Raw genomic sequence first — 239112 nt, forward strand, 5'->3', positions numbered from 1 at the left:
CTGGGGATGCCTCCAGATAGCATGGACGGGGGTGTGAAATAAAACCTGATGCACCCATCGCTCGTGATGTCTCAGGAGACATTGAACAAAGGGGACAAGCAGGCTTGGGCATGATGCCTGCTGTCCTAGCACCTGGGAAGCTGAGGCAGGAGGATTGGAGGCCAACCTAGGCTATACAGTGAGAATCAGTCTTGGAGAAACAATCAATTTAAAAGAAGGAAGGAAGGAAGTGAGGGGTAGCTCTTTGAAGGTAGTAGGTACCTAAGAGTGTGCATCAGGCAGCTGGAATGCCAGACAGCTAGGACACTGAATTCATGCAGAGAACGGGAGCTTTGTGTGTGTGCTCTCCTGTGCTGCACACCTACTGGTGTGTGCTCATGTCTGGAGAGAAGAAAACAGCAAGGAAATGCACTGAAGATCACCGAGGCCAGACGGTGCTTAGAGGGTATTGACTGAGGTTTTGAGAACACAAGGGAAGCCACCGAAGGACCTGGGCCAAACTCTAGAAATTCAGGGCCATGTTGAACACTCTCATTTTGTCAGACTTTTTGAGCATTAAAATGAGTGCAAATGTGTAAAACTCAGAAGGTTCCAGAACATTCCAGTATAGATGCACTAGATACAAATCAGCCTTGACCATACATAATGAGTCACCTCATGACATTTTGGTCAGTGATGGGGGTTTACATACGATGGGACTGGTCCTGTGAGGATGTTGACACTACTTAAATATTCCTACCTGGCTGGGGTGGGGTTCAGCGACAAAGCTTGCCTTGAATGTGAGAGGCCTGAGTTCCATCCCTAGTACCAAGGGGAGGAAAAGGACAGGAAAAGATGGCACCGCAGTTGCTAGGGAGGCTGAGGCAGGAGGAGTTAATGAAATCCTGTCTCAAAATAGAGAGTATAAAAAGAACTGAAAGGTAGGCCTGGTGGCACACATCTCCAGGACTCAAGAGGCAAAGGCCGAAAGATCAGGTGTTCAAGGACAGCCTGGGGTACATGAGAAACTGAGGCACAACTCTGAAGTTGTCTAGCTTGCGCAAGGCTTAAACTCAATTCTTAGTATTGCAGGAATAAGCTTCCTTTGACCTAGACCTCCTTAGGCCTCTGCACACATGACTTGCATGTTTGTGGTGACGCTGGTGTATACCAGCCACACTGCCCATGTAATAGCTATATTACATGGTACATGGAACATCGGCACGTAATGCCAGTAGTAACTAAGTATGCTCCTGACTCACATGTTTACTATATATGCTAACTTTCTGTCACAGTCACAAAATACCTGAGGTAACCAAAATACAAAGAAGAAAGGTTTATTTGAATTCACAGTTTTGGATGTTTCTGGTGAGACAGGTGGTCGTGGAAGGTGGAGCAAGACCAGGCCCCTCACAGCGAGTGGGAAAGATAAAAAGGGAAGGAGGGGCCATTGAGGGAGTGAGAGCAGCATCCCATAATCCCCCAGTGACCACACTTCCTTCCTCCCAGCCCCACCTCCGGAAGGTTCTACCACTTCCCAATGTTTTTGGCCCTTCTGCTTGCTGAGATCCCAGAGCAAGCCCATCCTCCCTCTGTTAGAGAGAAGGGTCCCCCAGCTCATTGGGGATTGTAGGAGAGGCATGAATGAAAGAGTCCTAGAGACATCTCAGAGCTGGTCTCACTGGGGGGATGGCTGCACTGCCCATTCAAAAACTTTATCAAGGACTGTTGAAGAAAGAGGCTGAGTTAGCTAAAAAAACCAGCCGCCTTGCCAGGCACAACCAAAAATCTGTAGCTTTGGTTTTGTTTGGTTGGAAGTGGGGGGTAGGGCATGTGAAGGCTGAGGATGACTTGGTGGGAGTTGATTTTCTCCCTCCACCTGGGTGCCAAAGACCAAACTCTGGTCATCAGGCTTCCTGCTGTGCACGACAGAGCTGGGGTGTTTGTTTGTTTGTTTGTTTGTTTGTTTTTCCCTGTCCTGCTGGCCATGAGATCCAGAGCCTCCCACAGGTAGAGCTAGCAAATGCTCTACCACCGAGCCGTGCCTCCCAGCCTTAGAAACCAACTTCATTTTTACTATGTGTGTGTGCCCATGTGGCAGCGGACATTGAAATGGGGCATCTTCCTTGATTCCCTCCCCTCCTTGTATTTTGAGGTGGGGTCACTTACAGCATCTGGAGTCTGGTTGGCTAGGGCTGCCTGGCCAGGAAGCTCGGGGATCCACTTGTCTGTCTCACCAGTGCTGGGGTTCCAGACACACATCACCACTGTGGCTTTTCATGGAGATGCTGGGAACACACACACACACACACACACACACACACACACACACACACACACACACACACACCTAATGCTTGTCTGTGGTCCAGTTTCATCTGTGTGGCTCTTGCACCTGCGTTTTTACTCTCACCTTTAATACAGAGCAGATACTAGAGGCTTGGAGAGATGAATGAATTCTCCCAGAATTCCACCTAGTGAGGCTTCAGATGCAGCCTGTCTGTGGATGCCGCCATTTTTGTTTAGTTTTGTTTTTTGTGGTTCTAACAATCCTACCACCAGGCCTCTCTCTGTCCCTGAGCTAGGACTTTTTTTTTTTTTTTTAACATTTTACTTTGAAGAAGGATTTCACTAAGTCACCCGGGATTGGCTTTGAATTCACACTGCTCAGTCAGCCTTTGAATTTGGGTAGCTAAGACTATTGGCCTGTATGTACCACCAGTCCCAGCTCAGGAGTCATGTCATGAGACCCCAAGATCAGCCCGATGCCAAAGGGCTTTCACTTCTGGAATGTTCGCCCACCTAGCACTCACATTTGTTTGTTTGTTACTGTTTTTTGAGATAGGATTTCTCCGTGTGTAGCCCTGGCTGTCCTGGAATTCACTTTGTAGACCAAGGAGATGGCCTCGAACTCACAGAACTCCATCTGCCCGTGCCTCCCAAGGGCTGGGATTAAAGGCGTGCACCACCACGCCTGGCTTAGTGGTCGTTTCCTGTTGACCACGTGGCAGTGGCTCACCACAGACCAGGACCCTTATGTATGAATTTAAAGACAATGGTGGGCTTTCTGGAGGGGGTAAATGGAGTAGGGGGAGGAGAGTGGAGATTTGCTTTTCTTTGGGGGGGGGGCAGTACTGATGAGCCTGCCACCCTTGAAGTCAGCAAGAACAGAGCGCTGGAGCACCGATGAAAAGCTGGGTGCACAAGTGAGAACGCTGTGTTCAGCAGAGGGCTGGCTAACAGGCCTGGAGGGACGGGCTAGGAAACTATTTTTTGCTAACCCAAGAACTAACGCAGCTCTCGCTGACAGTGCTTTCCAGTCCAAGCTGCCCATCTCTCACGTCTTCCCCCTCCCCATTTTCCCCATCTGCACTTTGCTGACTCAGAGCTGCCTCAGAGCTGGAAGGAGAGGGAAGCCAGACTGGCTCATTGACCTCCCCACCCCCTTTAGTGACTCAGCTGTGATTCACGTTTTAATTAATAAGGAAGGGGGTGGGGTGGGGTGAGGAGCCTGCTGGGACCCGGGGCAGTCTATCCAATCGCACCTTATCCCAGGCCGGGTACAAGAATCAGACCTGAAAGAAGTGGGTGCCCCGGTTTTCCCATGAATCCCAAACCCTCCTGATTCTGGGCCCCCACTGGGACTCCAAGAACCGGGGCAAGTGAATCTGAGGCCAGAGCTGCATAACTGCAGCTTGGAAAGTTAGTCTGAGGTCATGACGGAACCAGGCCGGAGCTCTCCTGGGACAGCTAAGATTCATGGGAACGGCCTGTCATTTCCTGGGCAGCTCTTTGGCTCTAGCTAAGGTCCTCATCTGGCCTCCTTCCTCTGGGCCGGAAACTTGTCAGAGCCAATCACAGGCAGCCTTATTCAGAAAAAGAGAAAAGTCACAGCCAATCACAGGCAGCTTGCTCAGAGGAAGGGAAAAGTCCTATTTGGCTGCTTCCTGGGCCTGCTCAGCACATTTCCTGAGCAGTCAAGTGTAAGCCTCGCTACTTATACCAAAAGGAATACTTTTTATATATGTCCTTCTCCATCCTCCCTAGAGGGAAAGTGAGGCTGGGTTTCCAGTGGAGACGATTAAGAAGTAATTAGACTGGGGTGGGCCGGGGAAATGGCTCACTTGGTAAAGTGCTTGCTGGGTAGTCATGAAGACCCGAGTTCCATCTGTACGTGTGCAGATGATCGTGGTGTGAGTGTGTGTGTGTGTGTCTGTCTGTCTGTCTGTCTGTCTGTCTGTCTGCAAGCTCACCAGGTCTGGAGGTCAGAGGATAGCTCGAGCAGCTTTTCCCACAGAGCCCATTCCTTTTTTAGTGGCCGGGGAATAGTTCACTATGCGTGGAAACACATTTCCAAAAGGAGTCTTATAGATTCACGGCGGCAGTTTTCTTAGTACTGAGGTAGGGCCCAGGCTCTTTAATCATTTTGCCGCCGCCTCCTCCTCCTCCTCCTCCTCCTCCTCCTCCTCCTCCTCCTCCTCCTTCTCCTCATCCCACAGCTTCCAATGTAAGGGCAAAATTAATGCCATATTCCATATTCTGCAATTAATGATGTTCTGTACGAAAGCTTGTCCTCTAGACACCTGCCAGCAGTCCCCAGAAACTGCACTGGAGCAATTACATACAATTAGCTCCCAATGTTCCTCTGAGATAAAAAAGACTTCCTCTCCAGACTCAGCCTCCACCCAACCTGCCTAAAGATCCACATTCCTGTGACCTACAACTTCCCCGAAGATCCAGCCTCCACCCAACCTGCCTAAGGGTCAACATTCCTGGGACCCACCACCCCCTTCTTCCCTTTATAAGCCCCATTGCGCCTGAAGCTCCGAGTCACTCTCCTATCCTGCTGCGTAAGGAAGGATTGTGATCCGAAGCTCTGAGCCTGTAAAACAGGACCCTGTGTGTGTTTCATCGGTATCGGGTCCTGGGGGTCTTTTGGAGCGGGGGCGTCTCGCGATCTGGGTGATCTCAGTATCACACTGAGCGATCTCGGTATTACGCCATCTCCCCATCCCTCTGTAAAAGATGCAGCCATAGGAAGGAATCCCAAAGCACTGTGAAGTATTTCTACGCTGAACAGAAAGCAGTCCGTAAGACACCCCACCCCAAACTGCCAGCAAAGCCAGCAATGGCACATGAGCATCCCGGAGGTGAGGGAAGGCCTGGCCTCTGCTCCAGGTCCTCCTGGAAACACCCACACCCCAGCCTCCGGTCAGGGGGAGCTGGTTCTCAAGTTCCCCCAAAGAAAAGGAGCCAGTCTGAATCAAAGCTGCAGTTTATTGAGGAAAAGGATTTTCAATTTTATTAGCGTGTGTATACATACATGTATATGCATCCATCTGCGCATGTGTGTGGAGGTCAGAGGACAGCTTGTGGGAGTTGGGTCTCTCCTTCTACCATATGAGTCCTGGGAATTGAGCTGAGGTCACCAGGCTAGGCAGTGAGGACATTTACCAGCCCAGGAAATGTTTTAGTGTAGACATTTAATGGAGAAATAGACACCCGTGTGCATTTATGAAAGGAAGTTGTACACCTGGCCGCGTGGGGGGTGGGGGGGCGCATATTTTGGTGGCCTTTGAAGTTACATTGTTGAAAGGATTTAAGCTATCTTAGTGTTCCTATTTCCAGGTACGGAGCTTCTCTAGAGTAAGGTAACACTTTGTGAGGGGCGAAGGCTAAGACTGCTCGCTGAGGTAAAACCATACGTCAAAGAATACCCAAAGACTCTTGTGTGAGTCAGGGCTCTCCAGAGGAACAGAACATATGCATCCATGTGTGTGTGTGGTGTGTGTGGTGTGGTTTGTGTGTGTGAGAGAAATTTATTAGAATGGTTTACAGGCTACAGTCCAGCTAATCCAGCAATGGTTGGCTGTGAACAGAAGGTTCAAGAGTCCAGTAGTTTTTCAGCCCATAAGGCTGGATGTCTGAGCTGGTCTTCAGTGTACACTGAAGAAGTAGGCTGTGACGCCAGTGAAGGAGTGGACTCCCCGGGGAAAGTGAGTGCAAACAGGCAAAGAAGAGATGATTCCTTCCACCATGTCCTTTATATGGGCTGCCAGCAGACGGTGTGGCTCAGAGGTGCATCTTCCCGCCTCAGAAGAGCTAGACTTAAGATGTCCTCCCTACATCAAAGATACGAACTAGAAGTGGATCGCCCCACTTAAGATGATTTAATTAAGAAAAAAAGTTTCTCACAGGTGTCTCCAGCCATTTTGGGGGGTTTGGTTCATTCCAGATGTAGTCAAGTTGACAACCAAAAAAACAGCCAGCACAGACTCCCTCCTGCCCACAAGTCAAGGAACATGTTTTTCCTTGACCTGAGCATATGTGTGTGTGTGTGTGTATGTATGTATGTTTGTTTGTATATGTATATGTATGCATACATTCACACATATTTTTTAATTATATGTGTGCGTGTGTGTCTGTTTGGGAATGTGCATGTGAGCCCAGGTGCCCGTGGAGGCCAAAAGAGGACATCAGATCCTCTGGAACAGGAGTTGCAGATGATTGTGAGCTGATATGTGGGCGCTGGGTTCCCAGCTCAGGTCCCTCGCAAAAGCAGCAAGCACTCTCAGAGTACTGAGCCATCTCTCCAGCCCATGAACTTGATTTTTAGTCCCTGGTGAGATTCTCAGAAATGTAAAGGTTTACAGATGAGAGAAGAGTAAAGAGAACTCAAACGTATTTTAACTTTAAGCAGAGGTTCCTATTACTCTAATATTCTTATGTGAAATGTCTTTTGAAAAAGAGAAACCAGGGTGATAGTTCCCTTGGGAAAGTGCTTGTGGGGGCCTGAGCTCAATCCCCAGCATCACACAGAGAACCTAGCATTTCAGGGGGGGTATCTCTGACCCATCACTGGGGAGGCTTGCTGGCTAGCCAGTCAGTGAGTGCCAGTGCGAAGGTCACTGAGCTTGGCTTCAGGCTCCTTTATCCTGTAAACCGTCCTGTAGCCCTCATTGTGTTAAAGTGCCCATTCTTAACTCTCAGAGACTGAAAGCACGTTCTGGAGTGAGAGGCCCCTGTCACCGCCGTATATGCCCTATCAGACCATTTTTAAAGAAACACCATTTTCTACCTCCTCCTCTGTGTCTTGTGCCTTCTGCCTGAAGACTTGCTCTCGGCTTAATGTCTGTACCCTTTGGAGGTATTGAGAAGTCATCCCTGATTCTCCAGCCTTTGGTTCCCAGTGCTGTAAGCCCTATAGGACCTCAGCAGACAGCAGCAACAAACAGACAAGGCTACCGGGGTCTCTGGAGGGAATTCGGTCTTCCATTCTGGGGACCCTGTGGAGGTCCAACCCTGCAAGAGGGACTGAGGTCGGCAAAGGAGCCGGGAAGCAGTGCCCCTTCCTTGACGTTCTCCTAGCGCCTTGCCTAGCCAGACATAAACCAAAGACACAGTCCCAGCACCTTCCCTGAACTAAACCCAACCAGGAGCCAAAGCAGAGAGTCTGGGAGTTTGGCCCAAGGTCTGAAGCAGAGATGCAGTCCCAGCACCTACCTTTAGGCAAACCCAAGCAGGAAGGAAAGTATTATGAAGTTCATTGATGGCATAGTTCCACCCCACAGCTGACTGTAGGGTGGGTGTGGGGAATCACGGCCACACACCGGCTATGAACAAGTGATGCCTCGCGACGACACGCATTGATCCATTGCCACCGTTAGGACCAAACACCCGAGGCTCGCTTGGCCGTTTCTAAAGACAGCAGGTTCTTCGGTTCACAGTTCGGGGAGTCCCAAGGACAAGATAAACCAAGCTGAGCTCTGGCAAAGAGGCCCCTCCATAGCAGCTGCACACATGTGGTTGGTATCATAGTAGGGTGTGGGTAAGGAGAAGTTATATGGAGTCAGGGTACAAGAGAAATCCGTGGTCTTGCTGTTTTATACGACCCTCTTAGAAAAATGAGGGGGAGGCCCATGAGAACTTTGACCTCCCACTAGGCCCTGCTTCTTACAGGTCCCGTTATATCCAGGTATTCCTTCCCCAAAGTGCACTGACTTGGACGGTGTGGGATGGCGGGAAGCGTGGGCATACCATTTCTTTACATGATTCTGTGTGTATTAAACTCTTGGGTTCCTTAAGGCTCTGCCAAATGTTTATGAATATAGTTGTCTGTTTCTTTCTCTTTTGGGGGGGGAGGAATATGCTTGAAACAGGGTCTCACTCTGCAGCTCCCACCTGCTTTGCACTCCTGTTCCCCTCACCTCAGTGACTCCTGGAGTGGCCACTAACATTAGACTCAACACCTGTCCCTCTTTTGAGATCTTCCTCCCACACTGTGTCTTCTCTACGTCTCTGGTCCCTGTTGATGCTGTCCTCTGTGTGGGAGGCATGCCCCCTCCTCGCTGGCTCACAACACTGTCTCCCTCCCCCACCTCACTCCCACCCTTTTCAGACTCCCGGGACCCTGTGACCCACTAACTTCACCCGTACCCTGAATCCTTAGTAACCCTGGTACTCACCTTGCTTCCTCCCAGCCCCTGCCCCTTCTTACTTAAGAAAACTCTGGGACTGGAGAGATGGCTCAGAGGTTAAGAGCACTGTTTGCTCTTCCAAAGGTCTTGAGTTCAATTCCCAGCAACCACATGGTGGCTCACAACCATCTATAATGTGATCTGATGCCCTCTTCTGGTGTACTTGTATACATGCAAGCAGAACACTGTATACATAATAAATACATAAATCTTTAAAAAGAAAGAAAGAAGAAGAAAAAAGAAAAGAAAACTCTGCTTTGAGAGGCTCAGGAGCTGCCCTCAAAGAGAAACAGAGCCTTTGGTTCACCTCATCAATTTAGAAACGAAGGGAGGAGCTGGACAGATGGCTCTGTGGTTAAGAGCGCTGCCTTCTCAGGTTCTGAGTTCAATTCCCAGTACCCACATGGTGGTTCTCAACCATTTGTAATGTGATCTGATGCCCTCTTCTGGCCTGCAGGTGTACATGCAGGCAGAACCCTGTATACATAATAATAAATAAATAAATATTTTTTTAAAAGAAAGACTACCAAAAAAGGAGGAGAGGAGGAAGAGAAGAAGAAAAGAAGAAGAAGAAGAAGAAAAAGAAGAAGAAGAAGAAGAAGAAGACAGAAAGAAGAAAGAAGAAAGAAGAAGACAGAAGAAGAAGAAGAAGAAGAAAGAAGAAGAAGAAGAAGAAGAAGAAGAAGAAGAAGAAGAAGAAGAAGAAGAAGAAGAAGAAGAAGAAGAAGAAGAGAAGTGCTCCCTACATGTGGGTGCAGTGCTCCGGAGGTGTGTGAGCAGTGAGAGCTGCCTCAGGGTTGGGCAGAAGAACAAGGGGGGGCCTTCTGACACTGGGACCCTCAAAAAATGCAAGCTCTGAACCTGGGTGGTGTGCAGAGCTGTCATCCCACCCCTTGGGGAAGAGGGGCTGGCAGGGGAGCATCCTGAGTTCATAGCCTGTGTGTCCTTGGGATAGTTACTTAGCCTTTCCGTGCCTCCGTTGCTTCACTAGCTGGGTGGCGAGCATCATCTCTTTGAGGCTGTTCCAGGTTTCGAGTGACCTCCCTTTCATAAATCACTTCATGGATAAGCAGCTGGGATGGGGCCAACAAGGAGACTCAGTGACCAGATTGATGGGCACATCGGCAGCGTGTCAAGAGGGAACTCCCACACACCCACATCACTGCACACCTTTATACTGGCTCACTGGCTTAGATATAAAGGAATGGTGGGCTGCAAGGTATATCCGTGGATGAAGGAAGATACTTGCTACCTTTATGAAGGACCTGCGTTCAGTCCCCAGGAGAACCCAGGAGGACCCCAGGAGGACCCCAGGAGGACCCCAGGAGGACCCCAGGTTGAAGGGGGGGGGAACCCACTTCCAAAATTTGTCTTCTGAGCCCAACAAACATGTATGGCACATACATGACCACGCAAGTACACATCACACACATGCACACTTTAGTAAGATTCAAGGCTCAGTTCCTTGTTGGCCACATTTTCAGTACTCACTGGGAGTACAGCCATCCCTCCACACCACAGAGTATTGACTCAAGAGAACCCTGCAGTGCTGGAGTCACTCATAGCCCGCCTGTAGCGCTCACAGAACCCTTGTGCATCCTCCCCTGGACGTCCTTAGAAGATGCCCAGCACGTGACACTATGTGGTGCTGCAGACACCTTAGTGCTCACTGCATCGCCCAGGGCCCCTCACTAGGATCCGAGGAGTACAATGGTCATATGTCTCCTCTGCAGGGCCGAGCATGCTCAGGGGCTGCCCAGTGTCCATGCAGGGTCTACCCTCAAGGTTTAAAAAACAAACAAACAAAAAAAAAAAACACCTTAGCAGGGCATTGTGGTGTAGGCCTTTAATTCCAGCGCTCAGAGGAGCCAGAGGCAGGTGGATCTCTGTGAGTTCAAGGCCAGCCTGGTTTACAGAGTGAGTCCAGGATAGCCAGGGCTTTATACACAGAGAAACCCTGTCTCGGGAAAACAAAAGAAACAAACAAACAAAAAAAGCCCCTGCAGGAGCCAGGCCCAGTAAGAGCCCCCAGAAAGTCTGTCCATTGGCTCCTCCCAGATGGCACGTCAAATACGGTTCCGGGTGGGAACGGACAACAGCACATGATAGCTAACTTCATCCCATGCATATGAGTTACAGATATATACCGTCAGAGGGCAGCACGTGACCAGGCAAGGACACGTCCCAGCAAGCCCAAATTAAGCTCAACATTGATTGCCTAACAAGACAGATGTATAAAAATAGAGTAGAAAGGGCTAGGAGTACGGCTTGGGAGGAGAAGGCCAGCCTCGAGTCACCCAGCGAGGGCCGTGGCACGGCCTGTGTGATGACACCCTGGATTCCGTCTTCACACCGCTGCAAAGACTGATAACCTTAAAACCTTAGCTAGGAGCTAAACTGCAGCAGACACACAGGAGAATGAACTAGACAGGCGCCCTGCTCAGGGCCAAGGTGAAGAAGCAGTTTTGTGAGCCGGATTCCAACTCTGAAGATTTTAGGAAAAGGAGGGGGAAAGTCCAGGTGTCTCCGCCCAGCTGTACTACTAAAACCTGCTACCTGGGGGTGCTAACGTAGGAGAGAGAGTTCAGTGCTGACAGGCCAGAAACCCAAGGCCAAGGCCAGGTGGCTCCCTGTGCACAAGCTGACACTCTTGCTGGCTTCGTCCTCACAGGGCAGAGGGTGGGCAGTGCCTCTACACCTGAGCTCTTTTTTTTGACAGGGTCTCACTATGTAGCCCTGGCTGGCCCAGAACTCAGAGATCTGCCAGCCTCAGCCTCCTAAATGCTGGCATTAAAGGCGTGCGACACACACCCCATTCACCACTGAGCTCTTTATGAAAGACCTGTGTATCCATCTACCAAGGCGCTTTCTTCCTGGCTTAAGCCCGTTCCAGAAAAGACTGGCATCCAGCAGACATGTCAGAGGAACCCTTGGGTCCTGTGTATACCAGCAGGTGGATTTGTACAACTGCAGAGCGGCCAGGCGGCCAGATGAGAGAGAAACAGCCATTGGTCCCAGGCTTCACTTTGGTAGTGCGGGGACCTGTGAGTCTTAAAAGCAGGCGCCTCCTCTAGGCTGGGGTTGTGACAGCTCTCGTCAGCTCCCCAGCTTTCCATGCTCACTGCCTCTTTGTCCCGCTCTCCCAGCTAATAATCTCTGAGCCTCAAGACCTTGTCGCACGCTCCTCTCCCTGTTCACAAGTGTGCGGTAATTACCACCTCTGTTAATACTTATTGGTAGGGCTGGGAACCTGGCACCCAAGCGTGAGGTCTGGAGTTCGAATCTCCAGAACTTATGCAAATGCCAGGTGTGTCAACTCCCAATCGGAGAGCCTGTGCCTCAGTGAATAAAATGGAAAAGAAGTGGGGAGGGAGATCAGCCTCTGGCCTCCACCTGCGTGCACATGGGTGTGCACCACACACAGGGGCTGGGGAATGGAAGAAGAAAAGAAGTACATACCTACATCCCACTTCCAACCAGCAGACGACAGTGACCTCCTCCCAACAGCTGCCACCTGATGGTCGAAAATTCGGAAAGAATTCAGCTGCAGATAGCACAAAGAACAGGAGGAAGAGACGGCAACCAGTGTTCCAGAGGCTCACACACATCCCAGAAACTCTCCCACCTATAAAGGAAGCAGTGACCTCCTCCATTTTACTAAGGAAACTGAGGCACAGAGAGGCAAGATGAGTAGCCCAAGGCTACACAGCTTGTGATTAGAAAAATTTGGATTTGGACCCTTTGAGACCCTCTCAGAGCCTCTTGGTTGTGCGGTTGGATCTGTAGCTCAGCCACACCTGGGTGGAGTCTTCCCAGCTTCCTGCCCTTTCGTCGCTGTAGGGATTTTTCTTAATCCCCCGCCCCTATGGCCAACAGCAGTTCCAAGATGTCTCCCAGCCATCATATGTAGACAGGAAGGCATCAGCCACGGACAGGAAGAGGAGGGGCTGCTTCCTGTCATTTGGCTCTTCTCCAGGAGAAACCCTTTCCCAGAAGTACCCAGGAATCTGACTCTGTTATGCGTGTAATTGGGTCGTGTGACCAATACCCCCATAGCAAGGCATCCAGAGAAAAGCTTTCACTGCTGTCTGTTCGCTCGAGCTCTGCTGGGCGACATGCTTGACCACCAAGGGAGGGCGGGAAAAGTCTGCTGAGTAATTAGTGTAACCTACAAGTCTTTGCCTTAAACTTCCTCGCCTTCTAGCCACCTCTCTCTCTCTGCTATCTCCACATTTGCATATTGTTACCTCTCCATCATTTTTGTATTCGACAAACATTTATTGAGTGCTTAATGTTTGCCAGACATAACTTTAGGTGCTGGTGGGAACCCCTGCCCTTCCAGGGATGGGAGCACCACTGGCCACTGTAACTTCCTCCAGGGAAGGGGATGCTCCATGTGCCTGCAGGTGGCTGTGGGTGTTCTACATGTGGCCACTATAGCTGATTTTTTTTTTTTTTTTGGTCTGTTTAATTTCAATCAGTTTGATATTTAAAAGTTGTATGGAAGTTTGTTTGTTTTTTGGTTTTTGTTTTTTAATCATTCCAGCACTTGAAGCCCGGTGTCAGCCTGAGCTACGGTGACACTCTGTCTTTGTTAGTAATGTGTGCTTCTGTAAATGCACAGTAAAACGAAGCTCTTTGTGACCAGCTGTACCTGTGAGCAGCCCAGCTCCTGGCAGCCAAGGGACCTGCCATTGGTGTCCTTCCAGGATGTGTAAATGCATGCATCAGAGACTGGCGAGGTTGCTTAGGAACCAAGAACACTGGCTGCTCTTGCAGAGGACTCCAGTTTGACCCCTAACACCACAATGGCAGCTCACAGCTGCTTGTAACTGCAGCTCCCTGGAGATCCAGTGCCCTCTTCTGGCCCGTTCCAGGAACTACACACGCATGCATATACCATCAAACATAGGCACATAGTCATGATTAACCATAAAACAGATCATACATAAGTACACCTGAGAGCTTTCTCTTCTCACCTCAGTTAGAAACGTGGCACGGGGAATGACTGCCCTGTCTTCTGTGTCCTATTGGTACTACTCCGGATGCCAATGACCCCCTTCTCAGAGCGCCTTGCCCTTGGCCCTCAGGGATGCTGCCGTCTTCCGCATGGACTTTTCTCCTATTTCTGTATCCTCGCTCTCTTTGTGCCTTGACTGTCCCGTGATCCTCCTGAGGACTGTAATGGCCAGCCTTCGCAGGGGCACCTGCGTCCTTAGTGTTTCTCCTCGAGGTGTCCCGCTTCCACTGCACCCATCTGCTCAGGCACACTCAGTAGCCTGTCGCCCTGTCCCTCGTCATGCTGTCCCGCTCACCCGCCAAATATTTAGGAAGCGTAAGGTGCTGCAGCAGGACCCTGCCAGGGAAGAGGTGTGCCTGTCCTCCTAGAGCTGGCAGGCTAGAGGAAGTGACTAACAGAGACAATGCCTTGCAGGGGGGCGGTGCCGCTGTAAGCATAAAAAGTCTGAATTTGGACGTGAAGGAGAAGAGAGGCAGGGAGTCACGATGTTCTCATGCCTGAAAGAGAAGGAAGTGGGCTTTGGGGCCAGAACACTTCGTGAGGGCAGCAAGGGCCGAGCCAAGCAAGCTCTCATGGCTGTGGTAGAGTTTGGATTTTCTTGCAAGCTCCATAAAAGCTCCTCGAAGTGTGTGTGTGTGTGTGTGTGTGTGAGAGAGTGTATGCAATTGTGCTGTGGTGGGTGGGTGTGAGTGTGTATGTGGTGTGGGTGTGAGCGTGTGCATGTGTGTGCTGTGTATGTGTGAGTGTGTGCATGAATGTGTGGTATGTGAGTGTGTGTCGGCAGTGGGTGTTTGGCATGTGTGTTATGTGTGCATGAGTGTGTAGTGTGTGAGTGTGTTTACGCGTGTGGTGTGTGCTCGAGGGTGTGATATGTATGGCGTGTGTGTAGTGTATATATGTGGTGTATGTGTGTGGTATGTGTGTGTATGTGGTGGAGCTGCTTGTGTGCGTATGTGTGTGGATGTGTGTGCATGAGTGTGCACGCCCATGTGTGTGTGTGTGTGTGTGTGTGTGTGTGTGTGTGTGTGTGTGTGTGTTTCTTTGGTCGTTTTTGATTTTTGAGGCAGGATCTCACTATGTAGACCAGCCTGGCCTGGAACTAACAGAGATCCACCTGCCTCTGCCTCCTAAGTGGGACTAAAGGCATGGCCACGGTGCCTGGCGCTACTGGAAGGCTTTTAACTTGGACATCTCCCACTTGGCACAGCCACCGTGGGTCCTGATATCCCCGTGAGCCTCCCCTTTACCTAGCTCTTTCCATGTGGGTTGGCGCCAGATCTTTGACCCACACCAACCAATGGCATCACCTTAGTCGCCCCCCCTTTCCCACACATCTCTTACTCCCCAGTTGGATGCTGGGGGAGTTGGCCCTCCTCACCATCAGCCTCTCCCCTCAGCTGCTCACTGTGGCCTCCTGCAGCACTACCTAAAAGCCTGGGCCCTAGGTTTCTGATGACAGATGAGTGTCTTTTGTCCTCCACCGTGACCCTTCCCCAACCAATTAGGCCCTTGAGAGTCGAGTTCACGGACCTGAGGCTGTCCGCCCCTGTGGTCCTGAGTTCGAGTTCCTTCTTGGTGTGACTCAGATCTTGGTCCACTGATTTCCGTGAGTCTTGGCATCCTCCTCTGTGAAATGGGACGTGAGCGGCTGGCAGCCTCAGATGCAGGCCGGATGCAGCGCACCCAGGCAGGCTCCCTGCTGCACAGCGTTAATGGCAGCTATATATAACCCAAGGCCTCCTTTGTACTGCCACTGCCTCTGTCCTACTTCTAGCCCTCATTACGCCGGCCGGTCTCACAGCTCCTTCCTAACTCAGGCTTCCTCGCCACCAATCTGTCCTCTTAGCTGTCAAGCTTGTCTTCCCCTTGCCAGCCCTAATCACGTCCCTCCTCTGCTCCCATAACCTTCTGTGACTCCCACCATCCACAGGGCAAGACGTATCGCATAGACCACAGGTCGCAGCCTCCTGATTTCTCCATTCCTGGTTTCTACCACCCTTCCGGGGAACTGGGTAAGGGGACAGGAGCTCCATCATCCTGGGAGTCAGCTGAAGACACACTGGCCATGAGAAAAGTCAGCGCTTGTGCTGTTCTGAGCCCTGAGCCAGCTAAGGCCGAGGTCGCACTGAATCCTAGGTCTGAGAGTTTATGACTGCGCCTGGATTTGAGCTCCTTGGCAGTGTGCGCTCCTGTTGGGAGAGGGTCTTCACTTCTCTCTTTTCTGCCTCCTGTTTCAAGAGCCACAGGGGACCTTGCACTTGGATCTGTGTGATGCCCTTGGGTCAGTTTCAGACCCAGCAGCAGCCGTTTCCCCTTACCCAGCACTGATCAGCAGGCCCCCCCTCCCAGGCTCTGGCCTTGCCCCACTCTGCTGTTTGTTTGTTTATATGTTTTAGTTCAAAGGTAGCCTTCAACTCCTCTTGTGCCTTTCAAGAATAATGACAAGTTTTGGGGTGGCTGGAGCACTGGCCGTGGGTTCTGGCCGTGGGGGAGGGGAGGGGATGGGGCCGAGGGTTTAGGGCTTCGGGGATCGTGGGGACTTCAGCTTTTGCTCTGAGGAAGATCTGAGAAGACAAGGGAGATGGTAGGGTTCTGTAACAGTAAGTACAATCCCAGCTGGGTACAGCATCCTGTGCTCTTGGTCCTGGCACCGGGGAGGCTGAGGCAGGAAGATCACAGGCTTAAGGCCAGTTTGGAGTACAAGGTGAGACCCTATCTTAAAGAGCCAAGAGTCAAAGGTGTATCTCAGTGGCAGGCCTTGGAGCCCAGCCTCAGTACTACAAATAACAGTAATTAATTAAGAATATTTTGGAGCTAGAGGTGTAGCTCAGAGGCAGAGCATTTGTAGCTGGGAATGGTGGCTCACGCCAGTTATCCCAGCATTCAAGAAGTTGAGGCAGGAGAATTGCCCCCACTTCCAGGACTAATATGGGCTACTAAATAAGAGCTTGTCTTTGTGTGTGTGTGTGTGTGTGTAAATGTGTGTGTGTGTGTGTGTGTTACATGCCCTTAATCTCGGTGTGCCTCATGTAGTAGCAAAGAACAGTTCCTGTGTCAAGCATCTTAAGTGGCCTAAGGCATATGCACACACATAAACAATCCATAGGAGAATGTGTGCAGGTCTGACATAAATACTACACCATTTCATAGAAGGAATGTGGACTGTTCATCTCAATATGGGGCTGGGTCATCCTGGAAGCACTGTCTGCGGATAACAGAATGGTTGAACTTTGCATAGAAGAAACTATGGGATTCGTTTCATCTGCTTTTTTCATTTGTTTAATATGGAAAAGTTAAAATTTCCTCTGCAACTTTAGATTTCTGCTGGGCATTGCTGGTCTGTTTTCTCCTCCCTCCACTTGAGACAAAAGTCAGGCCTTTGTGGGTATTAGACAAGCACTGAGCCACTGAGCCACACCCCAGCCCCTCACTGGGGGATTCTAGGCAGCAGTTCTACCCCTGAGCCATGCCCCAGCCCCTCACTGGGGGATTCTAGGGAGGAGCTCTACCCTGAGCCACACCCCAGCCCCTCACTGGAGGATTCTAGGCAGGTGCTTTACCCCTGAGCTATCCCCAGCCCCTCACTGGGGGATTCTAGGCAGCAGTTCTACCCCTGAGCCATACCCCAGCCCCTCACTGGGGGATTCTAGGCAGGGGGCTCTACCCTGAGCCACACCCCAACCCCTCACTGGGGGATTCTAGGCAGGTGCTCTACCCCTGAGCCACACCCCAGCCCCTCACTGGGGGATTCTAGGCAGGTGCTCTACCCCTGAGCCACACCCCAGCCCCTCACTGGGGGATTCTAGGCAGGGGGCTCTACCCTGAGCCACACCCCAGCCCCTCACTGGGGGATTCTAGGCAGGTGCTCTACCCCTGAGCCACACCCCAGCCCCTCACTGGGGGATTCTAGGCAGCAGTTCTACCCCTGAGCCACACCCCAGCCCCTCACTGGGGGATTCTAGGCAGGGGGCTCTACCCTGAGCCACACCCCAGCCCCTCACTGGGGGATTCTAGGCAGGGGCTCTACCTTGAGACACACCCCAGCCCCTCACTAGGGGATTCTAGGCAGGGGCTCTACCCTGAGACACATCCCAGCTCCTCACTGGGGGATTCTAGGCAGGGGCTCTACCCTGAGACACATCCCAGCTCCTCACTGGGGGATTCTAGGCAGGGGCTCTATCCTAACACAACCTGGATAAGAACACTGAGCTCCTTCCTCTCAATGATAAGGAGCAGTCACCTGTACTGATGTAAAAGCCATCACTTCCTATCCATCCCTGTCCCCAGTGTGCCTCTCTCTCACACGTTTTTCTCCTCAGTACACATCGCTCTGACATTTGATGTGTTTACTGGGTTCTCTCAGCTTCCTCCACACAGAGAGACCCTTAACTCCTCTGTTCTCACTAAGCAGCAGCTTCTGTCTGCACAGAAAGAGCAAAGTGGGACTCAGAAATAGAATGGTGCCTGTCAGAGGAAATCTGAAAAAGCCCAAAGAAAACTGCCAAGTTGGGGTGAGCCCGGCATGGTCATAACCAGAATGATCAGGAGGCTGTGACATCAGGCCAGCCTGAGCTAGTGTGTGTGTGTGTGTGTGTGTGTGTGTGTGTGTGTGTGTGTGTGGTGTTGGCTCATGCTGGTAATTACACACCTAAGATACTGAAGCAAGAGGATTTCTGTGCGTTCAATAACAGCTTGGGGTACATAATAAGTATGTTACATTGTGATATGATACTGTCTTAGGTATATATAATATATAATATATATATACATATTTGTATATATACATATGTGTATATACACAGACACAAATATATATACAGACAGACATGTGTGCGTGTGTTTGTGTGTGTCTGTGTGTGTGTGTCTGTGTGTGTGTGTGTGTAGACACATATATTTATCATATATAAAACAAATATGTAGTGGAGAAAGAGAAAAGAGACTAGGGCGCCACTTGCTGTCTCTGGCTTGCTGTTTGTATGTTGCAGGCTAGCTAGCCCAGGAGCATCTTGGGATTAGAGGTCGGCCCGCTCCCTGCGGGTACCCATAGGCATACATAGGCACACATCACATACACATGGAAAGGAAAAGGGGTGTATAAGTCACCTCTCATTCCATAAGATGGGAGCCATTACTGTCACCTGGCAGGTGCTAGAACTGACCTGACGGTGTCCAGTCCCCAGCTGAGGGCCACATAGCACTACCCTTCCACCTGCCCCGGCCCTAGCTTTCGGGTCTTACTATTGTTTTCTCCTGCAGCATCTTGGCCACTGTCGGGACAGAGTTTGACCTACGGACATTGAGGGCGGTTCGTGTGCTGCGGCCACTCAAGCTGGTATCTGGAATCCCAAGTGCGTGAGTCTCCATCCTTCTAGAAGGCTCTGTTTAGGGGCCCCCGGTTCCCATCAGGGCACGCTCCCCCCTCAGGGGTTCCCAGGAACCAGGTCTGGGTGGTCTCTGGAAGCACACCAGATGTCTCACCCATGTGTTGAGCATCTGTCGTCTCCCAGGAGACATGTTCTACACACAGTTCTTTCAGCACCTAGAACCAATTATATAAACTCTGCTCATGTTTCATAGGTGGGCACATAGGCTCAGGATGGCTGAATAGTTGGACCAGGGTCACTTGAAAAAAAAGAGGCCGAGTGAGAGTTAGCAAGTGGAACTCGTGCCTGGGTGGTGACCCTGTGGTAGTGACTATCGGCATTTAGTGCCCATGAACAGAGCACTGCAGAAAGAGCCTCCAGTGCTCCCATTCAGTTGGTGCATACCCATTGCACAGATGAGAAGGGTGAGGCTCAGGGAAGTCCTTGACAGGTAAGTAGAGTGAGCACAGCGTCCGCATATTCTCCTGCTCTTGTGTCCCCCAGGCATGCCTGTGCTCCACGCCATGGGGAGGGCTGCAGCACAAGCTCAGGGTTCTGTCCCCAGTGTCCCAAGCCAGACTAAATGCCGCCAGAGGGCTGTTTCTACCCCACAGTCTCACCTGACACAAAGCAGAAAGCAGTCACTCTGGGCAGCTGGGGGTGGTTCCGTTGGTAGAATACTTACCACGTAATCATGAGGACCTGAGTTAGGTCACAAAGCATCCTTGTTTAAAAAAAAAAAAAAAAAAGCCAGACCAGGCGTGGTGGTGCACGCCTTTAATCCCAGCACTCAGGAGGCAGAAGCTGGTGGATCACTGTGAGTTCAAGGCCAGCCTGGTTTACAAAGTGAGTCCAGGACAGCCAAGTCTATGCAGGGAAACCCTGTCTCGAAAAAAAAAAAAAAGCCAGGTGTGGTGATGATGTTGGGAACGGGGAGACAGGCTCCCGGGGGCTCATGGCTAGCAGGTCTAGCTAAATCAATGAATGCCAGATTTAGTGAGATTTGAAGACAACTTCTGACTTTGACCTCTAGCCTCCACAAAGACGCATGTGTTCTTATTTGTACCTAAGCATGCACACACACAGAGAGATGAATAAATAAGTCAATACTACACTGCCCCATCCCTGGGTTCGCTGTACTGGCCTCACTGATCAGAGTCACTCCAGTTTTCTCTGGAGGGGAGTTGATATCTCTCAGCCTCGCCATGGTTTTCCCCCTCAGCACCATAAGAACATTTAAAATTAAAAGAAAAAGAGAGACTTGCCAGCTGACCACCAGCATGTTTATTTTACAGGGGAAAGGAGCCCAGCAGGTGCCTGTCCCATTAAGTTAAGAGCAGGTGACAGGGTAGTGCCAACAAGCTGGTAAAGGCACCTGCCGGCCTGAGCCCCATTTCTGGGACCCATGTGGTAGAAGGAGAGCCCCAACCCCTGCTCTTCCAGATGATAGCACCCCCATAGAGGCTCACACCTTTCCTTATCTCCACTCCCGCAATATTCAATGCCTTCTTCTGGCCTTTGTGGGCACCAGGCACGCAGATGGTGCACCACCATGCATATCAACAAGACATTTGTACACATAAAAGTAAACCATTTAAAATTTTAGGGACTAGGAGAGGTGGGTCAGTGGTTAGGAGCACTGGCTGCTCTTCCAGAGGACCTGGACTCAACTTGTAGCACCCACATGGCAGCTCACAACCGTCTGTAATGCCAGTTTTGGGGGTTCTGACATCTTCATACAGACAAACGTACAAGCAAAACACTAATGTACATTTTTTAAAAAATCATTAAAGCTGAGCAGTGTTGGCACACACCTTTACTCCTAGCACTCAGGAGGCAGAGGCAGGTGGATCTCTGTGAGTTCAAGGCCAGCCTGGTCTACATAGGGAATTCCAGGACAGCCAGGGCTACACAGAAAAAAACAAAAAACCAACAGAACAAAACAAAACAAGAAAAACCTGTCTCAAAAAAAAGTTATTTTAAATTATACAGTTATTTAAATTATACAGATTATGTGTAGACTATGCAAACAGCATCCAGTTTATAGAGCAGACGTGGGTGTCCGAAGACGTTGCTGTCCAAAGACGTTGCTGTCCATGGGGACCTCTGTATGTTGCAAGGACTGTGTACAGCACAGAGACTGTGGTCAGGATTTGGCCTGCTTAACAGGGGAGTTAGTGGTCTCATTCTGTTTCCTCCTAGCTTGCAAGAAAGGGAGGAAAGAGGGACGGGGAAGAGCAAGTGTTCTAACATTCCCTGAGTTTTAGAACTGTGCTGGACTGTGAAAGGGCTCAGCGACTGAAACACTTAGCAGACAAGCTGGTGATGGGAGGTCGAGCCCCAAGACCCACATAAGAGTAGAGAGCTGACTCCACAAAGTTTTTCTCTAACCTCCACAAATAATCACAATAATTAATTACATTAAAAAGTTTAGAACTGTGGAACTTTTCACATCGTTTGGAAGTTTAACAAAACCCTTCCTGTCTCTAAAAACAAAAAACAAAAAACAAAAAACATCAACCAATGAGGATGCAGCATCTAGTGAGGTAAAGACATCCATGGTGAATCTGTGAAGACAGGGGCTCACCTGGGGCCTTTAAACGATGCTCTTCACACCCAAATCCCCCACATCCAATGTCGTAGAGCTGGCCTCAGCCCCCAGGGACCACCGCCTACCTCCCCTCCCCTCCCCCTCCCCGCAGCCCCTCCCCTCCCCCCCGCACCGCCGCCGGTGTTCAGGTTCATCTTTCTCAGTTGAGTTGCTCAGGACAGAAGCTTGTGCACATAGCAGAGAGCAGCAGGCTGTGTCTGCCACTCAGGCGAGCTCTGACTTTGCTGTCCCTTGAGCTCACAGAGAAGTCAGACCTGCCTGAAGCTCACTTGGAAGTCAGCTGCCTCCACAGGCCGGGGCTGCAAGCTGAGTCAATAGGGAATCGGGTTCCTTGAAGCGCTTGCTGCAGGCCAGTGCAGGGCTGCTGGTAACCAAAGGGAGGCTTTGGGCGAAGGATAAAGTGGCCCCTCTTGGTTTGAGGCTATTTAGGGAAACAGCACCCCCTTGTGGAAGGAAGCTACTGAGCGTGTTAGAAAATGACTTAGAAAGCCCTAGCCTGCTGCTCCCTCTTGAGCCTTCAAACTCCTCACAGTAGATAATAAATATTTGGAAACGTTTTATAACCAAAAAGGCCCTTCTGTGGGGTGAGCACCTCCCTCTTCATCAGTCTCACGCTGGGCTCCGTGGGAGGGGCTTGGCGGGGTGCGTGCTCACAGGCCGGCCTCTCTCTGTCTCCCCAGGTTTACAAGTCGTCCTGAAGTCCATCATGAAGGCGATGATCCCCCTGCTGCAGATCGGCCTCCTCCTGTTTTTTGCAATCCTTATTTTTGCAATCATAGGGTTAGAATTTTATATGGGAAAATTTCATACCACCTGCTTTGAGGAGGGGACAGGTACGTCCACACTGGGGGGGTGGGGGGGGTGGCGTGGGGTGAGGCTTTTCTCAGGAGACAAAGATCCAGAAAGGATAGGGAGGGAGCACTCAGACTCCACAGCAAATTACAGTCCACAGAAAGAAGGCTGTGTGTTACCCGGGTGTGGTGGCACAGGGCTGTAATCCCAGCACTTGGGGGGCAGAGGCACTTTGGATCTCTGAGTTCGAGGCCAGCCTGGTCTACAGGCTTGTTCCAGGACAGTCACGACCACGCTTGAAAAAACAACGAAACACGAGGTCTCGGATGCACCCCCAACATGACTAAACTGCCTGCAGGGAAGACCGCAGCCACTACTGCCTCGGACGCCTTAACTGCAGCCAGATCGTTAGATTTGGGGGACCCTAGAAGGCAACCCAGGGGATGCATGATTTGTTTGAGAGTGATCCCTGAGGCACTCCTCGGAGAGTGAGAGGCAGGCTGAAGATGTGCTCTTGAGCAGTTCTTCCTGTGGGCACGGGGAGATGAAGTGGTGTCTGGAAACAGGAAGGAGTGCAGTGCCATCATGGAAGGAAATGAGGGGCCAGGCCAGATAACAGAGTGTAAGCAAGGAAGAGGCCTGCCCTGCTCCTTCAGAACCCAACCCCTGACAGCTCGTGTGCAGGCAACAGGAGCCTTGCCTCTGATAGGATCCTGTTTCATCCAGTTGAACTCTGCACCCAGCAGGTGCTGCAGGTGCTGCCTACCTGACCAGTCAGAACCCTGCGCCCAGCACCTGACCAATCAGAACCCTGCACCCAGCAGGCGCTGCCTACCTGACCAATCAGAACCCCTCACGCAGCAGGCGCTGCCTACCTGACCAATCAGAACCCTGCGCCCAGCACCTGACCAATCAGAGCCCTGCACCCAGCAGGCGCTGCCTACCTGACCAATCAGAACCCCTCACGCAGCAGGCGCTGCCTACCTGACCAATCAGAACCCTATGCCCAGCAGGCTCTGCCTACCTGACCAATCAGAACCCTGCACCCCATCATGCTTTAGCTAACCCTTGGGAGGCTGAGTCTAGAGGGAGCTTTGGGTCCCACAGAAGTCACCATGCAGGTGCACCTGGGGCTCAAGGCTGACCTTGTGTGGAAGAAATACACTGCATACACATTTGGAGGTGCAGGCCTTTCCAGATAGATTCACCTCAGTTCAATCCTAGTCTCTCCAGATTCGAGCTGCCTGTTGCCCCAGGATCCACGGGGGGGGGGGGGGGGGGGGCGGTGCATGTGTTTCAGTATTTGGACCAACCGCCCCACAGAAGGAAGTCTGAATTTCCAGAACCAGAGAAAGAGTGAATTCACGGAGAGAGAGGTGTGGTGCCTTGTTGGGAAAGGCAGCCAGGGAAGAATGGGATGTGCAGAAGTGGCCTTGTGCCCGCCGCACTCACTGACCCTAAGCAGATCCTGAGGGATGCTGGCCTGGCCTGGTCCCAGATGGAGAGGCTGGCAGAGAAGCCTGGAGCTCCATGTCCTTCCTTCCCCTGCGTCTCCTCTCCTGGGCTTGTGAAGTTTGCTCAATACGGAATGGCCTAATTATTTCTTTCTCCAATGAAGAAGGTGTTAATTGAGGCAGATCTATTTCTGCACCTGGCCTCACCCAGGCGGAAGACCGAAAGAGTGTGTGTCTATCAGCCACATGCAGAAAAACCCAAACCTAGGGCTCAGAGGCAGGCTGTGTGAGGTTTCTGGGGTGTTTTTGTTTTTGTTTTCTTTTCCCATGCAGGGTTGGCTGGCTGGGGTCCCAGTGGGGTTGTTGGGGGACAGATGTAGGTGGAGCATGGAGGACAACAACCTGGATTCGGGGAGGCGATCCAAAGAGCTCCCAATTAAGACTAGAAGATGTGTGAGTAAGAGACAGATATATACAGACGCCCCGGCAGCAGGCTAATTTTAAAATATATTTATAGCTGGATTTCTCCGACTCCGGATGGCTGTTTCTCGAATCAAGCCTGAGAGTGCTTGGCATCGACGGCTGGGGTTGAGGGGGCTGGGGTCGAGCACACCTCTGGGTGCTGTTGCTAAAGATAGGCAGTTCCCAGCCCCAGGCGCGGGGAGCCCACTTCCTGCCACCCACAGCCATCCCACACATTCACAGGCTCCCCGGCAAAGTGGAGTGCTTCCTGTTTTCGAAGAGTTTCCAGAATCCTGGATGAACAAGCCCCTGGCTCGCAGACGTTTCTAGGCCAGGAGGATGATGTGCTCTTGTCTCTGAGGTTCACACTCAACAGAAGAAAATTGGGTGGGGGTGGGGGGAGGGGGCACCAGAATTAGCCGAGTGAACACAAAGGGCTTCTCGTGATTTGGGCTGGAAGTGGGGCAGAGAAGGTTCTAGAGGCATAGATTGTCTCCGTAGGGCCTCTGTCGAATTTTTGTTCTTGCCCTAAGCCTTAAGCTTTAAAGACTTCACCCTCATGTCTACACCAACTATATGTAAGTTTAGTGTCGGTGCAGCCTAGGTACCAAAACCAGAAGCAAGGCCTCTTGTTGCCTTTGTTTACTGGACACTTTGTGGTGTTTTTGTTTTGGATTTGTTGTTGTTGTTTTGGTTGTTTTGGCTTTTGTCTCGTTTGGTCTCTGTCTCACTGTATAGCCTAGGCTAGCCTGAAACCAGTCATCTTCAAACTTCCTGGGTGCTGGGGTGACAGGTGTGAGCCACGCACTGCCCCTGGCATAGTCCCCCCTGTTGTCAGGGTGCGCCCATATACTGGGGGATGATACGGCTCTCCTCCCTGCGTGGCAGTTGGAGTGCGCTAAAGCCAGCTGCACACAGGAAATGGATCTCTGTTGAGTGGAAACTGGAGGGTTTTTTTTTTTTTTTATACACTTGGCTGCTAGTTTTCTTTTCAAATATGTCATCTTTGTTTCTGAGCCTTCTCAAACCAGCCTCAGCCCTGGGGAAGTTGAGGCAGGAGGATTTCCAAGATTTAGAGCTATACGGTGAGCCAGATTGAGCCAGGTGTTAGCTGTGGGTGCTCCAGGCCTCCCCCCATTCACGTCAATGTCAAAGGATTTGGATGTGACCTCTACAGCCCGCTCCTCCCCAAACGCTGTCTTGGATCTCAGTGTTAAGCAGTATCCCCTGGCTTTCCTGATGAGTCACAATTATCTCCTGCTATTGGGTGAGAAAGCTCAGTTCTGCTCCTACCCACAGGTAAGGATAGGAACCGTGATTACCTGCCCCTCAGCCCAGGACCCCACATGTGTCACAAAGAAAAACACTCAGCAAGGCCCTAGAAATACACATAGATGGACGCGCATCTCATGGTGCCCAGATCTGACTGTGCTGCGCAGCACAGACCGCATCTCCGTAGTTAAAAGACTGAAGAGATTCACCACGGATGCTGGAGCACGCGGCTGCTGCTTGAGCCCAGAAAGAAAGAGCTACGAGTGCTTGGAAACCAAGAGGCATCCTTCCTGTTTGCAGATGAGACTGTCCGGTGTTGTGTTGGGGATCTGCCATCACAACATTCTAGCAAGTGGTCTGAGTGTGTAGAGGGGGTGGACATGAGCAAGGCTGGCCCAGGGTGACGTGGTATTGCAACCAGTGATAGGTACATGGAAAGTCACCTCGAGAAGTATTTCTTGGTTATGTAAGTATATGATTCTCCATGAGTCAAAGGAGAAATAATAATGGAAATTGGGGACTCTGAAGAGACACCTTAACTATGGCAACTCTTTGGCTGGAGGAGGGGTGTTTTTATTTTTTGCTTGTATTTTGTGGTCCTGGCTGTCCTGGACTCGATTTGTAAAGCAGGCTGGCCTCCAGTTCACAGAGATCCGCCTGCCTCTGCCTCCCCGAGTGCTGGGATTACAGACGTGTGCCACCACGCCCAGCTCTATGGCAACTCTTATAAAAGGAAAATATTTAATCAGGGCTGGCGTACAGTTCAGAGGCTCAGTCCATCGTCATCATGGCAGGAAGCACAGTGGCTCACAGGCAGACAGAGAGCTGGAGAAGGCAGCGGGAGTTCTGCATCTGGATCCTCGGGCAGCAGAAAGAGAGAGAGAGACACTGGGCCTGGCTTGAGCTTCTAAAACCGCAACGCCTAGCCTCAGTGACACACTTCTTCAACAAGGCCACACCTCCTAATGGTGACACTCCCTGGCGACCAAGTTCAAACACCTGAGTCTATGGGGACCACTCCCATTCAAACACCACAGGAGCATTTTCACAATATTGAATAATAACCACGACAGTGTTTCTGAGATGTAATCAAAGCTTCACTTGAAGGACAATTTGAAGCCTTAAAGAAAATGACTCAGTTTCAACAGGTTAACAAAGGACAAGGGCTGGGCGGTGGGGACACACACCTTTAATCTCAGTACTCAGGAAACAGAGGCAGGTGGATCTCTGTGAGTTCCAGGCCAGCCTAGTCTACATAGTGAGTCCAGGACAACCAGAGCACACAGAGAAACCCTGTCTCAAAACAAACAAACAAAAAAGTAAAACAGAAACAAAAACACACACACACACACAAAAACAAAGAAAAAAGAAATAGAAAACCAAACACTGGCATAATACCATCCCAATAGGCACTGTTTCCGTCCTGAGTTGGTTTTCCCTACTCCTGCTGACTCCCAACATTTCTCATTCCTTTCTAGACGACATCCAGAGTGAGTCGCCAGCTCCGTGTGGGACAGAGGAACCCGCCCGCACCTGCCCCAACGGGACCAAATGTCAGCCGTACTGGGAAGGGCCCAACAACGGCATCACTCAGTTCGACAACATCCTGTTTGCTGTGCTCACTGTTTTTCAGTGCATCACCATGGAAGGTTGGACTGATCTCCTCTACAATGTAAGTGCGGCTGGGGCATGCAAGGTGGCATGGGGAGGGGATCCCTGAGCTGCGGACGTCTAGGCGGTACATAGACAATACTTCCTAATGGTACCCCAGTTGTGTGTTAAATGTGGTTTCGGTGTGCAATCCTGAACTCAGCATGGGTGAAAGAGTGGAGCCGTCCTGCCCGGGGCATACCCATCCATGACATAAGGAGTATATGGGAACCCGGGTGGAAGGGGTGGGGCAACTATGAGGATGTTGGTGTCCAGTTTCTAGGTCACACTAAGTTATCTGGAACCCCAGCTTCTTTGTCTAGGCTCAAACCCACGCATTTCTGAGATAATGTGTCACCGTTAGGCAGCCACCAGCACAAACATGGCTGAAGTTTGGACACACGCACCAGACTTTGCACACATCTACACAAACTATTTGACAGGCCAGAATTGTGAACAGAAGCAGAGAAATGGGAGGTGGGGTGGGGGGTAGTGAGTACAGACCGTGGCTGGCTCAACCACTCTACACTACATGACAGACACTCAGATTCTAGAAGCGCTGAGTGTATTCGATTTGGTCAGCTTTGAAAAGTGTGCGCTTGCCAGGTGGCCCCTCCACAGCCAGATCTGAAAGGGCACCCATCCTGCCCTGCCTCCCTTCTGCCTTTGTCGCTGTCCCTCACCTCTCGCCCAGGAGCTTTTCTGTGCCTTGGCGCCCAGTCTCCCCACTAACTCATTTACCCCAGTGCAGTCATCCCTCAGCAGCCATGGGTCATTGGCTGCAGAGCCCCTCTGACACCACGGTCCAGGGCTGCTCACAGTCCCTGCGTGAAATGCGATAGAAGCTGAGCACCTCCTGTGTTCTCTAAATCGTGGTGTGCCAGCCTTTTGCTATCTCGGCACTGCAAACGTGGCTTGCGCTGTGTAGCTTAGGGAGCATGCGCCGGAGGTTCTCTGGGTGTGCCCAGACGTGTGTGGTTTTCTGAATACTTCTGACCACAGATGTGAAGGGCTGACAGCTTGAGAAGAACCAGATCGCTCGCCTGGGCTGGGGAGATGGTTTGGTAGATAAAGTGCTTGTCTTGTGAGTGTGAGGACCAAGTCTGAACCCTCCCATGAATGCTGAGTGTGTGGTGGCCTGCCTGTAACAGTGGCACTCCGGAGGCAGATCCCTGGAGCAAGCTGGATGGCTAGACTAACCAAGTGGAATACTGTCCCTGTTCAATATTGGAAGGCACTCAGTGTCAACCTCTGCGTGCACACACAGGCATGTGACATGTGTGTACACACATTGTACACACACTATGCATACAATTTTTTAAATCTATATTGTTCATCCTAGCTCCAGAGGGCCATACCATACACTTTTCCCACTGTTCCTTCTCTTTCCTAACAGCATGTTCTAGAATGCTCTTTGTGGCAAGACAGAGTTCTTATTCTCTGTATAGCAGCTTAATATTGCATTGTGTTGCTGTCCACAGTTTACATACCCAATCCCTTAGAAAGGCTCGTCAGGATGCCCTCACCGCCACCAAGATCGGGTACTCTGGAGTCATGCGCAATGGTGCAGTGTGGGTTTTCCATGGTTTTGTTGATGCAGATGGACCCTTAAGGGTCTAATGTCCTCGAAGTGGGATTACAGACTCAAAAGCTAAATTCATTCATAGAGTTGCTTTTTAAAACATGAAATGAGGGTGGGAAGATGGTTCAGATGGGAAAGGACTCGCCACAAAAGTACTAGGACTTGAGTTTGACCTACAAGATCCATGCAAAAGGCTGAGCATGGGGCCAGGCATGGTGGCGCATGCCTTTAAGCTGAGCACTTGGAAAGCAGAGGCAGGAGAATTGCTGTGAGTTCAAGGCCAGCATGGTCTACAAAGCTAATCCAGGACAGCCAAGATAACACAAAGAGGCCCTGTCTTGAAAAACTAAAAAGGAAGGAAGGAAGGAAGGAAGAAAAAACTGGGCATGGTAGCTTGCTCTTGTAATGCCAGAGCTGGGGAGATGGAGGCAGGAGGACTCCTGGTACTTGGTGACTGGCCGCTCTAACCTAATCATTGAGCTCCAGGCCAGTGGGAGACTCTGCCTTAAAATAAAAATGTGGGCAACACCCGTGGAACAATACCCAAAGTTGCTCTGTGTCCTAGCCATAAATACACACATGCGTGCACATACATCTAATACAGTCATAAATGCATGCATTTACACATATATACGCATGCACACACATACAAATACACATACACACATATATAGTCATGCATGCACATATATGCACAGCAAAATGGAGGAGAGAGCCAAGTGCATTGCAGTTCTCATATTTGCAGCAGGCGTTTGCTACTTTGGGGTTCCTCTTTCTTCCATCCTTCTCCACCCCTTTTCTTCTCCCCTTTCAACCCTCTAACACTAGATAAGAGAAAAAAGGATAGAGCAGAAAGGAAAGCGATCCCTGAATAAAGTCAGCGGTCAGAATGGGGGTGACATCATCGTTAGACTGCTTCCTGCTGATTAGGGGTGTTGAACTCCTTGGGGAAAGTTTGATCTTTGCTTTCAGGTTATCTGATTTCTTCTTGTTGTTGTTTCTTCTTTGCACATGACTACTTAATAAACCACAACCAACAGCAACCAACAACCAACCAACAACCCCCCTATCAGGGCTCCAGCCTTTATATACCCTCCGAAAAGTCCCCAGAATTCCAAACGCACACAGTCGCAGACACCATCCGCAGCTGGCAAAAACCACGCCTCTGCAACAGCCCAAGACAAATCGTAATCAGCTGCAGTGAAGCAGCCCCATATCCCAGACCTAGGATTAAAATAATAACATATTCTTATAATATTTCTGAGTTTTTAAGGAAGCCAAAATTCTGAAAAAAAAAAAAAAATCTCACTACACATTTATTTAAAGCAGATTTGTGAGTTGGGCACAAAGCTGTCATCCAGGTGCTGGGGAGGCTGAGACAGGGTGGTTGAGAGTTTGAGATCAGGCTGGGATACTTAGTAAGACACTATCTCAAAGCAAGACAAAAGAAGTCCAGATAGATGGCTCAGAAGTTAAAAGTGATACGGCTCTTGCAGAGGACCTTGGTTCTGTTCCCAGCACCCACGCTGGATGGTTCACAAATGTTCTTGCGGATCTGATATTCTCTTCTGGTCTCCAAAGGAACACAATATTACATAGATAGGTAGATAGATAGATAGGTAGATAGATAGATAGATAGATAGATAGATAGATAGATAGATAGATAGATTTTTTTTTCTAAAATCATTATGGAGCATCAAGAGCCAGCTGTTGCATCAGGTCATGTTGCAGTGGGTCACATAAGTCTCATTGTTTCCTAGCACTGACAAGTTTCAAAGACTTTGTACAGCTTTCTGAGACTTAGTGACTCTCACACCTGCAGTTGCTGTAGTCAGAAACTGATAGTTTAGCAAGCAACTGAAATCCTCAACTTCCGTGTTTGGCTCAACCCAACACCACCTTGCTGCCCAATGTTAGTGACTCCAAAAAGTTTTTTACTTGAGGCTGGAGAAATGGCTCAATGGTTAAGTGCACATACTGCTCTTCCTGAAGATCTGTGTTCAACTTTCTGCACCCACATCAGGTGGCTTGCAATTGCTTCTAATCTGAGCTCCAGGGGTATCTCACACCTCTAACCTCTGTAGGTGCCTGCATTCATGTGCACATGCTCTATACACACATAATTAAAATAATGAAAATATTTTTAAAGCACACACACACACACGCACACAACCTTGTGTGGAGCATGCCATGCCTATAGTCCTAGTACTCAGGACCCAGAGGCAGATGGATCTCTGCGAATTTGAAACCAGTCCATTCTACACAGTAAGCTGCAAGCCAGCCAAAGTTGAGACCCTGTTCCAGGACAATAAATAAATAAATAAATAAATAAATAAATAAATAAATAAATAAAAACAGCATGTGTTAAGATGTGGGTTTTGTGGGTTTGGTACCATCTTCCAGATGAGAAACAGACTTATAGAGTGTGAGGTTAATCTACTGAGTCTCCCAGACAATTACAACAAAATAGCATTGATTTTAATCCAATACTGGTCACTACTTACAGCCAGCCTCTCTTGTCTTATGCCCATCTGTGTTTCCTTTATTTATTAATTTGCGTGTAAATTCTGTCTCTCCTTCCCCTCCCCTCTTCCTAGTCCTCTTCCTCCTCCTCCTCTTTTCTCTCCTCCCTCTTCCCTGTGCCCCCCCACCCCCCGCCATAAGCCTCTTTTACTCCATGTCTTTCCTTTGGTTAATGTCAGTGAAGAAACAGCAAAACTGTTTACTGTCTGTTAATAAACTCACACCTCCTGACAAATGGCCACAAATCACTAATCAGTCAATAAGGCATTTGCCTTGTTAGCAGGAGGGGGCTAAGGAAGGTGCCCCATGCCTGTAACTCCAGCACTGTAGAAGCATAGATGAGAGTCTACAGGGGAAGCCTCGCCTACTTGGGCAAGCCCCAAACCAGTAAGAGACCCTGTCTAAGAGGAGGTGAAAAGTTGGCTTCCTTCACCCAGGCACACATGACCATACATACACGCACACATTAAAGGAAACAGAGATGTGGTGCATTTACGATGGTGTGAGAGAGTCATATAAACTAAGGGAAATGAAGACCACAAGGGTCACAAACTATCCAAGAGACAGGTGGCAATCCTCCTGAGAACCTAACAGAGGGGAGGGGAGCCCATAGGTCTTCTTCAAAGGGCAACCCAGGCAGGCCGAATGGCTGGTACAAAAGCGCTGGCACTGGGAGTGTCCTTGGCTTCATGAGGAACACTGAAGCAAAAAAGTAGGTGGAGGGGAGCAAGCAAAGGTGGGGGAGGGGACCAAGGAAGCCAAGGCGGGAACAGGCTTCAGAGGACAAGTATAACCCCTACCCAGACCTAGCCAAGGCACATGACATTCTCCACAGTTAAGTGGGGAGTGGGGACTGACTTTCACATGAACTCTGGTGCCCCATATTTGGCCATGTCCCCTTGATGGGGAGGCCCGATGGCACTCAGAGGAAGCATAGCAGACTACCAAGAAGAGACTTGATACCCTAGCATCATATTCAGGGGGAGGAGGTCCCCCTCAGTCACAATCATAGGGACGGGGGATGGGGTGAGAGTAGGAGGGAGGGAGGAATAGGAGGATGCAGGGGATGGGAAAGCAATTGAGATGTAATATGAATGATTTTATTTTTCAATAAAAAAAAAAGAAGAAAAAAGGTGGCCTTTGGCCTCCCTCAATGTCATCCCCCAAACATTGGCTTTTTCATGATCAAATCCATTTCATCTTTATCTCAGAAACTGTGGAGTTGATTGTTTTCTTAAGGTGAGGCTTTTGTTTTATTTTGTTACATTGTCTCTGGTTTTTTGTTTTTTCTTTTTCTTTTCTTTTCTTTTCTTTTTTTTTTTTTTTTTTTTTTTTTTTTCCCCTGAATGAGCCAGGCTCAAAAAAAAAAAAAAAAAAAAAGATGGAAATAAACCATAAGGCAGAAGGCACCTAAGGATTTCTCTGGGACTCAGCCATTAATTTGCCTGAAGAGTATTTATCAAGTGCTCACAAAGTGCCAGGCGCCACGCTAGGACTCAGCACCGCTCGTAATGAGTCAGAATTCTCGGGCTGTGCTGAGTGTGGCCAGGGGTAAAACGAGTTAAAAGCAGTTGGAAAGCGGAATGCCGGCAGGGTGGCCCCTTTTGCTGCCCACCCGTGTGATATGGTGCTGTCAATCTTTCCGAGGGAAGTAAACAGGTGTCACTCTAGATAGGGAACTCATGACCAGCCAAAGGGGAGATTCCTCCGGAGTCCAACGAATCTATTGGGGTTACTCACAAGTGTGTGGGTGTGGCAATACATACAGAAGCACGAATGCATGAGGGTTACTTACAGGGAGAAGGTACGTGAGGTGATGGTGACTTGTTAACCTGGCAGGACATCACTTCGGAGACGTGCCTCTAAGGCACACCCAGGAGGGACTATCTTGGTTAGATTCACTAAGTAAGAAAGACGTTCAGTGGCCACCACAGGTAACAAGCCATTCCCATGACTGGTGTCCTGCAGGGTATGAAAAGGAAAAACAAGCAAAAAAGCAAGCATCTGTGGCCCTGCTTCCTGTCTGTAGTGTGGCACCTGCTTCCCATCCCCGCCGTGAGGGACTGACTGTACGGCTGACCTCTGAGATGAAACACATTTTGCCCTTGGGTTGTCTTAGTCGGGTTTTTATCCCAGCGACTGCTTGCACATAACATGTTGCTCAAAACAGGTGCCATGCTGGGATGTGTTCCCAACTGAGAAGCTGAGAGTGAGGGTGCTGGCCACCTCGAGGGGTTCATCCATGGGGGTGCTCACACCTGGATAGACAGTGCTGGGCAGAGGCTAGGTGAGGAAGCAGGGCCCCGGGGGCTGTGTCTCTAAAGGACATGGTCCTTCCATGCCCCTCCTTCTAATCAGCTGGGTGGCTTAAGACAACAGACATTTGTTCTGCCCTAGCTCTGGAGGCCAAACGTCCAAGGTCAAGATGTCAGTGGGGCTGGGACCTTTCTGGTCTCCTCCCTAGCTGATACCCTTCCATGCCTGCCTTCGCCTCTCCCTTGCCTTGTCTTTCTGTGTGTGTCTGTCTCTGTGTCCTGACTGACCCCATTATAAAATGGCATTGGTCACAGATTTAGGGCTTGCCCTGATGGCTTTGTCCTGACATGTAACACCTGCAGAGACTCTGGTGTCACTCACAGTTCTGGCTTAGACAACTTTACAGGAGACTCCATGGACCAGGGGGAGTCTCGGTTTCCCACCTGAGAGGACAAACTATTATATGTTCTTTCTTGGAATTCACAGGAGGGTTGTTGTCGGTTTCAATAGGTCAACATTCCACACATGACTGTCACACAGCTCTGAGGGAGAGTTCAGTATGGACAAGTACAACTGAGGAAAGGGGTAACCTTGTCATGAAGGGACCTCTTACCACTCCTCCACCACCCCCACTTTGTCCCCATCTGAGCCACCCCATGTGACAGCCCAGAGCCCTTCTTCTAGCTGGCTGCTGCTGGCTCTAGCTGCCGGCGCTATATTTAGCCTGAGGAACTCGAACAAGAAGCTCTCAGCTCCATGGTGCCAAGAGGAACACAAAGCCGTGCCGCCTTCTGTCCAGCATATTCCAATGACTTCAGCCTTTCTTCAGAATCTTTCAGGAGCAAAGCACTGAGACGTGGGGGGCTTGGCAGGACAAGGGTGTGAACTAGGGTCTCAGACATGCGTTCTCTCCAGAACCCCATCGGTGACTATAATCAAAAGTGACTTTATGTTTTAATTATTTGAGTAAATATGTTAACAATAAACGTAGTTAATCTAATTATTTGTTTTCTCCTATTGCAGTTGATGGAACTTAGAGTTTTATGCACACCAGTCTACTGCTGAGCCACGCTGCCAGCCCTGTTTTAACTTTCTTATTTTTTTTTATTTTTTTTTTTTGGACAGAGTCTCACTATGCAGTCTGGCTTGCCTGGAATTCGCTATGTAGACGAGGCTGGGATTAAAAGCATTTGGTTAGCTTTTGAGACAGTCTGCTGTCCCTGGATTGATCTCGCACTCCTGGCCTCAAAGCATCTCACCTCAGTTTCCCATGTAGCTGGGGTCACGGATACCTCCCCACCACCGTTAGCCTTTTCTTTCCATCCATGCTGTGTCTGGCTACAGAGTGTGACCCATGACTCATGGAGAGATGTAAACTACACCTATACCCACTTCAGTTCACGTAGGGAACCAAAGTACAGATACCACCAAAGTCCAATTTGGTGAACTAGTTAAGTTTTACTGGGGTTACTTGCAGGAGCAAAACTGACTCAAAGGCAGCTACATCGGGAAGTTCACCCCAGCAATGATGACAGCTCACAAAAGCTGAAAACTTGAAGGCCCGGAGTACACTGCCCCTGCAGCAAGGTTGACAGGTGGAACACCATCTATCAGGCAGCTCAGTGGTCTGGGTCTCTCCCAAGTAGCTTGACTGGTCTTTGCTTCCTCCAGGCAGCTCATCTGACCTAAACCTCTTCTGGGTAGCTCAGCTTATCTAAGAGTCTCCCAGCAGCCTATCCACTTGGGGATGGAGGGGTGTAGTGAATCTGGTGAGTTTCAGGGGCTTCCTAAAGCTTTTGAGTTGTTTACCTCCAGAACTTAAGACACTTCCCTGCAAGATGGAATGTTTCACCTCCCCTTAGAGCATCCTGCATCTTATTCAGAAACTAAAGTGGCTGGTTTTTATCTCAGAGGAAATTGCTCTACAACTCACATATACAATGGCTGATTCTGGAGTCTCGCATGCACGCTGTCTGTGTGTGCAGATTTTTACTTGGCATTGTTGTGGTACGGGTTCCTGTGGTACGGGTTGTCCCTGACAACCCATCATATAAGATTCCACCCCTGAAGATAAGGTTCTAGATTCTTCGCAGCGTAGGGAATTCTTCTGGTGTTCACTGTGAACTTCTTGTACGTGCCTAGAGTGAACACGGGTTCGTATTTCCATTGAGTGGCATAGCTAGAGTTTGGTGATGCACCAACTACTTTCAGTAGAAACTGTTGAGCTATTTCTCAGAGTAATTATGCTCTGTCCTCTTGAAGCTTATGTGTTTGTTATCTTTGGTGTGATGGTGCCTGGCCATCATCCCAGGAAAGGGAATCAGGGATTTGAGGTCAGCCTGAGCTACATTCTGATCCTCTGCCTGAGGGGGGGGAAAAACAGATCTGGGTATGTGGTTCAGTTCTAGAGTACTTGTGTCACTTACACAAGGCACTGTGCTTCATCTATAGTAACACACACACACACACACACACACACACACAAAATCAACACCAAAGCATAGTGAAAATCTTATCACCACCCCCAGTAGCTCAGAAGGTGACTTGATTTGTAATTAGTCATTGTGCATGTAACTCATTACATTGGGGTCAGTAGGTGTCCCTAAACCAATATGACCAATGCTTCTATTAAAAAAAAGGGTAAGTGCAGACTGGAGAGATGGCTCAGAGGTTAAGAGCACCGCCTGCTTTTCCAAAGGTCCTGAGTTAAATTCCCAGCAACCACATGGTGGCTCACAACCATACATGCAGGCAAAATACTGTATATTTAATAATTTTTTAAAAAGAAGAAGAAAGAAAGAAAGAAAGAAAGCCACAGCCATACATAGGAAAAGACCATGTTAAGATGCAGGCAGAGTTTGAGGTGGGTGGTACAAGATGGCCAGAAAAATACCAAAGGCCTGGAGAGATACAAGAAACAGATTCTTTCTCAGCCTACAGAGGAATCAACCATGTCCACAAACTGCCCTTAGAGTTCCACCCTACAGAACTGTGAGATAGATTTCTATTTTTTTTTTTTCCAGAGCTGAGGACCGAACCCAGGGCCTTGCGCTTGCTAGGCAAGCGCTCTACCACTGAGCTAAATCCCCAACCCCGATTTCTATTTTTTTAAGCCATCCAACTTGTGACTTCTGTCACAGTAGCTGCAGGGCACTAATAGACTATGGTGCCCTTGTGTCAGCTGGACCTGAAAGTTCTAGTTGCTCCATAGCCTCACTAGTGACTCTGGGGATGCCAATCTTTCTTGTTTTAGTTTTCCTCCTGTATTAGTTATGCTTACTTCTAAAGATGAGATTTTAAAGTCACATTTTAAAACCCTGCATTTTTTCCCAAGTGCCACAGGTGACCCAACCGCTACACCTTCCCTAGACTTCCCTAGAAGAATTTTCTCCAGCACACAGGTCAGGTCCACAGATCTAGACATTCAAAACGCACATCTGGAACTCCGTGGCTCTGGGATGGCTGTCTTTCTCAGACTCCATTCTAGTTGTAAAAAATCACATGGTGATTACACAAGGGCCTCGTGAAGAGGAGACAATATAGGCCATATGCTTGGAGGAGAAAAGGCAGACAGTAAAAGCTTAGTGCTTATGAGTGCTTATGCGGTCATCTCTACCATCAACTCCACCTTCTGCCTTTCATTCCCCCTCCCTCCCTTTCTACTTCATCATCTTCATTTTTTTTCTCCATCTTCTCTTCCTCTCATTCTTCTCTTTCAGTTTTCTGTTCTCCATGTCAAGGGTATTCTATTTGTGGACTTCTTCTCCGTGAAGAATTAGCGGGGCACTTCCTAGAGATGGTTTTGTGTTGTGGTTCTCATCACATTTCAGGGAATGGAGGTGATACTTACGGGATAAGCTTGTGGCTCTGAATTCACCAGGCCATGAGATTCTGAGGCCATGTGCTTCCTCTAAGGGGAAATGGTGACTATGGAGAGACAAATGTGGGAACATGTGAGAACAAGGGCTTCATTCCTTTCTCCATTTCAGGTGTGTGTGTGTGTGTGCGTATGTATGTGTATGCGTATGTATGTGTATAAATGCGTGTGTATGTGTGTGTTTGTGTGTATGTGCATGGTGTGTGTGTGTGTGTGTGTGCGTGTGTATGTGTATAAATGCGTGTGTATGTGTGTGTGTGTGTATGTGCATGGTGTGTGTGTGTGTATGTGTGTGTTTGTGTGTATGTGCATGGTGTGTGTGTGTGTGTGTGTGTGTGTTTCCTTCTCATTTCAGACTCAGGTCCAAAATCCTCTTAGGCATCACTTTGGCTCTCAGGTGCCTTGAGAACTGTGTGACATGAGAGAGCTTTGTCCCCTGTGGTACCTTGGTGGTGTTCCCCATTTACCTCCATGTCACGCGCTTAGCTTCCAGAGTGCCAGGGTCCCACAAGTCAGGAACACTTGAGACAAATCACAGGAGGTGTGACGCTAACCCTGTTGCTGTTCGCTGGGCCCCGCTCCAGTCTCACTCACTCTCCCTCTTCGCACTCTGCAGAGCAACGATGCCTCAGGGAACACTTGGAATTGGTTGTACTTCATCCCTCTCATCATCATCGGCTCCTTTTTTATGCTGAACCTTGTGCTGGGTGTGCTGTCTGGGTAAGTCTCCGCCATTCCACTCTCCACCTCACTCTCCCTAATGGATAAACTTCTTTCCTGGTTTTTAGTCAGCAAGCCATGGGCAGCGGCATAAATTGTATACTGTTTGGGACAGCCAATGAGGAAGGCCTTTTGGGTTTTCCTGTCAGATACATACATACATACATACATACATACATATTTTGGGATGCTGGAGAGATGGCTCAGTGTTTGTTAACACTAGCTGCTCGTCAGGAGGACCCAGGTTCAATTCATAGCACCCACGTGGCTGGCTAACAACTTTCTGTAACTCCAAATCCAGGGAATTCAACACTCTCTTCTGACCTCTGTGGGTACTACACATCCATAGCACACAGACATACATGCAGGCAAAACATCTATACACATAAGATAAATATAAGAAAGAATAATTTTGTCTAAAAATTATTTGGAGTAACTTCTTTCCTGTTTTTCAAATAATCATAGCCCATAAGCCATATGTGGTAGCACAGGGTCTGTGATCACAGCATAGGAGGGTAAGGCAAGAGAATCATGAGTTCCACATTGTCCTGGGTTTTAGAACAAAATCCTATCTAAAATAAAATAAGGGGCTGGAGAAACGGCTCAGCAGTTAGGAGCACAGCTAACAACCATCTGTGACTAGTTCCAGGGAATCCAACAACCTCTTCTGACCTCCAGGCACCAGGTGCACACGTAGTGCACAGCATACATGCAAGCAAAACATCCAAATACATAAAATGCATATATATATATATGCACTCAGGAAGTTGAGACAGGAGGGTTGCCACAAATTTACTTCAGAGTCATTTCCAGGTCAAGCTGGGTTACAGAGTGAAGCCCTGTCTCATAGGAACAAAACACTGACACAAACACACACACACACACACACACACACACACACACACACACACACACACATATTTTCCTTGGGTCTGGAGAAACGGCTCAGCAGTTAGGCATGCCTACTGCTAGGCTGATCCTGTTGATGTGTATCTTTGAGCCTGGCACTCTGGAAGCAGAGGCAAATGGATCTCTTGTAGTTCAAGGCCAGACTGGTCTACATAGTAAGACCCTGTCTCCAAAAAAGGTAAGGGGGCATTGTAGAGATAACTCAGCAGTTAAGAGCACTTAGTCTTCTTGCAAATGGCATGGGTTTGGTTCCCAGCACCTTTATGATAGCTTACAGTCATCCAGAACCAGTTCCAAGGGGTCTGATGCTCTATTCTGACCTCTAGCACCGGGCACATACCTGACACACATACATACGTGCAAGTGAAACACTCCTACACATATAATAAATCTAAAAGAAAAAAGAGTGATTACTGCTATTGCAGAGGACCTAAGTTCAGTTCCCAACACCCAAAACCACCTGTAGCACCAGCTGGAGGGAATTTGACACCCTCTTCCAGACTCCAAGGGTACCTGTACAAACGTGGTACACACATATACACATAAATAAAAATTATAAATAAGCATTTTAAATGCATTTCCCTAACACAAACGGGTCCCCAGATCCCCAAGATTACTTTGACTAAAAGAAAAAGCTTAATTACAAACAGACTTCATATTTCTCACCAAAGAAGTCTGGGGGCGCATAATGTAGTTCCCCGCTGCCAACAGCAACCCCAGATTCTTCCAGGTTTCCACTCCAACGTCCTTTTCCAAGGCTTTTGGTGGCAGATAGTTCATGTCTCAAGATAGCTGCCTGATACAGAGAAGATGGCCTCTCCATGATTCAAACAGGAAGAAGCAGAGCCTCTAGGGGAAGAGACGCAAAAGGGCAAAAAGGGCCAGAGTGGTGTTAGCCAGGATTGTTCTGGAAGAGCGAAACCAATGTGTGGCAACAGTAGTCAGCTTAGCGTCAAGATTTTGAGCTCTTGCCTTTTTGATTCAGATGTTTGGGGACACTGGGAAGTGTGTTCACTGTCAGAAATACTCAGTCCTGTAAGATTAGGGTTCCTCCTAGAGGGATCGCTTCTGTGTCGAGAACCACTGCCCTTCACTGAACCCCTAAACACACACGGCCTCTTAAAAGTTTTTCCTAACAACGAGGTCTCTGAGCCAGACGTGGTGGTGCACGCCTTTATCCCCAGCACTCAGGGAAGCAGAAGCAAGTGAATCTCTGTGAGTTTGAGGCCAGCCTCGTCCAAAAAAACAACAAAAAAAAAGGTTTCCAATAGCCCAGGATGGTCGTAAGGTAGCCAATCATCAACTAAGGTTTCTCATGCCTCCATCTTCGGAGCACTGGGATAACGGGCATGCGCCACTATGCTGTGTTTATGATGTGTTCTGGAGAAGAAGCCCACAGCTCTGCATGTGGTAGACATTTGTCTATTTATGGACTAAGCACCATCACCACCAACCCCTGGCTCTTTTGTGACTCTACAGGGAGTTTGCCAAAGAAAGAGAACGTGTGGAGAACCGGAGGGCTTTTCTGAAGCTCAGAAGACAACAGCAGATTGAACGTGAGCTCAACGGCTACATGGAATGGATCTCAAAAGCAGGTGAGGTCCTTCCATCCCGGGCTCCAGGGGAGGGCATCTCAAGGGTCACACCTGCAACTTGAAGAGGCCCAAGGAGAGGGTGTTGATGGGAAGAGAAAGAGAATCTAAGTTGCTAGCCCCAGAGTTTAGTGGCAAGAATCCGCAATGGAGTGGGGGCCTGGAGTGCACACCTGTAGCCCAGTATGGTGTGTGTGTGTGTGTGTGTGTGTGTGTGTGTGTGTGTGTGTGTGTGGTGGGGGGGGAGGTTGGGTGCTCTGCTAGTTAGCTTGCTGTTGCTGTGATGAAAGCCATGACCAGAAGGGTTGGTTTTAGCTTACGCTTCACAGCCCATCGCTGAGGGAAGTCAAGGGCAGGAGCTTTAAGGGAAAGCCAAGAGGCAGGAACTGAAGCCCAAGGCGTAGAGGAACACTGCTTTCCACACTGCAAAGACCAGGGACTGAATAGTTCCCCCATTCCCAGGGTGGGGGGCTCCTTAGCAGTCCCTATCTGGTACTAAAAACCTGGAAAGTTCCTGGAGAGCCACTTGTCCTCAGTCAGGTGACGGAAGCCTGGAAACGCTGGTTCTGGTATCAATCAGCGAAGTGGTAAACTGAAGGAGAGACTCCCTCATGAGAGGAAAGGCCAGATACCCTCCCCCGCCACACCCTTTCCACCAGAGCCCGCTACCATATTCTTCCAACGCCAGTTAAGACAATTCCTCGAGTAGGGCTCAAATGATTCTGACCTGCGGCAAGTTGGCATTAAAACCGACCATCTCCCTAAACCAGTGGTAGTTATAACAAAGCACCTGAGGCAGGTGAACTTTTTTATAGAGCTTACTGAGTGTCTATTACTTCCTTGCTGCTGTGATAAGAGCAATGTAGAGGGGAAAGGGCGGGTAGACGTGGCAGCAGGAAGGGGAGGTATGACGGCAGGAGCAGGAGGCTGGCTGGTCACATCCCACTCACACTGAGCCACCAGAACCAGAACAAGAAGTGGGGCCTGGGCCGGGCGGTGGTGGTGCATGCCTTTAATCCCAGCACTCGGGAAGCAGAGGCAGGCAGATCACTGTGAGTTCGAGGCCAGCCTGGTCTACAAAGCGAGTCCAGGACAGCCAGGGTGACACAGAGAAACCTTGTCTCGAAAAACCGAAGAAGAAGAAGGAGGAGGAGGAGGAGGAGGAGGAGGAGGAGGAGGAAGAGGAAGAGGAAGAAGAAGAAGAAGAAGAAGAAGAAGAAGAAGAAGAAGAAGAAGAAGAAGAAGAAGAAGAAGAAGAAGAAGAAGGGGGGGCCTGGCTGTAAGCCTGAAGACCCGCCCCCCCCCCCGTGACCCACTTCCTCCATGGCAACTTCCCCAAGCACCACCTCCATCTGGGGCATGTTTCCCATCTGACCACAGAAAAAAGATCTAAGGTTCACCAAGGTCAGGGCCACACAGGGGCTCAGCCTGGTGAAGACTCTAGGTCTCGTGGTGGGCACCGTAGAGCTAGGATGTAAGAGACATCAACACACGAGGAAGTGAGACAGACTAAGAGCAGGTTTGCCCTGACAGCTGACTTGTGCCATGAGCTCAGATGTCCCATGAGAGCTTTCTTAACCCCTTCCAAGGACACACGGCCTGTAACTTACGGACCCCGCCCCCCGAAGCGCTGTTCCACAGTGTGGAGCCCAGCTATATCTAAATCACAAACTACCTCAGCTGCCAATTGTACCCACTGCTAGGTGGGGCCAGGATGCAGAAGGCAGCTGCCTGGGTCTGGCCAGTTGGGTTGGACTGGTAGCCAGGGGCAGCGGGTGTGGCCAGGGTACTTCGTTTGCAGTCCTTGGTGGTCAATCCCTTAGAAAGCCCTTCAGGCAGGACCTTAACTCTGCTCTTCTTCTCAGAAGAGGTGATCCTCGCGGAGGACGAGACAGATGTGGAACAGAGGCACCCTTTTGATGGTAACTGCCCTGAGCCCAGCATGACGGAGGGTCCCAGGGGAGTGGGGTTGGCTGGAGCTGGCTCTAGGAGGTATAATAGGCCAAGCCAGAAAGAAATGTGACACTGGGCTGTGCAAGGAAACTTGAGGAATTGAGGCATGGGCCTCTGGATGGAATTTCAGAACCTCCAGAGGGGTGGGGTGGTGGTGAGTGGGAGTCCATGCCTGACTGCCCCTTTCCTCCTTTAATGGTGTGCCATGTGCCCATAGTTTTTCTCTTCTGTAAAATGGAATAGGGCTGGTGATATGGCTCAGTGGGCGAAGGCATTTGTTTAGTCTAAACTTAATGACCTGAGTCCCGTCCCTAGAACCCATGTGGTAGAAGTAGAGAAAGAAGTGTGTGTGCACACACACACACACACACACACACACGTGCCCACACACCAGTGTTACTGACAATGAGAGAAAGAATTCTATCTCCTGGCCAGAGGTGCAGACAGGGCGACAGAGCACCTGCATAAAGATGTGCGTTTCATCTTCGGCATTGCCAAGAAAAACCTAGAGAGAGAGAGAGGAAAAATGAGTGTTGTCCCTGACCAACAGTCCTGCCAGCCAGCCAGATCCCAGCAGCTTGGCTGCTTCCTAGATCCCAGCCCTGTCCAGCAGTGGGTGCAGTAGACACACAGGGGAAAGTAGTAGGGGACACATACAAACCAAGTACACTGTCCCAGGTGTATGAAAATGTCCTACTCTGTGGGGGAGCCTGGAGAGACAGGTCCTCGCCTTAGAGCACCTGCTGCTCTTCCAGAGGACCGGGTGACTGAGAACACCTATGGCTCTAACGCCAGAGCATCTGACGCCCTCTTCTGGCCTCCATAAGAACTACAGCCATGTGCACAAAATATGCATACATTTGGTTTCTTTTCAAATATTTATTTAAAAAACAAAACAAAACAATATTTTGTTGTCAACAACAAAAACAATTAGGAAAAGTTTAAATATTGAAATACCAGAAAGAAATAAAGAATCCTAAGTGTATTTATTTGGGAGTAAAAAGAGCTTCCCCGTAGGGTCCTAAGTCTCTCTCTTGGAGTGCATGTCCACTTGCCTTGGGGAATAAGCCTCAGCACTGAACGGTTGCCCCAACGCCAACCAGCCCAGCACATGTGAGCTAGGATAAGGGATGAACCGTGTCTCCTGTCTCAGGATTTCCAGGAAGTGAACCTTGCTCTGAATATAAAATAGACCAAAGTGGGCTGGAGAGATGGCTCAGGGGTTAAGAGCACTGACTGCTCTTCCAGAGGTCCTGAGTTCAATTCCCAGCACCCACATGGTGGCTCACACCCAGCTATAATGTGATCTGATGCCCTCTTCTGGCCTGCAGATGTACATGCAAAAAGAGCACTCATAAATAAAATAAATAAATAAATAAATCTTTAAAAAAAAAAAAGACCAAAGCCAGCATGGCAGTGCACAACTATAGTCTCAGAGTTCAAGAGGCAGAAGCAGGTGGATCTCTGTGAGTTCCAGTGCTATGTAGTGAGACCCTATCTCAAAAACCAACAGGACTGGGAAAATGGTTCAGCAGTTAAGAGCACTGGGTGCTCTTCCAGAGGCCCCTGGGTTAAATTCCCAGCACCCACATGGTGGATCACAACTTTCTGTAACTCCAGTCCCAAGGAATCTGTGGCCTAGGCTCTCTTTGTAGACCAGGCTGGCCTGAAACTCACAGAAATCCACCTGCTTCTGCCTCCCAAGTGCTGGGATTAAAGGCATGTGCCACCACCGCCCGGCTATAAAATAATTTTTAATTAAATTAAATAATAAAAAAAAAAGACAGAACGGATTGAAAATAGTGTTTCTGAGCCTGGACTTTGAATTCAAGCTGAACAGTACCAGGCTTGCCCGGACTCCTTTAAGCAAAGCCGCCTCACCTTCCCCAGTGGTGGCTTGCATGTGTGCGTAGTGGGCATGGCATCTTGCCATCCTGGCTTAAAAGGGTAATGCCGTCTTCTCTCGCCATGTTTCCCTTGTTGGAGCTCTGCGGAGAGCTACTCTGAAGAAAAGCAAGACGGACCTGCTCAACCCTGAGGAGGCCGAGGACCAGCTGGCTGACATCGCGTCTGTAGGTAAGTCCCTCCCTCTGCACCAGCCACTGCTCATCACCTGGGAATGGGCGGCTGAGCCCCCGGGAACCCTAGAACTGCTTCTCATGCTCTCCGTGTCTTGGGGGGTTGCATTATGATGAAAACGGCAACTTTCCCACCTGCTTTTTTAGTTTATTTGGTGTGTGTGTGTGTGTGTGTGTGTGTGTGTGTGTGTGTGTTGTTTTTTGTACCTGGCTGGATCCTGTCTCCTAATTCCATTGTAGTGTCTCAACTAAATGAGCCCATAATGTCTCTTAAAGAGCTACGTGTGTGTCTTATGTAGATGAGTACTCTATTCGCATGTACACCTGCAGGCCAGAAGAGACCACCAGATACTATTGTGGATGGTTGTGAGCCACCATGTGGGTGCTGGGAACTGAGCTCAGGACCTCTGGAAAAGCAGACAGTGCTCTTAACCGCTGAAACATCTCTCCAGTTCCCATAAATCTCTTTATCGTGGGTGTAAGTCTAAACGTCACTCATTTACATTTTAGTCCGAGAGCAGGCTCCTAGTTACCTCGGCTAAGACCATAACAGCTGAGCATCCCTACAGTGCATAGCAGGGCGTGGCAGCACATACCCTTCATCTCAGCTGTGGGGGGGGGGGGGGCAGGGGGGGGGAGGGACAGAGGCACCTGTACTGCATAATGAGTTCTCAGCCAGCTGGACTACACTGGGAGACCCTGTTTCAAAAACAAACAAACAAAATAAAACAAAATTCCTCTGAACTGTTTCAGCCAAAGAGTGAACCCCAGGCTAGTGAGAGACCCCAAGGGAGGTGGGTGGTATCCTCCGGCCTCCACACAGATGTCCACCCACACAGACACAAACATGAACATGCCAACACACATACACACATACACACATACACACACGAACACACACATTCAGACAAAAACAAAGATGGATTGGCAGATGAAGATGCTTGCTGCCAAGCTTGACCTAAGTTTGAGTCCCAGAACCCCACATGGTCAGAGAGGCTTCTTGGAGGAGATGCTGTTTGTGTTGAGAGCTGAAAGCCAGTGGCAGAAAGAATTGCTTAAAAAGTGTCTCTTCAGCAGTGCCACTGGCTAGCACAGCAGCCAAGCTCCGTAGGCGCTGGGGGTGTTTGGAGGAGCAGTGTGCGCACACACACCCCTCTAATCTCACCCACGTCACCATCTGCCCTCTCAGCGTGCTCTGGTCCCAGAGGGTGGCTCTGCCGGATGACATCTGCCTCCTTGTAGTGTCTCTGAGTAGGAACGCTGTTGTGCACAGTCACAGTTACTCCCCAACACCCTATGGGCGTGCTCCTGGGGATAATTGCAGGATCAAAGACATGAATGAGTCCCCAGCTCCTTACTCCAAGAGCCGTTCTGTGCGTGAATAACAGGACACTCATTCATGAGCCTTGGCAGGACAGAGAGAGTCTCACTGGTCCCCGCTCTGGCTCTGCATAGTCCCTTTCCCAGTTACGGAGGTTTGTAATGCTGTTTTAAAGCTTAGTTTCCATTTCTGGGTGAAACTCTTGTTTATGGTGACTGTTGCTTCCGTCCCTCTTTGTGGGCACATGTCTTTGAGAAGCACTGCAGCTGTCTGCTTCTGCCTCATGCATTCAGTCAGCATTGGCCTTGAGGACTCACTTGTCAGCCCACTTTTTTTTTTTTCTTTTTTGCACACGGTCTCTCTGTGTAACCCTGAATGGAGAAATGGAGAGATAGCTTAGAGGTTAAGAGTGCCTGGCTGCTCTTGCAGAGGACCAGAATTCAGTCCCCAGAACACACATGGTGGCTCACAATCACCTATAATCCCAGCTCCAGGGGGATCTGACGTTCTTTTCTGGCCTTCTCAGATGCACATGCAGACAAACACTCACACATATAAAGTAAAAGTAAATCTGGCCAGATGTTGGAGGCGCACACCTGTAATCCCAGCACTCAAGAGCCAGAGGCAGGTGGATCTCTATGAGTTTGGGGCTAGCCTGGTCTACACAGAGTTCCAGCTCAGCCAAAGCTGGACCTTGTCTCAAATATATATATGTATGAATGTATATGTATATATATGTTCATTTATTGGTATATTAACATGTGTAGGCATGCATGTCACCATACATGTGTGGAAGCTGCAGACAACTGTGGAAGGAGGCTCTGTCTTCCATCATGTGTGTCCTAGGAATCAAACTCAAGTCATCAGGCTTGGTGGCAGGCATCTTTACCCCGGAGCCACCTTGCAGGCCCCACTCTTTGCTTTGTTCTATATGAACAGGCAAGCATCTTTGTTGTTATTGTTGTGTACTTGGGGGCCCAGGTTGAGACCTTGCGCATTAGACAGGTGGCCACTCTCAGTGAGTTTCTATTCATCATCCTTCATCACGACAGACACAGACACGTGATCTGACCCCCTGCTGACAAGGACGAGGGGAAACTGACCCTATTGGATGGAATCTCTTGGTAGAGGCGGAGATGTGTAAGGTTCCTGGTTTACTTTTATCACTTGGCCTTATTTAATTATAGGTCAGTTCCTTGACCTGCCATCTATGCAACTTTTATCTGTTTACTTACTTGCTTTTGCAGAGCTGCAGGCACAGCCCAGCTCCGTCCCCGGCCCCCTCCCCCTCGCCTACTTTAATTCTTCAAAATGATTCCTTCTCTTGTGCAGGAGGCATGTGTCCCAGCGGCTCTGGCAGAATTGCTTCTAATGTTTAAATAAGTAAAAGCAAGGGGCTAGAGTGGAGCTCGCAGGGAGCACGTGTTCGGAATGCATGAAGCACTGGGCTCTACGCTTGGCACTTTAAAAACCAAACAAATTTAGAAGCCAATGAGGGCTGAGGAGGTGGCTCAGGGGGTAGGGCCTTGCCTTGCAAGTGTGAGGACCTGAGTTTGAGTCTTGGAAACCATGGAAAGTCAGAGTCAGTAGCAAGTGCCTGTAATTCTAGTACTTCTACCCTGAGATAGGAGGCAAAGACAGATGCACTCCCAGAGAGTTACAAGGCCAGCTAGCCAGCAGCGAACAGCAAAAAAGACCCTGTTTCCGTGAGAATGGTGGCACACAACTCTAATACCAGCACTGGGAGGCAGAGGCGGATGTATCTCTGTGAGTTCAAGACCACGCTGGTCTACTTAGTGAATTCAAGACCAGCCAGGACCACACAGTAAGACCCTGTCTCAAACAAGGTAGAAGTTGAGGATGGAAACCAAGAAGTTGTCCTCCATATATGTATCATGTGTGTGAATGCATATACAAACATGTATGCTTTATACACTCATACACACCAAAAAAATTTTTTTGAAAGAAATAAAATGTGTCTTTCAACTTTCTAAATGGATGCCAAACACAGTCTGAGAATTGATAGCCTGTGGCAGGCTCCATCCATCCAAGCAGCAAATCTGCCCAACCACAAAGGAGTAGACTCCATGCTAAGCACGGGCTCCCTAGACTATCCAGAAGGCCGGGGTCCCAGAGCTCTGAGGAGGAAACGCTGTGCTGTGCTGTGAATTAGCCGATGGGTGTCCTCACCACAGAGGAGCTGACTGTGGGCTGAGGAAGGGGATCTAAGCAGGGTCCTAGGATAAAATGTCTGCTGGAAAGACAAGTTCCTTCAAGAAACACTATTGTAAGACGTGGTTGGCTCTGTGTGGCAGTGTAGTATGTACTTTAACATGGGGGGCAGGGAGGATGGCTTAGTGGCTAAGGTGCTGGCTGTGCATGCCAGCCCTTCCCCCCCCCCCCCGCCGCCCCGTATGGATCCTTGACTGTGCTGGTGCATGCTAATAACGGAAGCCTGGGGTTCCTGAGGATCTCTGGCTAAACAGTCTAACCTAGGAGGGAAGTTCCAAACCTGTCTCAAAAAAAAAAAAAAAAAAAAAAAAAGTGAGGCTGGAGAGATAGTTGCACTTCTAGAGGTCGAGTTCAATCATAACCATCTATAAGGAGATCTGGTGCCCTCTTCTGGCCTGAAGGTGTATTGCAGGCAAATCACTGCATACTTAATAAGTAAATAATTTTTTTTTTTTTTTTTTTTAATATGTGGATGGGATCTGAAGACCTCTGGCCTCCATATGCACACATGTATGAGTGCACAGATGACATACACACACACACACACACATGCTGAGAGACAAAAGAAAATCGTAGGAGTGTTTGTCTTTCTGTCACGGTGGCCTGGGCACTCCCTCCCACACCAATCTCTAAGAAAATGGCCCCACAGACTTGCCTACAGGCCAGTCTTATGGAGGCATTTCTCAATTAAGATTCTCTCTTCCCAGACACGTCTAGGTTTGTTGACCAAAACCAAGCAGCACATCCCTTTATGATACACATGGTAATTGGCTCAAGCCAGCCATGCTGCGGTGTGGATGTGCTTCTAAACCACCTGCAGAGGCTGCAGACAATGCAGCAGTAACATGCTCACTGCCTTTGTGAGACTCTGGTTCCATTCCCAGCACCCACACAGTGCAGCTCACAACAGCCTAGCTCTGGGTACCTGGCATCTTCTGCTGGCCAAGTAGGCACGCGTGCACACACACATACACACACACAGAGAAAGAGAGAGAGAGAGAGAGAGAGAGAGAGAGAGAGGATAATAAGAAAACCCAATTATGTAATCTACAATAATTATTTTCGAGTTGTAAATACTTGTATAAAATATAATCACTTTTATTTTTAAAACATTTTAATTTTAAAAGGCGGGGGCCAGGGTTCAGTAGCAGTATGTTCACCTACTGTGTGTGCTTGCTGTGTGCAAGGCTCCGAGTTCAAATCTTGGCACTGTCAAAAAAGTAAAGAAACAAGGGAACAAATAAGATGCTGAGTATAGAGCCTAAGAGAAAAGGGAAGCTTCTGTGGGTGGATCTCTCCGATCGGTTATTACATTTGGGGCCTGGAGAGATGCTCGGTGGTTTAAAGCATGTGATGGACCCAAATTCAGTTCCCAGACCCACATACAGTAACCCTCATCCTCTGCTGGCCTCATGAGCATCTGTACATACATGGCACATGCATGTGTGTGTGTGTGTATATGTCCGTTACATGAAAATATTTTCAAAATAAGTATTACATTCTATTCATATTTTTTAAATGCTTGGTGCATACCGCGTGCCCATCCATGTGTGCACACTCTGCCTGCATGTAGAGGCCAGAGGAGGACACCATGTCCTGCTGTATCGCTCACATGTGCACTTCTGTGCTGGTGCACATGCATTTGGAGGCGGGCGCACAGCCTGAGGTGACATCCTCAGGAGCCCCGCCCTCATCCTTTGAGGTGCAGTCTCTCGCTGGCCTGGGGCTCACTGGCTAGGCTGGGTGGGGCCGGCCAGGCAGTGTCCTGTCACCAGTGCTGGGATTACAAGCACACTCCATTCTTCTGTCCAGGTTTGATGTGGTTTTTAGGGTTAAACTCAGGACTTTATGGTTTGGGGACAGGCACTTACTGACTGAACCAGCCCCTGGCCCCAGATGTCTGTTTAATGTGTGTTCTCCTCAAGTGGCAGCTTTCACGTGGGTGGGAGTTCTGCCTCTGTCTTGTCGCCAGCTCAGGGCCTAATAAGAAAGAACAGTTCCTCAGGGAGTCTCAACCCGGTGCTCCTAATCCGAACATCTAAGACGCGACAAGCTCCACACAGCCGTGTAATGCCTCAAGTGGGAAACTCTGTGCTGAGCACTTGGGGGAACCCAGGATCCTATCACCCCTCATCCTTGGGGAGGGAGGGGCCTTTGGAGCATGTAGCTCCCATCCTGGGAACCTGCAGCACCACACCCTCTTCCCTCTCACGTGGCTTCCTCCCTAGGGAGGCCATCCTCAGTCTCACCCTCTCTCTCCCTCCTTTCCCTGGCAGGGTCTCCCTTCGCCAGAGCCAGCATTAAAAGTGCCAAGCTGGAGAACTCAACTTTTTTTCACAAAAAGGAGAGAAGGATGCGTTTCTACATCCGCCGCATGGTCAAAACTCAGGCCTTCTACTGGACCGTGCTCAGTCTGGTAGCCCTCAACACGCTCTGCGTCGCCATCGTCCACTACAACCAGCCCGAGTGGCTCTCCGACTTCCTCTGTGAGTGGAGCCCCTCGGACCTTCGCTCTCTCATGACTGCTGCTTCTCCTTTAGCCCTTCCCAAACCTGCCACTGCCTATGGCCGTGTCTGCAGCTCAGATGGGGCCATGCAGCCACCGCCATAACAGAGCCTGCCTTAGACTAGTGCTGATAGAAGACCTGAGGCAGCTGAGGGAAGAAAGCCAAAAGGGTTTGTCAGGGTCAAGGGCGTTCGGCTTAGCTCTGGGCAGAAGCTCAAGGAGAGTGACGTAGGGATGGAAGGAAGGAGTGTGTGCTGGAGCCTGTGGTCACACCTGCAGCCAGGGAGGTGAGACAGACTGGCATCAAAAAGAGAAAAGAGATGGGAAGTGGCTTGGTGGGTAATGGCTAGGGTAGCGAGGGTGGCGAGGTGGGTAATGGGTAGGGTGGCGAGGTGGGTAATGGGTAGGGTGGCGAGGTGGGCAATGGCTAGGGTGGCGAGGTGGGTAATGGCTAGGGTGGCGAGGTGGGTAATGGGTAGGGTGGCGAGGTGGGTAATGGCTAGGGTGGCGAGGTGGGTAATGGGTAGGGTGGCGAGGTGGGTAATGGCTAGGGTGGCGAGGTGGGTAATGGCTAGGGTGGTGAGGTGGGTAATGGCTAGGGTGGCGAGGTAGGTAATGGCTAGGGTGGCGAGGTGGCAAGGTGGGTAATGGCTAAGGTGGTGAGCTGGTGAGGTGGGTAATGGCTAAGGTGGTGAGGTGGGTAATGGCTAGGGTGGCGAGGTGGCGAGGTGGGTAATGGCTGGGGTGTCAAGCCTGGAAACCCGAGTTGATTTCCGGAACCCACACAGAAGAAAGAGAAAACGGAATCCTCTGACTCCACAGGAACACTGTGGCATGGGCATGTACATATGCATACATGCATACACAGACACATGTGCATGCATGCTTGCACACACACTCATGCACACATGCTCATGCACACATGCTCATGCACACACGCTCATGCACACACGCTCATGCACACACACTCATGCTCACACACACACTCATGCTCACACACTCATGCACACATGCTCATGCACACACACTCATGCACACCCGCTCATGCACACACGCTCATGCACACACGCTCATGCTCACACACTCATGCACACCCGCTCATGCACACCCGCTCATGCACACACGCTCATGCTCACACGCTCATGCACACACGCTCATGCACACACGCTCATGCACACACACTTGCACACACGCTCATGCACACACGCTCATGCACACACGCTCATGCACACACGCTCATGCACACACGCTCATGCACACACGCTTGCATGCTCATACACTCATGCACACACGCTCATGCACACACACTCATGCACACACACTCATGCACACACACTCGCATGCTCATACACATATACAGTAGTTTTTTTTTTTTAAAGAAGCACAGAAAGTTAAAAGAAGAGAGACAGAGAGATAGGAGAGATAGATGCAAATGCAAAGGTAGAGACAGTGAGATAAAGGCAGTGAAAGAGCCTCAGAGCAAGCCAGGAAAGCAGTGTGGCCAGTGTCCTAAGTACCTCCCACTAGCCCCACCTTTGAAGGCCCTTCACCAGCTCCCAGTGTTTCCTGCTCTATAGTTCAGCCTCCTAGAACATGAACCTTTGAAGGGGACACAGGACATACCCAGCCTTGCCCGGCCCATCTTTCACACCGTCCTGAGAGCCGAAGGCTGGAAGTCAGGCCACTGTTTCTAACGTGGATACAGGAATACTGACGATGTGCAGATGGGAAGATAAAAGACAGACAAGAGAGCCACACAGGCAGTGGCGTGCGTTAGACCCCAAGAGCACTGCTCGGATTGTCCATGGGATACCCACTTTCGAGCTGGGAACCTCAGAACCACAAGTGTCCTGTAAGCAGTGATGGCCTCTGTCCCTCTCTTCCTCCCAGTGCTAGAGTTAGAACTTGGGGATTTACAGGGAATCTACCACTGACTCATGCCCACAGCCCACACTGGGGGACTCTAGACCCCCTGATCTGGTCTCCACCTGCTTTTTTGTTAAAACGTCTACTTCTCCCCTTTCTCTCTCCTTTTGCCTCGCCTCTGCCTGAGGCTTAACAAACATAAGTGTGTTTTGCTTCCTCAGAGAAGCCAGGACCCTCAAGGTTTTGCCCTCTGGATTCTGCCTAGAGTTTCAGGATTTGCCTAAACTGAGCATGGGTCCTAGAAAGTGGGAGCCCCCAGGCTGGGAAAAAAAACTATAAGGAGTCAACAGAAGGTGTGGGCCTAACAACGGTGTGGATGGCCTGGCTCACCCCTGGAGGCCCCGTGAGAACTACTCAATCTTTGGTGCCTACTAACTGCCTCCTACTGGAGCTGTTGGCTTTCTGGCCTGTTTACTGGCCTTTTTCAGAAGTGGCTTAGGACAGCTATAAGGATGGTCATGCCTTCGACCTAGAAAGGCCCAAATTCTAGTGCAGAGGACTGTCTCCTTGAACCTTTGTGGTCCCCAGAACTGTTGTCTGACCCCACAGGCCACCCCAAGGGGACTGTTCTTTCTCTGAGCCTGACCTGCTTCCAAGCTGCGTAATTGCATCGGTCCCTCTGGAGCTCTGTAAACGAGGACTCTCTATTTCTCGTTATGACCTCTTCCCGCAGACTATTTTTTACTCGCCTATTTTCATCCACTAATCATCTTGCAATCTGTCCTGGTTAAGGAAACAGGGGATTAGGACTTTCTGCCTGGAGGCTTTGGTGTGTAGACATCTTTTAGTTAGCCCCATTTTCCAGTTATGAGGGAAAAAAAAAAGGAGACAGAGAGAGGTGACAGAACTTTTCCCAGGTCACACAGCTTGTAAGGGAGGAATCCAGGATTTGAACCCAGGAAGTTGTGTTCCTAAGTCCAAGTTGTATCTGATGGTGGAGTCCTTGAAGTCTCAATGTCTGTCCTACCCCTTAGGCAGGTCGGACTGTAATCCACTGATCAGAGGTCTTCAGTCCTAAGGCAGTCTATAAATAACAAAGAATGTAACAGTCAGTTTCAGAGAAATCCAGACCAGAACAAGGGAGCCCCTTGGAACTGATGAAATGAACACCTGGGTCTCGGGATCTCTGTCTGGACCTGGTAGAGAGGTCTGACAGTCCCTATGGTTCTTCTATGCTCTGGTGTTGTGTGTTAATAACTCCTGAGTTTCCATGGTAACTAGTGAGCAAGCATCTCAGAGACTTCTGTCCCATTGGGGCCACCCTGTTGAGTCTCATAGGGAACAGATGTTATAGGCAGATCTGCTTCTCTAGATACTCGGTCCCAGACGCTCCAAGAGTTTCTCCCAGAAACAAGGAGCTTCTGAGAATCTTGCAAATGAAAGGAAGTTTTGGCAAAAAATGACAATGAGGGGTATTTGGCAATCAGTTCAAAACCCACCTCCTTAAAGCATCACCTAGCTAGGGCTCTTGGCAATTGTCTTAGCCAATCCACACTACTGTAACAAAATACCTGAGGCTGGGCGGTTTAGTAAGAACAAATATTTCCTTTCTTGAGTTCCGAGCGCCTCCTAGGAAATCTACATGTGGCATTCAGAGAGGCTTGGTTGTCTGCTGGAAAGCTGTTCCCTGCCCTCAATGCTGTGTCGTCTGGAAAAGATGATACCGTGCCCTCATGAAAGGCCAGAAGATGATACCGTGCCCTCATGAAAGGCCAGAAGATGATACCGTGCCCTCATGAAAGGCCAGAAGATGATCTCCTACATCAAGTCCCTTTATAGGCTGTTCGTTCCCCCTCAGCATCTTACACTGTTCTAACAGTCTTGTATCCATGGGAACTGCTCCCATGGGTTTTAGAGGCCAGGTGTGGTGGTGCGCACCTTTTTTAATCCCAGCACTAGGGAAGCCGAGGCAGGATGATCGCGGTAGGTTTGAAGGCAGCTTCATCTACAGAGGAATGCCAAGACTATGTAATGAGACCCTGTGTCTCAAAGAGCAAATCATCACAGATTTCCAGGGGGTGGAGGTGGGGCAAAAACCATAGAATTAACTCTGGGGGCACAATTATGAAGTTCTTAGAAATTACATAGCCTTCCTTTTCTTTTTGTTTTTTGTTTTGTTTTGTTTTGTTTTGTTTTGTTTTTCGAGACAGGGTTTCTCTGTGTAGCCTTGGCCATCCTGGACTCACTTTGTAGACCAGGCTGGCCTCGAACTCACAGCGATCCGCCTGCCTCTGCCTCCTGAGTGCTGGGATTAAAGGCGTGCGCCACCACGCCCGGCAGCCTTCCTTTTCTTTACACTTCCTTTGGCTTGCTCTTCTCTTTGTGTGCTGCCGTGCTAGGACGGAACCCAGGGTTTCAAACATGCTCTACCATGGAACTCTCCTAGACAAAAGCTCTACCACTAAGCCATGCCCCAGAGCCTCGCTGGGGGATTCTACCCTCGCCTTCTACTGCTGATCCAAGGCCTCTGCCTCGCACTGTCTAGTTTCAGGCAGTCATTCCACATACACATGACTATCCCTGAAACCCAGGTAGTCACTGACTAAATTTAACAAGCCACACAAAAACTTGGTCCATAGCAGTATCCCACATCCAACTTTCCTCACTGAACCAGAGTAAAAACTATTCAATGACTACCTACTGGACTTTTCCTTGCTCTTTAAAGACTGGCCTAAATTTGGCTGGCTGGTTGGTTGGTTGGTTGGTTGGTTGGTTGGAAGATAGGAACAGTTGGTTGCAGAAGAGACACTGAGGCCCATGGGGAAAGAATGCTTGTATAGCCATTGGCCATTAATCTACAGAGTACCGTCTCTGCCTCCCTGCCTGCCAGGAGGACACGGGAGAAAAACAGAGGGGGCTCTGGGCCTTCCCCAGGGCCTAAACCACGCCTCTTCCTCTTCCTTCCAGACTATGCAGAATTCATTTTCTTAGGACTCTTTATGTCCGAAATGTTTATAAAAATGTACGGGCTCGGGACGCGGCCTTACTTCCACTCTTCCTTCAACTGCTTTGACTGTGGGGTAAGTCCTGCGGTTTTTCGGGCCTTTTGTTCTGGATCTCGTCAGTCAGCGATGGCTGACACCTGGGGAGGGAGCCAGACGTGGGTTGTTCCCGCAGCCCTAGCACGTGAGCCCGAGACAGGACTGTGAGTCCAGGGTAGCCTGAGCTGACTTTCGATAATAATGCCAATAGTAAGGTTACCTCTGGGTGTGAGGTGAGCTGGGGAGAGACGTGAGGAGCACTAAGGACGCACAGCTGTTGTCACCAGGTAGGGACGTGAGGGGCACTAAGGACGCACAGCTGTTGTCACCAGGTAGGGACAGCTTAGGCTGTCTTAGGAAAGTAGAGGTGGGGAGCCCAGCAGTTTTGTGGTGACTAGGGAAGGAATGGAACTAAGTCCTACCTTAAAATCTCAAGGCAGTCAGGCAGTGGTGGCTGGCGCTCGCCTTTAATCCAAGCACTCAGGAGGCAGAGGCGGGTAGAGTTCTGAGGTTGAGGCCAGCCTGGTCTACAAAGCAAGTTCCAGGCCAGCCAACACTACACAGGAAAAATCCTGTGTGTGGGCGGGGGGGGGGGGGGGGGGGGGGGGCGCTGGAGAGATGGCTCGGTGGTTAAGAGCACTGGCTGCTCTTCTAGAGGACCCAGGTTCAATTCCCAGCAACCACATGACGGCTCACAACTGTCTATGATTCTCGTTCCAGGGGACCCAACACCCTCACATGCAGGCAAAACACTAACGCACATAAAATAAAAATAAATAAATTATTTTTTTCTCTGTTAAAGTTAGTCCAATACTTTTTTATTATCAATTAAACATTTTTTTATTTTTTTACATATACATTTATATATTACACATATAATAAATTATTTTTTTTAAACCCTCAAGTCCAGACATAGCAGCAGGTACTTTTAATACGAGCACTTGTGAGGCAGACAGAGACGGATCAGGAGTTCAAGGCCAGTCTGGGCCAATGTGTGCTTCATAGTTCAACGCCAGCTTGGGATACATGACACACTCTGTTTTAAAAAAAAAAAAAAAAAAGGTGGTGGACCAGCAAGATGACTCAGTGGGTAAAGGTGCTTGCTGCCAAGCCTGCTAACATGAGTTCAATTCCCGGGACCCACATGGTGCAAGAAGAGAACCAACTCCTGCAAGTTTTCCTCTGCCCCCTCACACACACACAGGAAAATTGTGGCACACACACCCAATCATATTCACAATGACAACAAATAGTAAATACTTTTTAAAATAAATAAATATAAATTAAAACAATAAGGAGAGAGAGAGAGAGAGAGAGAGAGAGAGAGAGAGAGAGAGAGAGAGAGAGAGAGAGAGAGAGAGAGAACCCTAAAGAGAACCAGGTGGTACCTCATTCCGTTTCCAGGAAGTGGCCAAGGAGGCAGATGCACAGACAGGAAGCACTGGGGCTCAGAAGGGCATGGACGGGTGGGGCACCTCTGGGCTGCAGACCTATGTAGACAACAATGGGCTCTTGTGGATTCCTCTGAGCTGTGCACCTCCTCATGTCAGTGGGAGGAGATGGGTATTGAAACAGTGTTTCTCTGTGTAGCCCCAGCTGGCTGCCTTCAACTCCAGTGATCCTCCTGCCTCAGCCTCTCAACAGCTGGGATAGCAGGCATAAGTGGACTTTTTTTTAGGGGGGACAATCAGGACAGGGTTTTTCTGTGTAGCCCTGAAACTCGCTCTGTAGACCAGGCTGACCTCTAAGTCAGAGATCCCCCTGCCTCTGCCTCCCAAATGCTGAGATTAAAGGTGTGGACCACCAGGCCTGGCCATGTAGACCTTTCAGAAATAAAGAAGTAGGGGGGAAAGATGAGTTTTTGGCCCCATCATATATGTTAGTCACTGTGGCAAAACATCTGACAGATAGATGCCCACGTGTGGTGGCACACGCCTTTAATGCCAGTACTCAGAAGGCAGAGGCAGGCGGATCTGCGAGTTGGAGGCCAGCCTGGTCTACAGAGTAAGCTCCAGGACAGCCAGGGCTACACAGAGAGACCCTGTCTCAAAAACGAAACACATGAACAAAACCTGACAGAAACAACCTAAAGAGGGAGGGGATCTTGACCCCTAGTGACACAGGCCTTCCAGCCAGGGGCCACCTCTTAATGGCTTCACAGACGTCCAAAAAGCAGAATAAACATGTTCCGGTGTGGACCCTCCAGATAGACAGCATCCTGCGCCCCTGAGGGGAGGGCCTGGTTCAGGCCCTGGGAATGGATGGGGGTCCTGAGGCCAGCCATGACCTTGAGCTGTCTGCTGCAGGTCATCATTGGGAGCATCTTTGAAGTCATCTGGGCTGTCATAAAGCCCGGGACATCCTTTGGGATCAGCGTGTTACGAGCTCTCAGGTTATTGCGCATTTTCAAAGTCACAAAGTAAGTCTTTGAGGTTTCTTAGCACTCTGATGAGGTGGGGGGGGGGGGGGGGGAGAGGGGGAGGGCTCCCTGCCCAGCCTGCAAATCCCTGGTCTGACCCCCACCTTGTCGTCTGTCGGCAGGTACTGGGCGTCTCTCAGAAACCTGGTTGTCTCCCTTCTCAACTCCATGAAGTCCATCATAAGTCTGCTGTTCCTCCTTTTCCTGTTCATCGTCGTCTTTGCCCTCTTGGGGATGCAGCTGTTCGGTGGCCAGTAAGTCCTGCCTGCTATGCTGGAGCACTCACCCAGAACTCCTACTCAGCCTCCGTTACACACAAACACACATCCCTTCCAGCTGATCTCCATCCTCCATCCTGTGGCTTGCCCCCGGACAGAAACAGTCGTATAAGGCAGTGGGCTTCTGGGTACTAGATACATTATCTTCCTGGGGAACAGAGATACTCTAGATGTTACCATGGAAACCAGAAGCTGAACCAGCCAGCCCCTTCAGAGCAGGAGGGCTAACGTAAAATGTCCTTGCTGTCCACAGGTTTAATTTTGATGAGGGGACGCCTCCCACCAACTTCGACACTTTTCCAGCAGCAATAATGACTGTGTTTCAGGTATGAACGTCCTCGGTCCTGATGCAGGCTCCTAACCCAGCAGCTCAGGAGCATCCTTGAATAATCCCTCCATTCCTTCCCTTTCCCCACTGTTTTAGAATGCTTGCCGATGCCGCTCAGTGCTAGAGCATTTATTCAACACATATGAGGCCCCAGATTCCAGCCCAAGTACAGCCAAGCAACACACACACACACACACACACACACACACACACACACACGAGAGCAGGAGAGCAAGAGTGGGGAAGAGGATAGCTTGTCACCTGTACATCCCAAAAGAGTATAAGCTGCTCTACAGGACCACACAGGAAAGCACTCTGGCTAGGCGGCGTAGAAGAGAGCCTTGCTTGAGGTTCTCACAGGAAGAAGCAGATGAAGTGGAGAGTTTGGCCCCTGCTGAAGCAACCGGAAGAAAGACCCTGACAGCTCCGTTAGGGTGAGCTATTCTACACCAGAAGACCAATAACCAAAGTCTTCCCCATCTCTAGAAATTGGCTTCCCCAGGGTAAGACTATCCCTCCAGGGTCTGCAGGGCTCCAGTTACTTAAGTATCAGAATTTAGCCAGTAAAGTTGGCTGGGCATGATGCACACAGGACTTGGAGGTTGGAGCAAAAGGAGGTAGGAGTTCAAGGTCATTTCTGGTATATAATGAGTTTGGGATCCGCCTGGGCTGCATGAGACACTGTTGGAAAGGGGTAGGGGGAGAGGGAGAAAAGAAAAGAGAACCCAGGGTCATGGCACACACACCTGCAAGCCCAGCACTCAGGAGGCTGAGACTGGAGGCTCTCCAGTTTAAGCCTAGACTGTGAGACCCCACCCAAAACAAGACAAACCAAGAAGGGAAAGGCCTGGTGGATACATCTACCGAGCTTCAAAGTGAGTGTGTCCACTTGTTCCAGGTCAAGGAGGCTTGCGTCCTCTTGGAGGACCTACACTGAAGCCTGGGGACTGGCCCATCAGAGACCTGTAACATATTAAAATAAATTGGGAGGGTTTTTTTGGTGTTTTTTATGTTTTTGAGTGGGGGGGGGGATATAGAAAATGTGGCATCCATCCTCCCTTTTCTTAAAGAGGCTGGCCCTTTCTAAAGGAGACTGCAAGGCAGGCTTGAGAGAGCACAGCTGTGAAGCAATCCCCTAAGACAGAAAATAAATAATAGACAGGGCCAAGCTCCAAGGGCTGGGTTCAGTCCCCCAAGGTCACAGGGCATTGTCTGCAGACGCTGCTGGTAGTCATACGTAGTTGGGGTGGGCAGATGACATTGGCATCTGGTGATGCGAAGCCAGGGATATTCAGCAGTGGGCAGACATGGATTGCTCCGCCCGGGGAATGGCCCACCCTTGAACAACAGTACCAGGCTGAGAAGCCTGACCATAGCAGAGGAACATTCTAGAATTCTATTTCCTTCATCCTCAGGAGACTTTGGATAGAAGGAAAGAAACTACTGGGCTATTGTTTTAGTTTCAGTTTTTTGTGGGTTTTTTTTTCCTCATTTTAAAAGACTTAAGTGATGAGTAATATGGCTCCTGGTCTCAGCCACAAACAAAACCCAGAGCAACACACCTATTTGTAAAATGAGGTGGCACTGTGGTCCTTTCCTCCCCACTGCTCTGTGAGAGAGCTTCTAGGCTTTTCTCCCGGCCTCTGGTTGGCTAGACCATCCTCTGGGTTAACTTTTCAGCCTCTCTGAGTGAGACTGTGGTCTATCTGTCTTTCTGGGCTGAACTTAGGTGAACTCCCACAACACCCTCAAAAAAAATTTCTTTAACCATTTGAGCATGGCCCAGACATCTTTTTGGAGATAAGCACTATGGCACATGCCTGTCATCCGGGCACCGGCATGCAAGAGGATCGGGTAGTCAAGATCATCCTTAGTTATTTGGGAAGTTTGAGGGCAACCTGCCTTACACACACACACACAGGGAAAGCCCGATAGCCCCTTCGCCTCCTCTATGCTCATCAGCGGGGCAGCCGCCTCTTGCTCCAGCTGTTCCCTCAGTGTGTGACCTGCCTTTGTGCACTGCTACGGGAGCAGTCAGTCCTAGGTGGGTGAACACCTTAGCTCCCTCACCTCGGAACACTGAACCCCAGCTGGGCCATAGCGGAATCTCGCTCCATAGATTGTCCTCTTTTGTTTCTTGTTTTGTTGACAGTGCCTCGTGTAGCCCAGGTAGCCTCATGCCAGCTATATAGCTAAGGCTGTCCTTGAATTCATCTATCTCCATGCCTCCACCTCCCTAGTGCTGGCATGGTGGGCTTGTGCCACCATGGTTTATGTAATCCTGGGGATAGAAGCCCTGGCTTCATGCATGCTAGGCAAGTGCTCTATCACTGAGCTACATCCCCAGCCCCCCCTCCTTCCCCCTCCTTCCCCCTCCTCCCCCTCCTCCTCCTTAGACTAGCAGCAACCTCACATCATAAGGCTTCACTCTCATGACCCCATGTCACCCCAGTTACTTCTCACAGGTCCCATAACCGTTGCCAAGTGATAAGCTAGGAAAGGACTCTGTCACTGAGCTACATCCCCAGGACCCCTGCCATTTAAAACTGCTGTTTGTTTGTTTGTTTGTTTGTTTGAGACAGGATCTTGCTAAATTGCCAAATACCAACTCACTCTGGGAGCTGAGTTTCTGCCCGTCCAGCCCAGAGCAAACCCTGTGTCACATCAGAGAAGACAGGCTGACAGCAAGCCACAAGACACCCAAGTCCCCAATTTCCCATAGCCAAGCTGAGAACCCCCCAGTTCTCACGCACAGAGATGGGGTTGCTGAAGCCCCCCGCCCCGGGGTTAGCGTTGGGCTGACAGATCGTGACCGCAGCTGTGGCACCAACAAGCTGGTGGCTGAGAGAGGTTTGGCTGTGTGTTTGTCCCTGTCTTCCAGATCCTGACGGGCGAGGATTGGAATGAGGTCATGTATGACGGCATCAAGTCTCAGGGGGGCGTGCAGGGAGGCATGGTGTTCTCCATCTACTTCATTGTCCTCACCCTCTTCGGGAACTGTATCCTTCTTGGGGACCAGGGACAGACTGGCTGTGGGTGGAGCAGGAGGGACCCAGATGCCCAGGCTCTGGGCAGTATGCTTCCATTAGCTTCTTTCCCTGACTCGACACACAGACACCCTGCTGAATGTATTCTTGGCCATCGCAGTGGACAACCTGGCCAACGCCCAGGAGCTCACCAAGGTGGAGGACACAGTGACCACCTGCTCGCGACAGATCATGACAGCAGGGGTTGGAGGGATGTGGGGGCTGGGTCACGGCTCTTGCTGGGGATGGGAACACTAAGGCGCCTCTCCTGGAGCCACGCTGTCCCTGATCGAGCTCAGAAGGGGAAGAAAACAGCGAGGTGGTGAGGGCTTGAGGAAGAAAGGGTTCCAGGATAACCAACCCAAGAACAGGGCAACTCGTGACTTGGTGGGGCCGCAGGCAGGAGCAGAGAAAGGGGGCCATCTTAGTCTCTGTGACCTCTAGAAAGCCAGAACTATGGCGAGTGGGGGTGGGGAATGCCCCCACTTCACCCTCCCTCTGGCTTCCACATGGAGCCTGTGAGGGGACAGTCGCTAGGAGACCACAGACAGGATGCCCCAAGGTTAGCTGCCTGGGAAGGCGGAGAATGCATCTGAAGGCATGTGGTTCCACCTGTGACCGAGTGCTGAGGAGCTGGCCAGATAAAATGCCCTCTGGCTGGCCTTCCAAGGGGCAATAGAAAAGAACTGTGGTGCTTTGGGTGCCAGGCACTCCTGTAGTCTCCTTTTGGGGAAAGGGAAACTGAGGGTCCGAAAGACAAAGCCCATTGTCCCGGATGGTATGACAGCTACAGCCACTACCTAAGGCATTGTGCAGCTGGTGTAGCAGTGTTGTGTGCCTGTGAGCATAGAGCTGAGGCAGGAGGATTGCAAGTTTAAAACCAGGCTATGCTACATGGCAAGAGCCTGGCTTCCCGTGAGTGTGTGTGTGTGTGTGTGTGTGTGTGTGTGTGTGTGTGTGAGTCCCCTCAATCTACATGTGGGAAAGCTGAGGCCAGGGATGGCAGATGCGTAGGCCATACACTAGGAACTAGGAGAGCAAAGACGGAACCCTGCAAAGGGCAGAGGAGAAGAGATGGGACAAGAAATAAGGAAGGAAAGAGCCCAGGTTTCACTAGCACTCAGTGTTGCTGAATACACTGGGGACAAACTGGCATCACGTGCCCCTCGAGGTAGCCTCAGACATCCTAGTGTCATCAGGCCCACATCAGTCAGGCACCAGGGCAGGCCACACTGCTTTCAACAATGCAGCCTCCTTGTGCACCCTGGTGGGGACAGCCCGGTTATGCACTCCACAAAGGAAACTGGAGAAGGTGATGAGGGAAGGCTGTGTACCCAGAGATGGGAGCATCTGCCTGGGAGAAGAAAACTCAGAGAAACTGCACTTTGTGCAATCTTCAGAGGTCAGAGGTCAGAGGTCAGAGCTGCCTCTGCAGAATTACAGAATCCACAGTGCTTGCAGGTAGGGGCTTCCTCCCAGGTCTGGAGTCTCCCCCCCGCCCCCACCTTCAATTTCACAGCATCATCCCTAGTGCCTCAGAACCCAAGACACTGGGGCCACAGAGCTAGGGGCTGCCAACCCTCCATCTGTTGGCCCTGGCAGGAGGGAGGGAGAAATTTCCCGGCCCCACCTTCTCAGGCAGGGAATAGCGGAAGTCTCCCACCCCAGACACAAAGCCAAGAGTTCAGCCACCGTGAAGCTGGCTGGCATGTGTCACCACAGGCTGACCCAGCGTGAGCTCATCCAAGATACAGGAGGCTGGTGTGGGAAGCGGCTGTTCCCCTGCAGACCCCAATCTCCTGCTCCGTCCACTGGACACACAGGTCACACAGTTGTAATCCTCAAGGGAGGAAAGGCATTTGTCTGAGCCCCATTTTACAGATACCATCCCCCATCCACTGATCACGTATTGAGTAACTACAGTGAGCACGGCCCTGGCCCAGAAGCCAGGGACATAGCAGTGAACAAAACAGATCATCACTGGCCTTGTGGAACAGGGATTTGGGCTGTGGAGGCAGGCAGAAACCAGACGCGTTTTTTAGAACAGCTATTTGTCAGATGGTGCTGAAGAGAAAAGTGCAGTGTGAGGAGTCAGGGAGTCTTGAAAGTATAGGTGATGAAGAAGAGGCACAGAGAAGTTAAGAGAACTGCTGAAGGTCACACAGCAATTAAGGGGTAAGGCTGGGATTTGAACCTGGGCTGTCTGAATCTGAAACGTGTGGCTTTCTCCACTGCACACGGAGAGGTTTAAACGTGAATGTGCTTCACACCCACCCAGGAGCTTGCTGTAAATGCAGATTCCGGGAGGCAGCCCTGGGTCTGCAGGTGCTGCCAGGGGCCTGGGAACCTGTGGTTTCAGTGTTGCTGAGGCCAATGTCCCAAGGACTTGGTTCTAAAAGATTCTAGGCATGGTGCCAGGAGAAAGGAAGCCCTGCCTCCTTGTTACTGACAGTTTTCAAAGTGGAGGTACCTTCTGGCCCCTAGGGGAACTGAGAACGTAGGGGCAGCCACCCTGCAACCCCCCAATGGCTCCACTTTTGGTGTTTTGAGGGTTTGGTTTTTTTTTTTTTTTCCTTCATTGTCTTTCCATTGATGGTTCCCTTCTCTCTCTCTCTCTCTCTCTCTCTCTCTCTCTCTCTCTCTCTCTCTCTCTCAATACAGACTCACTTTGTAGCCCTGGCTGGCCTGAAACTCACAGTGATCTGCCTCATGAGTGCTGGCATTAATGGCCTGGGCTACCACACCCAGTCTCTAATGGCTTTTCTGAGACATAGATAAATGACTTCAAGTCCCCAACCATCTAGGCCATGAACTGAAGCCATAACCCCATCCCTCTCTCCCCATCTTTCCACAGTGGGGGGCTGAGGATAGATCTTATAGACCCCAGACTTCCTTCTCTGGGCTGTTATGGTACAAGCTATGGCTCTGCCACGGGGGTGGAGGGTGAAGGTGGGCTTCTGCCTCAGGGCCGGGGGGGTGCTACCCAATGTCTAAGGGAGCTAGTTCTGAGCATTTAAAACAGCCTGAAAAGCACAGAACACCCACAGACACAAGACTGGGGTGCAGCCGGGCGACAGAGCTCTGTCCTAGCTAGCACAAAGCCTCAGAGTCCACCCAGCACCAATAAAGAAGTTGGGGGGACAGAGGTAGGGGGAGCCAGGCATGCTTGCCCATGCCTGTTACTCCGGCACTGGAGAGGGCTGAACCAGAACCATCTCAAGTTCTAGACCAGCCTGGGCTACAAAGGGTTAATGAGCTAGCGATCCAACTGGTAGACTCACTTCATTACCTAGTCTGACTGGGGACCTTGGGTCCATGGGTTAAGGTCCAGGTACTTGTTTTTCAGTACCTCATATTTGCCCCTGGCTGGCAGCGAGGTGGGACGTGGGCCCCCAGGTCTGTTCTTGTGAACAGGAACCCCATTTGCCTTCTAGGATGAGCAAGAAGAGGAAGAGGCAGCCAACCAGAAACTGGCACTACAGAAAGCCAAGGAGGTAGCAGAAGTGAGTCCCCTGTCTGCGGCCAACATGTCCATAGCCGTGTAAGTGTCCCCAAGCCTCGGGTGCCACTCGGGCTACCATGTGGAGAGGGTTAGGGTGGCCCCCTAACTGCTGAGCCTGGGAGAAATAGGCGCCTTTGCCCTCTTACCCACTGTCACCCAGCAAGGATTTAATGAGCACCTACTTTGCACCTGGTCCTGTTGTCACTACAGGAAAAGCAGCATCCAAGTGGGGCGTGTGAGACCCTGTGTGTGAGTTCAAGGACAGCCAGGCCTAGATGGGCATAGTGAGATGCTGTCTCCAGGAAGTAAATTGTTAGGGAAGGACACAAGAGAGGAGCCAAGGCTCTGCAGCAGGGGTGTCTCCGGAATAGGTAGGAAAAAGACTGGCAAGGCTGGAAAAGAGTGGGTGAGGAGACAGACTTGGAGAAAAAAGCAAGGAAGGAAGCAGAATAGGCAAGGCCTTGTGGGCCTCAGAGAAAACTTGCCTTTTGGCTCCGAGAGGGGTGGTCGCCCGTAATTAAGTGATGGCCAGAGAGAGTCCTTGAACAGTAGAGTGTCAAGACCAGACTCAGATGTCTTCTAGTTTTTCATGGGATAAGAGACTGTGGGGGTGGCTGTGGTTATGTGGGTCTGAAGATCAGGTCCAAGAACCTGGGCTGGCCCATGCAGAGGGGATGAGGCCTGGGCAGTGTGGAGAGTGCAGCTGGACTCGGAGTCAGATTCTGAAGGTGGGTGGGACCTTTCTCTGGAGGATCGGAGGTGGTGAGAGCAAAGGTGTCTTCATCAAAAGGGAGTTCACAAACACTCAGAGCCACTTCTCTTCGGATGGTCAAGGGAGGTGGCTAGGGGAAGGCAGGTAGGGTCCGTGTTACAAAAGGCTCGCACAGCCAAATGCTTTCCTCCAGGGCTACCCACAGCTCCCGCCTGCACACACCCGGCTGCTCACAGCCCAGAGGAAATAGATCAGACAGGGCTTCTTGTGCCGCCATTTGTTCTGGCACTGGAGATGGAAGCCAGGGACACACAGGCGGTACGCGGGCCAGGCCTCCACCACTGACCACACATACCCAGTCTCTCACTGGGAGACTCTAGACAGGAGTTCTAGTGCTCAGGCCACTGGAGCCTGTAGTGAGGCAGGGTATTTTAATGGAAGCCTACAGTGGAGCCAAACTGCTCAGCTCAAGGAGCAGAAAGAGGAAAGGTGCCAAGGGCTCTTAAAGATGCAGGCTCTCGCTCACCTAAACTTCTTCCAAGTAGAGCCCGCCTCCTAAAGTTTCTGCCACTTCTTGTAAGTCCATGCAGCTCTAAACCCATCAACGGACCAATCGCGCATCTAGCAGTGAGGGAGCGGAGGTGGGAAACTGGCCTACTGAACAAAAGAAAAGGCATGTAAGATGGCTCCCCGGGAAAGGCGTTTGCCATCACGCCCCAGGCGCTTTCATAGTACAAGAGAAGGGAACGCAGATAGTTGCCCTCTGACCTTCACACACTTGCGACGGCCAGGGCCCAGGCACATACAAATGCTTATGTCAATGTAATAAAAGTTGAAAGAACCCACTAGAGTTAGGGGGTCACAGCCCTCGTTATCCGACCACCCTCACGCACGGCTGCATGCAGGGCAAGCAGCCTCCCTCCTTGCCTTGCAGGAAGGAACAGCAGAAGAACCAGAAGCCTGCCAAGTCGGTGTGGGAGCAGCGCACCAGCGAGATGCGCAAGCAGAACCTGCTGGCCAGCCGCGAGGCGCTGTACGGGGACGCGGCTGAGCGCTGGCCCACCTCCTACGCGCGCCCGCTGCGGCCCGACGTCAAGACGCACCTGGACCGGCCGCTCGTGGTGGACCCTCAGGAGAACCGTAACAACAACACCAACAAGAGCCGCGCGCCCGACGCCCTGCGCCCGACTGCGCGCCCCCGCGAGAGCGCGCGCGACCCCGACGTGCGGCGCGCCTGGCCCGGCAGCCCTGAGCGCGCACCTGGCCGAGAGGGCCCGTATGGCCGTGAGAGCGAGCCTCAGCAGCGCGAGCACGCGCCGCCCCGCGAGCACGCACCCTGGGACGCGGACGCCGAGCGCGCCAAAGTTGGGGACGCGCCCCGTCGCCACGCGCACCGGCCTGGGGCTGAAGGCGAACCTCGCCGACACCGCGCGCGCCGACGGCCCGGGGACGAACCCGACGACAGGCAGGAGCGCAGGCCGCGTCCCCGCGACGCCGCCAGGCCGGTCCGCGCTGCAGATGGCGATGGTGGCGATGATGGGGAACGCAAGCGGCGACACCGACACGGGCCGCCCGCCCACGACGACAGGGAGCGCCGGCACCGGCGCAGGAAGTGAGTGGACTCCGGGAGGGAACTGGGTGGACCTAGGTGGACCCCCAACTCACTCCAGACCTAGGACGTCTCCCCAAATGGCTAGGGTGAGGGTCACCAGACCCAGCTTACCGGAAGACATGGGGTGTGCCCAGGAGCTACAGACCGGGTTAACAGATGCGGGAACAGAGACAGTTCAGTGCTGGCTTGGACCCAGGGCCTCATTTTCCAAGCAAGAATCTACAACAGAGCTAACGCCCCACACTGGGGGATTCTAGGTTAACACTGTATCGCTGAGCCACACCCCAGCTCCTCACTGGGGGACTTTGGGCGGGCCCTCTAATGCTGAGGCACGCCCTCAGCCCTTTACTCCCTGATTCTAGCCAGGGACCGTATCACAGGACTACGTCCCACCTCAACATTATGTACTTAAAACGTCTGAGGTCCTGCCGTCTGGCATCCAGAGAGGCTAGAGGACTAACGCGTTGTGCGTCTTCCGCAGGCTCTAGGGAAAGCCCGCAGTCCCCACCGGATTTGTAGAGCTTTTCGTTGCTGGTTGTTTATTCTGGAGCCAGTGCACTCGGTGTTCTCGCTTGTAAATTGGACTCACCAGAAATGACCGATGAACCATTGCTAGAATTAAACCAGTCAATGCCAAGGCTCGCACAAGCACTACTGAATGTGAAGCACTTGGGACTCAGCACCTGTAGCTACCATTTGCCAGTCCTTTGCTCACTTGATGGCGCACCCCGTCCCCGCCCCCTCGCCAGGGGCGGGGGCGGGGGGGGGGGCAGGCATCAGAAAAGCCACTCTGGTCTCTCAGACGGAAAGGGAGGCATCTTCAGTGACAGTACCCCACCAGTAGGGGCTTTCTCTTATCCTTTTCATAACTTTTTTTGTACTCCTTTGGGTTTTTAGCAGTATCTGTTAACATGTAAATACTGCTTTCTCTTGATGACTTTTTCTTTCTTTTTTTCTTTTTTTTGGGGGGGAGGGAGGAGGGTTATGTTTGTTTTGGTTTTTCGAGACAGGGTTTCCTGGACTGGCTTTGTAGACTAGGCTGGCCTCGAACTCACAGAGATCCGCCTGCCTCTGCCTCCCAAGTGCTAAGATTAAAGGCTCTTTCTTTCTTTTTTAAGATTTATTTATTTATTTATTTACTATGTATACAGTGCTCTACCTGTATGTGCACCTATAGGCCAGAAGACAGCATCAGAACACATTATAGATGGCTGTGAGCCACCATGTAGTTGCTGGGAATTGAACTAAGGACTCTGGAAGAGCAGCCAGTGCTCTTAACCTCTGAGCCATCTCTCCAGCCCCCTTTTCATAACATTGTGCAGCGCTTCATGAAGACCCTGAACTGACTCTCCACAGAGAGGCCCAGGGACTTCTGTCTTGACAGAGACATCCATCTGCCTGTTATAAAATACTCTCCTCAAGCCAGGTGTGATGTCACTCCTATCAGCCTTGTTCTTGGGATGTGGGACAAGAGGATATTGACTTCAGAATTAGCCTTGGCTCCTTGAGAACCTACCTCAATGCAATGATGATGATAACACCCTCTTGATCCATCGTACTGGCTTTTTGAAGGCCTGTGGGAAAGGGGCATTCGAACAACCTACAAGAGTCAGCTTTCTCCCTCCACTGTGTGGGTTCTGAGGAGTCAGACGTCTTAGCAGCCCAGCTTGTGACTGGGCAGGACTTGGGCTTCCCTCAAGCCCCGAGACTCTGTGTTCCAAACAAGAGCAGACCCAGTACAGATGTCAGGGCCACACACTAGTAGTTGAGGGATTCCCAACGGAATGACAGTTTAGACAAGACAAGGATCTGCAGACAAAAATCACAATGCTTGGGAAGCTGAGGCAGGGAGGTCACGAGTTCCAGACACCTGGGATACACAAAGAAATCCTGTCTCAGAGAGAGAGAGATGAGAGGGTTGGGATGAGGAGAAATGGGAGAGCTGCCTCTTCCTGCAGGGCCAGTCCTGCTCATGGGGGCTGACTGGCACCCTGGCTGGCTAATGTCCACAGCGCCCCTCAGTTACTCTATCACTGCATCCATTCCCACAATTCTCCCGTGAACACCATTGCTCTAGATCATTCTTTCCCTAGACGTTTCTCTCGAGTGTTTTCCTCTGCTCAGTGAAAGTGTTGAGAAGGCTCAGCTGTATTTTAGCCCAGACTGTGAATCCCAACCAGAAACTACAGGCAGTGGTGGGGGAGGGGCTGCAGAACGGGGGGCCCCATGTTTTCATTGCTGCGACCAAACACCTGAGGCCAAGTTATTCATTATATAGAGTAGAGGTTTATCCAACTTCCTGTTCTGAAGACCGCACAGTCGCCGAGCACGATGCCAGTCACTCTGAGGGTTTCTTGCTGCGTCCAGACCATGATGAGGGGCTCCCAGGGTGACCTGGAGCTGCCTAACTAAGCCCCTATTACCTCCCATATCTCCTCCAAAAACCGTCATCAGACAAATTTATGGATTACGTTTCCCAGTACGAGGTTAAGTAGATGGGGCGATCACATTAAAACCATAGCATACACACTCTGAGAAGTGTGACCAAGACAGGTCAGACCTACAAGAAGAGTAGTTAGAGAAAAGTGGAGAGTTTCCGTCAAAAACAACACATGCTAAGGTTCTGGGGGTCGATCAGAAGACAGCCAGCTTGCAGGACAATGAGAGGAGAGGAGCAAAGGGTTGGTGATGGGGTGATAGCACCCTGGGTCCCTTAAGAGGATAAGCAGCAACTGAAGGTGTGTTGTGCCTGCTGGTGCTGTGTGGAAGGAGGCAAAGTAATGAGGACAGAATGGGTTTTCTGTTGTTCTGAGATAGGATCTCATGTGTCTCAGGCTGGCCTTGAACTCATGATATAGCCAAGGCCAGCCTTGAACTCCTGGTCCTCCTGCTTCTACCTCCCAAGTGCTGGGGTTTCAGGCGTGGACTTACCACACCAAGTTTTATTTGGCATTGGGCATGGAATGCAGGGCTTTGTTCACACTGGACAAGCACTCACTGGACCACACCCTAGCCCTCCAGGAGGAGTTTTTGGAAGTCTCTAAATGTTGCGTGTCGGTCACTCCATGAGCAGAACCTAGTTCTGAAATGCAGTTTTCTTAAATGAAAAACCGTTTTCAGTCTTGGGCTCAGCACTTAAGAGCACTTCTGCTTGCACAGAAGATTTGAGTTCAGTCTCTAGCACTCACGTGACGGCTCACAACTTTCTGTAACTCCAGTTCCAAGAAATCTGATGCTCTCTTAGAATCTCCAAGGGCACTGGGCACCCATTGGCACACAGACATACATACAGGCACTAATAGATACACATAAAAGGCACACGCCTTTAATCCCAGCACTCTGGAGGCAGAAGCAGGTGGGTTGCTGTTAGTTCAAGACCAGCCCGGTCTACAAAGCAAGTCCAGGACAGCCAAGGCTACACAGAGAAACCCTGTCTCGAAAAAAAAAAAAAATCCAGCCTATATAGTCAGTTCTGTATCCACAGAATCAGAATCTGTAATATGAAAGAATGAATATAGTAAGAACATACTAACTGACCAGGCAGGGGGTACACTGCCAGCACTCAGAAGGCAGAGGCAAGGGGAGCTCTGTGAGTTCGAGATCAGTCTCACCTACATCGTGAGTTCCAGGCCAGCCAGGGCAACATGGAGAGGCCTTGTCTCAAAAACAACAAGACTATTTCAAGTGTTTTAGCACTGTATGAGCACTTGCTAAGTGTACACACACCATATTGGCAATACTGAAGTCTCCCCCCCCCCCCCCCCCCCCGCCGCCGACAGACATCAAAAACCTTAGAGCTGGACGTAGTAGTGCGCACCTGGAAACCTACACCCAGGAGGCTGAGGCAGGAGGATTGCCATGAATTTGTATTCTGTTTTGAGAATCGTTTGGATTCTGTTTAAGAGAGCTCAGAGTTCCCATGAGCTTCCCATTTCTTTTCCCTTCTCTTAGGTTATCCTCTGGCCTTTTCCACAGCCTGCCCTATGTGTTTCATTCACCCCGGGATGTTGACAGTGTCTTTCTCCTGTTCCGTTTATCTCCAGTCCCATTTCTACACTCACCTCTCTTCCCCTCTGGAACATTCACCAGAACACTACTTCCGCATTGTTCAATAGTTGCTAGACTCAGGTTCCCCCCATGCACCCCAGATGGACCTGGTGGTACCCCCAAGGTGGCCAAAGTGAGGCACAAGCTCTTTTTTTTTTGGTTTTTCGAGACAGGGTTTCTCTGTGTAGCCTTGGCCATCCTGGACTCACTTTGTAGACCATGCTGGCCTCGAACTCACAGCGATCCGCCTGCCTCTGCCTCCCGAGTGCTGGGATTAAAGGCGTGCGCCACCACGCCCGGCTCGAGGCACAAGCTCTTGAGTCCTGGTAAAGACCTATGAGCTACCAAACATCTACCACTCCTGGGGACTTGTCTCCTGACCAGTCGGATCAGCTGTTTGCAGCCAAAGTCCATCTGCATCTGTCACCATGGCAACCCACTCCCTCTTGGTACGTGGACAGGGTTGCTGCAGTTCTGAGTTTCCTGGCTTACTCTGCCTGTGTAGCAGAGAACTGTGATCCTTTAACACACAGCCTTTCACACACTCACTCCTCAACACCTCCATCTCATGCACCCCAAAGTGGTCACTGCCTGTATTCTTTGCCGAATGATGATGACGTTTAAAGTTTCTAGATAGGACCAGATTCCAGCTCAGCCCCTTCGAAGCTGATTCATGCGGGACAAATGTCCTCCCCTCTCTGCCTCAGTTTCCTGTTCTGTTGAATGGAGCTGATCCTAATACCCATCTCAGGAGCTGTGCTAATGCAGGAAGTCTAGGGGGGATGCAGAAAGTATGCTGCGAAGAGGGTCACTTTATGATCACCTCCAAATGGTCTAGGACAGTGTCCTAGGTCTCAGGGGAGTACACCTCAAGAGAAAAGTCCATGGCAGCTGGCAATGACACTCTGCCTGAGACAAACCTAATACAGCCAGCAGTCTCTCCCAGACACTGTGGAACAGGACCCAACTTCAATTTTCTGTATCTTTTAAATCATTTTTTAAAGATACTTCAGGATTAAAGTTAACTTGAAATTGAACTGGGCATAGTGATCCATACCATTAAGCCAAGCACTTGGAAGGCAGAGGTAGGCAGATCTCGTGTGTTCGAGGCCAGCCTGGTCTACAGAGTGAGTTCCGGGTCAGCCAGGGCTACACAGAGAAACCCTGTCTAGAAAGAAAGAAAAAGAAAACCAGAAAAAAAATAAGTAACCGGAAATGTATGAATGGACTTTGCACACTGGGCCAGCAAAAAAATAACCCCAGTAGTACCAAGGGTGTGATTCAGTGTTAGAGCCCCTGCCTCGAATCCCCCAGTGAGGGCAGTGGGTGTGGCTTCAGTATTAGAGGTCTACCACAGCGCATGTGCGGCCCTGTGTCCTTCCCGGAACTACGGAGAGTTCACAGGCTGTGGTCCCTTTTATCTTAAGAGTTCACAGCTGCTTGACCTGCCTAGAGCTGTGCGGCGCTCTGTGTGTAGAATCAGTAAACAACTTTTCCCATTTCTTTCAGAGTGGGTGAGGCTTGGGCCTCATGGGTAGTAGAGCTGGGAAGGGCAGCATACCGAGCTCGTGCTGTGGCCCCGGCCTGGGTAGTGGTCTCACAGCTGCACCGCTAATCCTAACAGCGATGCACTCTTCCATTCTGCTCTTCTCCTTAGAGAGAACCAGGGCTCCGGGGTCCCCATGTCTGGTCCCAACCTGTCCACCACCAGGCCAATCCAGCAGGACCTTGGCCGCCAGGACCTGCCACTGGCTGAGGATCTTGACAACATGAAAAATAACAAGTTGGCCACCGGGGAGCCGGCCAGTCCCCACGACAGCCTGGGCCACAGCGGCCTTCCCCCAAGCCCCGCCAAGATCGGGAACAGCACCAACCCTGGTCCTGGTCCCACCTTGCCCACCAACCCCCAGAACGCTGCCAGCCGCAGGACGCCCAACAACCCGGGCAACCCGTCCAACCCCGGCCCCCCTAAGACCCCCGAGAACAGCCTTATCGTCACCAACCCCAGCAGCACCCAGCCCAACTCAGCAAAGACTGCCAGGAAACCCGAGCACATGGCGGTGGAGATCCCCCCGGCCTGCCCGCCCCTCAACCACACTGTGGTCCAAGGTGAGGAGCTGCGGCGTTTCCTGGCCTGTTTCCTCCGCAGTCCAGGCTCACAGTGGTGGGAGGAGGAGACAGTGGACCTTGTGGGCAGCCCTCAGGGGCGCTGGTCTGGGGCCGCCCTCTGCATGTTGCCTTCTCTCCACAGAGCCCACACTGCCACAGAGGAGAAAGGAATCCCCAAATGGAAACTGGGGGGTGAGGGCGGGCTGGGGACAGCTTGGAGGCTTAGGTATACCACTCTGTCCAAAACACACAACACAGCCTGAAGCATCTACATGGTAAATAGTCCTGTGGCACCATAGGGAGGGAAGGGGCTTGGGATCTGGCTCAGCTGGTAGAGTGCATGCCTAGTGCACACAATAGAACCAAGGACAACCTTTGGGTAGAGGCAGAAAGTTCACAAGTTCAAGGCCACCCTTAGCTACATAGTGAATTTAAGGCCAACCTGGACCTCATTTCTGTTAGTAACAGTGATAATGTCTGTAGTCATCCCAAACGTTTATGTTTATCCAAATTCAGTTACTGTTGCAGCATACACTTCAAAATGTGTTTACTTTGCTCTTCTCCCAGTCTTGGTAATCCCTTTGGATCAGCCTCGTTTCTCCAGTCACCTGGGGCTTTGGCCCCTAAAGACAGCAGTTTCTCCAGTCACCTGGGGCTTTGGCCCCTAAAGACAGCATGGCGTAGATTCCGTAGGGCGTTGAGTCAGTTTGGGGCTCCCGCTTGTTTGTTGTGTTTTGGGATTGCTTCTCACTATGTAACCCAGGCTGGCCCCAAACTGGAAGTGACCCTCCTGCCTCCCCCACCCCCACCCCCAGTGCCAGGTTTACAGGTGTGCGCAGCCAAGTGGGACCTCATGGTGGGTTTTAACAGTGCACTAAGGATCAGATGAGGAAACAGACCTCCCTCCCCCCAGGAAGGCGCAGCCTACACACACACAGCCAGAGAGCCTGCCCAAGAGGGAGGAGCCACAGGTGCTCTCACAGGGGTCTGAATTTTCTATTCTATGAAGCAGGGCCGTGGGCAGCTGCCCCAGGCAGGTCTCGGTCGCATCAGAAAAGTCGAAGGAAACAGGGTCTCCATTGCTCTGTAGAGTACTTGGGAGCTGGCATTCTGGGGCCAAATTGCCCAGTTCAACCCCAGCTCTGCAGCTGTGTGACCTTACACTAGCCGCCGCATTTCCCTCATCTGTCTGATGGAGATCATGGGCACCACGATCAGGGTCAGGTGATGCCTGGTGCACAGAAAGCTCTTTCTCAAAGGTCTTGTGCTTAGTGTCAGCTCCAGGCATGACCAGGAACCCAGAACCTTGTGGGAAATCATGGAGGAACCCATTTGGTTCTTGTCCCAACAGTAAACAAAAACGCCAACCCAGACCCACTGCCAAAGAAAGAGGAAGAGAAAAAGGAGGAAGAGGAGGCAGACTCCGGGGAGGACGGCCCAAAGCCCATGCCGCCCTACAGCTCCATGTTCATCCTCTCCACCACCAACCCGTGAGTATGGAGGCGGGAAGGGAGGGGGCACCTCCCCTGTGGGGGGCGGAGCCAGGCTCCCCCCTGGGTGGGGGCGGGGCCAGCCTCCCCAGCTTGGGGGCGTGGCAGGCAATGGGAAACAGATCGCTTAAGCACCAGCCCTCAGGAGCTGAAAACTCCTCTTGCTTCACTTGTAGGGGGGGAAAAAAAAACTTGTCATAATACACTGCCCTGGAAAAGACCCCTTCCTGCTATGAAATGGAAAACTACTGCCATAGATACCCAGATCAAAACCATGCTAGGAGACGTGCCCTTTAGAAATGTCCGCCTTGTGCAGTACCCAACCTACACGACCTACACGGCAGGCAGCCGTGCAACTGAATTATGCTTCTAACGATTGCACCACTAAGATGTGGGTTCTGGGGTCCTGCGTGTCAGCTTTCTCTGAGGTTCAGCTTTTCACCTTTATCTTCTCCCTTATCAAACAAACGTTTACGTGACACCTAATGTTAGGTACCTGTTCTAAGTGCTTAATGTAAAAAAAAAAAAAAAAAAAAAAAAAAAAAGCCAGGTGTGGTGTAATCCCAGCATTCCGGGAGGCAGAGGCAGGGGGATCTCTGTGAGTTTGAGGCCAGCCTGGTGTACAAAGGGAGTCCAAAACAGCCAAGGATACACAGAGAGACCCTGTCTCAAAAACTAAAGAGAGTGAACAGCTCCTTAGCATTGGTACAGTGAGAACAGTTAAAGCTTGAACCAGAACAGCCCCAGGTTTTGTTTGTTTGAGTGGTTCTGGGAATGGGTCCAGGTGCTGTTGCTTTTGTTTTTAATCTCAATCGTTCAATTTTACCAATAAATACTCAGGAGCCAGTTGCTGGGGTGAAAGTCGGCTAGCTCAAAAAGGCAGAGAAAGCACCCAGCTGATCTTCCTCAGCCGACAGCAATGTCCCAGGATTCCCGACTCCTGCACCAGCTCAAACAACCCCTTTCAAACTAAATGTCCTCCCTTCTACTTCCTGTGCGTCTCTCTGTCCATCCTCCTGACTCCCTCTTCCTCTCTATGGTTTTATTCTTAATAATTCTATGTTCACTTCTTGCCAGCTGGTTGCTTTCTCCACCTCTGGAGCTACAGTTAACTTTATTTAATCCTGTTTACAATATTCAAGCAGAAAGGTCTTGGATTAAAGATGTGTGCTAAGGCTGAGCCACACAACTAAAACCAGGTTTTTAGCCGGGCGTGGTGCCTCACACCTTTAATCCCAGCACTCGGGAGGCAGAGGCAGGTGTATCACTGTGAGTTCGAGGCCAGCCTGGTCTACAAAGTGAGTCCAGGACAACCAAGGCTACACAGAAAAACCCTGTCTCAAACAAACAAACAAACAAACAAATTCCTATAGGAAAATGAGTAGAAGACAAAACAACCAAAATACAATCCAGCTTTGGCTCCAAACACACTATATGTGCCTCCTCTAATTTCTTTTCTACCAAAGCCAATTATCTCTTAGCCTCAGCTGATAATTTCCTTGGACTACTTAAATCCTTACCACCTTTTAAAGTTTGAAATAAATTACTCAGTCGTAGTTAACCAATTGTGGGCCATAGCCAGTTAATATCTTCCAGCAATTAAAAAAAAAATCATTAAGAGTTTATAATTGAGCTCTCCTGATTTGTACTTTTTGTGGTCAAATTTTCCATAAACCTATCTTACATTCTAGATAACTGATAGCATCTCCTCCTTGTGTTTATTTTCAGGAGCAATTTGTAATCCCCAGCAAGGCAAAATTATCTTTATTTCATCCAACAGTTTTTCAGAGATATCTATATCTGAATCAGCCAATAAGATATAATTCGTATAATGATAAATTTTAGATTCAGGAAACTGTTTACAGTTCTTTTTTTTAAAGATTTATTACTTTTTAGAAATTTATTGTGTATACAGTATTCTGCCTGCATGTATGACTACATGCCAGAAGAGGGCACCAGACCTCATTACAGATGGTTGTGAGCCACCATGTGGTTGCTGGGATTTGAACTCAGGACCTCTGGAAGAGCAACAAGTGCTTTTTAACCTCTGAGCCAACTCTCCAGCCCTACAAATTATTTCTAATGGCTGTTGTACAAAATATTGACACAAGGTGGGGCTGTTGAACATTCCTTGCGGGAAAAACTTTCCGCGGATACCTTTTAAGAGGCATTATCATAAGTAGGCACTGTGAAGGCAAAATTTTCTTTATCCAGTTCTTGTAAAGGCATAGTTAAGAAGCAGTCTTTTAAAATCAATCACTGTAATAGACCACGCCTTAGGTAATAAAGAAGACAAGGCTGTAAAGATCCTGTGTGCTGAATCACCTTATTTAAGGCTCTTAAATCTGTTATTATTTGCGCCGGGCATGGTGGTACATGCCCTTAATTCCAGCACACTGAGTTCAAGGCCAGCCTGGTCTACAAAGCGAGTCAAGGACAGCCAAGGCTACACAGAGGGACCCTGTCTTGAAAAAAGAAAGATGGGGAAAAAATCTGTTAATATTCTCCATTTTCCAGATTTCTTTTAATGACAAAAACAGTAGAATTCCAGTGACTGGGCAATTCTTCAATGTGTTGAGTCGTTAGCTGCTCCTGTACCAGCTGTCCTAGTACCTGTAATTTTTCTGATGTCAAAGACCATTGCTCCACCCACACTGAGTTCATCAGTTAACCATTTTAAAGGTAGGGAAGTTGGTACCTTTGAAAGATCACCAGCTGCTGTGTCCTGCTTATGTACAAACTGAACAGTTTGTGGCTGTTCTTGATAATAATTTTTAATATTTTTCTCAGAATTCCTTATTTCATGGTTTGTTTCTGAGATTGGAGGAATGTTACTCTTGTTTTCCATTGCTGCAACAAATCACATCCCCATAAATTCATGGCCATATAGCCACATATGGCTTTAATTTTCCTATTTGTCCTTCTAGCCTTAAATACCTGTCTTGCACTTTGTTTTACCTGAGGTAAAGTTCCAATCCCTAGACGCTGACTACTTACCTCCTGAAGAGGCCAATCTAGATGCCAAGATTTTGGTGAAGTCATTGTTGCATCTGCTTCTGTGTCTACTAAACCTTGTGTTTCAACGTCATTTATTTGTATATTTATAACAGTTTACCAAAATACTCGTTTTCTTGTCTCTCCTGAATTTTTTTGTTTTATCTACTGAAGCTGAGCAGTGCTGTTTTTAACAACAGGCATGAGGTCTTTAAAGCGCTCTGTGGATGAGTTTCTTCAACGATATTGAGACCTGCAAGAGGCCCCAGAGGGCATCTCCTGATGGCAGTGGGTTACCTTGACTGTCCCTTGTTGCTATGCATTGATTAGTCTAATGCCGGCCTTTGCCACACTTTCTGCACACTCTAGAAGACTGGGGTCTTTCTTCTTTTTGCATTATCTCTGGGGGCGGGGATTGTGTCTAGGAATGCCTTGCCTACCATATCCCTTTTCAGATGACCTTGCTTACCACAATTAAAACAGCTGACATTTTGATTTTTCTAAAAAACCTTTAGAAATTCTTCTATCAGAGTGTAGCATGATGAATGTGAGATCCAATATCAGCCATGTTTCTAACCCATTTCTCTACAGGTGCTCATCTTGCTTTTTTTTTTGGTTTGGTTTTTTTTTTTTTTTTGGTTTTTTTTTTTTTTTTTTTTTTTTGGTTTTTCGAGACAGGGTTTCTCTGTGTAGCCTTGGCCATCCTGGACTCACTTTGTAGACCAGGCTGGCCTCGAACTCACAGCAATCCACCTGCCTCTGCCTCCCGAGTGCGCTAGGGTTAAAGGCATGCGCCACCACGCCTGGCTGCTCATCTTGCTTTTAAAGGCTTAATCGTTCTTCCACATTCTGAGTTAGCATTTTCAAAAGCCAAAGGTTTGATTAATATTTGACTTCTGAATCTGATACTATTTTATTTATATAGCTTATACAATACTGAAATTGTGTAATTTTAGTAAATGACACAGACTTCTTCCCTGGTCCCTCAACCTTGTTCCAAGCCTTTAAGCTGCTAACTGACACAGCACCAAGGTGTGATCATCAAATTCAAGCTGTCTTCGTAACTCAGTTTATTGACCTTCACCTAGCAAATAATCCTGGGAAATATTAATACCTCTAGCCCTGTTTTGTTATTCTATTGGCCCTAGCTTCCTCTTTCCACCGTGTTCACCATTGTAACTGAGGACCAGCTTCCAACATTGCTATTGCCAAGTCTTTCCAGTCTTGGGGAATAATTCTGTTCTGAGGTGCCTATGAGTTTAATATTTGCTTCACGTAGGGCGAATGCATACCATTTGAAACAATTGCTTCCTTAAATATCCTCAGGTCTTAAAGAATTGCCTCCTTAAATCTCCTTAAGTCTTAAATGTCTATAGAAGTCCATTTAACTTCTCCATATCCTTGGGGGTAGTTATCCTCTGCTGGTTCTTGTTTGGTAACTGGATAAACGAAGATTGGTTTTTCTAACAACCTTGGGTTGCCCTTCTTCAGTTTCATTATGTGGTGGTGCAGTAGGCACTTGTCTAAGTTCCCTTGTCTATGTCTGAGTATTTTTCTTATTTTCATTTATAAGTCTTTCTATGGCTTGTATCTTATCAATTTGGCATAATTATGAAACTATTTTTTCATATTTGGTACAACAAAAACACTATGTCTATTAAGGATAAAATTTGAATTGCCAGACTGGTAGTAATTATGATGAATGTTATGTCAATCTCAATTAAGTCATTTATCTTTTCATTTTTCTGCTCCTATTTCAAGCCATATAAAGTAGCACTATATAAGGCCCTAATGTCCTCTATTATGATGTTTGCCATCCTTAAAATGGGAAAGATTTTTTTTCCTTTTAATATTCCTTAACTCTCTCTGTGAAGACTTTCCAGGTGTCTTACCAAATCTGTTGCCTTCTCGGTTTGTCCGCAGCTGGTGTCATTTCTCTGTCCGTGTGGTCGCACCACACATTGGAGCGCCAAATATTTTTTTAACAAAATCTCAATCATTCCATTTTAGCAATAAAGACTCAGGAGCCAGTTGCTGGAGTGAAAGTCAGATAGCTCAGAAAGGCAGAGAAATCACCCAATTGACCTTCCTCCTTAGCCAACATCCCAGAAGGAATGTCCCTCCTCCAACACCGTCTCAAACAACCCCTTTCAAACTAAACGTCCCTCCCTTCTACTTCCTGTGCATCTCTCTGTCCATCCTCCTGACTTCATCTTCCTCTCTATAGTTTTTCTTAATAATCTTATGTTCACTTGCTATCAACTGGTTGCTTGCTCTGCCTCTTGACCTATGATTGACTTCATTTAATCTTGTTTATGCTACTCAAGCAGAGAGCTCTTGGATTAAAGGTATGTGCTAAGGCTGAGCCACACCACAACTAAAACCAGGTTTTTCCAGTAAGTAACACAGTCTTGGGGTTCATAATGTGATCAAACATCCTGCAACACCCAGGCTTTGTGCATGCCAGGCAAGCACGCCTGCAGCCCCGGGTGTGGTTCTGTTGGTGGTGGTAGTGATGAGATTTGGTTTTGGTTTTACTTATCATTGTCGTGTGTATGAATGGTGTTTGTTTGCCATGACTCCCGGGTGGCAGTCAGAAGGCCCTGGGGTCATCCTTCTCCTTCCATCTTCACCTGGGTCTCAGTGATTGAACACTGGGCACCAGGTTTGCAGGGCAAGCACCTTTATATCTCACTGGCCCTTGTGTGTGTGTGTGTGTGTATGTGTGTGTGTGTGTGTGTGAGAGAGAGAGAAAGAGAGAGAGAGAGATTTGTTTTGTTGGTGAGTATGTTTGTGTTTTGTTGATGTTTTGTTTTGGGTGCACGTGATTTGTTGTTGTGTATGTGTGTAATTTGAGTTGTGTGTGTTTAGTTCTGTGTGTGAGTGTTTGGTATGTGTGATTCATTTCCAGACCAGATCTTACTCTGTGACCACACGGGTCTTGAACTCATTCCATAGTCCAGATTGTCTTGAACTCTTAGTGATCCTTTGCCACGGCCTCCTATATGCTTGGATGACAGATAAGAGACACTACACTTGGTTCCTTTTTGTTGTTGTTGTTTGTTTGTTTTGTTTTGTTTTTTGAGACAGGGTTCTCTGTGTAGCCTTGGCTGTCCTGGACTCGCTTTGTAGACCAGGCTGGCCTCGAACTCACCGTGATCCGCCTGCCTCTGCCTCCCGAGTGCTGGGATTAAAGGTGTGCGCCACCACCGTCCGGCTTGGTTCCTTTTTTTTTTTTTAGACCCTAGAATATTTTACACATGGAAAACCTGGCCTTGGGATTGCTCAGTGCATAGAGGCATTTGTTGCCAAGGCTACCATCCTGAGTTCACTTCCTGGGACCCACAGAATCAACCCCAAGTTGTCCTCTGAGCTGCACAGGCAAGTTTTGCCACAATCACCACCCAACACACACAAATAAGTAAATGTGATTAAAAGAATAAGTAAATGAATCTTTCCGTGCCCTGCAGAATCATTAGCAGTGGAAAGTACTCCAGTAGTTTGCAGGGCAGGAGCTCGTCCATGGGCAAGCATGACTGTCTCAGATGGCTGGAGTCTTCCAGCCGCACTGGACTATAGGACACAGGCTCTATAGGACTATAGGACACAAGGACTCTTTGAGAGTCCTTGACAGATGCTTAGAGGCGATGGACACTTCAGTGGAATTCTAGAGGAGAGGAGGCGAAAGGCCCATGAACCCGTGATCTGAGGTGCCCCTTGCTCTGCCTGCAGCCTTCGCCGGCTGTGCCATTACATCCTGAACCTGCGCTACTTCGAGATGTGCATCCTCATGGTCATTGCCATGAGCAGCATCGCATTGGCCGCTGAGGACCCGGTGCAGCCCAACGCACCCCGCAACAACGTGAGTCCTCCCCCCCTCCCGCTCTGCTCACCATCCGAAACAACAGATTAGACTGACTCTTGGCCCCACCCCACCCCCACCCCGAGCCATACCCACAGCCCCTCTCACTGGAGGATTCTAGCAGAGGCTCCACCCCTGAGCCACACTCCAGCCCCTCACAGGCTGGATTCTAAATCGGGGCTCCACCCCTGAGCCACACCCAAAGTCCCTTACTGGAGGATCCTGGGAGGGGCTCTATCCCTGAACTTCATGCCCAACCCCTCACCTCTTGAACCACTTACCCAGCTCCTAGGTAACGTTTTCACTGGTGACCATGGAATACATCACTAGAGAAGAGACATTTAACCCATGCCATTAAGGGAGAAAGAGCAGGCAGATGTGGTAGCGCACACCTTTAATCCCAGTATTCGGGGGGGGGGCAGAGATAGACGGATCTCTGTGAGTCCGATGCCAGCCTGGCCAACAATTCGAGCTCCAGGACAACCAGGGCTGTTACACAGAGAAACCTTGTCTCAAAAATAAAAATTGAATTTAAATTAAAAAAAAAAAAAAGGAGAGCAGGAATCAGATGAAATCCAGAAAATGAGCAAGGAGAACAGTGTAGTCATCAGTGAGACCGGAAAGTGGCTAGCTAGAAGGATGCTTCAGACCTGACTCAGATGATGGTCATAAGCATGCCTCCAAGGCCATCTTAGAGGGTTGGAACGCATGGCCCAGCGCGTCTCTTATCCTAAGGGAGGCAAGGATTGGAAGGAGAGGAACTGTATAATTCAGGTGGTCATACCACCCTCTGCTGGTCATGTTTGGTAATTACCAGCCCTTGAACCTACAGCCCCCACCCTCACCCTGAGTGTCCTGGGTGGCTCCAGAAGCTAAGGGTAGGGACAGCTAGAGCCCAGGTCTGGGCAGGATGGTGGAGTGAGGAAGAAGAGGGTCAGTCATCCCAGACTGAGTGGTACCTCAGGGTGAAAGAGCCAGATGACAGGGGGCCCCAGAATTTTGAAGATGCTCCTGGAAACGGAATCCCAGGGCATGGACACTGGCCAGTCACCTCCAAGGTGGAATGGACTCCTCCAAGGCCCTCTTAGTCCACAAGGGCCTTGGAGTACATGAGAAAAGCGCTCTTGGTGACTGGAGGGGTAGGATTTGCTGTCAACTCCTGGATGCTTTTATTAAGAACCTACACATCCTTAATCATGCCTGGGAGCAGTTGACCAGGCTTGACCCTGTCCTGTCCACTGAGTGGAAGGTCTACTCCCAGGGACTCTTCAGGGTGGTCCTCACACCCCAGTGGGCCACCACTAGGTTCCCTAGGAATCCGTTGCTGGAGCGAGCCTGTGATTGGGCCCACTGGCCTCTTTTTCTCTGCAGGTGCTGCGATATTTTGACTATGTTTTTACAGGCGTGTTTACCTTTGAGATGGTGATTAAGGTAAGAAGTGGGGCTTCCACAGATCTTCCATGAGGAAAGCGGCCCAATCCAGGAGTGAGGCATGCTGAGTTTGAGGGGCAGTCGCCGGGCAGGTGTGGAGGGAGGGAGGAAGGGAGGAGGAAGGAGGCCAGGTGAGCAGGGAGGTAAGGGTTGGTAGTGGCTGGGAGGAGTTTGGGATGCACACCAAAGGAAGTGAGAGCCATGGGGGCGGGCTCTAGGGAGAAGATGGGGCTCTGTTTGAGCATTCTCAAGCACCCTCTGCCAAGCTGTAGGTGACAGATGAGGGCATTGTCAAGAACCAAGTAGACCTCAGTGAGGGCAGGAACCACAGGTCACCAAGGAGGAAGTAAGAGGCAGACAGATTCTTGGGAGGGCCCAAAGATAAAGATGGAGTTGCAACGCTTGCTGAGGCATGACCTCCTGTGGGAGTTCAGACAAAGCGTGCTCTGAAACTTAGGCTTGAGAACTGTTAAGCCAAGCTCCTTTTCCTCAGAAGGACCCACCTGTCATCCTTCTGCCCCAGGTGGGTGCTGATCTAAGGAAAGTTGAGGTCTCTAAGCACTCTGTCTTCTCCCCCCACCCCCAGATGATCGACCTGGGCCTCGTCTTGCATCAGGGGGCCTACTTCCGTGACCTGTGGAACATTCTGGACTTCATAGTGGTCAGTGGGGCCCTGGTGGCCTTTGCCTTCACGTAAGTCTCCATGCAAGGCCCCCCTGGCACCCTAGTCTTAAGTCCTACTGACAGATGTGGGTCACATTCTAGGGTTCAGAGATGGGAATGAGAGCTATGGGCCAGTGGGAGGCGGGGTGGCATATGGACCAGTGGGGGGTGTGGCATATGGACCAGTAGGAGTGGGCGTCAGTGTGCCCCAGTGGGGTTGCAACTGGCTTTGTGCATGTCATCGCCATTAAGGAAGGAAGAAAGGAAGGAAGCGTCCAGAGCCACCTTCCACTCCTCCCACAGCAAGGCAGTGGCCTCTTGCTGTGCTGCTTTCAGCATTCTTGCCTCTGAGAACATCTCATTTCCCTTCCCACAGTCCCACTACATGTTGTCTCTTTGGGGTGCCTCCGAAAAGACAATCAGAAATCAAGTGTGCATGAGAGTCCCATTCCACCTGTGAGCCCAAGGCTCCTCACCATACACCTAGTAGCTTCCTTCTATGTTTGTCTCTCCTCCCAAGGCTCCTAGGATGCCCTGCCATGGCACCACTCCACAGTGGCACCCTGGATATAAGTGGCAGTTTCAAATATGGCTCCCAACTTCTGAGGGACCATTTTAAAACGGCAGCCATTCCAAGATGGCACCCACACGTCACATTGGTGCTGGAGAACAGAGCAGCCGTTCCAAGATGACCCGTGAATTCTTGCTATTATCCCAAGATGACATCCTAGGATTTAGTGGCCATTCCAAGATGGCACCTGGGTTAGATAGCCATTCTAAAAATGACCCCCCTGGGTGTAGGCAGCCATTCCTAAATGGGGTCCAAGTTCTTGAAAGCCATTTCAAGGTGGTGCTCAAGAAGCAAGCAGCCTTCCCCAGATGGCAGCTGAGTTCTAGGGTGCGCCATCTCAAAAGCACCCAAGGGTTAAGAAGACATTCCAAGATGGTACCTGAAATCTGGCCATCCATTCCAAGATGGCGCCTACGTTCAGAATGCCCATTTTAGACTGTCACCTGAGGTTCGGTGTATCCGCTTAATGTGGTATCTAGTATCTCAGTGGCCACTCTCAAAGGCACCTGAGCTCTGCCATGCAAGTCTCTAGGCAGCCCTTCCAAGATGGTGCCCGGTGTTGGACCCAGCATGAGATAGAGCCCAGTTTAGGTCTAGTTGGAGAGGGGACCCAAGATCCCTGGTAGTACCCGTGGCAGTCTCCCCACAGCAGACACCAATATCAGAGACCTCACTTGCTCCTAGTCCTGAAATCCATCTTGGAAACCAAGGTTGTGCCTTATCACAAGGGTCATTCCCTTAGAGGAAGGTCTTCCAGGGACCCTGACCCACCTCATCTGGCACAGAGACCTGAGGGTTTCTTTGTGTTGTCTTATTGCTTGCTCCTCAGTGGGTGCAGCCTCTCAGTCAGCTCCCTCACCTGGCACAGAGTGCATGCATTGTCACAGAGGGCCTGGACTGTTGCCCATTTCCACATGAAGGGCTACAGTAGGCTCTCCCTGGGGCACAGCAAGCTGTCATTGTGACGGATAAAAATCAGTGTTTCCATAGCCTGCAAGCCTGACTCAGCAGACTCCTCTCTCTCTCTCTCTCTCTCTCTCTCTCTCTCTCTCTCTCTCTCTCTCTCCACCTTGTATTCTCTTTACTTCTCTTCTTTTCTTTTTTCTGGTGTTGAGGGTACAGCAGGGGGCCTTTGCACTGTGGCCTAAGCCCTACAGTCAGGTTTTTGGTGTTCTCATGAATTCAATGCGGACATAGTTGTTTCTGTTATTTTACCAATATGGCCTGAGAATGTTTATTATTAGCCTATAATTATTATTATGGCAGAATTTTCGAACCTGCTAGCAATCAATCAAGACACAGATACTTATTATATTTTAAAACAGCCTTAGTTAACCTGGGGCAGGGGAGATATTAATCCCCTAAACTACTTCCCATAGTGGGGCATGTACAGAATACTTGTCCCAATCCCATGCCATCTGGCTCTAATAATTTCTGTCAAGCTGCCTCCCATCTACAATCCCAAATACTTGATAATGTTCTTCTGGGCCAAATCTCCCTCCACACTGGCCATGTGCTTCTCCTCCAACTAACCCATGGTGGCGTTAGCCACACCTGTCCCATTTGCCCTGCCCAGGTGTGAAGGCCCTTTATTGGTCAAATAGGTTAGGCTCTCAGGCAAAATACAGTTGGGGCAGAGAGACAGCAAGCAGTAATTAGCATCAAAATACATCAGACCAACAAGTGCCCTTTTCTGTCTAAATAAAAAGGTCATTTTTTATATACAGTAAGAGCAATTATGAAAAATTATAAAAAACCAATTGGTAAGACTTACATACATAATGTCTAATCAAAAGGTATTTGACAACCTTGAAGAAAATATTACCTATTTTATCTTGGTGAGTCTAAAGTTTTGAACTAAATCAATATCTATCAAAGCTCAAATCTATCAACCTAAAAGTATCTGTCTAGACCTAAAAGTATCTTCTTAACTCCTAAACAACTAAGATTAATTTTAAAACTATCTGGTCTTCAACCCCATCAGAGACTTGAGAAGGAATAAATTTAACTACCTGAGTAAACAGGAAGTGCAAGTTAGCAGCTTCCAAAATGAAAAAAAATGACAGAGACAGTTTTCTACCTGAACAGTCACCCAAAATTCTAACATTGGAGCATCATTGTCAGCCTTCTGACCCAGTATATCTGGCAGACATGTTTGTGAAGCAGAAACTATTGAGGACTTGCTTACCCTGTCTTGGCAGAGTTTGGCTGTTGACTCTGCCTACATCCAAGTTTTCCCATTTTATGCAGAATTTTGTCTGTGGCAGATAAAAGGATATTTTTGCCCAGTGGCTTGTTTGCCACATTTGAAGCCATCTCCTTAAGGAAGTTTTTTGATGCTCATCATCTTTTTTGAGGTAGGCTGGGTGGTGCCAGGAATTATCCTGTCTTATTGTCAAAGAATCCTCAAAATAATAAAAAAACACTTTTAAATGCCATAGTCTGTAGTTCTCTGAGGTTTTTGAAGACCTTATCTATTTTACCTTATCTGTTAAACCTAGGATGTAATGCCTGTACTTGACATGACCATGAGTTGATCAACTAACAATTGACTTGTATTATTTAATTTTCTTAAACAGCCTGCAGTAGCACTATCAGAGTGTTGGAAGTAAACCATGTATTAATTTAGTTGCATGTGCACAATACCTCATATTAGGGTAGAAATATAATCTGTGAATAATAATATTAAATTTGAATTCTATTTCAGTGTATCAAAAGTAAACTTATTTTGCATCAATATACAAAATTCTATATCAATGAATTAAAATTAATTTTATTTGTGAGTAACAAGGCCTTAAGTTGCGAGGTAGATTCAATAATCTACTTTTTGTCCTATCATTCCCTATATATTCTATATTCTCCTTTCTTTCTTTTAAACCCCTATCTCCATACCTAAGAAAGAAAGATAAAGGAAAAGAGAGATATCTCTGAGTCCAACCTTGGTTTCTCTCTGAATAAAACCAATAATAACTTATAACCAACTCCCAATGACAATAAACATCTGTAGCCCAAGAAAGCAACTCAAAACCTACCCAACCCCCCTTATGGGAAATGGGGCATCTTTCTCTTAAAGTTTCTTCTGGCTGATTTGGGGTGAATAATACCTCTGTAGCGGCCCAAATAAAATTGGAAAAAATGGTTAAACAAGCTAGGAATAGTATTTGTGGTCCATTCTCTAAATGTTGAAAAATTCCAGGCTTAATATAAGTCCTGTGTGGGACAGTCTGGAATGCTGGACCAATTTGTATCAGGAGCTTTCTTCGAAGCTGTCCTTTTCAGATGAGGAACAGCAACTGAAGCACTTGGGGCTGGAACATGAAGGATGCAGGATATCAGCGTCTCAGCCTGCTGGAGGAATGAATCCTGTCAGGCCTGATCCAGCGTCAGTGTCCAGTTATTTTATTCTGAAAACATATAATTTCTGTCAAGCATTAGAGAGTCTTAAAACTATGAATAGATTAGGTGTGCAGGATGCACAGAACAATCAGAGTTAGTTCTCTGCTCTTTGAGCAGATGAAAGACATCTGTAAATCTTCCTTCGTGCCGTAAGAAGAATGGCGTCTAGTAATAAATCATGGGGGTTCTGTAACCAACAGGAAGCTTTGGCTATGCATAGACATTCATGTCTCAGCCAGTCTCAGAGCTATTCCCATGTAGTGGGATTAGTAATGTAAGTCAACTGTTCGTTCTGCAGTTTGAATTATGAAAACATAGACTCACTTAAGTCAGCGGTCTCTCTTTTATCTAGGCCTGTTTTATTTTGACCTCTTTCAAGAGGAAATGCAACATCACCATTAGCAATGAACATACAATTATTATCATTGAAATCAAAACAAGATTGTATAGTTCTAAATGTCCTTCTGTAGGCCCTATGGCGCCTGATGTATAGGCCAGGCAGCTGCCCGTTTCCCAAGAGAATGCTTCCCATTTTAGAGACAAGCTGGTTGCCCTGAGCAAAAGAAAAGGCATTAAGCTTTAAATAAACATTATATAAACTCCCATTTTATTTTAGGATTTATGTATAGCGTAGGCATCTTGTACCTGGCTTTTCACATTTGTTGTGGGTGTTTTTATCTCACCCCTTCTCGACGAGGGAGGTGTGCGGCTTGCATGTCTGTCTCCCTGTCCAACCTTGGTCCTTACGTTGACCAATAAAATATTATCTTTTGGGTCTGGAGAGATGGCTCAGCGATTAAGAGCACTGACTGCTTTTCCAGAGGTCCTGAGTTCAATTCCCAGCAACCACATGGTGGCTCACAACCATCTGTAATGTGATATGACGCCCTCTTCTGGCCTGCAGGTGTACATGCAGGCACAATACTGTATACATAATAATAAATAAATAAATCTTTTTTAAAAATATTATCTTTTAGGCCAGTTACCCTTTGGCACCGTATCTCCCATGGAAGCTTCATTTTCAAGGAAATTGGCTGGCCTTTTTAGAGCAGGGTGTCAGGCCAGAGCAATGATACTTCAACTCCGTCAGCATACAAAGTCTTTTCCATGTGGGAGGCATGCAGCTTGCATGTCTATCTCCCCGCCCAGACTTGGTCCTTACATTGACCAACAGAACATATCTTTTAGGCCAATTACCCTTTGGCACTAGTTCTCCTGTGGACGGTCCACTTTCAAGGAGATTAGCTGGCCTTTTATAAAGCAGGGACATCATTTTCCCTTACATAAACCTAAGACTGATGTGTGTCCATCCTTTAGATCAGTAAGGATATATAATCCATTATTAAGAAAAAAGAATGTACATAGTAAGTTTAAGGAAAAATTTGTCAGTTTGAATCCTAGGCTGTCTCTGCAAGTAACTTATCAGCAGAGGGTCATGCCCTGTGGAGACCAGGTTGGTCTACAACTCAAGAGTTCCCTCTCCATTGTGTTGGGAGGTAGGGCTTGTGCCACCACCGCCCTGCTCAAATATTTCATCTCAATTCCAGCCAAAAATCTTCAGAAATCTCAAGCAAAATTCAAGCAAGGAAACAAGAAAAGTCTAAGCCTTGGGTCAGTTAGTGAAGCCCCGTCTGCCATTCCTCGGAATTTAGTTACTGCTATCTCTTTTCGGTGGACGCTTTCTTGCAGCTCTGAATTCCAGCCACTATCAGCTCTATGGAGAAGAGTTCAGTTCCTTCTTCCCTTCCTGTGGCCAGTTCCATAGCCCCACATCTCTCGGCTCTCTGCCTTTCTCCCTGAACCTTTTTAGAGAGGGTATGGAGAAGTGTGACTATCACTAAGCCCATTGCAAACAAGTTCATAACCGCCAAAACAAAGCCAAAAAAGACCCAGAAGCCTTCTGCCATGTTGCCTTGGAGAGGGACCATAGCAGTCTCTATTTTATTGTTCTAGATGGTTAACTCCATTTCCCAGGCCAGTTTAGAAGACTGTCAGCCTCTTAGTTCCTCCTCTCCAACCTGCCATCTCCGCTCTGTAAGAGTTAAGCCCACAGACAGCCAGGGGCAGCGTCTGTGAAATGTTTGGGCCCATGGGTGCTCTCTGGGAGCTATTCCCCACTGCCAGACTATGAAAAAAATATGATTTTTAGCAGTGTGGATACCTGAATTTAGTTGGGCGCCAGTTCGTTGCAGTTAATTTATCACTATGGTGTAATAGTGTTTATTATTAGGCCTATACTTACGATTACAGCAGTATGACCCGCTAGCAATCGATCAGAACACAGACACTTGTTATATCTTAAAATAGCATTAGTTAACCTGGACCAGGGCAGATATTAATCCCCTAAACTACTTCCCATAATGGGGCAGGTACAGAATACCTGCCCCAATCTCATGCCATCTGGTTCTAGTAATTTCTATCAAGCCACCTCCCATCTATAATCCCATATATGTGCTAATGTTCTTCATCTGGGCTGAGTCTCCCTGCGTACCAGCCATGTGCTTCTTCTCCAACTAACCCATGACGGTCTGCCTTCTTCCTCTCCTCTCCTCCGGTCTCTCTTCCTCCTGTACCTGAGGTGCCTCGACTTGTGCGGTCTTTGCTTGGTGTCCCCTTGTCGATGTCATGGTAGAGTGTCAGCTTGCTGGTTCCTTTTGTTCTGCCTGCCTCGTGAGGATGTCTGTTCATAGGCAAGGTGGGGGGACCCCAGCATCATTGAGAGGCACCCCCATACCCCAGCTGGATGTGGTGGCGAGCGTTTGTAATCCTGCCCCATAAGAGGCTGAAGCAGGAGGATTGCTGATCTAAAGCCATCCCTGGCTACGGAGCACAAATGGGTCAGAAAAGGAAGGAAAGAAGAGAAAGTTCCCCAAGGCTGGTAGCCTCCCTGAGCCTCAGTTTCCCCATGCAGCAAGATGTAACAGCTCGGATGAGAGCATGCGCCTTGAGCGTGTCATCGAGGGCGCTGTCACACCAGTGTAGTGATTCCTGTTCCACAGAGGAGAAACTGAGGCTGAGGTGGGGTGTGTGGGGAACGGAATCTAGAGCAGCTTCCTGTCCTGCTGGGCCTTTCCTTCGCTGGGAGGCCTGGGAGGCCCGGGAGCAGGAAGGGGGAGGGAGGAAAAGGCTCGGTCTGCCTGCCTGGGCTCTCCCAGCGATGTGCCAAAACCCTCTGAACGACCCCACCCTCCTCTCGTCACCCGCATATGTATGTGTGAGCCGTGTGAGTGTTGGTGTGGGTGCGCATACGTGTCCGCCCCATCCACTAACCACGCTCCATCTTCCATGCACCATCCTTCACGAGTCATCTCACAAGCTGTCACATGAGGGACGTCATGCTTAGTGCCCATGCTTGGGAGCAGCCGGCTAACATCTCACAGCAGCTGGTAGATGGTGACCCTCACTGCCAAGAGTCCATCTGGTACCATCAACCCTCCCCCCCCCCCAGCCCAGGGTGGGTCTTCAGCCCCGCAGAGCTGGCAGAGTGTACCCTGATCAAGCCGCTCCTGCACCCTCAGAGCCACACTCCCAACAACCAAAGAAGAGGCTCTCCAGCAACACCCTCAAAACAGCCATGCCCCCAGAGGAAGGAAGACTCAAGTTCAGGACACATGCACCTGGATTTGAATCTCAGTCTGCCACTTTCTGGCTGTGTGCCCATAGGGACACCACTCTCCCTATCTGGGCTGCAGCTTCCTCATCTGGAAAATGGGCCCAATGGTGCCATCCTCCTGCAGGTAAACGCAGGGACACAAGACTCAGGAGCACTTTAGTTAAAGTCCGGCTAGGGACACAGCTCAGTGATAGTGCTGGCATGGTGTTCATGAAAAAGATGAGGTAAATGCCAGTGCCACTGAAAGCACTTCTAACACCCATGGGAAAGGACCCGTAGACTTACAGGCAGGTCTGAGAGCCCTAAGCTCAACAGAGACATCTGTAGACATTAAGCTGGCCAGTTAAAAAAAAAATTGCTAGGTAAAATACGATTCCAAGAATCCCAGCTCCTCTGGAGGCTGGTCCAGGAGGGTCACAAGGTTAAAGACTGCCAGGAAATTTAACAAGACCCTATCTCTAAGTAAAAAAGTAAAGAGAAGTCTCAGGGTGTGGCTCAGAGGTAGAGCCCCTGCCTAGAATCCCCCAGTGAGGTGGTGGGGGCGTGGCTTGGCAGTCGAATGCTGACCTAGCATGTGTGAGGCCCTGGAGCCCAGCAGCAGCAACTCTCCTTCCAGAAAACTCCACCCACCAGAGTGGCCCACACACATCTGCATCCCAGCTACTCAGAAGTTTGAGGCAGGAGGATCAGTTGTTCAGGCCAGCCTGAGCTACATCCTGACATGAGTCAAGATAAGCCAGAGTGAGTCGGGGCTCATGAAGCCAAGCCCTTTTTCCAGATGAGGCTTGTTGGCAGTCAAGGTAGCATTCAAGCCTCAGTCCCATCCCCACACAGCTCACCTCACGTACAGCAAGCTGTGCCGCTGTGCCAGGACCATCCCAGGAAGCTAGCCTGCTCTTGGCAGTGACTGACTGGCTAATTCACCCAGGGTAATAGGCAGCCCTGGGGTCACCATACTCCTTGCAAATCTGCCTTTGCGAGCTGCTGTCAGGGCTATGTGCTGCCCAGTGCAGAGAATAAAGGAGGAGGTGGCTCCCCTGGTCCCCCGGGGTCCCAGAGTCCAGTGCCCATGTGTGTCTGTGCCTGTCCTGTGTTCTCTCTGAGGGCGCTCACGATTTGTCTCTCCTTCCGACGCCACCTCACCAGGAGCAGTACACGGTAAAGTGCCTCTCTCTCTCTCTCTCTCTTTCTATCTATCTATCTATCTATCTATCTATCTCTGTCTCGTCCTCTGTGCCCCGTTCGCAGCCATGTGGCCTTCTTTTTCTGTGGCCTTTGTTCTTGCTGGTGTCCTGTTGCTTACCATGACCAGAGCCAGCTCCCAGGGCTGGAGGAATCACAGGGCTCGCAGCATCACCTGCCACTGTGACCCACTAGCTCTTACCTACAACAGAGGGGCAAGGCGTGTTCTTCCTCAAGTGGTATCAACAGGGCCAAGGAGCTGGGGAGAGGGGTCACCAGAGCAGCTGGGGTATGGAAAACAGGCTCTGGGGCTGGGGAGTGGCCGTGATGGAGCATCTGCCTGGCAGATCTTTCTAGCCCACTAAGGTGGTACATATTTAGCACTCTGAGGCAGGAGAATCTTGAGTTTCAGATTAGCTTGATTTACATACTGTATCCCTGCTTCAAAAACAGTAAGAGATGTATACAGAAGTCAGTGTTCTTCCTTAAAAAGAAAAAAAAAAAAAAAAAAAAGCAGCCCGGCATGGTGGCGCATGCCTTCAATCCCAACACTCGGGAGGCAGAGGCAGGTGGATCTCTGAGTTTGAGGTCAGCCTGGTCTACATAGTTTCAAACCAGCCATGCTATATAGAGAGACCCTTTCTCAAAACAGAAAAAAGAAACCTTAGTTGGTAAAGTATGTGACATGCAAACACGAAGACCTGAGTTCAGTCACTAGAACCCATGTAAAATTACTGACATGAGCCTGGCATGGTGGCGCACACCTTTAATCCCAGCACTCGGGAGGCAGAGGCAGGAGGATTGCTGTGAGTTTGAGGCCAGCGTGGTCAACAAAGTGAGTCCAGGACAGCCAGGACTACAAGAGAAACCCTGTCTCAAAAAAAAAAAAAAAAAAAAAAAGAAAGAAAGAAAGAAAGAAAGGAGAAAGAGAAAGAAAGAGAAGAGAAATCCTGGCATGGTGGCATGCACATATAAAGCCAGCACTGAGAATGGAGAGAGGCAGATCCCTGGGGATCCCTGACCAGGCTATCCTACTTGGTGAGCCCCAGGTCACAGCGAGAGCCTGCCTCAAAAATATGGTGGGTGACACCTGAGGTCTCCATACACATGCACAGATACCTACACAGACACATATGCACATACATGTCACATGCAAAAAAAAATCACCAAGAGGGCTGGAAGCACAACAAACACACACACACATACACACACACACACAGCTGGCTTTTCTCACCAGAAGCCCCGGTGCCAGGCAGATCTGCCAATGAATTGGACAGGAACCAATAGACACCTGTTGGTCCCTAGACTTCAGACTTGGTCCATTTGAGCGCCCTGGGACCTCATACCAATTGTGAGTCAGTAGCTGGGACAAGAGCCAAGATTAAAGAGAAAACACAGAATTCATCACAAGTTGGGCCTATGAGGGGTTTCCTGTCTCAAGACAGAAAGCAGCAGCCTTTCTATCTGGGTCTGGCATCAGATCCCTCTGGAGTAGCACCAAGGCCGACAGAGCCTGGAGCTGGTGGAGGAGGCACCAGGAAAGGGAGGTGAGTGTGGCAGAGTGGGTGGTGCCGTTCTGTGCAAAGCCAGACAGTGGGCACACCCATCATTTCTGCACTCGGGAACATAAAGTCAGAGCAAGTGTCTCAAGGACAACATGGGCTACATGGAAATGAAACAGGGCTGATGAGCCGGCTAAGCTGGCAAAGGCCAACAAGGCTGAAAACCTGGGTTCAACCCCTGGGATCCATACGGTGAAAGGGGAGAACCAACTCCCAAATGTTATCTATCCTCTGACATGCATGCTATGACACACACATGCCCACAAAATAAATAAAGGAAATTTAAAAGGTTTTGGCTAACTAGGCGATGGTGGTGCACACCTTTAATCCCAGCACACCTTTAATCCCAGCACTCGGGAGGCAAAGGCAGACAAGTCTCTGAGTTTGAGGCCAGGCTGGTCTACAAAGTGAGTCCAGGACAGCCAAGACTACACAGAGAAACCCTGTCTTGAAAAAACAAAAACAAAAAAGTTTTTTGGGTGTGCGTGGTGATGTGTGCCTTTTAACCCAGTACTCACAAGGCAATTGGCTCAGAGGTTAAGAGCACTGTCTGTTCTTCCAAAGGTCCTGAGTTCAATTCCCAGCAACCACATGGTGACTCACAACCATCTATAATGAGATCTGGTGCCCTCTTCTGGCCTGCTGGTGTATATGCAGGCAGAGCACTATATACATAGTAGTAAATATTTTTTTTTTTTTTTGGTTTTTCAAAACAGGGTTTCTCTGTGTAGCCTTAGCTATCTTAGACTTGCTTTGTAGACCAGGCTGGCCTCAAACTCACAGCAATCCACCTGTCTCTGCCTCCCAAGTACTGGGATTAAAGACGTATGCCACCACCACCTGGCAGAAATCTTTTTTTTTTTTTTTTTAACTAACAAAAAACAGGAAGATCTCTGAATTCAAGGCCAACTTGGTGTACCTAGTGTGCTCCAGGGCTACACAGTAACACCCCATCTCCAAAACTAAAGAAGAAGGAGAAAAAAGAAAGGAGGAGAAAGAAAGATCAATAGAAAGCCAGGGGGTGTGGCCAGAGGAGGTTGCGTCATGCGGCGTCATCGAATTGGGCTAGAATGCAAAGCTCCTTGGCATGCCAAGCCAAAAAGTCTACCTTACCCTTGGAAAGCTCAGATTCTAGAAGGACCCTTAGTAGGGGGATGGAAGGATGACCAGTGTGTGTGAAGAGACAGGAAGTAGGTGTATGAGGTGACAGGGTCTGATGTAAGAAGGGGACCACACCAAAGAGTGGACCCTTGGGACAGCACACTGTGGGGCGTGGGCATGAAGGCAGAAGACAAATGGGATGCTAGGATTTGTGTTTGGGCCCTGGGTGGGGCAGGAGCCATGAACCTCAAGCTCATTGGTGACCCCTTGGCATGCCACCCGCTTAGGGAGCCGAGGTTTGGGTAGCTAGGAGCTCCGTATCGTTGGGGTCTGCATGGTTAAGCCCAGCACGCCCCACTTTTTTCCACTACCAAAGGTAGATGGCAGACTGAGGTCTTGTTGGCATTTGAAAGGACCTCTGGCTACTTCTGTCCTTCAGCCTAGGGCCCATGTGGTGGGGACTCCCTCAGAAGGAGGTCAGATCTGATCTAACAGGTCGCCAACCTCCTAAGGCAAAAGGTGTGCTACAAAGGGCAGTGGAAGAGTTGGTGCCGCAGGCTGCACGTGGAGGCGCGCGCCTTTCAATCCCAGAACCCGAGGCAGGTGAAAGAGGAGCTCTGCAGTTCCAGGCCAGACCACCCAACAGGAAGGGAAGCCACAGACCTGCCTCGGCGCAAACCTGGGTCCAGACAGCAGGATCGTGTGGGGTTGCGGGGTCCCCCTTTCGCAGGCTGACTTCCTCTCCATCTCTTCCCTTCCCCCAACCCTGCCATCCCTCAACAGCGGCAATAGCAAAGGAAAGGACATCAACACCATTAAGTCTCTCCGAGTTCTCCGGGTGCTACGACCGCTAAAGACCATCAAGCGGCTGCCAAAGCTGAAGGTGAGAACTGGGGTGTGGAGGGGGCCCTTGGGCCCGCCACCATGCAGATGGAAAGGTCGTAGGCACATTGCTCCAGAACACCACGTTCAGAAACATACGGTGGTGTGCACCCGGGATCCCAGCACTCGGGAACTGAGGGAAGACAATCCCAAGTCCAAGGTCAGCCTTGGTCCATGGGGAGACCCTCCTGTCTGAAAACCTACTCGGAGAAGATACTGGTTGCCTCAAGGTCTTTGTGTATGGGTGTAGTTGCCATATTTGTCCAGCAGATGGCAGCAAAGGGGGTTGACTGGCAGAAGCTGCCCCAGGTGAGGACTCCTTTGGATGGGTCAGTGCAGAGACAAAGCAGAGCCTAGTGGGGGGAGGCACAAGTTCCAGGCAGACAGGACTATCTGAAAAAGCAGCGAGGCGGGGATGTGTCTCAGTTGGCAGAATGCTTTCCTGGTGTACAAGAAGCAGTGGATTCCGTAACCAAACTGTGGTAGAGGCGGGAGTATTAGAAAATCAAGTTCATGGTGGTGCACACCTGCACGCCTTCAATCCCAGCACTTGGGAGGTAGAGGCAGGCGGATCTCTGAGTTCGAGGCCAGCCTGGTCTACAAAGTGAGTCCAGGACAGCCAAGGCTACACAGAGAGACCCTGTCTCAAAAAGAAAAAAGAAAAAAAGAAAGTCAAGTTCATCCTCTTAAGGCTCGCCTGGGCTACAGCGCGACCCTATCCTAAAATGGTCGTGAGGTGCCTGGCACAGCACACCTGCTGTGTGCAGAGCCACCACAGAATCCATCTTCCTCCAATATCTTCTACACAACTGTTAGGACCCGCACACAGGCGCCTCGGGTGAAGGGAGCGGCCTCCCTTCCCGCCCTCACACCTGCTCTTCTGACGCAGGCTGTGTTTGACTGCGTGGTGAACTCACTCAAGAACGTCTTCAACATCCTGATCGTCTACATGCTGTTTATGTTCATCTTTGCTGTGGTGGCCGTGCAGCTCTTCAAGGGCAAGTTCTTCCACTGCACGGACGAGTCCAAGGAGTTTGAGAGAGACTGCCGGTGGGTAGGCCGAGATCTGGGGGACACCGTGGCTGGGGGAGGGGGCGTGGGGTGCAGGGGAGTAACTCAGGGTCAGCTTGGGTCTGGAATAGAGCTATAAAAGTCAGGACCTCAGCGCTCAGAGGGCTAAGGCAGGAGGATGACCCTGAGTTCTGAGACCAGCCTGGGTTACGAAGTTTAGCACCTTGTGTTGCAAAAATGAAGGAAGGAAGGAAGGAAAGGAAAGAAAAAGAAAGACCTGTGGAATGTGAGGCTCAGACCTGCCATCCAGGCCAGCCTGTCTCACAGACAGACCCTGTCTCATAAAAAGAAAACCAAATGAGAAACCATTGGAGAATGTGGGGAGTACTCACCCCATCTCTTCAGACCAGATTAAGCCATTCTAATCTCCTAACGACTTTGTTAATCAGATTCTTTTTTTTTTTTTTTCTTTTTCCCCTGAGACAGGGTCTCTCTGTGTAGCCTTAGCTGTCCTGGACTCACTTTGTAGACCAGGCTGGCCTCGAACTCACAGAGATCCACCTGCCTGTGCCTCCTAGAGTGCTGGGATTAAAGGTGTGTGCCACTACGAGGCTCAGGCGGGGTTCTTAACACAAATCTGTAGTCCCTCTCTGGGTCACGGCTGAGCAGCCTTGTTCAGATGCAGGAACAGTGACACAGGCCTGTGATCCCCCTGCTTGGGACACTGAGGCAGGAAGAACCAGAGTTCCTCACCAGCCTTAGCTACTCCATGAGACCCTGCCATTAAAAAAAAAAAACAAAAACAAAAACAAAAACAAAAAAATGGATGCTAAAGTTTTGGGTGGTATTTGAATCTCACTCCTTCCTGCGTCCCCATCCTGTCCGTGTCCCCACACCACACGCAAGCCCCGGTCAGATGGTCAGATGGCCGTGGGAAGGTGGTAGCTCGCCGCGCACTGACCAGCTAGCTCTCTGTGACAGAGGCAAGTACCTCCTGTACGAGAAGAACGAAGTGAAGGCCCGGGACCGCGAGTGGAAGAAATACGAGTTCCACTACGACAACGTGCTCTGGGCCCTGCTCACGCTGTTCACCGTGTCCACGGGAGAGGGCTGGCCACAGTGAGTGACCCGCGCTGAGGGGCAAGGGCTGGGACCCCGGGGAGCAGAGGAGCAGAGCGACAGGGAGGGGGTGAGGGCATGGGGGCGCTGAGGGGGAAGGACCGGGGAGCAGGGGAGCAGAGCGATGGAAGGGGGGGTAAGAGGGCGGGGGGGGGGGGGACGCACTGAGAGGCAAGGGCTGGGGACCCCCGGGGGCAGGGGAGCAGAGCGACGGGAGGTGGGGTAAGAGGGCGGGGGGGGGGGGGGAGGATGCACTGAGGGGCAAGGGCTGGGGACCCGGGGAGCAGAGTGGTGGGGGGGGGGGGCCAGGAGAGCAGAGGTATGGTATCAGAGCCTGGCCTTGTGCCCAAAGTTGTTGCTGATGGCAGTCTCACAGTTTAGGGTCTGCACTGAGGGGCTACAGGTGTCACGCTAATGCTGAACTCTGACCCAGCTATTGGGAAGCCCAGGTTCCTCCCCCAGCAGCCTTACAGGGCTTGGTGGCCACGCCTTTAACCCCAGCATTCCCAGAGACAGAGGAGTGGGGATGGGGGGAGTCTATCCAGGGCGTCACAGTGAGACTCAAAACAATACAGGGCCCCTGGAGCAGTGGGGCACCTCTGTAATCCCAGCACTCGTGAAGGCAGAGGCAAGCAGATCTCTGAGTTTGAGGCCAGCCTGGTTTACAAAAAAGTCCAGGACAGACAGCCAAGGCTACACAGAGAAACCCTGTCTCAAACGAACAAACAAACAAACAAAAAATACAGGGCTGAAAAGTAGCTCTGAAAGAACTCCTTCCTTGCCCACCCAGAAGACTGGATCTGGCTTCTCAGCACTCCCTCAGGCTTAACAACCACCTGTACATACCTTTATGGATCGATGCCTCTGAGCTCTTAAGAATACTGTACTGTACTGTATACTCACGCATACTCTTTTTTAAAAAATTAAAATTGGAAAAAAAAAAAGAAAGAAAGCCTCAGGGCTGGGGGATGGGTCAGTCGATAAAGTAGAGTTTGAATTCCAGCACTCACGAAACAGCCCGGCATGGAGGCACACACCTCTATTCCCAACACTGAGGGGCAGAGGCAGGTAGATTCCAGGAACTCCATGGCTGTCCAGCTTAGCTAACTCAGCAAGCGCCAGGTTCACTGAGAGACCCTAACTCTAATAATAAGGTAGGGTCAGCAAGATAGCCCAGCAGACAAAGCTGTCCTCTGCCCTCCAACACGCACACATGACAGGCACGCACACAGAAATAAATACATTTAAATGTTGGGGCTTAGTGGTTTAAATTGCTTACAGTTCTTATAGAAGATCTGGACAGTTCCCAAGATGGTGGCTCACAACCATGTGTGGTTCCAGCTCCAGGGGATTCAGCGTCCTCTTCTGGTCTCCGTGGGTTCTTGCAGTCATATGCCTCAAGTACACAGACAGACAGACAGACAGACACACACACACACACACACACAGATACACAAGAGTTGAAAACAGAAAGGAAGTCATAGCCACACAAAAGATTTTGCTAAACAAGGTACCCATGGCCATCATGGGGAAGAAGTGCATCTATCACATTTGCTACACGCAGGCAATCCTTAGACACCAACCGTTTTCTATGATTAGAGATTATTTACAAAGCAAAACACAGTCATAAACACTGCATTCATCAGACACAGAACTTTTTGTTTGTTTGTTTGTTTGTTGTTTTGTAGTGCTGGGAATGGAGCTCAGGGCCTCACACATTCCAAGAACTAAGCCCTGCCAAGTGCACATCCTGTGCGTCTGAACAGAGCTGTTTCGACCACAGTCCCGCAACGCATTGCTACTGATCCTCCCTCACACCCACCACTGCCTCTGTTCAAATCCCTACGCTGACTGGTGCCTGCTTCCAGGGTGCCCTGCCTCATCCATCACCACAAACCTTTAGACCCAACATGGCCACTTCTTTGTGAGTCTCTCCAAACTGAACGTTAGGTTTCCCTGTGTACAAAATAGAGCCAGAAATGACCTCCCCAGGGGCTGCTGTGGGGGGAAGGGGAATGTGAAAAGTTCAGCATTACCTGACTCTTCAGAAGTCGCTGAGGGCGTTTGTTTCTTTTCCATCTTCTCTTGCTCCCTCCACTCCTGTGTCCTTGCCCTGCCCACCCCCTCTGTTGCTCCCCTGCCTCCTTCCTATACTTTACAGGGTCCTCAAGCACTCAGTGGATGCCACTTTTGAGAACCAGGGTCCCAGCCCCGGGTACCGCATGGAGATGTCCATCTTCTACGTGGTGTACTTTGTAGTGTTTCCCTTCTTCTTTGTCAATATCTTCGTGGCCTTGATCATCATCACCTTTCAGGAGCAGGGAGACAAGATGATGGAGGAGTACAGCCTGGAAAAAAATGAGGTACCACTGCCTAGTCGTAGCCCATGTTCAAAAACTGGTACACAGCCCACATTCTCTCTCTCTCTCTCTCTCTCTCTCTCTCTCTCTCTCTCTCTCTCTCTCTCATACACACACACACACACACACACACACACACACACACACATGCACACACACACACAGCAAGACACCTGATTTAAAAAAAAAAAAAAAAGAAATAAGAAAGGATAAGACTGCCTCTAGATATGATAGGAGAAAAGTTTTATTGTAGATAAAAGGAGAGCATAGGCCAGAGAAGGTGGTGTGCCCAGATCCTGAGATCCCCAGAAGACCACCAGGACTTGATACTGATGCAATACACACAGGGTCCTTTATTGCGGGCTCGAACTTGGACCACAAGTCTTCCTGATGCAGCAGATAAGAGAGCTGCCCAGAGCTTCATGGGTAATGGATTTATGAAGGGAAAAAAACAGTAAGCACGGGTTGTGGGTCACAGGAATGTTGACCTTTAGGCGGGTTGGGTGGAGGCTAAATCATGAGGGGAAATGTTTTGTCTCAGAGGAACATTGGGTACTGATCATATCTAATTGCCTGGGTGTGAGTTTCTGGAAACTGCTGGCAGGTGCGGGTTATAGTAGTTCGTGGTCATTCCTGAAAGAAACACAGGAAGAATGAGGTCACCTAGAGGACAAGTTCCCACAGAACATACAGAACATGGAGGTTAGATACAGAACATACAGAACATGGCAATAGTTTGGTTCTAGCAATGGGACATCTGGGAGACTCCTAAGTGAACCTGACCCAGAGCCAGGTCATATGAGGAGAGGAGGAAGGTAGACGCGAGGAAACGCCAAGCCTGAGCCAAGAAACTGGCCAAGAGGGTAGCCAAAATGGCTAAATTATAAAGGGAAAGGCAGCCGGGGGAAGCCAACTCAGGCCCTGAGCTGGAGAGGTTTATGGTAGGAGGTGTGGTAAGCAAGCCACACTCTGTAACAGGTAGGGTCTGACAGATGCTGGGAAGCCTCAAGGCCAGGTCTGCTCTGATATGTTAATGGGCACCTTAGTTACCCATTTGTTCCAGGTTTGAGACCTAACAAAACCAACTTGTTGGGGGGAAATTGGGACTAAAACAGCAGCAAAGGTTCCCAAGCAGGGGACAGTATGCAAGATAGCTTTCCTTTGGGTTTCCAGGAAAGAAAATAAAATGCATACATCAGATTTCAGGAAGATGTATCAGTCAGTCTGTATCAGGTTGTGCTTCAATAACAAGCAGCCCCGTGTATCCACGAAAGGACTTTTCTTTCTCATGCTGCATGTCCAGTTCAGTGGTCCTGTCCATGCTTTCTTTATTTTTGTTAGCCAAGCTAGCACACAACCTTCTTCCATGATACCTCAGAGCAAAGGATAGCACATCAGAGGTCTAGCCCTTGGTTCCTCTCTGAGCGACTATATGATTTCCTCTAAGAACATACAAGCAGATGTCTATTCACCCCCAGATAACCCACCAGAGACAAAACAAAGAGACAGCCCCACCCAGGCCTAGCTGTATGAATCAGTGAGTTTATTGGAGTCACTTACAGAAACATAGTTGACTTAAAAACAGCTGCATCACCAAAAGCCCACATCATGATAGCTGTATCCCTTCTTGAAACTCTCTACACAACTTGCAGGCTCTTCTCCAACAATTCCCTACTGCACATATAATGTTGTGAAGAGGCCTAGTGAATATAACTTTGTGGGCTTCCTTAGTCATGTGAGTTTCCTGAACTTCCTTAGTCATGTGAGTTTCCTGAGTTTCCTGAGCTCCCTGAGTCTTGTAAGTTACCTGAGCTTCCTGAGCCTTGTAAACCTTCCTCTTTGCTTATGGAGGGAGAGAGTTTTTATAGAAAAGAGCTGCACATAACTGCACACCTTCCTCTTGTTCCTACATTTTTTTTCCTACCTCCTCTTCACCAGTGTCGTCTGAGCCCAGGATCTGGTGATATAGATGCCTGTTTCCCTCTACTTACAGCTGAGCATTGGAATACTTGGCCACAAACAGCCACTTATTCTCTGAAACTTGACCAATTTTTAAATCTCTGCAATAACCACCACTCACTACAAAAAAAAAGTAAAATAAAATGTGTCAGCCTGGCAGTGGTAGCACATGCCTTTAGTTCCATGACAGCCAGGGCAACACAGAAAAGCCCTATCTAAAAAACTACAACAAAAAACAAGAAGTGCCCCAAACTGACAACAGAAGTATATGTAGGCATGGACCACAGATGTTCAGAAGATGGCATGACAGGCCTGTCACTTGTATTTATCAAAGCAATGACAGTGGACTATCCATTGGGGCTTATGACCAACTATATTTTTCTTCCTGATTTTCAGCACCAGATGGGGTTCTTTCCTGCAAGGCAGGCTTTAAATCCAATCAGATAGCAGTTGGTTGCACCCATAACAGTCATGCCATTATTGTACCGGTAAGACACATCTTGCTGGTATGGTGGTCTATATATAGCACATAGCTGAGCAGGACCATTGATGACGGTCCTTCCTCAGCAACCTAGCCACTCTTTCCAGTACTACAAAAACCAGCTCAATAGTGAAGGAGCATCCAGTTTATCCCGACCTTTATTCTCCATGAGCTGAAACCACAGCACAGTGTCTTCAGCAACAGGCGCTTACTATTTCTGGCTGGTAGCCAAGAGTAGTAACAATGGTCTCTTCAAGGTTTGTGGGGCCTCAGAGAACTTCCTGGCCAACAACTCAGAGGGAGGAAGCACACCCCTGGGACTGAGGTTCTCGTTCTGCAAGTTTATGGCCCCTGGGAATTCCTTTCCCACCCATGCAGAGGGCTTTTGTCCAGACCCTTTGCCTGTTATTCTCACTGCTCTTTCAGATGCTTCCACAGGCCTGTAGGACACTCGAGGGTTAACATTTTATAATGAGACCTTGCTATGAGAGTAGCCAAGGTCTCTGGCATCCACTGCCATCTGCTCCAAGCAGGTACCATCGGTTGTGAGGTTCAGAAGCCAAGGGAACACTAAAAGGAGACATTAGTGAGAGCCACCACAGCATTCCTTGTAGCAGTGGTTTGTGGGAGGAGTTGACACTGGGTAGAGCATGGTCAAGGAAGGCTGCTGGGCTTGGCTTGGTGGTCTGTGTCATTCTCCGTGAACTGTGCCACCTCTTCATCTTGGGAACCTGCTAGGCTGCTATGGGTCCCCCTCCCTCCCATGGGTTCAGTGGGGCAGGCCATCCCTGATTGGCCTGGCCCAGGACTGTATGGAAGAGGAGAGCCCTTTTGCCTGCTGTTCCTGCTGCCAGAGTCAGCTCCTTCAGCCACAAGCTGAGTGAACAGCCTCAAGTAGAGGGCATGGAGAAGTGTGCCCAGCGTTCCCTGAGGAGACCACTGCCTGCGCCGAGGACGTGCTTAGCCGCTGCCATCCTCACTGGCAGGCACTTCTTCCTCCTCCCTTTAGTGAACTGTGTAAGAACCTACAAGGTCTCACAAACAACCAAATTCGGCTTCTTTCGTTTTCTTTCAGAACTCAGTCTCAATGTACATCTTGCCAACTTTGCCCTCCAGTCAGCCAGACCCTTCTGCCTGCCTTGCCTGTCTCTTGTCTCACTTGCTTCAGCACTTTGCAAACCTGATTTACATGCTAGCGTGAGTCATTGAGATATATATATATACCAGAAGCCGGGCGTGGTGGCCCCGCCTTTAACTCCAGCACTCGGAGAGAGGCAGGCAGATAGATCTCTGTGAGTTCGAGGCCAGCCTGGCCTACAAAGCAAGTCCAGAACAGCCACGGCTACACAGGGAAACCCTGTCCTGAAAAACAAAAACAAACAAAAAAACTGTGTGTGTGTGTGTGTGTGTGTGTGTGTGTGTGTGTGTGTGTACGCACGCGCGTATCAGAGCCTCTCCTACCCCATAAAGATCATTAAAACTCTGAAGCCCCATAGCACCCCAAAGGTCCTTGATGGATCAATCTTTTCCTTAGCTCTCCTGTTAACCTATGTGGCCCACTGAACAAGGCACCAAGCACTGCCTGTCACACACCTCAGCTCCCTTCTGTGGTGTTGTCCGGTACCTGATGACCACAGAAACCTCAACCAAATTCCTCATGGCTCTTATAAACTAGTCCCCCATGGCTTCCGCCTCTGCAGCCTTCAAAGCTCAGCTCTTCGGCCTTCACATGTCATCCTCTCTGTGTCCCCCAAGCCTCCCTCACAGACAAGGAGGCTCATGGGATTCAGAAAGAAAGAACAGTTGGGCTGGCCACATGGTAGACTTGACAGGCCAGTGCTCGGAAGGCTGGACAAGGAAGAGGATTACTGCAGACTGGGCTGCTCAAATGCAGGGACAACAGCTAGGAATGTAGCTCAGGCGGTACAGTCCTGGAGGCCCTGGGCTCCTGTCCCAGCACCTACGAGGTCATCTTGTCTCCAGAAGCAGCTTGGAACCAGGCCGGGCTACATAAAATCCTGGAGGGTTGGGGAGAGCGGGAGGAAGAGGAAAAATACAGAAGGAAGTGTCAGACCTGAAGGGCAGATGCTGGCTTTCACAGGCAGTGCTTTTCCCAGCTGTGCCTCAAGCCCGGCCTCTCTGAACTGATTTTCCACATCTGCTTGCAAAGGAGACTGCAGGCCAGAAGCAGGCGGCAATGTGGTGGTATAGGCAACACAACTGTCAGGTTTTGTGAGGAGCCCTGAGGGACTGCAGGGATCCCAGCTGGGGCCAGCAGAGCAAGGGCAGCTGCACCAGCAGGTTAGAGCAGCTGGCCTCCCTGCTGTTGGCCCCTCTCACATGCTGGCATCTCCCACAGAGGGCCTGCATCGACTTTGCCATCAGTGCCAAGCCGCTGACCAGACACATGCCCCAGAACAAGCAGAGTTTCCAGTACCGAATGTGGCAGTTCGTGGTGTCCCCGCCCTTTGAGTACACCATCATGGCCATGATCGCTCTGAACACCATCGTGCTGATGATGAAGGTGAGCCCCTCCCCCCCCCCCAATGTCAGACCCATGCATACCGTCCCAGGCAGACAGCACTGCCACCTTGAGCCTTCCTTGCTCTTCCTCTACCTGCCACGCGCGCTGTTCCTGCCGCACTGCCTGGCCAGCTCCTTCCTAGGTACTCATGAAGAATAAACCTTACACTAAGCCTGGGCTGCTCTCTGCAGTCCCTCTGGTGTTACCCCATAGTCCATGCTTTTTGGGAAATCAGATGCCTGACTCCCTAGGGCACAGCAGGGGCCTCGTGGAGAGAAACAGACACTCTCCTCAAATGTGTGCCGGGTGGAACATCGGGACAGATCAAGAGGGGGACTTCCAAAACTTCAGGGCTCCCACCCCTCACTGCGGGATTCTAGGCAGCTGTACTACCTCTGAGCCATGCCCCAGCCTTCCCAGAGGGATTGTACCATGAAGCCACACTCCCAGATGGTCCTATCTTTATAACGGTTGTGTATTATTTGACTAGTAGAGCACTGGAGAGTAACAAAAAACAGTAACTGCCAACCAGGAGGTTCAAGCAGCTCAGTAGCACACAGCGGCTCGGAGGCTGAGACACGTGGCTCACAAACACACAGTCAGCATAGACAACACAGTAGAACCCTGTCTCAAAAGTAAAAGTATAAAGAGCTGACAAGACGGCTCACTAATAAAGGCGCTTGCACCAAGCCTGGTGACCTGGGTTCGATTCCCAGGTCCCACGTGGTGGAAGGAGAGAACCAGCTCCTGCAGGTTGTCCTCCGACCGCCACATGTATGCATGTGTCGATATACACATGATAGCCAAATAATATGTAGTTAAATATTTGAGAATAAAATAAAGCCTGAGGAAGGATGTGGGTCAATGGCAGAACACTTACTTGGCATACATGAGGTCCTAGATTCCGTTACTAACACCAAACAATAAGCTAAAAGAAAAGTTTGGAGGGCTGAAGAGATGGCTCAGTGGTTAAGAGACCTAGCTGTCCTCCAGAGGACCTGAGTTTGGCTCCCAGTGCCTATGGGAAGCAGCTCGCAACTGCCTGTATCTCCAGCTTTCTGGCCCCCACAGTCATTCACACATGTGATGCACATGTGCACACAACACACTCACATAAACACCTGTATCCATAGACACACACACACACACACACACACACACACGCTCAAACACAAAAGTAAATACATATGCATAAACTCTTTGAACTGACAAGAAGACTTGGCTACATTGTCATTAAGATGCTTTGTAGGCTCACAACCATAAATATAAGAGTTGGGTTCCCAGCACCCACGGCTGTCTCTCCAGCCACTAAAAAAAAAAATTTTTAATTTAAAAAAATAAAAAATAAAAAGATGCTTTGTAGTGCCAGGCGGTGGTGGCGCACGCCTTTAATCCCAGCCCTTGGGAGGCAGAGGCAGATGGATCTCTGTGAGTTTGAGGCCAGCCTGGTCTGCAAAGCAAGTCCAGGACAGCCAAGGCTACACAGAAAAACCTTGTCTCGAAAAACAAACAAACAAACAAAAAAAGATGCTTTGTAATAAGTAAATTAAGAAGAAAGTACTCAGCATATCGGGGAGAAAGATTGCTGCAAATAAAGACTGATGCTGTGACTTGTGTGTGTGTAATTGAGGCTGGGATGGTTACCATGGTTCTGAGGCCAGCAGTGCTAGAGTGAGACCTGTCTCATGGCCCAGAGTTTGCTGAGCTATTGCCGTCTCTAGGTGGTTAGGTTAGTCCTGCAGCCCGGCTCCCAGCCAGGCCACTGACCTCTCTGCTCTTCACCTCCATCTAGTTCTACGGAGCCTCTCTGGCCTATGAAAATGCCCTTCGAGTGTTCAACATCGTCTTCACCTCCCTCTTCTCTCTTGAGTGTGTGCTGAAAGTCATGGCTTTTGGGATTCTGGTACGTGGGGCCTGAGGGCAATGGGCAGTGGGAGGGCATGGGGCTCAGGGTGTGGGAGAAGGTGTGTGCTCTGGGCCCCAAGCCCTGGTCCCCAGCAGAAGTCCACACCTTAGCCAGACACCACCTCACTTTACCAGGGGTGGCATGTAGATTCAGGGGTCTGCCCATGACCCAGCTCGGGAGTACTAGTGAAAGGAAACCTGAACCAGAGAGCAAGGTCCTTAGTGTTCACACTGGCCAGGCATGTCCCTCTAGCTGAGGGAAGCTGAGCAGGAGGTTCTGGGGCAGAGTAACACTTGTCAGAAATAAATACAGAAAGATGGAAGGGAGGTAGGAAGAAGGAAAAAAAGAAGACAGTTGTGGCCTTAACCCAGTAGATGTCACGGCACAGTGTCAGGACGCCGGAAGTAGACTTCCCAGGATCTGAGGTTTAAACTTATGGCACCTTTACCACTGCAGTCCACCCGCTGTCTTCTTAGTTTTCATCTTGATTTTTAGTCAATTTTATTTATGTGTATTGGTGTTTTGCCTGCATGTATGTCTGTATGCCACATGTGCTTGGTGCTCTTGGACACCAGGAGAGGCCGTCAAGTCTCCTGAGAGTAGAAACCTAGACTGTTGTGAGCTTCCACGTGGGTACTGGGAATTGAGCCCAGGTCCTCTAAAAAAAGCAGCAAGTGCTGCTGACTGCTGAGCCATCTCCATCTTCACTAAGTTACCCAGACAGAAAGCTGAGAGATGGCTCTGTCCACAAAGTGCTTGCTCTAAAGCATGAGGAATTCAGTCCTCAGAAGCCTCACAAGAAGCTGGGTATGAATCCGGATGTGGTGGAGCACGCCTCTAATCCCAGCACTCGGGAGGCAGAGGCAGGCGGATCTCTGTGAGTTCGAGGCCAGCCTGGTCTACAAGCAAGTCCAGGACAGCCAAGGGTAACACAGAGAAACCCTGTCTCGAAAAACAAAACAAAACAAAACAAAAAACCCAACAAACAAAAGAGTATTGCAGCATGCAGCATGCACTGTGATCTGAGCACTGGGGAAGGAGAGGGAGGAAGCTCTCTGGCCTGACAGGGAGCCTAATTGGTACACTCCAGGCCAGTGAGAGACCTTATCTCAAAGGGGACAGCATTCCTGAACATGACCCTTGAGTTTGTCCTCTGGCCTACAAATGCGCGCGCGCGCGCGCGCGCGCGCGCGCGCACACACACACACACACACACACACACACACACACACAGGAACATGCACACATATGCAAGCAAATGAAAAAAAAAAAGGAAAACAGAGGCCCAGGCTGGACTTGCCTTCACTCTGTGCCTTAGTGCTGCCTTTGAACTTGCAGAGGCCCAGGCTGGACTCGCCTTTGCTCTGTGCCTCAGTGCTGCCTTTGAACGTGCAGTCACCATGGGTCAGCCTCCCAAGCACTGGGATGGCAGGCTTGTGCTGTCAGGCATGGCTGTGCCATGTATTCTAAAATTGTCTCTTTTATCCAAACCCATTTTTTTTCTTTTAAAAGTATATCACGTCCTACTAATTTTGTCTAAACTGATGGTATAATTTTAATCTAAGGCACTCAGACCCCGAAGGGTTATCAGAGGATAGGTAGAGGGCTATGAAATTAGATGTAAAAACATCACATGCTTATCTTCTACCAGCTGACCAAACAGGAGAGCTTTCTTTCGTTTTACTGTGTTAGTCAGTTTCCCGTTGCTGTAACAAAATGCCTGGGATGTGCAACATATTAAGCTGGGAAGGTTTATCTTTGGTTCAAAGTTTCAGAGGTTTCAGCCCATGGCATTTCAGCCTTCGGGCCTATGGGGAGGCCGCTGGCCATGGAGGTGGTAGAGTATAGCACCCTATGTCATAGCAGCTGGAAAGTCAAGAGAAAGAGAAAGAAGCTGGCTTGCCCCAGTAGCTTGCCTCCCTCTCGTGAGAATTTAGTTCCTCCCAGTCTCACATGCCACCTAACCTCGACCCTATAGGTCCCTGGCACAGCCTCTACCCCACACAGTCTGAGACCTCACTTCCTTTCACTAGGCCCCATCTCTCTAAGATGTTTTCGGGGGGGTGTGGTTCGAGACAGGGTCTCTCTGTGTAGCCTTGGCTGTCTTGGACTCACTTTGTAGACCAGGCTGGCCTCGAACTCAGAGATCCACCTGCCTCTGCCACCCGAGTGCTGGGATTAAAGGCGTGTGACACCATGCCCGGCTTTTATTTATTTATTTTATGTACATGAGTGCTCTGTCTTCATGCACACCAGAAGAGGGCATCAGATCCCATCACAGATGGGTATGAGCTGCCATGTGGTTCTGGAAATTGAACTCAAGACATCTGGAAGAGCAGCCAGTGCTCTTAACTGCTGAGCCATCTCTCCAGCCCAAGGCCCCATCTCTTTAATGTTTCAGCATGCCAGGCATCATGGGTATTCCCCTGGAGTGAGAACGGAATGGACTGAGCATTCTGTAAATCTTAGAAAGAGTTAAAATACCACTCACTGGGACTGCGGAGGCTGGACCTATTCAGTGCAGTACTTACCACACAAGCATGAATTCAGATGCAGGACCCATGAAAGAGACATGTATGGCAGTGCATATCTGTAATCCCAGCACTGGGAGGATTCCCAGCGCTCACTAGCCAACAGCCTAACAAGCTACAGGCCAGTGAGAGACCTTGTCTCAAAAAACACCCTTCATTGGCCTCTGATCTCTAACGTCCACAGGTGTGACCCAAATGCACATGAGTGCACGCATGTACACACACACACACACACACACACACCAGCAGCAACACATGGGCAAGTGTCTTCAAGTTGAATTTGTCCCAGACTTTACCTCCAAAAGTTCCATGTTGTTGGCAAACAGCCCCAAAGCCTGGTTTTCTGGTTGTGTTTTTATAGTCTCACACTGTAGCCCAGGTGAGTCTCAAACTCGGAATTCCCCTGTGGCAGCACCATGAACTGGGGATTGTTCTGCTTTTGTCTTTTTTTTTTTTTTTTTTTTTTTTTTGTGAGACAAGGTTTCACTGTGTAGCCAACGCTAGTTTGGAACTAACAGAAATCCACCTGCCTCTGCCTCCAGAGTGCCGAGATTAAAGAGATCCACCATCACACCTGGCTTCTGCCTAGGTTTGGGGGGCGTGGATTTTGAGGGGTTTGCTTTTTCAAGACAGGGTTTCTCTGTATAGCCTTGGCTGTCCTGGATTCACTTTGTAGACCAGGCTGTCCTTGAACTCACAGCAGTCCACCTGCCTCTGCCTCCCAAGTGCTGGGATTAAAGGCGTGCGCCACCATGCCCGGCCTATATTTTTTTTTTCTTTAAAGATTTGTTTATTATGTATACGCTGTTCTGCTTGAGTCTGTGCCTGCATACCAGAAGAGAGCACCAGATCACATTATAGATGGCTGTGAGCCCCCATGTGGTTGCTGGGAATTGAACGCAGGACCTTTGGAAGAACAGCCAGTGCTCTTACCCTCTGAGCCATCTCTCCAGCCCTACTTTTTTTAAAATGAGTACTGCCAGAAGGCTCTGTAGGGATAGTCCGTGCAGTGGGGCACTGAGCTGTGTACCTGCAGGCAGGAGTTATCTATGTTGAGGCAGGCGCACAGCCAGGAGGCCCCATGTCTCCTGTAGGCTGCACTACACAGGAGAACCACACAGAGAGTGCAGGGAGGGGATCAGCTCCAGGCTTAACCCAACATGGGTTCAAATGCCTTTCCAACTGAGTGGACACTGGATCCCTTGCTGTCTTCACACTCATTCATGGGCACTTTTGAGAAAACAGAGACGGCGCATTGGCCTCTTCTAGCTGGAAGGACTCTCTTCTCAACCAGTCTTCCACTGTGCTGGGACTGAGGCTCCGGCCCTTGTGGTGTCAACTCTTTTGGAACTTTTTACAAAAAGCCTGAAATTCCTCATGTGGCATTCAGGTGACACAGACTCTGGGCTTGAGATCTGTGGCCAAACACCTAGAAGCAGGGGTCTGAGATGAGGGCTGATGGCAAAGGATCTACCTGGAATGTGAGTCTCAAAAGGGGCAGGACAGGAGACACAGCAAGGACAGGGACACCACTGCTGCCAGCAATGTCTTAACCGGTGCCAGTTGGCTCTCAGCTCAGGGCACCAGGGGCTCCCTTCCCACCGGAGCCCTCCAGGTGGCAGCAGAGAGCACATTCAACAGCCGTGATCCCGAGGGAGGGAGGTGGAATATTGAGCGCCCAGTGGCTGTCAATCAAGAACTACTGCCAGGCCCTGACCCCAAGGCAGGGAGGCAAGGGTGTAAAGAAAGCTGGCGATGATATATGGGGAGAAGGGAAGGGTGGTTCCAAATACCAGAATGCCAACGGGACCCGAATGCCCTCCAGGCAAGCGTACCCCAGAACTTACCTGTTGAGCACCTACTGTGTATCAGATTCCAAACCCCACACTCACTGTCTGATGACCTAGCCACCTGCAGCTCTGGGGCCTTCCCTGTGAGGTAGAAGGACTGTGTGAGAGTCAAGGAAAATGCTGCTTACATGGAAAGTTTTGTTGGGGGGCAGGGGGGCCTCTGGGGATTTGAGTCTATGACCATTGCCAAGGAACATGGGATAAGAGTGCAGCTGGGACATGTGTCAGTCAGAAGAGGCGGTAACAAGCATCCTCTGAGTCTGTAGCTTCTTCTATCAACAGGAACTTTTTTTCCACTCATCAAGGAGGTGTTTTGCCTCCCAGTTACTTGGGGGTACAGCCGTAGGGTTAGGAGACCTCTGGGGTTGGTTTATAGAGTGTTTTCTGTGCAAGCTTGAGGGCCCGAGTTTGATTCCAGCACTCAACATCAAACCCCTCACAGCTGCCTGTACCTCCAGCTCCAGGACATCAGACACCCACACATACACACAGTAATTCAAAAAATTTTTTTTTCTTTTGAGACAGGGTTTCTCTGTGTAACAAGAGCCCTGGCTGTCCTGGACTCACTTTGTAGGCCAGGCTGGCCTCAAACCCACAGAGATCCACCAGCCTCTGCCTCCCAAGTGCTGAGATTATAGGAGTGCGGCACCACACCAGGCAATTATTCAAATTTTTAAAAATCATCTAAAAGCCAGGCATGGTGGTGTGCATCTGTGATTCCATCAGGGGAGGTGGAGTCAGGAGAGTCTATACGTGGGGCTCACTGGCCAGCTCGCCTAACTGAGGCAGTGAGGTCTAATTGAGTGAGAGACCCTGCCTCAAAAAACAAGATGGAGGTCTCCTGAGGAACAACACCTGAAGTTGACCTGTAGCCTCCATCCCCATGTGGACATGTGTATGTGTAACACACACGCACACACACACACACACAGAGAGAGAGAGAGAGAGAGAGAGAGAGAGAATACCTCTCACTGGCCAGCAGCACCAGCTTTGCTCACAGCAGCCTCAGCCACCTTGAAGCCCCTGTGGCAATGCCCTCTCTTGTCCTTCTCACCCACATCAGGAAAGAGAAGCACAGAGAAGCTACACCATTTACCCACAGCCACACAGCTCTGGTAGTAGAGACGGGATCTGAACTCACAGGATGCCCTATTAGATAGTGGCCTTAAGCGTCCTGGGGGTGGGAGGGGGGTGCTGGGGGAGGGTACTGCATGCCATCTCTGAGCGCCCCTCAGCCTGGTTTCAAATATTGACTCTACCTGCATCTTAGCTGCCAGCCACAGAAGGGGAGCCTGTTCATATTGCAATGTCTCAGAGAGATGGCTCAGCAGTTAAGAGCACTGGCTGCTCTTCCAGAGGACCTGGGTTCAATTCCCAGCACCCACAGGGCAGCTCACAACTGTCTGTAACTCCAGCGCCAGGGGATTTGACACTCTCATACAGACACCCATGCAGACAAACACCAATGCAGATTAAATAAAAATAAGTAAATCATTAAAAACAAACATTACGCTGGGTGTGGTAGCACACGCCTGTAATCCCAGCACTTGGGAGGCATAGGCAGGTGGATTGCTGTGAGTTCAAGGCCAGCCTGGTCTACAAAGCAAGTCCAGGACAGCCAAGGCTACACAGAGAAACCCTGTCTTGGGGGGAAAAAATTACAGTGTCTCACAGTCATCACCCCTAGCATCTTTTGTAAGGAATTCAGTGATGTCCTGAGGGCTTGAGGAACTTTCAGAAGCTTCCAAAAGATGGGCCCAGCAGAGCAGAGGCAAGTTTCTGAGTCCCATCTGGGACAAGCTGTCAAGGATCAGCAAGGAGTTCTCTGATGACGTGGAACAACCCTCTCCATACAGCTGTCATACCCTAATCTGCCCCTTCTGGCCTTGAGAGGTGAGGGCACAGAGCCCTCTGTTGGCATCTTTGTTTTGTGGGTCCCTGTTCTAGAATTATTTCCGCGATGCCTGGAACATCTTCGACTTTGTGACTGTTCTGGGCAGCATCACAGACATCCTCGTCACCGAGTTTGGGGTAAGTCTCCTGCCAGCTTCTCTCTGGGTGACTCCAGGCTGGTGTAGTGGGGGCGGGGAGCAGGAGGGGGGAGCCCAGAAGCAGCAGTTCCTGGCAGCCACAGTGGGCCATGACCAGCGAGCGCTTGGCCAGCAGCATAGAGGGAGAACTTCAGATGCGCAGCGTAAGACTGGAATGTGGAGAGTTTTTCTGGGTGGTAGTTTCAGGGTGCAAAGGGAGCTCTAGGGTCACAGTGACGGGACATAGGGCCAGCCTGGTGGTTGGTGAATTATGAATAAAGAGTGTTACCAGCTCACTGCGTTGAACTCACACTTTTAAAAGGAAAAGGAGTTCCTGTTCCAACTAGCTCACAGGTTGTGGTCCACTGCCCCCTGCTGGCCATGGTGGGGATAACACTTTCAAGGCCTTAGACTAGTCCTTGGACTAAGCGGCCCTCTACCGGCCCCAGGCATTCCAAACAGGGAAAGTGGGGTAGTTCCTGAGCTTTCAGACCACATTGTCATTATTCCTTTTCAAGTAAACCCAGGACCCCAGAGCTCCCCTCCCAGACCTTGCCCTTGGCCATGAGCCAGTGAGCCCTGGCTTGGGAACCCTCAGGAGACTAAGGGTCAGTAGAAGATCCTCCTAGAGGACCGGAAGGCAAAAAGCAAAGCATCAATGCCTAGGGTCACTAGTGGGGTGGGTGGCCCTCCCCCAATGACAATGGAAATAATAATAACTGGACTGGGGGTACAGCCCAGTCTCTGAGTGTTGGTTTGGCTTGTGTGGTGCCCTGGATTGGTCTTCTCACCCCAAACAAAACAAAAACACACAGAATGTTGTGCCAAGCACCTCATACAAACTGGCTCCCACTAACAGTCCCAGATGAGTGCACAGGAGAATTGCCTCAAAGGGTCTGAAAGGACTAACGAGTGAGACAATTAATTGTCCAAGAGGGTGAAAGATCCAAAGAAATTCAGTGGGAAGGGCTAGGCACAGACCAGAGTGGCAGCTAGCAGACAGCACAGTGGGGAGAGGCCCTGTCTTCCCTGTCCTCTCCCACCAGTGGCCCTTGCTCACTCAGGAAAAATGGGGAAAGAAAATGAGTCCTTCACGGGCTGGATGGGTAAAGGGGAGTCATCTCTTTTCACACAGCAGGAACCTGACTGACACCCAGCACCAGAAGGGACTCACCCAAGGCCTGAGTGACTCCCACAAGCTCTGGATACCCTCAGAATAGACTTAGTCATTTCCCACTCCTCCTCCAAGGCTGGCACTGCTGGGGCCTTCAGGCAGGAGAGTCAGGCAGCGTTAAGACGATGTCTCTTTCGGTTCAGAGTTTGGGAGGAGGGCAAGGTAGAGAGCAGGTAGAGTTGGTTGGAACTTCCAGGGGCCAGTAAGATATTCATAGGTCGAGCCGAGAGACAGAGGCACGTGGATCTCTTGAGTTTGAGGCTAGCCTGGTCCACAAAGTGAGTTCAGGACAGCCAGGGCTACACAGAGAAACCCTGTCTTGAATTGAAAAAAAAAAAAGACATCCATAGGTGTAGATCCCCACTGCTTACTTTAGCAGATAGGATGGTGGCCCATAGAGGCCAATTCAGAGACATCTAGACCATTACAATTGCTTGACAGCTCCACCACCACCACCACCACCACCCAGTCTCTCTTGTCAGATCACCTCTTTTGCAGTAGGGATAATGCTACCAACTTCATCAATTCCATACAGGACTCACCCTCACTCAGACTTTGATGGGGCCACACACTGAGCATCTGCCGTTTCCTGGGGAGTTACGGCTGCTAGAGACAGAGCACAAAACCAAACATGACAAAAGAGCAAACACACAGAATGCCTGACCCGCAGGGCTCTTGCTTTAGAGAAAAGAAAGGGTGGACAAGAACAGTCAGAGCCCACCAAGATGACTCCATGGCTTCAGGTGTGATCGTGAAGAGACACCATGACCAAGGCAACGTATGAAAGAAAGCATTTAATTGAGAGCTCTTGGTTCCAGAAGGTGGAAAAATAGTTGAGAACTTACATGAAGTAAGGGGGGGGGGGCGAACTTAGGAGCCACCTTGGAATGACATGAATTTTTGAAGCCTCACCTCGAACAAGGCCACCCCTCTTAATCCTTCCCAAACAGTTCCACCAGTTGGGGGCCAAATATTCAACTATGTGAGCCTATGGGTGACATTCTTATTCAAATCACCACGTTAGCTGAGTTCAATCCCTGGGACCTACACGGGCACATGAAATAAATAAATAAAATGTAATTTAAAAAAAAAATATTAGGGGAAGTGGGCTGGGAATGCAGTTCAGTGCTAGAGCCCCTGCCTGCAATCCTACAGTGAGCACAGCACATGCCTTAGACCCTACCCCACCCACGGCGTGTGGATGTGTGGCTCCGTGGCAGAGCTCTAGTTTTGTCTGTGGGAGACTCTGCATCTAGCCATAAGTGTACACACAAAAGAAGTCATCCTCCTGAAGTGCTTGGCACAGAACCTGCCACAAAAAGCAATACCCAATGGTTATTCTTATTTCTCTTGTTATTGGTTCCGTGAGTGTACTTTGATGAGCAGCCCAACTGCCCTGAGACACCATCATTTTGAGGGGAAGATGATGGGGAGAGGGATGGTATAGCCTGTCCTCACCCTGCGCGGGTGTGGTAGCCCCTGTCTAGGACCCAGGTAAGGCCACTATCCGCGAGGCTAGAGTCAAGCTGACGTAGGAGAGCAGGAGCACAGGTAGTTCCCTGGGATACTAGACAGAGACCCTAGCGCTAGCACAGCCCTGGGCTTTTATACCTTGCCCAGACTTGGCCGGGGGCGGGTTTGCCCATGCGCAATGGATAATGACTGTGTTTCTTGTCTTGTCTCTTTCCATGCCTGCTGTTTAAACTGTATATTGGCGCAACGCCGTCTGAAAAACTCATCCAATCAAAATGCACTATGAAATCCATTTGTTCACCCATGACGTGGTCTGTGTGTCCATACACCAATGACTTACCTCCCAACCCACCGCCACCGCCACTGCCACCCCACTCCCCGCCCGGGAACCGAAACCCATTGGTTTTTTTGGCACTGGTTACAAATCCACCTAAAAAAATTAAATTAAAAACGCTGAATCGCCTCCCCAACTGCCCCCGCCCGCCCGCTCCCCCTCCATCTTCAACATCTGCATCTAGAATCCGGTTGGTGTTACTTCTTTCTGAAGTGTAAATGCCTTACATTAACTGTGACTGCACTGCATGCCCCACCAGCTTTCCTGTGGATGCCCGAGCACTGCATCCCCCACCCACCCCGCCCTGTCTGTCTCCCACCCTCTTTTTCTCCCCTTTCCTAGAGCTCCCTCTGGTTGGTCTTATTGGATTATGAATTTGAGGCTTCTGCTCCTATGGGTCTGCGTCCTTTGCAAGAAAGGAGCGCTCTCTCCCTCCACTAGGACCCCAGGGTGGACCCGTCTCCTCACCCCAATCACAGAGTGGTGTCACAGAGCTATGATCTCAGTGTTCAGGAGGTTAAAGCTAGCGAATTTGAGGCCAGCCTAGTCTACATAGCAAGTTCTTGTCCAGCCATAGTTACAGTAACCCTGCCTCAAATAAATAGAGAATGAACGGACTTGGACATCCATATTCTCCTCAAGATACCACAAGTACATGTGTGCACTCTCTCTCAAGCCCCCCACACACACACACACAGTCCTTTATGCATGCCACATCTACTCCCACCTTATTTCTTGTCCCCTTCACAATCCTCAGTTGCTGTGATCCCCCACCTCTGCCCACCTCCACGGAGACACTCGGAAGAACCTCCAGTGGTGTGCCCACAATAAACATTGGTCCCTGTCAGGTGCCACTAATAATGGTGCAAATTGTGGCCCCCCTGTTGCTACCCTGCTTGGCTAACTGTGCAGTAGGGGAGGCTGACTTCGATCCTACAACCCCTATTCTACGTGAAACTGTAACTGCACTGCGAGAAAGAACAGGCCACATTAGCACGGTGCTCTGGGCCCCCAGCCCTGTGGCCAGGAAGAGTCTCCAGAGGTCAAAGACTGCAAAGGAGGGGACTTGCGTACAGCAGGGGCGGAAGCTGATTTGGAAAGATGAAGGGATTGGGCATCATCGGGGCTCCATCCTGAGCGATGAACAGATGTGGGAGGATTTAAGTTAGGGGCACCTCTGGCGCTAAGTAGACAAGACTGATGGAAGTGAGTGCCAGGAGGTGACAGTGGGGGAGGTAGGGGGTGGCAGGAGGGTCTTCAGCGGGGCCTGGGGAAGGAAGGGTAGGGCTGGGTGTCTCTGGAAAGCTAGAGACGGAAGTTAGGAGTGGGAGGAGGCCCGGGGTTGTGAGGAGAATACCTCTAGCCAGTTTGAGTCTGAGGCGCCCTTTGGATGCCCCAGAAGAATCCCAGTTAGGGGCCTGGGGCTTGAGGGACGGACTGGGAGGGGAAATGCATCTGCTACTAGCAAGGACTTTTGGGATCTGGGGTGAGTGGTGCCCACTCTACAAACCCACAGGACACCTGCCCTTGAGTATGTCACTGGGGAGAGCACAAGAACCAGCATCCCCCACACACCTGAGCCTGGATCTTCCACTGCGGCTCCATTGGGCCCTGGAGCACAGGGTGGGGGTCTGAGTAGAAATAGGACACCTCTTGGGAGCTCTGTGTGCTAACAGGACTCCACGGCAGACCCAGGAAGAGCTGCAAGAGCAGATGAGGCCTAAGACCCCTGACTTCTCTGATCCCCACCCCTTCTCCCTCATGTGTGAGCATGCTCAGCAGCTGCTAGATCCCTGCTTCTGCATGTGCCGGGTTGCTCGCCCACCCCTCCCCCGGCCCTGGACTGCTCCCAGGAACCCCTACCTCTGCATGTTCAGCCGAGCCCACATGTTATGATCTGCCCCATGGAAGGGATGGCTTGTTCTCTGGAGGGGGGCGGGGTTCAGGGAGAGGGTTGGGTATACTACTCCTTGGTCCCATCCCAGTGGAACTGGGTGGCCAGGCAGGACCAGGCATCAAATCAGCAGAGAGGACACGATGGGTGACTCTTAGCTAGTTTTTTGGGGTTTTTTTTTGTTTTTTGTTTTTTGTTTTTTTGCAGACTTGTGTAAGGCTCTTGAAACAGTCACCATGGTTGGGCCCAAAAGGCTTACTCCCCACCCCTAGGAGCCCAAGGGCCACATTTTTTTTTCCACCAGAGGCCTCTTACCAGCCTCAGAAATTGTTCAAACTGCAGTCACTGCCTCTTAGCTTCCAAGCCAGAGCTAGCTCAAAGCACAGGTCCAGTAAAGGGCTGCCTCTCTCAGGAAGCAGGCTAAACATAGAATTTACCGCCCAAAAACAGAGCATAGCAGTGCCCCCCCCCCCCCCCCCCCCGCAATCCCAGCATTTGGGAGTCTGAGGCAGGAGGATCTCAGACTCAAGACCAGCCTGGATGATACTACGACCCTGTTTGGAATAAATAAACAATACACTGTGCAAATAGGGAAAGATGAAAGGCCAGAAGATGCTGCTTACACAGCAGGCATCTCTCATCATTAGACCTCATCCAGTCTTGCCATGTGACCTGGCTCCAAGACAAATCCTTAGACTGGGGCAGAAAGCTCCCACTTATCCAGAGACCCAGTGCCCTCCTGCCTCATGCCTGCTAGTAGTGACCGTGTGGTCCCCAGGCAGAAAACTCAAAAACCAGAGAGATTAGGAAGCTGGAGAGCATACAGCCAGGCTCCAGGGACAGCTGTGAGAGGCCTAAGAGAGAAAAAAAAAAAAAAAAAAAAACCAGATTGGTGGGCAAAATCTGATTTTAAAAGTAACAACTTAAAAAAAAAAAACATTCAGCAGGCCCAACAAATCACTTTCATTGGCTATTCTGGGTCACTAAATTCCCGTGAAGAGGCTCGGGCCTTGCCCAGTTTCCTGTCTCCACTTAGCCTGGGTGGGAGGCCAGAGGCAGCGACTAGACCTGGGTTTGGAGGACAAACAGGGCCCACCTAGGGAAGTCCTGGGGCCAGGAGTAGTCATCTGCCCACCCCCAGCACTGGCCCCTTGGTAGGCCCTGGGCTGATCAGAGCCCACTCGCCCTGGGAGCTGAGATCCTTCCTGCTTCCCTCAGGCCTGGTCCCGAGACACCACCCAGCCCCAGAAGCTGAGAAGCCATCCCTGAGAGGGGGGAAAAGGGCCCCTAATGCATCTTCTCCGACTCAGCGGGCAGCGAGGACTCACCCTGCAGCCGAACAGCCCCAGCTCCCTCCCGTCCTCCCCATACCCGCTCGCCAAGGGGGTAAGAAAAGATGCCCTTCCGCTTCTCCCCATCGGCTCCAGGCCGCTGCTCCTCTGGGCCGTGGGGTGAGGTCAGGGCGGGTAGGAGCGGGTGGGCAGCTCGGCAGGGCAGGGCAGGGCAGGGTGCCCGGTGAGTCCCAGGACAGATGCATTTCTGGCCCCGAGCGTAACATGCCCTCGAAACCGCACTTGCCCCCTAGGCCTGCGTGTGCTGGCGCCCTTCCCCCACCCCGCCCGTGTCTGTGCTTTGTACTCTTGTGCTGGGTTCTGCAATTTGACCCGCTTGTGTCCTATCGTCTCAGTGCATTTGGTTGTTGGGAGAAATAAAAACCATCTCGATTTTTTTCCTGATTGGATGATTCGGATGTATTATTTTCTTTTCCGTGCTATTTTGTTATTTCCTCCTCAACCCTGTTCCGTTCTCCTCCTTCCTCTCCCCCCGACCTTTTCCCCACTTGTGAGTGGGCCTGGCTGGGTGGGCTTAAGCTTTTCAGTTGATATCTTCCTTCCCCGTACCCAACTCCTTTTTTTTTTTTTTTTTTTTTTTTTAAGTTCCCCTCTGCTCCATTGCATTAACGATGCTTTCTCTCCTCTCCCTCCTTATTTGGGGTGTGGCTTGCTTTTTTCCTATTGGTTGGCTTCACGTAGGGGTCTCTGTGAGTGTTAACTACTCTAAGCTCCTCAGGGTGGGTGGATGGTCACCTTTCTTCCTCATCTCCTCAGAATAATTTCATCAACCTGAGCTTTCTCCGCCTCTTCCGTGCTGCCCGACTCATCAAACTCCTGCGGCAGGGTTACACCATCCGCATTCTCCTGTGGACGTTCGTGCAGTCCTTCAAGGTGAGCCCGCAGCCGCAGCCGCCTCTCCTGCTGCTGGTCCGGGCCAGAGCAGACCCCTAGCTCTGGGCGAGATGAGGAAACCAGGCTGAAAGCACTTCTGTGATAGCTACGTCCCCCCTGAGCACGACTCTTGCCTAAAGTCAGCGCACAGTGTCTACAGAGCTCCGAAGACTTCGTCCCGCACCCAAGCAGCCCAGGGCACGTGATCACCTGACCCCAGTGCAAGCAGCTCTGGGCAAGCTGCCTGGCGCCCTTCCTCACTGCCTTCCTTCCCTCCAGGCCCTACCATATGTCTGTCTGCTGATCGCCATGCTCTTCTTCATCTACGCCATCATTGGGATGCAGGTGATCCCACACCCTTGGGGTACCAGGGCTGCGGGAGGGGAGCCGGCCACAGAGGGAGCCAGGGCAGCTGTGGCTGTACCGGTTGTCACCCTCCATCTCTCCAGGTGTTTGGCAACATCGGCATTGAAATGGAAGATGAGGACAGCGACGAGGATGAGTTCCAAATCACTAAGCACAATAACTTCCGGACCTTCTTCCAGGCGCTTATGCTTCTGTTCCGGTGAGGAGGGGCCTGGGGGAATCGAGCTTCTGTTTAGGTTGGGTTCGAACCTGTCTTCATCCTGTGTGATCATTACTCTTCTGGCGGGGGATGTGGTCCCTCTGATTCTGCCAGTTGGCGTGAAGTTAAGTCCTTCTCACATCTCCTCCTCTTCTTCCAGCTACTGCTTTCTGGACAGGGATCCTGGACAGGGCAGGAGCGTAGGAGGAATATTCCGGGTGTTATCTAGTTGAATTGAGGTGGGAGTTTTAAATACCAATGAAATATGAGATATGAAATATTCACCACAACAAGCCTGGCGTGCTGGCTCCTGCCTTTAATCCCAGCACTTGGGAGGCAGAGGCAGGTGGATCTCTGTGAGTTTGAGGCCAGCCTGGTCTACAAAGCAAGACAGGAAAGCCAGGGCTAACAGAGAGACCCTGTCTCTAAAAACCAAAAAAAAAAAAAAGGAAAAGAAAAGAAATATATGGGCATGAGAGAGATGGGAGGGGGCATTCCAGAGAGAGACAGAGAGGACGAGAGAGGAGGAGGGAGAGCAAGAAATTAAGAGAATAAGAGGGGGAGCGGGGTGAGGCAGGTTTGTCCTTTAATATACTGGGCAGGGGCACGCCTACTGGCAGGTAGGTAATGATGTCATAGGTTGCTAGGCAGACTGGGCCAGCATCTTAACAGGGAGTCCTTGTCCCACAAAGGAACACACTAACAAAACAAGGCAGTTCTTTTTTTTTTTTTTTTTTTTTTTTTTTTTTTTTTTTTTAACAAAGCATACAGCAAGATCCAGGCGACCCAGCAAGTAAAACCAAAGTCGTTTCTGTCTTGTATCCCTGATGTAGGTATTGACTTTGTTTCACCCCTTTGATGGCAACTACTTCACAAGCTGATGTGATCAGCCAGTGGGCTCAAAGGGGACACGGAAGATTCAGAAAACAGGAGCCCTTGCTCACTAGCTACTTTCAATAGAAAAAGACTGTTTCTCACAATCCCCGCACCATCTTAGCCAGCATATATTGACCATTTCAAGTTTTTTTGTTGTTGTTGTTTTTGTTTTGTTTTTTGAGACAGGATCTCTCTGTGTAGCCTTGCCTGCCCTGGACTCTCTTTGTAGACCAGGCTGGCCTCGAACTCACAGAGATCCACCTGCCTCTGCCTCCCAAATGCTAGGATTAAAGGCGTGCGCCACCATGCCCGACTTGAAGAAACTATGAAGTTTCTAGTAACAGGAAACTTGTTATAATAAGTGATAGCTTAAGCATGGTTCAAGGTAAGCCCCTCTTCCTAAAGAAAAGACTATTTGATCAACCCAGCCCAACTGGATTGTGAGGTTTTTCACCCTAGACAGGAAGTCCACTCTCCTGACCAGGAGTTTTGTCTCAACACACATTTACTGTTTGTCTTGCTTAGGGTCACAATTGCCTTGACGAAATACCATGACCAAAAACAAGTTGGGAAAGAAAGAGTTTCTTTGCCTTGTACATCATGTTATCACTTAAGAAAGTCAGGGCAAGAACCTGCAGGCAGGAGCTGATGCAGGGGCCATGGAGGGGAGCTGCTTACTGACTTGCTTCCCCTGGCTTGCTCAGCCAGCTTTCTTTATAGAACCCAGGACCATCAGCTCAGGAGTGGCCCCATCAACAAAAGGCTGGGACTTCCCTGCTCAATTGCTAATTAAGAAAATGCCCTACAAGCTGAGCATGGTGGTACACACTTTTCTTTAATCCCAGCACTTGAGAGTCAGAGGCAGGCGAATCCCTCCAAAAAACCAAAAGAAAGAAAATGTCCTACAGGCCTGGCTACAGTCCAATCTTACCAAGGCATCTTCTCAGTTGCGACTCCCTCCTCTCAGGTGAACCTAGCTTATATCAACTTGACACAAAAGTAGCCAGCACAAGAGCCCATGAAGGGTGTTGCTTATTGGCAGAGGGAGGCAGATCTCTGTGAGTTGTGAGTTCGAGGCCAGCCTGGTCTACAAAGTGAGTCCAGGACAGCCAAGGCAACACAGAGAAACCCTGTCTCAAAAAAACAAAACAAACAAACAAAAAACCCCAAACAATAACAAAAAAAGAAATATTATAAGAATATGTTTTCATTTTAATCCCAGGTGTGGGGATACGGGGCTGCTTCTCAGGAGCTGTCTATGATTTGTCTAGTGCCTGGTGGGGGCCATGATTTTGCCAGCTGCAGATAGTTTTTGCCCTTTTGTGACATTTGGAGTTCTGGGGACTTTTCAGACAGTATATAAATGCTAGGGCCCTGAGAGGCACAGAGGGTTATTGGTGACATTGGTCACGCTTTAAGTAGTTGTGAGCAAAGAAGAAGAAATTCAATCTCCTGACAGTGAAGTTCATACTTGCCCCAAGGAGCTCAATGCCCCTAATCAGCAGGAAGCAGTCTAAGATAACACCCCCTTTCAGACCCCTGACTTTATTCAGGGATCTCTTTCCTTTTCTCTCTATCCTTTTTCTCTCTTAACTAGTGTTAGTGGGTTGAAAGGGAAGAAGAAAATGAGTGAAGGGTGGAAGAAAGAACCCACAAAGTAGTAAGAAACCAGGCTATATACCCTCCCCTACCCTGGAACCCCCATCTCCAGTCCACCCTCCTTTTTACTTAGCTTCTCTGGGTCTGTGGATGGTAGTGTACGTGTTGTTTACTTTGCAGCTGATGTCCGTTTGTGAGTACATACCATGTTTGTCTTTCTGAGACTGGGTTAATGGAGGCATTTTCTTAATTGAGGTTCCCTCCTCTCAGATGACATTAGCTTGTGCCGAGATGACATAAAACTATCTGGCACACTGCTATTTTACTATTCTCTCTGCTGAAATGGTAACTCTAAAGCTGTTTGGGAAATGAGTCAAACATCAGGGCCCCCAGAACACTTTGGCATATATCTTAGTTGGGTGTCTTTGCTATGATGAAACACCATGACCAAAAGGCAAGTTGGGAGGAAAGAGTTTATTTGGATTATAGTTCCATATCACTGTTCATCCTCCAAGGAAGTCAGGACAGGAACTCAAACAGGGCAGGAATCTAGAGGCAGGAGCTGATGCAGGGGCCATGGAGGGGTGCTGCTTACTGACTTGCTTCCCATGGCTTGCTCAGTCTGCTTTCTTATAGAAGCCAGGACCACCAGCCCAGGGATGATGACACAACCCATAATAGGCTGGGCCCTCCTCCATCGACCACTCATTTTAAAATGCCTTACAGCCTGATCTTATGGAGGCATTTCCCCAACTGAGGCTCCCTCCTTTCAGATGCCTGTAGTTTGTGCATCAAGTTGACATAAGATTAGCCAGCACAGCATATCTGATCCCTGACAAGAATGGGGCTGCTGCTGGGCGGTGGTGGTGCACGCCTTTAATCCCAGCACTTGGGAGGCAGAGGCAGGCAGATCTCTGTGAGTTCAAGGCCAGCCTGGTCTACAGAGTGAGTTCCAGGACAGCCAGGGCTACACAGAGACACCCTGTCTGGGGGGGGGGGGGGGGAAGGCGGCTGCTAAGCAGCACAAAGATATTTTTGGCTTTTAGCAAAGAAAGTTTACTTTGGGCCTTTTTACCCTAAACTGCCTCGACAATTTCTACCTCCTGTTCTTACCACCTCCACCCCCACCTCTTGAAGAGATCACCCTGAGTGCTACTGCGAATTTGTGGCGACAACCAATCTGGCTCCTGCCAGCTGAATTTGAGGAATCAAGTTTTGAGTTACCCATCCAGAGAGCACATCTCCCCTCCACTGTCAGATGCAGGGAGCAAAGAGACCTTTGACTGGTCTGTGGAAAGAGATGTGGGGAAGAACTAAAAGAAGAGCCTGGGCAGGGGACCAGAAGCCATGTCCAGATCAAAGTCCCCTCACTAAATGGGCTCACAAGAGCGCCCATCTGGCAGGCCCGTCCTCACTTTTCTCTTGGCCTTAGCGACCTGACTCAACAGTGATGACCGCAGGATCTGTTTTCAGGCAGCAGTTCAGATGTTGGATTGGCTAGAATCACAGTGTAAGGGCCTCCCAGATGGCGCTAGAGAGTGAAAGAGAAGAATTTTGATTTGTTTGTTTGGTTGGTTGGTTTGGTTTTGGTTTCGTTTTGTTGTTGTTGTTGTTGTTTGTTTGTTTGTTTTATGTAAGTCTACCTCTCCAGGCTTCAGGTAGGTTCTACAGTGAGTCAAAACCTGAAGTCTCAACTCTGAGCAAATGAGCTAGGCATGGTGATGCACGCCTTTAATGCCAACACTTGGGAGGCAGAGACGGGGAGGATCTCTGAGTTCGAGGCCAGTCTGGCCTACCAGGTGAGTGCCAGGACAGCCAGGGCTACACAGAGAGACTCCATCTCAAACAAACAAACAAACAAACAAACAAACAGGAGGCTGGAGAGATGGCACAGAGGTTAAGAGCACTGGCTGTTCTTCCAGAGGACCCAGGTTCAATTCCCAGGCCCTCATTGGCAGCTCACAACTGTCTGTAACTCAACTTCCCGGGGATCCGACACACTCACACGGACATACATTCAGGCAAAACAACAATGCACATAAAATAAAAATAAACAAATCATTCAAAAAAAAAATCTAAGCAGCACTTGTTTGTTTGAAACAGGGTCTCAGTATGTAGGCCTGGTTGTCCTGGTACTCTCTATGTACACCAGGCCTTCAACTCAGCCTCTGCCTCCCAAATGCTGGGATTAAAGGTGTGTGCCACTGCGGCAGCAAAGTCTTTGTTATACTTTTTAAAAAAGACTTATTTATTTATTTGTTTATTTTATTATGTATACAGCGGTCTGTCTACATGTAACGCCTGCATGCCAGAAGAGGGCACCAGAGCTCATTATAGAGGCTTGTGTCATGTGGTTGCTGGGAATTGAACTCATGACCTCTGGAAGAGCAGACAGTGCTCTTAACCTCTAAGCCATCTCTCCAGCCCCATTATCTTTCTTCCTGGGCAGTAAAGACCCATAGATAGCCAAAATTAATCACTTTCTTTGTTTCTTTTTTCTTTTCTTTTCTTTTCTTTTTTTTTTTTTTTTTTTTCCTCTAGTCAAGCCCAGTAGAGGGTCTGATCCTCAGGGATCACTGCTTGTGTTTGAGGGACCTCTGGCTCCATTAATAGTTGCTCCATTTTTGTAAGGACAAATGGGAGACCTTGCTTGAACACAGCTTCACTAGGCACAAAGAGGACTCTTTCCTCTGCGTGGACACCTCTGGAGGCTGGAGGCTGGTTAGAATCAGTGAGTGGGTCTCCATGACCTCCCTGAGAGCAGGCGACTTCCCATGATTACAGAACATATTTAGAGATGCCCCACAGTGCCCCAGAATCTAGTTGACCTTGGAGGCAAAAGGGGAAAATACTGACTTTTTAATCCCTCTGCCCATACCAGTATAGGCCTTCAAGTATGACTACTGAACACCCAGAGGGGTCAGTTACACCAGTCAAGGATTTCAACTACTGTGCATGTCTGGACAAAAGCAAATCACTTTGTATATAAGAAACATATGTTACATCCAGGCGGTGGTGGCGCACGCCTTTAATCCCAGCACTTAGGAGGCAGAGACAGGCAGATCTCTGTGAGTTCTCCTGGTCTATAGAGCAAGTCCCAGGGCAGCTAGAGCTGTTACACAGAGAAACTGTCTCGAAAAACAAAACAAAACAAAAAAACCAAGAAACCTAGATTAGCCATACATGTCCGTCCTTTAAACCAGTCTTTGTGATCATCAAGAGCAGATCAATAGCATCCTTGATTTAAACAGACATTTGACATTGATGTATTGAACTTTGACCTTAGAAATGTCAATGTTATCTATATAGTCTCTAAGAATCATTTACAAACCTGAACTAACTAACTAACTCAGACTTTTGTAAATTACATGGGCTTCCTAGTTTTCTTTTCTATTCTGGAAACATCCAGCTATGTTAGTCTTCATGCATAAAGCTTTCTTTACTAAGACCATTTCCATTTTTGCATCCTTCTAACATTTTTTTTGACCTATCTTTTTTTTTTCAAGACAGGGTTTCTCTGTGTAGCCTTGGCCGTCCTGGGCTCACTTTGTAGACCAGGCTGGCCTCGAACTCACAGAGATACACCTGCCTCTGCCTCCTGAATGCTGGGATTAAAGGTGTGCACCACCACCACCCAGCCTATCCCCTTCTTACAAGGTTCTAATGACAAACGGAAGTTCACCCTGTGGGACCGAAGACTTTGTAGGGCTTACTTACAGATTTTGACTGAGGAGTTGCTGACAAGAACGTGGGTTACCTGAAAGGCACACTGGAAAATCCTCACTCAGTATGGACAGTGCCTTTCCCACAGCTGCATAGGTGGAACCCTCTCTCTCTAGTCTTCCCCTGTCTTTATACTCTGGCTCCTCCTCAAGACCTCAAGGCCAAGTGCAAACCTGTGGCAGCTGACTGGGAGGCGGGGCAGAGGGGGAGGGGGTGTGGCGGGGCAGGGAGGGCTGGACAGTGAGGGTCCAGTGACCCTGCCCATGCCCTCCTCCTATGAAGGAACATCAATGGTTAACAAGTTCAACTGTGAGAATCTTTTAAAAGATTTATTTAATGTGCATGTGTGTGTGTGTGTGTGTGTGTGTGTGTGTGTGTGTGTGTGTGTGTACACCACACGCATGCAAGAGCCCTCAGAGGTCAGAGGAGGAGTGTTTTAACTTAAGCGGAGGACAGAAGGGCACTGCGGGATATGTTAAGACTTTACTAGCAGCCGGGTGTGGTGGCGCACGCCTTTAATCCCAGCACTCAGAGGCGGAGGCAGGCGGATCGCTGTGAGTTCGAGGCCAGCCTGGTCTACAAAGTGAGTCCAGGATGGCCAAGGCTACACAGAGAAACCCTGTCTCAGAAAAAAAAAAAAAAAAAGACTTTACTAGCAGCAGGGGCATGGGCTTCTGACAGACCCAACTCCCTGACAGCCTAGCCGAAACACTTTTACTGTTACACAAAAGGCCTTTTATCAAAGTCAATTCCCACATACCAAAAACTCCTATCTGATCTGGGAGTCGTGTGAAGGGACCATTACCTAAGCAATTAGCAGCCATTACACGAGAATTCCTGGTTTGCCAGGGATGTGTACAACTGAGGTCGTATACAAAGAATGGCTCTGAAAGTACCAAGGAAGTCCTAGATGACAGCCGCTGATACGTTTGCAAAAGATTGCCGCAAGCCTAAGTGGCAGCCGCTCCAGGGCAAGTGCCTGGTGCTGTGGCTCTTCTAAAACCCCTCTGCAGAGCACCACGAGGGTGCTGGGAAGGGAGCCCTGGTGGCCTTGCTTTTGTTGGTGGCCCTACTTCATGATCACATCATTGCCCCCCCCCCCTTACTTTCCTCCAGGCCCTCCCCACGCCCTGTCTTACTCTTTTTTTTTTTTAATGACCTTTTTGCATATTATTTATTTATTTATTTATTTTGGTTTTTTGAGACAGACAGGGTTTCTCTAGGTAGCCTTGTCTATCCTGGACTCATTACACCATTGCCTGGCTCATTATAGGATTTCCCACTCCTGTCCTTATCTCAACCCCCCCCCCCCCCCCCCCGTCCCTAAGGAGAGGATTTCTGGGATCTAAATTGAGAGCCCAGTGAGCCCCTTAGGGATGGCACCCCTCCTCTGGGAACAGCTTCCTGAGTGTCCTGGCACCTACTGTGCGTGCGGTTCAGTCTTCCTGGGCCATTTCCCGCTTTAACGAGAAACTTTCCATCCTGGGAGCCTTGCCAGCCCACTTTACCTGAGACCCTGGGAGCCACCACAACATGACAGGGCATGTGTCTCCCAGGGGAGGGAATCTGAACATCTCCCAGGTGGGTTTGAAATTCAAGATAAGCCCTCAAATTGTCAGAAACAAAGAATAACCTCCATGTTCCATAAAGGAACATACCAACAAAGTGAATGGAGCGTGGCAAGGCCTTTTTTTTTTTTTTTTTTTAAGAGTATGGGCCAAACTCCAAACTAGTCTAGCAAGCACACCAGGACCAAAATGGCCTCTGTCTTTTATCCTTGACATGCGGTGACAGTATCCCATCCCACAGGTGTGAGCTTGGCTTCCACAATGCGACACGATTAGCTAATTGGCACAAAGAGGGAGGTTCAGAAAACATAATGCCTTGTCCAGCCAACTTCTTATGATTTTATTTTTGTTTGCTTGCTTGCTTCCCTCCCCCCTGCCCCTGCCCCCCCCCCCCCGCTGTTTTTTTGAGACAGGGTTTCTCTGTGTAGCCTTGGCTGTCCTGGACTGGCTTTGTAGACCAGGCTGGCCTCGAATTTATAGCAATCCACCTGCCTCTGCCTCTCTGAGTCCTGGAATTAAAGGTGTGTGCCACCACGCCCGGCCAAAGATAGCAGTTTAGCTTATTTTTAATTTTTTGACTCAGGGTTTCTCTGTGTAGCCCTAGCTGTTCAGGAGCTAACTCTATAGACAGACTGGCCTCAAACTCAAGATTGGCCTGCCTTTGCCTCCAAGTGCTGGGATTAAAGGTATATACCACTATGCCTGGCTAGATGTTTGGTTCTTAATCCTGGCTGCATGTTCTGAGCCAACAGACGCTGGCCGAGTCCCCCATGTTGCACAGAACCTAGGATACAGCCAAGATGGTGGCAGGGGGGAAAGTGAGAACACTTCCCTGTCGGGAAGGCCATTGGTCAGCTAATTGTTGAGGCTGTTAAAGATGACAGGACAAGGTTTAAAGGGAGTGAAAACCCGGCTGCCATCCGTCCCAGCACACAAGAAGAAGAGGCAGGCAGGCAGGCAGGAGAACTGAGAGCTTGAGGCCAGCCTAGGCTACATAGTAAGACTCAGTGAGAGACACGGAGAGATCCTGGGAGGGACCGTCAAGCCAGGAAGTACAAATGTCCTGAGGCAGGAACATGGCTGCTACATTTGAAAACAAGAGCCTGGCACGCCTAGAGCAGCAGCCTGGAGACAAAGCACTAAGACATGGGCCTGTGGAGGGAAGAAAGGCTTCGAGTCACAGATGGAATCCCCAGACAGTCACCGCCACCAGGCTCCACTCCAGCCCCATCGGTCACCACCTCCCGGGGACTTTCTTTCACATTTTTCTTAGATTTATAAAAAAAAAATTTTTAGAGACGTATTTATTTATTGTGTATACAATGCTCTGCCTACATGTACACCTGCAGGACAGAAGAAGGCGTCATACTGGATTGTAGATGGTTCTGAGCCACCATGTGGTTGCTGGGAATTGAACTCAGGACCTCTGGAAAAGCAGTCAGTGCTCTTAACTGCTGAGCCATCTCTCCAGCCCACATTTATAAAATTTTAGTGGGTGTGGCACACCTGCCATGGCACATGGGTGGAGATCAGAGGACGACTCGTGGGAGGGGGGCATTTCTTCCCTTTTGTCCTGTGGGCCCCAGCCATCCAACTTATGGGGGCCAGGCCTTGTGGCAAGAACCTGTGCTCGGGGCTGGAGAGATGGCTCAGTGATTAAGAACACTGGCTGCTCTTTCCAGAGGTCCTGAGTTCAAGTCTCAACGACCACGTGGTGGCTCACAACCATCTATAAAGTGATCTGATGCCCTCTTCTGGTATGAAGGTATACATGCAGATGGCACACTCATCTACATAAGAATAAACAAACAAACAAATAAATAAAGGAACCTATGCTCACTGACCCTCCCACCCCACCTTTACGGCACTTTTAAAGCATGACCTGGGTTATGCACAGCCTTCTGAGCACTTAGGTAAAGGGATGATCCCCTGGGACTTGAGCCCATGACCAACCAGCCCAGAGCAGTAGTGTCCCTTTGGGGCCAGAGCCCAGGTCACTGACGCCACGTATCCTCAGGAGCGCCACAGGGGAAGCGTGGCACAACATCATGCTCTCCTGCCTCAGCGGGAAGCCGTGTGACAAGAACTCCGGGATCACCACAGCTGACTGTGGCAATGAGTTCGCATACTTCTACTTCGTCTCCTTCATCTTCCTTTGCTCTTTCCTGGTGAGTCTGCACAGGTGGAGGGCCGTGTCCTTACCCCTGGCCCCTGGCCCTGACTACGGCCAGTGAATCTCTACAGACTGTGGCTGGGGGGGGGGGGGGGGGGGGAAGACTCCTTCCCTCCCTGCTACTGTCTCCCACATGGTGGTGACATCCGGATGGGTAGCTGTGGGTCTAAGCACTGTAGAGTGTTAAAGAACATCCTCGCTCCATTACTCTGAGCCGGGCCTCCCACAGAGGACCAGGCCTCCGCAGTTGGAACTGGACCCCAGTGAGAATTGAATTTGTCCCTGATAGGAGACTTTGGACCACATCAGGCACTGGCATTGGCTCCAGGATCACATAGCCCCTTACCTCTGAATGTGCCATCTCTCTCAGGCTTTGCTTCTCTCTCTCTCTCTCTATCCCCTTCCCCCCCTTTTGCCCCTGGCTTCCACTCTCGTTGGCCTTGTGAGTGCGTTATAGTTATTCTATCAGTATGGCCTAGTAATGTTTATTATCAGGCCTATCATTATTAGAGATTTATTTTTAGTTGTATGGGTGTTTTTATTTTTAAAGGTTTATTTATTTTATCATACAGTATTCTGCCCAAATATGTGCCTGCAAACCAGAAGAGGGCACCAGATTTCATTATCGATAGTTGTGAGCCACCATGTGGTTGCTGGGAATTGAACTCAGGACCTTTGGAAGAATGGCCATTGCTCTTAACCTCTGAGCCATCTCTCCAGCCCCAGGCCTATCATTATTATTAAGGCAGTATTTTCTAACCCACTAGTGATCAATCAAGACACAGACACCTGTTATATTTTAAACTAGCCTTGTCAACCTGGGGCAGGGCAGGTATTAATCCCCTAAACTACTTCCCATAGTGGGGCAGGTACAGGATACCTGACCCAATCCCATGCCTTCTGTTTTTAATAATTTCTGTCGAGCTACCTCCCATCCATAATCCCAAATACTTATGAATTATCATCATCTGGGCCAAATCCTCCATCCACACTGACCATGTGCTTCTCCTCCACCTAACCCATGGCACAACCTTCTTTCTCTAGCTCTTCTCCTCCTTTCTCCCTAGATCCTTCCTGACGCCCAAAGCCACGCCTATCCCATTTGCCCCACCCACGTATGATGGCCTTTTATTGGTCAAACAGGTTAGGCGAGGTACGATATAGGGCACAGAGACAGCAAGCGGTAATTAGCATCAAAATACATCAGACCAACCTCCAACATGAGTGGGTATCTTTTGTGTCTGTGCCATTTGTGCCTGTGTCCTTTTCCTCATCTGGTCCCTTCCTCTTCCCCTTGGGTCTCTGCGTCCCTGCCTCTTCTCCCTCAGATGCTGAATCTCTTTGTTGCTGTCATCATGGACAACTTTGAGTACCTCACCCGAGACTCCTCCATCCTGGGGCCCCACCACCTGGATGAGTACGTGCGTGTCTGGGCCGAGTATGACCCTGCTGCCTGGTAAGGAGGCATCTCAAATGATCTAGCTGTTGTTGTCCACCTCCTCCTGACTGGAACAGGAACTCAGTCAGGTCTCAGGCATGGGATATTGAGTCCTAGGGTTCTAGCGGGGACCTTATGAGTGAGTCCAGAGTGGGAACCATGACTTTTTACACTACCCCAGGTTGAGCACATTCCAACCCTTGCCCAAGTCCCAGCCTTTCTAGATGGTCAACTATGAAGATTTTCAAGGATCCTCAGCCCCCACAACTCCTCTGGTCTCTTAGGGTGAGGCCTCTGGGTGGTAACCAACTTTAAGAACCTCTGGTCTCCATTCACCTGGGAGTGGAGAGGCAGCCCTGCCCACATCCCCTTGGCACATGCCCCAAGGGTCAAAGTGGCAGGATTCGGTTCAAAACTTTGAACAGGTTGAACATTGGCACACGTAGGCAATTGCAGCACTCCAAAGGCCGAGGCAGGAGAATCAGGAGTACAGGGCCAGCCTAGGCTACAGTGACCTTGTTTTAAAAATAATCAGAATAAACAAGGCATGGCGGTACATATTCTTAATCCCAGCAAACAGGAGGCAGGGGCACATGGAGTTCTGTGAACTTGAGGCCAACCTGGTGTGTACAGTGAGTTCGAGGCCTGCTAAAACTATATAATATATGAGACTGTTTTTTTAAAAAAGCTGGGTATGATGTTACACACCTTTAATCCCAGCACTCAAGAGGTAGAGGCAAGCAGAAGTCTGAATTCAAGACTAGCTTGGTCTACAGAGAGTTTCAGGATATCCAGGGCTATACATAGAAACCCTATTTCAAAATAATAATAATAGTTGCTATTATTATTATTATTATTATTATTATTATTATTATTATTATTATTATTATTATTATTACAAAAGAGGCAAGCATGGTGGTGTACAACTGTAATCCCAGTTTTCAGAAGACTGAGGCAGAGCTGCGCACGGTGGCGCAAGCCTTTAATCCCAGCACTTGGGAGGCAGAGGCAGGTGGATCTCTGTGAATTCAAGGTACATTACCCCACTTAAAAATAAAATTTTAGGGCTATCAAGTTGGCTTAATGTGTAAAGGCACTTGCTGCCTAGCCTAACTACTGCATGAGTTCAATCCCCACAAGTTATTCTCTCACCTACACACACACACACACACACACACACACACACACACACACACAGGCTTAGTTAGGGTTTTATTTCAGTGAAGAAGACACCATGGCTATGGCAACTCTTATAAAGAAAAACACTTCATTGCTGCTGGCTCACAGTTTCAGAGGTTTGGTCCATTATCATCATGGCGGGAAGCACGGCAGTGTGCAGGCAGACATGGCACTGGAGAAGGAGCTGAGAGTTCCATATCTTGATCCATAGACAGCAGAAGGGGACTGTGAGGCTTGGTGTAGCTTGAGCATATATGGCCCCAAAGCCTGCTCCACAGTCACAGTGGCACACTTCCTCCAGCAAGGCCACACCTAACAGTGCCACTCCCTATGGGTCAAGCATTCACACCCATGAGTGTATGGGGCCACACCTGTCCAAACCACCACATTCCACTGCCTGGACCCCATAGACTTGTTATAGCCAAAACATAATGCAAGATGCATTCACCCCAGCTTCAAATGTCCCCATAGTCTATCCCAGTGTCAGCACCGTTCAAAAGCCCAAAGTTCAAAGTCTCTTCTGAGATTCATGCAGTCTCTTAACTGTAACCCCCTATAAAATCAAAATGAGCCAGCTCGGTAGCACATGCCTGTAATCCCAGCATTTGGGAGGCAGAGGCAGGCAGATCAATGTAAATTCAAAGCCAACCTGGTCTACAAAGTGAGTCCAGGACAGCCAAGGCCACACAAAGAAACCTTGTCTTGAAAAACAACAACAACAACAACAAAAAAAAAAACCAGACAAACAAAAATTAAAATGGAAAAGCAGATCACATATTTCCAGTACACAGTGGCACAGGATATACGTTACCACTCCAAAACATAGAAGAGCACAGTGAGGAAATACTGGACCAAAGCAAAACTGAAAACCAGCTGGGAAAACTCCAAACTCCATGGGCATCTCCATGTCTGATGTCAAAATGCTTTTCAGGGGCCAGGCGTGGTGGCGCATGCCTGTAATCCCAGCACTCGGGACACAGAGGCGGGCCAACCACTGTGAGTTCGAGGCCAGCCTGGTCTACAAAGTGAGTCCGGGACAGCCAAGGCTACACAGAGAAACCCTATCTCGAAAAACCAAAAACAAACAAACAAAAAACAAAACAAAACAAAAAAACACTTGCTGTCCTTTTGGAGGACCCAAGTTCAGTTCCCAGCACCCACATGGTGGCTATGTCTATAACTCCAGCTCCATGCCTCTTCTGGCATCTGGGTACCCACATACGTGCACATAATTAATATGTTTACTAAAATAAAATGTGACGTTCTAAGAGTGTGGCAGGGTGGTAGACTTGCCTTGCATATTTGAGGCTCTTAGTTCTAGCTTCCACATCTCGGAAAGCAAAAGCCTCAGAGCAGATTACACAGGAAAGGCAGAGGGGCTTGCAACCTATCGCCGGATGACAAGGTTGAGTTTCCCTATCTCACAGAGACCACACACATACACACGCCCACCACCACCAGCTCACCCTCTGCTGGTAAATGGGAGATCACATAGCATCTTAGACTACATGAAGTGCACTGAGGCAGGATTCTAGTTCATTCTGAGCACAGCACTGAAGGAGCGTTGTTGAATATGGGGGGAGGGGTCACCAGTGATCTCTGCTCTACTTCACCTGGCCTCAGCCCTGAGGGACAGGCCCACAAGGAAACACAGAGAGACCTGTCTGTCTGTCCCGTGGCTGCAGCCCCGGACATGCCCTCCTTGAGTCTGACAGGCTTGCGCAAGGCATGGGGCTGGGACTGGATTTGGGGCCCCTTTTAACTTTTCCTTTTTGATTTTAGGTCACTGCAGTGGGATGCTGCCCCCTCCTCTAGGCCATATACCCACCCATACCAGTGTAGCCCATGTAGATGGCAAAGGAAACATGCAGAGGAATTCTGGGTAGAGAGGCCACCACCTAGAACCTCCGACACCCCTCACCCCCTATAAAAGCCTGTCCCTGAGGGCGGGGATGCACAAGTGTCTATAATGCATCAGACCCTTTATTTGTCCCAGGTTCCCACTCCTTCAAATCAGGAGGCCTCGGCCTCATCACCCTGGTCTCACTATGTGCTTGGGGAGCCCTTCTCGTGGGGACCAACCCAGGACCTCCACTAACCCCTCTCTTCTCCTTTCAGCGGCCGCATTCACTATAAGGACATGTACAGTTTATTGCGAGTAATATCGCCCCCTCTCGGCTTAGGCAAGAAATGTCCTCATAGGGTTGCTTGCAAGGTTTGATTTCCACTAAAACCTGCTAGCATCAATTGAATGAGTGTGGCTTGGGGTCTTCCATATATATATTTCATATATATATATTTCTCAAAAAACAGAGCCATCTCTCTCTCTCTTGCATTAAACTAGCGAACTCTTAGCCTCCAGAATGCGGCCATGCAGACTCCACGAAGCATGGGACCATGCAGACTCCACGAAGCATGGGACATACCCCTCTGTTCCTCTGAACATCCTGTGCTTGCTCTTAGCTGAAGCTGCCCCATCCCGTGGTCTCAATGACACCCCCCCCCAAATCAGACGCATCCCTTGGGGGAGTTGCAATTTTGCATTTCCCTACCCCCACCCTCTCCTCGCCACTCCCTGCCTCCTGAAGCCTCCAGCCCTCCTTCCCACCTGCCATGCCCTGTTCTAGCTCCTCTTCCTCACCCAGGCCCCCTCAGAGACCAGCCTCAGCTAAACCAGAGTACTCGGCCCCTCCAACAGTAGGGCCTGCAGCTCTGCACCCACCTGAGCCACAGCCTGGAGCCCAAGTGGAATCTGACTGTTTCTCTTTGCTCTCTCTCTCTCTCTCTCTCTCTTTCTACCTGCTTGTAAGCAGTGAAATAATCATTTTTAATTACCTTTTCTTCCATTTTTTTCCTCCTCTTTTCCATTTGTTTGAAATATCTATTTTATTGTTCTCTGCCTCTTTATTTTTTCGGCTCGTGTGGTTTTTTTTTTTCTTCTTCTTTTTTTCTTTTTTTCTTTTTTCTGTTTCCTCTCTGCCTCTCCCCTCACCCTTTTGGTTCTCTGCCCCACCCACCCCCTCCTGTTTTTTGTTTTTGGTGCTGCCAGGGGTCGCATGCCTTACCCGGACATGTATCAGATGCTGAGACACATGTCCCCACCCCTGGGTCTGGGGAAGAAGTGCCCGGCCAGAGTGGCTTACAAGGTAGTCTATCTTTGCCAACACCGATGTCCCAGAGCTGGGGATTTTTCGGTGGTGACCACAACACCCAGCGAGTCTTCTGCCGACATTCCTCTTCTTTTTTTTCTTTTTTCTTTTTTTTTTTTTTTCTTTTTCTTTTCTCGGGTGACTGAGTCATGAGCATCTCTCGACTCTCAGCAACGCACTGTGTCCTTTCTGATGAGTGTCTTAAGTGTTTTGAGACTCCATTATGGCCAACAAGCCTCAGGGAGGGGGAGGGAGCACCCCAATGTCCTAGCACCCATATGACACACACACCCCCGAGGGAGCCAAATTATTGTCTCTGCCCATCCCGAAACACACACCTCAGGCCCAGGCCAGACTGTGTTTTGTACCTCGAGCCCCTAAGTCTTGGCCTCCCCACACACACATCTGAAGCTGACCTCTGACTTAGGGCCCGGGGGATCCGACATCTCCCACAGCCGAGTTCCCCCCTCCCCCCACCCTCCTTTGCCCTGGAGATGTCTCCCCAGCACCTGAACCATGCCACCCATCTACCCAAGATGCCCCAACATTCCTTTCCACTCCATTGTTTCAGAGCAAGCAGAGCAGGAGGGCTGCAGCTGCCCCTACTCCAACCATGGTGCACCAGTCAGGCCTTGCACGCTGCCTTGGAGGGGCCTGGGGGTTGGGGGGTGGGGCGTGTATGCCAGCTGAGGGGATGAGGAGACGACTGCTGCTCCTCTAGACTTCTGTCCTGGAATCTCCCCCGGCCCTGGAGGACAATCTGCTCCCTCAGTTCATCCTCGAGATGGCCAGGGATGACCTTCAAATCCCATGCCCCAGAAGTGACTCCACAACCCAACCTCCCCATCCATCTTGGACTCCCTCTCTCCTTTCAGTACTAGCCTGTGTGGCTATTTCCTTATCCCTCTCAGATTTCAGCCTCTTCACACAAGTGTCCCTCCTAGCCTGATCTCTATATGAAGCCACCATGCTCCCAGAGGCACCGTTGCGTGCATTTAAATAGCATGTTTTCCACAGAATATTGCTGGGAAAGTGTTACTTTCCTGCTATCTGTGGTTTCTAAGCTCCACCCACTTTGTTCAGTACATACCTGCCCCACTGTTCACAGTGCCCTGTGTTTATTTATCTACTATCCCACTTTCAACCCTAACCTTAGTTCACAGTTTTCCCCACTCTGTGAATCCCCTGGATCCTCCCAAGCCTATGGCACACCAAAGTCCAACATTTCCCCTTCCCAAGCCACCAAGCAGGACAGAACCCCTGTCTGGGACCCGGAATTCCTTCCCTGGGCCTCAGGAATGCCTCCGGCCCCTCCCCCTGCTACTGCACAGACAGCCATGATCCGGCGAGCCCCAACAGTCACTTCCCACGGAGCTATGAATGAGTCTCGAGATTCCGTCTGCATGTGCCCGTTTGTTTCGCTCTGTGTAGGCCTCGCTGCATGTCCACGAGGGGCCTGCGTGGGGAGGTGCCTGCCGCTTCTGAGGATGGAATGCTGCGGCTGGGTGCCTATCATCTGCCCGTTTTGGGCCGAGCCCGGGGGTGGGGGCGGGGAGCGGCGGCTGTGGCCGTGGACCCCACCGCGAGGCTGCTGCACGCTCATGCTGCCGACATCGCCTTCTGCTCTTTCTCTTTGGGTGGAAGTAAAAGGGAACCTTTGAGAAGAACTCTGGACCAGGGCAAGAATCTGGGGCAACATCTCTGGACCTCACATCCCACAGGTGGGATTTAAAACAGAAAAAACAAAACAAACAAAAACAACACCACCTTGGGCTGGAAGTGATGGCAGGCCTTGGCATCCCAGCTACTTAGGAGGCCAAGGCAGGAGGATTGTCATGAGTTCTGAAGACAGCTAAGGGTACTAGCAAGACCTTGTCTCCAACTAAAAAAAAAGGGGGGGAGGAGCAAGGCAGGGTCAGCATCAAGGATAAACCCTGGATTCCTTTGTCGCTCCATACAAGGGAAAGGAGAAATTCTGCAATTCTGCGCTGGCATAGGTGACCACAGAGGGAGTTGCCCTGACTTCAGAGTTCTTCCTGGGGGCTCCCTGGGTCTGGTGAATTTGGCTTGCAAGATACTGCTAGGGCCCAAAAATGACTGTCCTCACCCGGGGTTTTCTGTAGAGACTTCTGCGCATGGACCTGCCTGTAGCAGATGACAATACCGTCCACTTCAACTCTACCCTCATGGCTCTGATCAGAACCGCCCTGGACATCAAGATTGCCAAGGGTAAGGCAAGCTGCAGTCTTGTCGAGGGAGCAGGGTGGACTGTGCTTTGGAGGGGCAGTGAGGGCAGCCAGGGATTCCCACTCCTGGTGGGTGGTCAGAGGGACACTGTCCTCTAGGTCCTCATTCTTGCATCTGTGTGGACATTTAGTGCACAGCTCAGGTGTGCCAGACAACACGCTCCCAGCGGCAAGGATGCAGAAGCTTACACTTAAAAAGGAGAGTCCCTCACCCCAGTCTCTGACGTAGGTGGCGTGACAAGTTCTGGACACTTAAGGGGAAAGGACCCAGGGCTGAGGCCAACCTGTGTGTCTAAAGCCCTGAGGAGCCGGGCAGCAGTGGCACAACGCCTTTAATCCCAGCACTCCAGAGGCAGGGGCAGGGGGATCTCTGTGAGTTGGAGTCAAGGCCAGCCTAGTCTACAAAGTGAGTTCCAGGACAGCCAAAACTACACAGAGAAAAAGAAACTGTGTCTCAACAAAAAACCAAACAAACAAATGAGGCAGGGTCTGCCCCCAAGTCACGTTGGAATATCTCCTAGTCTGTGGAGACAACCCAGTAGGAAGAGGTAGGCTGGGACCTAGGTTAACCTACCTCATGTTACTGTCATGAACTAGCTGGAGCCGGGTGCTTTATAAGGAAGAGACAGGCTGGCGAATTGGCTCAGTAAGAGTGCTTGCCACCGAGCCTGAGCACCCTGATGACCTGACTTCAGTTGCTGAGACTTGGTCTCTCGCTTCCTTTAGGTGGCTGTGGCATACACAGCCTGCCCCACCCCCGTGCACACACACTGGAACAAATGTAACTTTTTAAAATCCCCAAGAGTTCTGGTGGCTCTCAAGAGATGCCATAATTGCTGGGCATGGTGGTGCATGCCTTTAATCCCAGCATTCAGGAGGCAGAGGCAGGTGGATTGCTGTGAGTTCAAGGACAGCCTGGTCTACAAAGTGGGTCTAGGTTTTCAGCAGAGAGCGCAGGTAACATCAGAGCCCCCCTCCTCTCTAGGTTTTTCTTTGAAACAGAATCTTGTTTATTTGGAGCTGAGAGAAGAGTGGAAGGAGAGAGTAAGAAGGGGCCAGATGAGAGGAGAGAGACGTGTGTGTGTGTGTGTGTGTGTGTGTGTGTGTGTGTGTGTGTGTGTGTGTGCAGCAGAGGAAAGCTAGAGAGAGACAAGTGTGTGTGTGTGTGTGTGTGTGTGCAGCAGAGGAAAGCTAGAGGAGAGAGACAAGTGTGTGTGTGTGTGTGTGTGTGCGTGTGTGTGTGTGTGCAGCAGAGGAAAGCTAGAGGAGAGAGACAAGTGTGTGTGTGTGTGTGCAGCAGAGGAAAGCTAGAGGAGAGAGACAAGTGTGTGTGTGTGTGTGTGTGTGTGTGTGTATGCAGCAGAGGAAAGCTAGACTCCACTGGCTCTGTTCAGCTCACGATCAATCCTTTTCTTATTTATTTCTTATTTTCAGACATCTCTTCCTCTCTTTTTTATTTTATTTTTACTTTATCTTATTTTATCGTTTGGTTTTTCTTTTTTCTTTTTTTTTAGATTTATTTATTTATTATTATATTATAGCTCTCTACCTGCAGGCCAGAAGAAAGCATCAGATAGATCTCATTATAGATGGTTGTGAGCTACGACGTGGTTGCTGGGAATCGAACTCAGGACCTTTGGAAGAGCAGTCAGAGCTCTTAACTTCTGAGCCATCTCTCCAGCCCCTATTGTTTGGTTTTTCAAGACAAACTTTCTCTGTGTAGCCTTGGCTGTCCTGGGCTCGCTCTGTAGACCAGGCTGGCCTCGAACTCACAGAGATCCCCTTGCCTCTGCCTCCCGAGTGCTGGGATTATAGGCATGCGCCACCTCGCCTGGCTCTCTTGCTCTCTCTTTTATTTTAATTAATTAATTAATTTTTATTTTTGTTTGTTTTTTAATGTATTTTTATTTCATGTACATGTCTGTAGGTGTCATATTTTGGAGTTACAGACAGTTGTGAGCTGCCATGTGGGTGCTGGGAATTGAACCCTGGTCCTCTGGAAGAACAGTCAGTGTTCCCAACCGCTGAGCCATCTCTCCAGCCCTAATTTTGATTTTTCGAGGCAGGGTTCCTCTGTGTAGCCCTGGCTGTCTTGAAAGTCACTCTGTAGACCAGGCTGGCCTCAAACTCAGAAATCAGTCTGCCTCTCTGCCTCTGCCTCTGCCTCTGCCTCTGCCTCTGCCTCTGCCTCTGCCTCTGCCTCCAAAGTGCTGGAGTGGTACCCAGCTCCCTCTCTTTTTAAAATGTTGAATGATTTTTAACAAGCCCTTAGTTTCTTCTAAATTAGCAATTTCATCATTCCTTCTGTTTGATGCTCTTAGCCCCCAGCTGAGCAGGCTGCCCAGGTCTCATTGTCAGTTCTGTTGCTGGTACTTTTATTTCAGTGCTGACAAAAGACTTTTATGGATAGGAGCAGGGCACTATCAGTGCATGCCTGTAATCCCAGCACTTAGGAATCATCAGGTGGATCTCTGTGAGCTCAAGGCCAGCCTGGCCTACAGAGTTTGTTTCAGGGCAACGAGGGCTACACAAAGAGACTCTAAGAAAGAAAGAAAACAAAATTGCAAGCAGAATTAACAAAATACTAAACAAAACTAGCTAGGGTACCAAGCAATACTATGTTTCCAAATAGCTTCTGCTCCTTTCAATTTGTGTTTTAGTATCTTTGAGCATCTTTTAAGTTTTGTATCTTTTTAATGTCTTTTGTTTGTTTGTTTTTGAGACAGGGGTTCACGTAGTCTAAGCTGACCATGAATTTGCTACGTAGTAGAGGATGACTTTGAACTTTTAATCCTCTTTGCCTCCTCTTGCCTGTTGGGTTCACAAGTGTTGGACAACCACACCTGGTTAATGAAGTACTGGAGACAAGCTGACCAGGACTTAGCACACATGAGACAAGCACTCTACCTACTGAATGTCCACTTTCTTCTTCCTCTTCCTCCTCCTCTTTGTTTGTTTGTTTGTTTGTTTTGAGGCAGGGTTTCTCTGTGTAACAGACCTGGCTGTCCTGGACTCACTTTACACACCAGGATGGCCTTGAACTCACAGAGATCCACCAACCTCAGCCTCCCGAGTGCTGGAATTAAAGACATATGCCACCATGCCTGGCCCCTTTCTTCTTTTTTGATATATTTTATTTTTTTAACATTTTTTTAAAAGATGTGCTTATTATTATTTTATGTGTGTGAATCCTTGCCGGAATGCAGAACAGGCTCTTACTCGGCAGCTGTAGCCATAGCTGGCCTGGAGCTGATACGGTCCCTCAGGCTATCCTTAAGCCCATAGAGATCCTCCAGCAGCCGTGGCTTGAAAACCTTTGTTCCCAGCACTTGGGAGGCAGAGGCAGGTGGATCTCTGTGAGTTTTAGGCCAGCTTGATCTACAGATGGAGTTCCAGCACAGCCAGGGCCCCACAGGGAAACCCTGTCTCAAAACAAAACAAAAAGACAGACAACAACAACAAAAACCATAGAGATCAAACTGTCTCTGCTTTCTGAGTGCTGGCTGTAAAGACATGGCCACCAGATCCAGCTGGACTTACTTAGAGTCAGATTTTATTTTATGTCCATGAGTACACTATCTTCATGCACACCAGAAGAGGCCATCGGATCCTATTACAGATGGCTGTGGAGCCACCACGTGGGTGCTGGGAATTGAACTCAGGACCTCTAAGAGAGCAGCCAGTGTAAGCACTGAGCCATCTCTCCAGTCCTAGAGTCAGACTTTTATTGTCACTCTTGTTTGTTCATTTGTGTGTTTGTTCAATTGGGTCTCTACGTAGCTCTGGCTTTCTTAGAACTCACAGCTGGGCTCAACTCACAGAGCTCCTCCTGCCTCTGCCTCTTGGGATTAAAGGTGTGGTCCCATTCCCTGCTGGTAGTGGTGTCCTTTAGTCTCTGTCTGAGGTCAGCTCCCTAACTCCAGACCCTCAGCCATCTTAGGTTTGTCTGACAGGAATATAAAAGAGCAAGGTGCCGAGTGGCCTATCTCCTCTCAGTGTGCTCACAATCTACACTGTAAGATTACAGCCATGCCTGGAATGCATATGCTGTTTTGGGCTTCTCCCCGGAGGTCACTGCCTGCTGTGGGAAATTCTCCTGACACTTTTACCCTGCAGACTTGGGGAAACTCATGGCTCCTTCTGTGGCATTGGCATAAGGAGGCTCTCAGATGACGTCTCAGACACTGAAAGAGGCGATGAGAAAAGGGATAAGCTGACTTGCCCCTGTTGCCATGGTAAATGACCCAGCAGAAGGAGCTTGGGGGAGAAGGGATTTATTTCAGTTCACAATTTCAGAGGGATATAGTCCAGCGTGGCAGGGAGACAAGTCCTCAGGAGCAGGAGACTGGCTGATCACCTCCGCACCCAGGAAGCTGAGACAGTGCCAGAAATGGGGCTCACCCACCAGCAGCCCACCTTAAGAGGCTCCATCTTGAAAAAGTTCCATAACCTTCCCAAACAGCGCCACCAGCTGGTGACCGAGTGTTCAAAGACTGCACTACAACAGAGAACATCTGACAATCGGAGCATAATAAACCAATGGGCGGTGGCTGGCCACTCTTCTGGAGACTGGGTTTCAATTCCTAGCATTCACATAGTGACTCACAGCTGTCTGTAACCCCAGTCCCAGGGAATCTAACGCCCTCTTCTGACCTCTGTGTGCACCATACACACACAATGCACAGACATACATGCAAGCAAAATATCCATACACACAAAAAAAATTTTTTAATTTTGTTTTGTTTCTTTTCCCAAGGCAGAGTTTCTCTGTGTAGCTTTGGCTGTCCTAGACTTGCTCTGTAGACCAGGCTGGCCTCGAACTCACAGAGATCCTCCTGCTTCTTCTGCCTCCCAAGTGCTGGGATTAAAGGCCTGTGCCACCACGCCTGGCAAAATAAAATGTAAAACAAACAAAAAGGGATAAACGCCAAAGGTTTTACCTGGTAATCAAAAGGACATAAGATCAAATATAGAGGTGAGGGGTAAGTGGCCACAAAAGGGACAGAAGACAGCCCAGGGATAATTTTGGCTACTGATCTGCAGCACTCCAATGCTCCACAATCTTGTCAGTCTGCATGAGTGTGGCATTTTCAGGAAACCTCATTTTGCAGGGGACACCCTTCAGCCTCTTTCACACCACAGCAGGGCCACATCGCCCAAGGGAAAACAGGCTGGCAGCTTAGACCGTGGAGCATGGCAGTGTTCTGAGTCTGGCAGGAGAGAGAGAGGACCCAGAGACCCCTCAGACTTGAGGCACGGGCTACCAAAGGATGGAATAGCTCTGTCCTGATTCAGACAAGAAAGGAAGCAGGCCTTGGAGAGGTTGCCTCAGACTTTCTGAGGCAATGAGCAGGAGCTGAGAGACTGTTATCCCAGCCCCTTGGCAGGCTGAGACAAGAGCGTCACAAGTTCAAGACTAGCCTAGGCTACGGTGTAAGCTTGGTCAGTTTAGTGAGACTCTCTCTCTGAAGAGACCTGAGGTGCAGTTCAGTGGTGGTGAGCACTCTGCACATTTCAGACTGCGTCCAGCCCTAGAACAGCGGTGACTCTTTCCCCTAGACACCAGTCCCGAGGTTCCTTCCGTCACTGCAGGAGACAGAAAAGGTCCCGAGGGACAAGGACAGAGACTCTGAGGCAGAGTGGGTGCCTTAAAGCCACAGAAAATAGAGTAGCCAGCCAAGTGAGCAGGCACATGCCTATGGGCTCAGTACTTAGGAAGCTGAGACAGGAAGATTATGCTTCAAGGCCAACCCAGGCTAGAGAGAAAGGGGGGGGGGGGGGGACTAAAAACCCTGTGTTATGAGAAAGACCATGACTATAGGAGCAGCCGGAAGAGGAAAGAGCCCCTCCCTTGTCTGGCACCCTAAGGGTTCTAGACCACAAGGCAAGTTTTACTTGGTAGGCAGTTGGTTACAGGTCTCTCACTGTTTAAAGCACAGGTTCAAGCCAAGGCACGCATCTTTAATCCCAGCACTCAGGAGGCAGAGGCAGGTGGATTGCTGTGAGTTCGAGGCCAGCCTAGTCTACTTAGTGTCTCCAGGACAGCCAAGGCTAACACTGAGAGACCTTGTCTCCAAAAAACAAACAAACCAAAAAACAAAAACAGGTTCCGCCAAGCATGGTGGCACACACCTTTAATCCCAGCACTTGGGAGGCAGAGGCAGGTGGATCTCTGAGTTTGAGGCCAGCCTCGTCTACAAAGTGAGGTTAGGGCAGCCAGAGCTATTACACAGAGAAACCTTGTGAAAAGGAAAAAAAAAAAAAAAAAAAAAAAAGCACAGTAACAGGTGTCAGCCCTCTAAGCTAGTTTGCTATTTCCCAGCTACTTGCCTTAATCATTGCTGTCTGGGTTGCTTCTGATCTGTCAGGCCAGCCCTCATGGCCACGTGCTCATGGTCCACACTGCCTCAGGGTGACTTCCTTCTCGCCAGCTTCCTCTCTTCCTGCCTCACCCCTCTTCCCCTCAGCCCTACGGTCCCTCTCAGACCCCAAGCCTGGGAACCTAAGTTCCACCCACCTCTCTTCTGCCTGGTCACAGGCTTCAACAACTTCATGAACCAAATTTAAATTAGACAGAGCAAGGTTTGCACATAAAGGCAGGTGACCCTGAGACTGTGCTCTTCTGGGTAGCAGCCAGATCTTGGGGGCCAGTGATTAGCATTAAATAGGGAGCACCAGACCAACCCCCAACACCCTGCTGCCCATCTCTTGCTTGCGGATTGGGGCTATGTTGATGAAAGTCCCTTAAAGATGGCCTGAGGAAGCTAGGTGCCATGGTACACACCGGTGAAGGCTGCCATGGAAGGATTGTGAGTTCCATGCCAGGCTGGCTGTTTAGTAAGACCCTGCCTCAAAACAACCGAAGAAAGGATGGGCTCGAGAAAGACTCACTGGCCCTACTGTCTTAGCCTTGGGTGACAGAGTGAAGAGAAACATGGAAGGTCTCTATAGCGTTAACAGATCCTCCACTGTGTCCACACCTCAGACCACATCACAATCCTGCCATCCCAACCTGAGCCCCAGTGACCCCTGTGGCTGGGATGAGGGACTAGAAACACGATACAATAAAAGTCACATTTCACAGCAGAGACACCAGGGCGGAGAGGGCTAGCGGCTTCTGTCAGGTGTGACAGAGTAGCCCAGGCTCCTGTCACAGGTCACTGGGTTTCTTGTCTATGTTCTATTATTGATGATATACTCCAAACTGGGTAAGAGAAGAGGTCTATTTGGCCTTGTAGTTCTGAAAGTCCACGGGTCTCTTCTTTTCTTTTTCTTTTTTTTTTTTTTTTTTTTTGGTTTCTCGAGACAGGGCTTCTCTGTGTAGTCTTGACTGTCCTGGACTTGCTTTGTAGACCAGGCTGGCCTCGAACTCACAGTGATCCGCCTGCCTCTGCCTCCCAAGTGCTGGGATTAAAGGCGTGCGTCACCACGGCCCGGCTTCTCTCTTCTTTTCTTTATAGCTACCGGGATGTAGCCACCGAGATGCTACCAAAGATCAAACCCAATCATCCCCTGCCTCTCAACATTAAACATTGCTCGTGTGTGTGTGTGTGTGTGTGTGTGTGTGTACATTTGTGAGTGTGATACTAGTGTTAGAACCCAAGGCCTTGTACATGCTAGGCAAGTATCTGATTTTTCATTTATATTTATTTGGGGTGCTGGGGATGGAACCCAAAGATCTGTGTGTACAAAGCAAACGCTTTACCGACTGAGCTGTATCCCCAGCCCTTCCTTTGAGATGGGGGCGGGGGGTGTCTCACTAAGTTATCCAGGCCAATGTTGAACTCATTTTATAAGTCTGTGATTCTGGAAATCCAAGCATGCAAAGGTCACGTCTACTCACCAAAGAGTCCTGGGCAACACGGGCATCCAGCCGTCTCTCAGGATCTCCGCCCTCCCGTGCTGGCGTACAGCCATGCACAGCTCTTTCCGTGGCTGATGGGCATTCAAACTGAGGTCCTCATGCACAGACAGCACATTCTCCTATCCACCAAGGCATCTCCTTAGCCCCAGACCTGGACTTCCACTCCCCTGCCTCAGCCTCCCTAGTGCCAGGATGACAGGCTTACAACAGTAGGCTGTTTTTACAGTTTTTGTGTAGTGGAGGCTAGCCTAGAACTTCTGACCCTCCTGCTTCCATCTCCCCTGCTGAGTTTACAGTCATGTGCCACCATACCCAGTTCTGTCTATTCAAATAACAGTTGGTGTGTGGCTCAGCAACACTTTCCTAGTATGTTTAAGTCCTGAATTCAGGCTCTAACATGCATGCCCCCCCCCACACACACATCAATAAGAAGTTTTTTTGTTTTTTGAGACAGGGTTTCTCTGTGTAGCCTTTTTCTCTGTGTGCCCTGGCTGGCCTGGAACTCAGAGATCCTCCTGCCTCTGCCTCCCACACCCAGCCTGAAGATAAACATTTTAATTCAGGGGCTGGAACACTGGCCAGATGCTTCGGCCGGTAAAGCTGTTTGTTACCAACCCTGGTGACCTGAATGGGATACCTGGACCCACTTAGTAGAAGGAAAAAACTAATTGCCTCACATTGTCCTGACTTCCATATGCTCTCACACATAAAAACATACATGCAAGCCAGGAGGTGGTGGCGCATGCCTTTAATCCCAGCACTCAGGAGGCAGAGGCAGGCATCGCTGTAAGTTCGAGGCCAGCCTGGTCTACAAAGTTAGTCCAGGACAGCCAAGGCTACACAGAGAAACCTTGTCTCAAAAAAACCAAAAAAGCACACACACACATACACACATGCAAAAACACAGAAAACATAAATGCACCGGGCATGGTAGCACACACCTTTATTCCCAACACTTAGGAGGCAGAGGCAGGTGGATTGCTGTGAGTTTGAGGCCAGCCTGGCCTACAAATCAAGTCCAGGACAGCCAAAGCTACACAGAGGAACCCTGTCTCGGGGGGTGGGGGGGAAGGTTTACAAATAGGATAAAAGACTAGGGTTTGGGAGCCAGATCAATGGGTAAGGTTCTTGCTGTACAGTGAGGGGCCCTCTCAGTCCCCCAGAGCTTCTGTAGCATTGAGTAGATGGCGACAAACTTCTGGAGCTCCTTTTCCAGTCACCCTAGCCTAGTGAGATTCCAAGCCAGTAAAAAATACTCTTTCAACACACGTGGGAAATGGCAGCCAAATCTCACCTCTGTCGTCCACATGAATGCACGCAAGTAAACAGGCACATTCATATACATTATGTGTGTGTATGTATGTTGTGTACCGCTAGGCAGACATATCTCTCACACACACACACACACACACACACACACACACACACACACACACACTACCTCACAGTGGGGGCCATCTGTTACAATGATAGCATATGCTCCACCCTGACTGATACACTTTCCCAGTCCCAGCTATCAAGTGCCTCAATCATGGAACAACGAGGGTGTTGTTTCAGACATTTTTGATGTGATTCAATGACGTGGCTCTTGCCTAGTATATGCAAGCTCCTAGGTTCCATCCCCAGCACCCAAAGTAGCCCCCTCCCAAAACCCTGATGCCAGCTCGTTCATGGACTTGAACTCCAGCCTGGATCAAGGGGACAAGGCCACAGCACTGTGGCAGTAATGGCCTGAAAGCTCTGTCCCAGGGCGGCACACACATACACTACTTGGATTAGCAAACGCCAGGTAGGGAAAGTACTGTGACTGTGGTCTTTATGGGTTTCACCGATGGGGAAACTGAGGCAGCGGGAGATAGCCAACCCTAGGAACAGAGTTGGTAAGTGGAAGCCAGGATGGTGATCTTGTCCCCTGGTCCTTTCAGTGCCTCTGAGGCAGGCCTGTGGGTGCTCACCCCTGTCTCGTTCTACTTTGCAGGCGGAGCTGACAAGCAGCAGATGGATGCGGAGCTCCGTAAGGAGATGATGGCCATTTGGCCCAACCTGTCTCAGAAGACCCTGGATCTGCTGGTCACACCTCACAAGTGTAAGAGCAAACGCAGGGAGGGGAGAGAGCAGAGGCCCCGGAGAGCAGCCTGGGCAGTGTGAGAGCTTACCTGTCCCTCTTCCACAGCCACGGACCTGACGGTGGGTAAGATCTACGCAGCCATGATGATCATGGAATACTACCGGCAGAGCAAGGCCAAAAAGCTGCAGGCCATGCGAGAGGAGCAGGTACTCCCATATCCAGGGGAGACCGGGAGGGGGGCCAGGAGGGAGGGGCTAGGAGGGGGGCCTGGGAGGGGGCGCTAGGAGGGGTTCCCGGGAGGTGGGGCCGCAAGGGGAGACTGGGTCCATTTGTCTTCGTGGGAACCAGTGGAAATAAGAAATGTGGTGAGGCCCTTCTCCCCGGCGGCTAGTGCTGAGAGTACGGAGTGTGTGCTCCGGGCTCGGAACACACATTTATTATTAAAAAATCCAAAAAAAATCTAAAAAATCCTTTGAAACCCCCCCCCAAAAAAGAAATGTGGTGAGGCTGGACCATATTTCTATCACCAACGGGTGCTGAGTGTCTGTCCGTGACAGTCACTGTTCCAACCCCTGGCCTGGCTGCCTGCCCACAGTGGGTGGCGTTCTCACTGAGGAGATGCTAAGGGCCTCAAATGATTGAATGACTGTTCTTAGAGTGGTAAATAGTGCCTGCCTTTGGGGCAAGTGGAGCCAACTGAAGAAGACACAGTGCTAGAGCCAGGATATGGGTGTCAAATGGACGGTCAGGGGCACCCTCCCTCGGGAGGTGAGAGATGAGCAGAGAACTGAGGTCGAAAGGAGAGGGACTGCAGACCTGGCTCAGCAGTCAGGAGCTGAGAGCAAGTGCTGCTCATGCAGAGGGCCGTGGGTCGGCTGCCAGCACCCACATGGCAGCTTACAACCAACTGCCCATAACGCCAGTTCCAGGGGATCTGAAGCACTCTCCCAGCCTCTCTGGTCACCTATCTCTCTCTCTCTCTCTCTCTCTCTCTCTCACAAACACACACACACACACACACACACACACACATGCCTATACATGTACACATAAAATACTAAGATATAGATATAGATTGTTTTTTTGTAATGTGCATTGGTGTGAGGGTGTCAGATCACCTAGAACTGGAGTTAGAGCCAGTGGTGAGCTGCCCAAGACAACATAGTGAGAACCTGTCTCAAAAGGAAAAAAGAAAGAAAGAAAGGAAGGAAGAAAGAAAGGAAAAAAAGAAAGGGAGGGGCTGGGAGAGCTGGTTCAGTGGATAAGAGCACCAGTTCCTCTTGCAGAGGACCCATGTTCAGTTCCCGGCGCCCACTACCACAGTGGCCTACAGCCACCCGTAGCTACAGTTCCTGGGGTCCTCAGGCATCAGGCATGCAAGCAGTGCACATGCATAATCATAGGTTTTCTCTGCTGATGAAATGAGCCAGTTCAAGTCAGATTAAAACATTTAATTTACAGGGCTGAAGAGATGACTCAGCAGTTAAGAGCACTGGCTACTCTTCCAGAGGTCCTGAGTTCAATTCCCAGCAACCACATGGCAGCTCATAACTGTCTGTAACTCTACTTCCAGAAAATCCAACACCTCTCACAGACATACATAGGCATACATGCAGGCAAAACAACAATGCAAATAAAATTAATTAATTTAAAAACAAAAATAAGGCCGGGTGGTGGTGGCACACACCTTTAATCCCAGCACTCGGGAGGCAGAGGCAGGTGGATTGCTGTGAGTTCAAGGCCAGCCTGGTCTACAAAGTGAGTCCCTGTCTCAACAATGACAGACATCCTAAATGACAGGGACAAAATATCAGGCTGCTGGGGGCTGGAGAGATGGCTCAGTGGTTAAGAGCACTGCCTGCTCTTCCAAAGGACCCCAGTTCAATTCCCAGCACCCACATGGCAGCTCACAACTGTCTGTAACTCCAAGATCTGACACCCTCACACCAACACACATAAATTAAAAAATTAAATAAATAAAAAATATTTTAAAAAAAATATCAGGCTGCTATGTGAGACTGAGCAACCTCAGGGTGTCAGAAAGTCGATGTGAAGATGAAGGGGGTGGGTTCCACAGAGAAACCCTGTCTCAAAAAACATTTAATTTACTGGGCACAGCTCTTGGGTGGGGTCACGATCCCAAAGAATAAAGCCAAAGAAGTTGCCATGGGGAGGGAGATGGAGAGCCAGGGCAAGAGAAAGAAAGAGCAGGTCCAGAGAGAGAGAAAAAAATCAGAAAGAGGCAGGACCCAAGTGTCTGGATTATATAGGTAAGACTCACCTGTGGGCCAGAAAGTTCCAGGGAAGGGTATACCAGCCATGCCCTGTAACAGGTAGGGACTGAGGGATGCTGGGAGAACAAGAGGCCAAGTCCATCTTGACATGGTTTTTTTTTTTTTAATTTCTTTGTTTATTATGTATATAATATCCTGCCTGCAAGCCAGAAGAGGACAGTAGATCTCATTATAGATGGTTGTGAGCCACCCAGATGGTTGCTGGGAATTGAACTCATGACCTTTAGAAGAGCAGTCGGTGCTCTTAACCTCTGAGCCATCTCTCCAGCCCCCATCTTGATATGTTAAATATACACCTCAGCCACTTGTCTCAGGTCTGAAACCCAACACACACATGCAGGCAGAAGAACTGTACACACAAAATAATAAAACTTTTGTTTTTTCATGACAAGGTTTCTCTGTGTATCCTTGGCTGTCCTGGACTCACTCTGTAGACCAGGCTGGCCTAGAACTCACAGGGATCCACCTGCCTCTGCCTCCCGAGTGCTGGGATTAAAAGCGTGTGCCACCACGCCTTTAGGCGGGTGTTCTTATCTCAGAGACTTTGGTACAGTTTGGCTCCTCTGAGAGTGACTCTCAGCAGTCTTTATGACTTACTGAGCAGAGGAGGGGCTAGGTGACTGGTGGGTTTCAGGGACTTCCTTAAGCTACTTAGTGTTGTTTATTACCTTGTGCCTCAAAGAACTGGCAGAGAAAACAAGCTATACAAAGGCCCTGGGGCTGATTAGTTTGGGAAATATAGGTAACAGAACACATTAAAGAGGGGACTGAGAGGCCGGGCGTAGTGGCGCACGCCTTTAATGCCAACACTCGGGAGGCAGAGGCAGGCGGATCGCTGTGAGTTCGAGGCCAGCCTGGTCTACAAAGTGAGTCCAGGACAGCCAAGGCTACACAGAGAAACTCTGTCTCGAAAAACAAAAAGCAAAAAAAAAAAAAAGGGGGGGGTGTGTGAGAGGACACAAGAGTTGGAGGATATAGAGCTGAACCCTGGAGACTGCAGGGTGAACTCTGGCTGTTATTCCAAATGACAACGGAGCGGAAGGGGGGGGGCGTGTCTAAGTACGGGAGGGACAGCCCACTGGGTGCCTGCTGGGGCCCTCTAGTGGCTGTGTGTGGGAAGAGGCGTGGGGTGTGGAGGCTGAACATGGTAAAGGGTAGGCAGTAAGTGGTTTACTTCTGAATGAATTTGCGTGGAAGACATGTAGATAAAAGTTGATTGTGTGCGTCTCCAGCCTTAACTTTGTAGATGACAGCATGGCATCACGATGTCCAGAGGTGGACAGGGTCTCAGGAAATAGTGCCGCACAGGTTCTTGTCTCGGAGGTCCTCAGTTCCGTTCTCTGTGCATGTGTACATGCACAAAAAATGGACACCCAAAACAAATAAATACATTTAAGTAAGAGAGAAAAATATTAATTAGGGCACTAAAGAAGGAAAGTCAGCACTCGGGAGGCAGAGGCAGGCGGATCGCTGTGAGTTCGAGGCCAGCCTGGTCTACAAAGTGAGTCCAGGACAGTCAAGGCTACACAGAGAAACCCTGTCTCAAAAAACCAAAAAAAAAAAAAAAAAAAGAAAAAGAAAAAAAAAAGAAAAAAGAAGGAAAGTCAGGCAAATCTCTATGAGTTCCAGGACAGCCAGAACTACATAGAGAAAGGCCAGCCCTCAGAAGAATGAAAAAGAAAGAAAGAAAGAGGGGCTGGAGAGATGGCTCAGAGGTTAAGAGCACTGCCTGCTCTTCCAGAGGTCCTGAGTTCAATTCCCAGCAACCACATGATGGCTCACAACCATCTATAATGAGATCTGATGCCCTCTTCTGGACTGCATGTCTACATCAGATATATAGAAAATAAATAAATCTTTTTAAAAAAGAAAGAAAGAAGGAAAGAGGTAACTAGCTGACGGAACAGACCTATCTGTGTGTAAGTGGGTGTCTCGAATGTCTTGTTGGCCCGGCATAGTGGCACATGCCTTTAATCCCAGCACTTGGGAGGCAGAGGCAGAAGGAGGATCTTTGTGAGTTCAAGCCCAGCCTGCTCTACAAAGTGAGTTCCAGGACAGCCAGAGCTATACACAGAGAAACCCTGTCTCAAAAACAAACAAACAAAAAAAGACTTGTTACTTGCCTACTGGGTTTGACCTCCAGCTGCCGGTGGGTGCTCGCTCTGTGCAGCCCCTCCTGTACACGGTCACTTCTTTCTTCTCTTCCCAGAACCGGACCCCACTCATGTTCCAGCGCATGGAGCCTCCATCTCCAACACAGGAGGGAGGACCCAGCCAGAACGCCCTTCCCTCCACTCAGCTAGACCCAGGAGGAGGCCTGTGAGTACCCATCTGAGCAATCGTGGATGAGTTTTGAATGCCAGGGTCCGGGGTCCAAAGCCCAGAGGATGCACACCCTTCTGGCCTCTGTCCCCGGTGCAGGATGGCTCAAGAAAGCGGCATGAAGGAGAGCCCGTCCTGGGTGACCCAGCGGGCCCAAGAAATGTTCCAGAAGACGGGCACCTGGAGCCCAGAGCGAGGGCCACCCAGTGATATGCCTAACAACCAGCTCAACTCACAGGTGCTGCTGCCCCTCCCCCAGGCCGGGGGGGGGGGGGGAATGGGCGGGGGTGGTTCAGGCCTAAAGGGTTTACTGAGAAGACACACACACACACACACACACACACACACACACACACACACACACACACACAGAGTCAGGGGCCCAGACTCACCCTACCTCACCCTCTGCCTGACAGTCTGTGGAGATGCGAGAAATGGGTACAGATGGCTACTCAGACAGCGAACACTACCTCCCCATGGAAGGCCAGGCCAGGGCTGCCTCCATGCCCCGCCTCCCAGCGGAAAACCAGGTGAGAGCTTGCAGGGTTCTGAGTCATGCCCACACAAGTTCCTGAGGACCCTGTACTTGTTTCTTAGGCACCCTGGCCTAGATGGGACCACCTACAGCTTTGTGGGGAAGGGGGGGCGGATCTACCTTTTCCTGACTCCTTCAGAGCCTCCTAACATATCCCTGACAGAAGCCAGAGAGAGATGTGGGGGCGGAGCAGGGGGGGGTACCCTTGCAGAGTATAGTAGTCAGTGCCAAGTGGCTTCTTTCTGCCCTATTTGGGAGCACCAAGAGCAGGGGGGATGGGTTTGGAAAGAGGTGGGTCCGGCCCTGGTGAGAGATGCCTTTGGGAATGCCACGCACTCAGGAGGCTGGGAAACAAGAGTTCCTGGCCAGCTTACATTATAGATGTGGGCCGTAATCTCAAAAGGAACAACATGGCTTACAGCCATAATCCCAGCACTTAGGAGGTGGAAACAGGACCATCGGGAGTTCAAGGCCAGGCTAGTTTGAGGCCAGCCTGAACTCTGTAAGATCCTGTCTCCAAACAAAATTTAAGAATCCTGACTGCTAGCTGCAGAGGTGGCCCATCGGGTAAGAGCACACTCTGTTCTTGCAGAGGACCTAACTGACTACAAGCACCTACACTAGATGACAGCTCACAGTCTCCTGTGACTGGAGCTCCAGGGGACCCAGTACCCTCTTCTGGCCTTCTCAGGCACCTACACACAGGCGCACAAACTCCCACACACACAAACACAAATAAGAAATGAGGTTTCCAGGCTGGAGAGCTGGCTCAGAGGTTAAGAGCACTGGCTGCTCTTCCAGAGGTCCTGAGTTCAATTCCCAGTGACCATGTGGTGGCTCACAACCATCTATAATTGAGATCTGGTGCCCTCTTCTGGCGTGCAGGTGTACATGCAGGCAAAACCACTGCATTCATAGTAAATAGATCTTTTAATTAAAAAAAAAAAAAAGAAGAAGAAGAAAGAAAAAGAAACGAATTTTTCAAAAGAAAAATAGAATCCTGACTCCAAAGCTGGAGGTGGAACTCAAGGTATTCCCTGCGCTTAGCATGGGCAGACCTGGGTCCCATCACAGCAAAAACATGTCCCTGTCTACCTATGCACTCCACACACACCACTCACATGTGCACCTGCACATACGTGCACATGCACCTGTGTGCTGCCATCGTTAACAGGCATGTTCATGTGCATGCACATGGCATGCTGCCTTCAGGAAGAGGGCATGTCTGAGGAATCTGAAGGCAGAGTCTGGGTGGGCCTGGGATGGCTGGGGGCATATATTCTGTCACACGTCTGGGAGGGGCGGGCGGTTGGGTGTGTACCTGGTATGTGTGTCTCACTGTGGCTGCTTCGGGGCCCTAAGAGGGAAAGCGAGATCCCCCACTGGGAGGAGCAAAGCATGCCTGGCTATTGTGCTGTTGGATAAAGCTCAGGCTGCCACTGAGGACACGAGGAGGAAAGGGCAGGAGGAGGGGGGCAGGCATGTCTGGCTGGGGCAGCTTGCCCTCTGTCGTGTAGCATATTCGCTGCGCCTGGCTGGGTCCTCATGGCCCAAGGGCCTGGCCTCTGGCTGCTGTGACTTTGGGGTGCATGTAGCTGCCCCATGCCTTCTGTCAGGCCTGGCCTGCTGGTCCCCAAAACAGAGATGAGCCAAGCTGGGCCGATGGCCACCTACCTGGAAGCTTTGAGCTGAAGCTGGGGCGAGGCGGGGGAGGGGTGCTGGGCCGCAGTGCATCGCATGAGATGGGCCAGGAGCCTGTGGCCTTGCTGTTCCATCTGTCAGTCTTGTGTCTCTGCCATCTGTCTGTCTACTGTTTCTTCTGTGCCCGTTGTCGGGGACAGCCTGCCGGGTCCTGGGGCACCCCCTCATCAACACCGGAAATTTAACCTCTCTCTACCCACCACCTCCTCCGTGTACCACCCACCACCTCGCCATCCTTTTTGCCTTTTTATATTTATTTCCTTCTTTCTGTTTTTTTTCTGTGTGCGCCATCCTGTGGGGCTGGGACAGAGGAGAAGGGGCCGGCCACGTGGAAATAACCTCAGTGTATGTACCGCGCCCGGCCAACTTGGCTCCAGCCCCTCTCCCTCCCTGCCCTGTCTGTGACAGCTCCCACCATCTCCCCCTGCCCTCCACCCCACCCTTTTGTTGCAGACCCCACCCCTCCCCCATGGAGCCCTTTCCTTGTGTGTTGTGTCCTGTGTGTGCACGGGGCCACACTGCACCCCACTTCGTCTTCAGAGCCTCCAAGAGGCCGACCTGCCCACCCTGCCCCTTTCTTGGGGGTCTGTTTCTCCAACTCCACCAGTGATCACTGGCCTACTGCCTCAGGTCCCATTAGCTCCTGCCTTGGGCTGGGTCCTGCACATCAGAGTTGGACCAGGCCTGGTCCAGTTGGCCCTGTCTTCTGCTACAGAGAACTGAAGTCTATCCATGGCTGAGCAAGACCAAGGATTGTGGGACAGTAAATGCAGACTCAGAATGATCTCCTCTATCTCCATTTGCCAGGGCAGCCCAAGCGGGGCCTGGGCGATAAGAACCAGAGGTGGGGGTCGGGCTGAGGGTCTGGGTCAGGAGAGTTGGGCCAAGGAGAAGCAGGGCTCCCAGGCTTGCACTGTGCAAGTGGAACATGCTTCCTGTCAACCAGCCAGCCTGAACACCAGGGGCTCCTGGAAAGCAGGGCAAGGGGTTAGCAGGGCCTTCTGGCCAGAGTCCAGCACATACCCCAAGAACCAAACCCCAGTCCTGTCAGTGAGACTTAAGTATCCTTAGGGCTCTACCCTTGCTGCCAGCAAGCCAGACACTCAAACCCCCGCCCCACCACTGCACCCCTGGACACAGTCCCTGGATGCTCACACACCCTGATTCTGTCACCAATCAGCCAAGCATCGGCTGCGGGGCTGGAAGGCGCAGGCCACACCCATGCCAGCCATTAACTCTGCCCACACCTGTGCCCCTCTCCCAGACCATCTCTGATACCAGCCCCATGAAGCGCTCAGCCTCTGTGCTGGGACCCAAAGCCCGGCGACTGGATGACTATTCACTGGAGAGGGTACCACCAGAGGAAAACCAACGGTACCACCAACGCCGCCGGGACCGTGGCCACCGCACCTCTGAGCGCTCTCTGGGCCGCTACACTGATGTGGACACAGGTAGGCCAAAACAGGACTCAGGAAAGAGGACCTGAAAAAAGCAAAAACAAACAAACAAATAAAAACGCAAAAACCCAGGGAGGAGGAGGCTGATACCAGCATGGGGGAAGCTGGGAGAGAGAAGGTTAGGATCTGGAGTTGGAGGCCAGCCAAGGTACATAATATGGCACGTCTTTAATCCTGGCACTCAGGAGGTAGAGGTAGGAGGAATCTCTGAGTTTGAGGCCAACCTGGTCTACAGAGCGAGTTCCAGGAGAGCTGGAGGCACACAGAGAAACCCTGTCTCAAAAAACAGAAAGAGCGAGCACTGGAGAGATGGCTCAGTGGTTAAGGCCACTGACTGCTCTTCCAGTGGACCCAGGTTCAATCCCCAGCAACCACATGGCAGTTCACACCTGTCTGTAACTCCAGTTCCAGGGGATCCGACACCTTCACAAAGGCATGCATGTAGGTAAAACACCGATGCACATGGGGGGAAGCAGTTGGTTGGTGCACAAGACCTGACTCAGGATCACAGCAGCATGTACAAAGCCAGGTCTGGGGAGGCAGAAACAACTGGGTCCCTGCTGCCCACAGGCTGACCAGCTTAAGCCACTCCCTGAGGCCCAGGCTAGTGAGAGACACTGTATTTGTAAAGAACCACTTAAAAGCCAGGTGTGGTGGTGGCGCACGCCTTTAACCCCAGCACTCGGGAGGCAGAGGCAGGCGGACCGCTGTGAGTTCGAGGCCAGCCTGGTCTACAAAGTGAGTCCAGGACAGTCAAGACTACACAGAGAAGCCCTGTCTCCAACCAACCAAACAAGCAAAAGAACCACTTAAAGACAGGGTAGTGGATGTCTGTAATCCCAGCCTTCCTATGGTGAGATGGGAGATGAGACAGCAGAGTCCCTAGAAGCTCTTGGGCCGGCTAGCATGGCATATACGGCAAGTAACAAGACCCTGTCTCAAACAGAAGATGAGGGCCACCACCCAATATTGTCCCAACCTCCACGTGCACTTTGTGACACTTGCACCCACGATCACACACTTGTACACACATCACATACACCTAGAGAAATAAATAAGACATATTTATTTAGTTTGAGACAGAATCTCACTATGTTCAAGGTCACAGTTGGCCTTGAACTCACAGAAATCCTCCTGCTTCTACCTCTGGAATGCTAGGATTAAAGGTATGCCTTGCATGGTTGTTGCTAGGTATTTTGTTGTTTGTTGTTGTTTGTTTTGGTTTTTCTTGTTGTTGTTGTTTTGGTTTGGTTTTTCTTTAAAGGTTTATTTGTTATTTATACAGTATTCTGCCCACAACATATGGCCTGCGCAAAACAAGAAGGCACCAGATCTCTCTTTTTTCTTTCTTTCTTTCTTTTTTGTTGTTGTTGTTGTTGTTGTTGTTGTTGTTGTTTTGGTTTTCCAAGACTCTGTGTAGTCTTGGCTGTCCTGGACTCACTTTGTAGACCGGGCTGGCCTCGAACTCCCAGTGATCCACCTGCCTATGCCTCCCAAGTGCTGGGATTAAAGGTGTGTGCCACCACCTCCCGGCTTTTGAAGGCACCAGATCTCATTACAGGTGGTTGTAAGCCACCATGTGGTGGCTAGGAATTGAACTCGGGATCTTCAGAAGAACAGACAGTGCTCTTAACCTCTGAGCCATCTCTCTAGCCCTGTTTTGGTTTTTCAAGACAGGGTTTCTCTTGCAGTTCTGGCTGTCCTGGACTGACTTTGTAGACCAAGCTGGCCTCAAACTCACAGTGGTCTGCCTTCCTCTGCCTCCCAAGTGCTGGGATTAAAGGTGTGCGCCACCACGCCCAGCCTGTTTTCCCCATGAGAGCTTCTGCACAGTTTCTCTGTGTTGCCCTGGCTCACTCTGTAGACCAGGCTGTCCTTGAACACAGAGATCTGCCTCTGCCTCTTGAGGGCTGGGACTGAAGGGGTGTGCCACAATGCCAGGCTGCATATTATTTTTCTAATTCGTGTGTGTGTGTGTGTGTGTGTGTGTGTGTGTGTGTGTGTGTGTGTGTGTTCATGAATGCAGTTGCCCCCAGAGGCCAGAAGAGGGTGTTGGATCTCCTGGACCTAGAGCAGTTGTGAGCTGCCAGACATGGGTGCAGGAAACTGAACTTAGCTCCTCGGCAAGAGCAGCCGACAGTCTTGGCCACTGAACCATGACAGAAACAGCCCCCCTCCCCCACTAAAACAAAAGTAAGGTGAGCCGCTCCTGAGGAGCGCTCCTAGGGTTAACTTATGCCCTCCACATGTAGGTGCACACACATACAAACAGAGTTGAGGGAAACGTAAAAGGAAGAGAAGAGGCTGGGCCAGGTGTATCTGGATGGTAGGTACCAGCTAACATGCGCAAGGTCATATTCAATGCTAAGAAAGCGGATGGGCCCAGCAAGATGGCTCAGCCTGTAAAGGCATTTGCTGCCAAGTCCGAAGACCTGAGTATGGTTCCTAGAACCCATGAGGTGGAAGGTCACACCTGTCAGATGAGTGCCACAGCGGGAAGATGCGAGGGCTGAGGGAGAGTAGATGAATAAGGAAGGAAGCGGGGGGGGGGGGGGGGGGGGGGGGGTTGCTGCATAGAGCCTGGGGACCCTCCAGGTCCTGCCTCCCCAGACTTCTCCCTTCCCTCTGGGACCTCTTCTTCTTTCCTCACCATTGCCTTCCACTTAGGCCTGGGGACAGATCTGAGTATGACTACCCAATCGGGTGACCTGCCCTCCAAAGATCGGGACCAGGACCGGGGCCGGCCGAAGGACCGGAAGCATCGGCCGCACCACCACCACCACCACCATCATCATCATCCCCCGGCCCCGGACCGGGAGCGCTACGCACAGGAGCGGCCGGACACAGGCCGGGCGCGGGCCCGGGAGCAGCGCTGGTCCCGCTCGCCCAGCGAGGGTCGGGAGCACGCGACACACAGACAGGTGCGTGTGGCAGGCCCAGACTGACCCCGGACTGGATGGGCAGGGGCGGGGCTGCAGGAGGTGAGAAGGGGCGGGGGTGGGCCTGGGAGGCACCCGGGGTGGGGCGCGGTAGCCCGGTGCTCTTGCTTTCCCCCTTGGACGGCTTCCCTGCGACTCGTGTCCTGCGGACGCCTGTGAGTGACTTCGGAAACTTACGAAGCTCGTTTCTCGTTTCTCTCCTCACTGTTGTGTTGGTTTGCCCGCCCCCCTCCCCGCCTCTCCGTCCCGCCGCCCGCCCGCCCGCCCTCCCGTCTGTGTGTCCCCGTGTGCTCCTGGTTGGTCCGTGGTATCTTTGCTTTTGATTTCCTTTGTTTCGATTTTCGTGTAGGGCAGTAGTTCCGTCAGTGGAAGCCCAGCCCCCTCTACGTCCGGCACCAGCACGCCCCGGCGCGGCCGCCGCCAGCTCCCCCAGACCCCCTGCACCCCGCGGCCGCTTGTGTCCTACTCGCCCGCTCCGCGCAGGCCAGCGGCGCGCAGGATGGCGGGTCCTGCAGCGCCCCCTGGCGGCTCGCCGAGGGGTTGCCGCCGTGCGCCGCGCTGGCCTGCGCATGCGCCTGAGGGCCCGCGGCCGCGCGGCGCCGACTACACCGAGCCCGACGGCCCCCGCGAGCAGCCAGGGGGCGCGCACGAGCCCGCGCCGCGCTCGCCCAGGACTCCGCGCGCCGCGGGCTGCGCGTCACCGCGCCACGGCCGCAGGTTGCCCAATGGCTACTACGCGGGGCACGGCGCGCCGCGGCCGCGCACAGCCCGCAGGGGCGCGCACGACGCGTACAGCGAGAGCGAGGACGACTGGTGCTAAGCCGCCCCGCCCCCCCACCCCGCAGCGCCCGCAAAGTGCGGGCGCCCCGCGAATGATAAACAATAACGTTTTTAAAAATGAAAACCGGGGAGGAAAACAAAAAATAGCTTCTATTGATGAGTTTTATCATCTCAATTGAATCTTTCGTTTTCCCGGTGAACGAAACCGAGGTGGCTGCGAGCCGGAGGGACGGCTGCACGCCCCACACTTCTCAGACCCACGGGAGTGCTTGCGGGCCACGCCAAACGTATTACTGCCTGCAGAGATCAACTACAAGAAAAATAAACACTTACAGTTTTTAAAAGGACAAAAAAAAAAAAAAAAGGTTGAGAAAAACTTTTTTTTTCTGACATTTGGTCCTGCTTGAAATAACAAAAGAAAAAAGAGAAAAAATAACAACAACCACCGATTCCCTTGCTTCTTTTTTCCTTTATCTTTTTAAAAACTTTTTTTTTTCTTTTTTTCCTATCTTGTTTGAAAAACGTGGGCTTGGGACTGTGAAATATTGCATGACATTAAAAAGAACAAAAAAAAAATAAAATAAAAACGAAAAAACTTGAATCCAAGGGCTTCTGAACTGGAGTGGTCTTTGCCCCTTGACCAAAATGCCATGCAAGTTACTCTTGGAAAATGGATGGAAGAGGAGAGGCAGTTTGTTAGCTCCCAGAGAAACAGCACGAGGGTCATCGCTGAGCCCACAGGCACCAGGAACACAGCCCAGGGCTGGCTCCCAGTTAAGGGCAGCTGTGACTTCTTGAGAGGCAGGGCAGAGGCTCTCCTGGCCAGAGACTCTCCTGGCTGTGCCCAGCCTTTGGTACCACCCACCTCTGCCTGGGGAGTTCCTCAACCTGCCACAGCCATGGAGAAACTCTAAGGGGATGGGAGGGGGGTCAAAGATCTGAACAGCCCTGGAAGGATTATGGGTCCCATCAGAGCAAAGAGTGGGACCAGGACTTTTTTATTTTTTTAAGATTCATTTATTATGCATACAGTTCTGCCTGCACTCCAGAAGAGGGCACCATATCTCATTCTAGATGGTTGTGAGCCATCGTGTGGTTGCTGGGAATTGAACTCAGGACCTCTGGAAGAAACAACCGGTACTCTTAACCTCTGAACCATCTCTCCAGCCCAGAGTTTTTGGGGTTTTTTGATTTTTTGTTTTGTTTTGTTTTTAAAGATTTATTGTTATTTATATATATGTGGGCTTGGGCATGTGTGAAAGTGCCTTCTGAGGCCAGAGATTGGATACCTGAAGCCAGAGTTACAGGCAGGTGTGAGTCCTCCAACCCGGCTGCTGGGAACTGAGCTCAGTTCCTTTGAAAGCGCAGTATATGCTCTTAACTTCTGAGCCACCTTTTCAGCCTCCCTCCCTCCCCCAGCCTTCCGTCCCCACCAGGGTTCTTACACAGAAATGATTCCCTCACCCGGCATTCTGCCTACGTACCGGTACCCACAGCAGCCTTCCAACAGCTGGCCACGCACTTCAGATGATAAGAGCCCCCTGCCCAGTGCCTCAGTCTCCCTGGCCTTAACCTCCCACTTTGCCTGTTTGGGAAATCCTCTGTGGATATAGCTTGTGTCTGTAAAACGGAAGTAAGGTTAAGAGATTGGAACCTTTGTTCACACAAAGGCCAGGTACCCCTCTTTCACCTTGAGACAAAGATCATTTCTCTGGCCTGATGGGGCAGCTTTGGGTTGTGTGTGTCTGGGGGTGTATGGTGTGTGTGTGCATATGCATTCGTACAAGGGTGCGCGCATATGAATTGTGTGAAGGCCACACAGGTCTTCTCTCATTGTTAGCCACCTTTTGTTTTTTTGTTTAGTTGGTTGGTTTTTGGTTTTTCGTGACAGGGTTTCTCCGTGTAGCCTTGACTGTCCTGGATTCGTTTTTGTAGACCAGGCTGGCCTCAAGCTCACAGAGATCCACCTGCCTCTGCCTCCCGGGTGTTGGGATTCCAGGTGTGTGCCACCACTGGCCAGGCACACACTTCGGTTTTCAAAGCAGTCATTAGACTGAGTGATTGTCACTACCACCCAGCCTTGACATCGTATTTTCAAAACTTCACTGACTTTGTAACCTTTAGCGCGTGTGATTTAAGTTCTCTGTGCTCCTATTTCTCTTTAGTAAAATGGAAATAATAGAACTAGACACACATCATGTGGGTTTTTTTTCTCCTTTTTATGATATATAAAATATGTGAGCTCTGTGTTCTGATTAAGACATCTGCCATGAAAGCAGCCAGCGTGCGTGGGGGGCTGCGGGGGGGGGGCTGCTGAGGTGGCTCAATAGTTAGATCACTGCTGTCCGAGAGGACCTGGATCCCATTTCCAGCACCCACGTGGCAGTTCACAGGCTTCTGTCAATCCAGCCCCACCCCCCACCCCTGCGGATGGGATGCCCCCTTCTGGTCTCTAGAGGACCCTGGGCTGGAACATGTTCATGATCTCGGCTGCTTAGAAGGCTGCAGCAGGGAAATCTTTTAAACTCAGAAGTTCAAGAAGAGCCTGGGCAACACAGCAAGATCCCTTCTCAAGATGGCTCAGGGGGTAGCAGTGCGTGGCACCGAGCCTAATAACCTGAGTTTAATCCCTGGAGAGAACTGAGTCCCACGAGTTGTCCTCTGACCTCCACACTTGCAAAGTAGCATGCTACACACACACACACACACACACACACACACACACAAAACAAATGCATTTTGTTCTGGTGGTTTTTGAGCCAGGATCTTCCTACATAGTAAGATGTGCTGTGTAGCCCTGGCTGTTCAGGAACTTGCTCTGTAGACCAGGCTGGCCTCGAACTCAGGGAGATCCATTTGTCTCTGCCTCCCGAGAGCTGGGATTAAAGACATGTGCCACCACTGCCCAGGGTCAAATGAAATTTTAAAAATCAAAGTAAGCCAGGGGGAGGGGAGGGGAGGGCGCACTCCTTTAATCCTCGCTCTTGGGAGTCAGAGGCAAGCAGATCTCTGTGAGATTGAAGCCAGCCTGGTGTACAGAGCGAATTCCTGGGCAACCAAGTCTACACAGAGAAACCCTGGTCTTAAAACAACAAAAAGGGAGCCGGGCGTGGTGGTGCACGCCTTTAATCCCAGCACTAGGGAGGCAGAGGCAGGTGGATCTCTGTGAGTTCGAGGCCATCCTGATCTACAAAGTGAGTTCAGGACGGCCAAGGCTACACAGAGAAACCCTGTCTCGAAAAACCAAACCAAACCAAAACAAAACAAAACAAAACAAAACAAAAAAACACACACACACCCACAAACAAAAAACAAAAAGCAGAATGCATATAAGTGTGGTCCATCGCTGCAGGGCCGATCTGAAGCTACCTTCTCTCAGAAGCAGAGGAAGAAAGCCAGTGGCCACTTTGCCTGAACATGTCTTTGGCTTTTCATCCTTCCTGGAAGACTTAGGCAGCTGCTCGGCCTGTAAATGTGAGCTCTGAAAGGGTGTGGCAGTACCCCTCTCGCTGGCACAGCAGTGCTGGCACAGTGGCCTGAACAGGCATGCAATTGCTACAGATGCATTGGACTTCCCAGGCAGACATAGGCTCAGCTCTGCAGCAGGAAGATGAAGGGAGCAGACAGAACCACCTTGTCACACTGGGCCCTCCAAATTGCATGTCCGTGCCTGCAGCTGAGGTAGTCCAGAGAAGCCTGGTCCAGCAAGTCACTGCTCTGTGAGGACTCCACTCCAGCATCTCCAGGTTTCGGCTGCCAGCTTCAAGCAGGGAACCAACTGTAGTGTGGCCTCCCCTGGGTTTTGAATGTCTGTCCGGAATGGAGGTTTGTATGACCCTGGGTCACCGTGGCTCCTGCTCTGTCCTGTCTGTACCAGACCACACCGCCGGAGTCTGCCTCCTGCCTCCCGAGCTCACTTCCTTTGCCCACTTGTCTGAGATTTTTCTACTATTCCTCCTGTTCTAGCCCAATGCCAGTGGGTGCCGCGGAAGGCTCGGGAGAGCGGGCATGCTGAGATGTCTGTTTGTGAGCACTCACTGATCTAAACACAGAGACAGAAAGACAGCAGGGATTCCTGGAGGCGTGAAGACGACAAACTGGAAAGGTGACGATTCATGAGGACAGTGCACAGATTGCACGAGACCACGCCTAATGTCATTGAACCAGCTTAGCAATGATTAAGCCGCTGGACTCTTTGCACATGTGCCCACGCTACAGCGGGCATGTTAAAGGGGAAGGCAGCTCGTGCCATTGGGTCCTACCGAGTAGGACGTTCAGCTTGGTAGGCACCTTTACTGAACCACCTTGCCCACTCCCAAAATGACCAGTTTTATGTGACGCATTTTTGTTGTTCAGGCTTGGATTTAGCCCTGAGGGTTGAACCGAGAGCCTCCTGCACAGTAAGCAAATGCACCACCTCTGACCTACGCCCCTGAGTTGCCCAGACTGGCCTGAAACTGTCAGTCCCCTTGCCACTTCCTAAGTGGCTAGGATCACAGACACCACTAGACCTAGCTGTGATGTATGATTTAAACCATGACAAAAAGCTCATTATGGTTAGATGTAGTGGCACAATTTTTTAAAGATTATTTATTAGCCGGGCGTGGTGGCTCACACCTTTAATCCCAGCACTCGGGAGGCAGAGGCAGGCGGATCGCTGTGAGTTCGAGGCCAGTCTGGTCTACACAGTGAGTCTAGGACAGCCAAAGCTACACAGAGAGAAACCTTGTCTCAAAAAAAAAAAAAAAAAAAAAAGATTATTTATCGTGTACACAGTGTTGTGCCTGCATGTGTGCCTACATGTCAGATCTCAATTTAGATGTTTGTGAGCCACCATGTGGTTGCTGGGAACTGAACTCAGGACCTCTGGAAGTGCTTTTTTGTTTGGTTTTGTTTGGTTTTTGGTTTTTGGAGAAAGGGTCTCTCTGTGTAGCCTTGGCTGTCCTGGACTCGCTTTGTAGACCAGGCTGGCCTCGAACTCACAGCGATCTGCCTGCCTCTGCCTCCCGAGTGCTGGGACTAAAGGCGTGCGCCACCATGACCATCTGAACCATCTCTCCAGCCCAGGAGCACTCTTATAACCCAGTACTTGGGAAGGAAGAAGAATGAAGTATTCAAGGTCATTCTTGGCTATACAGCAAGATTGAGGACAGCCTGGGCTACATGACACCCTGTCCCAAACAAACAAACAAACAAATAGAAAAAAGCTGGCCAGGGCTGGAAAGATGGCTCAGTGGTTAAGAGTACAAGCTGTAAAACAAAAAAAAAGAGTCCAAGCCGTTCTTCCAGAAGATCTGGATTCAATTTCCAGCACCCACACGGCAGCTCAAAACTGTCTGTAACTGCAGATCCTGGTGATCTGGCGCTGTTACACAGACATGCATGCAGACAAAACCACTACTGCACATAAAATAAAAATTAAAAAATCAGCCGGGTGTGGTGGCGCACGCCTTTAATCCCAGCACTTGGGAGGCAGAGGCAGGCGGATCGCTGTGAGTTCGAGGCCAGCCTGGTCTACAAAGCAAGTCCAGGACAGCCAAGGCTACACAAAGAAACCTTGTCTCAAAAAAACAAAAACAAAAAAATGTTAGCTGGGCATGGTGGCGCACACCTTTAATCTCAGCACTCAGGAGGCAGAGGCAGGAGGATATCTGTGAGTTGGAGGCCAGCCTGCTAAGGCTACAGAGAGAAACCCTGTCTTGAAAAACAAAAAACAAAAAAAATTAAAATTAAAATTAAAGCAGGCCTGGCTGTGATGGCCCATCATGCCTTTAATCTTAGTACTTAAGAGGCAGTGGCAGGGGCTGGAGAGATGGCTTAGAGGTTAAGAGCACTGACTACTCTTCCAAAGGTCATGAGTTCAATTCCCAGCAACCACATGAGATCTGATGCCCTCTTCTGGCTTGCAGGCAGAATACTGTATACATAATGAATAAATAAATCTTTAAAAAAAAGAAAAAGAAAAAAGAAAAAGAGGCAGTGGCAGACAGATCTCTTTAGGTTCACGGCCAACCTGGTTTACAAATCAAATTCCAGGTCAGCCAGAGCTACATAGTGAGACTCTGTCTCAACAAACAAACAAACCCCCCAATAAAACCTTACTGGTGGTCTTCTATAATGCGTCATGTCTGTAATCCTAGCACTTGGGAAGCTGAGGCAGGAGGATAACCAGTGTGAGGATAGCCAGGGATACATGAGAGATCCTGTTGCAAAGCTCCCTTCAGCCCAAACAAAGCTTGTCTGCGGGGGTGGAACCAGCCTGAGTGCCCACCAACACACTGGGGAAACAAACTCTGTCCTAGGCTGCATGCAGGGATGACAAGCCAGAGGCGTCCCGAGTCCAAAGCCAGCCACGTTCGCTGCCCGAAACTGTCTCAGAGTTAGAGGAAATGGGCTGGGTGAGATGCAAAAATAGTAGTTTGCTACCAAGCCCAGTGGCCTGGGTACAAGCCCCCGGACCTCATAATAAATGGTGAAACTGACTCTTGCCCTCTGCCCTCCAGATGTGTCCACAGAGATAGACAGAATAAATAAATAGTTTTTTTTAAAGACATGATTATAAAATCATGAGCTGCTCTTGCAGAGGACCTGGGTTCAGTTCCCAGCACTCACAGAGGTCTGTAAAATCCAGTGCTAGGGGATCTGACACACTCTTTTAGCCTTCTTGGGCACTAGCCTCCCACAAGGTACCGAGACATACGTGCAGACAAAACAGCATACACATTAAATAATTAATTAATGTAAAAGGGGAGGGGGACATGGAGGGATGACACACAGTCTGTAATCCCAGCACTAGAAGGACAGAGACAGGAGGCTTCCAGAAAGATGAAGGCTAGCCTGGATTACAAAGTGTCTCAAAAACAAGCAGGCAGGGCGGTGGTGGCTCACACCTTTAATCCCAGCACTTGGGAGGCAGAGGCAGGCAGATCGCTGTGAGCTCGCAGCCAGCCTGGGCCAGGACAGTCAAGGCTACACAAAGAAACCCTGCGTCGGAAAAAAAAAAAAAAAAAGAATCGTGGATTTTTGTGGTCATCACAAAACAAGTGTATGTGGATAAAACAATGCGTTTCAAAGTCTGGCTAACCTGGAGTGGAGCTCAGCCCATTGTTAAAGCCCTGGGTGCTGCCAGACTCAACAGGAGCAACAGGAGTGGGGACTGGGCACACTTGTTCCCTGAACTCATCACTACTGTACAGCAGCAGAGGGCAGCAGGCCGGCATGAGGACTCACCGAAGGTCCGGTGCCCACCCAGACAACCCAGCCACAGCAGAGGCTGAGCAGAGAGGTCCCGAGGTCATGGGCAGCCTGGGTTGAGTAGCCAGGGTGCTAGCTCAGGAAGAGAACAGAGCTGAGCCTGGGGTGCTTGAAAAAGAAAGAGAAGAGAGGGCTTGGTAAGGAGCAGAGTCGGAGTGTGAGAGGGTAAGAGCAGAAAAGCCAGTCAGGCTGAGAATGCAGCTCCCGTGGTGGTGCGATTGCCAAAGCCCCCCATGAGCTTGGCTTCAGTTCTCGGCACCAAATAAACAAGGAGCTGGCCAGTACTCCTGTGACCCCAGCTTTCGGGTGCTGAAGACAGGAGGATTAGAAACTCAAAGTCATCCTAACAAATCCTAACAAATTTGAGACCAACCTAGGCCTGGACTAGAGAGATGGGGTGCAGTGACAAACACCTGTAATGCCAGCACTCAAGAGACAGGGGCAGGTGCATCTCTGTGAGTTCAAGATCAGCCTGGGCTACAAAGTGAGTCTAGGCCAGCCAAGGCTACACAGAGAAACCCTGTCTCAAAATAAATAAATAAATAAATAAAATAAAAATAAATGTCAGTCCCCAGAGGAAACCCAGGACAAGACTCACTGGACACTGTGGCTCCTCCCTGCACTTTTCATCCCACTCCCTACCCTCGTCCTTTCCAGCCCAGGGGCTGAACTTTCCTTCCCCAAGCTCTTTGCTCTTAGAAGAACCAGTCTTTTGGCCACATGCTCTCTTGGCTCTTGGCTTGATCTTGGCCTCCTGGCCCTAGGCCCTTCTCTTGGTCAGTTTGCCTCCTCTCCTCTCTCTTTCTTCTTCTCTCCTTTCTCCCTCCCTCCAGCTCTCTCTCCTCTCATGGACCTCCCCTCTTTGGGTGTGTCTACTTGCCTCTGACTGTACCGTCCCTCATATCCACAATAAAACCTTCTCCTCAGTCATACCTAGAAGCGGTCGTGTCCTCATTTTCATTCAGTAAATTAATAAATAAATAAATAGGGGGCTGGAGAGATGGCTCAGAGGTTAAGAGCACCACCTGCTCTTCCAGAGGTCCTGAGTTCAATTCCCAGCAACCACATGGTGGTTTACAACCATCTGTCATGTGATGTGATTGCCTCTTCTGGCCTGCGGGTGTGCATGCAGGCAGAACACTGTATACATAATAATAAATAAATCTTTAAAGAAAAAAAAAACTCTGTCCAAAAAAATAAATAAATAAATTCTGTCTTGGCAATCTCTTCCCATGATGCATGGAAAACATAGTATGTCTTTGTTGGTTGACATCTGGTGGGTGGGTAGAACACTGTGTACCACTCCACTCTAGTCTCTGGGGACATTTTTGGTTGTCATAGTAGGGGTGAAGTTGCGGATGATATTTGCTTGATTAAAGCCAGAGGTGATAACCACTATTCTAAGATAGGGCAAGGGGCTGACTCAACCACACAGGCCCTGCTTGAACCCCCAGTGAGGGTTGGGACAAGGCTTAGTGGTCAACCATTGCCTAGCATGTGTGAGGCCATGGGTCCATCCTAGCACATGCATATACACTGGGGAGAAAGGGTGATAGAATCCACAGGGCACTGACACGAGAACAACAGACTGAAATAATGGTTCGATGGTTATAAGCACTTGCTCTTTCAGAGGACCTACGTATGGTTCTCAGCATCCATGTTAGAAAGCTTACAGCCAGCAGCTGGAGCGATGGCTCAGAGCTTAAGAGCGCTGGCTGCTCTTTCAGAGGTCCTGAATTCAATTCTCATCAACCACATGGTGGCTCGTGACCATCTATAATGAGATCTGGTGCCCTCTTCTGGCCCACTGGCTCACATACAGGCAGAATACTGTATAAATAAATAAATAAATCTTTCAAAAAAGAAAGCCTGTGCCTTGTGCTGGGCATGATGTCGCACACCTGTAATCCCAGCACTCAGGAGACAGAGACAGATGAATTCCAGGCCAGCCTGGTCTACAAAGCGAGTACAGGACAACCAAGGCTACACAGAGAAACCCTGTCTCAAAAATAAATAAATAAATAAATAATAAAAAAGAAAGAAAAGAAAAGAAAGAAAGAAAGGAAAAGAAAGAACCAGGTGGTGACAGTTAGGGCTGTTACACAGAGAAACCCTGTCTCAAAACAAACAAACAAAATGAAAAACAAAAAAGAAAGAAAGCAAGCCGGGCGTGGTGGCACACGCCTTTAATCCCAGCACTCGGGAGGCAGAGGCAGGCAGATTGCTGTGAGTTCGAGGCCAGCCTGGTCTACAAAGTGAGTCCAGGACAGCCAAGGCCACACAGAGAGACCCTGTCTCGAAAAACCAAAAAAAAAAAAAAGAAAGAAAGAAAGAAAGAAAGAAAGATGCCAGGCATGATGGCGCATGCCTTTCATCCCAGCACTTGGGAGCCAGAGACTGGTGGATCACTGTGAGTTCAAGGCCAGCCTGGTCTACAAAGCCAGTCCAGGACAGCTAAGGCTACACAGAGAAACCCAGTCTCCGAAAAGGAAAGAAGGAAAGAAAGAAAGAAAAAGAAAGCTTGCCAGGCCATGGTGTCACACACCTTTAATCATAGTACTCAGGAGGCAGAAGTAGGCAGACCTCTGTGAGTTCCAGGCCAGCCTGGTCTACAGAGTGACTCCAGGACAGCCAGGGTGACACAGAGAAACCTTGTCTCGAAAGAAAAAAAAAAAAAAAAAACATAAATAAATAAAAGAAGAAAGAAAGGAGCCGCCTGTCATCTGGGCACTTGGGAGGCTGTGATAGGAAAACCCCAAACTGGAGATCCCCCTGTCTCAAAAAAGACAAACACAGAGCAGTAAATTGTGTGCCAAATAACCTAGTGTGCTGAGAGGAGCCTGTGCCCTCTGGGGCACCTCGAGGGTGAGATAGATCCATTTTTTCCCAGGCTTGGATCTTGACTCATGTTGGAGCTATGAGAACTCAAGCTTGACTACCTGGCCTGACCAGAAACTCAGGTCTGAGTTTGGGATGTAAGGCTTCAGGGTGGATCTGGGTTCAGTCCTCTCCAGCCTTACCTGCAGGGCTGGCTTAGCTAGGAGAGACGCATAGGAGGTAGGGCAGTGTGTGTATCCACCACCAACCAGGGAGATCTGCAGAGTGGCAAGAAAGAGGAAGGGAGGGGCTGGAGAGATGGCTCAGAGGTTAAGAGCTTTGGCTGTTCTTCCAAAGGTCCTAAATTCAATTCCCAGCAACCACATGGTGGCTCACAACCATCTGTAATGTGATATGATGCCCTCTTCTGGCCTGCAGGTGTATATGCAGGCACAACACTGTATATATAATAAATAAAAAATAAAAATAAAAATAAAAAAGAAGAAAGAAAGAGGAAGGGAAAAGACCCACTCTGAGATATGAGACTTTGCCCCTACAAAAGTAAAAAGTCAGCCGGGCGGTGGTGGCACACCCCTTTAATCCCAGCACTCGGGAGGCAGAGGCAGGCGGATCACTGAGTTCGAGGCCAGCCTGGTCTACAAAGTGAGTCCAGGATGGCCAAGGCTACACAGAGAAACCCTGTCTCGAAAAACCAAAAAAAAAAAAGTAAAAAGTCAACATCTTCCTTCCTTTCTTCTTCTATATTTGGTTGGTTGGTTGGTGGGGTTTTTTGTTTGTTTGTTTGTTTGTTTTGGAGGCACATTGTGGAACTCTGTAGACTAGGCTAGCCTCCAACTCAGAGATCCACCTGTTTCTGCCTCCAAGTGCTGGAATGGCTTATGCCATCACTGCCTGGTTTTTTTATATTACTGAAACAGGATCTCATTATGTATTCCCGGCTGTCCCAGAATTCACAGAGATCACCGTGTGCCACCTCCAGCATCAAGATTTTATACTGTAGCCCAGGTTGGCCTTCAGAGCCCACCTTCCTGCCTTGGTGCTGGATTTATAGGTACACTAGCTCAAAGGTCAACACGTCACAAGCACAGGACATGGGTAACTGTGTGCAGTGGTACAAATCTGTAATCCCAGAATTTGGAAAGCAGAAGCAGGAGGACCAGGAACTCAGAGTCTTCTTGGCTCTGTCATAATTTGCAGGCCAGCTTGGGCTACATGAAAGCCTGACTCCCAAGCCTCACATAGTTGCATTTGGGAGGCAGAGGCAGGCAGATCTCTGTGAGTTTGAGGCCAGCCCAGTCTACAAAATGAGTTCAGGACAGCCAAGGCTACACAGAGAGACCCTGTCTCAAAAACAAAAAAACGGAGCCGGGCGTGGTGGCGCATGCCTTTAATCCCAGCACTTGGGAGGCAGAAGCAGGCGGATCGCTGTGAGTTCGAGGCCAGCCTGGTCTACAAAGTGAGTCCAGGATGGCCAAGGCTACACAGAGAAACCCTGTCTTGAAAAACAAAAAAAAAAAAAAAACAAAAAAAAACAGAACAAAAAGGAAGAAAAAAGAAAAAATAATCTAACTATCCCACCTAAACCAAAACAAACAAAAGTCAGCCATGAAGCTGGACGTGGGGGTACACGCCTTTAATCCCAGCACTTGGGAGGCAGACGCAGGCGGATCACTATGAATTTGAGGCCAGCTTGGTTTATGAAACTAGTCTAGGACAGCCACAGCTACACAGAGAAACCCTGTTTCGAAAGACAACAAAAGTCAGGCATGGTATGTCATCTCGCCTGTAATTCTAGCACTTGGGATGCAGAAACAAAGGGGGGTCACTGTAGATCTCAGACCAGGCAGACCTACATGACCAGACCCTGTCTCAAAAAAAAGGGGAGGGGGACAGGTGTGGTGGCATATGCCTTTAATCCCAGCACATGAGAAGCAGAGGCAGATGGGGACTTCAAGGGCAGGTATTGTCTACAGAGCGAGTTCCAGGACAGCCAGGGCTGTTACATAGAGAATCTCCGTCTTAAAAAACAAAACAAGGGCTGGAGAGATGCCTCAGTGGTTGAGAGTGCCACCTGTTCTTCCAGAGGTCCTGAGTTCAATTCCCAGTGACCACATGGTGACTCACAAACATCTACGGTGAGATCTGGTGCCCTCTTCTGCAGATAAAGCACTCATATGTAATAAATAAAATAAATCTTTTAAAAAAAGAAAAGAAAAACAAAACAAACAAAAATCTTTAAAAACAAACTAAAAAAAAAAAAATCTCTGACGTCATCCTAGGCTTTCCTGTTGAGGCTAGAGGAGAGGGGCTCTATTTTCTGTCTCTGTCAGAAAGAGACCAAGGCAGAGTCTAGATCCTGCTCTGAAGGGCACACTACTCACAGACACAAAGGACAGAGACGGCAAGTTGCACTTAGTTTTCATTCTAATGCTGATGGTGACTGATAGGTCTGAAGAAAAACCCCAAGCGCCCCACAAGGGTAGGCCCACTGACTTGGTCTAAAACCACAGCGTTGGCTCAGCTTACCCTGGACTATGGGGTCGCTTTTCGATACTTCCAACATTCCTCCCCAACCCTATGAAAGGCTTTCTGTGTGCAACAAGAGCCACTTGCTGGCCTCACCTTCCTCTGGCAAACAAGGCTCCTTGTCGACATAGCAAAACCAGTGCTGGCCTCCAGACCTCCCAGTCCCTATGCATGTGGACTTGCTATGCCTCTCAACGCCCACACTAGCATCCTGGCCCCTCTGACCTCCTCCTGTACCCTAAAACCCAGGCTGCTCCTATCCTAAGGCTTCGTTCCTGAAGCGACCTATCCTCCTTATAACCCACATGATGTTTCTATGCACCGCTTTTCTACTCCGGCCATGTGCTCTTGCTCCTTCTGCTGTCGCTCTGGACTCTCCCAGATGCCACTGGATGTCCTCTTGCTCTTATCCACACTACATGCCTTCCCTCGAATCGCGGAGCCCTTGCCTACAGTGGCTGTGCCATCTCTCCATTGGCTGAAGCTCAACTTCGCACTCTTTCAAGATCGGCCAGCTTTAAAATGATGAGCCAAAGATGTTGAGGAAATCGCTGGGCAAGGTGACACATGCCTATAATCCCAGCACTTGAGGAGGGTGGATCTCTGTGAGTTCGAAGACAGCCTGATCTACAAAGCGAGTCCAGGACAGACTACACAGAGCTACACAGAGAAACTCTGTCTTGGAAAAGATGGAGGGGGTGGGGGGTGGGGTAGGAGGGGCAGGGAGGAGGGGGAGAAGTTAAGGAGTGGGCATTTCAGTCACTTAAGTTCTGAGAACGGGACCTTTGGTAAGCCAAAGTTTTACTAGTGTGGAGATTAAGATATTTGCATAAAGTTTTTACAAGATAGGCCAGGCATGGTGGCGCAGGCATGTAATCCTAGCACTCTGGAGGCAAAAGCCTGGTCTACAAAGCACGGCCAGGACAGCCAGGACTACAAGAGAAACTCTGTCTTGGAAAACCAAAAACCAAACCAAAACAAAACAAAAAATCCCAACCAAACAAAATGGCTTCTGTTATGCTAAGAAGGGACTGTAGAGTTTAAGCAGTTCACAACAAGCGCTATCATAAAGGAGAAAATCCTTAACAAAGCCCTATTCTCCACTGATACAAGAGCTACAATGTTACCAGACAGCATCTGAGACCTATGAAACTATGTTACCTGCTATAATTGCCTACTTAATGTTTCCACCATTTTGTTTTGTTTTGTTTTGTTTTGGGTTTGGTTTTTCCAGACAGGGTTTCTCTGTGTAGCCTTGGCTTTCCTGGACTTGCTTTGTAGACCAGGCTGGTCTCGAACTCACAGTGATCTGCTTGCCTTTGCCTCCCTGAGTGCTGGAATTAAAGACATATGCCCCCACACCCAAATCCAATGGTTTTTTTAAAAAAAGATTTATTTATTTATTGTGTATGAGTGCTCTGTCTGCAGAAGAGGGCATCAGATCTCATTATAGATAGTTGTGAGCCACCATGTGGTTGCTGGGAATTGAACTCAAGACCTCTGGAAGAGCAAGTGGAGCTCTTAACCACTGAGCCATCTCTCCAGCCCATGTTTTTTTGTTTTTTGTGTTGTTTTGTTTTAAAGCTTTATTGATTCATTAAGTATATAGTGTTTTTCCTGCGTGTACGCCTGTATGCCAGAAGAGGGCACCAGATCTCATTATAGATGGTTGTGAGCCACATGTTGTTGCCAGGAATTGAACTCAAGATCTTTAGAAGAGCAGACAGTACTCTTAACCTCTGTGCCACCTCTTCAGCCCTCCAGTGTATTTCTTAAACATAAATAATTTATTCTTATTTTTAAATAAAATATTTTATTTTATTGTGCATTAGTGTTTTGCCTGCATGTGTGTCTGTGTGAGGGTGTCAGGAGCTCTGGAACTGGAGTTACAGACAGGTGTGAGCTGCCATGTGGGTGCTGGGAATTGAGCCCAGGTCCTCTGGGAGAGCTGCCAGTATTCTAACCACTGAGCAGCATATCTCCAACCCCAACGCTTTTCTCTTTTCTTTACTCTTATAAACACTCCATGAAGTTATTTGCGTGCCACTGAATCGTTACCTTTGGGGGAAGCACTAATATCACTCAAATTTGGCTTCAGAATAAATCTATCTCTTATCCCTGTGAGGTAAGAGCTATGCTTGTCAGTTGGCTGGTTGAGTGTTGGATTTTTGGTTTTCTTTGGGTTGTTTTTATACATGTTTGTGTGGACAAACGAGAGAGCTGACTCCATAGAATTGTCTCTGATCTCCATAGGTACGCGTCATGGCGTGTGTTACACCTCTCTCCTGCCCCCACTCCCAATAACATTAAAAAAAAAAAAAGATTTATTTATTTATTTATTTTCCGAGACAGGATTTCTCTGTGTAGCCTTGGCTGTCCTGGACTCACTTTTGTAGACCAGGCTGGCCTCGAACTCACAGCAATCCGCCTGCCTCTGCCTCCTGAGTGCTGGGATTAAAGGTGTGTGCCACCATGCCCGGCTCCTTGTTTATTTATTATTATAGACAGTCTTCTGCCTGCATGTCAGATAAAGGAACTGGATCTCATTATAGCTGGTTGTGAGCCACCATGTGGGTGCTGGGAATTGAACTCATGATCTTTGGAAGAGCAGCCAGTGTTCGTAACCTCTGGAGCCATCTCTCCAGCCCCATTTTTAAGAAAGAAAAGAAAGGAAAAGGAAAAAGAAAAAGAAGAAAACGAAAGAAAGAAAGAAAGAAAAGAAAAAAGAAGAAAGAAAAGAAAGAAGAAAAAGAAGAAAGACGAAGAAAAAAGAAGAAAGAAAGAAAGAAAGAAGAAAGAAAGAAAGAAAGAAAGAAAGGGCCTCACAAGCTGGGCATGGTGGCATGCACCTTTAATCCCAGCACTTGGGAGGCAGAGGCAGGTGGATTGCTGTGAGTTTGATGCCAGCCTGGTCTACAAAGGCAGGGCAGCCAAGGCTACACAGAGAAACCCTGTCTAAAAAAAAAAAAAAAAAAAGCCGGGCGGTGGTGGCACACGCCTTTAATCCCAGCACTCAGGAGGCAGAGGCAGGCGGATCGCTGTGAGTTCGAGGCCAGCCTGGTCTACAAAGTGAGTCCAGGATGGCCAAGGCTACACAGAGAAACCCTGTCTCGAAAAAAAAAAAAAAAAAAAGAAAGAAAAGAAAAAAGAAAGAAAGAAAGAAAGAAAAAGAAAAGGACTATGTATTTCTGGATGTCCTAGAACTCACTGTGTGGGCCAGTGATCTACATACAGTGATCCGCCTGTTTCTTGTGTGCTGGGACTGAAGGTGTGTGCCACCACACCCAGCAATACATTTTAAAAATGAGGTGTCATGTGGCCTTTGAAAATGGAGGAAGTGTGGGAACAAAGGCCTTGCCCAACGAGCTTCCTCTTAGCCCCGCCCACAAAATGCTTCAGCCCGAAGCCTGCAGCCTCATAAAGCCAACGTGAGAAAGGTGACAGACAAGCCCAGGCTAAGCTAAGGCGCTGTGCCTGTTCAGTGGCAGATCATCTACTCAGCGCTGGCCAGGACCAGGTGCCGGTTCTTAGCAGCAGCCTGGGAAGCCTCCAAGTGCTTCCCCCCCACCTTCGGTGTGTCCTTAGGACCTGCCTCCCCATCTATCACATGTCTGAAGGGAATTCTACATAACACCACTTTGAAATTTTCAAATAAATAAATTAATTAATTAATTAATTTTAAAAAAAGAAAAAAAGAAAATTCCAGTAAGCGGCACACACCTTTAATCCCAGCACGCAGGAAGCACAGGCAGGTAGATCTCTATGAGTTTGAGGCCAGCATGGTCTACAGAGTGAGTTCCAGGACAGCCAGGGCTCCACAGAGCAATAGTCTCAAAACCACACACACACACACACACACACACACACACACACACACACAGAAAGAAAGGAAGGAAGGAAGAAACTTCCAGTACATGGTTGGAACTGGTGGTGCCCACCTGAAACCTCAGAACTTGTGGATTTGAGTTAAAGCCAGGCTGTATTACACAGTGAGAGGAGAGACAAGGGGGGGGGGGGAAGCCAGGTGTAGTGGTGCACACCTGCAGGCTGATCACTGAGAGTTCGAGGCCAGCCTGGTCTACAAAGGGAGTCCAGGACAGCCAAGGCTACACAGAAAACCCTGTCTCGAAAAACCAAAAAAAAGAAGAAGAAGAAGAAGAAGACCAACAACAAAAAGAGGGTTTTACTCCCCTAATTCCTGCAATTAAGAAATTGTGGCAGAAGGTTGTTGAAGTTCATTCTTGCCGCAGAGACTTCAAGGGCTAAATGATACCCTAGGTCAAATATCGAGCATGGAGCTGGAGAGAGGAAGATGGTTCTGTGGTTAAGGGTTCTGGATGTGTTTCTGAAGGGCAGGGATTAATTCCAGCACCAACAGGGCAGGTCACGCAACTTGCATCCATAACTCCAGGTCCGGGGAGCTCTGACAACCTTGCCTTGCCTCTGAGGACACCAGGCAGGCAGATGATGCACAGACACACATTCAAGACAATATCCATACACACAGAATGAAATTAAAATAAAACAAACAAACAACAACAACAACAAAACCAACCAAGCACTACAGAGAGAGTTCCGAGTGAGCCAGGGCTATCTCTAAAATAAAACAAAAATATCTATCTCTACACTAATACTGAACTTTAAAGATAATAATATCTATTGGGGGCTGGAGAGATGGCTCAGAGATCAAGAGCACTGACTGTTCTTCCAAAGGTCCTGAGTTCAATTCCCAGCAACCACATGGTGGCTCACAACCATCTACAATGAGACCTGGTGCCCTCTTCTGGCAGGCAGGCACACATGTGAGCAGAATGTGTATAAATAATAAATAAATAAAAATTTACAAAAAGAAAAAGAAAAACAAGAAGAGAGAAAGGTGTGATGTCATTGCTTACCTGCCATGGGGGGGAAGAGGGAAAGGTTGGGGGTGGGGGGGAGGTTGGGGGGGGGGGGGTTCGGGGTGAGGGAGAAGGGAGGGTGGCCCTGCCCAGAGCCATATAAAAGAATAGACCCTCCTTGTGGTCTCCTTCTACTCCTTCTTCCTCTTCCTCTTCCTCTTTCTTCTTCCTCTTCCTATCTCTGTTTCCGTCTCTCTCTGGGGTACCCTTTCCCCTTTCCTTCTCCCCCCATGCTCATTTAATAAACTCTACAACATAATATCTGGCATCTGGTATCTTACCTTATTATTAACTTTATTATCTTACTGTCTTAATTATTAAACATAAAAAGGAAAGAAAATTCCAGAAGCTGTCTGTAAGGCCAGTCTTCAGGAAAGTCCCAACCAAGTACCTTGGGACTCTGGCTACCCAGAGGCTCTGATGCCCCTCCCAGAACTTAGCCCTGGAGGTTAAAAGTCCTAGGGTCCCACCCTGCCCTAATTAGAGCACTGTAGCTCCATAGGGACTGAGTGTAATTGCAAGCTCACAGCAGTTCCTGGGTACCAGGAGGCAAGGTTCATGAGGGAAGGGAGGCCAAGAGCCTCCAGGTGCCCTGAGGTCAAGAGGGAACAGACTTCAACCAAGTGATGCGTACAGTCTCTGAGATCTAATGAGCCAAACAAATGACCTGGAGAGTTGCCGGCTCGGCAGGCCTGGCTTTGGATGCTCCGAGACACCAAACAGGAAAGAGAGATTTGGTGGCCTCTGTCTTTTTTGTTTTGTTTTGTTTTTTTCTTTTCCAAGACAGGGTTTCTCTGTGTAGCCCTGGCTGTCCTGGAACTTGCTCTGTAGACCAGGCTAGACTTGATCTCAGAGATCTGCCTGCCTCTCTGCCTCACAAGTGCTGAGATTAAAGTTGTGGACCACTGCCACCTGCCTTGTTTAGCTTTTTAAGGGCATACAGTGCTGAAAATTGGGCCTAAGCCCTCAAAAGCTGTATTCCCAGCCTTGGTTTTGTTTGTTTGTTTTCCTTTCCTTTCCTTTCCTTTCTTTCTTCTTTTTTTTTTTTTTTTTTCCGAGACAGGGTTTCTCTGTGTAGCCTTGGCCATCCTGGACTCACTTTGTAGACCAGGCTGGCCTCGAACTCACAGCGATCCGTCTGCCTCTGCCTCCTGAGTGCTAGGATTAAAGGCGTGCGCCACCACACCCGGCTCCTTTTCTTTCTTTTTGAAAGAGGGGCTATGTAGCCCAGGTTTTCCTGTGTCCATCTCTACAGTGCTGGGGTTATTGACTGCAGCCAAGGTTTTCTTTAGTTAATGTTGTCTCTTTGTGTTGCCGTCCTCAGCAGCGCCGGGTAGGTTTTACTCAAACAACAATCACTCAACAAACAAATGCCTTTGTGCTCTCTGGACCTATGGTGCCAAGTGTGCACAAATTGGCCTCTGGGGAGATTTTCACCCTGTGGAAACTAAGGCACCCAGGGGAGGAATGTAAGCAAGAAATGGGGGGAGGGGAGAGAGAGAGAGACAGAGAGAGACAGAGAGAAGGAGCTCTTCCCTGACCTGAGAGCCTGAGATGAGGCCGAAGAGTGAGAACCACACCAGCTTACAGAGGAGACTGCAGCCAGTGCACTGTCCCATCCAAGAGGATGAAGAATAGGTTTTTTGCTCAACTGGTGCTTACTCACCACTGTCCTGTAAAATGGGGCTAAGTGTGGTTTTGGCTCTTGCCTGTAATTGCGACCCTTGAGAGGCTAAGGTAAAAGGAATGTTGGAAGTCTAGACCAGTGTGAGACCTGGTTTAAAAAAAAAAAAAAAGAAATGTTTCTGTGCCAGGTGGTGGTGATGGCGCACGCCTTTAATCCCAGCACTCGGAAGGCAGAGACAGGCAGATCGAGGTGAGTTCCAGGCCAGCCTGGTCTAGAGAGTGAGTTTCCAGACTGCCAGGGTTACACAGAGAAACCCTGTCTCAAAAAATTAAAACAAGCCAGGTTTGTTGTGAGCCACCATGTGGTGGCTGGGAATTGAATTCAGGACCTTTGGAAGAACAGCCAGTGCTCTTAACCTCTGAGCCGTCTCTCCAGCTGGGGTACCACATTCTTGACTGGTGGCCTCAGACTCAGAAGAGGACACTGGATTCCCTGGAACTGGGCTTATAGATGGTTGAGAGCTACCATATGAATGCCGGAAACTGAACCCTTCTCTGCAAGAACCAAAAATTCTCTAAAACCCTGAGCTATCTCCCCTGCCACTGGAGGCTTGGGTTTTGTTGTTGTTGTTGTTGTTGGTGGTGGTGGTGGTGTTTTTTTTGTTTTGTTTGTTTGGTTTTTAAACAGCCTCACTATGTAACCCTGGCTAGCCTTGAACTTGTTCTGTAGAGGAGGGTGGCCTTGCTTGCCTGCTTCTGCTTCCCAAACACTGGGATTATAGTGTCTAGATTCATCTGTGGCTGGTGGTGGAGAGACACTGTGCTGGCAAGAGAGAACGGCTTTTCCTGATCGATAGGTTATTGTCGACAGGTTCTCATCCTATAGCTGTTAGAAATACTATTACAGCTGGGCTATAGAAATAGGGCTAATAGCCAGGCGTGATAGTGCATGCCTTTAATCCCAGCACTTGAGAGGCAGAGGCAGGTGGATCACTGAGTTCAAGGCCAGCCTGGTGTACAAAGCGAGTCCAGGACAGCCGAGGCTAACACAGAGAAACTCTGTCTTGAAAACCAAAAAAAAAAAAAAAAAGAAAGAAAGAAAGAAAAGAAAAGAAAGAAGGAAGGAAAGAAAAAAGAAATAGGGCTAATTTTATAGAAATAATAGAAACAGTATTATCAGTATGACACTGGTAACAGTCCATTGGAGTTACAGATAAGCAGGTGGCACTATGCTGCCCATCTCTCCCCCAGCTGGCAGCTGCTTGTCTCAGACTCAGAAAATTACAGGGGATATGCAACACAACTGAACCCTAAATTGTTCACTGGATGAGGCTTTGTGTCCTAGTCAGTGAGATGAAGGGTGGTTTGGGAGGGTGAGAATTGGACCACAGAAGAAGGGGACAGGAATTTCTGGAGACCAGGCCCCCCCCCCCAAGATAGGGTTTCTTTCTCTGTGTAGCCTTGGCTGTTTGGCTATCCTGGATTTGCTTTGTAGACCAAGCTGGCCTGGAACTCAGGAATCTGCCTGCCTCCAAGCAGGGCTGTGACCAGATTTTTATTTTTATCTTTCCCCTTTAAGGCTTTGGAGACAGGATCTCAATGTGTAGTCTTAGCTGGCTTGGAACTGGCTCTGTAGACCAGGAAGGCCTAAAATCCAGACATCCACCTGTCTCTGTCTCCTGAGTGCTCTGACTGTCCTGGAACTCATTATGTAGACCATGATGGCCTCAAACACATAGAGATCTGCTATGCTGGCATTTTATTTTATTTTATTTTTGGTTTTTCGAGACAAGGTTTCTCTGTGTAGCCTTAGCTGTCCTGGACTCGCTTTGTAGACCATGCTGGCTTCGAACTCACAGCGATCCACCTGCCTCTGCCTCCCAAGTGCTGGGATTAAAGGCGTGCGCCACCATGCCTGGCAATAATGGGAATTTAAAATTATATTTATAAGCCAGGCTGTGGTGGCGCACGCCTTTAATCCCAGCACTTGGCAGGCAGGGGCAGGTGGATTGCTGTGAGTTCAAGGCCAGCCTGGTCTACAAAGTGAGTCCAGGACAGTCAAAGCTACACAGAGAAACCCTGCCTCGGAAAAAACACACACACACACATACACACACATATACATACAGACACACATACAGTCAGTGTGAGTGGCCTTGGGGCCCAAAAGAGGATGACAGGCAGATCCTCCTAAAGCTAGAGTTACAGGCAGTTGTGGGTGACTAGTCAGATCCTTTAGGACAGCAGCCAATGTCCCTTGAAACCCCTGCTTTCTCTTTCTTTTTCTTTCTTTCTTTCTTCCGGTTTTGCAAGACAGGGTTTCTCTGTGTAACCACCCCTAGCTGTCCTGGATGTCATCTTGTAGACCAGGGAGTCCTCAAACTCACAGAGATCCACCTGCCTCTGCTGGGAGTGCTGGGTTTAAAGGCAGTGCCACCAAACCTGGCTTCTTCTTTTCTTTTCTTTTTTTTTTTTTTTAAGATTTATTTATTTATGATATATACAGTGCACATTGGATCACATTATAGATGGTGTGAGCCACCATGCGGTTGCTGGGAATTGAACTCAGGACCTCTGGAAGAGCAGTCAGTGCTCCCAACCTCTGAGTCATCTCTCCAGCCCCTACTTGTTTTCTTGAAACATTTTCTTAAACACCTGCAGGTAGGCAGTCCCAGTCAGTCCCAGGGATCCCGCCGTATTCACTCCCAGCGCGGCAGACTTCCTGCTCTCTTTGCCCAGCCGTACCACGCTTTTTATACTGTGCTGGGATTTAAACTCAGGTCCGTATGCTTGCACACTAAGCATGACGGGCCATTTCTAATAGCCACTACTCATTTCTTTAATTAGCATGTTGAGGCAAGTGGCCGAGTCTGGTCTTTTGGAATTCAAAGGTCCCAATTTTTGCGCTAAAATTCAGGCTCAAACGCAACCAGACCAGTGCAGACACTCGCGTTGTTTCCATTTCCGCTCGAAGCTACGGAGGGAAATCCTGTTAACTGCGGGCACCTTTGTCCACATCACTTTCACAAACGAAATGTGGCAGCGCACCCTCTCCAAAGAGGCCAGGCCGTGGCGGGATTCCCCAGAGCCGCCTTCGGAGGCAAGGGTTAACAGGATGCGACTGGCGTCCCACAGGCCAGCCACAGAAGTCTTATTGTTTCTCCAGTCTGTCCCCTCCCCCCTCTTCCTGGAAGACCCTCCCAGGAGCCCCTTCAAAGGGGCCCCGCGCTCTCTCCAGGCCAGCCCTTGGGGAGGGCAAACAGGAAAAGGAAACTCGGCAGCCTGGCGCGGGTTAGGGGGTGGGGACGCGGCTGTCACTGCAGGGTCCTGGGGAGCTGATGAGTTGGAGGCGCCCTCCCCCAGTTTCCATCTGGAAGCCAGAAGGTTTTGGTCTGTGGCTTTCAGGTACCCGGGAGAGCCTGCCTTTTCCCTTCCCCACCGTACACCCGTGGCTTCGAAAGCTTCGCGCCTAGTCTTCCATCCGACATCAGATCTTCGCTCCTAAGATCTGGAAGCCTTTTAAGATCTACTGACACGGTGGGGGTGGCTTGGACTCGCGGGTGGGCTCAGGGAAAAAAAAAACCCTGTGTGTGTCTCTGGGAGCCCCCAGAGACCCGCAGGGAAAAGACGAGCAGCTGGCGGCCAGATGTGAGTGGACCGGCTGGGGAGGAAATTAATTGGTACCAGTTGGGTGGCGGCGGATGGAAACGCTGGATCCTGGGGCGGGGGGGGGGGGGGGTAGAGGGGTCGCTGAGTGCCCAGATTCTTAGCTGGGAGGAGGGGTGGCTGATGGCTGTAGGCAAACAGGGGCGCTAGGAGGGGCCGTGAACTGAGAAGTAGGCGTCTGGAAGGGCTAGGCAGAAAGCAGAACCTGTAAAAGGCCTTAGCTTCCCTGAATACGATTTTGAGGGGGACTCAACCTGCTCTTAACAGGCGACTGGGTAAACTTTCGTAGGCAAGTGTGGGCGCAGCCTTTTCCAGACACAGGTGTGACAGTCTCAAGTCCTCCAGACACAAGCAGGAGTGTCAGCAGCCTTCAAAGCAACGTGGGGCATCTGAGCCTCACGCTCCCACAAGGCCGTGCGGTCCATCCTTGGCCGGCCTGGGCCTCCAGAATCCCCCCACCCCCATCCCCTAAAGCAACAGAGCCCACTCTTGTGACCCTGTGGCACGCAGGGCGGTGGGGATTCCCCGGGCCACCGCTGGAGCGGAGGGAGCAGGTAGGCCGGGAGTTCCCAGAAGGCGCAGGTTACAGCACGCAGAGGCGAGGTCGGCAGGTCCCACCCAGTCCATGGTTGACGTAATCGGCCCCCTAGAGCTGTCGGCTGGCTACCCAGCTCCGGAACTCCGCCTCTGGCTCCTTTCCTGCCCGGGCTCCACCCTGCGAACTGCTCGGCCAGGTTCTGCAGTCTCCCAGCCTCCAGCTAGTAGACCTTGCCAGAGTCCAGGAGTACTGGAAACCGGTCTGCACACTTCTGCTTGAGACTAGTCACAACCTGCGGCCTGGCCCCTCCCAGACTTCAGAATCTGCTCTCTGTCCATTGAATCTTGCAGGCAGGCAGGGGAGGGGCACTGTGTCTGTTCCCTTGGGAGGAGATCCTTCCCAGGGCTTCAGTTTCAATGTCTATTATGAAAACAAACAACAACAAAAAAACAACATCAACAAAAAGAAAAACAGGGCGGAGGTGGTAACTTAAGCTTTTAGTCCCAGCATTTGGGAGGCAGAGGCAGGTGGATCTCTGTGTTCCAGGCCACCCTGCTCTACAGAGTGAGTTCCAAAACAGCCAAGGTTACGTAAAAAGACCCTGTCTCGATAATACAACAATTTACTGCTATTGGTAAAACCATACTGATCTCTGTGCTGTGACCTCATGGCGTGGGATCCTATTACAAAAACAAAACAACAACAATAAACACTTAAGAAAACATAAAAGGAACAAATTCAAAGTTGCACATGGGTCACTAATTCACCAAAAGCAAACTTGCATTCTGAGATGAAGAGTTCATTTTATTTTTTTAAAAAAATTATGCGGCCTGGAGAGATGTCTCAGAGGTTAAGAGCGTTGTGTGCTCTTCCAAAGGTCCTGAGTTCAATTCCCAGCAACCACACGGTGGCTTACAACCATATAATGAGATTGTGTGTCCTCTTCTGGCATGCAGGCATACATGTGGGCAGAACACTGTGTACATAATAAATAAGTCTTTTTAAAAAGGTTTATGCAAAAAAAAAAAAAAAAAAAAAAAAAAAAAAAGGTTTATGCAGCCAGGTGTGCATGCCTGTAGTCCCATCACTTGGGAGGCAGAGGCAGGCAGATCTCTGTAAGTTCAAGGCCAGCCTGGTCTACAAGAAGAGCCCAGGACAGCCAAGGCTACACAGAGAAATCCTGTCCTGAAAAAGCCAACATAAATAAATAAATAAAATATTTATTATTTTTGATTATTTTCAAAAGTGTCTCCGTGTGTGTCTGTCCTGGTGTGAGTGCAGATATCTGCAGAGCCCAGAGACATGGGATCCTGTGAAAGAGGAGTTAGAGTTGGTCAGAAGCCTCCTTAGAGGGAGGCAGGCTACTGGGAACAGAAGCTGGGTCCTCGGGAAGAGCAGTAGGAGCTCTAAGCTGTGAAACAAGCTGTCAGGCCCCCAGGAGCAGCCATGATTAGTGATTGGTTTAATTCGTTCTTAACCACTTCCTGGGCGCTTGCAGCTTGAGCTGAGCTCACCTGCTCTTAACCAGGGGAAGGGGAAGGGATCCCAGGACAGGGAGGCTGCGCTGCTGCTCAATTAGCGGAATCCCGCCTACAAGTATTCCAGGGCTAGGGCCCCTGTGAGGCCGGAAGAAGACAAGCTCAATGTCATTCCTGGCTCCATATTTTCAGGCCCTGTACTACGTGAGATGCTGTCGCAGAAAAGGAAAAGGGGTCCAGCGAGGTGGTGGCGCATGCCTTTAATCCCAGCACTTGGGAGGCAGAGGCACGTGGATCGCTGTGAGTTCGAGGCCAGCCTGGTCTACAAAGTGAGTCCAGGACAGCCAAGGCTACACAGAGAAACCCTACCTAAAAAAAAAAAAGACAATAGTTCTGTGCTAGCCGGTGGTGACTTATGCCTTTGATCCCAGTACTTGGGAGGCAGAGGCAGGCAGATCGCTTGAGAATTCAGGGTTAGCCTGGTCGACCGATAGAGTTCCGGGAGAGTGGAGCGCTACAAAAACCAAAACTAGACAGAATTGCCATGGGAAGAATCCACATGGTGGAAGGGGAGAGCTGCCTCCCATGAACTGTCCTGTAACCTCACTGCCACAAGCCCAAACACGGCTGTGTGAGGCCACGTGGAGACCAGAAGACAGCTTGGTGGACTCAGTTCTCTTCTTCCAGGCTATGGGGCCTGGGGATGGCTCTTAGGTACCTAGGCTTGCTGGCAGATTCCCTTACCTGATAAGCCATCCTACTAGCCCTAGAAAAATATAAGATAAACTTTAAAAATTAAAGCCAGGCATGGTGGTGCACATCTTTAATCCCAGCACTCGGGAGGCAGAGGCACGTGGATCGCTGTGAGTTCGAGGCCAGCCTGGTCTACAAAGGGAGTCCAGGACAGCCAGGGATACACACAGAGAAACCCTGTCTCAGAAAAACAAACAAACAAACACTCCACCCCCCCCAAAATAAAAACTTCGAAAATTAAAAGCAGAGGCTGGCTGGGTATGGTGGCGCACGCCTTTAATCCCAGCACTCGGGAGGCAGAGGCAGGCTGATCTCTGTGAGTTCAAGGACAGCCTGGTCTATAAGCAAAGTCCAGGACAGCCAAGGCTACACAGAGAAACCCTGTCTCAAACAAACAAACACAACAACAACAACAAAACTTTAACAATTAAAACTAGGGGCTGAAGAGATGACTCAGCAGTTCGGAGTACTAGCTGCTCTTACAGAGGACCAGAGTTCAGTTCCTTGGATTAACATCGCTGCTCACAAGCATCTACAGTTACAGGGGATCTGATGGCCTCTGAGGACACCAGGTACACAAGGGATGGCTCATGTACATCCATGCAGGCAGTAACCCCTACACATAAAATAGAGCTTAAATTCTTTGAGAATTTAAAAAAAAAAAAAAAAACAAATCTCTCAAAGCGGACTGGACACTCATCTAGACACTTGAGTACGCATGTCCACAGTCACAACTAGCGATGACCTAAATAGCCACCCTCAGGTAGATGGGTAACAAACATGGAAATTGTTACACAAGAATACTATGACTAGGCTGGTCTCGAACTCACGGAGATCTGCTGCCTCTGCCTCCCAAGCACTAGGATCAAAGGCACGCCGGCGTGCTACCAGGTTCAGGCCTGTTTCACTTTTTGGTGCTGAGACTCAAGACTTCAGCACTTCTCTCAAGCTGGATTCAGATTCAAGACTTTATAAACTCAGAGTGACTTTCTCAGAACCCTTCGTAACCTGACAGTTTTTTCTCAAAGTAAGGACTCTTACTCATCTGGCATTCTCTCAGTAATAACAAGGCTTTGAGTGTCTTAGAACAGGTCTCAGGGAGTCTAGGGTGGCCCCAAAGTACGGAGCTAAGAATGCTGTTGAACTTCCTGGGGCCATCTCATTCATCCTGTTTAATGTATGAGACAGACTCGGTGTTGCCCAGACAGGCTTACATTTGCTGGGCCCCCTGTGTCAGTTTCTCAGGTGTTGAGAGTACAGGCTCTGATTGTGACCATTTTTATTTTTCCACGTAGCTTATTCCCTCCTAAAAGAATGTGTGCAGGTGTTGGGGACTTGGTTTTAGTCCCCACCCTACAGTGGTTGCGCGCCGGAAGCCAGAGTCCTGGTGGGGGTCGGACAAGCCACTTCCCCGGGAAGGAAGGGCCCAGCGGTTCCCGAGACAGGATGTGCACCGAGGTCACCTCCCCAGCCACCAGGGACTTCCCAGGCCTGGCCGTGGGATCCTGTGTGCCCAAGATCCCTTGAGAAATCAAGAGGCTAGAATCGGTGGGCAGAGCTAAGGATCCTCCGCGTTTTCAACGAGGAATCAGTTGTTCTAAAAGGAAGGGCTCGTTCTGGGGAGAGCGGCAGTCAGTCTGCCACTACTGCAATCCCCTCCTCCAGCTCTCCGCCCTGGGGTCAAGAGAGGCCCGAGGGGGCGGAGACAGCTGTCGGGCGCCTTCCTTGAGCCTTCCGCACCTGCGGTTCCTTTGTCCCTCGGAACTCGAGCTCCCTACAAGCCTCGCCCCCAGGTTATACCTAAAGCCGGTCGGAAACCAAAGTGAGAGAAATTAGTTCATTATGTTCTGATTGGGTAACCCGCAGAAGGATGGTATCAAGGCTAAGGCTTTCGTAGACGTGGACTTGGAACTAACTACAGTAACAAGGCTGGCTTCTGATTTAAGAGATCTATCTCTGTCTTCTTGCTGGGATTTAAAGGCACTCACGACCCTGCAAGGCTTTAAAAACAAAACTTTTAGGGACTAGTTGTGTTTCTTAGACTGGTTCACATACTAACCTCAGTTGGATTAAACGTAAGCCATCAAGCTGGGCAAGTAGCGTTAGCAATATTAAAAGTCTAAGTGTGCTGAGGAAACGGTTTACAGGCCCATTTATTTCTTTTTTCTTTGTTTTTTTGAGACAGGGTTTTCTCTGTGTAACTGTGACTATCCTGGACTCGCTTTTTAGACCAGGCTGGCCTCGAACTCACAGCGATCCGCCTGCCTTTACCTCCCGCCGGAGTGCTGGGACTAAAGGTGTGCGCCACCATCGTCCGGCTTTCCGCCCATTTCTTTTTCTTTTCTTTCTTTCTTTTTTTTTTTTTTTACAAGACCGGGTTTCTTCTGTGTCCTGGAACTCACTTTGAGGGCCAAGCTGACCTCGAATTCGGAGATTCGCCCACCTCTGCCTCCCCAGTGCTGGGAATTAAAGGGGTTCGCCACTATGACCGGCCTAGGCCCACTTCATACATAGGTAACTTAATCGCCTGAGACACACAGCTGCACTGAGGAAATCGTGTTCAAAGTTCAGTCCCTACCGCTCTACCCATGAGCTCCGTGCACGACAGTTCCAGTCCAGGGGAGGGCATGGGGAAAACGCCATTAATGAAATCTTCCCAGCTCCTCTTCAAACCCTACACCCGATGTCCCTTAAATGTTGTCAATTAAACTTTCCATACGCGGTCTCCCAGAGTTTGTTAAATTTCTAAGGAACCCCCAAATCAAGGTGTTGGGTTACGCAACTTGAGGCAAAGAAATGGGGCCCGGTCTCCCTCCGGCTCCGCACCCGGTCAAACCAGTTCCGGAGGCTTAGGGAGCGCCTGCCAGCCCTGACCCCTTAACCCTGCTCCTCCCCCCATCATGGAAGCAAGCCAGACGGTAGCTCGTTTTACACCAACGGTCTTTATTTTCCTAGCTGACATAGAAAAACGCAAGGTAGACGAGCGTTAAACACAACCCACCACGGCAAAAGTAAACAGACTTTCTTAAACTCTCTGGCAAAAGTATGTCCTTTCCTGCCCGAAGGTGTCCAAGCCAGCAACTGCGACCAGCTGCCCACCCTTCCCGAGGTGGTCCACGCCAGGCGACGAGTCTAGGCTGACAGGTCCGGGGGTATCCGGGCACGCCACTTCTCTTTGCAGAAAGATTTGACTGGTCCAGTCCAGTCCAGGCTCTCAGCCGAAGGCCGGCTCACCCACAGCAAGCAGCCTGTGGGGGCGAGGTGACTCAAGTAACTTCCCAGTCCCTAGGGCGGGTCCACACCCTGGCCTCCTCCCAGGCCCCACACCCACGCAAGGCAACAGGAAGCACCGGCGTCTGTCCCATGACGCAATTCTGACTGCTTGCACAAGCGTGCCTCTTGTAGGGGCCGAAACGAGTATGCTAGTGAAACGGCCTTGAAAGGGCAGCGGGGGCCCTACAGAGTCCGACCCTGAGATTCGAGATCCAGGTGTCCCTTCTTCCAGTCAAGGAAGGGACAATCCCTTAATAGCACCTGTGGACGCACGTCTGGGAGAAGGCGCCCGCGCCCCCAGCTCCTCAGTCCTTCCCCTGGCCTCTCGGCGGCTCGGACCGCGGCTCTTCTTTCTCGAGCCCTGTCGGCCCTCGCCTCAAAAATGTGCGTTCTCGGCTCCGGTGGCGCCGCTCGGAATCCTCAGAAGGCCACCACGGCTCGCACCAGCACGCTGAGCATGTTGTCGGCCGGGCGGCAGGCTGGCTTGGCCTCGCACGTGGGGGGTGTCGGCGGGGGCACGGCGGGTCCACAGTTCAGGAGACTGGAGAAGCGCTTTTGGAGGACGCGGGCGAGGTTAGGGAAGGCGCCTTCGGTTTGTGCGGGAGGATGCTGCAGGCGATCGGGCACCTCCGACATCGCCACCGGCTCCACCTCCTCTTCTAGACGGGCTTTCTTGCTCGGTACCAGTCCAGCATCCCCGCCGTCGCTCAGGTTGTTGCTGCTCCGGCGCTTGCGACTGACTCTGGCAGGGGTCCGGTCACAGAGCGCTGGGGTCTCCTGGACTCGGAGTACTTCCTCTTGCGTATCCATGGGCTCCGGAGGCTGCTCGGCGTCGGGGAGCGCTGCTCTCACGGCAGCTTCGGCTTCCCGCGGCGGGTGCAGGCGAGGGTCAAGGGCCCTGCCGGATGGCGGGAGCTCGGGCTGATGGGTCTCTACCTTGGCTGAGAGGTAGAGTTCCCGAGCGCTGCGCATGACGAGGGACAGCTGCAGACTCCGGTGGAGGCGCAAGCCGCCTCGCTGCATGCGAGAGTGGTACATCTTCCACACGGACAGGGTCATGATGCGCTGCGCTTCTTTCTGTACTTCCATGCTTGTTCGACGAGTGTGGAGGAGAGCTGGGAAAGGATAAGACGGGCAGTACTACTACACTTCCACAAGCGGATACACGGCTAGACGTTCCGGCGGGGCCAGCGTGCCGGAGCCCTTTTAATATAGTCCGAGTGACGTCACGGAGACGCCACGCCCAATCAGAGGGCCTCATCCGGGCTTTCCGCAGTGGCTAGCGACTCCTTAAAGCAATAGGGATACATTTACGGCTCGAAGGAAGAGGGGGCTTGAACTATACTGCTCTTTGAGACCGTAGGTTTCTGGGTTCTCAGACCCACCAGCGGGCCAGGTGATGAGGCCCACCCACGAGATGGGTGGTGAGCGATAATCTTCCCACCGGAGTGGGGAAAACCCGGACCAGGGGCACATTCCCTGAGGGCACTGTTCATCGCGCTTACCAGCCAGCTAATTAATGTTTTCTGAACAGTAAAAACGCTGCTACTTATTAAGCAGTTACCACGCGCCAGTTACTACACTGTCGAGCTTTCTCTTTTTATTCAATGTCTCTGATCCCCCACCTCCACTCCCTAGAAAGTACTTTTTCCAGGTGAGAAAACTGAAGCGGTCACCTGATCAGTATTTACTAAACGAATTATTATACTACGGCGAAAGGGGCAAATGAAGCCTCCAAACCTTCTATCTCCACCTTTCCAGACATGGGTGGAAAGTGGGCTCAGACGACCCTGGCTGGCCCTGGAGGGAGCTACCCTGCCTGTAGCCACCGATATTCACGTCGCGAGTGCAACTTTCAGGCTCAGCGTCAAACATCTCCCAGTTTTCCGCGACCCAGAACCTGGAAGTCCTAGTGAATATAGGGCCTGCTAATCCTCCCTAGCCGACAGCTCTGCCTTCACGCCCTGGGAAGTCAGTCGAATTGCTCCAAGAAAAATATCTGGGTCCAGATTGTTCAGTGGGTCGAGTCGCTTGCTGCCAAGTATGACGACCTCAGTTTGGTTCCCGGACCCACAAGGTACAAGTGAGCAGACTCATGTAAGATGTCTTCTGATACACCCCCCCCCAAAGATCACAAACATATAAAGAGATACACAAAGAAAAGAAGTTCTCAGTTCAACCGAGTCACATGTCAAGAAAAAACTGATTCTAGTTGCAGAAAGGTAAAAAGTTCTAATATTCTTTCTTTTTTTTTTTTTTCTTTTCTGTGCTGGCCCTTTAAGGAACACCCCCATACTAGCCGGCAAGCTTCCCGCCACGGAAGCCGGCCGACTTCCCTGGCTAAATTTGGGTGTAGTGACGAAGCTGCGAACCACTTCCGGATGTCCATATAAGGACAAGGGCCGACCGTCTTAGCATGACCAGCGGGCTTCCGGGGCGGGGCTTCCATCGTAGGCCACACCTCCATTTCGGCTGTTTCCAGCCTCAGGAGACTTAGAGCCACCCGGGTTGTTCCCGCGTGACCGGTGGCGGCCAGCTTAATGTCCCTAGCCGGGCCGCTGGTTTCCTTCTCTTATGCCCTTGCAAGCTGAGGCACCGTCACGTTGGACGAGTCCAGGTGGAGAGAGATTTGCATCCTTTGGGGTTAAGGAAAAACGTCTTCGAAATCCTCTTTCACTTACAAGTGTAGAGGGCAAAGTACTGGGTTCTGGGTCTGTGCCCTCCTCTTATCTTCCTGGGGAAGCTACCCCGTACTTAGGCACCTGCTGAGCCATCTTGTCAGCCATTTATTAATTTTTTTGGTGTTTTCAAACAGGATATCACTTGTATAGTTCCAGCTGTCCTGGACTGCCTCTGCCTCCGAGTGTTTTTTTCCCCCTCTTCTTTTAAAAAATTTTACCTGTTTGCATGCCTGTGCCTGAAGAGGGCGTCAGATCTCCAGACACTGGGCCGGTCGTGTTGGCGCTGGGAACTGAACCGGTCCTTTATGAGAACAGCAAGCAACTGGGCATGGTGGGGCACGCCTTTAATCCCAGCAGGCAGAGGCAGGCGGATTGCTGTGAGTTCGAGGCCAGCCTGGTCTACAAAGCGAGTCCAGGACAGCCAAGGGTACAAAGAGACCCTGTCTTGAAAAACCGAGAGAAAGAGAGAGGTTTGTTTGAGACAAGGTCTCACCCTGTAGCTCTAGCTGCCCGGGAACTCACTAAGTAGACCGGCCTCTCTAGTGGTAGGATTAAAAGTGTGAGCCAGCAATGCTCAGCTACAGCAAGTACTCTTGACCTATGAGCTAAATTTAATGCATTTATAGAATAAGCTTCTTACCCCGCTGTGATCCCATAAGATTTACGGAAAAGTAGGATTATTGATATTGGCTAAATAGGAAACTTAAGTTCCACAGCGGCATCTGAGGTCCGACCCAATTCTGTAGGAGGCTGACGCACTGGACGCCCATAACCAAGATGGCCAAGTTGCAGGCGGAAGTCGACATATTTTGGCCTTCTAGGGCCTCTCTTTCTCTGGACGGTCGGGCTCTTTATGGTGGCCTACCAGACATGAGGGTGGCAGCGTGTTCTGCCTTCTGTTAGTGAGTGAGCTTGCCTGCACCCGCCGGGTGGTGGGAGGAGGGGTTGATAATGTTTGTCTCTCCAGGATCCTTTCTTTGTAGTCCGAGGATGAATGAGAGTGGTGGGAAAGTGATGGCAGGGCGCCGGGGTAGGGTTGTCTAGTGCATGGGTCTCCCTGTGGTGGAGTGGGAGGATGTTTGGAGGGCTGTTGGGGTGTCAGGGCTTCCGTTGGTTTGGGGGCCGATGTAAGGACCCCTGCCCAGAGTGGTGCTTGTTGTGTGCCCGCAGCGAGGTGCAGAAAGCAGTGAATAAGGTCGCTCAGTTTACTAAGGGCGAGTGGGCTGCACCAGCGCTGGCGCGAACTCCTGCAGGGAGGCGCTGCGGTGGGGCGGGGCGGGAATAGCTCGAATGGACCACCAGTGAGCTACGGAGACCTGCAGGAAAGAAAGGTGTGTGCAGAGAGGCCGTGGGAAGCAGTACAGATTAGGGGAAGTCCTAGTTGGGGTGTCTGTTGAGACGGGGTACAGGTGTGTCTTGAGGCCGGCTTTCACTGGAACCGGGCTGGCCTGAAACAAGAGATCCACCTGCCTCTACCTCGTGCATGCTCGGATTAAAGCGTGCAACATCACATTTAGCTTGTGTTAGGGTGTCCAGACTGTCTTCATCTCAGCAAATGAAGGGCCACTCGGTCAGCCTAAAAGCCCTGGCGTTTATGGAGAAAAGTCATAAAGAGGTAATGGGTTCATCCAGCAGCAGGTTCCTATCAGCAGGTGTTGCTGTCAGCCTGACCCTATGTATTGTCTTCTCTATGTGTGAACCTGTCCTTCTGTGTCAATGTCCAGGCTCTGTGCATTCTTTGTTACCTACCTGCCTCTTTTAGAGAAGTTTACACCTAGGCCCTCAGTACCTAAAAACTTTATTTTTGAGACGAGGTTTCTCTGTATAGCAGTCCTAGTTATCCTGGACACACTTTGTAGACCAGACTGGCCTTGAACTCACAGCGATCTGTCTACCTCTGTTTCCCAAGTGCTGGGATTAAAGGCCTGCACCACCACTGCCCAGCTTTAGAAACATTTTTAAGGATGTGCTTTTCTTGCTGTCTCATCAATGTTCTTCAAATAGTTGGTAACTATTGCTTAAACAATACATGGGGATCTAATCCCAGCACTTGGGAGGCAGAGGCAGATGGATCTCTGTGAGTTCAAGCCCAGCCTGATCTACAAAATGAGTCCAGGACAGCCAAGGCTGCACAGAGAAACCTTGTCTCGAAAAACCAAGCCAAACCAAGCCCCTCCACCCCCTCAAAGATAGTGAGCTGGGCATGGTGGTTTATGCCTCTAACTCCAATGTTCAGGAGGCTGAGGCAAGAAGATTGCAAGTTGCAGGCTAGTCAAGGCTAAACAGTGAAAACTAATCTTAAATAAACTAAAAATTCATGGTAAGCTTGATAAGGCAGCTCACACCTATAATCCAGGAACTGGAGGCTGCCGCAGAAAGTTCAGAAGCTCTACAAAAGTTGGGCCTAGGTAGATTTTTTCCCCCCAGAATGCTGGGATTATAGGCATGTACCACCATGCCCAACTAGACTTTAATATCTACATTTACTTGTATATAAATATATATATTGAGTCAGTGTATGTATGTATGGAGGTCAGAGGACAACCTATAAAAGTTGATTTTCTTCTTCTACCATGTGGATCCCAGGGACTGTCCTCAGGTGGTCAGGCTTGGCATCAAGTGTCCTTACCTTTGAAGAGCCGTCTTCACAGCCTCATGGCACACACCTTTCTGAGTTCAAGGCCAGCCTGGTCTACAGATGAACTACACAGGGAGACCCTCTCATATCTTTCCTGTGATGTTGTACTATAAAGTGCCCCTCCCCCCCCATACCTCACAGCCCTGTCGACTAAATGAACACAGCAATAGAGTAAGGGCTGAAGAAATGCTAACAGGATCCAGCCTAAGGACAGCTCCAACCATCCAACCTCGTCGATCAGGACCGGGCCCTTGGCTTTATAACACACCCTCCACCTAAGAAGCAGAGGTCTTAGAATACTGAGGGGGGAGGGTAGGGAGCTAGGGAGAGAAATGGAGTTCCAGCCTGTGGTCAAGGGTACAAGAATATACAGAAGACCACTTATTGCAGCTTTCCTGCACATTAAGGGTTTAAGTCTTTTTTTTTTTTTTTTTTTTTTTTGTCGTCACAGAAATCCACCTGCTTCTGCCTTAAGAGTGCTAGGATTATAGGTGTCACCGCATCCATCCTTTGGTGGGGAGGTGGTTAAGTCTTGATCTAGATTGACCTTGAACTCACAGTAATCCTCTTGCCTTAGGTTCCCAAATGCTGGTTCCCATGCTTGGCTCAGTTGTGCATCCTTAACATGTTTTTTGGTTTTGTTTTTTTTGAGACAGGGTTTCTCTGTGTAGCCTTGGCCATCCTGGACTCACTTTGTAGACCAGGCTGGCCTCGAACTCACAGCGATCCGCCTGCCTCTGCCTCCCGAGTGCTGGGATTAAAGGCGTGTGCCACCACTCCCAGTGCTTAGCACGTTTTAAGCCTAGCACTTCATCAACAGGGTGTAGTGACTCACTCAGGAGGTCCAGCAGCTTAAGGCCATTTAGCTAGTAAGGAGTTTGAGGACCCTGTCTTTTGTTTTTGTAAGATTTATTTTTTATTATGTATACAATGTTCTGCATGCATGTGTGCCTATATGCCAGAAGAGGGTACCAGATCTCATTATAGGTGGTTGTGAGCCCCCATGTATGTGGTTGCTGGGAATTGAACTCGGGACCTTTGGAAGAGCAGAGCCATCTCTCCAGCTCCAAGATCCTGGATTAAAAACAAAATAAAATCCCAGCATTGGGGAGGGGAAGGGCAGGCAGATCGTTCTGAGTTCAAGGCCAGCCTGGTCTACAAAGTGAGTCTAGGACAGCCAAGGATACACAGAGAAACTTTGTCTCGAAAAATCAAAACAGAAAATCCCAAAACTTAAATGAAGCGTGGGTGTGCACATCAACACACACACACACACACAAACACACCAAGTGGCAGACACCTGTAATTCCAGGTAATGGGACACTGAGGTAAGGTAATAAGATTCTAAGTTGAGGGGGGGCTGAAGAGATGGCTCAGCAGTTAAGAGCACTGGCTGCTCTTCCAGAGGTCCCAAGTTCAATTCCCAGCAACCACATGGTGGCTCACAACCATCTACAATGTGATCTGATGCCCTTTTCTGGTCTGCAGGCAGACCAATGTATACAAGCAGGCAGACCAATGTATACATAATAAATAAATAAATCTTAAAAAAAAAAAAAAAAAAAAAAAAAAAAAGATTCTAAGTTGAAGGCCTGACTAGACTAGAGTAGAACAAAGAGGGACCTGTGCAATAGTGCCTGGGGTGCAGTGCCTTGGCATGTGAGTGTATATACACAGTGTCATAAAGACAATAAAGGGAAGCCCAGTGCCAGGAAGCCTGGTGGTGGTGCCATATCCATTCAATCCCAGCTTTTGGGAGGCAGAGGCAAAGGCAGAGGCAGACAGGGCTCTCTGAGTTTAAGGCCAGCCTGTGAATCAAGGTGGGGGGAGGGGGGAAGGACAATATAGAGAAAACAAGGTGTATTAGTATTCTTTGTTTTCTGTTTTTTGAGACAGGATTTCTCTGCATAGCCCTGTCTGTCACTTTGTAGACTAGACCAGCTTTGAACTCAGAGATCCACCTGCCTCTGCCTCCAAGTGCTGGGATTACAGGTGTGTGCCACCAGGCCCAGAACTCTAGGTATTCTTTATGAAGTTAATAACCCTCATTCTAACATTGGAAACCAAGGACCATGGCTCTCTTAAGCTGGGTGGCACTTGCCTTTAGGAAGCAGAGGCAGAGTTCTGAGTTCCAGTCCAGCCAGGGTTAGAGTCAAACTTTTTGTCAAAATAAACCAGCAACAATGAGAAAATGGAAGCATCTCAAGTGGAATGGCCTTAGGGCCCACTGTCAGTGCGTGGCAGGTGTGGAGAGGACAGTCCACAGTCTATGTTGTCACTCACCGCCCTGTCAATTGGCTACAAGCCCATCCTGGGTCTGCTTTGGGTTAGTGTCCGCTGACCACCTGGAATAACAGCAAGCCATGCAGCAGGTGCGCCGGGCTGGGAGGCTCTGAAAGGCTCTCCATTCAGTTCATCACAGAGCACAAGAGCAGCTGCAAGTGGTGTCTGGGAGCATCCAGTTCTGAGACCCGTCACGCTGGGGATTTGGATGAGCAGGGCATGTAGGACTAGAGCTGTGGGGGTGATACCCTGACCTCTCTGGTGCACAGGGACTGATTGTCATGGTATTGACATGTTGGAAGTCTCTGCCCACCAACTGGACCACAAGATCTCAGATGGACAGGGTTCTCAGGAAGGTGGAAGTGTCCTACATGTGAGTTCTCTTTGGGTAGGTCGGCTTTTTTTTTTCTTAGTACAAAGGGCAGTTGTCTGTCATTATGGTGCTTCTGGGTCCTTCTCTCCCCCCCCCCCCTCCCAGCCCTAGGTCTACTGCGTTATCTGATCTGTCCTTCTTACTGGAAAGAGCAGACCCTGAAGAGCTAACCCAAGGCTTGTCCAGAGCTCCAGGCCTTGGGCTGGAACCTAGCTTCTGACACAGGTCCTGATTTAAATGCAGTTAATAGGGTCAAGTGGAAAGCCTCGCACAAACTGCCCCGCATCCACTTCTGACAGCACGTACCATTGTACTGTTAGTGTTGACCAGCTTGGGAGCCGTTTCATAGATCACAAACCAAACCAAGCTCCTAATCCAAGGCGGACCTTAATGTTCATTATCTTCCCAAGAATACACCTGCACAGAGGAATGCCTAACAGAGTGGACTGGCTTGGGCTAGTCTTAGGGTACCGTGAAGGCCACTAACCTGATGAGACCTAAATGCTAAACCACACCTCTTCCCCTTTTATGCAGCCCAGGGTACTCTCAAACTGGCCATGTCACTCAACTCCCTCCCAGTCCTTTAGTTTTCAATCCCTCTGAGTAAGCTTCTTTGGTTTTTTGGCCTTTCTTGGGGTCCTAGGACCCAGTGCCATGTGCATGCTCCTCTACACCACGGAGCTGCTGTCTCCTAGCTGCACTTATGATCTCAGGCTGGGCGGTGCCAGCACAAGGACTCCAACAGGTAATATGCACCTAGATGGGCAGCATGTCCCTATCCAGTGAGCAGAGCACAGCAGGGCTGTTACAAAGGCGTCTTGTTTATTCTTATCAGCATCACTGACTCTCAGGGTTCACATTTCCCAACACCGCTCCTCTCCGTACAGTAGTTAATGTGCAATCTCACTTGTGGGCCTAGGAAGGGTGGGGGCTTGGCTCTGGGTGGGGAGGGCATTGGCACTTCACTTGGGCCAGTGGGTGATGTCCTGTCCCCATGAGAGGCATGGATGGGTGGGAGGGTAGCCACTGGGTTTGCCCCTAGTTGTTTTCCTGCTAGGTGGGTTACTTTTCACTCTCCTGGGTGCTTGGGGTGGGGACCATGCAGCTCTCAGGAGGGTAGGGCAAGCAGCTGACCGCCAGGAGGGGCGCAGGGGTGGCTCCTGAGGTAAGGCACAACCCTGTCTTTGGCTCTCCTAGTGAGTAGTTTTCTCCCCTGCACCCCTGGCTTTATACCTCCCTCACCCCAAGCCCCGGGAGTCAGGGCCACCTCCTGAGGTGCTTGGAACCGATGGGCTCTGCTGCCCACTCTACTACAAGACCTCTCAGTCTCATGGAGCTGCCCCCTTATGAAGCCTGGGCAGAGAGCACAGCCTGCCCTCATCATGGCCAGGCTCAGCTGCTTGCCACTTCACCAGGAGATTGTGCTTTGGGATCTTCGCTGAGGGAGGTGGGACAACAGGCCAGGGCAAGGGTGGAGGGAGGGGGTATGACTAAGGTGCTTGTGCTTTAGCTAGGGATGTCAACTCCCCTCCACGTGGCCACCCAGAGCTAAGGTACTGGGGGCCAAGTCAGACCCAACACCCCACCCTCACCATTGGATGTTAAGAGGGATCCCGGCAGATTAGAGGGTGCTGCTGGCCTGGAGGCAGGTCTCCAGATCTGACTCAAAAGGCTCCATCCCACCTTCTCCAAACCTGCAACCCTTTCCCCGTTAAGGATGTTAGGATGCAGAGTTAGAGGGAGGGAGGTCAGGGCTAGAACAGAACCAGTGAGATGGTGAAATGGCATTAATAGAGGAGAGTAACAGAAACCCTGTGCTCACACATGAAACTCAAAACCCAAGAGCTTGCTCCTGGAGAGCTGGAGTGGAAAGGAACGGCCAGAGACAGCTCCACAAACCACTGACAATGGATGTGGACCCTGCCCTGCCTCATCCCCCAGGAGTGGGCTCAGCCAACTGGGACCTGTGAACACCCTTAAACTGTAGTCCTGGGGGAGAAGAAGCTGATTGGATCCACAGGAGCCCTGGGACTGAGCCCCTGTGGAAACATGCACCCACATTACACACTTACACACACACACACACACACACACACACGCACTCAGTTATTCAGTTTTCCCTGCATCCTGCCTTCCACAGCCCAGGGACCCAGGGGACCTCAGACACATTCCCATTGATTTGAAAAATAAAAGGAAATCTTATACTTCATTATTTCATTCGCTAAAAAAATGTTTCAAAAAGTTATGTACAGGGGTGGGGGCTGGGAGCCCTGCCCAGGGTCGGATGGGAGAAGGGCAGTGGCCTCCCAGCCTGCTCCCTGGTTCCGACCCTGGTCTTGCTGCCTCTTGATCTTCATGGTTTTAAAAGCAAACACTCTACACAGGCACACACGCACACACACAAATTCTGCCAGACTGGAAACCTGTCCTGAGACCCTCGCCTGCCCACAGGAACACTGCTCTCTTGGAATTAGCCTCTTGGGCTGAGGGGAACCCCAGAGGCAGAGCAGGGTGGGATTGAGAGGGGCATGATGAAGCCTTTCAGAGAGGGTCAGTTTTAGATTTTTTCTAAGCCTTTTTGGGCTTGTTTCCTCAGTTGTAAAATGGACAGTCCCTCTTGGCCTCACCTACCCCAGCCCCAAGGTGCAGGTACAGACGAGAGGGACAGGAAGGCGCTTTTGGAGACATGGAAGCACTGGGGGGCGGAGGGAGGGGTCCTGAGAACCCCTGGGCCCGTGGAGTCCCAAGCAGCCACAGTGAGGGGCAGGCTCTTGAGCCCTGCCCATCCCCTAGCCGGGCCTGGTGCTGGGAAATGCCTAAGAGGAAGGGGACCAGGGCTCCCCATGAGTGTTGAGGAAGGTCACAGATCCCACCTGATGCCTGTCCTCTCCTGACCCAGCCCAGCTTGCTTTGGGGAAAAGGTGTGGGATGGCAGGGAGGCAGAGGGGCTGGGAGCATGCAGCACCCTCTGCAGGTTCTGGGGAGGGACAGACAGTAGCTCGTGACTAAGGTGGTAAGGGTATGTATGTGACAGGAGGGGGAGTGTGACATCCATGGGAGGGTCCTGGGCAGTTACTGGAGGACCTCCGCTGAGGGGGCTGTCTGTCTGGAAGCTGTATTCTATGTTCTGCCATGTTCTGCTCTTTCTCACTGTCACTGAGAAAGCTGCTGTAGGCGTTGCCCTCTGCTAGGTACAGTGGCTTGGCCTTGGTCAGCCAGCTCTTGCATCCGGATAGAGGGCACGGAGCACCCCCTCTCAGGTCCTGGGGAGGGACAAACAGTAGATCGTGACCAGGTGGTAGGTGGGGGGTGTGTGACAGGAGGGGGAGTGTGACATCCTGTGAAAGGGGTGTCACATATGTTACTGGAGAACCTCAGCTGAAGGGCCAGCCTCACCATCATGGCTGGCTGTCTCGAAGCTGTGTTCCATGCTCATCATGTCCGGTTCTATCTTGCCAGTGTCGCTGATGAAGCTGCTGTAGCTATCACCCTCCACCAGGTGCAGCGGCTTGGTCTTGGGCAGCCAGCTTTTACGTACTACTCGGCGGGCATTGGTGCACATGTCGGCTGCAATGGCATTCATCTCACTCTCCTTGAAGTTGGGGGCGAAGTTCTGGCAGTAGTCTGTGGGGGTAGAGCATGCAACTTGGGTCTAGATGCCTTCCATTAAGCCTCCCAGCTTCTATGGCTGTGTCCAGTAGATACCACTAATTGTACCAAACTACTGCTAGACACCTGGGCTCCCCAACTCTGGGAAATGTAGATTCAGAGGCAGGGAGGCTGCTCATGCAAATGTAGGCCTTCCGCTGACAAGTGGCTGCCACTGCCACTGCCTTGCCACGCCAATCTTCTCTTGACTACCCTAGACCTGAGATCCTTTTGCTTGACAAAGACAATCAGGCCCCTTTCATACTATATGCCAAATGTGAAAAAATTCCTAATTGCAGCCTCTTTCCCAATATAACCTCAAGAGAACCTCAGAACTCTCCCTGTTTTTCCAATGTAGCTGTGGATGATCTTGACCACCTGTTCTTACTGATCCAGCAACTTTTTAAAAGTTTTAAAATTTGGATGTGTGGGGGCTGGAGAGATGGCTCAGAGGTTAAGAACACTGCTTGTTCTTCCAGAGGTCCTGAGTTCAATTCCCAGCAACCACATGGTGGCTCACAGCCATCTATAATGAGATCTGGTGCGCTCTTCTGGTGTGCAGGTGTGCGTGCAAGCAAAACACTGTATAGATTAAAAAAAAAAAAAAAAAAAAAAAAAGGACGTGTGGTGTCAGAGGACAACTTGTAGAAGGGGTGCAGGGTTAAACTCAAGTTGTTGAGCTGCTGAGCCACCTCACTGGTTCCAGATGCCCCACCTCATTTTTGGAGACAAGGTCAAAAGGAAGAGGTCCTCCTTCTTTTGTCTCCAGAGTGTGCCACCACCCTTAGCTACAGAACCCTTTCAAAAGCAATGTATTGTTACATGTTGCTTCTCTTCTTCCACCTTCGAGTGCGTTCTGAGGACCACACACCAGTAACCACACAAGTGCGCTGTCCACACTGAGCCATTCCTCTGCCCCTCACCTGTCACTGGCCTGGAGCTCAGCGATCGGCTAGGCTGGCAGGCCAGTGACTTAGAGGATCCTTGTCTTGTCTCCCCAAGTCTTCATGCTTATGGGCAAGCACTTTAAGGAGGCACAGGCTTCCAAATCCTAGCATTTGGGAGCTCAAGGCCAGTTTCATCTACATAGTTCCTTCCAGACCAACCAAGGTTGCGCTTAGAGACCCTATCTCAAGCCCCCCCCCCCCCAAAACCAGCCCCAACTCCATCCATCTGTCATGTCATACACTGAAGGGAAAAAGCCATCATCAAGCCAACCCCATGCCCCAGAAAAACACTCACACTTGACAGCATGGAGGACGCGACTGTCCAGTGGCTTGCGCCTAGGGTCATTGGTGGAAGAACGGATGCCAGTGCCACAGCTATTGGCCAGTGTGTTCCTGGAGATGGGGTAAAGTATAAAGGGCATCAGAGCTTCAAGTCGAGGTACTTGGGGGACAACCTGCTCCCAACCCTGGGGCTCTGGGGTGTACCTCACCGGTCAAAGAAGGAAGCCAGGAGCCGCCGCAGCAAGACCTTGTGCCGCGTGCCTGCACTGACGTGGCAGTTCATGAGCTGTGCCCTTGTGATGTATACATTGGTGCCTAGTAAGAAAAGTTACATGATCTGGGCCCAAATCTCAATTCATCCAGTCTGAACACCTTCGTGTGTCACAGGCACTCTAAACACACCCAGGTAGATACAAACAAGGTGGGAGAAGTCCAGAAAAAGTAGTACCTCTAGGTCTTAGTGAGAGTGAACCCCCACCTCCTGGCCCAGCCACAACCCCTCTCCACTAGGTCTCATGACCCAGAAATCTACAGATTGGTCTTTGATGAGAAGCAAATCCATTATCTCTCCTCCCTTTCCCTGCTCCCTTCTTTTTGACTGAGACAGAGTCTCATCATGTAAGCCAACGTAGCTTAAAACTCTGAATCTAGGACCCCAGATGTGTTCTGCCTAACTTGGAGATGGTTTTGTACCACTCTCTTGACCCACCTCCTTTTTGTGGTGCTGAGAATAAAACCTGGGATCTAGCCGGATGGTAGTGGCACACACTCTTTTTTTTTTTTTTTTTTGAGATAGGGTCTCTCTGTGTGTAGTCTTGGCCACCCTGGACTCTATTTGTAGCCCAGGCTGGCCTCAAACTCACAGCGATCCTCCTGCCTCTGCCTCCCAAGTGCTGGGATTAAAGGCGTGTGCCACCACGCCCGGCTTGTGGCATACACTTTTAAATCCAGCACTTGGGAGGCAGAGGGAGGTTCATCTCTAAGTTTGAAGTCAGCTTGGTCAGCCGGGTGTGGTGGCGCACACCTTTAGTCCCAGCGCTCGGGAGGCAGAGGCAGATGGATTGATGTGAGTTTGAGGCCAACCTAGTTTACAAAGTGAATCCAGCCAAGGCTACACAGAGAAACCCTGTCTCCAAAAACCAAAACCGAGAGAGAGAGAGAGAGAGAGAGAGAGAGAGAGAGAGAGAGAGAGAGAGAGAGAGAGAGAGAGAGAACGAAAGAAGGAGTATGCCGGGTGTGGTGGCGCACGCCTTTAATCCCAGCACTCGGGAGGCAGAGGCAGGCGGATTGCTGTGAGTTCAAGGCCAGCCTGGTCTACAAAGCAAGTCTAGGACAGCCAAGGCTACACAGAGAAACCCTGTCTCAAAAAGCCAAAAAAAAAGAAAGAAAGAAGGAGTAGTAGTTGTCATCGTCAGCCTGGTCTATAGAGTAACAAGTTCTAGGACAGCCACACAGAGAAACTTCGCCTCAAAAACAAAACAAAACACACACACACACACACAAAATAAGCCATTAACCTGGGATCTCTTTAGCATGCTGGTGCTCTAAACTGGGTCATACCACAGCCTTAAGCTCAATTATTCTTTATGTGTGTGTGTCTATGTGTGAGTGTGTGACAAGGTCCCATGTATCCCAGGCTAGCCTCAAACTCGCTGAATTACTTAGGGCTGACTGATCTTCTGACCCTGCTGCTTCTACCTCCTAAGTGCTGGGATTATAGATGTCTAATTTATGCAGTGCTTGGTATGGGATCCAGAGCTTTATGTATGGTAGGTAGGTACTAACAGCTGACTCACACCCAGCCCCAATTCATCTAACACCTCTCTCGTCAGTGCATCTGCTACCAACAGATGTCCAAATGAGAACCGAGAGTGTCAGCTGCCCTGGGACACACAGGTAGGGTGCTAGTCTGTAATCAGTGTGACACGGAGACCAGAGGTTGCAGAGCAAAGGGGTTGGGGACTGAAGTACAGGCAGCACACCTGTCACGAGCTCCAGCTTCTCTGACGGGTCACCTTCATCGTAGAGCTTTGGGTGGCAGCGATTGCCGATCTGGTTGATAAGTTCAGCTGGGAGAGAGGCCAGGTCTTGCCGCACTCGAATGCGACTGCGGGACTCGAGGACCACCTGCTCAGGGAGGGCCTCTACCTTCTCAGCTGTGGAGATAGGGGGAAAGTGTGTTCATGTTATACACACACGCACAGACACACACCCGCGCGTGTACACAGGGAGGGGCGACACTCACCTGTCTGGCCAACGTTCAACATACTGTACATGGTGTACATATTGCAGATCTGACGGTACTGCTCATCTGTGCCCTCCTCACCCGCATCTTCTTCCTCGTCTCCTTCATTGTGGTAGGAGCCAGGGCTGTCACTAGTGTAAGCACTGGAGGTGCCTGGGCTGGTCCGCTCTGACATGCTGGGCCCACTCACACATCCCCCCACTGCAACCACAGCCACTGCTGCTGTAGCTGTGGCCACTGAGACAGGCTGGGGCATCCGGTTAGGGGCCAGGTCTGGCGTGGAGAACTTCGCCATCTTGCGGCTGCCATTGCTGCCACCACTGCCTCCAGCTTCCTTCTGGCTGCTATCCCACAGCCTCTTGGCCATGGGTGTGCATTGCACAGAGTCCAACTCCTGTTCTGTCTTAACTCGTGACACGAGGGGCAGTGGCGTGCTACAGGCCGGCCAGCCCAATGTCTGCGCTACGGGACTCTGAGGCTCTGAGGATGGGGCCTCCTCTGGATGCAGGCCCTGGGAGTCACAGCTTGGAGAGCTAACTTTGAGGAAGAACTCAGTGCCTTTCTCCATGATCTCCTGGATCTGCAGGAAGCCAGCTGTATAGATGAGCAGGAACTGGTCCCCCATGTTCATGCTCAGCCGGCCTGTATAGCAAAATGTAAGGATCTGCTGGAATGACTGTGGCTGCACAGCGGCCGGCAGTTCTACCACAGCACTGCGGCTGCTGTTGAATAAGTCCCGGAAGTAGGAGCTGCTGGCGGCCAGCACAGCACGGTGGGCTTTAAAGGCATGGCCCTTCACCACCACTGATACATCACAGTATAGTCCCTGTAGCCGCTGCTCATTGAGGCACTCAAGGATGCTGTTGCCAAAGTTTGGAATCTCCATCTGCAGGGTCTGCGCCATGGCAGCAGCTGCATAAGGACAGGAGATAGATACTGGACAGGTCAGGTGGCAGAAACCAACATAGGCCCTGCCCTGCCTCAGCAACCCCAACCCTGCAGTAGAGCATGTGGGAGCCAGAACTTGCACATGGCAAAATCTGTAATTCATCTAAGAGAAGCAGTACCACCTCTACTTCCTGTCTGCCCATAACCCTTCCCCTCCCTTTTTCCTCTGAGACAGGGTTTCTCTGTGTAGCCTTGACTGTCCTGGACTTGCTTTGTAGACCAAGCTGGCCTTGAACTCACAGGGATCCACCTACCTCTGCCTCCCGAGTGCTGGGATTAAAAGTGTGCGCCACCACCGCCTGGCAGCCCTGACTTTCTGACACAGTTATCCCATGGGCACCTGCAGGGGTCTGGTTCAGGGACACTGCAGATTCTGGGATTCACAGCCACTTAAGCTCCTGTGCTTTCTTGTGGAGCCTTTAGCATGCTAGGCAAGTGCTCCAGTACTAAGCTTCTGAGCCTCATTACTCAGGCTGGCCCTCAGAGTCTTGGTCCTTCTACCTCCACCTCTAAAGTACTGGGGTTACTGATGTGGCCCCATTTATTTTAAATAACCTCTAGGATTTGTAATACCTGGCTTGATATAAGCACTATGTAATACTTTCCATATACAAGTTTTGTCTGTTGGAGACAGGTTTCCCATTATAGCTGGCCTAGAGCTCATGGCACTACTCCTGCCTCAGCCTTCAGAATGCTAGGATAACAAGTATGAACCATCACACCTGGATTTAAAGTGTTCTGTGCAGGAACTGGAGAGACTGCTCAGTGGTTAAGAGCACTTGCCTCTTGCAGAGGACCAAGGTTTGAGTCCAGGCATTCATATTGAAACCATCCATAACCACAGTTCCAGGGACCCCAACAGATGCCCTTTTATACATACACATTCAGGCAAACACCCACATACATACACATAAAAAATAACTTTTTTGTTTTTGTTTTTTTGAGACAGGGTTTCTCTGGGTAGTCCTGTTTGTCCTGCAACTTACTTATTAGGCTTTGAACTCGTAGAGATCCGCCTAACTGCCTTGAGTGCTGGGAATGACTGCATGAGCTACCATGCCCTGCCTAAACTTTTTAAAATGTTCTGGACAGTGCTGGGGTTAGAACCCAGGAGTTTTTTTGGGGTGGGGGTGGGGTGGGATGATGGGAGGTGTGGGGTTGCAGACAGAGCTTCCTCTGTGAAATGGCCCTGGCTGTCTTGGAACGCTCTTTGTAGTCCAGGCTGGCCTCAAACTCACAGCAATCTACCTGTCTCTGCCTCTTCAGTGCTGGGATTAAAGAAAGGCACGCACCACCACACCCAGCCAAAACCCGGGGTTTTACAAAAGCCAGGCGTGTGTTCTACCACTGAGTTTCACCATTAAAGGAATGCTTTGTGGACCCATGGACTCTTGAGAGCAAATGACCAAGATCAGCCTCCTGCACATGAGAAGATGACACAGGCATACTGCACCAACATTCTTACACTCCATGTAAAAATGGCCATTGGCACATCAACATCACTGTTTACAGCCCAGAATATGACCCTCAGTACTCACTGATCATATTACAAGTCACCATGAAAACGCACATCCAAACCATAATGCAAAACAAACATCAATTCATACCGTAGGCTTGAAGGCAGGAACAAAGCAGGCAGAAGGCTAGGGTGTGTGAACAAGACTCTTAAGTTCCAGACACCTCTATCTTCAGTGAAATATGGAGGTATTACTGAAGGTGAGAACTTTGAACTCTCACACACTACTGGTGAGAATATATGAGAAACAACTTGGAAAAAGTCTCAAAGTTCTTCATATGATAGGAAAAATCCAGATAGATGAACCACATGACATATGATTCCATGTATATGTCCACAACAGGGAAATCCATTAAATCAAAACAGTTGAGAGGAGCTAGAAAGAACTGGGCTTGCTTAGAGCAAAGGATGCGTGCTTATTCTGGTGTAATGAACTATCACTCTGTGGTGGCTTCAGTAGGCTTGGCCCCCAATGACTCATGTGTTTGAATGCTTGGCCCACAAGGAGTGACACAACCAGGAGGTGTGGTCTTGCTGGTGGAAGTGTGTCACTGTGGGGGTGGGCTTTGCACCAAGTCTCATAGTTTTCTTCAGCTGACTGAGGATCAAGATAGGATTCTTGGCTCCTCCAGCACCATGTCTGCCTGCACGCTGCCATGCTTCCCACCATAAAGATAATGGACTAAGCCTCTGAAACTGTAAGGCAGCCCCATTTAAATGTTGTCCTTTATAAGAGCTGCCATGGTCATGGTGTCCCTTAAAAGCAATGAAATCCTAACTAAGACACACCAAGTTAACAATGATTGATCGTTCCCTATCTCTGAATACATGACAGACCACTACAAAGCCAGGTGTGGCAGTCCTAGGAACTCTGGAGGGCAGAGAGGAGGATCCACTGAGCCTAAATAAAGGTTAGTTTGGGCAATATAGATCTCAAAAATAAGTTTAAAAGAGTAGAGTGCAGCCGGGCATTGTTGTGCACACCTGTAATCCCAGCACTTAGGGAGGCAGAGGCAGGCAGATCGCTGTGAGTTTGAGGCCAGCCTGGTCTACAGAGGGAGTCCAAGACTGCCAAGGTACATAGAGAAGTGCTATCTCAGAAAAGCAAAAACAAACAAAAAAGGGTGGAGTACATGGTAAATCTCAACAAAACAAACAGGGGCTAGATAGATAGCTCGGTGGTTGAGAGTTGTGGCTGTTCTTCCAAAGGTCCTGAATTCAATTGCCAGCATCGCATGGTGGCTCACAGCCACCTATAATGAGATCTGATGCCCTCTTCTGGCACGTAGGTATACATGCAGATAGAGTATTCATATTAAAAACACCACCACCACCAAGCCCAGTATGATGGTGCATACCAGCAGTCACAGTAATAGGTAGATGAGCTTTGAAGACCCAGTCTCAAAAACAAATCAAAACTCTAAAAAAGAAAAACTGGGGCTGGAGAGATGGCTCAGAGGTTAAGAGCAGTGACTGTTCTTCTATAGGTCCTGAGTTCAATTCCCAGCAACCACATGGTGGCTCACAACCAACTATAATGTGATCTGATGACCTCTTCTGGCCTGCAGGAGTACATGAAGGCTGAGCACTGTATATATAATAAATAAATAAATCCTTAAAAAAAAAAAAAAAACAAACCTATTTTGTATGTCCAACACCCTCTCTTCCTCCTCCTCCTGTTTTTTGAGATGGAATTTCTCTGTGTAGCGCTAGCTGTCCTGGAACTCTTTGTAGACCAGGCTATCTTGGAACTTACAGCAATCTGTCTGCCTTTGCTTCCCGAATGCTGGGATTAAAGGCATGTACCACCATGCCTGGCTCCATTTCTTTCTTTCTTTCTTTCTTTCTTTCTTTCTTTCTTTCTTATGTTTTAAGATTTATTTATTTTGACGGGTGTGGTGGTGCATGCCTTTAATTCCAGCACTTGGCAAGCAGAGGCAGAAGGACTGCTGGGAGTTTGAGGCCAGCCTGGGCTATCACACAGAGAAACCCTGTCTCAAAAAACAAACAAACAAACCAAAAAATAGTCTCAAAAACAAACAAATATCCGATCACATTATAGATGGCTGTGAGCCACCTTGTGGTTGCTGGGAATTGAACTCAGGATCTCTGGAAGAAGACTGACTTCAATTAACCACTGAGCCATCTCTCCAGCCCCCAAATCTATTTTTCTCCCTTTCTTTTTTTTAAGTAAGCATTTTCTTTCCAAAATCTGTTTTTTGTTTGTTTTGTTTTTCAAGACAGGGTTTTTCTGTGCAGCCTTGAATGTCCTGGACTCACTTTGTTGACCAAGCTGGGCTCGAATTCACAGAGATCCACCTGCCTTTGTCTCCTGAGTGCTGGGATTAAAGGTGCCACCATGCCCGACTCCAAAATCTATTTCTAATACAACAGTTAAGCAAGACTTTGGCAGACAGCGACACACACTTATTCTCTTGGAAAGTGGAGTCAAAAAGTAAGAAGTCTGAAGCCAAACAGGGCCTAAGAGACCATGTTTCAAAAAGGCGTGGGGGAATAGGCTCTTGGAAATAATTCATTCGTGCCCACCTTCACGAAATACCCAAGGAAGCTTGCTCATCCCTCCCACCACCACCCTCCACAGACACTGAAGACTGGGGCCTGCAGTACCTTCACCCCGAGCTTCCAGCCTCCAGAGGGTGAGGCAGTACATTTCTGCTGGGGCAGCTCAGGGGTAAAGTCTCTGGGTCCAACCTCAGCAGCACAACAGGGACACATATATTCCCAGCACAGGGAAGTAAACATCTTGATAGTAAAGAGAGACGTGATCTACTTGCATGGATGCCACGGTTTGGCTTTTTGCTGTTTTATTTGGGACAGGGTCTCAAGTTGCCCAGGCTGGTCTCTAACTTAGGAGGGTAGAGAGGATAAGGCTGCACTCCTGGCCTAGCCTCCCAAGTATGTGTACCACCATAATCAGCTGGCATCTATTTCTTTGGTCTTTTGTTTTTGAGACGGGGTCTGTCTCACTATGTAGCTTCAGTTGGCTTGGAACTTCTATGTAGACCAGGCTGGCTTTGAATGCATTGAAATCTGCCTGCCTCTGCCTCCCAAGTCCCAGGGCATTTCCCCCTCCCCACATTGAGTTCATTTTCTTTCCCTGAAAGGCTGTCATTAAGTTCATGGCAAGGCCAGGAGGTGGTGGCACACGCCTTAATCCCAGCACTCAGGAGGCAGAGGCAGGTGGCTCCCTCTGAGTTTGACGTCAGCCTGGTCTACAGAGCGAGTTCCAAGAGAGTCAGGGCTACACAGTACCTAGTCTCGGAAAACAGAATTCACGGCAGAAGTATGAACAGCAGCTCCCTTTCATAGTGCCTGGTAACAGCTCAGATAAGGCTACCTCATTTCCCAGTACACTTCCTGAGAAGAAATGAGCCTTCCTGACATCTCATTTAGGAGAATAAGCCAGGGAAGCAAAAGCAGAGGCCTGGATCACACAGAGAACAGGCCCAAGCTTGTTGGAGAATCCTGTCCATGAAGCAGACAATGCTGAAGCAGTTAGGATAGAAGCACCAAGCAGATGGAAACACTAGTTAGTACCAAAAAAACCACAAATGAGGCAGGCAGGAGCTGTGAATAGGCCAAGCCTCCCCATCTCTAGGAAAGGAGTCTGTTGGCTAACTAGGGCCCTTACCACAGGGTCTCCAAGGTCAACCTGACCTGGTGTTCCTCCTGCCCACACCCCTGCACCTTCTTCCCTTACGAGCACCTCTAGGAATGGGCATCTGTCTGTTACCTCCTTCTCTTGCTGGGGCCTGCCTACAGCAGCTCCAGATCCCAACAGAGCCCAGCAACTGCTCTGCCTGTTTGGGAGCCCTGGCCTGGGTAATCCCACTGAGTCTGACCATAGCGTACTCTTCCAAGCCCCAGCCACTCTATGAGCACCTTCAGACCCAAAAGACAGCAGAGGGAACAAAGATCAAGTGCAGAGCTCCTGAGGTAGTGGGGCTGAGGGAGGACAGTTCCACAGTAGATGGGGCTTGCTGAGATGCACGGGAGATCATGCAGGACCACGATACCAGCAGAGACACATTCTAAACAAGACAAAGTCTTGGTTCATGTATGTAGTCCAACCTGGCTCCTGACCCTGGCTGAGAGCCCCTACATGTCAGAAATGATGATTCTTTCTCCCATTTATCAAGTAAGAAAACTGACACACTAGTCCCTAGCTACCTGGGAGGCTGAGGCAGGAGGACCACATGAGCTAGGAGTTCAAGGCTACACAGCAAGACTATGAAAAAAAAATTAAACAATAAAGCAAGACCTGCTTGGAGAACCCATGTTTCATAAAACACAGAAGCTCCAGCCCTTTATATAAACTGATATGGTAGTATATAATGTAAACATATTTCTGGTAGATTTTTTGGGTGTGTGTGTCCCCCTTTCTGGTGCTGGGGATAGAATGTGGGACCTTTGCATGCTAGGCTGGTGTTTTCACTGAGCTACACCTCCAGCGCCTCTAGACCTAAGATTATCTCTAGATGACTTCTAGTACTGAATCTAATATAAAAGCTACATAAGAGACATCAGAAGAGTGAGCTGCAGGACCAATGAGATGATTCACTGTTTCCAAGACTATACACCTGAGTTTGTTTCCCTAGGACTACGCGGTGGAGCAAACTGACACCCTCAAGTTGTTCTCTGATGGATCTCCTGCCAAATAAATAGATTAAAATGTAATAAAAAAGTAAATGCATAAATCAAAGAGGCTAGTTATATGCCTTCTAATCCCAGCATTTGGGAGGCTGAGGCAGGAGAATCATTGGTTCAAGGTTGGTCTGGACTATGTATACGCAATAAGATCTTGTCACAAAACTAGGAAGTAACACAGTATTGTTTATAGGATAAGGAGACGAAACAAAAGTCTGCTGAGGACTGAGGGTGTAGCTCAGCGGGAGAGTGCTTGTCCAGCAGGCACAGGCTCTGGACCCATCCCTAAAACCACAAAAAGTAAGCAACATGTACTCATTCAATGCAGACACAACTGTTTCTGAATAGTTTTCAATTTATAGTTAAGGATAGGGATGTGGCCGGGCATGGCGCACGCCTTTAATCCCAGCACTCGGGAGGCAGATTGCTGTGAATTCAAGGCCAGCGTGGTCTACAAAGTGAGTTCCAGGACAGCTATGACTATGCAGAGAAACTCTGTCTGGAACAAAACAAAACAAAACAAACAAATCAAAACAAAAAAAGAATAGAGATGCGAGGCTGGAGTGATGGCTCACAGGTTAAGAACACTGCTTGCAGGCCGGGTGGTGGCGGCGGCGCCTTTAATCCCAGCACTTGGGAGGCAGAGGCAGGTGGATCTCCATGAGTTAGAGGCTAACTTGGACTATAGAGGGAGTTCCAGGACAAACCAAACAAACAAGAACAAAACCAACAAAAGACAAACGCACCAAACCAACCCCATTTTATTAAAAGAAAGAAAAAAAGGAGATGCAGAACCTGCAAACAGAGCTATTTCTGAAGTCCACTAAGCTTAAATCCCTGCTGATGCTTGCCACTGGTGAAGCAGAGCACTACCAGATGGACACCAGTCTGTAAAATGGATGAACATATGGACTGGTGACATGGCTTCATGGGGAAAGACACTTTTCTGCTAAGCCTGGCAACCTGAGTTTGATCTCCAGAATGCACAAGGTGGAAAGGAGTGATTTCTGCAAGTGACTGCCCCCAAACAAGCAAACAAAAGATATTTTAAGAAAAAAAAGGGGGGGGGCATAACAATCAACACAGCAATCTCAGTTCTTAGCTGACGAATATTCAAAAGCACCAGCTATTACTGGTACTGTCTCTTTTGCACCTCTCTGTCTGTAAACTGTATCATTTTATGCCTTTCACTATCTCCTGGAACCTGTGCTGTTGCTGGGATGACTTGCCAGGAAATAGTCCCTAAGGGCCCCTTTACAGTACAGTTTCACCACACAGCCAACAGGAATCTCCCACAATCCCTGCAAAACCAGACACTGGCTATCACTGCAGCACCGTATCAATGCCATTTACACTAAATCCTTCTTTTGTTGTTGACAGGTTTTCACTATGTGGCCCTGGCTGGCTGACCTGGATTTGCCTGCCTCTGCCACCTAGTACTGGGATTAAAGGTGTCTATCACCATGCCTGGCCACCAGCTCAATTCTTGGTGGTGGGAAGCTATCCTAGACAACTGTCCTAGGCTAATGAGCTAGCCTAGCCTCCTAGAAGCCAGGAGTGTGGCTCTACTCCCGCCCATCACAACCTAAACAGGTCAGGCATGACTGTGTGTACTTACTTATCAGATAGGCAAATGAGGGCTAAGGCCTTTAGCCATGGGCTTGGGCTGAGCAGGGTGGACTAGCAGTGGCACCTGACTCTGTCCCATCACAACGTTCACTCATCCTCATCTCTTCCGCTCCACTTAGGAAAGACCAGACACAGAGGTCCCAAAAGTTCTAACTTTTCCACCTCTGCTGAGACAGCAGAGAACAGATAGGATGACAAGCTCCTTTGGAGCACAACTTGTGACATGCTTTTAACCTGCCCGGTTCTCTCGTCCAACCCCAACTAGCCACAGACAGGGACAATGCACTTCAAGGAAGACACCACTGGCAAATAGGCACTACTGCAGGCTTCAGAGGAGGATGTATTGAAGGACCACTTCAGTTTTCTCATATGTCAGACAGTGATGACAACACACGTGGTCTTGGGTTTAAATGAGCTCAAACACAGAAAAATGCTCAAAGTAGCTGAGGTGCAGGCACCTAAGTATGGAGAGAAAGGGAGTACCCAGGAAGAGGACACACTACCCAAGCACCACCTCAAGGTGTACAGCAGGGCCAGGCAGGTGCTGTATCTGTCACTGGCTCTGGCAACGAACCCCTGGGTTAGAGCTCATCGGCCAGCCTTCTGATGGGCCCTGGACTGCCCAAATACAGATTTTTAGAAAGCCCAGTTTGGCCAGGTGTGGTGGTGCGTGCCTTTAATCCCAGCACTCGGGAGACAGAGGCAGATGGATTTCTTTGAGTTTGAGGCCAGCCTGGTGTACAAAGTGAGTCCAGGACAGCCAAGGCTACACCGAGAAACCCTGTCTTGAAAAACAAAAACAGAGCAACAACAACAACAAAAAACCCAAAACAAAAACAAAAAGGAAAAGAAAAGTCTAGTTCATGAACCTGAGGTGGGTAGTGGAGGACAGATTTTAAGAGATTCTGAGCTGGGTGGTGGTGACGCATGCCTTTTATCCCTACACTTTGGAGGCAAAATCTCTATGCGTTCAAGGCCAGCCTGATCTAAGTTAGTTCCAGGACATCCAGGGCCAGACAGTGAAACCCTGTCTTGAAAGAACAAAGAGACTCTGGACATAAGTCAAGGGATCTGAACTTTGTCTGGGGGTGCTAGGGAGACCCCTGAGTTTTCTCTTGTGGTCAGCATGAAGGATCTCTGCCTCTCACTCTTCTCTTACAAAGACAAAACGTTTTGGTATCTCAGCAGGAGCTTGGCACACACTCAATAAAAGCTCTGAATGTGTTGTCCTCAGCCAGAACAACCCCCCCCAACTTATTATTCAGATCACGGCTTGTCTCTGGCTACCCAATGGAAGCCTCCCTGCCCCCACACCACTGACCATCTCTCCTCGCTATACCATCTTCATTAACAGAGCAGCCTAGATTTTCTGTACCTCTGAGGATCATTTCCTTGTCTAAGTTTGATCACCATCTGAAAAGAAATTGCAGAGAGGGACTGGAGAGATGTTTTAGTGGTTAACAGTGCTGCCTGCTCTTCCAGGGGTCCTGAGTTCTATCCCCGGCAACCACAGGGTGGCTCACAACCATCTATAATGTTATCTGATGCCCTCTTCTGTAGATAAAGCACTCATATACAATAAATAAAATGAATCTCAAAAAAAATTTGCAGAGAACCAACTCGTGGTGAATGTGTTCCTCAGAGCTGCTGCTTCAGTTCCCAGCAAGGGATGGGCGCAGAGCACTGAAATCAAAGTGTCCACGTTAGCCGGCAGCTTGCTGTGTTTGCCTCAGGTTCTCACTGAAAAGTAGATATGACCAGTGCACATTCTGCTCTAGTTTCAGGTGGAGGTGCCACCTGACCGTTTCGCTGCCACACTACAGGGCCAACTCCTACCAGTTCTGCATTCCAGCTGTGACTAGTTGACACCATCTGTCCTCAATACCCCACCCAGCTGAGGCCTGGGAGCAGCCAGCTCCCCTTGGTCCAAAAGTAGGAATCATAGTCTCTTTGTACATCAACAGCCAAAGCACAAGGTTAAGCGCAACTCATGCTGAGAACAAAGGCTTATATAAAGGTTCTGAGGTGATACTAGTCCAACAAGACAGCTGCCCCAGCAGGAGGGTCTTACTGTGGACAGGACTTTAGGAGAGCTGCAGCAGCAGAGTGGAGAACAACCAGCAAGCACCAAGTTCTTTAACATAGGCTGCTGGTCCAGTCCCCAGCGCTCCCCTCCCCCCACCAAGAGAGCAGGGCAGAGGGCAGCGCCCAGCCAGTGGTTGTTGGTTGTGTTCTAGAAACAGGAGATGAGGGGAAAACAGAGACTAAGGAAGAAAGTCATCTTTAAACCCAAGGCTGCCTGGTATCAGTCACCCAGAAGTTCATGGCTCCTGACTCTAGAGCTGAGGATGTCCAACCAAAGTCACCAGGGCAGCGGTGTGTGGTGGCCCATGCCTATGTAATCCCAGAACTGGGATGCCCAGGCAAGAGGGGCATAGTTCCAAGACTAGTCTAGGCCATAGGAAGTTCAAGGTCAGCCTGAGCTAGGGTAACACTGGCCCCTCCCCCCACAGCAACCAAAACCAAATACTAAAACAAAAACTTTACCCTCCCAACACAAACACACACTTGCCCGGGAACAACACAGTTAACCTTGCAATTAATCCCGAGCTGGAGCTGATAAGAAAATGAAGTGGGGAGAACAAAGCTTAGGCAAAATCCCACTCACGAACCCCTCCCACCCACTGCTATGGCCACTTCCTGTAGCAGAACAGCACTTCCATGACCCCTGTGCCTTGGTTCCCAGATGCAAGACGGGAGACAAGGTCCCGAGCAGGCCTCAGCGAAAGAGGCCCACATACGGTTCCGAGGAACTCCAGGGAAACTAGATCCATGTGCAAGGGACTGACTGAGCCACTCCAGGGAGCCCAGAAAAGGCCAGGTCTGGGAGAGAGCACCAACAGAGAATGGGAGCAGCAGGAATGTCTTTGCTGATGCCCCAGGAGGGCGAACTTGATTTACTAGGCATAGGCCACAATCTAGTCATATGACCAGGGACAAGCCCCGCCCCAACCCCAGCTTCTTTCTCTGAAAGGAGAAAGCTTAAGACCCAGCGGTGGCGAGCAATCAATGAGCTTACTGGCTTAGCATACAACCTGACCTGGGAGGAACACCAAGCTGGGAGGGAGGAAGGGAGGGACCTGGGATCAGGAGCCCCCAAGGCACAGGTCAGGATGTGTTAAGTACCTGTTTTGTCTCAAAGATACAACAGAGCTTCAGGCACTATTGTGCCTAAAGGCAAAACCATCCCAATGCTTTACCTTGCAGGAGGTGGGGGGGAGGGCGGGGAGAGACACAGAATTTGGGCCCGTGCAGCAAGTTGGGCCTGGAATGCTAGGAAGCACAGACAGGCTGTGAGGTCTCATCCTCTTGCTTTTTAAAGCCCCCAGGTTCCGGTGCCAGAAGGCCGAGAACGAATTCAAGACTCTTTTTAAGAACACTCAGGTAATGTCTGCTGGGCTGTGTGCATGCACGGTGGGTGGGGTGGGGGTGGGGTGAGCAGGGGCCATCCTCCAGACGGAAAACAAGATGTGTGAGCTAGGTATCCGGCGCAACCCACGCTAACTCCCACCCGCCCGCTGGCCGGTCCCTGCGAGCAGCAGTTGGCCGAGGGTTTCAGAGAAGAGGCGTGGGAAAAGAGGAACACCTCCCCCCCCCCCCCGTTCTGACCCTAAGCAAAATACATGGGACTATGAGGGGCAGACCCCTTAGGTCACCCTAGTTTTTCCTGATCCCCCCCCCCCACATCCCCAACCAGCCCCAGCCCATAGGACCTGCGCCTCCTCCCAACTCGCAACACTCTCATCGCAGTCGCCAGCCTTACCTGGTGCCCACCGGATGTCGTTTACCCCCCACATCTCGGATCCCTGACCTCGTGTGACCCCCCGCAAACATCCCAGGGATCTCCAATCCAATCCGCCCCCACTCGAACGAGCTCCGCCCACACCCACCAAGTCGCACTTCCCGGGCTTTTCATCGCCGCCCCCCCCCCCCCACCAAAGGCCTGTAACCTGACCCGCCCACCCCCCTCCGTAGCGCTGCCTACCTGCAGGCTGCGGCCCTCCCGGTCCCCTCCAGGCCCTTTCCCTCGGGCGGCGCGGCCCTCCCTCCCACCCCCCCCTCTCGCCCTGGCCAGCCCGAGGCCTCCCCTCCCCCTCCGGCCTCGCCTGCCGCCTCCTCACAATTACCCCCTCCGGCCCTGCGACTTCCAGGATCCCGCGACCGGCGCCTCCCCCAAGCCCTGCGGGCCGGGCCCGGGGCTGGACGCTGTAGGCCGCCAGCTGAGGTCGGGCCATCTCACCCTTGCCCTCCCGCCGCTGTCAGCGCCGCGGGCTCGACTTCTCGTTCCTAGCAGGACGCCCCGGGGCCTCCCCTCTCGGCCCTCCGCCGGAACCTCGGATGTCCTCGGGCCGCCCCGGCGGGAGGAGGCCGGAATTGGGCCCGGGGCGGACCATCTCACCTGCGCTGTGGCCGCGCTCCGGGGCTTCCCGGCGGGCTCCGCAGCGGCAGCTGGGGCCGGGCCTGGGCCCGGGGCGCGCCCCCCTGCGCCTCGGCCTCGGCCTCCGCCTCTGCGGCCTCCGCGGCCTCCGCCTCAGCAGCAGTGGTAGCCGCGGCGGCCATTCATTGTGGGCCAGGCCGCCCCAGCCGAGCGCCGAGGAAGCGCACGGCGCAGCCGGCAGGGAGGAAACGGCCTGGGCCCCGCCCCTTAGGCAAGCTTAGCTGCGCTCCGAGCGCTTTAGTTCTCACCGGCTTCTCCTTCGTCCAGGGTCTCAGTAGTCTAGTTGTGTGACTGTGGGGAGCAGGTTGCTCTGTTTTTTTTCGAACTTAAGTTTCCTGTAAAATAATAACAACATCGACTGCTGTTGTTCCAGGCGCAGTATTATGATCTTTATGGAAATGAGATTTCATGGAGTTGAGGAAACTCAAGATCATACAGGAAAGTGATGGTTTAAATTTAGACTCAGGTCTGGCGTGGTGGCACACGCGTTTAATCCAAGCATCCAGGAAGGCAGAGGCAGGCGGATCTCTGAGTTCGAGGCCAGCCTACTCTACAAAGAGAGTCTAGGACAGCCAAAGCTACACAGAGAAACCCTGTCTTAAAACAAAAAACAAAATAAAAGTTTAGGCTCAAGGGGTCAATAAGGCTAGGACTTGGGGTGCTTACACGTGATTTCAAGTTTTGTTAGCATTTTGCACTAACTCGGATAACTAAACGTCTTATAACCAACGTTAGTTAAGTCTGACTGCTTTACAGATTGAGAAACAAAAACTTAGTGCCGCTGGGCGCGGTGGCGCACTCCTGTAATCTCAGCATTCTGGGAGGCAGACGCAGGCAGATCTCCCGAGTTCTAGGCTAGCCTGGTCTACGGAGTGAGTCCGGGACAACCAAGGCTACACAGAAAACAAAAAAACTCAACGAACGAATACAGCGATTAAGAGTATGTACTGCCCCGTGCAGAACAGAGTTGCCCGCACCCATGTCACAGTACTAGAGGAGCCATCACCTTTTGGTCTTTGGGGACTTGCACACAAGTGGCACATATCCACACACATCCACAGAAATAAGAATCCAATAAACCTTTAAAACAAGTACTATGGGGCCTGGTAGTTAATGCCTGTAATCTCAGCGTCTGGGAGACTGAGCGAACTCCGAGAATTTGAAGCTGCCCTGGGCTACACAGCTCCAGGACAACCAGGCCAAAGACTGCCCTCCACCTCCCATTAAGAAAGAACGTATAGCAAGGCATGCTGAAACAACTCACACATCATGGATCGCCACATTTTCCTGCTTTCATACATTAGGCCAAAACTCAGAAGGCCCGGTGTCTGGCTCCTTTGCACACTTCCCAAGCATTCGAGAAGTTATATACCTTTGCTCTTCCTTGGAAGCTAAGATTCTTACTTAGCTTACATTTTAAGTAATTGCCCAGAGTACGTTCTGGGATTGAGATTCAAAGCCAGCGAATGCTATTCCAGAGCCTGAGTTAACCTGCAAGGTGCCCAAAGGAAGACGCCTAAAAGATGCCAGATTCCTCCGCTTTTCGCCCTGAACTAAATTGCCGTGAAACTCCCTTGTAGAAGAGTTGCACTATTGAAAACCACCTATGTAGCGTAGTCCGCGCACTTTTCACCGATGATTCTTGATCCAAATCGCCTACTGTAAGTAATGTCGCTAATTGGTCAGCTATTGTCATGTGACCGACCCGCCCTCTTGGCCAACATGGCCGCTCCCAGGCCCTAATGCGAGAAGCGTGCACCGCGACTTGGGTCCTGTGAGCTGAGAGGAGAAGTGTGTCTGGGGTGTGTGTGTGTGGTGGGGAATCTGCGCCGCGAGCCTCAGGCTTTGCAGGGTCCAGTTCCCTCGGGAACGTAGGACACAGGATTTTAGTTGCTACTTTGTAGATGCGCAGGCCGTCCCCATCCCAGATGCAGCTCTCTAACCTCCCTGCGCCCTTCCCTTCTCTCCAAAACGGCAGGCGGGCTGAGGCGCCCGCGGATGTCCCGCGCGAGGACGGTCCTGTGCCTAAGCCGCCCTCTCCGTCTGGCCCGCAGCCTCTGTAGAGCCCAGTTCATGGAACGGAAGGCCCAGGGGCCGCCGTCCCCACCAGTGATGGAGAACGGCACACAGCCCTGCGAAGAGCGCCCACCCGCGGTCCCGGCGGCGACTGTCACCGAGGGCGCTGCCAAGATCGCCTTCCCCAGCGCGAACGAGGTTTTCTACAACCCGGTGCAGGAGTTCAACCGGGACCTGACGTGAGCAAGAGTCAGGGGTCAACTTGCCCAAGGGGGATGGGGTCAGTTCGGTAGAAAATATTACGGGACTATCAGTCCCGGACGCACGCCACTTGGAGGCCAATATTCGGGAGAGAAGTTAGTAGGGAGGAGTCAGCTATAATTGAAGGCTGGCATCTTGAAAGGTAAACGCGCAGGTCGGGTTTTTATAATAAGGCACAGGGTTGTTCGTGCATTTTAGGGTCCTTGGGCATTTAAGGTGTATTTCCCTTTTCTTTACTATGTAGTAGTGGACTTTGGACCTCTCAGCTGGCTCCTATAGTTGTACTCACACAGACTCGTTGCTTTTCTGCAAGCCAAATTTCACATTAATTTACATACTTTGAATTAAGAACTGAGGGGCCTTGCAAAGGTCATCTTTGGGTTTTCTGGGTTAAAGATAGAGCAGTTAAGCCGGACCTAGTCGTGGCACATGCCTGTTATCCCAGCACTCTGGGAAGCAGAGGTAGAGGGGATCTCTGCAAGTTTGAGACCAGCCTGGTCTACAAAGTGAGTTCAGGACAGCCAGGGCTACACAGAGAAACCTTGTCTTGAGAGCAGTTCACATCTTAGCCTTTGAGGTGGGATTTTTCTTTATTAGAATGTAGGGCAATGGGGAGGGGACTTTATGGATTAGAGAGGGGACAAGAACCTTTCAAGAATGTCAAAGGAGGAGGACTTTAGTCCTGGGCCCCAGCTAAGGAGCAAACATATAAGAGTTTGCAAGCTGACTCTCCCTCTGCCATCCCCTCCAGGTGTGCTGTGATCACAGAGTTTGCTCGAATTCATCTTGGGGCAAAAGGAATCCAGAGTGAGTGGAGGTCCTGGCCTGGGGCTGGGGGACTGTCACCCAAAGCTCACGTCCTACTTTACCTGAGGCTCTCTTTGGGCTCCTGAAGGCTCTAGGCTCTCTCTGCTCTTTCTGCCTTTCTCCTGGGGTTCGGGGAAAGACTTTCTTGCACGAATCACCAGGGTTTTTTGACTATTGGAAAGTTATGGTGACATTTCTTAAGAGGAGCATTGCTAGCCTCTGGTGTTTGCCTGGGTGACTGCAGTCAAGGTGCCGGGAGAGAAGGACTTGGAAAACGTGGCTGTGAGCTTGTCTGAGCAAGAGGAGGGAAAGGCTGAACAGAAAGAAAATGAAACTGTGGCCCAAGGAAACCAGGCGCGGACAGCTGCAGTTGGTGAGATCTGTGAGGTGAGGCCTGAGTAAGAGCTGGCTGCCTGGGTGTCTGGGTGAGAGGAAGGGGCTGAGGTGGATGAGGGAGACCCATGAGGCCCCAGAAAAAGATGGAGGAGACCAGAGCACCAGCCAGCAAGCCGGCTCCCTGGTAAAGCACATGCCACGAAAGCCTTAAGACCTAAGTTTGATTCCCCAGAATCCATGGTGTAAGGAGAGCAACTGATTCAATAATAAGTGAAAATTAAAAAAAAAAAAAAAAAAAAAAAAAAAGACACATCCTTGCTTACTTCCAACAGGAAGGTCTGCGGGTGCTGGAAGGCCTGGCAGCTTCTGGTCTGCGCTCCATCAGATTTGCACTAGAGGTTCCTGGCCTCCAGTGTGTGGTTGCCAACGACGCCTCTGCCCGGGCTGTAGAGCTTATACACAGAAATGTGCAGCTCAACGGGGTGGCACATCTTGTACAGCCCAGCCAGGCAGATGCCCGGTAAGTTGACTGGCCATCGTTGCCATTGGTGGGGTGGGTGGTGCTGGTGTTGGAACCCAGGGCTTCATGCATGCTAAGCAATGGCTGAGTGGTATCTCCAGCTCGCCCCCATAAGTGCTAGGTAGGCCTGACTTATACTTGGAGTGAGGCTACCCAGTCCTAGCCCTATTTAGCCCCCAAGTGTCACCTTGGGTTAGCCTCTTTGAACCTTTAATTTCCTTGTTGGTGAAAGAATAGTTATGAAGTTCTATTTTTCTAATCTTTATTTTATTTGTCTGTGTTTGAGAGAGCACCAGCAGGTCCTCGGGCTTTTATTCAACCCTGCTTGTCGGGATAAGCTTTTGAGAACGTCATGTAGCCAGGGTAGCCCAGAACTAGAGTTATGACTTGATTTTTTTGGTGTTGTTGTTGGTTGGTTTTTCTTTTTCTTTCTTTTTTTAAAAAAATATTTGTTTCTTATGTATATAGTGTTCTGCCTGCACACCAGAAGAGGACACCAGATCTCATTATAGATGGTTGTGAGCCACCAAGTTGTTTGCTAGGAATTGAACTCTGGAACTTTGGAAGAGCAGACAGTGCTTTTAACCTCTGAGACACAGAGTAGTTTCTCTGTATAGCCTTAGGTGTCCTGGACTCATTTTGTAGACCAGGCTGACTTCTAACTCACAGAACTCCACTTGCCTCTGCCTCCCCAAGTGCTGTGATTACAGGCGGGCATGTGTATGAGTGTTTAGCTTGCACATGTGTTCCTCGTGCTCTTCCAGGCCAGAAGAAGGTGTCAGACACCCTGGAAAGGGAATTACAGTTGTGAGTCATGTGGGTGATGGGAAATGAACTCAGGCTCTCTGTAAGATCAGCAAGTGCTCTTCACTGGTGAGCCAACTTTCTTCCCCTGCCTCATTTTTTTTTTAAGATAACATTTTTATTTTTCAGTTTTTAAAAAATTATTTGTTATTATGTATGCAGTGCTGTGCCTGCATGTACACCTGCAGGCCAGCAGAGGGCATCAGATCACACTATAGATGGTTGTGAGCCACCATGTGGTTGCTGGGAATTGAACTCAGGACCTCTTGAAGACCAGACAGTGCTCTTATCCTCTGAGCCATCTATCTCTCCAGCCCTATTTTTCAGGTTTTTTGAGAACGTTTCTTTGTGTAGGCTTAGCTGTCCTGGACTCACTTTGTAGACTCACAGCAATCTGCCTGCCTCTGCCTCCCAGAGTACTGAGATTACAGGCGTGCTATGCCACTGTGCCTGGCGTTTCTGGCCATATTAAAAAAATTAAATTAGGGGCTGGAGAGATGGCTCAGAGGTTAAGAGCACTGCCTGGTGTTCCAAAGGACCTGAGTGCAATTCCCAACAACCGCATGGTGGTTCACAACCATCTATAATGAGATCTGGTTCCTTCTTCTGGTGTGTAGGTGTGCATGCAAGCAGAACACTGTATACATAATAAATAATTAAAAAAAAATTAAATTAGACTATGTATGTGCACGTGTGTGACAACTTTCTGGCCCTTTAAAAAAATTTAAATTACAGTGTGTGTCCGTGTGTGTTCAGAGGACAATTCATAAGTGTCATTTCTATCCTTCCACGTGTGGGTTCCAGGGATCAAATAGGTAGCCCGGGCTGACCTGAAACTCTTGAGATCTCCTTCCCAAGTGCTGGGATAATTACCACACCTGGCTCTGACCATGCACTTCTGATACCTGAGTCTTTACCTGAGTGCTAGGATTACAGGCGTGTGTTACCACCCCTGGTTTATTCAGTAATGGGGATCAGATGGAGCCTAGAGATGGGCAAGTACTCCGCTGACTGAACTACATCCCAGCACACACAGCCCCCTTTCGGTGAGATGCAGTCTCATGTGGTTTGCCTGGCCTTTCATTAATTGTATAGCACAGTCGCGACCTAGAGTTACTGATTCCCCTGCCTCCACCTTTGTGCTAGGATTTCAGGCTTATTTGCAGGACTCTTGGGTTTGGTTGGTGGTTGGGTTTGTTTTTGTTTGTTTGTTTGGGTTTTTGGTTCTTAGAGACAGGGTTTCTTTGTTCTCTCTGGCTGTCCTGGACTCACTTTGTAGACCAGGCTGACCTTGAACTCACAGAAATCACCTGCTTCTCTTTCCCCAGTGCTGGGATTAAACTCATGCACCACAACCACCAGGGCTTTCCTGCCCCTCCCCCCTTCTTTTTTGAAACAGGGTCTTATTTTGTAGCCCTTGATGTCCTGGAAGTCTTAGAGATCCAATTGCCTCCGCCTTTCCAGTGCTAGGATTAAAGGTGTGAGTCACCAACCACACAGGCCCAGAGCAGGACTCTTAACTAATACAAGTGTGTAGCCCAGGGTCTCTGCAATGGTGACGTGTGATGATGAGGAGTGTGGCTGTGTATCTGTGGGGACTTTGTTTGGACACGTGTTCTGACCAATTTGAACTCATGGTTTTCTTCAGTCCTCCAAGTAGCTTGAGAGTATAAATTCACACCCCTCGGCTCCAGAAATCACTCTCTTCACTTGCACCTTTCCCTTGTAATCACACTGTCAGCGTCTTCTGCCTCAAGCTGTCCTGCTAGAACCTGCTCCCACTCTATTGCTCCACCTCCTGTGACAAGTGCTTGCTCTTTATCTTGTTTTTAAATTTCAGATATTTATTTTTGTGTATGATTATTTTGCTTGTATGTATATATGTATACTACAGGCCAGAAAAGGGCATTGGATCCCCCCTAAAACTGGAGTCTTGGGTCATTGTGAGCCACCTTGTGGGTGCTGGGAATTGAATGTGGGTTCTCTAAAAGAGTAACAAATGTCCTTAAGCACCAAGCCTTCTCTTCAGATGTATTATTATTTGGGGGAGGTGGCGGGGGGCGAGGGGGGGGGGAGCGGGCACATGGGCTGGAGAGATGGCTCAGAGGTTAAGAGCACTGACTGCTCTTCCAGAGGTCCTGAGTTCAGTTCCCAGCAACCACATGGTGGCTCACAACCATCTATAATGATGCCCTCTACTGGCCTGCAGGTGTACATGCAGACAGAACATTGTATACATAATAATCTTTTTTTTTAAAAAATGGCAGCAGGTGAGAGAAGCTGACTGTTGGTGGATCTGCCTTCAGCTCAGGGCTCTTCCATCTCCCCTGGAGGTTACAGCTGTTTGTGTCACTGAACCTGGTTCTAATTTTTGCTGCTGTTTATTTGTATCAAGGCCTGGTCTCAGTTTCCCTGGCTAGCCTTAAACTTGTAATTTTCCTGCCTCAACCTCATAGTTAGAACCAATTTCTTGTGCACCTTACTTTTTTTTTTTCCCTTCTTCAGTTAATGTGTGTGGCCATGTGTGTATTACACCTGCTATACCTGGCAAACAGTGGTCAGAGGAGCAGCTTCTGGAAGTCGGTTCCCTCCCACCATGTGGTGTCTAGACACAAACTTGGTTTGTCCAATTTGGTGATAGGCATCTCATCAGCTGTGTGTGTGTGTGTGTGTGTGTGTGTGCGCGTGCGCGCGCGTGTGAATACAAGTGCGCGTGCGATGTGTGAGCTGTGAGTACTGGTACCTGAAGAGGTCAGAAGAGGGTGTCCAAGTAGTCATGCTGAGTTCAATTCCCACATCTTGGTTCACAACCGTCTGTAATGTGATATGGTTCCATCTTATGGCCTGCGGGTGTGCATGCAAGCAGAACACTGTATACATAATAATAAATAACTCTTTAAAAAAAGAGAGGGAGAGACTGAGAGCTTGGATTCCCCCCATCTAGGATGCTGATGTACCAACACCAAAAGGTACCCGAGCGTTTTGATGTCATTGACCTGGACCCCTATGGCAGCCCGGCCCCCTTCCTGGATGCAGCGGTGCAGGCTGTGAGTGATGGAGGTGAGGTTGCCTGTAGTATCTAGAACACCTACGCAGGTGTAGGGTCACGTGTTTGCAGGGTCATCACTGCCCATCCCCTCCCCACAGGGCTTCTGTGTGTCACCTGCACAGACATGGCAGTATTGGCTGGGAACAGTGGAGAGACGTGCTACAGCAAATATGGGGCCATGGCCCTCAAGAGCCGGGCCTGCCATGAGATGGTGAGAGTCCCCCCGCAAGCCAGCCTGAGTTGGGGAACAGGCTGTGAGCACTCCTCCCCTGACCCTTGCAGCATACCTTCCTATACTGATGACCTGCTCAGTGCCCTCAGCTGGCCAGAACTGGTCCATCCCAAGCTGTGATGTGACGGGCAAGCTGATCTTTGCCATCCTTCAATGAGCAGGAGTGGGTGGGCAGTTTTCTTTCCCCCCTAGCATTCTATAGTACAACTTAATTTTAAAAAGTATTTTTGTTAGATATGGTGGTGCATGCCAACACTTGTGAGGCAGAGGCGGAAGTCGGGACGGCTTTCTAGAGTCCATTCTTCCCTCCCATCGCTGGGGTCCCATATCAGTCTTGGTGGCAGGTGCCTTACGCACTGAGCCATTTTGCTAGCCCAAAAATGAGGACACCAAGTATCCTAATCAGGCATCCTCCTGCATCTACCTCTCAGGGGCTGTATTACAGGAACAGCACTCAGAATAAAACTAGGTTTTTATGTTGTGCCTGGGAACAGATGTTGTGTGTGCAGGGCGCTCTACCACTGAGCCGCGTCCCCTGCATAAGAAGTTGTGGTGTTGAGGGTTTGAAGCAGATGCTCATGTACTTCATGCTGGATGCACTTGCTACATAGCTGAAGTTAAACTCCAGAACTCCCTACCTCCACCTCCCAAAGGTTGAGGGGAAAAAAAAAAAAAAAGAAAAATCTTTTTTTTTTTTTTTTTTTTTTTTTTTTTGAGACAGGATTTTCTGTGTAGCCTTGGCTGTCCTGGACTCACCTTGTAAACTAGGCTGGCCTTGAACTCACAGAGATCCACCTGCCTCTGCCTCCCAAGTGCTGGGATTAAGGGCGTGCGCCACAACTGCCTGGCTAAGAAAACAAAGTCCTTAAAGGACTGTTTTTCCAGGCCTGAGTTCCAGTCCTGGCTTAGCTGATGGGCCTTTCTGGTCCTTAGTTTTGCATCTGGGGAAGAGCTATAGTCATGGCACCTACCCTGTGTCGTTGCTATGAGAAGGTAAGGCAGGGAGGGGCAAAGAAAGTTAGCATCCCGCCCTTGTTCCTTAAGGTCTCCTGCTGTCATCTTGTGAGCCCAGGCAATGCCAGCACCTTTTTCATGTCAGAGGCACACTTGTGGGATGGGTCCAGATCATCTGTGCAGGCTGCAGTCATATAGTGCCTGCCAGCAGCCACAGAAAATGAGTGAACATGGCTCTGCAGGTGGAGAAAGAATTGGCTTGCCAGGGTTACAGAGCCAGGGAACTTGGGTTGGGCTCTAGCCCCAAGATGCATTTCCAAGCTTGTTCTTCCCTGTGCTAATGCCCATCCCTGTCACTAGGCCCTGCGGATTGTGCTGCATAGCCTGGACCTGCATGCCAACTGCTACCAGCGCTTCATCGTGCCTCTGCTCAGCATCAGTGCTGACTTCTATGTCCGGGTTTTTGTGCGCGTTTTCACAGGCCAGGCCAAGGTTAAGTCCTCAGCCAGGTAAGCCCAGGGGAGAGGAGATAAGATTTGTGCTAGGGGGCTCTTGGTATCTAAGAAGGGACTGAGTCAGTCTGAGGTAAGAGTTGAGGTGTAGTGACCACATTAGGAACTCACGGCCTCTCCTGGGTTTCCACAGCAAGCAGGCCCTGGTGTTCCAGTGTGTGGGCTGCGGAGCCTTCTACCTGCAGCGCCTTGGCAAAGCTTCAAGAGATCCTGGTGGCAGGTGAACAAGGGTGCTTTGGATTAGAAGGACGGATGTCCTAGGTCCCCACTCCTCCAACTGCCTCTCCTTGCCAGGGTCAAGTTCTCTGCCGCCTGTGGTCCTCCAGTGACCCCTGAGTGTGAGCACTGTGGCCAGCGACACCAGGTGGGCCCAGGTCAGAGGCAGTGGGCCCAGGGTCCCAGCACTCATGCCCCTTGCTCATCTGTAACCCTGCCGTCCACAGCTTGGAGGCCCTATGTGGGCAGAGCCCATCCATGACCTGGACTTCGTGGGCAGAGTTCTGGAGGCAGTGACCGCAAATCCTGGCCGCTTCCACACTTCCAAGCGGATCCAAGGAGTCCTCAGTGTTGTTAGCGAGGTATAAGCTGGACCTACATAGGGAGGGGACCCTATGTGCCCACCTTTCTGCTTGTACTCCATGCTCCTCCATCCTTACCTCTCAGGAACTTCCCGATGTTCCTCTCTACTACACGCTGGACCATCTGAGCAGCACCATCCACTGCAACACACCCCGCCTTCTGCAGCTTCGGTGAGGGCCCTTGGAGGCAGCTCTGGCTGTCAGTCTAGTGTGTCTTAGGCAGAGCTCGAGGCCACGAGCCCTACAGCAGGTGCTTTTGTCTTGTAGTTTTTTAATGTACATATGTTTTGCCTACACGTGCGCAAGTGCACCATGTGCATGCAGTGCCTGAGGAGGCCAGAAGAGGGTGTCAGATTCCCCAGAACTGGAGTTAACAGAGGATTGTGAGCTGCAGTGTGGCCGCTGGGTTCCAAACCCAGGGCCCTCTGCAAGAGTGGCAGGTGGTCTTCACCACTGAGCCAGCTCTCCAGCCCCCAGCAGGTGGTTTTGACACAGGCTGCTGTGGAAAACAAACAAACCCAGCCTTGCCATTCATTCCACATGGCCTGGCTTGTGCCACCTGGGTCAGCCTATGCTCTGGGGTCTAGCCTCCCCTTTGTGGTTTCTGTGCACCCAGGTCTGCTCTCCTTCACGCCGGCTTCCGAGTCTCTCTCTCCCATGCTTGTAAGAACGCAGTGAAGACAGATGCTCCCCCTGTAGCTCTCTGGGACATCATGCGTTGCTGGGTGAGAGCAGGTGACCCCTCGGTTCAAGGCAGTAGGGCAAGGAGGGGGTGGTGGCCCGGGTGCTCCTCGGCTTAGTATCTCCTCGCCGTCTGTCTCCAGGAGAAGGAGTGTCCAGTGAAACGGGAGCGGCTGTCACAGAGCAGCCCAGCATTCCGGATTCTTGCCGTGGAGCCCAGGTGCGGATGGACAACAAGAAGGGACAGGCCACCCACGGGCGCAGCGGGCATATGTGCACAGAGGACAGACACTGTGCAGTGGAAATCAGAACCACTTTGCCACCTTCTGTCCTCACACTGTGCCCTTCCCACTCTTTCACTGTCCGTTCCTCAGCCATGCATACCTGTGAGTATCTGGCTCAGATTCCAGAGCTCAGGATGCTCGTGGCTGGCTCTTTCCTCCGTAGCAGCCTGAGTGCAGCATACAAGTCTGTCCCACCTTAGGCCCTTTTCTCTTGTCTCAGGGAAGCCTTCTGGATTGGACCACCCTGGCAGGCGTTGCATCCCAACTTACATCTTTTGCCAAAACAGTGACTGAGTGGCATGTCCTAACATAATATAGTTTTATAATTTTTACTTCTTTGTAGTGCTGGGGATAGAACCTAGAGCCTTCTGCATGCTGGCAAGCTCTCTGCCTGGGCCACACCCCTAGCTCCAGCTATTTCTGATTTGTCTTGTTGCTTGTCTGTCTCTTGCTCCACTGGGGCAGATCCAGGCCACTTTGTCAGAAACTCATTAGGAAATTCAAGTGTTTACTGAACAAACGGAAGGATTCTGAGCCTGGCATACCTGTGGTACTGCCTCAGGGTGGGCAGGTTCTGGGGCTGTGTTCACCCTGCATGGCCACTGCCTCCAGCCTCCGCCCGTTTGTCCAGGCTGAAGGCCAACTTCAACATCCGGGAAGACGCCAACCCCAGCTCCCGCCAGCGAGGACTTAAGCGCTTCCAGGCCAACCCAGAAGCCAACTGGGGTCCCCGGCCCCGTGCCCGGCCAGGGTGAGTAGGATGAGGCTTGTCCAGGAGGGCCTGGTAGGGTTAAGATGAAGTGGGGTACCAGCTCCCCTTCTCTGCGCAGGGGCAAGGCAGCCAGTGAAGGTCTAGTGGCAAGGCGGCTGCTACAGAAGAAGCGGAAGGAGCCTGCTGAGGACCCAGCCCAGCGGGCAGCTCGCCTCAAGACATTTCCTTGCAAACGATTCAAAGAGGTAACTCTCTTCTACTCTTCCTGCTGCTGGGCCAAGGGATGCCCATCACTAGCACAGCTGGGGCAATGAACTGAGGAGAGACACCAGCCCTGTGCTCACAGTCCCCAGCTCCACCCTCCATTCTCTCACAGGGTACCTGTCAACGAGGGGACCAGTGCTGTTACTCGCACAGTCCCGCAGCTCCTGTGGCCTCTGCTGATAACCCCCTCACAGACTGTCCAGAGACTACCACCAAGATCTCCCCAGAACCAGAGGCTGCTGATGGGGGCATTGCCGGACCGGGTGTGGACTGAGACAATAAAGAGATGTAACCTGTTGTCATTTTGAGTGTGGAGGTTGTCTACCTGACCAAGGGGATGTTGTTCCTGCCTGATGCTGTTCCTTTAAGTCTGACATGGAAACTGATCTGGTGGCTCAGGAGAGCAGTTCATCAGGTGGCCACAGGGCGGCAGCTGCAAACAGGCTCATCACCCTGCTGCCTCCCCTCCTCCTACTGACTATCCAGGCATTCCCCTCCACACCCCCCCCCCCCCCCCAGCACCCCACAAGTCCCCATCCCATTGCCTGGTTTCTTGGGCTCAGTTCTCTCCAGTTGGTGTGGTGGCGGAAGCCAAACCGGAACCAGGCACTCTGTGCATCCGCTCCAGACCAGGTGCTTCCTGCCCTGCCTGCTCCTCAATAGGGGTGTGCTCTCTGAGAACACAGGCCAAGCTGGCGGGTGCCGTGGGGGGCACCCAATGAAAAGACGCTCTTTCTCCCCCTAGAGTAGAGCGTTAGTTATATTAAGGGGGAGTCCTGGGGCAGAACCCTCTAAAGCACATGCATCCTTCACCACAAGCTGTAAAGTGAGGCCTGGTGTAACAGGGTCCAGTAGCGGAAGTCAGTGGAGTGGGTAACTGGGTCCTGGGCTTCAGCACTTTGCTGAGGCGAGGTGGCCACTGAGCATCTCTCTGGGTGCATCTACAATTAACCAGGCACATTGCATGGGCATAGGGCAGGCCTATTGTACTGCTTAGAGCTCAGCTCCTCTTGAATGAGTTTTTGGGTGTTTTTTGTTTGTTTGTTTTGAGACAAGGGGATCAAAGGCATGTACCAGCTTGCCTGGCCCTCTTGGGATCAGCTGCTGTTTCCAGGATTTTTGTAACTTTTCAAAGATTATTTCTCTTTTTATCTTTTTCCATGGTCTTTTGAGACAGGGTTTCCCTGTTTAACAGAGCCCTGGCTGTCTTGGACTTGCCTTACAGACTAGGCTAGCCTGGAACTCATAGACCTGCCTGCTTGTATGTATGTATGTAACCATGTGCTTGCCTGGTGCCCTCAAAGTTAAGAAGGTGTCAGATTCCCTAGAACTGGGGGTAGGGACGGTTGTAAGCAGCTTATGTATATTTGTAACACAAGCTGAGTCCCTCTGTAAGAGCAACAAGTGCTTCTCCCCATCCCCCACAGGGTCTCTGTGTAGCCCTGGCTGTCCTGGGCTCACTTTGTAGACCAGGCTGGCCTCAACTCACAAAACGCTGCCTGCCTCTGCCTCCCAGAGTGTGCCACCATGCCAGGTTGAAACAAGTGCTCCTAACCACCGAGCCATGTCTCCAGTCACCACCCCCTCCCCTGCCCCCCCCTTCCAGAATTCAGACTGTTGCTCCAGAATCCGTGTCAGCAAGGGCACCACCCAGATATGGTGTAGCCTAGTGGCTTAGCATTTTGGGGAGCTTTGAAGCAGCTTCTGGAAAGATCACAGGGCTTGACATTCATCTCACCCCTCACCCCTAGGCTTAGAAATAATGTTGGAAGTGCCTCAGGGTTTAGGCCACCTGCAGAGCAGTGTCAGGACACAGCAAGGCATGTTACCAGAATGGTCTCCTTCCGGAGCCCTGTTCCTGGGTGTGTGTGGGGGGCGGGGGAGCAGCCCACGAGAGATCTGTAAAAAAGAGGAACCAGACTGAAGGCTGGGGCCCATAGGTCATGGGGCCTCAGAGGTCCGGAAGGGGGCCCCTTCCACCCCCATCAGCACAGACGCTGGGCAAGGGGTGGGGTTCAAAGCCAGACCAGAGGCTTCCTAGCCTCATTTCCCCTTTGCGTGCCTTTGGCGCTGGGGTCTCCTGAGAGCTGGGGTCTTCCAGTGCTTAGGGGAGCCACAAGCCCCGAGGGGTGACTACCCAGAACCGGGTGGGCCAGGAGGCGCGCGCTTGGTGATCCCTGCCGGCTGGTTTCCTCCCGGGTCAGCTCGGCTCCTTATCAGGCGCGGCCAGACAGCCAGACCCTTATCTGCACAGGCCCAGCATCCTCCGGCCTCTGCGCCAGGGGGTAAGAGGGAGGAAGCCAGGCTGTCGCGGGGGCGGGGAAAAGGCGGGTCGGTCCAGGAGCTGCTCACTTTCTCTCTGGGGTACCCACCAACGACGATTCCAAGGCTGCTCAGGCCCTCCCGAGCCCGGGAGGTGGCGCAGCCCAGCTCTGAGGCACAACGGGACTACCTGGGGCACACTAGCCCGGACTGGACAGCGGAAACCGCCTCCTGACCTGGATTAACAGCCCTGAGCACACACACACACACACACACACACACACACCAGGCATTCCAGGCTGCGGGAACTGCTACAGGGTAAGGAGGACGCTATGAAAGGTAGGAGGGAGTGTCTGTGCCTGCTTTCCGCGGTCATGAATTCCTTTACTCATTCATTAGCTGGGACCCACTAGTGAGGAGGCAGGGAAGCCGGAGTAGAGGGGTGGGGAGTCACACCGTGCTAGGACACCCAGACCCTCGAGCCCAGCAACTGCGTTAAGGGTGCTGATGGGGTTGGGGGCTAGCTAGTAAGAGGAAGCTTCAGCAAAGGTAGAGCCTCTGCAAAACCATGGAGAGGTGGCACAGAGTGAATCTTGGGAGTTTGAGAGGATCCCTGCCTTACTCCCAGCTGCAGTCAGGAGAGATGCTGGAAGATGAAAGTAGCTCTAGCTTTCTCAGCTGGGTCAAACAGGTGGTTAGAAGATGGTCTTTGGCCTTTTCGTAACTCTCGTTCCTTCCACAGGTTAGCACTCCAATCCTTGGGGGTCCATGTGCCCACCCCAGGCTCAGGCAGAGGTGGGTTCCGCCATGACTGAGAAAACGGAAACGGCGGTGTGTGCTTCCAGCCCGGCCCCTGCTCCTCCCCCTAAGCAGGCCTCACCTGAGTCCCTTCCTACAGAGGAGGTGGACCGCCGAAACACGTGCACCCCCTGGTTGCCTCCAGGAGTGCCAGTGATAAGCCTGGGTCACACCAGGCCCACAGGGGCAGGCATACCCACCACAGAGCTCACCGCCCTCCGGCCCTCCTTGCTGCAGCTAGCTGCCTTGGGAGCTGCTCCTCCAGGCCTGGCCCTGCACTACCACCCTCACCCTTTCCTCAACAGGTCAGTGGGGATCTGGGACTGTGGGCAGTGCTGACTGGCCAAGGGTGTGTGTGGGGGTCTTTTCGTACAAAGTGTTCATGACCCACAACCCCTTACAGTGTCTACATTGGGCCAGCAGGACCCTTCAGCATCTTCCCTAACAGTAGGCTGAAGAGAAGACCAAGCTATGGTGAGCTGGACTTGGCTGATGGTGAGTGTGTCTATGTGTGTACTTACGGATGCTGGCAGCCCAGTGTCTGACTCTGGGCTCTGCCACAGGGAAAGGTCTTTGTGGGGCACACGCACACACCAACACAGGACAACCCACACAAGTGATGGCTCATATAAGACCACAGTACTGAACCTAGCTTGGGGGCTTACTCCTGTAAGCCAGACTTGAGGCAGGGGAACCAGTTCAGAGGCCAGCCTGGGCTACAAAGTGAGTCCCTAACAAGCCAAACATTATCTAAAGCTAGAGTCATGGCTGTAACAGGACATTGCAGCCACAACGTCAGTTCCCCAACCCTTGAAAACACAGCCAGGACAGACAACCTTGGGTTAGGATCACACAGAACTATGAGACCACAATCAACCTCAGAACCCCAGCCACATATACAACAACCACAACCACATAGCACGATCCCACACAACCACTGCCATCAGATAGGCCACCAGGCACCCACAGGCCCACAACTGACAAGAAGAGAACCTCTGGAAAAGCCAGGAACAAACATGCTTGCTTGGGAAGAGGCCACAGGATAGACTTAAGGGACCACAGTGTTGTCATCAAAGCCCTGATGTCTACGCAGCCCAGTCTGGGCTCAAGCTCCACGTGGGTGCTGGCGGTGTTCAGTGAAAACAGCAGTGGGTGCTCTCTGACCTCCACCCTGACGCTATCCCTTGGGTTCCCAGGGCACCAACCCCAGAAGGTGGCTCGGCGCGTGTTCACCAACAGTAGGGAGCGCTGGCGGCAGCAACACGTTAACGGTGCCTTCGCAGAGCTCAGGAAGCTGTTGCCCACCCACCCGCCCGACCGGAAGCTGAGCAAGAACGAGGTGCTGCGCCTGGCCATGAAGTACATTGGCTTCCTGGTGCGGCTGCTGCGAGACCAGGCGGCTGTGCTGGCCTCGGGCCCCAGCGCGCCAGGGTCCCGCAAGCCACCTGCGCACCGGGGCGTGGATGGCGGCGCACGCTGCGGGGCAGGACACAGAGTGGAGGTTGCACGTTCGCAGCCCTTGCTTCCGGGGGACTGCGATGGCGACCGCAATGGGTCTGTGCGACCCATCAAGATGGAGCAGACGGCCCTGAGTCCTGAGGTGCGGTGACCCAAGGCAGTGGCGCCTCCCCTGCTACCTAGTGAACTCTCTGTAAAAGGGACTTAGGTCACCCAGATGAGGAAATACCCTGTGGCCCTGGAAGGGTGATCAATGACTCCAGCGCCCCCTTTCCCGTCAGACTTTTAAGACATATTTCACACAGGCTACTTGAGGTGGCTTTGCCAGTGTCCTCTTTGCCTGGGCCGAGGCAAAGTAGCCATGGGACCCCAGGGGTCCTGGGGGAGTTAGGGAAGAGTCTAGAAGCCTTTGCACTCTTCTCACTGGCGACCCCTGCTAGAGTCGGGAAGCCCCTAGACAAGTGTGTGGGAGGACCCAGCCCCATGGAGCACTACTGGTTGCGCTTGACCCTTGACCCTGTTAACCGAGTTAACGAAGACTCAGGCACTCTTGCATTTGTTTTTCTTTATTTCTTTATTTCACATACACATTAGCCATTCAATGGAGAAGCCGGAGAGAGTCAGGCAAAGATGGTATAACAGAAGCGCAGTGACGGGGGTGGGGCGGGCGGGCGGAGAGGGGACAGACGGGCTGGCTGCCTACTTGCATTCCGCTAGGACACTGAAAACCCAGAAAACAAAACAGACAGTAAACTACCCTTGTTTCTTATGTATCTCAGTGCAGAGACGGGGGTGGAGGGCAGAGAAGGGAGACCAGGCTGAAAGAGGAGCAGAGGGGAGAGGACGCTAAGGGGGAAGCACACCAAATCCATTAGTACTATATATAGAGATACTCGTATATACTGCGTTTCTTAGCCTAAGAAGAAACTTGTTTGACGGGACGGGCGGCCTTTGCGGTCCGCGATGCTGGTGCTGGTGGGGCGCACGGATCTCCCAAGAGGGACCAAAGCGGGGGCTGGCCCCTGCTGGCTTGCGGGGGGTTGGGGGGCGCCCCGAGGGTGGATGGGGTTGGGGAGCAGAGGTGGGGTTGGGGTGCCCCTAGGGCTCTCGATTGGGGGACAAAAGTTCTCATAACTTTATTGCTCCTTTATTTTTTTTCTCTCGTGGGGAGGGGGGTCCGTTCAGCACGGTCGGGGTGGGGAAACGGTGGGTCGTCTGAGCCACCCGGCCCCTCTGGGACCCAGAGCGCGGCGTCCGCTCCGCCAGCACGGGGGTGAGAACAAGGCACTAGGTCGGCCGGCCAGCGCGGGGGCGGGTGTGTAAGGCAGTCGACAGGGCTGGTTGCGGGGTGGGGTGGGGACGTGTGCCGGGCTGTGTGCGTGCGTGCGTGCGGGCGCGGGCCTGGGCAAATCGACCTGTCAGCGTGGCTGGACCTGTCCTGGAGCATCTAACCTCCTGGAGGGAGGGGGAAGAGTGGTGTCCTGTGGGAAGGGGTCGGGGAGGAAACTACCAACTTGCTGAGCGCGCTCCTGATTAATGCTGGTGAGGGTCAAGTTGGCGTCTGGCTCAAAGAAGGGCGCTCGGAGTGGGGAGGGAGGGAAAAGGGACGTTTGTTCGTTGGCATTGACCTCTGCGGGGGAGGGGGCCGGGGACCCCCGCCGCGCCCCAGTGCCCGGAGGGGGAGGGGGCAAGAAAGGGGGAGGGGCGCCGGGGGAAGGGGCGCCTGGGAAGACCCGCGGCCAGAGCAGCCCAGCGGCGGGGCGCACGCCGCTGTCCCGTTCCGTTAAACTCAACAAAGAAGGGATATGCGTGTTCCTAACAAGTGCAGAGTATTTAATTGATTCATAAACGTATGTATAATAGTTTGTGGGTTTTTTAAAAACGTACTTTATAATGTAATAAGCACCAGGGTTTTTATGTTTAATTATCTTAAAAATAATTTTCTCTCGTCCTTTTCCTTTTGATCTTGTGTTGGTTTTTTTTTAAATGTCGATGTTTTTAAAATATAAACTGTGAACGTTTTCTTCAGCCCTCCCACCGAAACCAAACGACGAAACAAATTAAAACCCCAGATTATCCTCGTCAACGCAGGAAAACGGCAAAAACCAACCAACCTAACAACCAAACAAACAAAAAACCCAGAAAACTACCAAAAAGGAAAAGGGGGGAAAAAGGAAAAAAAGAAAAACACTCAGCTTTCATCCCCGCTAAGGGCAGGGCAGGCCCAGTTCTTTTAGCGTCCCCAGAGCCGCGAGGACATTACAACAAAAATAGAATTTTTCTTAATCTCTTAACATACAAAGATAGGAAAACTCTCTGATGCATTGCACTTGGTTCAATGAAAAAAAAAAAAAAGGTTAATTTCCCCTATATTTTTTGTGGGTTGTTTCCTCTCCTGACACGTCCCCACATCTGTCGCCCTCACCGTCCCTGCCTGCCCCTCACAACACCACTTAGGAAAGGAGCGCCACCCCCACCCTCGCCTTCCCGGGGGTACCTCGCCGGGCACCTTGGGCCCCGGCCCAGCTGGCCTGCAGCTTCTGACCTCGCCCGGGGCATGTGCCCCGCAAACCCACAGCGCCCACAGCCCGACTGTCCTCGACCAACCGAAGAGGCGCACGCGGCCGGGCAGGGACCCTCTTTCGCTAGCTCTTAGCTCTGACCCTGTTTAGCCAACCGAACTGAAAAAATCATTGCACTTTGACCGCGCGTCATGCCCGGCCCGCCCGGCCCCCCACCCTGGGGCTCCCTCCCCTGGCACAGGGAGGCACCCCTGCCGCGGGATCTCCACCCTGGCCCAAGACGCCGCAGGGGAGGGCTTCGCTCAACTTCTACACAGAGCACCAGGACTGCCGCCTCGCAGCCCAGAGCTCCCTGCTAGCAGCGGCCATTCGCCTGCTCGGGGGGCCGCAGCCTCAACCAACTAGATTCTCAATAAATAAAGCCCACAACCCACCCCCACGTGGTGTAATGTTGGACTGACTTTCGGAGGATCCTGACCTGTGCTTTGTGTTTTCATACCGGAGAGGCCAAGGCCTTGAGAATGGCCCTGGGAGGGGAGATGCAGGGAAAGAGGACTAAGGCACAGAAAGACAAGCCAGAGGGGCCCAGTCACCCTGTAGGGGGGCGCTGGCGTGCTCGCGTTCCCCTCCCTCCCAGGGGGCTTCTCAAGACCCTCTGGACAAGCCTCCACCATCCCTTGCAGGAGGAGAGAGCTGGGAGGAGAGCTGCTTCCTGTGGTGTGTTACGAAATTGTTCCCAAGTTGCTCGAACAGAGGAGGAGTTCCCAACTGCAACAGCGAAAGACCCAAACAATGACTGCCCCACCCCTAAATAAAGAGGAAAGACATTACAGCTAAAATCTAGGGAGAAGTGGCCACGAGGTGTGGTGGGGGAGGGAAGGGGACCAGAAAGCTCCAGAACACTCTTTTAAAAGGATGACAGCCCCCCCCACCCCCTCCACAGGAAGTCTCCAGAGCCGGACGCCTACCTAGCACAGGTGGAGGCTGCCTTGTCCTCCTCGCTCGGCTCCGGGGCCCTTTCTGCTCCACTCTCAGCCGGCCCCTGGAGGGCTGTGTGCGGCAAGGGCAGGGGCAGGGCAGAGGGGCGGAGCGAGGGCACCTGCATGCAGGGCTGGGGTGCGGGGCGACCTGGGGCCGACTCCCTTTCACTAGGGGCGTGGCAGAGGGCAGCCCTCGTGGCCTGCCCTGCGGGG

At 50.4% G+C, this 239112-nt stretch overlaps 5 protein-coding genes across 6 annotated transcripts; 3 read left to right on the forward strand and 2 right to left on the reverse strand.

Annotated features, from left to right (window-relative positions):
* The first annotated feature begins 18737 nt into the window (after positions 1–18737).
* On the forward strand, positions 18738–161703 carry LOC127209651 (voltage-dependent P/Q-type calcium channel subunit alpha-1A). The gene is made up of 44 exons (XM_051169332.1): positions 18738–18824; positions 22131–22283; positions 26909–27102; positions 37935–38038; positions 40427–40542; positions 42405–42461; positions 44479–44568; positions 50400–50609; positions 55463–55575; positions 57843–57955; positions 58078–58209; positions 58487–58559; positions 61443–61560; positions 61676–61743; positions 65022–65128; positions 66736–67413; positions 73118–73569; positions 74921–75059; positions 81786–81915; positions 83287–83346; positions 83933–84039; positions 96218–96317; positions 97206–97366; positions 98309–98446; positions 100608–100809; positions 105606–105770; positions 107563–107673; positions 114005–114088; positions 121071–121187; positions 121467–121532; positions 121637–121752; positions 131536–131686; positions 133020–133147; positions 136427–136523; positions 139581–139686; positions 149546–149653; positions 149741–149841; positions 154139–154248; positions 154351–154489; positions 154668–154781; positions 156797–156832; positions 157752–157938; positions 160612–160865; positions 161233–161703. The coding sequence occupies exons 2-44, from the start codon at positions 22157–22159 to the stop codon at positions 161701–161703; spliced, it is 6450 nt and encodes a 2149-aa protein (XP_051025289.1). The 5' UTR covers positions 18738–18824; positions 22131–22156.
* A 28459-nt stretch (positions 161704–190162) lies between these two features.
* On the reverse strand, positions 190163–191712 carry Ier2 (immediate early response 2). The gene has a single exon (XM_051168918.1). It carries the CDS (start codon positions 191600–191602, stop codon positions 190934–190936), a length of 669 nt encoding a protein of 222 aa, XP_051024875.1. The 5' UTR covers positions 191603–191712; the 3' UTR covers positions 190163–190933.
* Positions 191713–200583: 8871 nt separating this feature from the next.
* Nacc1 (nucleus accumbens associated 1) lies at positions 200584–218953 on the reverse strand. Its single transcript, XM_051169299.1, has 6 exons — positions 218831–218953; positions 205611–206522; positions 205348–205521; positions 203575–203680; positions 203379–203476; positions 200584–202112 (listed from the first exon to the last, which is right to left on the reverse strand). The coding sequence occupies exons 2-6, from the start codon at positions 206512–206514 to the stop codon at positions 201850–201852; spliced, it is 1545 nt and encodes a 514-aa protein (XP_051025256.1). The 5' UTR covers positions 206515–206522; positions 218831–218953; the 3' UTR covers positions 200584–201849.
* Positions 218954–220282: 1329 nt separating this feature from the next.
* On the forward strand, positions 220283–231280 carry Trmt1 (tRNA methyltransferase 1). 2 transcript variants are annotated; one of them, XM_051168910.1, is made up of 17 exons: positions 220283–220530; positions 220924–221124; positions 221898–221953; positions 222198–222340; positions 222622–222809; positions 226558–226673; positions 226761–226873; positions 228209–228357; positions 228494–228580; positions 228655–228724; positions 228804–228938; positions 229024–229109; positions 229555–229663; positions 229763–229839; positions 230535–230654; positions 230734–230860; positions 230992–231279. In XM_051168910.1, the coding sequence occupies exons 1-17, from the start codon at positions 220505–220507 to the stop codon at positions 231151–231153; spliced, it is 1965 nt and encodes a 654-aa protein (XP_051024867.1). In that variant the 5' UTR covers positions 220283–220504; the 3' UTR covers positions 231154–231279. The 2 variants fall into 2 exon arrangements, with proteins under 2 accessions (XP_051024867.1, XP_051024866.1); XM_051168909.1 differs by lacking the exon at positions 220283–220530 and having other exon boundaries at positions 220794–221124; positions 230992–231280.
* A 2134-nt stretch (positions 231281–233414) lies between these two features.
* Positions 233415–235589, forward strand: Lyl1 (LYL1 basic helix-loop-helix family member). Its single transcript, XM_051168673.1, has 4 exons — positions 233415–233459; positions 233884–234244; positions 234343–234434; positions 235136–235589. The coding sequence occupies exons 2-4, from the start codon at positions 233910–233912 to the stop codon at positions 235546–235548; spliced, it is 840 nt and encodes a 279-aa protein (XP_051024630.1). The 5' UTR covers positions 233415–233459; positions 233884–233909; the 3' UTR covers positions 235549–235589.
* The last annotated feature ends 3523 nt before the right edge of the window (positions 235590–239112 follow it).

Source organism: Acomys russatus, chromosome 26 (assembly GCF_903995435.1).
Source record: "Acomys russatus chromosome 26, mAcoRus1.1, whole genome shotgun sequence".
NCBI lineage: Eukaryota > Metazoa > Chordata > Mammalia > Rodentia > Muridae > Acomys > Acomys russatus.

Coding starts and splice junctions, on each gene's coding strand:
- LOC127209651 (XM_051169332.1), top strand. CDS start 22,157: ATGAAGGCGATGATCCCCCTGCTGCAGATCGGCCTCCTCCTGTTTTTT. Junction 61,744..65,021: donor ACGCCCAGGAGCTCACCAAG/GTGGAGGACACA, acceptor TTTGCCTTCTAG/GATGAGCAAGAAGAGGAAGA. Junction 114,089..121,070: donor TCCTCGTCACCGAGTTTGGG/GTAAGTCTCCTG, acceptor TCATCTCCTCAG/AATAATTTCATCAACCTGAG.
- Ier2 (XM_051168918.1), bottom strand. CDS start 191,602: ATGGAAGTACAGAAAGAAGCGCAGCGCATCATGACCCTGTCCGTGTGG.
- Nacc1 (XM_051169299.1), bottom strand. CDS start 206,514: ATGGCGCAGACCCTGCAGATGGAGATTCCAAACTTTGGCAACAGCATC. Junction 205,522..205,610: donor GTTGAACGTTGGCCAGACAG/GTGAGTGTCGCC, acceptor CTATCTCCACAG/CTGAGAAGGTAGAGGCCCTC. Junction 202,113..203,378: donor CGTCCTCCATGCTGTCAAGT/GTGAGTGTTTTT, acceptor CTACCCCCACAG/ACTACTGCCAGAACTTCGCC.
- Trmt1 (XM_051168909.1), top strand. CDS start 220,868: ATGTCCCGCGCGAGGACGGTCCTGTGCCTAAGCCGCCCTCTCCGTCTG. Junction 226,674..226,760: donor GCAGGCTGTGAGTGATGGAG/GTGAGGTTGCCT, acceptor CCCTCCCCACAG/GGCTTCTGTGTGTCACCTGC. Junction 229,840..230,534: donor ATTCTTGCCGTGGAGCCCAG/GTGCGGATGGAC, acceptor CCGTTTGTCCAG/GCTGAAGGCCAACTTCAACA.
- Lyl1 (XM_051168673.1), top strand. CDS start 233,910: ATGTGCCCACCCCAGGCTCAGGCAGAGGTGGGTTCCGCCATGACTGAG. Junction 234,245..234,342: donor CCTCACCCTTTCCTCAACAG/GTCAGTGGGGAT, acceptor AACCCCTTACAG/TGTCTACATTGGGCCAGCAG. Junction 234,435..235,135: donor TGAGCTGGACTTGGCTGATG/GTGAGTGTGTCT, acceptor TTGGGTTCCCAG/GGCACCAACCCCAGAAGGTG.